At 44.2% G+C, this 284,227-nt stretch overlaps 1 long non-coding RNA gene across 1 annotated transcript; it reads left to right on the top strand.

Annotated features, from left to right (window-relative positions):
- Nucleotides 1-40,717: 40,717 nt before the first annotated feature.
- On the top strand, nt 40,718-186,151 carry LOC146062787 (uncharacterized). The gene is made up of 3 exons (XR_014471525.1): nt 40,718-41,024; nt 51,460-51,523; nt 185,952-186,151. It is a non-coding gene; the product is annotated as an uncharacterized LOC146062787 (long non-coding RNA).
- The last annotated feature ends 98,076 nt before the right edge of the window (nt 186,152-284,227 follow it).

The following is a 284,227-nucleotide window of genomic DNA, read 5'->3' as shown; positions in this document are numbered from 1 at the left end:
TATATAGGAGATTAATTGCGCATCTCCCCCACAGTAACCACCTGGAGCTGATTGGCTGGTATTTTATCCCTTATACACCTGATCATCTGTCACTATGGGCCAAATGTATTAAGCTTCAACAAGTGATAAAGTGAAGGGTGATAAAGGACTAGCAGGTCAGCTCCAAACTGTCATTTTTTAAATCTAGCCTGAAACCCGGTAGGAGCTGATTGACTGGTCCATTTTTACTCTTGGTCACCCTCCACTTTATCATTTGTTAAAGCTTAATACATTGGCCCTATATGTCTTGTACTGTAATGGATGTTCTCAGATCACCGATCTCGCTAATAGTTTCCCCAGTGATGCAGAAAATGTGTTTTTCATTAGATGTTGCTTACATTGAAAATATAGTGAAGGGCTACAAAGGAAATTAAATATAATAAATCTACAGTATACATTTTCCTAACCTACGTCATGTTACTGGAACATACATTCCAACGGGCATCTAGTGGTCAGGGGCTAAATTAAGACAACAGTTAACAATTATAAAAGTTCTTGTATGTATACAATGGTACAATAATAATGTACCTTATGAGAATTCTGCTGGAAATCCTTTAAAGAAAAATAGTTTGGAGTCCACCTTATTTTTTTAATACAAGTCTGATAGAAGAGAGGGTTGTGGGGAGCAGGGGGAGGGTAAGTATAGTTTTACATAGATCTTCAATGCCTCTGCACTTAAGAAACTTTTATACAGAAGCTAAGAATGTCAAGTGTTCTCCCCAAAAGTTTTTTCCAGCCGGATGGCATCAAGAAGTAGCCAAGTGGGCGTCTTCACAATAAAAAAAGTGGGGCACTGTACTGTCAGAAGGGCGTGTTTAGCACCACCTATTGGCACTTATTGCAGTTTAAAAAAAAGTCTCTCAGCCCACACTACCGAACACACACTAAAAATAAAGACAGTGCCTAATGCCTACTAAACATCACACACCCATTACATGCCGTAATGCCCATTACACATTATGCCACATCGTAATACCTTTTACATATTATACCACATATTTTACCACACACCATAATGCCCATTACATATACTACATGCTGTAATGCCTATTACATGTTATCCCACATAAGTGCCACTTACCTACATGCTCGTTGCTATGGGGTGCATGCTTGATGCCAGGGGTTGCGTGTTTGATGCTAGAGGTTACAGGCTCTTTGCCAGGGGGATTACCCCTCCCCCAGATAAGATGAGAGATGCACCGGAGAGAGGAAGTACCGACACGGTGAGCGTAGTGCAGGGGAAATGCTGGAGGTTCTTTCCATCTGCCGCAGCTGGTGCTCATGCCGCCACACGTTCAGCCCGGCTCCACGGACACAGTGAGAGAATGACTTCCGAGCTGCCGCTCTTGTGAGAGTTTGGCTACCAGAAGTACCTCCCAATGATCAGAGCCGCATTTCTCATTAGGCACGTGAGGCACGTGCCTAGGGGCGGCACATGTTTGGGGGCGGCACTTGGATGCCTGTGATAGTACTGTCAGCCCAAAAATGTACCAATAACTGCAAAATATCCACTGTACTGTGCTATATTCCATCTTAGAGTGTAAATGGATAGAACATGCAGATACTGCCCCTGTAAACTGTCCTACTTAGTAAATATGTATTCATAATAACAGAACATGTCACAGTTAGTGGCTTTTTTATAAATCCATTACATTGGCTATTATCAAAGGAGGGATTATAAGTAATCAATAAAAATAATACAATTATGCAGGGGGGGGGGGTGAACATTATTGTTGTGCTTAGGGGTGCCCTCATCCCTAAATCCGCCCCTGCCACTGATAATGTGCAGCTCAGCCAAATATGTTCCATGTGTGATAACTGTACTGTCTCTGCTTGTATTGTTACCTACCTGGCTGTTTTGGCGACCAGTGGCGCCGCTGATGGCTGCCTAGGCGCTGTTCAGCTTGGTGGGTATGTGTTCCCTGTGTGATAACTGTACTGTCTCTGCTTAATGTTACCTTCCTGGCTGTTGCAGCGACCAGTGGCGCCGCTGATGGCTGCCTAGGCGCTGTGCAACTCGGTGGGCATGTGTTCCCCACATGTAATGTCTTAAAGTAATGTATGTAATGCCTTCACCCCCCCCCCCCCCCCATTCATCCCTGCTTGATGCTGCACTGTAAATCCACAAAAAATTCCTAGTGTGCGCAAGCATACATGGCCAATAACGTTGATTCTATTCTATTCTATTCTATTCTAATATGATACCACTGCACCACCCAGCCAAGAGCACCACTCTGCCCGAACAGGCCACCAGGGAAATGCTGGGCGGCAGGGTGCACCTTGCCGGGAGGAGCTCCCGAAGATACAGAGCTGGGGAGAACACTGAGGGGAGAACACTGAGAACACTGAGGTACCTGCATTTAAACATCTTACATTTATATCCAGAGCTGCATGAGGCAATACCCTCTAGATTTAACACAGTTAAATCTACAAAGTGTGTATGTACAGTATGTAATACTGTTATTGAGCTATGGGACATGCCACACCCTAAGAAGCATATTGCAGTGGAGCATACTGACAGTTAATTGCATGTATAATCAGTATGCTTTTAAACCAAAAAAACAACATGAGTTCCAGTTCATGGTCAAACCCTTGCTGGCCAAATAGAAGACCCTTATCTTCATGTCTTTTGTGGATGATCTCCCATTGGTCATGGAATATACTTGCTGCTCTAAACCTAAGCCAATGATTCCAGTGGCTCTATCCACCTCTTTGAAATTTGCATTGTCTCCTGGATCAATGGTGACCTTCCACAGCTTCTCGCACCTTAACTGCATTTCCTTTGTAGAGTAGAGTAGTTCTCTGAACCTTTCAAATTTGTGAAGCTCATACTTGTGATTTGAGCATACATTTTTACCTTCAATACAAAGTTGTACGCCTGTTAAACATGTCCTTCACAGTTACAGTGTTGAGCTTATAACCTATTGGCAGATGCCTATACAGTATTTTGGTAGCAGCGGATTGGAGAAAGGAGATTAGTCCTCGGTGTTTCCTCCAAACCAGAGTAGGTTTTATTGAAGATACAGGTGATAAAAGATAAACAGCAGTCAGTATGATAAGGAAGCAATCTCTCCAGGATTAAATAATGTACAGCTGATCAGCACTGAGATGCTCCAATAACACAGCCACAGGCTTGGGCATATGCAGACCCTTTCATAGAGCCAAGTAAACCTCATGCATCTGCAGTCTAATCAGCCATAGACTTGCACAATAACCCCTCAAGTAAGAGAAAGCTTATAACATTTCATGTCAGCATGGCGACCACCGTATTATTATTTTGGATCTGAATTTATCACTTTACAAGTTATACAAATCATTACCGGAAACATCGCAGAGCCAAAGACAAGAACCAAGTAAAAATCAGTGGCGTAGTTGGTTTATTAGGACTTATCATGATGCACTTTTAAATTTGGATATCTCCCAAAACTCGTTCCTGGTTTTGTAAATAAGAAAAAAAAAAAAAGCATCGGACAAAGAACTATGATATGTTCTGAACTACTTACCAAATAAAGAGCAAATATCGTGATCCTCAAATCAACTTGAAAATACAGAGATTTAAAAAAAAAAAAGTGAAACCCTAAATTTTCTAAATGAATATGTTGCTACCTGCTATATGCCGACGGCTTATTTCTCTTTCATTCACTTCTTTCTTAGCTATCGCTGGACCCACTATTCCAGCAGGACAGGGATTTAGCAATCTCCCTGCTGCTTTATCACAAAATTCTTCCCTTGCCAAGCCACTTATCGTTTTTCCCTTCATGAAGTGTTTTTGAAGCTCACCTGTCCCCAAGTGTAGCAACATACACTGAGCGCGTGTGTTTAGGCTGTGAAAGCCTTTTCAAAATTCAAAAGAAACAATTTAAGTGAGGGGAAAAATGTACTGTAAGTCTGCGGCTCTCCTCTACATCCACCAATTCTTTTTTGTGTCCTAAGAAGTCAGAGAATGGTAACTCAAAAGATAGATGACATTGGGGAGATGAAGGTATAGACAGCCCCTGTGTAAAATGAAAACAAAAAAATCACTGTGCTCAAATTCTCTTTGAGTCAGGAATTATACAGGAGCCCAGAACAAGGATTTTTACTTCAGCACTGCAAACTTCTGATCTACGTTCTTGATCGAAAAACCGAGGCCCTTTTCGCTATGAATTGAAAACGATTTTATACTGGTTACAAAAAATATGCTTAACTAAATAAAAAACAATTTTTTGGTTATTACTGAACTCCCAAAGGCGGGCCAGATTAAACCTTGGGGGAGCTGGAGAACTTAAGATAGCATACCTTCCGTTCGTAAATTCGTATTCCTAAAATTCGTATTCTTGCGAATTGCATCGCCAGTGGCCGCCTAGCGGTGCCTAGCGGCCAATAAGGTGTCTCTAGGCAGCTAGGTGGCCAATAGCAGTATTTGGGAGGAGGGGCCGCATGATGTAAACAACTGCAGTCTGAGTGCCACGGAGTGGCATCAACAAAATGTGTCTGTGAGATTGGGAGGGCACGGTTTGGACAACTGAGGTGTATCCGAACCGTTTGCAGGGGATGGGGGGTAGATTTCAGTTTGAACACCCTGCACCCAAACTTAACTCTCTCAGCACATGTTACATCGCCCCCACCTGCAGTGCAACAGGATTTTGCCTATTTCCGTGCTTTTTTGCTCTGCTAAAAAAGGCCAAAAATTTGCTGTGCGAAAAAGCTGTGAAAACGACTTATGGGACCCACCTCACTCCTAAATATATTTAGAATAAAGAAGGCATGATAAGCACAGAACAAGCTTTAGTGAGCCTCATACAAAGTTCACTAGGGGCAGCTTACTGAATGGGTTTTATTTTCCAGATGTGGGCACATGCTACAAATAAAATCCCATCCACTACAGAGCAATGCAAAAAGCCTGATAATCTTAGGGAACGGCCAAAGAACCTAGCATGGCCCTGGACATACTGTATACAGTATTAACACTAGAATGCTCAGTTCTATGTAGAGCGACACTGTTCTGTCCATTATACTACATGTGGTTTTGGATACATATGGAAGACCGTCAATTAGGATGCTGGAGATAATAATACCGATGCCGGCATCCCAAAGAAGGGAATCCCAACAGAGGTCAGGTAAGTATATGTTCCCTCCCCCTGGCCCCCCCTCCCTCTCTACCTCACCACCTTACCCCATACCAGCCTGACCCAAACCCTCCCCACTAGAGCCTAACCTTAAACCCGCCCTGCAGCCTAACCCTAACCCTACCCCCCCTAACTCTTCTTGCCCATAGCATAACTTTAACCCCCCCTCCTAGTTCCTAAACCAACACCTTCCCCATCCCCAGCATAATGTTTACCCACTCTGGTCACACACAATTCTGCATCCTGACGACGGCATTCCAAATGATGTTGGGATTCCGGTGACGGTGTCCCAGCAGTAGTCGGGATACTGGCATCAATATAGTGAACACCGCTATCCCGACCACCGGAATGCTGAATGCATCTCATTGTGGCTGCGGCTCTAGTAAAATCATATTATATGCTACAACTGTTGTGGTCATGATGTGAGCCACTGGCCTGGAGGTGCGGGTGAGGGGTTCTGGGAAATCGAAGCACCCCATGCATTTTCCTATGCAATGCTGAGATTTTAGGCCATGAATCAGCTGAAGGTGAACAAAGAACAATTTGACCTCATATGTGCTGAACAGATAAACTGAAATCTACTGAGCACAAGAAAATAAAGTGCTTAATGACACTGCTGTTGATAATATCTACCTAGGAATAAACCCCAAGGGCCATAAATCCTCTTAATACAAATCCAGCTAATGGAGTTCTCAATTTCTGAACAAGAGAAAAAAATCACAATATTTAAAGTTCCTTTATAAAATTAGGTTATAACGAAAAAATATATCAAAAGTGCAGACAAGTTAGTAGAGCTATCAAATCATGCAGCCAAAGTTTAACACTGAATTTAGATAAAATAATACAAATGTAATCATTATACTGTATATATATAACAATCTGGAAACTCCCGATCCCAATACCGGCATGAAGATGTTAGCTGGTGGTGGTAGATGGGCCCATATTTTGGGCAAAATTATGCAAGTGTTCTCAATACATAATGGACCACATTCAGGTCCCTTTGCAAAGGGCATTGTTTGCATGGAGACTGATGTTTTTTTACTGCGCATGCGCATTTCTGATCATGTGCATAGGCAGGGTGCGTGCACCCATTGCGAATAGCCAGATCGCTGGGTACAGGCACCCAGGACAGCAGGCAGGGTGGCAGGGAGGGGTGGGGGTGCAGTGGACAGCCTCCATTAGCATATGTGAACACCCCACATTTTAGGGGTATTCATTTCCATTAGAACGCCCAGTGTTCTCATGCTAATGAGGCTGTGATGTGGGCGGGCAGCTGACATCACCAGAGGGTACCTCAGAGCACCCCTACATATACGTGCACGTTCCACATCATTTGATGGTCGCCGTACACATGTGTTAAAATATACATTGACGACTGTCTCCCTCATTGAGGAGGTTATTCTGATCGTAGCGGCCAAACGTGCGTACGTTCGCTATTAACGTACGCTATCCGTACGCGGACGTTGGGGTTAAGTCCACCCACAAATCAGCCGCATACGTACGGCCAGAAACAACGTAGAAGGGGAGTGGCGTACAAATGAGCGTACGCCAACGTACACGGACGGGCCAGCCCTTACACTCCGACAACTGGCGTACAATTGAGCGTACACTACCGTTTACGGACGTCTCTCGGCCGTCTTCCCACCGACTTCTTGCGGCTATCTGAGCGTACGCCAGCTTGCACGGACGGGTCCCTATTGTTTTCAATAGAAAACTCAGCTTATGTCACCGCTCGTGAGAGTGAGCGTACGTCCGTGTACGCTGGCATACCCTTCACATATATGGACCTGCAAATCTTGCCTTTCAACTATAATTATGAAAATTAATTAATTGATTGAATTAATTAATGTGCAAAATAGTGGGCATGGGCTTAAAACATTGCTGAAACATCCTTTGTAGGTGTTAGATGTGGTTTATGTTATTGTATCATAAATACAAAACCTATGTTTGTATTAGAGTGAACACGTTGACACATGTCGACTTGTGTAGATTGAGTGTGCTACTGTGTAAAGTCTATGAAAGCACGTAGTGAATGTGTATAACTGTTTAACAAATACCTACCTTAGCATATATAAGGAGGTCTTAAAAAGATTCTTACCTTAAATTAAACAAACCTTTAAATGTAGAGAAGTATAGAAAGATAAGCTTCCAATGTGTTTGAGTGCTGTGTGTGGCTTGCAGGTAGTGAAATCATGGTTTAGACTTAATAGACTGCAGCATTGGTTATTACATTCAGGTGTATGTGTTTGAGTAGTAATCAGCGTAAATTAGCAAACCCAGGCGCACGCTGGCATGCGGTATCTGTAGGGGTGGTCTGAGGTGGCGGTTGGCGGCCGCCTGTTTTGTGTCCGAAATGAACGGTGCTTTAGTCGATCGTGCGGTAGTAGCACCGTTCATTTTTGGTGCACACCCCCGTGTACGCCCATGTTTACGCCCATTTTCCCTCATTATTTCGGCCGCTCCCCTCAACACGCCCCTATGCCGCCCCCAATGCCCGTACTCTCGCGTACAGGTTTTTTCGCACGGAGAGACCCGTCCGTAAGCATTGTGGAGTGTTCGCGCCTGCGCATTAGCGAATGTACGCATGCGCAGATCATGAAAAACCCCGGAACGTACGCGTACGGCCCGGCCGCACCAACCAGAATAAGGCCCTGAGTCCCGGTTGTTGGTAGGCATCCTGGACACTGCATCTTCTGGCCATAGTGTCCTATTGTCCCGCTAGTTGCCTGTTGTATATGCCCGTACTGCTTGAGAATTAAGACCTGGCAGTATCCTAAGTACTAATGTGAGCATTGCATAATAATGAAACAATTAGGTGGCTGCTGTAGGCAAAACATCCTCCTGGTAGCTTTTTGAGTCTCATACAATTGTGCTGGAGTTCCATAACATGGAGACTCCAGAAAATTCACAAACATTTTAATAACTGCAGGACAATGCAGAGGTCAGAGTGTTTACACGAAGGCAGCAATTCAGAGTTCAAAACGCAGCAAGGCAGAATTAAATAAACTCCTGAATATACAAATAATAATGAGAGGAAAATAACCTGATGAGTACTAACAACAAAACAATCGGGCGCAATAGCTGTTAGCTCCACAATATAGATATATAGACCACAACTACCCCAGGTTGCCCTGGGAATAATGAGCGGCACTCTCCGGACTTGTAGACAAAAGTTTTTAGTAGTGCAAAAAATTAAATCGTTGTCACATTACATCAACGTTTCAAGGCTTTGTCAGCCTTTTCATCAGGACGGACATCTAAAGTGCATAAGTGATTGTGCAAAAAGTCCCGAGAGTGCCGCGCATTATTCCCAGGGCAACCTGGGGTAGTTGTGGTCTACATATCAAAATTCGGTGGAGGCACCCCGGCAATTGATCATTTATCTAAGAGTGCCAAACAACAAACCTGGATATATATATATATATATATATATATATATATATATATATATATATATATACAGTATAGTGTTCATTCTAGCACCTGCTATCTTTGAAAATCCATTCCATGCAGTTCCTCTTCCCTGCCTAGGGTGTAGCTCTCTGCTGTAGTGCTTCTAGCACAGTGTGGTCTGTATTTCAGCACTGATCTGCAAACCAGACCTGTGCTAGAAATACCACAGCAGACAGCGACACCCCAGGCAGGGAAGAGCAACTGCATGGGTATATATATATATATATATATATATATATATATATATATATACAAGAGACGATGGTGCGGCACTCGGAAATAATGCGAAATGCGATCAATCTGCTGTGCAACGTTTCAGTTTTAATAACTGTTTTCAAGCTAACAAGTGTAAGACAAAACAAACATTTAAATAACTGTAGTCTCGCCGCTCTCACCGGGGGGACGCCAGCGTCAGAACAGGAACGCCTCTCAGACACGCGACGTGCTGCCGATGACGTCATGCCGTCAGCGGGTCCGCTTCCACGGGAGACGCGTCTCTGTTGCTTAGCAACAATGACGCCGTCTGCTGAGAGATAAAAAGACGCAACATTAAAAAATGACACAGTGCATGTAAAGACTGTTTACAAATCACAAGCCCTGCAGGGGGGGAAAAACACAAGGAGGACCACATTAATAACAATCTAGGGGATAATATACATTTATGGGCGAAATACATTACTGGAAACAATTGTATGAAATGTATTCATTGAGCCCCCTAGGTTGAATAACATCAAGGCGGGCTATCCAGCGATTCTCACACTGGATGAGTTTAAGCCCTCTGTTGCCCCCTCTTATAGAGGGTGGTATAGTATCAATCATGCGATAACGCAAACTGTTTAATGGATGATGTGCCTCCACAAAATGGCGAGCAACCGGTTGCTCGCTTTGACCGGATGCAATTGCATTTCGTATGGCTGATCTGTGTGCAGTCATACGAATTTTAAATTTATTTTCCGTTTTACCTATGTATACCAGGCCACACGGACAAATGACCTGGTATACAATAAAGGTGGACTCACAATTGAGTCGGTGTCGGATTTTATAAGTGTGTCCTGTGTGTGGGTGTTGGAATGAGTCTCCTGCCAATAAAAATTGGCAGGTGACGCATCCACATCTACTGCACCCTAATTTTGCTGTTGGCAAAAAGGTTCTGGAAATAGATTCTGGTCTCAAGTTGGAAATATCCGTTTTAACCAACCACGATCGTAGATTTTTCCCTCGTGAATAACAGGGCATGAGTCGAGAGTTGGCCAAGCCTGTGGTGGAATCGGAGGCAATTAGGGGCCAATGTTTTTTAGCTATTTTTTGAACATCTGGAGATGCCGTGTTATAGCGGTTGACCCAAGGGAGTATGATATCATCTTTTTGTTTTCTGGGGGAGGTTACTAGCAAAGCATTACGTTCTAGTTTAAGCGCTTTAGTTTTAGCTGCATTCAACACTGCCAGTGGGTAGCCCCTTGTTAATAATTTTTCAATCAATGCATCAATCTGTAGAATAGCTACTTCTCTGTCACTATTGATTCGCATGATGCGGACCATTTGAGAGAAGGGTAAGCCCCTAATAAGGGACTTCGGATGGCAGCTGGATGCCTGTAATAAGAGATTTCTGTCGGTGGGCTTAGTGTATACAGTGGTGGTAATTAAACCTTCCTTGATGCCCACTTTGACATCCAGAAAGTTCATGGAGTTCTGATCCATGACATGTGTAAACTCGATAGGCCCTCCCATGGCATGGTAATCCTGAAGAATTTCATCAAACATGGTTTTGGAATTTTTCCATACGATGAATAAATCATCGATATATCGACTAAACGAAATAGTATTGTCTACCATGCTAGGGTTACTATAAAATAGCTGCTCTTCAACCACATACATCACAATATTTGCGTAGCACGGAGCTGCGCTAGATCCCATAGCACAGCCCCGTGCTTGCAAATAGAATTTTCCATCATAGATAAAGAAATTGTTATAAAGAATCAATTTTAACAATTTGATGATGACTGCAATCTGCTCTTCGGGAAACGCTTTCCTTGACCTAAGAAATTTTTTGACGGCTTCTAGGCCGAACTCATGTGGGATCGAAGTATATAAACTAACTACGTCGATCCCAATTAGCCAGCAGTCGTTTGGAATGAAAGAAATGTCCTTGAGTTTTGAAAGAAATTGTCCAGTGTCTCTTAAGAAGCTGGGTTCTTTCACAATCCACGGCTGTAATAGAGTGTCCAACAAGGTAGCGACAGGCTGAAAGAGAGAGCCTTTGGCCGCTATAATGGGGCGACCAGGGGGCCTCTCTGCGTTTTTATGAATTTTAGGTATGGTGTAATACAAGGGCACCACTGGGAATTCAGGAACCAGAGCTGTCATCCAAGAGGCCTCAATGAGATTAGAGGTAATGGCTTCCTTTAACACCTCAATGAGTGCTTTTTTGCACTGGGGTGTAGGATCTCTTGGGAGACGATGGTATACTTCAGTGTCGCCTAATTGGCGTTCAGCTTCAATTTTATAGTCCTGAAGGTCCTGAAGGACTATGCCCCCACCTTTGTCCGCCGATCGTATGATAAGGCTTTTATTTTCAGACAATGATTTCAGCGCTTGTCGCTCCAGTGGGGATAAATTGTGGTGATACTGCTTTGGTTGGCTATTTAACTCCTTGACCTCTCCATCCAGCATCCTTGTGAATGTTTTTATGCTGGGGTTGTTTGACAATGGGTCAAATGTAGAAGGAGGAGAATATTTCTTAAGTTTATCCGGTAGTTTCCTTTCCGAATTCTGCATGTTGCTGGGCTGATTAATTTCAGGTGGGTGGGTATGAAAGAATTCTTTCAGACGGAGTTTACGATTAAGGGCTTGTTTTTCCACATTCCACTGGAAGTGATCGAAGCTGTTGGATGGTATAAAAGACAGTCCTTTGCTCAATAGCTGAACTTCACTCGATGATAGTTCATACGAAGATAAATTGTAAATGGTGTCTATCTTGCTTTCGGCGGCCTGCCTGGCCTGCCTCTGCCTCTGGTTTTGTTTTCCTCGCCTCGTGCACCTCCTCTTGGGCCTCCAGTTTTTGCCCGCGTAGTAACCCCTAAAGGGCCCTTGGCTCCTGAGGGTCCATCAGCTTCCGAATTTGAACTCCCGGCTTCCTGGGAAGATTCAGTGTCGAATCTGGAATATGGCTTTCTATTACGCCTGAAAAAAGGGACTCTTCGTTGATCAGAGGCATTAGGGTCTGACAGCCATTTATAGACTGTATGCCTCTCATAGTCCATGGTGACTTTTTGTAGTTTTTCTTTTTTAAATTTAATGAGGTCTCTTTTATATTGGGTAATTTGCAATTGCAGTTGTGCCGGCCAATCAGTTTCTTTGTCTGCTATCAGAGTGGGTACATGGGTCGATTCAAAAGTAGCAATCTTGACTTTGGTTTTTTCCAATTCTTTCGATGATTGATCGATGACCAATAATATCAAATCGAAAGCGCATTTATTAACAATGGCGATCCAGCGCTTACAAAAGGCTGGGTCGTGACGACCAATAGTTGGGCAGTTCTTTACCCTAAAGCCTCTGGGGATATATTTAAGTTTGTAATAGTCACTTAAGGATAGGCAGTGTAGGTGGAAATCCACTTCTTTCTTTTTTAACCTTATCCAATCCTTGAATATAGTGTCGCTGGAACTTGCTTCTATCTCATCGTCAATTCCTTTTGAAAAGACTATCGCCTCCGCCTCTGTTTCTGAGTAGGAGTACATGTCACCCACTTGCTGCAGCAGATGGCTAATTTGCGCTGTTGCATCTTCTGCCGCCATGTTGATATAGCTGCTGCAATATGGCACAGATATGACGAAGCAGTGGTTCTATGCAGTGAGAGTCCTGCCTGCATGGGCTCTTGGAAAAAACGCCCTATTGGGCTGCAGTGCACTGTGTCAATAAGTTAAAACAATAGTAGATGCTTGCCACGGCCAAAACAGGTCCTGGTACAGTTCGTGTGCTGCTGGGTGCCTGATGGCGGGGAACACTCACTCAGTCGGTGTCAGTTCCTTGCTAATATTTTCTTCTGGTCCGGCACTCCCAATGACGTTGTGTACTGGCTCCGGTGCCCTCACAGAGAATAGAGATACAAGAGACGATGGTGCGGCACTCGGAAATAATGCGAAATGCGATCAATCTGCTGTGCAACGTTTCAGTTTTAATAACTGTTTTCAAGCTAACAAGTGTAAGACAAAACAAACATTTAAATACCTGTAGTCTCGCCGCTCTCACCGGGGGGACGCCAGCGTCAGAACAGGAACGCCTCTCAGACACGCGACGTGCTGCCGATGACGTCATGCCGTCAGCGGGTCCGCTTCCACGGGAGACGCGTCTCTGTTGCTTAGCAACAATGACGCCGTCTGCTGGACAATTTCTTTCAAAACTCAAGGACATTTCTTTCATTCCAAACGACTGCTGGCTAATTGGGATCGACGTAGTTAGTTTATATACTTCGATCCCACATGAGTTCGGCCTAGAAGCCGTCAAAAAATTTCTTAGGTCAAGGAAAGCGTTTCCCGAAGAGCAGATTGCAGTCATCATCAAATTGTTAAAATTGATTCTTTATAACAATTTCTTTATCTATGATGGAAAATTCTATTTGCAAGCACGGGGCTGTGCTATGGGATCTAGCGCAGCTCCGTGCTACGCAAATATTGTGATGTATGTGGTTGAAGAGCAGCTATTTTATAGTAACCCTAGCATGGTAGACAATACTATTTCGTTTAGTCGATATATCGATGATTTATTCATCGTATGGAAAAATTCCAAAACCATGTTTGATGAAATTCTTCAGGATTACCATGCCATGGGAGGGCCTATCGAGTTTACACATGTCATGGATCAGAACTCCATGAACTTTCTGGATGTCAAAGTGGGCATCAAGGAAGGTTTAATTACCACCACTGTATACACTAAGCCCACCGACAGAAATCTCTTATTACAGGCATCCAGCTGCCATCCGAAGTCCCTTATTAGGGGCTTACCCTTCTCTCAAATGGTCCGCATCATGCGAATCAATAGTGACAGAGAAGTAGCTATTCTACAGATTGATGCATTGATTGAAAAATTATTAACAAGGGGCTACCCACTGGCAGTGTTGAATGCAGCTAAAACTAAAGCGCTTAAACTAGAACGTAATGCTTTGCTAGTAACCTCCCCCAGAAAACAAAAAGATGATATCATACTCCCTTGGGTCAACCGCTATAACACGGCATCTCCAGATGTTCAAAAAATAGCTAAAAAACATTGGCCCCTAATTGCCTCCGATTCCACCACAGGCTTGGCCAACTCTCGACTCATGCCCTGTTATTCACGAGGGAAAAATCTACGATCGTGGTTGGTTAAAACGGATATTTCCAACTTGAGACCAGAATCTATTTCCAGAACCTTTTTGCCAACAGCAAAATTAGGGTGCAGTAGATGTGGATGCGTCACCTGCCAATTTTTATTGGCAGGAGACTCATTCCAACACCCACACACAGGACACACTTATAAAATCCGACACCGACTCAATTGTGAGTCCACCTTTATTGTATACCAGGTCATTTGTCCGTGTGGCCTGGTATACATAGGTAAAACGGAAAATAAATTTAAAATTCGTATGACTGCACACAGATCAGCCATACGAAATGCAATTGCATCCGGTCAAAGCGAGCAACCGGTTGCTCGCCATTTTGTGGAGGCACATCATCCATTAAACAGTTTGCGTTATCGCATGATTGATACTATACCACCCTCTATAAGAGGGGGCAACAGAGGGCTTAAACTCATCCAGTGTGAGAATCGCTGGATAGCCCGCCTTGATGTTATTCAACCTAGGGGGCTCAATGAATACATTTCATACAATTGTTTCCAGTAATGTATTTCGCCCATAAATGTATATTATCCCCTAGATTGTTATTAATGTGGTCCTCCTTGTGTTTTTCCCCCCCTGCAGGGCTTGTGATTTGTAAACAGTCTTTACATGCACTGTGTCATTTTTTAATGTTGCGTCTTTTTATCTCTCAGCAGACGGCGTCATTGTTGCTAAGCAACAGAGACGCGTCTCCCGTGGAAGCGGACCCGCTGACGGCATGACGTCATCGGCAGCACGTCGCGTGTCTGAGAGGCGTTCCTGTTCTGACGCTGGCGTCCCCCCGGTGAGAGCGGCGAGACTACAGGTATTTAAATGTTTGTTTTGTCTTACACTTGTTAGCTTGAAAACAGTTATTAAAACTGAAACGTTGCACAGCAGATTGATCGCATTTCGCATTATTTCCGAGTGCCGCACCATCGTCTCTTGTATCTCTATTCTCTGTGAGGGCACCGGAGCCAGTACACAACGTCATTGGGAGTGCCGGACCAGAAGAAAATATATATATATATATTTATATAGGTAATAAGATATAGAGAGCGCTGAGTTATATTCCACCACCTGGTTCTATGTGATTATTCACAGCATAAAGTGTACAGCTTTAGATTAAACAGCAATTTTTTATAAAAAATTCATTTTCCTAAAATTTTATATAGAAGTATTCATTCCTTCAAGACGCCAAACACAACCCAACGCGTTTCGCCTTTTACAGAGGCTTCATCAGGGTTTTTTTTTATAAAAGAGGTGTACACGGAACGAACAGTACCAGTATACAATTAATCACTGCTGGGAGTGACGACTTTGAGTAAAACTCAGAGCTGCAAGTATGGGGTGCACGGGGTGGTACGGCGCACCGTTAAAAGAAATACTGCAGGTACCCCGTACCGCCATAACAAATCTGCCCCCAAAGTGTTTAATGCGCATGCGTGCATATGTAAGTGGCGGGGGGCATGGTTTTCGCCGCCCCGCCACAGCTGATTGCTTTCGGAGCGGAGGGGAGCGCATTGCGCTTCTTTCCCTCCCCTCCCTGCAGGGGCGGATTGGGCATTATAACTACCGGGAAATTTCCTGGGAGGCTGATGACGTTGAGGCCGCAATGCAGTTTCCCCGGCCGTCCACTCTGTCTATCATTTGCAGCAGGGCACCCGGTCCAGTATGATTTCAGTGCCCAGGGGCCGGCTGTAATTTTTTAACCAACCACAGCCTCTGTTATATGAAAAATAAGCGCAGCCAATCAGCCGCTTAGCCTCTGTTACAAGGCACCTTGTAACTGAGGCTAAGCGGCTGATTGGCTGCGCTGACTTTTCTCATGCATTGCATGCTGCCGCCGCTGTTTAAAATCTGTAAACAGCACAGCGGCGGCGTGGGTCAGGTGTGCAGGCCGCGGACGGGAGCTACGCGGACCACCTGACCTGACAAGCTGACAGCTGCGATGGCAGATAGCACCTCCTCCCCATAACCCTGCACCCGGACCGCCGCTCCTTCCACGGCCCCAGCAGTCTTGTCGGATGTAGGTGATACCATGACAGCCGTCCCCAGGACTCCGCCGCCGCCGCCCCCAGTGTTCCTTGCTACCTGGAGAGATAACACCAGACCTGTCCAAGCTCCCGGGCACCTCTGCTGCTGCTGCTGATGAGGTATCTCTCTCTCTCTCCTTATCTCTATCTCTCCTTATCTCTCTCTCCTTATCTCTCTCCTTATCTCTCTCCTCTCTCTCTCCTCTCTCTCTCTCCTTATCTCTCTCCTTCTCTCTCTCCTTCTCTCTCTCTCCTTATCTCTCTCTCCTTATCTCTCTCTCCTTATCTCTCTCTCTCTCTCCTTATCTCTCTCTCTCCTTGTCTCTCTCTCTCCTTATCTCTCTCTCTCTCTCCTTATCTCTCTCTCCTTATCTCTCTCTCCTTATCTCTCTCTCTCTCTCCTTATCTCTCTCTCTCTCCGCCTCTCTCTCTCTCTCCTTATCTCTCTCTCTCTCTCCACCTCTCTCTCTCTCCTTATCTCTCTCTCTCTCTCCACCTCTCTCTCTCTCTCCACTTCTCTCTCTCTCTCTCCACTTATCTCTCTCTCTCTCCACTTATCTCTCTCTCTCTCCACTTATCTCTCTCTCTCCACTTATCTCTCTATCTCTCTCTCCACTTATCTCTCTCTCTCTCTCCACTTATCTCTCACTCTCTCTCTCTGTCTCTCCACTTATCTCTCTCTCCTGTGTCTCTCTTGCCTTTGTCTTTTTGTTTACAGTATGTTTATTTTGTGTATATATGTGTATGTATTTTGTGTATGGATCAACAGCTGGATCCACCCCTTCTGATGATCACTAATAATGTTCTATACTAGGTTGTAAGGGGCTGCGCCCCTTTAACCTGTGAAAGGATGTATTGTGTGGGGTGCTATGGGTGGGGGTGGGGTGGTGCGGCTGTGAATGCTGTTGTGCGATTGTCAGGGGTGGTGGCGGGGATGTTGTCGGTGGGAGGTGGGTGCGTGTGGGCATTATGGCATGGGTCATATGTATTGGGTGTGTGATGCGTAACAGGCATTACTGTGTAAACTTTGGCCGTGTGCCTTCGGCGTGCAATATTCCAGCCACTCCCCCTAGTGTCATATGACCACGCCCTGGTCACACCCCCTGGCCACGCCCATTTTTCGGCACGCCCGCGGCACAGTACCACTAAGACCTTTTTCCTACTTGCACCACTGGTAAAACTTCCCCACTAATGGTTAAGGAGGTCCGGTGGCGTAAGCCCAGGGAATATATCTTTAAATCCTCTGCAATAAGTATATCACAAATGGCAGGAGGCCATATGTAGAAAAGAATGACGATGACGTTGAGGCCGCAATGCAGTTTCCCCGGCCGTCCACTCTGTCTATCATTTGCAGCAGGGCACCCGGTCCAGTATGATTTCAGTGCCCGGGGGCCGGCTGTAATTTTTTAACCAACCACAGCCTCTGTTATATGAAAAATAAGCGCAGCCAATCAGCCGCTTAGCCTCTGTTACAAGGCACCTTGTAACTGAGGCTAAGCGGCTGATTGGCTGCGCTGACTTTTCTCATGCATTGCATGCTGCCGCCGCTGTTTAAAATCTGTAAACAGCACAGCGGCGGCGTGGGTCAGGTGTGCAGGCCGCGGACGGGAGCTACGCGGACCACCTGACCTGACAAGCTGACAGCTGCGATGGCAGATAGCACCTCCTCCCCATAACCCTGCACCCGGACCGCCGCTCCTTCCACGGCCCCAGCAGTCTTGTCGGATGTAGGTGATACCATGACAGCCGTCCCCAGGACTCCGCCGCCGCCGCCCCCAGTGTTCCTTGCTACCTGGAGAGATAACACCAGACCTGTCCAAGCTCCCGGGCACCTCTGCTGCTGCTGATGATGATGTATCTCTCTCTCTCTCTCTCCTTATCTCTATCTCTCCTTATCTCTCTCTCCTTATCTCTCTCCTTATCTCTCTCCTCTCTCTCTCCTCTCTCTCTCTCTCTCTCTCCTTATCTCTCTCCTTATCTCTCTCCTTCTCTCTCTCCTTCTCTCTCTCTCCTTATCTCTCTCTCCTTATCTCTCTCTCCTTATCTCTCTCTCTCTCCTTATCTCTCTCTCTCCTTGTCTCTCTCTCTCCTTATCTCTCTCTCTCTCTCCTTATCTCTCTCTCCTTATCTCTCTCTCCTTATCTCTCTCTCTCTCCTTATCTCTCTCTCTCTCTCCGCCTCTCTCTCTCTCCTTATCTCTCTCTCTCTCTCTCTCCACCTCTCTCTCTCTCTCCTTATCTCTCTCTCTCTCCACCTCTCTCTCTCTCTCTACTTATCTCTCTCTCTCTCCACTTATATCTCTCTCTCCACTTATCTCTCTCTCTCCACTTATCTCTCTATCTCTCTCTCCACTTATCTCTCTCTCTCTCTCTCCACTTATCTCTCACTCTCTCTCTCTGTCTCTCCACTTCTCTCTCTCTCTTCCTGTCTCTCCACTTATCTCTCTCTCTCTCCTGTGTCTCCCTTGCCTTTGTCTTTTTGTTTACAGTATGTTTATTTTGTGTATATATGTGTATGTATTTTGTGTATGGATCAACAACTGGATCCACCCCTTCTGATATTCACTAATAATGTTCTATACTAGGTTGTAAGGGGCTGCGCCCCTTTAACCTGTGAAAGGATGTATTGTGTGGGGTGCTATGGGTGGGGGTGGGGTGGTGCGGCTGTGAATGCTGTTGTGCGATTGTCGGGGGTGGTGGCGGGGATGTTGTCGGTGGGAGGTGGGTGCGTGTGGGCATTATGGCATGAGTCATATGTATTGGGTGTGTGATGCGTAACAGGCATTACTGTGTAAACTTTGGCCGTGTGCCTTCGGCGTGCAATATTCCAGCCACTCCCCCTAGTGTCATATGACCACGCCCTGGTCACACCCCCTGGCCACGCCCATTTTTCGGCACGCCCACGGCACAGTACCACTAAGACCTTTTTCCTACTTGCACCACTGGTAAAACTTCCCCACTAATGGTTAAGGAGGTCCGGTGGCGTAAGCCCAGGGAATATATCTTTAAATCCTCTGCAATAAGTATATCACAAATGGCAGGAGGCCATATGTAGAAAAGAACCTATCACACAATTCGGTGGAAGGGTCTTAATGTTTGTAGAGATTCGATGTCGGGATAACAGGTGCAAACACCTTGAGGAGACTTCTAACCAGCAAGACTTCCACCAGACTGCGTATATATATGGGTGGATAGAAGGAAATAACCATCACTCAGGGCTTAGCTCTGCTGCTGTTAACAATACCTTGCTTGGTTGCCACTTATGGAATGGCTGTGCAAGCACACAGCCAACAAAATATACTTGGAAGATTGACACAGGCACTCAGAGACTTGAGATGAAGGTGAAAACAACCGGACCAGGTTTATTCCATTAAAGAGCCTGTCAACGTTTCTGGGGTCAGACCCCCATAGTCAGGACAAATAGGTGTATAACGTTATACACGGCAGCAAATATAAAAAGCGGCAGCAAATATAAAGAGCGTCTGGAGTGGCTCCAGCTACACCCGCTCGGTGGTCAACTTACGTTGGCAGACCACTGATGTTGATTCGGCAGGGAGCGAGCCACACTGTCCAGTGCTTGGATGCAGATACACTGTTCAGGGCTGTGGGAGTGAGCAGGTAGATCGCTGTCCTAGCAATGGAGAGCTGGTGACAAAAGGTGAAGACTGTTTTCCGCAAATTTGAAGGTGGCAGACGATCCGGGTGGTAGATATAGCAGGGGATATATGGATTTGCTGACTGACACAAAAACAGAAGAACTCACAGAAACACAAGTATCCAGAAACAAATGAAGGTCATGAGTGCTGGATCATTCAGATGTAAATAACCAGGTGTCAGGTCACGAGTAGTCAAGTACCTGGCTCTTGCCTACGGAACTGGTGAGGGAGCCCACTCGTAAGGACGCAATATTAGACTTAATACTTACAAATGGTGACAGAATATCTGACATAAATGTGGGTGAAAATATGGGATCCAGTGACCATCAAGCAGTATGGTTCAAAATAAAGACAGAGACTGACTCATCGCACACAAAAACAAAGGTGTTAGATTTTAGGAAGGCTGATTTTGTAGAGATGGGAAACTCTGTAAGGGATTCTTTGGCAGAGTGGAAGAACTTGGAAGGAGTGCAGGATAAGTGGGAAAAATTAAAAAGTGCAATTCTAAAAGCAACAGAACTTTGTGTCAAAAGAGTTAGGAAAAACACAAGATAAAGAAAGCCATTGTGGTTTGCAAAAGAAGTAGCAAGTATTGTGAAAGCAAAAAAGTTGGCCTTTAAGAAATTTAAGCAGACGCAGAAGAATGAGGACAAAGAGGTGTATCTTGTTAGACAGAAGGAGGCAAAGAAGGTAATCAGATGTGCAAAAGCACAGGCTGAAGAGAAAATGGCCCTGTCAGTGGGTAAAGGGGGGAAAACTTTTTTTAGGTATATAAGTGAAAGGAAAAAAACTAAAAGTGGAATAATTAGACTGAAGACAGAGAGTGGAAGTTTTCTTGAGGGGGACAATGTAATAGCAGATAATATTAATAATTATTTCTGCTCAGTATTCACTGCTGAAAGAGAGGGGAAGGGGCCACAGTTAAGTTGCAAGTATAGTCAGAAAACTGAGGGAGAGACAAGTACATTTACAGAGGAGAAAGTCCTCACAGAACTCTCAAAACTGAAAGTGGATAAATCAATGGGGCCAGATGGGATACATCCAAGGATACTAAAAGAGCTTAAAGGGGAGCTGGTAAAACCAATAACAGAATTATTCAACCAGTCACTAGCTACTGGAGTAATCCCAGAGGACTGGAAAACAGCTAATGTAGTCCCACTGCACAAAAGTGGAAGCAAGGAAGAGGTAAGCAACTATCGACCAGTGAGCCTCACATCAGTAGTAGGGAAATTGATGGAAACACTCTTAAAAGAGTTGTAGAATATCTCAAAACCAGCAATTTACAGGATCCAAAACAGCATGGGTTTACTGGGGGAAGATCATGTCAAACAAATCTTATTGACTTTTTTGACTGGGTGACTAAAGTAATAGATCAAGGTGGGGCTGTAGATGTAGCTTATCTAGACTTTAGTAAAGCTTTTGACACTGTCCCACATCGCAGACTGTTAAATAAACTTGAAAGCTTGGGATTGGATTCTAAGATAGTTGAATGGATAAGAGCGTGGTTGCAGGACAGAAAACAGAGAGTTGTAGTAAACGGAGTACAGTCAAAGGAGGGAAAGGTTACAAGTGGAGTACCCCAGGGATCTGTACTTGGACCGGTGCTTTTTAATAACTTTATTGGTGATATTGCAAATGGAATTGAGGGTAAAATGTGCCTTTTTGCAGATGACACAAAGGTATGCAACAGGGTAGACACACCAGGAGGGGTAAAACAAATGATTGAGGATCTAGGCAGATTAGAGAAATGGTCAAGAGAATGGCAACTACAGTTTAATGCCAAAAAATGCAAAATCATGCACTTGGGTCTCAGAAATCCAAAGACTCAATATAGTATAAATGGCACTATAATGGAAACTACTGAGGAAGAGAGGGATCTAGGTGTCACTATTTCAGGGGACTTAAAAGCAGGTAGGCAATGTAACAAAGCAATGAAAAAGGCAAGTCAGATGCTTGGTTGCATAGGGAGAGGTATCAGCAGTAGAAAGAAAGAAGTAATAATGCCACTGTATAGGTCATTGGTACGACCTCACCTAGAGTATTGCGTTCAGTTCTGGAGGCCATATCTCCAGAAGGATATAAATACATTAGAGACTGTACAAAGAAGGGCAACTAAAATGGTGCATGGCCTACATCACAAAACGTACCAGGAAAGACTAAAAGATCTTAATATGTATACTTTAGAGCAGAGAAGGGAAAGGGGGGACATGATAGAAACTTTCAAATATATCAAACAAGGTACAGGTGGGAGACATGCTTCACAGGAAGAGGAGCAGCAGAACACGAGGACATGCACTGAAACTAGAGGGAGGAAGATTCAGGGGAAATGTGAGGAAGAATTTTTCACAGAAAGAGTAGTAGATAAGTGGAATAGCCTCCCAACAGAGGTGGTAGACACAAATACAGTAGTACAATTTAAACATGCTTGGGATAAGCATATTGATATCCTTACAAAAAAATAAGGATCAAATATGGTTTGAGGTAACATGTTTAAAAAAAGGGGCAGACTAGATGGGCCAAGTGGTTCTTATCTGCCGTCAAATTCTATGTTTCTATGAACTGACTCTTGTCTGGAGAACAATATCATGACAAGGGCAGGGGATCAGCAAGAGGTGTCAACTTTTTTAATTCAGTATACTGTAATAGTTAATGCGCAAAGGGAAATATTCCTCCAAAGTTGGATTCAAACAGCATCTCTCCCTACTGCCATTCAGGAGAAAATATTGCAAATATGTTACACATAGATCATGTAATACCACTATGGGACAAAGGGACCATTTTTTGTGGTATTGTATATACATAGATTGATTTATTCTTCCTCTCCATACTAAGACCCAAAACCAAAGTTGGCTACAACTTGCTTCTTTATATGAGCGGTGGTTGAGAGCGGATGCCTGCTCATTGAATTTGATTTATGCTTATTGATTGGTAGAGGCTCAAGGTGGGTACACACGGAACGATGTCGGAAGCGTTCCGACATCGTTAACGAGTGTATCAAATCGTTCATCGTGCGTACACACGGAACGATTGGATACACTTGACAAAAGATTTGTCTATGATCTTCCTGCATGCAGGAAAGATCATAGACCATCGTTAACGATTCACGGGTACGCGCATCGTTAACGATGCACGGAACGATTTGAACGATTGGTCGTTCCCATCGATCGGGAACGACCACATCGGGCTTCAAATCTATCCGTGTATACCCAGCTAAAGTCTCCCATATATGATAACAAATATATTACAAAATCGAACATTTTTTCTCTGCGTGTCTGATATACAGTAGTGGCACCTTTGCTTTCTGGTGGCTCATTGTAAAGAAAGTTTACTTCATACTCAAAATAGTTATTACAAATAATGTATAAAATTTTTTTCAGGCTACTGTATGTGTATACGAAGTATATGAAATATAAATGGATTTCCTGTATAGACTTGGGGCCCATCCTCGAGATATCTCATTTCCGAGATATGAAAAAATATGAAATACTTCTAGTTCTAAGCATCCGGGATATTGATGACTCATCCTGCATGGTAGCTTATTACTGTTTACAGTACAGTATCCCTCTGGACATGCATTTTGCTGTTATAGACTTGGATGGATTTTACCAAGATTTATTCTACATATTTTGCATTGAGCAGGTGATATGATTGTGATGTTGGGTATTTGGTACTTGATCATGTAATTTCAATGTTTGTATAATGCACAGCAAAAATAGTGTCACATTTATGAATATATATAAATCAGTGCTCCTATAAAAATAAAAAGTGCCCCATATTAAAATAAATATTATAATGTTGGCCATATATTATGATTATGTCACTAAAAGTGATGACATGTTGAATGCATTTTAAAGTATTCTCCCTTTAATTAAAACAGTCACAGGTTGAGTATCAGGAGCTCAGAAGGCCTCTCATTATATCTTAGCACCCATCTCTCATAACTTTGGACAATTTGTTCTGTGTACTGTATAACACAGTAATACAAATAGGAAAAAACATAAAAACAGTATTTAGGCTGGATAAATGAGAGAAAATCCCCATATTTTACTTAAAATGCCCATCAAAGTGAATCTAAATAACTCCTGTTTCAATTTTGCCACATTTGTTATGCCTCCTAGAGAGTTGGCAAACTGTCTCGGCTTAATATTGGTATCAGAAGTTGGTTTCTCAGGTGCCCTCAACAGATCAATGGGTACTTATATGTAAGCCGGGCGCAGGGGGGAGATGGTGGCCTTCCTGCTGTTACTTACCGGGCGGTCGTCGACGGCCGTATGTGCTGATGTCCTGCACGGCGGGAGCTGGTGTCGTAATGGCGGCGGAGGGGGGAGATCCCGGCAGCTGCTGGGGGAGCATCACATGGTTTCCCTGCTCCCCCAGCGGCACTACGCTAATAGTGTAGTAAACTGCAACTGTCATGGCGGCCGTGATGCGGGGATCCGAGTCCCGGAGGCGGCGGGGCCAGCTGGTAAGTATAATCACACACACACACACTACACACATACACTATCCACGTCATACTCCCAGTGTCCACGTGAGCGTGGAGTTAATTTTAGAAAGTGGGGCGAGTGCAGCGAGCCACCGAGCCCGAAGCGTAGCGAGCGTAGCGCGCTTCAGGCTCGCCAAACTTTCTAAAATTAACTCCTCGCCCACGTGGACACTGGGGTTAGGACGTGGATAGTGGGCACAGTGGGTGTTGTGTGTGTAGTGTGTATGTGTATGTGTGTAGTGTGTGTGTGTGTGATTATACTTACCAGCCAGCTGGCCCCGCCGCCTCCGGGACTCGGATCCCCGCATCGCGGCCTCCATGACAGTTGCAGTTTACTACACTATTAGTATAGTGCCGCTGGGGGAGCAGGGAAACCATGTGATGCTCCCCCAGTGGCTGCCGGGATCTCCCCCCTCCGCCGCCATTACGACACCAGCCCCCGACGTGCAGGACATCAGCACACACGGCCATCGACAACCGCCCTGTAAATAACAAACTACAGTAGGAGCAAGTTTCATCTTTGCTCCTTTGGCCATGGCTAGCCATGGCTAGCCATGGCTATTCTATTGTTCTCAGCTGCAATACGTATTGTATTGCAGTTGAGAACAATAGATTAGCCATGGCTAGCCATGGCTAGCCCTGCCCAAAGGAGCAAAGATGAAACTTGCTCCTACTGTACGTAACGGGCGCCCAACTAACATATAAGCACCAATCATTGTTCATCAAAATATCTTCCAACCCAACCTCTACGCTCCTCCCAAGATCTGTGTCTCTCAACCACACTCATTACTTGCTCCCATTCCCGACTGCAGGACTTTCTTCATGCTGCACCCATTCTGTGAAATGCCCTCCCAAGCACAATAAGACTCTCCTCCAGTCAGGGGCTGGCTGGCAACTTTTAGCCTGGGGGGCAAGTCCAGAGCACCGGCCCATAAGTAACAGCGTATCGTTAAATGGAGGTTTTTCGTATATGTATTAATAAAAAAAAAACAATAATAGGACACCACAGGCTGCTCACCCTGGCTAGTTATGCCAGAACCAGTGGCATTGCTAGCCACTTTGGTACCCTGTGCCAGAAAGGAAATTGGTGCTTGCCCCACAACCACACCTGAAATAGGAGAGTGCGCGCCGAAGGCGCGCGTCAAAATGTAGGAGCGATACTTCATGGGGAAGAGGCGTGGCCCTATAAAAGTACTAATAACATCGTAATGCCCATAACACATTATACCACACACAGTAATGCCCATTATGTATTATACCACACAGCGTAATGCCCCTTACACAATATGCCGCACACCATAATGCCCATATGATATTACGACACACATTATGCTCCACGCAATGCCCCGAGTACACCTGCATATGACTACATAATGGCCCAGGGTTACCGACAGTAGCAGCGCTGTGTGTGTGTGTGTGTGTGTGTGTGTGTGTGTGTGTGTGATATATATATATATATATATATATATATATATATATATATATATATCGCACACAGTTACCGACAGCAGCAGCGCAACTTATACTGTACATAATGTCCACACCAGTTGCTGACAGTAGTAGCACTGCTTATACGTAACACCCACACCAGTTGCCGACAATAGTAGCGTTGCCTATACATAACAACCGCACCAGTTTCTGACAGTAGTAGTGCTACTTATACGTAACACCCACACCAGACACATCAACAGTAGTGCTGCCTATACATATGCCCCCACCAGTTGCCGACACTAGTAACGCTGCCTGTACATATGTCCACACCAGTTGCCGACACTAGTAGCACTGATTATACATATGCCCACACCAGTTGCCGACACTAGTAAAGCTGCCTGTACATATGCCCACACCAGTTGACGACACTAGTAGCGCTGATTATACATATGCCCACACCAGTTGCCGACGCTAGTAGCGCTGCTTGTACATATGTCCACACCAGTTGCCGACACTAGTAGCGCTGATTATACATATGTCCACACCAATTGCCGACACTACTAGCGCTGCCTGTACATATGCCCACACCAGTTGCCGACACTAGTAGCGCTGATTATACATATGCCCACAGCAGTTGCCGACACTAGTAGCGCTGCTTGTACATATGCCCGCACCAGTTGCTGACACTAGTAGCGCTGCTTGTACATATGTCGGCACCAGTTGCCGACACTAGTAACGCTGCCTGTACATATGTCCACACCAGTTGCCGACACTAGTAAAGCTGCTTGTACATATGTCCACACCAGTTGCCGACACTAGTAGCGCTGCTTGTACAAATGCCCACACCAGTTGCCGACACTAGTAGCGCTGCTTGTACACATGCCCACACCAGTTGCCGACACTAGTAGCGCTGCTTGTACACATGCCCACACCAGTTGCCGACACTAGTAACGCTGCCTGTACATATGTCCACACCAGTTGCCGACACTAGTAGCGCTGCTTGTACACATGCCCACACCAGTTGCCGACACTAGTAACGCTGCCTGTACATATGTCCACACCAATTGCCGACACTAGTAGCGCTGCTTGTACACATGCCCACACCACTTGCCGACACTAGTAGCACTGCTTTTACACATGCCCACACCAGTTAAAGTACACTCACATTTTACATACCTGGTTCAGGGCACTTCAGGCTGGCAGCTCATCATCTCCTTCACAGTCGTGTAGCTCCGCCCCCTCCGGACGTTAGCCCCGCCCCCTTTTCGATCCCTACAGGGACGCTGACCAGGAGCAGGGAGGGATCCTCTGTGCTGTCCACGCTGCTGCCTGTAATGCAGTGTGATACAGGCGCAGCAGCTGCTGGCAGCCACAGAGGTCTGAGCTCCTCAGAGAGTCCACAGCCACTCTCTGTAGCGGCCTCCTGCACTAGACGTCCTCAGTGCAGGAGGCCGGCGGCCATGTTTCCGAAGACCATTCGGAAACTGGTTAGCCGTGGCTGCAGCAGCAGCCTCAGAAACAAACGGGCGGCCCACACACATTAGATTGAGCGGCCCGGGGGGCACATGGCACCCTGCCCCCCGGCCCAGCCCGCCCCTGCCTCCAGTCTCCAAACCTACAAGCGTTCCCTGAAAATTCATCTCTTCAGACAAGCTTATCAAATTCCAGAAAAAGCCACTTAACCTTCATATACCGTTCCTTTCTGATCACATGCCCACAGTACAGTCCACACATATCCACTCTCTTTCCTTTTCACATTTTCCATCCTCCCGACCCATGGCCAATCTGCTGGGTGACCGTATCATACAGCACACCAGGAACCTTTGCATTCTGGTGGAATTAATGCAATAAAGAATATCTATCATTGTATATCAGTGCCTATTTCCCTATAGATTGTAAGCTTGCGAGCAGGGCCCTCCTACCTTTGACTGTCTGTAAATACCCAGTTTGTTGTATCACTGTCTCCTATTGTAAAGTGCAACAGAATTTGCTGCGCTATATAAGAAACTGTTAATTAATAAATAAAATAATCATAGGTGTGGACACACTAATGTACTGTGAACACCAACCTTCCCCCCCTCAAACTGACTAAGCTATACCCCATTTCATCCGTGTTCCGATTTGTATATTTATATATTTCCAGTGTTGCGTAAAATGTACTTGTCACACACAGCAGAAGCAGTACTATTGTAAGCTTATGTAATATTACTGGAATCGTACGGAAAAACTAAAAAAAAAACAGGATGATGTCACACATATACAGTTCATTGATACCCTACATTCTCACTAAGTAAATTCATCCCACCAAACGGCTGCATCCACAAGGGAGGACTACACAAAAATGCACTAACTGCATTACCTTGAGCTGTTTAGTTCTTGGGAAAAAAATGCATTTATCTCCTTTAGAATTAAGCAAGGATGTTATATCACTAAAAGACCAATCGTATCACTGTTGGCCTTTTCTTTTCCCTAGACATCTGTTGAACTGCAGTTCAACTCAGTTATGCAAAACAGTGAGTAGCGAGGTTGAAATGCTTTCTCGAGTGGGTTACAAAAGGTTGCCAAGTGAGAGAAAATGGGCATATGTGTACGGTTTCTCCGGTGCTGCATGACTAGCCGCTGATAATGCAGCAATCTGACAGGTTATGGCTCGGGAGAACAGTACAGTCATCTTAGATTATCTATTTTAAATAAGATGCTTACGCAAAGAGACGCCTTATTTTTTTTTCTTGCACTCAAGGTATGTTTTTGACTTCTTCTTTATAACACTTACAACAGAAAAAAAAGTGAAACGTTTAATAACAATTTGCGGAAATATTTCCTTTTTTAATCACTGTTGTTTAATTAGTTTTCTTTATATTTTATATTATATCTAACTCGTTTTTCCCTTATTCTGCACTGACTTTGATTGATTACTATAAATAAACTTTTTTGTGAAATTCAATACAACAGCAGCTCCTCCCACTCTCCCAGTAGTTTTTCATATTTTTGCCACTGCATATGTGTATAAATATGGGTACACACTATTTGATTTTAGTCAGCGATATTAATGATATCGTTAACGATATTACCGCGACTATTGAAGGATTTGGATGGGAGGGACATTTTTTTATGATTTTTAAATATTTTGTCACAGTTTAACTATTTTTTTCCTTTTAGTTTTAAATAAAGTATGATGCAGTTTCAATTACCAGCACACTATTAAAAACACTGAATAGCAACAAAAATAAATTAATAACAAACAAAAGAATTTAAAACAAGTCAAGAACATGAACTACAGTATGGGAGAAAGGGGTAGCAGAGATGGTGCAACTAATGGAATAGTGGTAACATAAAAGAAAGTGAAGGAATACCTACAAAATGGCATGAGAACTGTACTGTTCAAGGGCAGATCCAGTTAAAAATGGGGTGGGGGGCAGGTACAGAAAGGGAAGAGCTGTAGAAAAACAGGTGGGGCCTTTCCGAAAGGATGATGGGGACTAGGACAGTCATCAGGGGGGTCTGTGGGGACTCCAGTAACAGGCCCAGACAGAATGGGGCCCAGGACTGGAGTCTGATAAGTATAATTTGTCATAAACAAATTTCCCATTTCCCTTGAAGCAATGTAGAGGTTGAGACTGGCCATCTGGCACTTCTGGCAAATGCCAGAAGGGCTGATGGCCGTGTGGGCCGATTTTGTGCATGTTTTTTCAGTGCTTACAGCACCGGCGCCGCGTCCTGTGAATAACGCTGGTCGGCCACATCATTTACATATTGACATCATGACGCAGCAGCGTCATGACGTGACCGCCGCACATCTAATCCACCCCCATCCTCTGAGCAGCGCATGTAAGGTGAGGCGGAGCTGTGTTTCCGGCCGATGTGACCCAGCTTTAAATTTGAACGAATCCGGGGATACGGGCAGCAGGGGGGCTCTCTCTCCCGGCCGGGCTGAGGCAGCAGCTGGCTTCCCTCACTCTCCTGTCTGTCTGTCTGCTGCTTCTACTCCCCGCTTGCCTCGCTGCTGGGTGACGGTCTGAGCGCTGTCTGGAGGGCGGCACAACTCGGGCGCCTCATCCCTGGCATGCTTTGGACCGGGCTCGGCATGGCCATGCCTGGGGAGCAATAAGAGGGAGCGAAAAACGCGCCACGGCTGTGCTTGCCAGAACCTCTTCCGCAAAGTGCTGTCTCAGGTGAGAGGTTAGTGGATATGTAAGTGCAGTGTGCAGACACTTTCTTGTCTGTGTGCCCGGCACCCCCTGCACATCACACCGTCTTACTGGGTCACTCGCAACTTTAGGGAACACGAGCAAAAGCTTATGCTGTTGTTGGATGTACTGTACATCATTCAGTGTTGTCCCCTACAGCCTAACTATGCCATGCATTCATAGCCAGAACTAGCCTGCAGAAGTGTACATTTGTGAATAGGGTTAGTTACAGATTTGGGCATCTATGTGTGTTCATAAATTATTCTAGATTGCAGAATTTGCTTTGCTAAATATGTTTATATTGTAAATGTGTACATTCATAAAGGAGTCTAGATTGCAGATTTGTGCATTTATAAATGAGTACCTTAGGGCATTGGGCATTATGGTGTGTTCCATCATGTGTAATGCCTCCTTTTTCTAATGCCATGCCTCCTTTCCATGAGACCACGCCCCATTTTCACCGTGCGGCTCCGCAGCGAAAAGGTCCCGCCTACTACCTGTGGGCCTGTGTGCTCAAAATGCCAGGGCCGATTTCTGGTCCCAGTCCGGCCCTGGTGCTGCGGACACTGGAGTTCTCACCAGACACACTGAGGGTTCAAACAGGGGAAAGGGGGCCCCTATTTTGTCAGTCCTGGGCCCCACAATTTCTGATGACACCACTGATGGGGAGAGGCAGTGGGTGACAGGCAGAGGCTGATATGAGAGAGGTGATAAGGCATACTTTCCTACCTGACCCTCTCCATGTGGGAGAAAATGCTCTGTTCCTGGGCTTCTCTGGTAATGTATGATTGACATCACCTGTGGGTAACTAGGTAAAGGTGTTTCACCACAGGTGATGGCAATCATACATTACCGGGGAAGTCCGGGAAGAGAGTATTTTCTCCCGCATGGAGAGGGTCAGGTAGGTAAGTATGTGATAAGGAGAGATAATGAAGCAGTGGGTAACACTGTAAGAATATCCCAATCTGGACACTGGAGGGAGTCAGTCTGCAGCAAGGTGGAAAAAACACAGGTGCAGTAAATAACAGTAGTACTCAAGAGTTAGGAATGCTGCTTCTCTAAGGACAACATTGCAGTGACTGACTTCTGAGCCTACTGTAGCTTCTGCCCTTATATAGGCAGAGCATGCCAGTGATAGGTTACCGTGGAATGACATCAGGGATGGATGACTTGGGATTGGTTTGGTAGGAGCATGTGGGCGGATCCAAGATGGCAGCGCCCATGCCGGCGACTGGCGTCCACGTGGAGAGACCTGAGGCCTGTACTGAAGTGGAGAACCAGCGCCTGTCATACCACTAACTGGGCTGCGGATGTGCCCCAGCAGCATCTGCTGGAATGTATTGTGGGGAACTCTGGCCACACGTCTCTGGCGCCGATCAGGAGGGTAAGTGCTGCAAACAGATGGGAACAGTCTGCTTGATGAAGCATCTCAATGGCAGATAAGTATTTCTCAAACCTTGAATTGTGACATGCAAGAGCTAGGGGGTAACTAGATGTGTAAGAGCTAGGGGGTAACTGGATGTGCAAGAGCTAGTAACTGGATGTGCAAGAGCTAGGGGGTAACTGGATGTGCAAGAAATAGGGAGAAACTGGATGTGCAAGATATTGGGGGTAACTATGTGCAAGAGAAAGGGGGTAAGTAGATGTGCAAGAGCTAGGGGAGAACTACATGTACAGCAATTAGGGGAGAACTACATGTACAGGAGCTAGGGGGTAACTGAATATGCAAGACCTAGGGGGAAATGTATGTGCAAGAGTTAGGGGGTAACTGGATGTGCAAGAGCTAGGGGGGGGGGACTGGATGTGCAAGAACTTGGGGAGAACTGGATATGCAAGAAATAGGGAGAAACTGGATTTGCAAGAGGGTAACTACATTTACACAAGCTAGGGGGGAACTGAATGTGCAAGAACTTGGGGAGAACTGGATGTGCAAGATCTTGGGGATAACAGGATGTGCAATAGTTAGGGTGGAACTGGATGTGCAAGCAGTTGAGTGTCCTTGCACTTGGTGGGAATTCCCAATACAGTAGTTAACAGAACTTCTTTACTAGCTAACGTTTTAAAATTTACCCAACTGAGGCCTTGAGGATCCTCTTTACTACAATCCTACCCAACTGGAAAGCTATTGATATTTGAAGTTGCCATCTGAACAGGCTTACTATTATAGATCAGAGGATTGGAAGATGGTTCTCCTTACAAAGTTATAGTTTCTATTGAGATTGAGAAAGAGGCCCAAAAAACTTATTTTATTTGACATCCATGTTAATACGTAAATAGCTTTTATAGTCCAGGGTGTGTCTCATATATTGGTGTGCTAATGTCAGAGGATTTTAAAATTTACCATTTTAATGAATTTGGGACAAAATAATGCACTGATCTTCATGTGTCGGCCACCACCTTACAGTAGGCATGCATCAAGGTCACACTCCTTTTTTGCGCACGCACAATTAATTTATTTTAAAAAAATCGGAAATTTTGAATTTTTTCGCCTATGCTTGCACCAGAATGCTGACTTCGATGAGGATGCCGATACTGGAATCCCAACCAGATTGTTAGTACAGTATGTAGCGTCAGATAGGGGCAGGAAGGGGGACTATTAGGTTTAGGCACTAGCAGAAGACTTAGGGTTAGGCTGTGGGGAGAGAAGGTTAGGCACTTAGAAGCGGGTAAGGGTCAGGCTGCTGGACAGGGGGGGGGGATTTAGGTGGTGGAGTAGGAGGGTTAGGCACTAGCACTAGGGTTGAGCTGGGGGGTATTGTAGGGATTCCCTTCTTCAGGATGCTGGTTCCGGTATTCTGACCGCCGACATTCCCACAGCCGGTCATCCCTCAGCTTTATGCTTAGTAATTCTAACCCTTTAATGCCTTAATATAGAGCCTGGTGTGACAGTTACAAATTAAAATTTGAATCAGTTAAGTTACTTATCCCTGCTCTATCACTTACGCTAATGCATCCTCAGCTGGCGCTAAAGACAAGAGTGACTAGTAGCCTAAGCCAAACAACTGCCGGATGTGATGGCACCCGCTTACACATGCAACAGCTTCTATTTTTATCCATTTCTGTAAAAGAAAGACTTTTCATAAAATAGCAAGACAGACTTTAGTAATACAAAGAAGACTTGTGCATCTTTAATGTTACAGGTTTTGACAAATCATCAATCAAAACCCAACTCACAGGTCTCACCACGTTACAGTATGTAGACTAATTTTATTATAGAAACAATTTGCATAGCCTGATGACTGACCTAAATTGCCTATTGTGCTAATTTAAGACCTCATTATCTTGTTTTTAAGGCTGCTGACAAGTTTGAGATGTATTTCAGAAATATCTGCAGCACAAGCATTCATTTTCCTTTCTGTCATTATAATGTGTCACTCTTACTAAACTGCAGTAAACTGGACTAATATTATTTTCGAAGGAAAGGCAGAAAAAATAACATTAGGAATTCACAATTAGCTGTAAAGTGAAAGAAATATGTTATACTTTATTTTGCTCACGACCCCAATGCATACTTACCTACCCACCTGGAACAGCCAGGAGGTTCCCGAAATCACGAACATTTCGTTGCAACCCCAGGCACACCGGAAGGTGTTCAAGTACCCCTTATTTCCTTGGACTGCACAGACCCCACCTGGGCTGCACACTTACAGAGCACACTGACTTAAGTCATTCTAGCCCCGCCCCCCGCTTTACAACGCCTCTTTTATGGCTCTGTATAGCATGAGCAGAAGTCACGATGATGCAGACAGCAGGTGTACAACCACGCCCCTAGCCGACCCATCTTCCCACCGGCCACGCCCCCTATACAACGACCAGGCTGCCCCCTCCCAGAGGAGCGGCCAGAAAAGATGGAATGTATGCCCCAATGACAAACATGTAATATATTTAAAAATAGATTTGATGTACAGGATAAGCAGGAATCATTGGAGCAAGGACAAAACAATAATCCAAAAATGTATATAACATGAAGTGGCAACTTAAATTTGACAGCAACCAGTACATATTCCAGCAATAGGTCTATAGCACCAGGGCGGATTGGGATCAAAATCTGGCCCGGGAACGGGGGGGGGGGGGCTGCTGATGCTACAGCCCGGGGTGGGGCTGTTGACACTATAGCCCAGGGGAAGGGGGGCGCTGCTAACGCTATGGCCAGGGGAAGGGGGGTCTGCTACCCGGGGGGGGGGGGGAGCGCTGCTAACGCTATGATCTGGGGAGGGGGGGTGCGGACACTACTCACCAGGCACCGATGCGCTTCCATCGTCATCCGACAGTGACCAGCGGTCGCAGTTGGTCACATATATATGCATATATGCGGCGGCCATATTTGTTTTGGGCTATGCTGCCTTTTGTGACCAGAGGGAAATCTTGTCCGGCCTACCGGGAAATGTCCCAGTTTCCTGGTGGGCCAATCCGCCTCTGTATAGCACTGACTATCTTGGTTAAAAGGCAATTACTGTACATGTGGTTGTGTTGGCACAATTTTCAAAGTCAAATCCTAACAGTAAAATGAGTCCCGCTCAACTAGGAGTCTAATACAATTATAAAGAACTTATAACTACTGTTGTAGTAAATAACATTCAGCTTTCTGGCCTTAAAGACATCATCTATGGTATAATAATGAAAACATATTTACCGTATTGGGGGGTCAGAAGTAAATCAAGCTAAAATGTGCACAGACAAAACTTGTTTCTAAGTAAATTCTAGGGGCTGAAACTAAGCTGGGTGTATATCTGCTGTAGAATTTACAGTAATACCCACATTTGTATTACACATTTTCTGGAACTTGACTAGCACTCTTTCTGGGCATACAAAAAAAAGCCTGACCATTGGGGGTCAATGAGCTAGTCATTGACCCCAATGGTCAGGCTTTTTCTTTCTACAATCTACTAGACTGTTATCTACAATATGACTAATGATCTTCTTTTGGCTAAATTGAAACACCACTTCTCATTGGTCATACTCCTGCCACATCCACATTTAGATCTTCTCCTGCTTCACAGCCTTAATAACCCTGGACTAGTAATATTCTCCATTCTGGTTTATGTCCTTAACTTTGTGAACTGGATTCCTGGAACCAGACCGGAACCAGTTTTCTTAGGAACAGGATACAGTGTGGGAACTGATCTGTACCAGATTACAGGAACCATAATGGAACCGATGGGATGGACTTAATCTGGAAACTGACGAGGAAGTTATGTGTTGGCACAATTATCACACTGGGGACCTTATTCTGGTTGGTGCGGTAATGTCCGCGTACGGTCGGTCTGCCGATGTTTTGTGTCTGCGCATGTGCAGAGGCGTCTCTGCGCATGTGCGAACGGGACGCACGTCCAAATTCCGCATGAAATGTGTACACTACGAACAGGGGGTGGAGAGGGGCATGAAGGGCTGTTTGGGCTCATTACCATATGTTTACACCCCGCGTTTCATGGGCGTTCCCATGAAAACGCTGGGCGTACGTATGGTAATGCGGTTGTGACGCACGTGTAGGGAGCGGACATATGACATTGCCGGATGTCAGCTGCCCGCCCAGATCCCTGCTTTTGCACGGAGAAATGCCCGTGTGGTCTGAGGTTGCGGGAGCTGCCTGACCACTCGGTCCTGCATTGGATGGTCTGCGACCATCGAATGATGGGGGAGGTTCCCTGAGATGGAGGAGGTGTATTCATGAGAAATACACTTGCGGTCCGTTCGGACAGCTTCTTACCGCATTCGGACGGAGTGAGCGATCCGTACGAAAGGCAGGGTTTAGGACGCACGGTCCTGGCCGCATATTCGGCTCCGTCCGCACAGACCAGAATAAGGCCCTGGATGAAGATAGCCGGCTCTTGGAACAACAGTAATATAAAACACAGAAGTCTGTAGCCTAAAAGCAGCTGAGATAGCGAGATTGTTCTAGGTAGCTTGCTGGTGTTCCCAGCAGTCCTTAATCCCCCTTTTCAGAGTCATATTTAGACCTCTTGGGGCCCTAGGCATGATACCTATTGAGATGCATCACACAATATATATCATTGTAATTTCATTATTGATTCATGACCCTTGTAGTAATACATATGGATCACTGGCGGAGGGGATATGGCAGTAAGAATATCGACACCAGAGAGAAATCTACCAAGTATACTTACCTTCCCCTCCTAACCCTACCCGCTAGTACCTAACCTGCCTTCTAAATCAAACCCCTTTCTTGATGTCTAACCCTATTCCCTCCCTATAGCCTAACACTAAGTGCCCTCCTAGTGCCTTATCCGTACCCTCCCCGCACACCCCATCTAACTTTAACCCACCCCACATACTCGCAGTCAGGTTTCCAGCATTCTTATCGATGTTGTGATTCCTGGACTGGTCTTCTGGCTGGGATGCCAGCACTGGTATTCTGACTACTGGCATCCCATCTGCCAGGATCGTCACAGCTTCTCCCTTACATTATTTGTCCTCCTTATATTTAACACTTTAAATATCATAGAAATTACAAACATGGTGCAATGATTCCTATTACTTCCTCACCGCACTAATATTGTGGGTTTGATTTCCACCGTGGCCCTAACTGTTCTTCCGGTACTTGTGTGGGTTTCATCTAGGTCTAGGTGTGGGTTTCTATCCACATTCCAAAAATATACTGGTAGGATATTTGGATACCAACAAAAGTAACCTCAGTAAGAAGGTGTGTGTATGTACATGTGGTATGCATACAGAGCCTGATTTGGCAACCATCGATGGCAATGGCGCCGATGGCCATCCCTAGTAGCAGCATGTCCTAGGAAGCAAGTAATCCTCTCAGCTCCCCCTGCTGGTCCCTAGAAGTAAGTGGCAGTGCATTTCAATGAGCAGACGCAGATACCATTTTTCTATATTAGGATCTGTGAATGTGACTACTCTCCAGTGCCGGATTATAAGAAGTTGGCCATGGGCCCCTTGGGAACTGATGGGCCTTAGGGGGGCACCTACAGTACGTTGCCTAGTGGTAAACATGGCTTTGCCCCATGCCATTCAGTGGTTGATGAATGGAGTCAGCTGACCAGATGGTTGGTGGAGCAGCAGTCAGTTGACCAGTGACAATATTGGACTGCCTAGTACCCAAAGAAAGTGAGAAAGATTGAAGAACGTTTGAACAATGTCTTGGGATGCCAGAGCAACCATAGTGGAAAGCAGAATGGCAGCTGAAATGCCGGCCCTGTGGGATACTTGGAGCCGGACTAGGCTGTGCACTGGTAAGAAGCAGGGTTCTGATAACCAGTGCCTGACAATTAGCTCTTAAATAGTTCTTATACCTTTTGGGAATATTTACATTGATGTTATCATGTCTACTTATATAGGGATGGTATCAAGATCTCGGAGCTTGGGATGCCGTTGATCAGAAGACTGACACCTTTTAGATATGTATGCTAACCTCTTCCCCTACCCCCTAAACCTAACTATCTCTAACAGTAGCCTAACTCTCCCCCCAACGCCTAATCCTCCCCCTTAGTATCTCTCCCTAACCACCCCCCCTGCAGCCTAATATCCCCTTAGTGCCTTACCCTCCCTCTAGTGCCTGTGCCTAAGACAATGTCCCCCCCACAGCCTAACCCTAACTTGCCCATCATACCAATGATTAGAATGCCAACATTTGGGATTACCGCATCGGTATTCCAACTGCCAGCATTGCGACTGCCGGTAAACTAACCGGATCCCCTTATACACTGCAGAAGAATTTCCTATTGTGTCATCTTGTATTGATATTTTGGTAATGCTATTTTTTCATGCTGCCCATTTGTATTTTGTTGTTTACGTTCTGTATTATGTTGATACGGCGCTACGGAATCTCTAGGGCCTGATAAATAAATTACTGTGATTATGGATGCATCCTCACATGACACGCACTCACGCTTTTAAGTGTAAATAGTCTATTCCGATGCCTGTGCACCCAACTCCGCAACAGCTTCTTAATGAGAATCTGACTTTTAAACTTTCAAAACTTTAAGAGCAACAAGCTGGGTTTTTCCAATCGCGAAGGTTAAAAATAATAACACATGCAGATTTATACTTCCTCCCCCAGGGCTGCGCTGTGTAACTTGGTCCCCCAGGTCTAGTCTGTGCTACATCTAAATTGTTCATAATAAGAAACCCCCACAGTCTGACAGTGACTTATGTCACAAAAATTTGGTAATACTGGTTCTCATTTACTGTTACTGACTCCAGAAATATATATCTACTAGAACAGACACTCCAGGCAGTGCTTGTAATGTAAATGCATCTGATTTGCATGTACGCAAGACCCTTTACTATATAATGAAGACGCCAAGAGAATGAAAATACCCATTAGGAAGCTATACTTGTGTTTGACATTGCAGAAAACCCTCATTAATAGTTAAAGGATGTTATTATTAGTGGCCCCATCCATTTACTTGTGTCCAGTTCTCATCCTCTGCGCCGTTTTTTGATTACACAGTTGGACAACTTCACCTTTTCCGTCCTTGTTCCGTCTGTAATCTTCACTCTTTAATTGTGTTCCTGTCTTTGTCGCTGCTCGATATATTTTGTAATTATGATCATTACTATTTTTTTTTTTCTTCAAGTTTTCTTTAAATGCCAGAAGGACACACATTGCGCTGCTGTCCATAATGGCAAGATGCAGTTTGTTCTCTAAAGAAGGTTACACAACTAGTGTTGTGATTTAAGTATATATATATGTACGGACGGTGTAATGGTTAGCATTACTGCCTCACGGCACTGAGGTCATGGGTTCCATTCCCACCATGGCCCTAATTGTGCTGAGTTTGTATATTCTCCCCGTACTTGTGTGGGTTTCCTCCGGGTACTCCGGTTTCCTCCCACAATCCAAAAATATACTGGTAGGTTAGTTGGCTTCCAAAAAAATTAACCCTAGAATATCTGTGTGTGTGTGTACATGTGGTAGGGAATATAGATTGTAAGATCCACTGGGGCAGGGACTGATGTGAATGGTCAAATATTCTCTGTAAAGCGCTGCGGAATATGTGTGCGCTATCTAAGAAACTGCTAATAAATAAATAAAATATATCAAGCTTCTTGTATTTTACATGGTAAGAGGATGTAGGGATATTTAACCTATACTACTGGGAAAGTACTTCTGTGATTTTCTTTATTCATGTACAGGGGGTTAATCTATTTCACTGGGTCATTTATATTATCCCACTTGTTTACACAGACAGAATACTGGAAAACAAGACCTTTAATTATCCTGCAATGTTTATTTTAATGTGTCTTTTATTTCTATATTCGCTTTTTTGGGTTTTGGTTATTTGACTAAGCAATAGTCTTTACCACCAAGAACATTTGGTATAAGGGACTGTATTTTTTTAAAGCATTTTTGTACCTTTTCTAGACATTTTGTTTAATGTATTATTAATGTGTATGTTAATAATTAATTTTGCATCTTAGCTAACATGAACATATAAAGTTGATGTACAGTAAAGGCCCCCATACACTATGAGATTTATCTGACCTGTAAAATTGCATCTGATTTCCCTTGAACTGCCCCGGCAGCTTCCCAGGATGACTACATACAATTTGACACTTGATGTGCCATTTTTTACATCCAATTTGTGTCAGATAAATCATATGTGATTTATCACATGTGATTAATCACGTGATTTATCTGACGCAAATTGGATGTGCCATGAGATTTATCTGATGGGATGGCCCTAGGGAGTGGCCTGAGCAGTGCTATACCTTGCAGGTATTATGCTGCCCATACATATGTGAGATATTGCATGCAATCATTCGATTTCGGCCACATCTGGCCGATAAATCGAATGATTGCATGCATTTTGAAGGGGACATTCGACGGGATGCGCAGGCACGTCGTTTAATGTCGCATCGATAAATATTATGTGCAGCACATAATATCTATCGAATTGCATAAGCAATCGCATGTGGTTTGTAACCACATGCGATTGCTCAAATGCAATCAGCGTGGGGACTGGAGCGGGGACCGGAGCTGGTGGTGGCGGCGGACAGGAGCGCTGGTGGGGTCCGGAGCTGGCGGTGGAGGACAAGAGTGCTAGTGGGGAGCTCTTCACACTGTCGTAAGGGGCTTCGCCCACTTAACCTGATACAGCCTTTATTGCTTGAAATATGGTTTGGCCGGGTGGGGAAATGGTGCGCGTGCTGGAGTGGTGGGTGTGATGTTTGAACAGGTGGTTGTGGGGGTGCTGCGTGATAAGGGGTATAGGTGCAGGTGTATAGGTATAAGTGAAGGTATAGCTGATACAATACTACATGGTATATGGGCAGGAATATGGGCATAAGCGGGGTATATATATGGTAGGTATAAGGGGTATATAGGCAGCTATTTGGGATATAAGCGGGTTATATATGTAGCAACACACTAACCCTGACACACTAATGTTGACACATGGACAGATGTGGACACACAGTGATGCCTACACACAGACAGATGCTGAAACATGGACACTAACACAGTAACCCTGAAATGTGGACACACTGATGCCGACATACAGATGCTAACACATGGACACAATTATGCTGACACATGGACAGAAGCCGACACGCTGATGCCAACACACAGGCGCTCACACAGCCACAGGACACTGACACAGTAACCCCAAACATGCTGACACACTGATTCTGACACAGACAGATACTAACAATACTAACATACCGAGACACCAATGATGACACAGACAGATGCAGACATACTGATGCCGACACACAGACATATGCATATGACATAGACATGTAGACAATCTATTTCCTACCACACACTATAATCTTGTATTAAACCATGATAGCAGCAGGGATCTGCATGTGAGAGATTTAATGTAAACTGTCACCTCACTCCTGGGTTTCCATACCTGGTTTCAGCAGCTGGGGAGAGGGTGGGGTGGGTGGGGGGTCCGGGCTCTGTAGCCGTGCGGACATTCATTAGCTGGGGAGGGGGCTCTACAGCCCGTGCACTAATCATTCAGCAGCTGGGGAGAGGGGGGGTCCGGGCTCTGCACAGCCGTGCAGACATTCATTAGCTGGGGAGGGGGCTCTACAGCCCGTGCCCGTGTACTGTTGTCATTCAGCAGCTGGGGAGGAGGGGGGTCCGGGCTCTAAAGCCCGTGCAGACATTCAGCAGCAGGGGAGAGGGAGGGTTGCTGTACCGTGCTGTCAGATCAGATTGAAGCAGGGAGGGAAGAGTCTTGTCACTGCCGCCCTCTGCCCTCCCATCGCGTCTGACTCTTCCTGTGACGCCGGCTGCTGTTACAACACTGGGGGTTGGACTGGAGGAGGTCCACAGCGCCGGAGAGGAGGTACCCGGAGTTCTATAGATATATCGGATCTGAAACATCGTGGGTGCTAAAAAGCGCCCACGATGGCTCAGATTCCGATATATCTTATGTTCAGCAGGTCCGACCACCTGATCCAATCTGATGAGCACGGGAACGCGCATCAGATTGGATCAGATGTCACAAACATGCGATTTTGGGCCGATTTCACCCGATTTATCGGCCCAAAGTGCCGAAATCGGATGAAATCGGCCCAAAATCGCATAGTGTATGGGGGCCTTTACTGTGCTTATTACTATTAATCTGTTGGTTGCTGCCACATTCTACCAAATAACCTACATTACACAAAATATCTAAAGGTGCCCACACACTAGAAAGATCTGTGATCTTAAGATGTGCGCATAAATTAGCCTTGAAATCTTTTGTCCGTCCTGGACAAAAGATTTCAGGCAATCGCACATCTTTACCAAAGATTTCTCTTAAGATCCCATGCAGTTCCTATGGATCTTTTGTTAAATCTTCTGATCTTTTGTGCAGCACGTAAAGGTCCCCATACATTATGCGATTTGGGCCCGATTTCACCCGATTCGGATGAATCGGGCTGTGAAATCGTCCCAAATCGCATGTTTTGACACCCTATCCGACCCCGATGCGCGGTCCTGTGCGCATCGGATCGGAGTTGGGCAGTCACACCGGCTGCACATAAGATTTCCTAAATCTTATGTGCAGTCTCCGGGCAGGGTCAGCGGGCGGGGGACGCCGGGGAACTGCAGGGAACAGCCGGCGGGGGACGCCGGGCATGGGGAGAGGCTGGAAGGGGCAGCTGACACACAGACAGCGGCCGGGGGGACGGTGAAGATGAACCGGCGAGGGGAACAGCTCACGTGCTGGGTAGGAGGACCAGGCAGCCGCAGGTTCAATACAAATGAATGGGGAGGCAGTGATTGGCTGAGCGCTCTCTCAGCAATTGGCTGAGAGAGCTCTCAGCCAATCACTGGCTCCCCATTCTTTGTATTGTTTTTTTCTTCCTTAGAGTTGCGGCTGCCGCCCTGGTTCTCTTGCCCAGCACGTGAGGCGCTGTTCCCCCCGCCCGCTGCCTATGTGTAAGCTGCCCCTGCTAGCCTCTCCCCATGCCCGGATCACAGTGTCCCCCGCCTGCTGACTATTTGTCAGCTTACCCTGCAGCTCCCCAGCGTCCCCCACCCGGCTCTCCTCCTGCAGCTCCCCGGGGACTGCATATGATAAATCCATGAGATTTATCATATGCAAAATTTGGCACATCAAGTGCCTAATCGTGTGTCCCCTCCCAGGGAGCTGCAGGGGAAATCATGTCCGACTTGTCCCTAGGACAAGTCGGACTAATGTATGGGGGCCTTAAGATCAGAAGATTCAGCTAAAGATCCACGGGAACGCGCATCCGACAGATATGATTTCTGACCGATTATCGTTAACAATCGATCGATAAATCGGCCAATCGGCTCAAAAATCATTCTAGTGTGTGGGCACCTTAAGATCTTCCTAGGGGCACTTGCAGAAGCTTCCTTAGACCAAAACCCAGGCTCAGCAATGAACAACACATTTCTCTCTTTCCTCATCATTCTGTACCAGATAAATGACCTGCTCTCTCATTGGGCCATTGGGTGTGAGAATCAGAAAGTAAGTTTTCCCATTAAAACTTTATTACATACACATCCACACACTTTAATTTTATACCACTTTACATACCGATCCAGGATCCAGCGCTGGTCTCCCTTCTGCAGCAGAGCTGGCTCCCCCCGCACTGACAGCGGGGACAACCGGCTTTCTCCGATGCAGCTAACAGCTTCTGTCGCGTTGTCCCAGCGCAACAGAGGCTGAGAGCGTGATTGGGCGATGCGTTTCCATGGAGACGCATAGCTCAGCCCTGATTGGCTGAGCTATGCGTCTCCATGGAGACACATAAGCCGAAGACGCTCTCAGCCTCTGTTGCGCTGGGACAACGCGACAGAAGCTGTTAGCTGCATCGGAGAAAGCCGGTTGTCCCCGCTGTCAGTGCGGGGGGAGCCAGCTCTGCTGCAGAAGGGAGACCAGCGCAGGATCCTGGATCGGTATGTATAGTGGTATAAAATTAAAGTGTGTGGATGTGTATGTAATAAAGTTTTACTTCTCTGTGTGTGTGTTTTATTTTAACATTCTTTTTACAGGTGGACTACAAGTCCCAGCGGGCCCATTAATGCCCGCATGCTGGGACTTGTGGTTCTCCAAGTCCCAGCATGCGGGGGAGGTCTGCTGACACTTGTAGTTCTCCTGTATTAAGCAATGTTAAGAATGTGAATTTAACCCTATCAGGCCGGCGTCCAATGGCCAGGGACGCCGGTGACAGCCCCGGGCTTCAGCCCTGGACGGGTGAAGCCTGGGGGGGGGGGACCCCTTTATTGGAGGGGTCCCCACTCCTCCAGGTACCCCGTCCAAGGCTGACCAGCCACGGTGGTCATGGTACGGCCGGGGGACCTTATGTAAAAAGTGTCCACCGGCTGTGGCATGACACTGCGGGCTGTTGGAGCCCGGTGCTGGTTTCAAAATACGGGGGGGACCCCCAGATTTTTTGTCCCCCGTATTTTTGGAACCAGGACCGGTCCAAGAGTCCGGGGCTGGTTTCAGAAATACGGGGGACCCCTACGCTTTTTGTCCCCCGTATTTTTGGAACCAGGTCCGGCTCAATGAGCCCGGGGCTGGTTATGTACAGGAGGGGGGACCCCACGCTGTTTTTTTTTTAAAAACTTTTACACATATTTTACTAAAGAACCATACACAGATCACAATGATCTGTGCATGGTTCTGACAAAATCGCCATGTTTCTGACAAAATCGCCAGTCAGGATCGGGTCTATTTTTTTTTTGCTGTTTTGACCATTTTTTTTGGCGATTTCCAAATTCGCATCTGGATGCGAATTCCGGAGTTAAAAAAAATCGCACTTTCAGAAAGTGCGATTTCGCGGCAAATCCCGAATTTTTTGCCGATTTTCGCATCTCATTAATTATGCAAATTCGGGAAAAAGTGCGAAAACGGCCATTTTTGCGATAAAAATCGCCAAAAACCCAACCTCGACCTCTAATAAATGTCACACTCAGTTTGCAGTAGGTTCCATTACTGGAATTTGCCCCTTTTGCTCCTTTGACACCACCAAAACACTTGTCCACTCACTCATTCGCACTCACCTCAACTACTGCAACCTTATTATCTCTGGTCTTCCCCTCAACCATCTCTCTCCTCTCAAAACTCTCCTTAGCGCTGCAGCTAGATTTTCCTATCTCCGTCTCTTTTCTCAACACTTTCTTTCTTACTGGGTCCCTATCCACTTTAATATCCTAGTTGTCCTCTCTTCTTAAATCTCTAACCTTATTTTATTCCACACCCCCACCCACTCAATCTGCTCATTGGCTGTTTGCCACCTTTCCCCCCCACTTATTATCACTTCCTCCCACACCCAACTCCAAGACTTCTCTCATGCTGCCCTGAACCTCCGGAATGCTCTCTAGCATTCTATTAGCCTCTCCCTTTAACACCCATTGCTTCAAATATTACACTAAAACACAATTATTCCTCCTTATTTAGTATATTTTAACCCATTCTAGTCCTCTATCTCACAGGTTCTCAAACTCAGTCCCCGGGACCCCACACAGTGCATGTTTTGCAGGTCTCCTCACAGAAACACAAGTGAAATAATTAGCTCCACCTGTGGATCTTTAAAATGTGCCAATGAGTAATGAATGCACCTGAGCACCTGCTGGGTGACCTGGAAACCGTGAACTGTGTGGGGTCCTGAGGACTGATTTTGAGAACCCCTGCTCTATCTCATATATTTTACTCTGGTATTTAATACCCTGTATCCTTCCCCTAGCATGTATGAAGAAAATAAGTAGTGTTCTCCCTCCCTGTGTTTCTTTCCAACCCTAGATCTACTACCTCGGTGTACTGTATACAGTATGTTAATTACAGGCCCATATCTGTAATGTAGAGATGTGCAGGCTCTGATTTACTCTGATTTCAAAGCAGGATCTTATTGGCTATCAACAACTGTCATGTGATTTGGGATAGCCAATAAGATCCTGCTTTGAAATCAGAGTAAATCAGCGCCTGCACGTCTCTACTGTAATTATGTGTTATTCTGTTTACTATGTTTTATCTGGTTATGTGTCCTACTCTCTGTGGGGTTTCAGAAAATGGTCTGCCTTATAGCTAAAGGATAATAATAATAATAATAATAATAATAATAATAATAATAATAATAATAATTGTTTGGGTAATTATATTTAAATACAGAATGCCAACACAAAATGAAAGCACTAGTTAAGTACAATTAAATACAAACAGCCATTTTCTCCTACGTAAAAAAGAAAAAAATCTAATGACAAGCTACTTTAATGCCATGCACTAATGGTACTGTAGATACCAAATAAATAATGTGGATAGACTTCAGCCACAGTAATAACAATAGTTGTAGTGGGAGATCAAATTTGATTTTGGATCTGGATCTCCCGTCGTGTTTTGGATCTGGATTAGTTTTGGAAAAACCCACTCTTTGGGGTTTTGGCTGTGGTTTTGGATCCGTATATTATTATTAACCTCAATAACATTCATTTCCACTCATTTCCAGTCTATTTTAAACACCTCACACCTCACAATATTGAGGTAGCTGGATGACTAAACTAATGACACAAGTGGGCGGCATGCTGGACTGATACAGCACACTTAGCAGCACCCCATGACTTATACAGCACACTTAGCATCACCCCTGGACTGATACGGCACACGTAGCATCACCCCTGGACTGATACAGCACACTTAGCATCACCTGTGGACTAATACAGCACACTTAGCATCACACCTGGACTGATACAGCACACTTAGCATCACCTGTGGACTAATACAGCACACTTAGCATCACACCTGGACTGATACAGCACACTAAGCAGCACCCCTGGACTGATACAGCACACTTAGCATCACCTGTGGACTAATACAGCACATTAAGCATCACACCTGGACTGATACGGCACACTTAGCATCACACCTGGACTGATACGGCACACTTAGCATCACACCTGGACTGATATGGCACACTTAGCATCAACCTTGGACTGATTTGGCACACTTGGCATCACCCCATGAATTATACATCAGACTTTGCTCACCCCATGAATTACATGGCAGATTTCTGCACCCCAGAAATTCGGATTATCTCTGAACTGATACAGCACACATGGAGACACATATGGAATTATACAGCACAGATGGCGGCACCGCTGGACTGATACGGCACACATGGTGACAGACATGGAATTATACAGCACAGATGGTGGTACCCGTGAAGTAAATTTTTTTTTACTTTTTTATTCTTTAATTTAAAAAAAGAGCAGCACCCCTGGAATTATACTGCACACATTGGACACCCCTGGAATTATACATGACATGTGGCAGCACCCCTGGAATTATATGGCATACCTGTGGTACTCCTGGAATTATATACAACACATAGCGGGCACCCCTGGAATTATACGGCACACATGGGGCACCCCTGGAATTATACAGGACACATGGCAGCACCCCTGGAATTATATGGCACACATGGCGGCTGTGCGGCACCCCTGAACTGCAACGGCACACTGTGTAGCACAGTAGTAAAAATAAAAAAAACTATTAGAGCCATACAGCAGTCCCCATATAGTAGTGCCACCATTCCTTTTAGTAATGCCCCCTTAGTAGTTGTCCCCCATAGTAGTTGTCCTCATAGTACAGTAGCTTTCCCCCTTAGCAGGTGTCCCTCTGTTATTCTCTGTTGGAGATGTCGGACGCAGTGGAGCAATTTGGTATAAGAGTGGTATACTGGTCAATGAAATGAGTAATTCTGCTCTCTTTTTTTATACTGTATATTTTAATTTAAAAACGCCAATTGGAAATGCCAGTTTCCTTATTTTTTTATTTCCTTGACATTTTTTTTTTTTATGGTTATACGTATTAGTTTTTTATTGTTATTGTCACTTACTGCTAAGATTTTATTTGGTATACTTCCGATAAACTTTGTATTCATTCAGTGACACAAAAATAAACACGCGCGGAACATAGGTTAAAAGCTTTACTCAATAAATAAGACATGAAAGTATTATCAAACTAAAATCACTTTCTGTAAAATGTTACAAGACAGATGATTTCAGGGCTATATTTGTACACCTAATGCTGACTGATGTACTGCGCTCTGTTATAAGTAAAACATTTCTCGTCATTACTCAACAATATTCACATCGCTCGTGGGAATATTAAAAAAAATAGCTTTTGCTTGAAATGTTTATTGTAGCTTTCTGTTTAATGCACAATGAACCAAAAAACCTAAACAATTTGAAGTGAGCTCCGCTGTAAGGTTCATTGGTGCCCAGTCAATGTAAATGTTGCTGAGTTGACGAAAACAATTGACAGACTGATTTTGTAGATTTTCGGGCAATATAGCAAATTAAACCTAAAAATGTCAGGAACGTTAGTAAACCACTTACTTCATCCAGTCAACCATTACTTGTTATTTGGACAAACATTTGCAAAAGTTTTGTAGTGAGTTTTATTCCTGCTTTACAGTAGATCATGTGATAAAAAAAAATAATTGGCATAAAAAATGCTATGCATTTGAAATCTTTGGCATGGGACGGTACCACGTGTGGGGTTTAAGTACTAAGATGGAAGTTCTTGCTATGGGCAACCAATCAGAGGGGGTTAATCTGGTTGATGAGCTTGGATGCGAATTCGCACCCTTGTGAGTCAACCAGAACCCGCCCTGCAAATAGTTGTACGCCCGCCCCCTTTGTAGCGTGTGTTCTCACGCAGGGCCTGCAAATGGATGTAAACTCGCACATCATTCGATAGTCTTAGGCCACTTAGATTTGCGTGCACCTTTGGGAGGAAGTGGGCGGGCAGTTGACATCCGGTGATGTTGGCTGCCCGCCCCCGGCACTCACCTCGCGGCCCGATTACCATGGAAATGCCCAGCGTTTACATGGGATCACCCATGAAACGCTGGGCATTCTCATGGGCCCGGCTATCCGCCGCCGCCCCACTTCCCCCAGCCGCAGCATTGGGTGCGCACACCCAGCGAACAGTCTGTTCACCGTGGCTGCACGCACCCGGCATATGCACATGAACAGAAATGCGGCTGCACATGCGCATATGCCAAACATCGGTCCCGGTGTGAACAAATGCCGTCTGCAAACGGACCAGAATAAGGTCCAGAATCCACTTATTTATTTACCATGTTCTAGATGATAGACAGAATCTGATTGTTCAATAGAACTCCCTGTGCGAACGCCTTCTGCGAGTATCACACTCACCGAGGTGTTCACATTGGTGGGGGAGGGAAAGGGGCGGGCAGGGGGCGGCAGTAGGGGAACGCCCAGTGTTTTATGGACACCCCCTTGAAAACGCTGGGTGTTCCCCTGGGAACGCAAGCGGTTTAATGCCTGCTTGGGGTGGGCACATGACGTTAGCGCCCGCCCACCTTTTGATCCATCTCCGTCGTATTTAAAAGTCAATCTAGGCTGACTTTTAATTGCGAACAGGAGAAAAATCATTCCATGTTTGGCGACCATTGAATGATTTTTCACTTATGCGAAGAGCATTGGGTGGGCGACATTTACCTGTTCGCTAGGCTGCCTAGCGAACAGGTCTGAATCAGGCCCTTAGTTTTCAGAGCGCACCCAATAAATGCTTTTTGCATTGTGTTTTCTAGTGCTGAAGGGAGGGATAGCCACCATTGGGTTAGTCATCAATGGAGCCATCGGTGGTTTGCACTAATTGGTGCTGAGGGAAGAGACATGCAGTGGGCCAATTAGGGAAGGGGTGGGGCTTAGTGGTATACTAATGGCACGACTAAGCTCTAATCCCCAGCACCTGCGCCGAGACAAACACACAATCACTGCCTTGTTGACCGTTGATGGCCATCAAAGTTCCCCCAGCTGAAAATGTACGGTATACAGTATATGTTTAAACCATGTATGTATGAACCAGTATGTATAAAACAGTGATTGCTTTACAGTACTGTATATACTGTACTGTACTTTTCACAACTTCGATAAAGTTTTCCAGTTTGTTGTTGAAGCGGCTGCGGCACTTGTGCCAAAGCCGATCTGCAACTTTTTCCATCGATTTAGCATAATTACTTTGATATTAAAAACAATGACAGACAAGCAAGGTTTTGGCTTATATTTAATACTCCGAGGCTTATTACACCGAACAGAGGAAGCCGAAATGATTTAAGTGCTTACACCTGCACTCTTACATCTACAATAATACACACCTAACGTGTCTCTTTACTAGAAGAGAGCTCTAATTAACCACTTTTAGAAAGAATGAGACGTTAGCCCAGGCAGGGGAAATTAGTTTAGCAAATTAGCTCATTAAATGAGTCAATAAGTGCTCTCCTGTACCACCTGGCACCTTCCTCTCGTATCATATAGAAAACTGCAAATATCAGCCCTCCACGGACATTAACTCCGTCATGACTGGGGGTAATTTGCCCCTTAATGAACGGAAACGTTGCCTTGTTTTTGTACTGTGTTGTCTTGCCTTCGAAAAACGTTGTATTATTATTATTTTAGTCTATGTAGGCAGATTTTATATACTTTCAACCAGAAAAGAGAGCACTTTTATTTGGAAGCATAATGGATTAGATTTCTTTATTTTATGGGGCGCGGAAGGGAAAATTGGAAAAACAAAAATGTGCTTCTACCTGTCAATAGTCGCTTTAAACTATTTAGGGCTTGATTCAGGTTAGGTCGCTAGGCAGTGTATATATTTTCTGCTTAGCGAGCACCTTAACACTGCCCCACGATCAGTCACCCCCCCCCCATCGCCAGAATCCCTTCGCTAGAATGGGAGGGGATGTGTTCGTTAACAGGAGAAATCCTTCGATGGTCATGTTAGACTGACTTTTATTATAGCCGCTATCTGCCAAAAAGGGGCGGGAACTGACACCATTTGACATCAGCCGCCCGCTCCGCACAGGCATCGGACCGCCTGCGCTCACAGGTGAACACCCAGCATTTTTATGGGGATGCCCGTAAAACGCTGGACGTTCGAATGCAGCCGCCCCCTGCCTCCACGGTGAGTGTGATACTCATCGAAGGCATTCGCCCATGTGGTCTATTTATGTGTGTATATAAAATGTGTAGACCCCCCCACCATGAGTCGGCCCCTTAGTGCAAACCCCAAGAAAATAACTGAATATTGTATGTCATGACCTAAATCCAGGGTCATTGAGACAGCCATGGGGCCTGGGTATTGAAGGGGCGTGGCCAAACATAGGAAGCATAGTTACAACAACCACTTCCCTTAAAGAAACAAAAAACAATGTAAAATACTATGCACAGTGGCTTCCACCCCCCATCTAATTTATTAAAGGGATCCCAGTTCTCTGAAATTCCTTAAACTAGCAAACACAAACAATATAGAAATACTTTCGCTATCAGCAGGGCCAGCTCTACCATTAGGCATCTTTAGGCAACTGCCTAGGGTGCTGGGATTTGTGGGGGGGCGCCACCAAGTCTGCCTATCAAAAATTCTAGGATGTCTGAGGATCTTTGTTGTACTTAGTGCAGGTGGCTGCTGTGGAACCTTCTAAGACCTCACCATACTTTTCCTTGAGGCATTCTTCCCTAATTTGCTGCCCCCTCCTCCTTGTACTCTGTTGTGGGTGGCAAAAGGAGGCCTTCAAGGAAAGCAGGGGACTTGCTATCCTTCCTGGGAGGCTGGGAGGACCACCCAATTTTTAAGAGCCTCCCTGCCATTCTGGAATCTTAGGCAAGTATGCCTCAAGGGGAAGAACTATAGGAAGGGCGGGGGGCAGTAGGTTGCAGTTTTGCCTAGGGTGCTGAGAAGCCTTAGGACTATTTCACACGCTCCGGCTCCTGCCGGGTGGCAAAACCCCACACGGCCAGGAAGCCGTGCCTCACACAAAAGGTAATAAAGGACACAAATGTGTCCATTCACACGGGACGGCCACGGCCCGGCCGCCCGGTTGCAGCCGGATCCCACCACTGGAAGGGACGGCTGCCGGGCTTTGGCCATCCCGACTATTCTAAACTCCTGAGTGCGGCCCGGCTTCTTGGCCGTGCGGGGTTTCGCCACCCGGCAGGAGCCGGAGCGTGTGAAATAGCCCTTACACCAGCCCTGGCTATCGGAACTAAGTATATTATACGGAAAATCTGCATGAATGTATCAATTAAATCAAGGTTGCAAAATGCTTTTTGTTTTGTAAAAAAAATAGATCACTCTCCTATCTGTCATCTTGGATCGTAGGTTCAAGGGTAGAGATAGGAAACATCTTCAAACCTTTTCCAAAGAACAGTCACCTCACTCTGCATTTAGCTGCCGATTTCTGCCTGTTTCTTCAGCAAAATTTGCCATTAAGTCTTTTCCTCTATCATTTTGTCTCCCCCAGGGCTGCAAATGGTTCCAGGAATTCCCCAAGCAGACGTCATGATGCAAGAATAATAATACAAGAGGTAAAGTGAAGCTGTTGTGAAGAACTTGCAGTACAGTGTAATGAACTTGGGGTGACATTCATGTGGCTTATTGTCAAATACTTGCAGCAGGAGTCTCGGCTATGTCAGTAAACCTGAGCTAGGCGTTCCAATGAAAATTTAAAAAAATTTCAAAAGCGCAAAAAATTTGCTTTTAGAAAAAGTGTTCAGTGTGTCATTGAGCATCTCTGAGGGCCGATGTTTCTCCTTAACCCTTTGAGTGCCAAAATCTCTGTGAGAGATGTTCAATATATCGGCTAAAATTGCTCACATTTGTTATATAAATTCAAATTTTAAAAAACGTGGTTTAAAAAAAAAAGATAATATTTCCTATATAAGGTAAACATTACATGTCATTATGATGAATAAAAATGTCTTTTTGGCAATATCCACCCCTATTTTGACAAATTAATTTGGCACGTAAAGGGTTAACCAATATAGGTTCGTGTCCAATTACTACAAGAGGTAAAGTTTTAGATTTGGTGCTAAAACATACATTTTTTCCAATGCAATGTAGATACTGGCTGCTTTTGCATGAAGCCCCACAAATGCTGCACAGCTTTACGTTTACACTGCTATTTAGGTAACAGTTTGGACACAGCCCTCCAACATCTCAATCTTCCACCACATTTTTAATCTGCCTTCCTGCAGTGCATTTACTAAGAGGCACAGTTATGGGGCCCACACATGGGGAGGTGCGGCTGAGTGTTCTGAGCCATGCTAGGTCACTCAGAACGCTCAGCAAGATAGCACAGCACTCTGGCCCTGATTGGAGATTGAGATTAATATCCAGCATGCTGGATATCAATCATCGGGCTATAGTGACGTGCCGGGCACTGCATCGCTACTGCTATGGCCTATACTTGCCCACTTTTGAAAACTAGTTTCAGGGAGATAATAGTTGGTGGTAGAATTTTGCACAGTGCCCCATTGAGGGGGCGTGTCATGCTCTCTAATCTCTCTAAATCTCTCTCTCTAAGGGCCTTATTCTGGTTGGTGCGGCCGGGCCGTACGCGTACGTTCCGGGGTTTTTCATGATCTGCGCATGCGTACCATCTCCAATGCGCAGGCGTGAACACTCCACAACGCTTACGGACGGGTCTCTCCGTGCGAAAAAACCTGTACGCGAGAGTACGGGCATTGGGGGCGGCATAGGGGCGTGATGAGGGGAGCGGCCGAAATAATGAGGGAAAATGGGCGTAAATATGGGCGTACACGGGGGTGTGCACCAAAAATGAACGGTGCTACTACCGCACGATCGGCTAAAGCACCGTTCATTTCGGACACAAAACAGGCGGCCGCCAACCGCCACCTCAGACCACCCCTACAGATACCGCATGCCAGCGTGCGCCTGGGTTTGCTAATTTACACTGATTACTACTTAAACACATACACCTGAATGTAATAAGCAATGCTGCAGTCTATTAAGTCCAAACCATGATTTCACTACCTGCAAGCCACACACAGCACTCAAACACATTGGAAGCATATCTTTCTATACTTCTCTACATTTAAAGGTTTGTTTAATTTAAGGTAAGAATCTTTTTAAGACCTGCTTATATATGCTAAGGAAGGTATTTGTTAAACAGTTATACACATTCACTACGTGCTTTCATAGACTTTACACAGTAGCACACTCAATCTACACAAGTCGACATGTGTCAACGTGTTCACTCTAATAATACAAACATAGGTTTTGTATTTATGATACAATAACATAAACCACATCTAACACCTACAAAGGATGTTTCAGCAATGTTTTAAGCCCATGCCCACTATTTTGCACACAATCTTTGTATAGTACCCAAAATACAGACCTGTACCACTATCTGATCTGCTATGAATTGGATTTTACTTCACTCTGGATGTAAGATGCCACCAATCACATTATTGCACTCACATCTCTCTAACAAAGGATTCCTACATCTGCTTATGACACTGTAAAATCATATATATGTACAAAGTTAAACATGTTTGTCCACAAGCAATTTTATCATGTTTGGCCGATTCACACATCTTTTTTTAGGGAGGACACATATGCATTCCTACACAAATGTCCCTTTTGACCCTTGTTTGTCTACCTCACCCACTCCATGAGGAAAGCATTGTTCTGGACCTGCTTTTACCTATTACCTCACCTGCACACAAACTGCTTTCTCACCTATTAAGTTGCTCTGCACATGTGCTGACACAAACTAATTAGCAGGGAAAAGTTGGATAGGAACATGGGAATGGCCATGGAGAGGGCTACACATGGGAAACTTCTACCACACTTCAACAAATGCTCAAAATGCTCAAAAATACCCTGGTCAGTAAGTACACATAAATGTAGTATTTTTTTCACACAAGAAATTACACATACAACAATTGTGTTTTAATTGGTAAAATAAATTTATTTGCTGTTCAGCATCACAGCTTATTTGACACTTTAATGTCATAAATCAAATAAACAAATAAAATATACACAAAAATAAAAAAACAGCCAGAACAAGAGGTTGCATATCTCCAAACATGTGTTACCCTGCAAATGCAATGGTGAAAGAAATGGGGACACCAGAATACGTACTGCAACAACCAGGGTGAATACTAAGCAAGATACACACCACCAAAAATTTATCCTGCATTTGTAGAGGTCAAAATAAGAACTTTAATGCCCATGGCACGAAAATGGATCGATGGCCAACTCAGGAAGTGGATGTCCAGTGCAATTTAAACATTTGAGGTCCAACCACAGAGGAAGTGAACCAGGTCTCATTATTTGGGCCCTTTTTTCCCCTTTTTAGATGGGGCCTTGGGGACAGGGGCCTTTGGCTCAGATGGCTTGCGGCGTCTTCCCCTAGTGGACACAGGAGGGTCAGCAGAGGTGGAAGGTTGGGGAGCAGCTTGGGGGGGCCAGCAGATGGGGGATTGTCCCTTAGGGACCTGGCGGTGGTCAGCAGCTCCGCAAGAATTTCATTCTGGTGGCTGAGGTGTTGGCCAATGCTTTGCATGCCAGCCGCCAGAGTGTCATTCATGCGGTTGAAGGCCTCACACTGCTGCCTGTTTGTGGCCTTCCAATCCGCCCGAATTTCCACAACCTGCTGCTGACGGACCGCAGCATCCACCCCTTGCTTCTCGATCCTCTCCAGCGTCACCATCAAGCTGGCATCCCATGTGTCCTGTGTCTGGGGGTGTCGTCTTGGTGGAGGCTGGACCACTTGCTCCACCTGTGGCTCTGCAGAGGAAGATGCTGCCGGTTCATCCTGGGTTTCTGCTTCTTCTAGGATAATAATTGAAAACAATGTCACCATCACATACGCACTAAAAAATATCTTTCCAAATACAATGCATTACTGTGACTTACCATCAAAAGCAGCAGCAAAGACCTCCACCGGGAGCTCACTATCCATATTGGATATCCCCCTGACCTCGGCCACATCAATGACATCCAAGGCATCCTGCTCCAGGGGGGTATATTCCAAGGTGTCTGGCATAGGCCCCCTCCCGGTGGACATGCTGTGTTTGTACCGGTCAGTCATCTTCCTCTTCAGTGTCGTTTTGAAGTCTGTCCACCTACAAGTTTAAAAATACAAATATCACCATGAGATATGTGCACCACTGTGCTGGTGAACATCATGACTACGTTACATTTCCTAGTGTGGGTGATCTTATGTTTTTTAGCCATATGTGTCCCACACACACATTAATGTCTCCATTAGGAGGCATTTCAGTGTCTCATCTCATTCATTAGGCCACTAAATGCACATACATAGATCACTATGCAGAAATGACATCATCCATGGCCAAATTATGCACCTCCACCTGTTGTGAAACTACACATTCCACCATAGCTTGACAGTGTGGTTATTATGGAGTAATTTAACTATGGGATGGCATACTGGGATGTGTAGTTTCTCACCAGCTACATGTGCACAGTTTGGTCATTCTTGTTTCAGTAGCATCATATGGAACATGTTACAACAACTCTTTCAAAAACACACTTTCTCTTGTCCCATCACATACTTCACATACTTCACATGAGCAGAACTGTGCCCATAACCTCACATCACACCAATGGTGCATGTTTCATATATAAATGTGGGTTATTAGACATGGTTGTGTTCACATGTGACATTGAAGTGTAGCACTATCTACAAACACACCTTTCTATTATTCTCAAAACATACATGTAACATATGTACACACATATGACATTATCAGGGGGACAAACACACTTGCCTTTTCTTCACCGCTAGCCAATCTCTGACCACTGGTGACACCTGGTTCACTTCCTCTGTGATCTTGTCCCAAAGGTTTCTCCTTGCACTGGCACCCGGCTTCCTGGTTGGCAATTCTATCCATTCGCGTGCCCTGGGCAGTAAAATTCGCAATTCTGCCTCTACAAATGCAGGGTTTCTCTTTTTGGTGGTGGTATCCTGCTCAGTCCTCACCCTAGATGTTGCAGCTCGTTTTCTGGTGGCCCCAGTTCTCTCACCATGCACCTGCTGGGTCACACCTGTTTGGAGAGATGCAACCTCTTGTTCTGGCTGGTTGCTTGGCCCTTGTGGAGCTGGTGCAGTTTGAACAGGGCCTGTTAGTGAGGGGCCCGCTTGGTCTTGCAGGCTACTTCTCTCTTGGGCCCTCCTTCTCCGCTCCTGTTCCCTCTTCTGCAAAGCTTCAAGCAGGGATTCTGCTGTAGCTCTCTGTAGAGCTTTCTCAGCTGCGGAATCATCTGAGCTAGACATGTTTGCAGCAATTCTGGCCTGCATCTGACTGAATATTTATATGGTAATCTCCCGCCATGAACAAGGGGGCGTATATTTTTCCCCGCAATGTAGTTGCTAATTTACGCCGATATTTCCCGCCGATAATTCCCGCTTAAATTACGCAGGTCTCAACGCACCTGATCAATCACCTGTATATGCACATACACAGGTTGTGGAGCATTGTGTGCTACATGGTGAAATGTGTGCACCTGTCATTCCAATGATGAGTGTTGTCAGCTGGTATCTGTTGGAGTTCGTGTATGCTTTCTGAGTCACATTTCAAAACATCACGTTATAATGCTTTCCTTACATATGTAATGAGTATGAAATTGTCATACACCAACATGTTGCATTGTGCCTTTTTTAGCAGCGTATTTATTAGTAGACGGTTGCGTGTATTATTTTCAGCACACTGTATATACAGTACGTCTCTCCATGGAAATCGGTGTATTGTGCCCTTTTAGCAGCGTATTTATTAGTAGACGGTTGCGTGTATTATTTTCAGCACACTGTATATACAGTACGTCTCTCCATGGAAATCGGTGTATTGTGCCCTTTTAGCAGCGTATTTATTAGTAGACGGTTGCGTGTATTATTTTCAGCACACTGTATATACAGTACGTCTCTCCATGGAAATCGGTGTATTGTGCCCTTTTAGCAGCGTATTAATTAGTAGACGGTTGCGTGTATTATTTTCAGCACAATGTATATACAGTTCGTCTCTCTATACATTGAAAGCATGCTGTTGGTTATGGTGTGTGTATATCGTAACTGTCCGCGTAAATTTCTATTCGCATCCAGTTTGTTAATGTAAGAAGGATTAATAAAGTTAATACTAAACAAACAATTTTTTAGACCAATCAGCAAGCACCAAAAGTGATATATGTACCTGCAATTAATAACTGCGCCATTGCCAATATGACTTCAACCAGGGCTAGCGTGTTTTCTACCCAGGAGCTGGTGGCCTTGGTTGAGGTCATGGACCGGCGCCTGGGGCCCAGGGGCCCATATGTGTCCAACATGGATGCTGCCCGCCGCCTAATCTACGCCCGGACTGGCGTCCGCAGAAGCCTGGCACAGGTTGAGCGCCGGTGGTCTGACCTGCGCCGGCGGCAGCCAGTGATGCTTTCAACAATTCGCCGCCATATTGCCCGATGTAAGTTTTTATTTACTAGTATGTCTGCGTTTTTTTGCAATGTTTTCTGTTCTTTTTATAAATATGTTCATGAGTATGTGGGTGTATATGGGGTGTATATGGGGTGTATAAGGGGGTATATGGGGTGTATATGGGGTGTATAGGGGGTGTATATGGGTGTATATGGGGTGTATATGGGGTGTATATGGGTGTATATGGGGTGTATATGGGGTGTATAGGGGGTGTATATGGGTGTATAGGGGGTGTATATGGGGTGTATATGGGTGTATAGGGGGTGTATATGGGGTGTATATGGGTGTATATGGGGTGTATAAGGGGGTATATGGGGTGTATATGGGGTGTATAGGGGGTGTATATGGGTGTATATGGGGTGTATATGGGGTGTATATGGGTGTATATGGGGTGTATAGGGGGTGTATATTGGTGTATATGGGGTGTATAAGGGGGTATATGGGGTGTATATGGGGTGTATAGGGGGTGTATATGGGTGTATATGGGGTGTATATGGGGTGTATATGGGTGTATATGGGGTGTATATGGGGTGTATATGGGTGTATATGGGGTGTATATGGGGTGTATATGGGTGTATATGGGGTGTATAGGGGGTGTATATGGGTGTATAGGGGGTGTATATGGGGTGTATAGGGGGTGTATATGGGTGTATAGGGGGTGTATATGGGGTGTATAGGGGGTGTATATGGGTGTATAGGGTGTGTTTATGGGGTGTATAGGGGGTGTATAGGGGGTGTATAGGGGGGGGTTTAAGTAGTCGCTCTGTTTTTGGGTGTAGCATATCAATTAGTTCGCATGATAAATGTCTGAAATATAACAGCAATGATAATTTGTAAGGTTATGAGCATGACTAATGTGAATTTTTCTTTCCCCCATTTTTATGAAACCCAACCTTCGATTTCTATGCCATCAACATGAACATTTCAGCACGGGCAAGGGCACGCATGGAAGCCCGGGAGGAGGCAGCCCGGGAGCAGGCAGCCCGGGAGCAGGCAGCCCAGGAGCAGGCAGCCCAGGAGGAGGAAGAGGAGGAGGAAGAGGAGGAGGAAGAGGAGGAGGAAGAGGAGGAGACATTGGGTCCTGCTGGTGACCACCCCATTTCCACATCCCCTTCCACCAGCCACTCCCCTACCCCCACCCCCTCCCCTACCCACACCCCCACCCCTACCCCCACCCCTACCCCCACCCCCTCCCCTACCCCCTCCCCTACCCCACCCCCTCCCCACCCCATTTCCAACCCCCCTACACCTCTCCACCACCCACCCCCAAACCTCTCCAATCCCCACTCCAACCCACTACCAGTATCCCAAGTCCTATCCCATCCCCCTTGCTCCTGACCCCCCCAACCACCGGACACCCAACCAGCAGCGAGCAGGATGGCTCAACTAGCCATAAGTAAATAATGTGTCTAATGTTTACCTACACATTTCTACACATAAACAATCACAACAACCACATATGTGTATCCAACATCAACATTAGTTGCAACATATCACTGCAGGGCGACCATGAGGTGTGGCCTGTCCTTCTCCAGGAACAAGGGTCCCCTTGGTGGTTTTTTTGAGTGTGGCCATGCCTCACCCCTTGAATAATTGACATAACAGTACATCCAATGACATATCCGACATTAGTGGTGTTGTAGTTATGTGGGTCCAGGTGTTGGGTAACTCCACTTCCCAGCATGATGTGCAACATTAATTGATAGATTGTTTTGTTCATAGTGTGTGAGGCCATGCGGATGCATGCTTTACAAACATAGCTTTAGGCCTATAATTTGTACAGCAATGTCCTAAATTTAAAATAGTAAGGAGTGCTTAAGCCGCAACAATGTCATAACCCTTAAATAGCACAGCCTAATTGTGAGGTTAGATGTGAGTCCCCCAAAACAAAACTACCAATTGGGATACAGAAAACATTCATCCAAGAAGGAGTAATTTAATTAATGTTATTTACTATGTACAGTATGTGTGTGTTAACATATTAGTTTTTAGTACTGTGTTTACATCAGACCCATCTTCAATGTAGTTAAAAAAATGTATGTGGCCTTCACACATAACTCACAACTTCTTATTATGTACAAATACAACAAACATTTGTGTATATTATATATATATATATATATATATATATATATATATATATATATATATATATATATATATATATATATATTTTTTTTTTTTATCCCTTCACTACAGACACTGAACAGCACCAGGAGGAGGTGGCAGCGATTATTCGGGAGATCTTCCTGACCCTCCTGTATTTGCACATCCTTTTTGCCCAACTGGAGGCCCGCATTTAAGTTTGATCAAAATTTTTTGATGTTTGTAGTTTAAAAATAAAAATTTCTGTACAGAGAGAAGTTGCCTGTGTTGTTAATCAAAAATATGTTTGCAGGTTTGTAAGGGCAGGTACATACAGATGTGTAATGTAAGTTATATTTGTATTTTGATGTGAGGGGTAACGATTGCTGTGTGAATGTGTGTGTTTTTGAGCTAAATAACACATAGTGAAAATGCATGAATGTTTAATGTTGTTCGATTAAAACATCACACATAACATCAGGGTAGGTATACATGTTACACATTTTGGACAAACTAATTATGGACATAATTTAGTACATACACACAAACACCAACATAAATTTATTTAAAAGTAAAAGCAATGTGGGGACACATAGATAGTGATTAAAATGCCACATTAGAACATAACAAATATACATGTAATGAGGGTTAAAATGTTGTTTTATTAGGGTCTTTATTAAGGTAGACAATTGAGTTAATAGAAAACAATAATTGAATAACAATTAGAATAATTAATTAATTGTCTGAATTCTAGTTGAAAGGCAAGATTTGCAGGTCCATATATGTGAAGGGTATGCCAGCGTGCACGGACGTACGCTCACTCTCACGAGCGGTGACATAAGCTGAGTTTTCTATTGAAAACAATAGGGACCCGTCCGTGCAAGCTGGCGTACGCTCAGATAGCCGCAAGAAGTCGGCGGGAAGACGGACGAGAGACGTCCGTAAACGGTGGCGTACGCTCTGTTGTACGCCAGTTGTCGGAGTCTAAGGGCTGATCCGTCCGTGTACGTTGGCGTACGCTCAATTGTACGCCACTCCCCTTAGGCGTTGTTTCTGGCCGTACGTATGCGGCTGATTTGTGGGTGGACTTAACCCCAATGGCCACGTACGGAGAGCGTACGTTAATAGGGAACGTACGCACGTTTGGCCGCACCGATCAGAATAACCTCCTAAATCTCTAATAGGCGATAATCTGCGCACCAGACCATGCCCTGACACAGTTATAGCATTCCCTAATAGCAATACAGGGGCAGTGCATGCTGGGATGTGTAGTTTCACAATGACTGAAGAGACACAGGTTGCATAGTTTGCTTTTTATTGCCTGTAGGATACACTATTTGCTATAATAAGGAAAGTTATCATTGTAGTGGAAACTGTACACTAACATTTCATTATCTGAAGCGCCATTTAATGTATGTGTGCAGACTGACACCACTGACTTTTATTTAAAATGAATATAATATAAATATATACATATAATAGAAATATATGAATTTAATATAACTAAACATATGAGCTGGCTCTGCTTTCTGCTGCAGGATTTAATATTAAAGACTCAGAACAACATTTAGGCCCTTATTCTAATCGGATCGGTACGGCCCGCGTGCGGCCGTACCGCCGATGTTTTTACTCTGCACATGCGCAGAGGTCAATCTGCGCATGTGCAGCCCCCTTCGCCGCAGACGGATTTCGTCCGCCGCAAAGGGGGCGTATAGGGGCGTGAGGGGCTTCATCCCCTCATTTCCCTATGTGTACGCCCCGCGTTTCATGGGCGTTCCCATGCAAACGCGGGGCGTATGCATGGTAATGAGGGCATGACGCAACTCATGGGGGCGGAAAGCTGACGTCGCCGGATGTCAGCTTTCAGCCCCCATACAAGCTACCACACGGACGATTGTCCGTGTGGTCTCAGCTTGCGGGAGCTGCCGCGGCGTGCGGACCTGCCTTCGATGGTCGACGACCATCGAATGCAGGGGGCAGCTCCCACCATGGTGGAGGCGTACGCCTCCACCATTTTTATGCGGATCGCCAGCCGTCCGTGTACGGACGGCCGTGGCGATCCGTAGGGTGGGCGGGGATTGGTTTGTGCGGCCGGAGCCCCGTGTGCGGCTCTGGCCGCACCAACCAGAATAAGGGCCTTAGTGCAGAATAACTCACTTTATGCCAATATGGATTTTTATGATTTTTGCACATAATTTTATTGTTGGCATTAAAGTACCTTCAGCAGTGTATTCAAACAGTGTTTGCAACGTCAAAATCAGCAGAAATGAAAAATAGAACACATAATGTAGGTACAAAAACAAGGACAAAAAACGTTAATGCAGTGCAAAGGTGCCCGTACACCCAAAAAGTGCCCATTATGCATGTGCCTAACTTCTGACTTTTGGCAGATGAATAGCAGCCAGTGACGTGCGGTGAGGTCATTGCCTGGGGAGGCACGACCTCACCCCCCCCCCACCAGCGGCCAGGCCCGGACACCATGGTGCTACATATGCAGCGGCCGTCGGTACATGCGCCCCCCTCCCACCACCCGGCGGACTCACCTGTCCTCTCCTCGGCGGTGGCGTCGGCCAGTCCTCTCCACGGCGGTGAGTGACATCGGCTTTCTCCCAGCGGCGCCGAACTCCCCGCTGGCCGCGCTGCTGCATCCTCTCCAGGGCCCTGCATGTGTGTGATTGGACAGCGGATCCAGCACTGGATCTGCTGGCCCAATCACATCTGGGGGCGTGCGTTTATACTGGTGCCCCTGTCATTGCGGCATCAGTATAAGTGCCGCTTCCCCATTCATTTTCAATGGGCTTTTACAGCCCATTGCTGCACCCTTCCCCCTGCCCACCCCTACCCGCCCCACGCTGCCCGGAGTTTTAATGTGAACAGCGGGAGGCACCTCTCCCGCTGCCTCCCACCCTCACATGCAGCAGTGTAAGAGGGTGGGAGGCAGCCGGAGAGGTAGAAATTATGAAAATAATAAAAGAAGATATATAAATATCTTCTTTCTATTATTTTCATCATTATGACAGGGGAGGCTCTGCCTCCCCTGCCTTCCCTGACTGCACTTCCCTGATAGCAGCCATGCACTGTAGAGAATACACTATAGTCCTGTGCAGTATCAGGTAACATAAGTATAATGTATAAGGTTTATAGCAGGATGAAGGCTGTGTACGGAGAGCTGCGTCTCTCACGGTGTGCCATATTCCAGTGGTGTCAGTGTTATGACAAACAAGTGCAGAGGCAAGCTCTCAAAGGTCTCAAACTTATGTCAACCTTTTCCACATCGATCTTTTCCATGTCGATCTATTGATTTTGTCGACATTTTGACCATGTCGACCTAAGGTATGTTGACTTTGTTTGTGTCGTCCAATGGCCTGTCGACTAATAGTAGTTGACCTATTGACTGCCAATATTATTAGTGTCCACCCTATGACCCATACCCTTCATCCGGGCCCCGTCCTCTCTGCCGGGAGAAGCTAAGCGTTGTAGGGTTTGAGCACTAGAACATTCATTTCGTACTGCGCATATGCAAAGTTCTGGGGAAATGGTGCAGCGGACATTGTTCCGGTGATTTCTGCACCAGCAGCATTGTGGAATACGAGTACTATAGAGCGATCAGACTCCACTACGCACGCGAATATCTCTGGAAAAATGTCATGGTGGCAATTTTTCCAGCAAGTGCTGCTGCCGTCATTGCTGGACTCCTGAGGGTAAGTATTTAAAAAATGGGTGCAGTGTGTGCGGTGTGGGCCATCCTTGGACCTATATGCCGGTTCAAGTCGAGACTGAGGGAGCTTCTGAGCGATGTTGTGTAGTGTGTATGCTCAGTATTGTGAACAACCCCCGACCCCAGCTCCAACCCCAGTCATCTGTGCATGCAGCTCAATCTGACTATGTCATCAGGGACTGTATGCACCAATATCGTTCAGTGTGTATGCACTATCGGACGGAGTTTGGTGGCAGTTTTGTTGGACCAGACTGAAAGGACATAAGGAGCAACCATCTGCAGTGATTGGTTCCCATACCTGTTACCAGGGACTGGACTGGTGACTATTGACTGAGCGCTTGAACTGATTAACACCCAGTTCTGATACATCCTTTGGTAAATTGTACCTTTACTTCCTGATGTCTGGAGTGTTTTCAAAATTCACATTGTTCGTTGTATGTTTTTTTATGTATGTATATTAAAAACTGGCTTCTCTATTATATGCCTTTTTTTCTTTCATGCATTGGAATATTCTATCCTTCTGAGGAGGCTTCGATAATTGAATAAGACGAAGTATAATCATTGTTTTATCTATTACCTCTATCACCACCTCTATACTCTTTTATACATCTACTATTATTGGTTTCATTTGGCGACGTTTGGAGTTTTAAGCCTTTATATTTATGTATGCACTATCTTGTTTTCCCAGCGGCAGAGGCAGCTCTTTGGGAGACAATGGAGTCATCTGCCACCGGGCTCCTTCTCCAAAGGTGGCACCTCTCCTCCCCTGCAAATGTAAATCAGTTAAATGAATGCTATCAATATTGGTTCTGTGGCTGAGTTCTGAAATATATATGTGTTCTCTCTCCCTTAGCTGGTCATCATAGTACATAGTAAATCAGGGATGCAGTTTAAATCCCGGCGTTCAAAATCCCGAACGCCGAAATCCCAACACTTTCTCCCCCCGTGGGTGTCCACGACACCCACGGAGGGAGAATAAATTAGTTGGTTGCTACGGCTACGGAGGACAGGCGGCAGCAGCAGGAGACACATCACTAGCACGCTGTTAGTGACGGGTTGCCGTGACAGCGAGGCGCAGGTGACGGCATCATGATGCTGCGTAGCCCCAGACCACGTGCAGCCGGCATCCACTTCACTGGGGGTCTGGTATGTATAAATGTTTGTGTCTTATGCATTATTGTTATGTCCTGATGACGAAGTGATATTAAAGACTTCGACAGTTGATACTTACTCCAGTCATTTGACGTGAATTCTTGAGTGAGTGCCGCCCCACAGAGTGGGCAACTGTGACACACTTATGCCCAGTATCACTTCTGCTAGTTTACAACTATGCCAATTGCGCTATGAATTTATTTTTATTTTTTCCGCCAGCCACGTTTTCAGGTTAGGAAACAGAAAGAAGTTGCAGGGAGCCAAGTCGGGCGAGTATGGTGGATGTGGCAACAATTCATAGCGCAGTTCATGCAACTTGGCCTCAACAATCCCGGATGAGGGAGCTGGTGCATTGTCGTGGTGTCACTGGTGTGAATGAGACATGGTATGAGTATACGTATACAGTCTGGGTCTCGGGCTGATAGAGCAACAGAGATTTAAAGAAACATGTTAAAGGACAGCTGCTCATTAAGGACCGTGGGGTTCACAGTGTCCAATCTAAAGATCCATTGGGCCTCCAGGCTTAGCAATTTGTTATTACGGTCACCCCCACGTAAATCTGGGGGGACGTGGTCAATGATGACATATTTCAAGTTGGCAAGGCTATGTTTAGCCAGTGCAAAGTGTTTTGCAACAGGTTGGTCATTGGCTCTGTTGTTAAGGGCCGATTTGATAGCAGTGCGGTGGTTGGCAATTCCTTAAAAGTCCTAATCGTCTTGCCGACATAGCCTAAGCCACAAGGGCAGGTGATAAGATAGACCACAAAGGTGCTGGTACATGAGAGGGCATGCTTGATGGAGAACTGCTTGCCGGAATGAGGATGAGATAAGAACTTGGTGGTGGTCATGGCATTGCATGTTGTACAGCCTGTACAACGGTAGCAACCACCAGGCGTCACTTGGGTGCCAGAGACAGTGCAGGTAGAGATGTCAGTTCTTACTACCCAATCTCTAATGTTCCTGCCACGGGTATAACAGGACATGAGGTGTGTATTCCTCAGTGTCCGAAGGTCCTTATCTTTTTGAACCACAGGCCACAAAGATTTTGAGAGTGAAGTGATCTGAGTGTCTGTTGCATTATATGACCTGACCCATCCCATGACATCTTTCTTGTTATCACGGGTGCGTCTGTTGAGAGCTTCCATCCGTGAAGTCTTATCGACTTTGTCTCTTGCTGCAGATAGGATGTCGTGGGGATAACCTCTGGCTTTAAACTTGAGTTGCATTTTATCAAGGTCCTGTTTCAAGACCACCTCAGAGTTAGTGATCCTCTTGACTCTTAACAACTGAAAAAAGGGGAGTCCTTTGATCAATGCAGGAGGATGGTGGCTTTGAGCAAGCAGAAGTGTGTTCCGGTCGGTCTTTTTGGAATAAATGGCTGTGTTCAGAGCGTTGTTATCTACAGATAAGCAGACATCGAGGTAGTTCACTGTCTCTGTGCTCATAGAAAAGGTGAATTTAATCGGGCAGTCTTTGGAATTAATACTGTCAATGGCTGAAATGAAGACTTCTCGCGTCCCTGTCCAGAACAGGAGTACATCGTCGATATATCTTGTATAGAACGTAATCCTGCTGCTCAGATCAGAGTTGAAGAATAAATCTTGTTCAAGTGCTGCCATGTAGGCGTTTGCGAATGACGGCGCAACCAGAGAGCCCATGGAGCATCCTGAGCGTTGTAAAAATAATTGTTTATTAAACAAGAAAAAATTGCGTTGTAAAGTCAGCGTCAGTAAATTTATGTACAGTTCAATGGGTGGGCCCTGGTATTCAGCATCAGCCAGCAATAGATCTTTGGTGGCCTGAATCTCTTCCACGTGAGGGATACTGGTGTAAAGACTACATATATCAAGGGTGACCAACCAGGTGCCAACAGGTATTGGGCCAAAAGCTTGCAATTTGTGGAGGAGTGAGGTCGTGTCCTGCTGGTATGATGCATTTTTCTGGACTGCTGGTTGGAGGAAGAAGTCAAGGAAGCTCGAGACGTTGCTATAAAGGGAGTTCCTGGCCGAGATAATCGGCCTCCCAGGAGGAAACTGCAGACGCTTATGAATCTTCGGCAAACAGTATAGTAGAGGAACTCTCGGCATATTGATGGTCAGGTAGTCTTTAACTGAAGGGGTGAGGAAATTAGAGGACACCGCCTCTATCAGAATAGTGTCTAGTTCTGTTTTGTAACACAACGTGGGATCATTGGGTAGCAAAGTATAGATGTCATTATTGTTTAGTTGAGAATAGACCTCGGTCTTGTAGTCATTGATGTCCCATATCACGACTCCTCCCCCATTGTCAGCGGGGAGGATCATGATATCATCATATGATCTAAGATTTTTAACTGCCTTCCAATCCTCTTTGGAGAAATTAGAGAACTTCCTCGACTGTTGTGTATCTTGTGTTGACAGGACTTTAGATTCCAGAACTTTAACAAAGCTCTGGATGGCGGTATTACTGGAGGGTGGATCAAATTTCGATTTCCTCCTGAATTGATCATAGACAGAGGGAGGATAAGGGAAGAGGAGTCAGTCTGCTTGCTGAAGAAATCCTTCAGGCGAAGATTTCTGTGCAAGCGTGTCATCTCTATTTTCCAATTCAGGGGATTGAAAGCATTGGTGGGTACGAAAGCCAAGCCTTTGTTCAGGACGCTAATTTCAGAGGGGGATAATGTATGGTTCGAGATGTTGAAGGTTAGGTCCTCGGCTTGCGTCCTCGATTTTGAGATTCTACAACCTTGTCCACCTCTTCTGGGGGGTCGTTGTCTCTTTCTCGGATTGCCCTTGTCCTGACCCCAGCAGGAGGGCGCTGAGCGTTTTTGAGACCGCAGACCTTTTGCCTGTGTCACTTGCAGTAGAGTTCGAGTCGGTGGAGGACTCTGCATCAGTGGTATTGCGAGGACCCTTACGGCGGAATTTTCTGTCATTCCTTTGGGGACAGTATGGGCCTGCTAGCCATCTATAGACGCTCTGTTCGATGTAGTCGCGATTAACGCGATTAAACTTGTTTTTCTTAAACGCAATGAGGTCCTTCTTGAAGGTATCCAATTGAGTGAATAATTTGTTAACCCAGTCCTGTCCTTGGTCATCCTTGAGTTTTTGTAGGTGTGTATGCTCATATTCACTGATCTGTTTTTGGGTGACATTCATTTCTCGTGCTGATTCATTAATCACGAGCGTCATTAGGTCAAATTAGCTATTGTTGAGAATTGCACACCACTTGAGACAAAACTCATTGGTATAGCGTCCGATTGTGGGCGTGTTTCGTACTCGAAAACCACAGGGGATTTTCTTCTCCCTAAAATATTCTGAAAGGGTAACACCATGTAAAAGATATTCAATCTCTTTCTTTTTCAATTTGAGAAGATTGTTGTAAATGTCCTCAGGAGTCAGATCCCCCTCCATCTCCAATAACCGTTCAGTAAAGAGAGCTGACACGGCTTCATCTTCAGAGAAATGGAGTCTTTCCCCCAGCGGAAGCGTGGGTCTCAGAAAAATATCCCCAGTCTCCGATGCAAGATTGGATTGGGACATGGTAGTGCAAGCACTAGTCCTCTATGCTTGTGCAGAGAATGTACCCAGGGAGAAAAAGGGTTAAAATAAACAACCGTGGTGACGTCTTTGTCTGTACTCCACGGTGGTGCTGTACTTGGATGTGTTCAAAACTTGCGGCAGGGAAGGTATTTCTGCAAAAGCAGGGTTAGGGTGCACACTCCGGGAGACCAGCGAAAGCTGACAACCATAGACAGAGAGCAAGGGGATGGCACTCCAATAAATATGAGGGAGATGGCCGGGGTGCTTCGCTCAAGAGGTATAGGCAGAGAGGGTAACAGGCGGCACACACTCGGACTTGCTGAGAAGGATAACAGACACTGGGTACTGTTAGCAACGTTTCAGGGTTTATTCCGTTGTCAAGCTAAGAACAAGAAACACAAGAGTCATACTCACATAAATACCTGCACGCCAGAGCTGGACTCCATTAGACTCCTCCTGCAGCTCGATCGTCACCGCTCTGCACACACTGGAGAGCGTCACATCCGGTCAGCTGTCACAGATCTGGACGCATTCCGGGAGGCACCAAGCATCGCGCGTTGCTAGGCAACTTCAGCTGTGGGGGTCACTGTAGTCAGCTTGCGGTCTGCAATCACAAAAGCACACAGTTTGAATAAAGCACCAAAAAGTGAAAAAAATTAAAAGAATTCAAATGCAAATTACATAAAAATGACATACAAAGCACAGGGAAGTCACATCGATATGCTGAGAATTCCTCTACTATACTGTTTGCCAAAGATTCATAGGCGTCTGCAGTTGCCTCCTGGGAGGCCGATTATCTCGGCCAGGAACTCCCTTTATAGCAACGTCTCGAGCTTCCTTGACTTCTTCCTCCAACCAGCAGTCCAGAAAACTGCATCATACCTGCAGGACACGACCTCACTCCTCCACAAATTGCAAGCTTTTGGCCCAATACCTGTTGGCACCTGGTTGGTCACCCTTGATATATGTAGTCTCTACACCAGAATCCCTCACGTGGAAGGGATTCAGGCCACCAAAGATCTATTGCTGGCTGATGCTGAATACCAGGGCCCACCCATTGAACTGTACATAAATTTACTGACGCTGACTTTACAACGCAATTTTTTTAACAGTACCCAGTGTCTGTTATCCTTCTCAGCAAGTCAGAGTGTGTGCTGCCCGTTCCCCTCTCTCTCTCTCTCTCTCTCTCTCTATATATATATATATATATATATATATATATATATATATATATATGATTGTAAGGTTGTGTGGGGGGGGGGGGACCAATATACATCTTGCCACTAGGCAACTGGCACCGCTGCTAGTTGACAAGTGGTGTGCGCTGCTTTAGGCTTATAATTAGTAATGTTTGATTAGTGCACCTGCATTCTGTCTCTTTGTGTGTGCGACCTTATAAAATGTGTCTGTAGTATAAACTGTGCATATTTAGAGCGGCAACACTATGGGGCTGATTCAGCTTTGTTTGCAGGGCTGCAAACTCGCAGCCCTGCAATAATCAGAATACCGTGCAAGCACGCAGTTCGCAGTACACACATGAGCCCTCTGTGTAGCCACATGCATGCCATATGCAGACTGATTGTCAGCCGGCTACCATTTGTGGAGTTCCGGCGAAGAATGTAAACGGGCCCAACTTCTGGGAGTGAGAGATGCTGATGCAATCATAAGCGGGCCCAGCCTCTGGGAGGGATGCTGACATCATCAGTGGGACCAGCCTCTGGGAGGGAGTGATGCTGACGTCCTCGGCAGGCCCAACTTCTGTGAGGGAGGGTTGCTGACATCATCAGCGGGTCCAGCCTCTGTTAGGGAGGGATGCTGACATCATCAGTAGGACCAGCCTCTGGGAGGGAGGGCTGCTGATGTCAGCAGATGGGCCCAGCCTCTGGGAGGGAAGGATGCTGACGTCATCAGACGGGCTCAGCCTTTGGGAGGGAGGGATGCTGATGTCATCAGTGGCCCGGATTTCCCTGTGGCCATTGCACACGGGGTGTGGGGTGGGAGTGGAAACCCATTAGATTTTGAATGGATCCCCCCTCTTCCATTGCTGTGAAGACCTTTGCAGCCGGGCACAGGGGTAATATCCTACTGCCGGGCAGGTGGCTAACTGATCGTAGGGCAGCAAAAAGTTGCAGCCCTGCAAACAGAGCGCCATCAGCCCCTATGTTATAGCTGTTTGTGTATTGGTTCATTTTTATAATATTAAATAGGAAATGCTATTATTTCTTGTACTTATCCTGTTACTTGTCACCAAAGCTTCATGGCGCCGATACTTGATGAATACAGGGCATTTATCTGCCTGTCAGGCTATGGCCACACTTCATGTAGAAAGGACAGAACACCTGTTTTGCAGAAGCTGAATATGTCAGTGTGTTCCCTCTAGGGGATATTGAGGAATGCGCTGCGCACTGTTAACACAATACCGCACCGCTACCGTTGCTCTGTGCGTCACGCCACCGTGCACAGGTTTGGGCATCCAGATACAGATGATGGATGTGTTCGATTGGGGAAGAGCAGAGCAATCCTGGGGATTGCCGTCTAGTTGCAGTTTAGCAACCATCTGCTCATCTGAGGGTCTCATTTGTCAAAGTTTGAAGTGAGTGTTATTGTTGTTATTCACTGATTTAGGCAATTCCATCTATTAATTATACACCAGGGATCGCTACTTGTCTTCTTTTTCTTGCACATCCAATTTTGACATATTGGAGAATCAAAGTCAATATAAAATGTATGTCAGGGAGCATACTTGTCTTACTTGACCGAGCTGGATATGGGCCCTCATCAATAGGACGGGTCCTGCATTAGTAACAAGACCCTTCTGTTAACCCTGTCAGCAGCAGAGGATACAGTTTATAGATTTACTAAGGAATCCGGGACAATTTGCACTATTTACAGTCATTGGGAAAACAGATCATTTTTTAAAATGAATGCAATTTAACGAGGGGACTAAGTAAAAAAACTGGACCCAGACAAGACCCCCGAAAGCAGGAGCAGTCATCAAACTCTGCATTCCGGAGCTTGTGGTCTCCGGTCCTGGAGTATCCCATCTAGGGGGTGTCTTGTCCGGGGGGATGCCTGTGATAGCTTTCCCCAGGGACATGGAGAAGGGGAGATTACAGCCTCCCCTTGTGGTCTGGATCGTTACGGTTTTGCTACATGTCCAGACTATACAGGGAGGCTGTAATCTCCCCTTCCCCATGTTCCTGACGACAGCTCTCCCAGGCAGCTCCCCCCGGACAGGACAACACCGGACAGGCATCCTCTGGACCGGACACTACATGCTCCGGAATGCAGTCTGATGTCCGGTCCGGCATTCTGGGGTCTTGTCCGGGTCCGGTTTTTACCCATACCCTTTAACGAGCTCACAGAACCCACCATTCTATCCTACAATGATTACACAAGCAAACCAAATCTATCTATCACTGGATGTCAGATACAGATGACAGATTATAAACGGTAGGTCCACTAATCAGGCATGTCCAAACTGTGGCCCTCCAGCTGTTGTGAAACTACACATCCCAGCATGCCTTGCCATAGTTTTAGAATTACTTAATAGCAAATCTGTGGCAATGCATGACGGGACTTGTAGTTTCGCAACAGCTGGAGGGCCGCAGGTTGGACATGCCTGCACTAAATCTTCTAAATCAGACAAGTGGTGATGTTTCTCATTGCAGCCAATCAGATTCTGCCTATCATTTTCTAGAATACAAAGAAAAATGAGAACTAGAATCCTATTGGTTGCTTTTCATTTTTTAGAAAACTTTCATTTTTAGAAACCCAATTCAGACCTCGATGGTTACTCACCATCAAATGATTTTTCCTCTGTTTGTAAAGAAAAGTAAGCCGGGACTTACAGATGGGGCAGGTCCCATCCTGGCTGGCGGATCGCCAGAACGTCTGCGCTGGCGACCCGCCAGCAGCCGCGCCAGCGAATACACTGAGACGCGCGTGCGTCTCACGCGCACGCGCGTCTCAGTCAACGTCGCCAGCGCGACGGAAACCCTGTCCGTCTCTGCCTCAGGGAGATGGACAGGGTTAGGGGGGGTTAGGGGGGGATGCGGGCAGGCGGCAGGGACCCCGGGTTACCGCCGGCAAGCCGGCGGGGACCCGGGGGAACGGATGGAAGCGCCGTCGGAAGGTGACGCGCGCGCCTCTCGTGCGCGCGCGTCCCCTTCTCACCATTGCCATGGCGCTGGCGGGGGATGGCGGCTGGCGACCCCAGCGCCATCCCCTGCCAAGATGGGACCTGCCCCATCTGTACTTTTCATCTGAACGCTTTCCGACGAATCGGGGGTGGGTGCTGACATCATGTGACGGCAGATGCCTGCCCCCGGGGTACGCCTGCATTCCAATGGGCCCGTCTAGCGTTTCTATGGGGCGTGCACACCGTTGTATAGACTATAAAGCAAGCTCATAATTAGAACACACTACACAGGCGCCAAGTGTTATTTGTGGTTCATCGAAGCGTCAGTTAACCATTTTGAGTGCCAACGTTGCTGTGAGAGATCCTTAAAATATCTGCTAAAAATGCCAGCTCCGCTCACATTGGCTGTGCTTTTTTTGGGTGCAATATTTAACTACATTTCAACGAATTGACTTGGCCGTATTTGTATTTATTTACACCAAAAGAACAGTCGCTGTGACTTTGGCACTTAAGGTCTATACACACTGGGCGACTATGACCAACGTGTATGGACAGCGATGATGTCAATCACCGCTGCCGGGAAAGCCGCTCAGTGCATACACACTGATCGGCTTTCCCCCTTCCCGGCACCGACATAGGGAGAGGACGGCGATGCATAGCGCAGAGCTATGCAAAGCTGTCCTGAAAGCCGCTCATCTGCTGGTATAACCAGCAGATGAGTATAACCTGCTGGTAAAACCAGCAGATGAACGGCTTTCCCGGCGATGTTGCGGGAGCGCACAGCAGCGGTCACCGCTCATCGCCGGGGCATACACACTGGGCGGCTTTGAGCTTAAAGCCACTCAAACAGGCTGTTTTGAGCGGCTTTCAGCTCAAAGTCAGTGTGTATGGGCCTTTAAAGGGTGAAAGATAGACCGTCAATAGGTCAAACCCACATAGTCAAAATGTAGACAGGGTCAAAAGGTTGATATAAACATAGTCAAAACAAAAATGGTTAACAATTTTCATATCTGAACCAAATTAGAGGAAATGTTTACCATCGTCTCCTGGGTTTGTGTACAACGCTCAGGATAAAGTACTATTCCCAGTCATAGTCCACATGAATGGCATAATGTAAGATTATTTTCTTTAGACATTAATACCTAAAATTATCATAGGTCTGAGCGAAACATCAATGCTGTCATTATGTCCAATGTAACTTTTATAACGTCATAACTAAAGTACATTGCAATTTGTGTAGGATACAGTATAAAACAGAATAATAACGAACACAGGGGTTGATTCAGGTTGGTTTACCAAGCACATTTGGTTTGGACAAAACCATGTGCACTGCAGCTGGGGCAAATTATATTTGGGTGAGTTACAGTATTTACAGAGTTAGATTTGGGTAAGTTATTTTGTTTCTGTGTAGGGTAAATACTGGCTGCTTTATTTTTAAATGCAATATAGATATCACTTTGCAGTAAAAACCCCACCCAAATCTAACACTCTCTGCAGATGTTACATCTGCCCCACCTGCATACCTAACAACTTTCATTGGTGGCTCAGCGGGGCCTCAGGATGAGGGGGCGTGGCCTTCAAATTGCGTCACTCGTGCAAGGCTATGCCCCCTTTTTGCAGCTGCTGCGCCTTTACCTGTGGGGAATAGACGCTGACAAGCGGGTGGCAGTGGGTACACCCCACTGCCACCACACCCCCTGCCTCTGGACACTGCTGGCCCTGGGGAGGAGGCCAGGAACTTCCCCAAAAACTGGAACATTCCCCCGGAAAATGGGACAGTTGGGAGGTATGCACCTGCAGTGCACATGGTTTTGTGCATTAGCAAGCTACAAACCGACCCTATACCACGACCATGTTCCTTATTATTCTGTATTGTATTTATCCTATACAAATTGCCATGTACTGTACACCTGATGACATTATCAGTAACTTCATTTTCTGGGGCTGTCGATAATTATTGATTTCATTATTTTTCACTATAACATTTAAAGCTTCCAAAAAAACAAAAAACTTTTCTGTGCAGGGTAAATACTGGCTGCTTTATTTTTACACTGCAATTTCGATATCCGTTTCATCACACCCCACCCAAATCTAACTCTCTCTGCACCATCATAATATATCTGTGAATGATGTCGTTCCTAAATATATTGCTGGTACACACCCCACCCAAATCTAAAACTCTCTGTGCATATTTACACCTGCAGTGTAAATAGTTTTGACCATTTAGAGCGCAAATTTGTCCTGCGATCAAGTCTGTATGCTGGGTGCATTCCACACTAAGGGGGAAATTTACTAAGGTGGAAGTTTGATTTCACATGGGATGGGCAACCAATCAGAACCTACTTCTTATTTATTTAGAACCTTCTAGAAGATAATAGATAGTATCTGATTGGTTTCCCATAGCAACATCCCATCTGAAATAGATCTCCCATGTTTGTAAATTTCCCCCTAACTGTTGACCCAGAAGTCGTGAAATTCTAATTAATTCAATAATAATCTAAAATGAAAGCATAAGTGTAACTTATAAACAGGTCACTGGGTATAATTATACAATAAATATAAAAATACAAATAATGAAACATTAATATAAGACAATATCAAAACAAGAAAAGTGAGATATAGATTGAGAATGTCCAAGAGCAGACATAGGGCGGGATGTACTAAGCAAAAAAGGCGGTAAAACACCAGTTTTCGGGCGTTTTACAGCATTTTCAAAAGCACTAACACCCGGCCACCCCATTTTCGCCAGACAGGGTATCGCCACCTTTGTGTGGCGATACCCTATGGAAGCCTACGGGCTTCTATAGCTGCCCGTTGCAACCCGCTGCCTGCACAGAACCCCGCCACAGATACTGACCCCCCTCCCCCTGGCTTACCTTCCTCCAGGTCCTCTTGGACCCATAAGGTAAACTCCTCCTCCCCCTAGTAACACAGCCGGATGTCCTTCCAGCTGCAGGGGGGAGGAGGAGGCGCCGGGGACAGCTTCCCGGCGTGAGGGGAGGAGGAGGCCCATTAGGGAGGTTATGGTCCCCTGCACACCACATCACAGATATCGTGGGAGGCCTCCATAACTGCACTGCGTTGCTAGCCGCATATATTAATACATATGCGCTAGCATCGTTGCGGTCTGGCGGCGAGGGGCGGCGATGTATATTAATACATCCCACCCATAGAATACTGAACTCATATTCTATCATTATTTTTAAAGTAATGGCTATGTTCTATAATAAATTTCAAAAAGAAAATGTTTAAACTCAATTTCTTAGTTGAGTCCTTTGGGTACAATGGCGCCCAAACAATGATTCCAGTGCATTTCTGATGCTTATCTGAATCTCCAGTCTCCACTTCCTTTTGAATTTGTTCGATTTTCCAAAAATTCATCAGAACGCACTCCTTAGAGTAGACTGATGGTTTAAAGTGCGCAGATATAGTATGTGTGAGTAATGCTTTGCGGACGTTATAGATACTTTATGTTCACAAGCTTCTCTTTAAGTTGTCTTGAGGTCTTGCCTACATAGAATAGACCACATGGACATTCCAAGACATAAAAAATGTTCTTGAAAATGGCATGTGATAAATACCTTGATTGAATGACGTATTCTTCGCAGTGCATTCATTTTCTAGCCTTTGATTTGACTTTCTTACACATAAGGCTAGTGCCACAATGATAGAAGCTCTTGGTTCTATCACTTTGTTGTGTCTTATCTCCATACTGCTTCTTACCAGATAGTCTTTAACCCTTTGAGTGCCATTATCTTCGTTAGAGATGTGCAAAATATCAGCTACAAATCCCAGTGTTGCTCACATTTGTTATATAAATTCAAATGAAAAAGAGCCTGTCCCCCACCGCCCCGCAAATCCCCTCGGTAGCATGCAGGCCAACTAGGAGCATATTGAATTGAATTACAGTACCACTGCCTAATGCAGTTCTCCCATGACATCAAGAGAACTATCGTGTACTCTAGTACATGGGAATATTCCATCTGATTCTCTGTGTGGGCTGGATGTACCACAGTAAAATTTTCGGGGGGTTTTAACACATTTTCAAACGTATTAAGACCCAGTGTTTTCAACGGCCAAGGCATCTTGGCCGGTGAAGCCTATTGGCTTCTTAACGCCACCCTGTACCCGGAAGGTAAACTCCTCCTCACCCTTGCAATGCAGCCAGAGGTCCTTCCGGCTGCAATGGGCAGGAAGAGGTGCCGGAGACAGCCTGCTAAGGCTTCCAGCTATGGAGGGAGTGAGTAGAGCCTAGGGAGGTGACGGAGACCCCGTACAAACCACATCACAGGTATCGCAGGTGGCCTCCATCACCGCAGTGCGATGTTGATCCCATATGTTAGTACATATGCGATCAACATTATCGTGATGGGCGGCGGGGGGGGGGGGGGGGCGCAATGTATTTTAATGCTGCAATGTATTTTAATACATCCTGCCCTGTGTCACAAGGGTTTATTTTACATCATTACATGTTTCACTCCAGAGCACCCTGTAACTGCACATTCCATTTACTACATTGTTTCTGAGTATTCAGGATGTTACTCTTATTTGCACGGTTTTATGCCGCACCCAGATTTTTATTTTGCACGTATCTAAGTTTCTATTACTCATGATCAATACTGAGCGAGTACAGAGGCCATCTTGTTTTTACTGTGTAGAGTGGCAACATCCTCCTGCATAGCTCCTATAAGAGATCTGGTTATTACCTACTATTTTAAAGCTGTTCCAGCATCCTTGCCCTGCTAACCCTTTGCAGCATAAGATAACCAGCTTATGAGCTGTATGAAGCACCACTCTACTCAAGCTCCAATACATTACCAGTAACAATGAGTTTGGCTGTACCTGCTATCTATCAATTAACCAACACCCCTGGTTTAGTAAGTAGGCTGCATAGTGTACGACCACTACTGATCAGCGATGATCGGACAGTTGGGTTAGATAAATCTTTCAACATACCAGACTGATTTAGTCATTGGTCTAATGCACCTGGCAGTGTATGCACTATGGTACATCTGACCAATAATTTAGTCATTGGTCAGATGCACCATAGTGTAGACATTTAGCAGTTTTGATAACTTGCCAATGAACTATATATGTGTCTACTGTCTTTCTAAATTGGTCTCTTAAGCCCCATACACAATAGGTGACCCCACCGACACCAATTCTGGAGGCGGTGGGGACAAAACGGGGGGTGCTCAATGCTGGTTCCAAAAAGAGAGATGGAGGTGGTGGTGGTGGGAGGTTGGCGAGGGGAGTCATGGATGTACTGCCGCTCTAGCATGGCCATCGATAATGGTTAAAGTTAAACTGAAAAAAAAAAAATCTTTCAGAAAGGGCTTTCTGAAAGATATCTTTCACTTTATTTTCTATTGTGTATGGGGCTTTAGCCCTTTGAGTGGCAACATTGCTACGAAAGATCCTCCAACAACTGTATCTGCTAACAATGCCACTGTTATTTTTGGGTGCAATATTTAACTGAACTTTAAATAATTGACTTGGCTGCATTTGTATTTATTTATTTAAAAAAAACACAGTTGCTGTGAGCAATGCTGGCATTTTAAGCGGATATTTTGAGCATCTCTAACAGCAGTGTTAAACCCCATACACACTATCGCTCAGATTGGGTTTTCTGAGCGACATGGTTTACAATTTCACCTAGTGTGTGCACTCCATGTCATTAACGATGCTTGCTCCCATGCCTCGTTGTCACAGGCCACCGTGGAGGTGCGCAGCGGGGACTGTGCTCACCCATCTAATCCTGCCGTGGGCTAGCGTGTGTCTCCTTCCAGGGCTGGCGGGTGACAGCAGGGCTCAGTGGGGATGTGCGGCTGCAGGGGGAGACAGGGAGGCGCGGCGCTGGCTCTGTGTGATTGGCAGCGCTGGGAGACTAGCGCCGCCATCTTGGTTAAGGGCAGTAGGATGATTGGGCCAGGTTAGGGTTTTCTCCTCCCACACTGCCCTGTTAGCCAATGGCAGCTGCCCCCTAGGTATATAGGGGATCTACCTAGTGCAAAAAGTCTCTTGAGCTCAGTTCTTGGGAAAACTCCTGGCTATTCCTATTGCCCGTTGCTATCCTGTCCTGCCATCAGTTTCAGCTTGCGGCCTCTGACGCCGACCGCTGTAGTCTCTGTCTTGTCCAGTTGCCGGTCCCGCTCCACCGGGTTCATCGGTACCTATACCCTCCAGGTCCAGTTGTTGCTCGGCTCGGCTCCATTATCCACAGTCTTTCAGTTCTTCTATTCCCTGGATCCAGTTGCTTCATCCATCAAATTCACCTCTTTTGCTGGATACAAATAACCTTCATCATCACCTCCAAACATACCGCCTCCAGTCTCCATTAACTTGCTCGCCAGTTACCCACGTTAATCCCAAAAATTCTACTCAAAATCTTGCCCTTCACGTTTCTCAGTGACTGTTCTCAAAGAAGTATTTGAGTCTTTTTTTGTTTCCCCTATATGAAATCCTTTATTAAACCTGCTCGCTTTAACCCATCATCCTTTGGTCCATCTGCAATCCCTGAGCACCACACGACATCATCATACTCCAAAACTGACAGTCATTAACAACCCCCTCCCTTGTCCCAACATGTTCAGATGCGGGAGTCCTCGTTAAGTACGATCATGCTACAGCCGCAGCATGACCTTTGCTAACCCCGCCTTTGTCCCCCTCCTGCCGGACATCGGCAAGTGTGTATATGTATACCCCAGCCGGTTCACATTACCTGATCCGGCGGGGTATGGGGTTTTAATCTGGTCTGTGATCATCTTGTCTGCCTGTACCATAGCAATTTATGTTATCTGTTATATTCATTTCTTTTACAACATTTTTTTAGTCCAATTCTGTTAGGCTACATGTAACAAAAATAAGACTTTAAGAGCTTGTTTTGTAAAGTGTTCATTACCACTCCTGGGAGTTCTTCAGTTAAAAAAAGTGAAGAATGAATAGATTACAAATAAATTACATGCTCTTAATATTCATTAAACCTCTTATCCTGCTACAGCAAGTGGCAGTCTTTCTAATACACACAATACCAAGGGATAAAATGTGCATGCCATAAAGGTTGCCAAGTCAGGGGAGACAAATTTTAACATTGGTTAATTGTATGCTTTCCAACAGAGAAATGGCATATCCTCTCATCCTGCATTTTATGTCGCTTAAGTAGCCAAGAGCCGAGCAATCAATGAGATAATGGAACAAAAAAAGTGTCCTATAGAAACATTTAAGTTTAAAAAATAATAATTCTTCAACTCTGCTGGTTAATGAGATATTAATATGGTGCCGAAAGACACACCACATGGGAAAAAAACCATAGTTTTTCATAGTAGGCAATTATGTTACATTTATGCAAAATAGGCAACACTACAAGACTAAAAATGTAGTGTGATTTAGAAAACATGTCCTTTCATAGAAGTGGATTGTATAACAATGACCAAAAATTGGAAAAACTGTAGAGAATTTCACACATAAAACGCATAGAGCTATTGTCTACTAACAAAGTATTAATTTCAATGTTGGAATAATTCCCATTTTAGATAGTTAGAAGACCAGGTGGTTTTGGGAGGACAGACGTTTGGGTGAGATGTTGAGCATGAGTTTGTCCAGGAAGATTCGTCTTCTGGTCAAGGGGAAGCCAGAGTCACAATGAAAAAATCCAGGTACTTAAGAGGGGCATGATCAGTTGGGTATGGTATAAGTCCCCGACAGTTGGGATTCTGATGCTTGTTTCTCCGATTTTGGAATCCAAACTGTCAGGAGCCTGACAGAGGGGAGAGCACATTCAAGCCCCTTGCAAGCTCGCTGACCTCGCCACCTATTCTATATTCCCTCTATGTCAAGGGAGAATAGTCTGTGTAAATTGGGATTCTGACTGTAGGGCTCCTGACAGTTGAGCAGGGCCGGCGCTACCCTCTCAGAAGAGGATGCAGAGCAGGGAGGCGCCGGGCAGTAGAGGCGCTCTCCCTGCTCTACAGCCCCTGCTGTCCCCTGTGGCTGCCGGCTGCTGCTGCGACTGTCACACTGCATTACAGGTGGCCATGCCGCCAGTAAAAGGCTCCCTCCTGGCTCCTAATCCCCTGGTCAGCAGCACAGTCCACGGGACAAAAGGAGTGGGACCACATGGGTGAAGGGGGTGGAGTTACACAGGGCAAAGGGGGCAAAGCTACATGGGAACATGACTGATGAAAAAGCACCCAGAAGAGAATGAGCTGCCACCAGCTTGAACTAGGTGAGTAAAGTGCGAGCATTCTACTGTAAGCAACTGGTGTGGGTATATGTATAGGCAGTGTTACTACTGTTGGCAACTTTTGTGGGCATATGTATTGGCAGAGCTACTACTGTTGGCAACTAGTGTGGGCATTATGTATAGGCAGCGCTACTACTGTCAGTAACTGGTGTGGGCATTATGTATAGGCAGCGCTACTACTGTTGGCAACTGGTGTGGGCTTTATGGATAGGCATTGCTACTATTGTCAGTAACTGATGTGGGCTTTATGTATAGGCAGCACTACTACTGTCCGCAACTGGTGATGGGCATTACGTATAGGCAGTGATACTACTGTTAGCAACTGGTGTGAGCATTATGTATTGACAACTGGTGTGAGCGTTATGTATAGGCAGCGCTACTACTGTCGGCAACTGGTGTGAGCGTTACGTATAGGCAGCGCTGCTACTGTCAGCAACTGGTTAGAGCGTTATGTATAGGCAGCTCTACTACTGTTGGCAACTAGACACTTGCACACAGTTTATGAAGGAACATGGTAAGGAGGTTGTGCCAAACATCTTGGAGAAGTAACCACAAATCATCTGTGGAAGTAGGCTTGCTCAGATCTTCTGTCTTTTCAAGTAATCCCAGACAGACTCGATGGTATGGGATCCATATCATTACTTCCTGGACTCCTTGTTATTCTTCACGCTGAAGATACTTCTTAATGACGTTGGCTGTATGTTTGGGGCTGTTACTGCAGAAAAATATGGAGCTAGCTAAATGACTTTCTGCATGATGGATAAGTACCTGACTTTATTTCTCAGCATTAAGGACTCCATTAACCTGACCAAACTCCATTTGCTGAAATGCAGACCCAAACTTTAATGGAGCTTCCACAATGCTTCACTGTTACATTATACATTATTATTGTACTGCTTTTGAAATGCTGACCTTGTTGCCACATTGAAGTTTTGGCTCTTTAGCAACAATTCTTCCATGAAAACTTCCTCTGGACACTCATTCCAAACAAAAGATGTGTGTACCTCAGTCTCACTGGTTTCTGACACTTCTAAGCTGATGGCACTGCTAGACAAGTGTCTTTGGCTGACCACTGCATCTAAGGTCCTCAGTGTTTCCTGTTCTTAGTGTCTCTTCAAAAGAACTTGAAGAGTCTTCCTTTGAAGTCTTTGCCTGGGAGAGACCTTACTGATGCAGTATAACTGCCATGTGTCTTGTTGCTGTGTTTTGCACATGCGTAGTAGTAAAATCACTGTAAAAAAGGATGCAGTGCAATATTCCCGGAGATTTGCACATGTGTATTAGAGTGTGAACTCTTTAGAGCTCATATTTTACAACACTGCTGGCAGAAAAGAGGGGGATCGGACGAATGGGGCTGAAATGGGCCTTATCCACTTTTAAAATGCTCATTTGAACAGTACTGTATATATGTAGGCCAGCTTAAAAAGTGGATGACATATCCTGTCTTGATTATTTTATGCACTTATTAGAACTACATATAATTTTTTAACCAGAAGAGAAATGTCAAGAACTACAGCACATACCAAATGTCCACTTTATGACTATAATTGTCCTTGGAAAATTTCTGTACTATCAACTGACACATTACAAGAAAAGGTAACTGTCTACAAAAACTACTGTAAATTTAGTTTATAAGTTACCATGGAGACAGTGCAGATCTGTCATGAAAGATCTTGCAGAGAAATGCAATAAAGATAAGAAAACTCTGCCAATGATAGACTGAAAAACTAAAAGGAATATGGGATTTTAAAGATTTTTTGGTTTATATGTGAGATTCAATTCAGTAACACAGAGTGGATTAACCACCGGGCTCATTTAAAGATTAAGGAAGTCTGTGATCGATTTGATGCTTAGAATAAGACCGGTGGGAGGATTTGTGCAGAGATTAAACAGATTATTTGTGTATATATTAATATATATTGATAGAGGTTCTTTGTAGTATTTGTTTGAAACAAAGACTTTGATATAACAATATAGTTTTTGCAGAACCAGGTGCATTTTCCAATCCTGAGCTTAGCTGCAGAAATTTAAATTTCAGTTTACGGCCCTTTTATCCTTTTATTTATGTTACTGTTGTCATCTAGCGTGTACTATTATTCAAGTGACTGCATTCTTTTAGATCAATTTTTTTTTCTCAAAAGCTGCTCAGAAATTGTTTTGCTTTTTAAATCTAAGTTTAGAATTATTTTCCAAAATATTTTTGGAGTTCGGTTTAAAACCAATAAAATATTGATAAGCATTGGTAAAAATAAAATATATAAAAACAGCTAAAATCGTGTAGTTTTAATAATGCAAAAACAAATTTCAAATCTGAATTCCAAATTTTTGGGAGATCCAAATCAGGATTTTGTTTTGGTTTAGATCCCAAAAAATTCAGGTGGATTTGTTTTATTGAAAAAAAAACGAACCACACATCTCTGAATAAAAATGTGAAATGTTTGTCTATGTCCATTCTCTGTTAACCTTTTGCTTTTTTTTGACCTTTTTGTCCTCGACCAAAACTATGTCAACCTTTTTCAATTGTCAACCTATTGCCTGTTGACCAATAGTGGTCATCTTATTGACTTTGGACTTTGGACCTAATGACCGCATACTATACAATCCCATAAAAAAACATTTTCTTTTTTTTTTTAAATATTAAAACATAAATGAATAACTATTTATCACTGCCAGTATCATTTGTGTTTTATTAACATATGATGAAGGAATAGTTTTTGCCTTGTCAAGTTAGTATTTATTTGTTTGCTTAAAGTGGTTGTCTGATTACGTCCAGAAGTAATTAAAAAGCATTGCTTCACTGAAGACATCTAATAATGAATGTTAAATTAATGTAAACCAGCTCTGTTTTGTTGGCATTTTTATTCATTTACAGACATACTGTACTGTATATCAGTCGCATGTCATCACATCATTTGAACAATCCTCACTCTGTTTTTATACCATTTAATTAAGGGTAAACTTGGCTGTGCAACAAATATGATGTCAGAAATGTTTATTAATCCATAGAAAAGTTATGCAAAGAATTCAATGAAATACATGTGAGTACTGTAGATTTAAACAACATTTAAAATTGATTAGCTAAAATAACCGCAGTGTGCTTACTGGAGAAATGGCCCGATTCAGACCTGCACACTCGACGGTGAATACGCAAACTGTCCGTATTTTGGGGATGGTCCCTGTGACTATTTGGGGAGGGAAACCTGAATTTTCTACACTACACCATGCACTAGTTGTAACTATACCACCCCATATAGAACCCATACAGACATACTGTATATACAGTGGCAGATGCTCAATTAGTTTGGTAATACCACTCAGGTGCATGAAAGGAAGGGTAATACTGGGTAAGAGAAAAACACACTGTTCCCTTCAGCTCATTGAATGGTATTAGTAACCAGTCTCGAATACTACATGAGAATAGAGTTAAGAGAAATTGGTTACATATACTGTATTTGTGTAAATGTATGACTTCAAGCCTCCTAGCCGTTGTCAAGGTTTCTCTGTATATTGGGGGTCCCTATTGCTATATCTAGGTGCCGGGTGCAGCACCCTAACAATCAGCATATGCCAGAAAGCCCATAGCAGCACACCCTGGGGAAAAAAAATGAAGAAAAGTGTTAATAAATATAAGTGATAGGATGCCAGAGCTATATACAAAAGTGATTTTAAAAATAAAGAATGTAATTATACAAAACAACAGGAGTCATCTGTTTTCTTTGTGATGTGGCCATAGGGGCCACCTGTTAGCCACCTTCTTTGTTGCCCTGCCCATAGTAGCGGTCTCATTCCCCTTCTGTATCCCGCACAAGCAACCTTTGCTAGTTCACAGTAGAGTAGCCAATGTTGCAAATACTCATCTAAGGTGGGCGCCTATCTATCTATTTATGACATATGTTAAAGGGACAGGATTGGGTGCTATATGGGTGTGTATAAATTTCTGGGGTGTGGGTAGATTTGTAATATCTGGGGGATTATGGTAATAAGTTTTTTTTTGTTTTTTTGGCTTGATGGAGTTTTTAGGATTTTTGTGACATAAGCTAAAAGACTGCACCATTATTTTGGTGTTCCACCATGGGGTGTTTATAATAGAACTGTAGGAACTTCCATCTTTCATTAGATAGGAGACCTTCACTAAGATCCTGCACTTGCGTACCGCCCTACGTCTTTCCCTCTTAGTACAATAAAAGGCAGCGGCCCTCTCCTGTAGATTTGGTATAAGCAGGGTGTGGCAGATTACCCACCAGACCCAGAAGGACATGATGGTGCAGTTGTACTCCACACACCACTTCATGAGGGATAAATTATTTCACCCACATATGCATTATAGGGGACCCCCAGAGGTCATCCCCATCCAGTTGCACATGAGGATCTCCTTTCATGGACCATCTTTGAGTTGACTAGTTTCCTAATATCAGAGAACCTTTTTAAACAGTGCAATATAGCATTTACAGTAATATTGCCAAGGCAATTATCTGCATCTACAGCCTCCAGCCACATTATACTTTTGGATCTAGAAGAAGTCTGCTGGACCCTCCAAATAATTCCTTGTAATGTGTCAATAAATAATTTACAGGGCTCAATTTTCTTTAGAACTGAAGAACACCTTATAACCAGATTTAGCTTTTCCAGGCTGTTGCTCCTCACAGGATTGTTCGGACTCCGTCTACTGGATCTCTCACTCCACAAAAGCAGCTCTACTTGCTATAAAGCCACTCCCCGACACTAACTCACTACTCTTCTCAGCTGCCATCTCCAAAAATACAGAAAAATACGGACAATTTCTCAATCTCTGTGCTAAGCAGAGAACTCCCCACTTTCAGTTTTCTAGAGTGTCTTCAGTATAATTTCTTGATGATTATTGTGCGTGTGAAAAAATTTAACCAATAGGAAGGAATGAGGTAGTTGTGTTCAAATTTGGATTCGATTTTACAGATGATGTGATGTTCAATTTTGGAAAGAACTTATAACAAACCAAACACAAAACCATTAGTAAAAAAAAACGTCCAAGATCGAATTTGATCTAAAAATCAAATGAAAAATCAAATAATAGTAAATGAGGGATTTGACAATTTATTATGAATTTCGATTTGATTATTTCAATTGTTTTAAATCGACCATAAAATCAGATTCTAAATCAAACTTTACTACATTTAGCCCTAAATCACTAGGAATATATATATAGACACAATGAATTGTCATATGTTCACATTATTATGTGGTCCAGTACTGTAATACTGTATTTATATTCCCTTATATTTCCTTTTTTGTAAAGTGCAACGATATGCTGGCACTCTATAAATAAATGTAATTAAATAAATACAGTAAAACATATTTTTTGGGCTGGCCAAGCCAGGTGCTACTAAAATTCATTGTGATATTTGAATGAGCAAATGGATTATCACAGTTCATTGAAATTAATTAATATCACATGCATATTTAGTTTGCTATTAAATGCTAATCTGCATAAATTATATTTTCTCATTAAATGTAATATGCGTGAAAGTTATGCTCCAAACCCACACAATTATTGTGTTATTTTATGCTATGAAATGTGATCATTTTGAGAAAAAAAATGTTGTTCGATATTAAAGTTTAACGATCTTTTCAAAATGTTTTAGACATTATTATCATTTCCCCTCATCCTTCAGTAGAGAGGCTTGAGCCAAAGCAACAGGCATAACCCACAGAGGGGGGAATTTACTAAGATGTGTATTCTACTTCACATGTGACGTTGCTATGGGTAACCAGAATCCGACACTACTTCTTATTTATTTAGCACCCTCTAGAAGATAGAAGACAGGATCTGATGATGTGAGAGATCCTCAAAAATGCCAACGTTGCTCAGAGCGACTGTACTTTTAGTGTAAATTAACACAAATACAGCCAAGTCCATTTATTGAAGTTTCGTTAAATATTGCACCAAAAAACAACAGTCGCTGTGAGCAGCGCTGGCATTATTAACTGATATTTTGAGGATCTCTCACAGCACCGATGACACTCAATGGGTTAAGCCTGTTGCTAAAAGGCTCAAGCCTTTCATATATTCTTCCATTCTTGCTGCCATATTTCTGCCTGTCTGCTGTTTCTGTCACAATCTCTTGGTATATTTCCTTTTCTCATTTCCTGCCCCCATGCTAGTTATCTTTTGTTTCCCTTTTTCATTTGCCCCTTTCCTCTCTTTTTTAAACCAATCCATGTGTCCTCTTGCCCGGTTGTGGCATAGGTTGGCCCAGTCAGCAGCCTCTGGCAGGGGAAAAAATTCCCCCAAAACAGACCCATTTTTTAGCGAAAATGGGGATATTTCTGACGAAAACACACGTTTCACTGACCCTGTGTGTTTCTGTGAGAACATGTATATTTTTCCTGCCATCCTAATACAATAACCTGTAAACTATTGCATTTATGCTACAAATGTTTCAAGGGACCTTGTAAATATTTCAATTATTTTATTACTGATCCCCAGTATTTTATTACTGATCCCCCACTCTGTTTTTTCTTGACACCACTATTTTAGCACAAGTGAATTAAAAGTTATGTTTTAAAGGTACTTGTTTCCTAGCACGGCGCCCATCGCATTGTATACCATAAGACAAAATATGGTATGGTATGCGATGCGATGTTGTACAATAAAAAATTGTATGGCATTGCATACAATGCGATGGTATACGATTTCTTATTGTACGACCACCCAGATGGGTCCTTACAATGTTAAATGCCCCCCCCCCCACTATCAACGCGAACCCGAAGCGTGGCGAGCGCAGCGAGCCGCGAGGGGCGGCGTTATGCGTCCTGCTGACCTATTCATACCCCCACTATCCACGTCGCTGTGGAGTCGACTTTATATAGTGTGGCGAGCCACCGAGCCCGAACGTGGCAAGCGCAGCGAGCCCCGCGAGGGGATGCGGAATACATGTAAAGTAATATATGTCCGCTCGCCACGCTTCGGGGTCGGTGGCTCGCTGCACTTGCCACACTATCTAAAATAAACTCCACGCCGACGTGGAAAGTGGGGGTATGAAAAGGTCGGAGGACGCGTACCGCTGCCGCTCGCCACGCTTTGGGTTCGCGTTGATAGTGGGGGTGGCGTGGGGGTGCATTTAACATTTTAAGCACCCATTAGGGTGCTTATACAATAAAAAAATCGTATTGCATTGCATCGCATGCATCGTATGTGGCTATATGGCATGCGATGCGATGGCATAAGATGCCATAATATGAAAGAATTGGGCGCCGCGCTAGGAAACAAGTACCTTTTTTTAAAACTATTCTCATCATATCAATCTGTTAAGTGTGCCGCCACCAAGAAATGTTTGTTTGGCTGCTGCTGCAGTCTAACCTTTCTATCAGTAAAATTTTAACCTTTCTATCAGTAAAATAACTTAATTTTAATAACACACACTTAAAAAACTCCACTTATTTTGTAAAAAAATTCACTCATTAAAAAAAGTTGCCACAGGGCCCTTGCAGGATTATGGACCCTGAAACTTTAGCTTCATTAGTATCATAAAGTAGAGGATCCACCCCTATAATAGTGTGGAGTATCAGCATCAGTAGTTAATAATTGAAGCATGTGAGGGAAGATTTCAGTCAACACTATTAATAACTATTGAGCCTTTTAAATAATACTATTTCCATGTCCAAAATTCAAAAAATATGGGAGCCACACTAACTGCCAGTGAGTCAGTTTGAAAAGCAGTTGGTGGCAGTGGGTGTGACTCATCTACTTAAATTCGGAGCTGTGCCACCACTGCACATTTGCATACAAAATTTAAATTATTTATTCTTTTTTTTATTTTTCTAACCTAATACAAAGTGGATCGGAGCCTCGCCAGCCTTACATGCTTCTAGCTTTCTCCTTTTTGCCAATCTTTACATCCACATTTTTTTCCAACTTCTATTTATTTTTCTGACTTGCAGTTCTATCTAATTTCCATCTTAAGAACATTTCTTCTCTGAATCTAATATATGCTTTTACTCAGCCTCTACATTCAGAAATAACCGTTCTCATTTCCGTTAAACATCTTTCCTGAACTATTGTCAAATTAAAGTTCTGAAATCTTTTATTTTAGAAATGTTTGCCTTTCTGAATCCTCGGCTGGGAACATTGATTACATTGTGCCTACCTGGAAATACAAATTTTCTGTTATTCTACTTTATTCCTTGTAATATTTCTTTACACATACAGTATTTCTGCAGTCAAGCTAACTATATAGAAAACATAGACACATATACGGTCTTCTTCTGCTGTTTGCAGCATTCACGCTGCAAGACCAAAACAACAAAAAAATCTGTCATAGAGTGTCATTTAAAATGTGTTTAATTGAAAAATGCAGGAGCATGGCCACACCTCCTCCTATAGACCACACCATTGGCACTGCCGGAACCCCTGTCCATAGATCTACAGTACCCTAATGCCTAATGTTAGTTGTTCTTGCCTATAGACTGTAAATTTGTATGTAGTTACGGAAGAGTTGTCATCAGTCCTGTGGGCTTCTCTATTCATTTTTGGGTGGCAGTTTCAATTGCTGATATCTGCGGTTGCATTGCAGAGAATTACTGCATTAGCGCACTTCTGTGAATTAGGGCACTTTTTTACTTCTTTGTAGACCTACTCGCTAAGCTGTATATAATCACTGCTTAGTGAGCAGTTAAACGCCACCCCTACGCCGAATGCACGCCCCATGCTGCCTGAAACCCCACACTATGCTCGTAGCATCGAATGATTTTTCCTCTGTTTGTTGTGAAAAGTTAGCTGGGACTTACTTTTCACCTGAATCTCCAATGAATTGGAGACTCCTTGCAATGTACTGTGGGTGGTAAAGTTCTTAAGGTGACTGCCAGATGGGCAGTATGACTGGCGAGTCCCTGAGCGCCCATACACGTGTGTTTAGCAGCATGACAAGGAGATACATGTGTATTAGCCTAGAGCACCTGGAACCTTTAATCTAGCACTGGCTATCAGATTTACTAAGCCATGGCAGCTAATGCCATTGTAAGATGGCCTTAGGTACTGTAGCCTATAGTCTGCACTTTGTAGAAATGACTGCCAAAGTTTTCTGCATGAGCAATTCCTGGCGATCAATTTAATTCTAACAAATTGCGCAAAACCTATATCATTTATGATTGCCACAAATAGCGGCAAAAAGCAATTATCAGATCAGACACCCCATAATTAATAAATATGCCCCCATAGTCATTATTAAAAAATCGCCCCTATAGTATGTCCCTACTGAAAACATAATGACATTTCAACATCAGTGGTGTTGTTGCCTAGGATATTCCCAATCACTTTCTGTTAATTAGTTTTCGAAAGTCTTAATAGGAGACAATTTACTCATTACCCACTATACGACCCCCAGGGCAGGTTAACATTATTAGAGTACATTTGATCCACTGGTAGAGGAAGTCTCCACCTGTGGGTGGAGGTGGTGGTTATACAAAACTCTACATGTACTCAAGTGATTAGGATTGTATCACCTACTCCAAAATGTTGAGTTCTTTACTCCAGACTAGTGTATGGGTGTACATCTCCTGGGTACCGCAAGATTATGAGGTTCGGTAGCTGATGTGGAGGGCACCTACTCTACACTATGTAAGGCTGTGGGCCCTGAGTGCTGGTGAAGCCACTTTCCACTTATCGCTGAAATTAGTGTTCATTCTAGCACCCGCTATGTTTGAAAACCCATGCAGTTCCTCTTCCCTGCCTGGGGTGTCGCTGTCTGCTGTAGATGTTCTAGCACATTGTGGTCTGTATATCAGTACTAATATGCAAACCAGACCTGTGCTAGAAACACCACAGCAGACAGCGACACCCCAGGAAGGGAAGAGGAACTGCATGGGTTTTCAAATATGGCGGGTGCTAGAATGAACACTATGAAATGTAGGGAAGTTGCAGGATGAAATTATATTTAAAAAAATGACATTGAGCACAGGGTTGTGAAGTTCTGTGGATGAATGACACTTTGGCCTCCACCCAGTGAATACCCTGAATAGTGAATGGCTCCACAATGTGTCTCCACCATCATGGTTGGCCCTGCTGACATTGATTTTGCCCGGGACTGTGTGATGCACCTAACCAATCTAGAGAGCATGGGGACGAGATAAGTTTAAATCCAACTGGGGTTGGGGTGTGTATGTAGAAGGCTGTGGGTATTGGAGGTACAACAACTCTGACTCTATAAAACCGTTAAAGCATCATAAAGCTGGGTCCGACTCGGGATTTTGATTCCAGGTTCGTACCTTTTACACTAGACCCAAGTCACCCAATATACACAAGGTGACCCAGGTTTAATCCTTTTCGTAACCAAGGTCGACCCAGGTAATTAGACACGATACAGTCATTATGTCAACCCAGACTTAGGTCGACACCTGAAATAGGTCCACATGGCTAAGGCTGACAGGGTTGGAAGGTCAACACAAGCATTAGGTCGACAATGGCAAGGTTGATAGTGAAAAGGTCGACATGACTTTTCACTTTTGTTTTGAGCTGACATGTGCCGACATGCAGTGGGAGAATAAAATAGTGTGCCAAGCTCAGCAAGGCATGCGAGGGGACATGGTACACTTTGACGGCGTCCATGTTGACTATGTTGATATTTGGGATAAAAAAAACATAAAACACATGTCGACATTTTGACTTTGTTGACCTTCCAACCCTGTCGAGCTTGGCCATGTCGACCTTTTTGTGGTTTTATCCTAAGGCGTGTCGACCTTCAGTGGTGGACCCAATGCATGAAGACCTAAGTTGAGTCAACCCAATGACCCATACTCTTTACCACTGCTAAAGCTGGAGCCGTCACCCTCAGAATGATTATCCCTTTGCAGTCCAAATTTTTGGTTTAAATGTTTAAATTAATTGTAATTTTTATTATTATTTTTTTTATTAAAAATGGTCTAAATGTTGAATGATGTTAATGTTCTTATTTTAAAGACCATTGGCCCTGCTATTAGCGCTAGGGCTGTTATGCCTGACTAGACGTTGGACCTATAAGGGTTAAATATCTGATGCAAATTATTTATTATGTTTTTTTATTATTCTTTTCTGCTTAGAATGCTACATTTGTTATATGAAGTCTTCTGCCATTTCTTGCCAAGTTCCTTTACTATATACAGTTTAGAAGGTAAGAAGATACTTGAAAGAGAAACATGTTATTAATCAATGTAAATGCTTCCATACATTTCCTTCGAGAAGGACGTCCCCCCCTGAATTCCTATACGGAGAACACTTGAACACTGTATTACTGCAGGTAAAGTTGATCTAAGTTGAGCTAATGAATGGGGATTTAGGGAACAATTATTTCTCCTCTTTTTTATTTTGTTTTGCTATTAAAATATATATTGCACCCACAATCTAGATACATGAAGCAGCACCATATAAATAACAATTGTACGGTTGTTCTATATACCGAAACCATTGGTAAAGACCATTCTACACGTTCTTTATTACTTTTCAATACAGTTTCAGTAAACACTATTTATATATGAGAAGCATAGCTAGATCCCATAAGCACTGGGGTAGTTTATTACATTGCTCTCTCCTCATTCGCTGATTTTTCGATACTTTTATTTCCTAACAAACTTTTGCAAGAGCAGCCAATATTTTTCTGCTGTTGCTGGTTACACTTACTATATGCAATGTAAAAAGCATCTAAATGTAATTTGATGAGTCAGGTATTATCAGACTACTTTTTCATCAACTGTATTGATATTAATAATCCATCCACTGGGTTCAGCTGCAAGAGGTGCAATTATTTTGCTGGGAGACTAAGGGAATGATTCAGTAAGGTTTGCTAAGCATCAGTCGTTCACTGCTTAGCAAGCCCATAGACATCGCCTGACCAAACACCCCCCCCCCCCCAATGCCAAAACCCCCACGGGGTGCCAGGAGATGTACACAAACACATCCTCTCGAATGCAGTCGAAAGGGAGAGAAATCATTAGATGGTCCCCGCCGACAATTATTTCTCTCCCTGTTTGAACTGACTTTTATTTCCTTAGTTGTCCGCCGAAGAGGCATCGGGCCACCCGCATTCCCCGGGAAACCCCCAGTGTTTTCATGGCGACACCTAACAAAGGCTGTGCATTCCCATGGTCCAGTCCCTGCCCGCCACCCCCCCTCATTTTCCTGTGCAAACACCTCAGTGACTGTTATAGTCACTGAAGACGTTCGTACAGTAGACCTGCACATTGGTCACCGAAGCGAATATGCTGGGGAACGATTGATCCTGAATCAGACCCCAAGTTTGATAGTATTGCAGTAGTCTAGGTGTGATGAATGTACTGTATGTACAGTATGACTTCAGATAGATCTAAATTAATTAAGTGCTTGATTCTGACTGTGTTCCTCAGATAAAACAAAGAGAATTTGATTGTGGCTGATACCTGATGTTTAAGAGTCAAGCCACTATCCAGGACAATACCACGATTCTGCAAATGATCAGCGTTTTCTCATTTTGAACCCCCCAAGCATAAGTCCTGTTGATTGGCTATGCGGCGGTCTTGTCCTTTTGACCTATGAAAGGAACCTCTATTTTAGTAAAATTCCGTTACAGTGAACCGGTACTCATCCACTCCTGGAGCTCAGATAAACAGCAATTTTGGGTTATTGGGTTCTTGCTACCTGGAAATTTTTTTATAATTTACACAGTAGTGGTAGACCAGTCCATGATATCTGAGGATTTCACCTTGTAGCATTTATACTGCACTTGTAGCCATGAGTACAAATGAATCTCTTTCTGACCCTGCTGGTAAGAAATCGTTTGACCCAGCTAAGGACCATGCTATGTAGTCCACAAAACCTTTTCAGGTGAAAATTTAGAAACCCAGGGTCCATGGTATCAAATGATGCCGAGGGGTAAAGACTGAACATCTGTCACTTGCCATAAAAAGGTTCTCCTGATCACTGACTGGACTCGTGGGTTGACAGACGTGATTTTAGTTGCATTTCAACCACATTCTCAATAACCTTTCCTAAGAAAGGAAGATTTGAAACAGGTATGTAGCTGGTCATACAGTCGGGGTCTAAATTAGTCTTCTTTTAAAAGTGGTCTAACAATTTTCTTTAGTAGTTCAGGAAACATTGCCTGTCTGCAAAGGGCATTGAATTATTTTTGCAAACACTGAGCCAATTATGTCCATATTCCCTCTTAGAACCATGGTAGAGGTAAGAGTTGACTAAGTCAAGTTTCTTATATTTATTTTTTCTATCAGTCTCGATAAAAATAGTAAGTAGAACTCTCTGTCAGTATGGATCTCAAGAGGTGCCTTTAATGTTTAGTCTCTCCAGAGTAATGTGCAAGACCTTCGATTCTGACGTTTTGGGTCATTAACAGCTCTTTAATCTTTTGCTCCAGCAAGTAAATCTATTAGTACCTGTCTATCTTCATTAACTATTTACCATTTTGCGAAGCTTGGTCACTACATCATTAGTTTACTAGCCTACTTCATCGATCTGTTTAGTGTATGCTTTAATAGGATGTGATTGTTTTTTTGCCTTTTGTCTTAAACTGAGTCTACTCATTATATGTAGTTGGTACAGTGGATATAGCCTTCGTTGTCATTATCAAAATATTTCTCTATATTGTGAACTTAATTCTGATAAATGTTAACATATTTAATTGACTTTCATTTGTCCTATCAAGTAGGAAAAAAATCATAGCTAATAGTAATTGACTATCCAGTATTGAACGGAACTGATGCATCCGTAATAAATGCAACCTTTTAATAAAACTGACTGCAAATCAGTGAAATGTCGCTTGGTTACCGTACTTGAGCCCCGTAAAAACATCATTTGATAAACAAATATTTCTGCCCTACTTATTGGCCATACAAATAAGTGATGTGAGAAATTCCAGAGATTTTACTTACTATTAAAGACTTTTGAGCTAGATTTACAAAATATCTTTTTGAGAAACCCTCTAGTGTTCGGAGTTTAGTTTTGTTTTGGCAGCTTTCAAACCGCATTATCGACTTAAGGTCAAAACCTCTAAAAACTGTCACAATACACATGATGATTCCAATTTTTACCAGCATAGAAAACTCACTGGAAAATCTGTTGGATAAAAGAGTTGATTTTGACTGTTTCTGTAGCTGAACTGAAGAAGTTTTGAGCATTACAAAATATACTCTATTACACAGGCTCTCAAACTCGGTCCGCAGGACCCCACCCTTACATGTTTTGCAGGTCTCCTCACAGAGGCCCTTATTCTGATCGGTGCGGTAATATCCGCGTGCGTTCGTGCCGCCGATGTTTTGTGTCTGCGCATGTGCAGAGGCGTCTCTGCGCATGTGCGAGCGGGGCGTACGGCCAAATCCCGCATGAAATGTGAACACTCCGAACAGGGGGTGGAGAGGGGCGTGAAGGGCTATTTGGGCTCATTACCATATGAGCAAACGCTGGGCGTACGTATGGTAATGCGGCCGTGACGCACGTGTAGGGGGCGGACATATGACATCGCCGGATGTCAGCTGCCTGCCCAGATCCCTGCTTTTGCACGGAAAAATGTCTGTGTGGTCTGAGGTTGCGGGTGCTGGTTCAGCACTCGGTCCTGCATTCGATGGTCTGCGACCATCGAATGATGGGGGAGGTTCCCTGAGATGGAGGAGGCGTATTCCGTGAAAAATACACGTGAGGTCCGTTCGGCCAGCTTCTTACCGCGTACGGACGGAGTTGGCGATCCATATGGAAGGCGGGGTTTTGCACACACGGTCATGGCCGCATATTCGGATCCGGCCGCAACGATCAGAATAAGGCCCAGAATCACAAGTGAAATAATTAGCTCCACCTGTGGATCTTTGAAAATGTGTGAATGGGTAATGAATGCACCTGTGCACCTGCTGGGTGACCGGGAAAATGTAAACTGTGTGGGGTCCTGAGGACCGAGTTTGAGGACCCTGTACTGTATCTCTCATCTTATATTAAGACATATATACTGCTATTTACTAATGTAACACTTTTTTTATCACTTAAGCTGTGAACACACTGTGTGATTATGGCTATCGGTTTTGACTATATAGTAAAAATCAAATAGCCAGTTAGTCTGAAGGTGCGTACACATGTACAGATGTTTCTGTCCAATCTATCTGGTGGGAACAAAAATCTGGAAATGTATGGGAGCTTATGACAATCAAAAATTTCCACCCAAATGCCGGAAAACAGAAAAAAAATATATGCTTTGATAAATTTGTTATATCAGAATGATTTAAACAATTTGTCTTGTCTGGCTGTCTGTTTTCAAGCGTTTGAGAACAATTTTTTCATTGTCATTTGCTCCAATACATTTCCAGGTTTTTGTTCCCACCCAGGGCCGAAGCCACCACTAGGCAAATCTAGGCATTTGCCTAGGGCGCCGGCCACTGGAGGGCGGCATTTTGCCCCCCGTGCCGCGGGGGTACGTGTCCTGCGGCGCTGTGTATTTAAAGCTGGTGGCGGAGGCAGCGAGGGGTCCCTGCAGTCAATAAATAACGAGCGCTATCCGCCGGGCTATGCGGAAGCGCTTCTGTTGTGAAAACACTGTCCGCACGCTGATTGGCTGAGATTCAGCCAATCAGTGTGCGCCGTGCGGCCAGTGTTTTCACAACAGAAGCGCTTCCGCATACCCCGGCGGATAGCGCTCATTGACTGCAGGGACCCCTCTCTGCCACCGCCGCCAGCTTTAAATACACAGCGCCGCAGGACAGGTACCCCCCCCCTCCCTCGGCACCGGGGCGCCCCCACCCCGACTCGACTGGGGCGCTCCGGTGCCTTGCACCGGCCCTGTTCCCACCAGATAGATCGGACAGATAAATCTGTACTTGTATACGCACCTTAAAACGCACAGTATTCCGCCGTATTGGATGTGTGAAAGTAACTATATATTACATTTGTGGGCTACATGCAAAAGCAGCCAGTATTTACCCTGCATGCAAAGATAATAAAAATATTTTCTTACCTTCCATTGCACCATGGTTTGCCCAGCTGCTTTTTTGCTTTACTTCCACATCCGAATCAGCCCAAGAGAGTATAAACATCAATTGTCTACTGTACATAAAACAGTATTGTAGTACAGTAAATAAACTGTACTGTATAATAAACAAGTATTACACATCTGCTTATATCGCAGTCCAAAGCTTATAACATTGATATATAATGCTCACAAACATAGGGTAGTATGCTTTTCATTTTTAGTTATCTGAATTTTATTAGCAGCAGGTGTATAATCATTACAATAAAATGAAAACTTTCAGTTCAATTATCCACGAGGGGTGTAAATTGCAATGTCATTAAAACATACTTGCCTACCTGACCCTCTCCATGCGGGAGATAATGCTCTGTTCCTGGACTTCCCTGGTAATGTATGATTGCCATCACCTGTGGGGAGCTAGGTAAAGGTGTTTCACCACAGGTGATGGCAATCATACATTACCAGGGAAGCACAGGAACAGAGCATTTTCTCCCGCATGGAGAGGGTCAGATAGGCAAGTATGCATTAAAATGAGACCAAAGGCTCTGCAACACACCAATCTCATCCCAGACTCATGGTTTGTGTACACAGCCCCCATGCAAACCAAAATCTGCATGTCCGGAGGTGCAGGTGTGGCTATAATAACACCACATGGGGACAGGTAACTGAATTGAACCCTCATACCCCTTTCATACTGCAGCACTTAAGTGGTAAATTGCCATTTTTTTAGCCTTTTAAAATGGGTAGAGCTGCAGTGTGAATTCTCCAGGGTGCTTTAACCGTTTAACAAATACCGGTATTTGTTAAACGGTTAAAAAGCAGTTTTACACGTTTCAGAGCCGTTTTATTGAGTAGTGAGAAAGGGTCTATTTCTATGGCTTAAAACGTGTTCCTTGGGGGTTAAATGGGTTGAATGTGTGAATGGTATTACATGCTACTGTATTTAAAACGGTTTTCACCTGCAATGTGAAAGGGGTTTACTGGCTCAGACCCGTTTTAAATACCATTTTGAAATACAGGGTCTTAAATTTGTAGGCAATGTGAAAGCAGCATCAGTTTGAATCAATGTATACAGTATGAGACTTTTAAGAGGAAATTCAATGTTATTTCTTCTTTATGGTGTTATGAATCTCTGTCAAACATTCCGATAGAGCAACTAAACTTTTTAGTATTCCACTGATAACATGAAAGCTACAGTAGATGTTTTTACTTTAGGCAGAAGAAGAGAAAGATTGTCAACTACTGTATGCGGTGCACCTATATGGTCTCTGACAAATACAATAAAATATAACCTTTATTTGTACGGGTAAAAACTGATGAAATATATAAAACACACATAAAACAACTTGACAGTGTAGTGAATACAAAGAAAGAATAAAGTGTGTTAAAATTTGGCGAATAACTGACTATGCACTCAATCTTATGATTAGTGATGTGCGGCGGCCACTTTTTCGGGTTTTGGTTTTGGATCTGGATATCCCTTTGTGTTTTGGATCTGGATTGGTTTTGGCAAAACCACCCTTGCGGGTTTTGGATCTGGATTTTTATGAAAAAAAATGCTAAAAATGGCTAAAATAACAGAATTTGGGCCTGTTTTTGCCCCTAAAGTATTATTAACCTCAATAACATTAGTTTCCACTCATTTCTAGTCAATTTTGATCACTTCACAGCTCACAAAATTGTTTTCATTTACTGTAGTTGGGCCAAAAGGTTATACCGAGGTAGCTGGATGACTGAGTTAAGCGACAGCAGTGGGCATCACATACATGTGGACCTTACACTTCCAACCTGGCACATCTTGGAAGCAGAGTGGCACTGCAGGGGCAGACAGGGTGGCAGTTTAATAAATGACCCCAAAAAAAGATGCTCCAAAGAGCAAAAAGTACAAAGAGGTATCGGCCTTGTCATGACTAGTGGTAGCAGCTTCAGCACATCTATCAGGTTGCTGATCTCCCACTATTTCCTCCTCTATCATCCTCCAAAAATGTGTTTTTATAATATTTATTACTTTTATTTATTTTTCTTACTTTACACTGGACACAGCCTGTCACATTGGACACAGCCCCTGGACACTGGACACAGCCCGTCAGCCTGGACACAGCCCCTGGACAATGGACACCACCTCTGGACACCGCCCCTGGACACAGCTCCTGTACACTGGACACAGCCGTTCACACTGGACACAGCCCCTGGACACTGCCCCTGGACACTGGACACAGCCCGTCACCCTGGACACAGCCCCCGGATACAGCCCCTGGACAATGGACACAGCCTCTGGACACCGCCCCTGGACACAGCTCCTGTACACTGGACACAGCCGTCACACTGGACACTGCCCTTGGACACTGGACACAGCCCGTAACCCTGGACACAGCCCCTGGACAATGGACACAGCCTCTGGACACGGCTCCTGTACACTGGACACAGCCGTCACACTGGACACTGCCCCTGGACAATGGACACAGCCCGTCACCCTGGACACAGCCTCTGGACACCGCCCCTGGACACAGCTCCTGTACACAGCTCCTGTACACTGGACACAGCCGTCACACTGGACACTAGATATAGCCCATCACACTGGACACTGGATATAGGCCATCACACTGGACACTGGATATAGTCCATCACACTGGACACTGGATATAGTCCGTCACACTGGACACTAGATATATACCGTCACACTGGACACAGCCCGTTACACTGGACACTGGATACAGCCCGTCACCCTGGACACAGTCCCTGGACAATGGACAAAGCCCCTGGACAATGGACACAGCCCCTGGACACTGGACACAGCCCCTGGACACAGCCCCTGGACAGTGGACACAGCCCCTGGACAGTGGACACAGCCCCTGTACACTGGACGCAGCCCCTGTAAACAGCCACTGTACACTGGACACAGCCCCTGACACACTGGACACAGCCCCTTGTATTATGGACACTGCAGTCCCTGTACACTGAGTGTACAGTCAGCAGCACTGCAGCCCCTGCGTGTGAGCACTGCAGCACCTAGTTTACAACAAAATAAAAAATCACACAAAATAAATCACAGCACAGGGCACATGGCACGGAGCACAGATCCCAACCACCCTCTTCCCTCTCCTATAATGGAGTGAAGATGGCGGGGCGCGCGTGTATCTTATATAACATTCCAATCCCGCGAGAATCCGACAGCGCGACGATGACGTTTTGCCTCGTTTTCGGTCCAGAATTCAGGCGGGAACTCCCGAGCCGGCTCGGATCCTGACTCGGATCGCGATGATCCGGACCCGCTCATCTCTACTTATGATTAGTCTATATCTGTGTGATGGATGGGTTTCTCACATAGACACTTACAGTACAGGTATGTATTAAACGTTATGTCTTCATTGTGTATTGCCTGTTTTATTGGGGTAAAATGTGCTGCTCAAATTTTGAAGTAGTCAAGAACATGTAATAACATGATTAACATCACACTTATAAATTAATAGAACCAGTGGGTGACATTTAATAGGATGAGAGATTCAGAAAGTGAGAGATTTGGTAAGAAATCTCCAGGTTTTTTAAAGCGGCAATCATTTGCACTGCAAAATCAAACTGGCATTAGGCTGAATGAAGGGGTCCTGATACATAACTTCCAGGGTGGTAGAGGATGTTTAATATGTAGAGGAGGGGTGTATAGTGGAGTGGCTTATTATTCATAATTTTATGGTGGGAGGACAGCTTGCTTGACTGCAGATATCTCCAGTTCCCGGAAATAGATTTCTTAGATTTTAATGGAATTAAAAACTAGAGAATCCCACCTACCAAATGGTAGATTGGGGAGTGGGGGATGGTAGATTGGGAATCAGAGTTCAGGAGGCAGAGCAATCTGCCAAAGAGTATAGAAAATGACATACCTGGAAGGCTGACATCTCTGGTTCTGGGCAGAGCCGGCCCTAGCCTAACTGATGCCCTAGGCAAGATTTTGGCTGGTGCCCCCTAGCACCGCCACTAGTTCCACCTCTGACCCTGCTCCCCTTTCCCAGCACCATCAATCCTCATCATAGCAGTCATCATTTTGGTGCTCCTACCCACAATATTTTAAATAGAAACAGTGCACACATTCGGTGCGCAGCCCAAACAGGGGTGTGTTCTTGCTGGGAAGGGGCATGGCCACACAATAGTACCCCCAATTCAAATTATGCCACACAGTAGTGCAACTTTATTCACATTATATCATGCGATGGTGTCCCTTATTCACGTTACATCACACAGTAGTACCACTTTACCTTATATACATTACTCGTCACATTATTCACATTATACCCTTAGGGGAGGAGGCCTGAGGCCCCCACTGGGCCCTTCCATCAGACTTTGGCCTGGGTAATTTGTACCCCCTACCCCTTTCTCTCGGCACCCCTGATAATACCACACAGTAATGCCCCTTACACATGACACACATTATTAATGTCCATATAAAAATAATGCCCTTACACATTATGCCAAACTTTATTAATGCCCTTCATACACATAATGACACACATAATGCCCCTTACACATATGCTGCACATTATTAATGCCCTTATACACATGACACACATAATGCCTGTTACAAATGTCGCACATTATTAACGCATTTATACATGACACACATAATGCCCCTTACACATATGCCGAACACTATTGCATAACCAACCCACCCGCAGACAGCACTCGCACAGCCGCTAACACTGTGACCTCTGCTTGGATACAGATGTTTCCTCATACATCTTGCCTCAATAGGCCATGCAGCTCCTGGCCAGTTATGCTAACGTTGGGTGCCTTTTTTGCTAAAAATTTGTCTTATTTGCATTATTATGACCAGCACACACAAGGAGCTTCCAATGATTAAAATAATATGTGGCATGCCTATATTCTGTGAGCGACTGTGGCTGTACCTGCATACAGAATGCTATGTTACAGTGATTTCCATGAATACACTATTTCATATGCAGATACAGCCTCACTCACACACAGAATATAGGCATGCTGCATATCATTTTAATCAGCAGAAGCTGCTGCTGCCCCCAGGCATTCCAAATGCCCTAGGCAATTGCCTAGTTGGCCTATGCCTAAGGCCGGCTCTGGTTCTGGGAATAGTGGAGACAAGCTACTAGTGTCCCTCAAAGAGGGAAAGTCCCAGCTTTAGGAATATACCTTCAGAAAAACTCTAAGTCAGACAGAACCTGAAATATCTGACTGGGAACAGCAATTAACAGGCTTGGATGGGGACCACTGCTTTGAAGTCAGATATCTCTGGTTACCCAGGGCCGATTTTTAAAATTCTTGTACCCATGGAAAGAGGGGACTCTCAGCTTTCAGAGTAGGGTCCTTAGATTCCCGGGGGAGGGGGGTTCTGGGTATTCAGAACCCCCCCCCTGTGTGCGCTACTGTCATCCTATTAAATTCCCCCAAATATGTGTTCACCAGCTTGTAATATATTTACCCCATGACTTTCTTTGTCCCAAGGGATAGATTCTCAATTTATTGGCTTTTTATTTTAAATAGATCACTGATATAGACTAATCATAAGACGCGTAGTCAGTAAGCTAGTGAATTTTACCACACAGTGGGGCAGATGTATTAAGCCTTAACAAGAGATAAATGCAAGGGCGACAAGGAGAGATAAATGTCCAGCCAATCAGCTCCTTACTGAATTTTTCAAACAGCCTGTAACATGGCAGTTAGGAGCTGATTGGCTGGACTTTTATCTCTCCTTATCACACTTAGATTTATCTCTTGTTAAAGCTTAATACATCTGCCCCTTTATTCTTTCTTTGTATTCACTACACTGTCATGTTGTTTTATGTGTGTTTTATATATTTCGCCAGTTTTTAACCATACAAATAAAGGTTATAATTTATTGTATTTGTCGGAGACGTATAGGTGCACCACATAGTTGACAAACTTTCTCTTTTTCTGCCTAAAGTAATTCAATTTCTTGTAATTCCCATTCCCATTGCTTTTACTAATTTTTTTTTTTTTTGGGGGGGGGGGGTTCCTTTTTTTTCAAGTATGATGAGGATTCTGTGCGAGTAACAATCTCCTTGCCTCTAGATGTTTTTACCAGTAAAGACAAGCTCACCAGCCATCCCAAAGACATGGTCAACGTCATGTTTCCAGCCAGTGGAATGTTGAAAAACACCTCCATTGCTTTATTTAATGGAACATCCTATTTTGCATTGGTCCTGTTAATCTATTAGGGAGAAAATCCTCCTCTTAGGATTGCCTTTACAAATGTAAAGTATTTTGGGGCATCTCCTGTTACCCCTGACTGGTGAAATAATGTATAGTAAAACCCTTGTGCTTGGATAATATACTGTAGCTAAAAACATGCTAGAACAGCATGTGATGTGTCAATGAATAATACAATTATAAAGGGAATCAGCTATTTATTTATTATTTATTAGCAGTTATTTATATAGCGCACACATATTCTGCAGCGCTTTACAGAGAATATTTGAACACTCACATCAGTCCCTGCCCCAGTGGAGCTTACAATCTAGATTCCCTACCACATGTACACGCACACAGAGACATTATAGGGTTAATTTTGTTGGGAGCCAATTAGCCTACCAGTATATTTGTGGATTGTGGGAGGAAACCGGAGTACCCGGAGGAAACCCACGCAAGTACGAGGAAAATATACAAACTCAACCAAGTGACTTCTGTAGCTTTCAATGAGCCAGATGCACCAAGTTTCAAAAAGTGGAGAGTGATCAACAATCAGTCAATCAGCTCATAAATGTGATTTTTCAAACCCAGTTTGTAACATGACAGTTAGAAGCTAATTGGCTGGGGCGTTACCACTCTCCACTTTTTTACTTTTTGAAGCTTGGTGCATCTGGCTCAATGAGATTTATGCACCTATCACCAGGCAGTTTGGGCCACACTTCCTTAGCAAACTCCTCCCGCTGTCTTTTTGATGGGTGAGTTTTCATCAGTGCATGTTTCAGCTCTTTCCATAAGTGCTCCATAGGATTCTGAGCAGGGCACCTAGAGACTACTCCAGAACAGTCCAATGTTCTCTTCTTATTATATTGGATGCTTTTAGTTGTGTGTGTAGGGATCCATGTCATGTTGGAGGACCCAAGGTGGAGTTGAGCAGGGGGGGGCGGCGGACATCGAGGTAGCGGGCGGGGGACGCTGCAATGAGGCTGGCGGGGGAAGCTTCGAGTATGGCAGAGGAAGCAGGCAGGGTACGCTGTGAGGGGGGCAGGGACGGCGGACTCTGCAAGGTGGCTGGTGGGGGACACTGCGAGGAGGGCAGGAGCAGGGACACAGAGGCGGCTGACGCTGGTGAGGGTAATGGAGAGCCGGGCACGGGGAGCCGGAGCAAGGAGCTGTCAGTGCTGCAAGGGGGAAAAAAAGCCCAATACAAATGAATGGGAAGTCAGTGATTGGCTGAGCTCTCTCTTAGCCAGTCAGCAATTGGCTGAGAAAGCGCTCAGCCAATCACAGGCTGCCCATTCATTGGTATGGGCTTTTTTCTTTCTTGCAGCACTATGACAGCTCCCTGCTCCGGCTTCCCCTGACAGGCTCCCCGTTACACTCGCCGGCGTCCACCGCCTCTGTGTCCCCGCTCCTGCCCTCCTCGCAGTGTCCCCCGTCAGCCACCGTACCTGGCTGCCTTGCAGCGTCCCTTGCCCAGCTTCACATAAGATTTAGCAAATCTTATGTGCAGCAGGTCCGACCTCCCGACTCCGATCCGACCTCCCGACTCCGATCCGATGTACACGGGACCGAGCATCGGCTCGGACTGGGTATCTAGGCATGCAATGTGGCCCGATTTCACTGCCCGCTCCATCTGAATCGGGTGAAATCGGAACCAAATCGCATAGTGTATGGGGGCCTTTAGACTACTTGTTACTTTAAAATCTAATGCCTACAGTATCTCAACGGAATCAGACCATCTCCTGCAAATTACAGGTTAATACGTTTGTCCCCAAGTGTCATATAATTTAACAGGAACAGGAGTACATATTTTTTCTTTCTCTTTACTTTAAAAGGAAACACTATTTCATTATTCCATTATACGTTTTTCAGAGCTACATTAACATAATATAGTGTTGACCCATTTTTTTTTATACGTGAACAAATATCGCTTTTGTATAACAGAAACTAGATTTGGCACCTTGCTGCTTTCATAATTACCTCTACTTTCTATGTTGTAGCCTATTTTTCATAACTACTGTAATTATATGACCTCATAAATCCTTTTCCTCAGTCACAATTACCTTACTTACCAATATATTTAAAAAGTCAAATTTTTCCCTTTCTTTTTCTCTTTACCATATGTCAATGTTATGAATAAGAATTGATATGGGTAGATTTAGGGTTTTTTTAGGGCTAGATGTACTAAGAGATAAAATGGAGAGTGATAAACCACCAGCCAATCAGATCATAACTGATATGTCACAGGCTCTGTTTGAAAAATGACAGGTAGGAGCTGATTGGCTAGTGGGTTTTAACTCTCCATTATATCACTTCAAGGCTTACTTCGTACATCTCGCTGTTAGTGTGATAAAGGTTTTTCTACTCAGGACAGAAAAGATGAATGTATTTATTTTATGTTCTACCAAACGTGATGTGTTACCATAAGGGATGCCGGCAGTCAGAATATCAACACTGGCATCCCAACTAGCAGATAAAGGGATGGTGACAGAATCCTGAAATTGATGAGGATACCAATGCCAGAATTGCTGGCACCATGATCATCAGCATGTGGTGCGGGTAAGTGGTAGGTTGAAGTGGGGGGGGGGTTGGGTTTAGGCACTAGGGGGGACTTAGTGTTGGGCTGCATCGGAATTCCGGCAAAGTATTCTGTCAGCCAACTTCCCCTCTGCCATCGCTATCTCCTCCATCCCTATGTATTCCCCACTGTAAAGTGCCTCATATACTATTTATCTTTAAAAAAAACTTAAATATCCCATCTCTATGGATAGATATTTTTTTATATATTATTTGACATAGTGGTCATAATGAAATTTTCCTTATTCGGTAGCCTGATCTAACACTCAGAATTTAACCAAATTTAGTAGGGAGACAAATTCTGACATAGGGCCTTATTCAGATCTGATCGTAGTACACATTTGTTTGGAAAATGGGCCAAACCATGTGCACTGCAGGTGGAGCAGATGTAACCTGCATTTGGGTGGGGTGTGCTGAAACTAAAATCTAAATTGCAGTTTAAAAATAATGCAGCCAGTATTTACCCTGCACAGAAACAAAATAACTCACACAAATCTAACTCTCTCTATACATGTTACATCTGCCCCTCCTGCAGTGCACATGGTTTTGCCCATTTTCCGAACAAATTTGTACTGAGCTCAGATCTGAATAAGGCCCTAACCGTAGGAAGCAGAATTCTGCAAAAAAATATAGACAGAGCAAAATGTCACCAATATGGTTAATTTGGCACTGTAAAATACAGAAACGGATTGAAAATCCTCATTTGGCGTTCTAGTGCAATCTTGCTTCATGTGCACACAGAGCCGTTGATTGAACTGAAATACTTTGTGCAGTTAGCATTATAATAATCTGGTTTGCTACAGATTGTACCGGCCTCACTCCACTTCTTGCTCATCCCTGTGTTATTTTACAGGATGGACAAACAGAATTACTGTAACTTATGAATCCATCAATGACACTTCTATAGTAATCAAAAACACGGCCAGTATTGTTGTCTCTCTAAAGGTGCATACACACTGTATGATTTTTTGACTTGAGCTCTTCTGAACAATATTGGCCATAATATTGTTCAGTGTGTATGCTACGAATGATGAACGATGATGCCGGTACCTGCAGGTCGTTCATCGAGGTTGTTCATTGTCTGTGCAGGCAGGTCAATTTCGGATATCTCTCAGAAAATGCTATAGAGTCTAGCTCGATCGTTCATCATTCCTTACATCGTTCAGCCTTACCCTTGTGCACCCTTGTGCACTTCTTGCACCTAGTCCATAGCACAAAGCGAAGTCCAACTCTTCCATACACTTCCAAAAAGGATAAAATTTCTACCTTTGATCACAAAGAACTACCGGTATTCCTGTACATATAGGATATCTTCATAGAGCTGGGTTTGTGATGTCATAATATACCATTATGCAACTGCCTAGGGCAATTGGATGGGGGGGGGGCACCACTGAGTCTGCTTAGCTTGACAACTAGGAATGTCTGTAAGGAAGACATCCTTGTTGTACTTAATACTAATGGCGGCTGTGGAATGTCTAAGATGCCACCTACACACTTTCACTTGAGGGGCTGGAAAGTAGGTGTTGGTGGCAGTGTGGGGTAAATGGAGGCAGTAGATTGACATTTTCCTTAGGGGTGCAGAGGTGTATTTAAACCTCATGGGGCCCTAGGCAAAATTCTGATTTGGGCCTCCTCCCTCACACAATCCATATCCCTCTATTTTTTCTGTTGATTGCAGGAAGCATTGATAGAGCACCTTGGCGCGGGCACAGTTTACCGATAAATGATCAGCTGCCTGAACATCGGCATTGTGTACAAATTTTAATCAGGCTCTAGCTATTTTGGAATAATGCTATATAATATCTGAGTCACCTTTTAAAGTAAACTGACTGCCCACATACAGAGGAAGAACCAAAGAAAGAGACTTTGGGAGTGTGGGCGGATCCATGTGATGTCATGACATCATGTGGTAGTCGCACAGTGCTCCTCTGGGAACCCTTTTCGATGGCCAGGATATTGCTATGGCATCTAGGTTGCCTTATGGAATATTCGCCTCTGCTAGGCTGCAAAGTAGCCTTATGGGCCCCATACATCAGCAATCACAATTTATGGTTTTCCAGATCCAGGGATTTTTTGGCCAGATAAATGGTTTCTACAATCTATCTGACTTGCCCACACATTACAGATTTTGTTTCAGTGATCGGCAGATTTTTCCCATCTAAAGATTGCATCTTCATATCTGGAATGTGCCCATACTGTACATCACCTCAATCGATTGTCATTTCAGATGTTCCTTCTTTTCATAATGTAAATAGAAGAAGAAGACGAAACGGGAATGCCCACACATATAAAAAAGAACCACAGAAAATACCAGATTATTAAAAATGTTTAAAAATCTGATTCAGCAATCGATTGGCCACGCCGATCAATTTTTGATTGGGATCGACAAAAGGGGGAGCCCACACATTAAAGATTCATTGTGACAATCATCTCCAGATCTGAGGATTGTCACAATTAATTGCTGATATATGGGGCCCATAACACTGACCCTGGTCATAATATATCTTGTACTATTCTTGTTCTGCAGGTTTGCTTAACAATATCCCCATATTCTCACATTAGATACAGAGTTACTGTACGTCCTTTGTTTCAAATCGAGTTACGGATATAAGAGGCCATGCATTTGCGCCAAAGTCTAGATGAGCCAATGTTTAGATTAGTAGCGATTCCAGCTCAACCCAACATCAGTTATAATCCATGAGAACGGTTTAACGACACTGTTTTTGTTAACCGAAGTCGCATTAAAATATTATAGAACCATAATGAAGTGGGGTTTTAAGCAGATTATTAAATGTATTTAATGAGCTCTTTCACTCTCTTAGTAGGTTAAATGTGCTTCTGCTTATTATGCATAGAAAGTTAAAATCTTGGTTAAATGGATATGATTGCATTTGCCACATCAGTATTTCAATCTAAAGTTCAATTGCAGCCTAATTTACATTTCTGAACAATCTAAAACTATTTTCTAACAAATGAGGGTCAGTAACATTTTACTCACAGTTGGAAAAACTGTTCTGAAACATACAGACTGATTGCTTTCATTAAGTTTAATTAGATTCTATCTCACTTGTGTAGAGAAATGCAGTGGCGTTTAATCTGTAGCAGTCTTGGGCCCTGAACTGACAAGCATTTGTAAACAGGAAAACAATATTGATGTAGATATTACATTGTCTATCAATTTGTCGGAGAGTCTTATCTCTAAAAATAACCATCAGGATAAAAGGCGTAAAATGTTCTACAATATTAGATTAAATTATCCAAACATTCATTTTGGCTGTGTATTTTGATTGGAACTTTCATATAGGTCAGTAGGGGGTGATGTTCCGTCTTGGAATAGAACGGGCGTATTATCAAATTGTTGCGTGAATCATGTATTCAAGTTTATTTACAATGCATTATCAAATGTAATTAAATTGGAAACTCAATTACTCCTCTTGCTTATACACAAAAAAAGGCTTTTGTATAGCTAATCTTCATGGGAATACAGCCTTTTAAATATATAGATACTAGTCACATACAATTTAATATTTTAATGCTTTGCGGTTAAGCGATTATTGTTGAAGTAATTTTTTTAGTAAGTAGTGCCAGTAAGTATATCTGTATCTCAATTTTTTTATATTGTATTAATAAACTGCATTCATAGTCTTTAAAAATTGTTCAATTATCGATTTACATCAATCAACCAATCCCCAAAGAGTTCAGTTAGGGTCACAGTTAATTGAAAATCATTTATTGCATGGTTTTAATTAACACCAGATTGTTATTATTATTATTATTATTATTATTGGGGGGGGGGGTTCCTTTCTTATTCTTGATTATTTTTTTTTACTTTATGGTTATTAAAATTGTCTTACAAAAATTTGGGTAAAATTGTAAACCTTTCTTTCAATATTTAAAGTCTTTAAAATGTTTTCATTAAAATGACAGTTAATATTGGACTTCAATTGTGATCGATTCTTCTTATTCCTTTTATTTAAAGGATTATTTTAGCTGTTTTTTCGAGTATCTGTATTTTTAAATAGTGTTTTCAATGCCAAAGTTTTAAAGTGGTTTAATCTTTTTATTAGAAATTGTTATTTCAGTACTGAATCTTATCTTATGAAATGGTCAGAAAGGTATTATGTGTTATTATTTCTAAAGGACATACAGTAACATTGTTTCTCTTAATTTTTTCTTAGGTGAATGTCATGCTATTAATTGTATCTTTGTCTTTGAGTGAGCTTTATGAATGCTCTATATTTAGTTTAGATTTATTACCCCTAAACAGAGATAGTGTCAGGAACAGCACTAGATTTGTCTGTCCTTTATACCCTCTGTGAAGGCTTCCAAGGATGAGGTCTAAGACAAGACGATCTCCAGAAACAATTTCTGTGTCACTCGTTAGCTCGATTTATACAACAATTTCAGAGCATTTAATATTGTTTTAACATTACAAATTATTTGGCCAATTTTAACTTCAAAGATAGATTAATATTTAAAACTGAAATATCCAATTATTTGCATCGGCCGGTATAATGGTTATATTGACTGCCTCACAGCAATGAGGTCTTGGGTTCAATTCCCACCATGGCCCTGGCTGTGCAGAGTTTGTATATTCTCCCTGTGCTTGTGTGGGTTTTCACTGGGTACTCTAGATTCCTCCCACAATCCAAAAATATACTGGTAAATTAATTGGCTCCCAACAAATTAACCCTAGAATATCTGTGTGTGTGTACATATGGTAGGGACAAATATTCTCTGCAAAGCGCTGCAGAATATGTGTGCTATATACAGTAAATAACTGGTAATAAATAATAAATAAATAAAATATTTTATTAAATGATTAATTTTCCTTATTCAGGTTAGCATGTAAAGGGTTTAATACTATATACCAAAAGCCTGTAGTGATTACAAATTAAAAGCCACTCCTAGAATACAGTATGGATGCCTTTTATTAACACAATAAAAAACATTTTTTTTTGATAAAGATATTCTTACAAATAACTATAGTATAAGTACAAAAACAAAGTAACTATTTTCTGGATCTGTAGAGCTTTCTAAATTGTATTACAAAATGATTGTCTTATTAGTAAATGTAAAGGCCCATGCACACTATCCAATCTGGCTGGTTGGATGAAAATCTGGACATTTTTGGGAACCATTTGCTCCCAAAAGAAGGAAAATGGACAAAAGTAGTCATCTGCATAAATTAATTTAACCAATTTGTGAGCATTTTTGTCTATTTTCCAGGTTTAGGAGCAAATGGTTAATTGTCATTTTCTCCTAAAAATTTACAGATTTTCATTCCAACCAGCCAGATTGCAAAAATAATCTTATAGTGTGCATGGGGCTTTATAATTAATTTATGTATTATTTATTTATTTATTTATTAACAGTTTCTTATATAGCGCGCACAGATTCTGCAGCGCTTTACAGAGAATATTTGACCATTCACATCAGTCCCTGCCCCAGTGGAGTTTACAATCTATATTCCCTACCACATGTACACGCACACACAGACATTCTAGGGTTAATTTGTTGGGAGCCAATTAGCCTACCACTATATTTTTGGATTGTGGGAGGAAACCGGAGTACCCGGAGGAAACCCACGCAAGTACGGGGAGAATATACAAACTCTGCACAAGTACAGTATTATTTTGTTATTTAGTTATATCATATAATCTGTTTGCTCTATGAGCTCTTGTTAATTTGACTGTAATATGTCTATTCCATAATATGTGTAATATGTCTATTCTATATTATAAAAAAAACAAAACTTTTTCAACTGGGATATTGGCCTTAATTCAGACTGAATCAATAAATTATTTTTTTCTTTAATGGATACATCCGTATTGCAATGCATGTGGGGAAAATGTAACTGGGGTGCCAAACCTGGGCCATTTTTTAATCCTGGGATTCAGGATTAAAAAATGCTCAATCCCGGGAATACCTTGGATCCCGACATTGGCCTCCCTATTAATAAAAAAAAAATATCCAAATGTAATAAGTGAAGAGAGAACTAGATTTGCATGAGGTGTGTTCAAACAAATCTAAATCGCAGTGTAATAATAAAGCAGCCAGTATTTACTCTGTACACAAACTCACTCAAATCTGCACATTCAGTGCAACATGGTTTTGTTGATTAAAGAAAAAAAATGTGCTGAATTAGGCCCATAATTACCAAGTACAATAATCTACATTTGTGTTTGATCTGTGAAGGGAAGCACTGATTGGTTAATGTTTGAGAACTGCCACACAATGACCAATCAGCTTGGACCCATTCATTCCTTGGTAGAGTGTCCCTTTCATTCACAGTCTCACTCCCATATGAGCAGTTACTGTGATCTCCTGGTTTACTACAGTATATGGGCCAAAAAGGATGTGATCTCCTACATTTGTGTAAGTAATGAACAGGTAACTGATGATTGTGTTGGGGTATATTTATTTCATAAAATATTACAATCTCAGGTGTATGTACTGACCTTTTTTTATGGTGGAGTACACGTTTCAGCAGACTCTTGGGGTGAGATTTAATAGGATGAGAGTTTCAGAAAGTGAGAGATTTGGGAAGAAATCTCCAGTTTTGTTAAAGCGGCAATCATTTACACTTCAAAATCAAACAGGTTTTGCAGTGTAAATGATTGCCGCTTTAAAAAAACTGGAGATTTCTTACCAAATCTCTGACTTTCTGAATCTCTTATCCTATTAAATACCCCCCTTGATGTCTGGTGATTCTGGCACTTGTGGTACAAAAAATGCCATCATGCCCGGATATATTTGCTAAGACCTGCAGTCCACCTGTAAATAACAATTGGGCAGATGTGGTAAGCCTGGCAAAGTGATAAAGGCAGGTATTCAATGCTTTCTATGGGGAGCTGCAGCGAATCCTGTGTAGGATTCGCTGCACTTTCTCCCCAATTCTCCCTGTAGGGAGATTCGCCGGGCAGCCGCCCGTTCTCCCTATTCAACGCCTCAGGGCTCTCTGCCCCTGGCGGCGAATTTTAACCCCCGCCGGGGAGCTGGGGGACGGCTGCAGGCAGGGAGATGGAAGCCTCCCTGCCTGCGCCGGACACTGCGGGGGTGAAGGAGGGCTGTGGGGGACAGAGGGAGAGCCCCCAGAGCTGGCAGGGGGCTGTGTTAGGGAGCCGCTACACACTGGTCCCGATCGTGCATGTGTAATGATCGGGACGAGTGTTCAGTGAATATATGAAAAAAAAAAAAAGAAAATATATTCATGTGCTGCAAGCACATGAATAAAAATAGCATGCCCCTTCACAGAAAAAAAAATCTGATTTTTTGACACCAAAATAAAAATAAAAAACGCTTTATTTTCAAAGATCACATTCCAGTTCTCCAGCAAAAGATGAGGAATGTAAAATGGAGAATCCGGGGAAAATCACTGGAGAAAGCAGTTCTCCACTTCAGCATTGAATACACTCTCGGCGAATTCCACTAAAAACCCCATTGAAAACCACTGGCAAATCGCGGAGAATTACAAACAGAGAATCGCCAGACATTCGCTCTTCATTTGCAGAGAATTGTGTTCATTGAATAGGGCGAATTGTTTTTCCAGTGAGAAAATTCCCTGTAAACCCGGGGAATTGACTGATTTCCCAGAAAATATGGAGAATCAGAGGCATTGAATACTGGCCAAAGTGGTGATAAAGTGGAAGTCGATAACGCAGCAGCCAGTCAGCACCTAACTGTCAAGTTATAGGCTGGGTTTGAAAAATGGCAGTTACGGGTTGATTGGCTGCACTTGTATCACCTTCCACTTTATCACCAATTTGTCACTTTACCACACATGATACATCTGCCCTATTGTCCTTTACAGGTCTTAATACAGATCTTAACATAGCTTCCAAGGCATGATGGCAATTGCTGAACCACAGCTCTTGGCTTTTTAATAGAGGACTGGTTACTGTTATAGTAGGGGGGTGGGGGAAGGGGCGCACGCTGTGTTTTCACCTGGTATACAACGTCTGCACAGATCATAGTTATTTGGTACAGTAGGGGGTTGAAATCCAATAGATATTGATGGGAAATGAAAAAAAAAACAGTCATCAATGATGCATACAATAGTACACACTGTGTTTTCGACTACAATTCATAATCAATACCTGTCAGTTACAATTGGACAGCAAATCTGACATTTTGTATATGTAACCGTTTGGTCTTTATTTATCTTTCACTCACTATAACATTCATTTAGGACCTTGCGCTCACATTGACTGCCATCATTTTTCTTGTACTACCTAAATTCTGCTCTTTCAGTCTGCCTGAAATGCTGCAATTCTAGTATTATGTATATATATATATATATAGATCTATATCTATATATATATATATATATATATATATATATATATATATATATACAGTCCAAGAGAACTGGCACTCCCGGGCTTAGGTGGAGCCTGGCGTAGCTTGCCCCGGTGCCTGCAGTTAGGAACCTTGCAGTCCCAATATACAAATACAGGAAAGAGGGCACTCGGGGACTCCAATTTGGTGAAAGCAGTGGACTGATTTATTAAACAGTCATAAGTGTCGTCAACGTTTCGGGGTCGCCCCCGTCGTCAGGACAGTAACAGTGAATGACCATACAGCATGTGAGCAAACAATTTATAAGCTAAAGACATACTTACCCCCTCCTGCAGCAAACCCTCACAGTGCGACCGCCAGGCTTGGTTTCCGGGTGCGATCGCTTGCTGGTGACGTCACCGCTGCACACGGAGTAGTCAAACCTGGGCATCACAGCGGCTCCGTCCTGGGGTCACGTGGGGCAGGCTGCTGGAAGAGGCAGACAAGTGATAAGTGCCATGGTAACGGAAGTACACAAACATAATATCAATACTACAAGCGAGTCACTGTGCATGAAAACAGCATCCATAGAAACAACATACTAAATCAGAGGACGCTAAACACATTGTGAAGCAAAACAATATAAACAGTGAGAGGGATGTGAGCGTGACATCAGGTGAATAATAAAATACATACAAATAGAATGTAAAAAATATAAAAACATGGATAACGGGAAAAGAGGGTAGTGTGGATACAAATACCCTATGCATCTGAGCAAAGTAAGAGAACCAGCTCAAACTTGGTGTGCTAACTATAGCAATCGTGGCACTGATCAAAGGTGTGCCATTACATATATGCTGTGCACCGCCTGGCCGGTAGCCAGAGCGGAAAAGCAACTACAGCCGTCATGTCAACATTAAGCAGATGTCGACCAAAAAAAGGCAAACAGATACAGAGGTCAATGGTAACTATATGCGCTGGGCAATGACCATGCTGGAACGGGGACAGGGGTTATAAGAAAGCATGTAAACCTAAGCTCTCATTTAACCCCTTAGGCGCCAATGTGCCCAATCTAAAAATCCATTGGGCTTCGAGCTGTAACAATTTTTTGGACCTATCCCCTCCGCGAATAGAGGGGGGGACATGGTCAACGATTTTGTATCGAAGTCTGGCCAGGCTGTGTTTAGCCGTGGCGAAGTGTCGGGCTACCGGTTGCTGGCTTTTGCCTGACACCAAGGCTGCTCGGATGGCGCTGCGATGCTGCGCCATACGTACTTTAAAGGCGCAGTCGGTCTTGCCGACATAGTAGAGCCCGCAGGGGCATACAATGACATAAACAACGTATTCCGTGGAACAAGATAAGGGCCATTTGATTTGAAATTTTTTGCCGGTGTAGGGATGTGAGATGTCTTTACATGCAACTAAATAGCTGCATGTGGTACATCCTAGGCATTTGTAGCAACCAACTCGGCTACTGCGGCTGGACCGTACTTGATTGTCAAAGTGGGTGATCTCAGTTTTGACCAATAAATCTTTAAGATTGGGCCCACGGGTGTAGCTCGGCATTAGTTTGGTATTCTTAAATACCGGTAGATCGGGATCTGTTTTGACAATGTCCCACCATTGTTTGGCTTTACGGGTGGTATTTTGACTAGTGGTACAAAATTCGTTGACCCAAGGGATACTGGGTTGTTTGGGGCTACTGATTTTGTTACTAATGAGGTCATTGCGGCTCTGAGCCATGGCTTTGGATTTAGCCTGTAAAAGATCTTTCAAAGGATAACCTCTTTGGACAAATTTGTCTATCATAATGTTGATCTGGCAATCTGCCTCTGTATCAAGATCAGCTATTCTGCGGGCTCGGAGAAATTGGGAGTATGGGAGGCTATTAACGGTATTTCGTGGATGGTGACTATCATGCCTCAGCACAGTATTGCGGTCAGTGGGTTTGACGTATAGTGAAGTGTGTAACCTGTCATCACTGATGCGATGCTGCGCCATACGTACTTTAAAGGCGCAGTCGGTCTTGCCGACATAGTAGAGCCCGCAGGGGCATACAATGACATAAACAACGTATTCCGTGGAACAAGATAAGGGCCATTTGATTTTAAATTTTTTGCCGGTGTAGGGATGTGAGATGTCTTTACATGCAACTAAATAGCTGCATGTGGTACATCCTAGGCATTTGTAGCAACCAACTCGGCTACTGCGGCTGGACCGTACTTGATTGTCAAAGTGGGTGATCTCAGTTTTGACCAATAAATCTTTAAGATTGGGCCCACGGGTGTAGCTCGGCATTAGTTTGGTATTCTTAAATACCGGTAGATCGGGATCTGTTTTGACAATGTCCCACCATTGTTTGGCTTTACGGGTGGTATTTTGACTAGTGGTACAAAATTCGTTGACCCAAGGGATACTGGGTTGTTTGGGGCTACTGATTTTGTTACTAATGAGGTCATTGCGGCTCTGAGCCATGGCTTTGGATTTAGCCTGTAAAAGATCTTTCAAAGGATAACCTCTTTGGACAAATTTGTCTATCATAATGTTGATCTGGCAATCTGCCTCTGTATCAAGATCAGCTATTCTGCGGGCTCGGAGAAATTGGGAGTATGGGAGGCTATTAACGGTATTTCGTGGATGGTGACTATCATGCCTCAGCACAGTATTGCGGTCAGTGGGTTTGACGTATAGTGAAGTGTGTAACCTGTCATCACTGATGGAAATTGCCAGATCAAGAAACGGAATTAGAGTGGTGCTAGTGGACAACGTAAGTTTAACAGGATGGTCTGAGCTGTTCTGGTTGGCTACAAACTCCTCCAAGGGCTATCCTGGTTTGCAGTGGAATAAGCATCCATATTCGCCTACTGCGGATTCTATTATATTTGATTTTATTTGCTGAGTGTAAGAAAGGAAGCCCTTTCCCTCTAGTCTGTGGGTTAAACCCACACCTTGGATCCCACCCCCTTGGTTATATACACCTTCTTGTCCTCTGAAAGAGTTATATTTGGATTTTTATCCTTGGCGTAAAGCTTCCATACCCACCCACACCGATTTTAACTGTACGTGTAAAGGAACACTGTCCATTTTTGCCTTTGTCTGGATTTCTGGCTATATTTGGCCTTGCCTTTGCCCCTGATGAAGTCGTGTAGACGAAACGCGTTGGGCTTCCAATAAAGAACTGCTTTTCATATTCGAAGTCTTCGGTATTATTTTGAAGTCTACGAACACTCCGTCTGAATATAAGTGACTGCAGGATCACACCAATTTGGGACTATTTACCCTTTCTGGCTAGGTGGTACCATTAGAGCGCACTCTGGACAACCCCCCTTTTTTTTGCATATATATATATATATATATATATATATATATATATATATATATATATATAGATATATAGATATATATGCGGGTTTCGGTCGGCACTCTTGCCTGCTGTGACAAAGTTTCGTGGTGCCTTCCAAGTTTTGTAGATAGACACAGAATAAGGCGGCGGCACTCACTGGCTTAAAGTGAAAAACGTTGTATTAAAACACAAACAAACAATGGTCACATCAGTTGCCCGACGTTTTGAGGCCAGAAACCCCTTCACACCTTGAAGAAGGGGCTTCTGGCCTCGAAACGTCGGGCAACTGATGTGACCATTGTTTGTGTTTTAATACAACGTTTTTCACTTTAACCCCGTGAGTGCCGCCGCCTTATTCTGCGTCTATATATATACAGTATATATATATATTATATTCTTAATATATGTGTATGCATGCTCTTCTGATAGCTCTGTTTACAATACCTTTCTAATAATCCCAACATAAGCTATAAACACTACATATTGTTATAGTTTATCCACTGATGAAACCGTCATGTGGAACGCAGATGGAATGCATGCTGGAAGCTGGAAGTCTGAAACAAGCTTGTAACCCAGAAGCCGAGGCAAAGTGGCAAATTAAAGATCCTTTCACTGGAAGCGCAGCCAAACAAGAGTAGAGTAGGGGTGGCCATTGGCCATCTATGATTCGAAATCATTGATGGTTTATGGACGATAAAGAATAGATTTGCCATCGATGGGGGACAACCATATGAATAGTTTTGTTTTTCTTTCTTCCCCAAGGGGCCGTTACATGGAGCATAGCTCTGCCCCTGACACCCATGAAGCCCTGGCCCCGTGTTTTGATTGGCCCATGGCTAATTAGTGATAGAAAATGGATGAACATTGATAGGTAAAAACATCAATGGTCATCCTTAGCATAGTATGACAATGGCCAGTTATTGCCATTGCCATGGATGGAAACTATCGATGGAAACAATTGATTGCAATGGCAATGATGGCCATCCCCTGTACTGTACCTTGCAGTGCAGTCAGCCATATCTGTGCAGCTCTCGTAGCCTATCCTAACAGCGCAAATAAGCCTTATGGGACCTGTGCAGGTATATATAACAGTGCTCCGTTCACCCAATATGAATGCCGATGATCTACACTGGTTATCTACGTTAACGTGGCGCTAAGCAGGTGCCAGTCTTACATTATATTGCTGCTATTCACTAACAGAATTGAAGGGGGACCTATTACTGGTAATTCAGGGCCTCCCTATACAATACAGTTTGTGACTGTGCTGCATTTAACCTAACAATATACAGATCAATTGCTTTGCTACTAATCAATTTACAATCTGCTTTTCGCAGACTTGTTCCAGTGACTTTATCAAGGTTCCTCCTGATATATAATTATACAGTTGGATTTAAGATATAGGATTTAAAGCTATAGAGAATTGCTTTAATATATATATATATATATATATATTAGTGTGTGGCAGGGACAGCATACTCCCACATGAAGATAATGTGTAGGATCCTGTCCAGGTTTTAGAGCTGCAGCAGGAAATCTGATGTGATCAGGGTTGGGCTGATTAACAGCACCTGTGCTTTCCTGATATACGTGTTTCCAGGGCAGAGGCTCTGGGCTCCTGATGGTGGAACAGCTACCAGGTGATAGGCCGGGGGTTTGGGCTACCGTAGGTACCACTGGAACATACTGAGAAGTGTGCACTATGCTGTGACATCTGTATGTTGCAATGCTGTAACCATCATTTCCTACAGATGGAGTCGCTCTCATTGTAGGCGCGACTATCACCATGTGCCAGGCCCCATTCTTGGCAATGGGATGTGCGAGCATGTGAGACATTCGCATGTCCCCATCTCAGCCAACCCCCAGCTTTTCCGATATGGCAAGCTGGCAGACTGACAGAGTCTGGCCCCATCTGTATGGGGCCAAACTTAATTGTATCGAGTGAATGTGATTCCTTGTCACAATCTATATACTGTATGTGTGTATATATATATATATATATATATATATATATATATATATATATATATAACCTGGAAGATGGCCGGCACTCCAAGGCTCAGGATAGTGTTAGTGGCACCAGGTGCCTTCCCTTGGAAGACAGGATAAGTTTCCGATATGTATCATGGTCATTTGTCTCTGTTATGAAATATATATATATATATAATTTTAATAAATTAGTTTTATGAAATAAAACATAATTTCTTTTTAGTTTGTAAGTAATGGAGTCTGATGGGGCGCGACCAGCCATTTGCGCTGATATTATTGTTATGTTGTTCCCGTTCCTGTTGACGAGTGGATATTTTTACAGTGTGCCCATTTTGTTATCAACAAACCCTCTCTGCTCTGATTAATTGAATTACATAGGTCTCACACACGAGTTTTTTATGCTGCAGAAATCCAGCTATGGAAGATAACCTTCAGAGATTTTCCTGCTGGAACTGAAAATGTTACATAAAAATCTCTGCAGTGCTGGTTATTGTTTCCTGTTTCTCAGAAGCTCAGCAGTTCCTCAGCAATATTTCTATTGTTCGTGTGCTAGATATAAATGTATACTTACAGTACAGTATATGCATTACATGAGCTGTAAAGGCTCAACATCTGATTTGTTGGCGCACTTTAGGCAAACCCTCTTCATAACAGCACACCGAAGCATCTTTTAAGAAAAAATGATGGAGAAAGAAAATACAATACCGTACTAGACGCCCTCCAAGTAGTCAACATGCAAAAGGTCGACAGGTTCAAAAGGTCAATAATGTCAAAAGGTCATCATGGAAAAGGTTGACAGTGTCAAAAGGTCGACATGCTTTATGGGGGTGTGGGGAAGGTGCCTCACTCTACTGCTGCAGCACAGGTTACTATTCCCAATTGTTGTCCACATGGATGATGAATGATGATGAAGTTGAAAACTTTTTTAAATCAACAATATGTGTGTTGACCATTGTCTTGTTGACCATTGGAACCTGTCAAAGTTTTTGAACCTGTGAGCCTTACGCGCTACAGTATCTTGTACTTGGTGAAACTGAGATCACCTCCACTGACCAAACGCGCTGCCTCGGTGTCATCATTGACTCCTCCCTCTCTTTCACCCCCCACATTCATGCTCTCTCACAGTCTTGCCGCTTTCACCTACGCAACATCTCACACATCAGACCATTCCTCTCCACTGACGCGACCAAAATTCTCATTCATTCTCTTGTCATCTCCCGCCTTGACTACTGCAACATCCTTCTCTCTGGGCTACCTCTCACCTGCCTCGCACCTCTCCAATCCATTCTTAACGCTGCTGCTAGGCTCATCTTCCTCTCCCGCCGCTCTACCTCCGCTCTTCACTGGCTCCCCATTCCTTTCCGAGTTCTCTTTAAACTCCTCACCACCACCTCCAAGGCTCTCTCCTCCTCCACCGCTCCTTACCTCTCTTCACTGATCTTTATCCACACTCCCTCCCGTCCTCTTCGCTCCATCGCTGACCGCCAACTGACCTCTCACCTAATCACCTCCTCCCACTCCCATGTCCAAGACTTCTCTCGCGCTGCCCCCTGCACTGGAACAACCTCCCGCCACCCATCAGGCTTTCTGATTCCCTTACCTCCTTCAAGCGCTCCCTCAAAACCCACTTTTTTCGACTAGCCTATCCCTCTTCCTAACCTCTTTTGATCCTCCTATCCTGCCTCCATTCCCCTCCGTTCCTACTTATCCTATTGTTTTTCGTTCGTCCACCCACCTATTTTTAGTATGTTAACTCTTATGAGTAGGGTCCTCCTTCCTCACGTACTCACCCTACCTCTTTACCTCACCTGTGCTCCTGTCCTGTTCTTCCCTTCCTCTACTTTATCTTCAGTCTCCTCGACAATTTTGACACCTACTTCTGAACTGATGCTGATTTTAGTTCTACCAGCTATACCCCTATTCATACCGTATTTTTCAACACACCCTGTACGTTACCTTGTAATTTGTTTTTTGTTTGCTATGTACGGCGCTGCAGACACTTTGCGGCGCCTTATAAATAAACGTACTACTACTTGTTGGCCAATAACCCTGTTTGTCCCTACCTTTTACCTGTTGGCTTTTGACCCTATAGACCACTTGTCCCTACCGTTTACCTGTTGGCCAATGACCCGGTAGACCATTTGTCTCTACCTTTAACCTGTTGGCCTTTGACCCTGTAGAATGTTTGTCCCTGTTGACAGAGGTTGACCTATTGACTATCTTTTTACAGTAGATCTATCAACCGGATACCATGACACCCATCTTAGGACTATAATGTATATTTGTTTTTCATTTATTTTTCTTTGATTTAATTTTCTTTTTTGTAACTGAGGTCCCTGTTACCCAATACTTTACCTTTGATGCTTTGCTGCTTGTTGGATACCTTCTGCCTTGAGAATGGTCCTGTAGGACCAAAACGTCGGCAGGCTCCCCATATGGTTTATTAAAACTGGGACATCTTGTTCCTGAGATCTACTGGTGATTGAAGTCTGGTGAGTGCTGTTTGAGTTACTGTATTTACATAGCACTGCTTGCACTCAGGCATGGCTATTTATACGGCACCCTACCGGCTACCTCGACACAGGGGTGAGAGTGCAGGTCTTGTTTGTGTGTGTATATATATATATATACAGATCTACAAGAGAAAAGGCACACGGACACCAGTCAACAGTTTCAAATAGATGTATAGGGCATAGCACTATCTAGCGCTTTCGGGGACACCACCCCGTCTTCAGGATAACAGCCCTTTACAAACAAGTGACCAAACAGTGTTCCCCATCCCCCCACACAATAAATAGCATAACACTAATTACTCACCTGTCCAGACGCGGGAGCGCGGACCTCGCAGCACAGGGATCCCTAAGACACCGTCCAGTACTTCCTGTGACATACCGGAAGTTGCAGGTTGGAACGCAACTTGCGCTCCACAGCCCACTTCCGCCTTACACCACCTTTCCTGATGCGTGTCTGGGCTTCTCCAATGCGCCGGATCAACCACAAATCCTACACTGGGCAGATAAGGAAAAACATGTAAAAAACACCATAAATAAACAGTGAAAGCATGCAGACATGATAGCAGTACACTTAAATACCAGACATTAGAAAAACTAAAATATCATAATGTTAGTCGACATGACATGTCGACACAAATCATAATATAAGGCATCAGGGAATATAACTATGTCAGGCTATTCCAGTTGACCTTGTCATTGAGGCCACCAGGTCTGGTGGTCCCCAACCGCAAGATCCACTGAGTCTCCTTAATAAGAAGCTTCTTGGCCCTGTCGCCTCCGCGGGGGCTACAAGGAACTTCATCGATGATAAAATATTTTAAAGATTCCAAAGAGTGCCCGGCTTGTTTGAAGTGCCTGGACACAGGCTGATCGATGTCCTTCCCTTTTAAAGTTAAGAAAATCGCCGACCGATGTGCGGCCATTCTTTCTTTAAATTTGCGGGTGGTCTGACCCACATACCTCAATCCGCACGGTCACAAAATAATGTATACCACATAGGATGAAGAACAGCTCAAGACCGACCTGATGTCATAGGTCTTAGGGCAATGGGGGTGTGCAAATTTTTTACAAGTAACCATAAATTTACAAGTAGCACACATGCCACAGCTGTAGCAACCAGGTGGTTTAGTATACACATTAGGTAGAATCTTCGGCTGATAATCAGAAATGTCAGCATGAACCAGCCGGTCGCGAAGATTACGACCCCTGGTATAAGCTAACAAGGGTTTATGATCTTTCAAACCTACCAGTTCAGGATCGGTAGCCACAATTGGCCATAAGGCTCTAGAGGCCCTCTGGACAATCGGGCTAGATACTGAGAATTCATTGATCCAGGGTATACGCTTCCCTTTTTGTTTGGGTTTAGGAACCCACAGGGACTGAGGGTCCATATCCAGGACCTGTTGTTTCTGAGAGAGCAAAAGATCAAAATCGTATCCCCTCTCAACAAATTTTTGGACCATGACGTCCAGCTCGTTGGGAAGCTTCTCCCTATTGCTTGTTAAACGAGCCACCCTAAGCATTTGGGATAACGGTAAACCCCGCTTAAGGGAGGGGGGATGATGACTGGATGCTCTTAACAGCGTATTCCTGTCCGTGCTTTTACAGTATCTACTGGTGGAAATTACCCCGTTTTCAACTTGGATGGCCACATCCAAGAAATTTGCTTGACATTGGCTAAAGCTATATGTGAACCTAATGTGCTGGCTAGTGGCATTAATGTTCTCCATGAGGGCAATAAATCGCTCCTCTCCGCCAGTCCAAATGAGGAACACGTCATCGATGTATCGAAGATACAGCATGACGTGCCCCCAAATGTCCTGGTCGGAGAAGAAGAGATCACCCTCCTGGGCAAACATATATACATTGGCATAAGAGGGGGCCACGGAAGATCCCATGGCACACCCTCTCAGCTGAATGTAATATGACCCATCAAACATGAAATAGTTGCGGCTGAGGGTAAGTTCCAAAAGGGATAGAAACAGCTTATGATCAAAAACAGATGGATCAACATATTTGTCAAGGAAATTTTTCATAGCACTGAGACCCCCCTCATGGGGGATAGATGTGTATAAGCTGCAGACATCTAGACAGCACAACAAAGCACCATCAGGAATGGTACCAATATCTTGCAGTCTCAACAAAAAGGTATTAGTGTCCTTGAGGAATGTCTCTTCTTGAAGCAAAAGAGGCTGGAGTATAGTATCCAGGAGCTGAGCCACTGGTTGCATCAAAGACCCCCGAGCCGATATAATCGGACGTCCGGGGGGCTTTAAAGGGTTCTTGTGGAGCTTAGGAAGCGTGTAGATCACCGGCACCACTGGATGATCCACACTCAAAGTCTTGACAACTTTCTCGGGTAATAACTTTGCAGACAGAGCTGTGTCCAATACTGAATGCAGCTCTTTCTTGAAACCCATGGTTGGGTCCCTAGGTAACAACCTATAAACATCTGGATCTGCAAGTTGACTCATGATCTCCGATTTGTAATCTTCCAAGTCCATGATGACAGTTGCTCCCCCTTTGTCCGCAGGGCGGATAACTATCGATCTATCTCTCTCCAGTGTTTTTAATGCTTCAATCTCCATCTTAGACAAATTGGGGCGGATCTTGTAAGGAGTAGCTAAAAACCGGTTCATAGAGGCATCTAGTAGTCGAGTGAAGGTTTTTAAAGAACCATTCTGCGAAGGTGGATCAAATTGAGAACGGGACGCCATAGCCAGAAAAGGATCAAACACCGATGTCACCGATGTGACTGGTTTATTTTGGAAAAACTCCTTACGGCGCAATTGCCGTGAAAATTTGTGTAAGTTGAGTTTCCAGTTAAAGTCATTGTGTATATTTGTGGGTACAAAGCTTAGTCCACGATCTAAAACTTGTAATTCCACAGGAGACAGGCTTCGGTTTGACAAATTGAAAATCAAACTTTGAGTTTGGTGGCTGCTATTGATGCCGCTTTCCTTATTTCTCTTGTTCTGCTTACCCCTGCGGGTGGCAGCACGTGTGCGGGGTCTCTGGGTGCCCTGCCCCGCGCCCCTAAAGGGACATCTGTTCTTTCTGTAGGCTCCTCCAGGTCAGAAACAAGAAAGTCACTGTCACTACTGGACTTATTGCGGACATCTTTTTGATTTTTACGCTGCCACGGCCTGCGCCTTCTCTGTGGACGTGGTTGTTCAAAGGCTTGTTTGTCACCACCAAAAAGCCAGGGATAAACCCTGTTTTCCTCGTAGTCAAGATCCACAGCAAATTTCTTGCTACGTTTAAATTTTAACAGTTCTGTTCTATATGCTTCACATTGGGACTCCAATTTAGCCAACCAGGTGTTATTGGATTCAGACTCCAGAGTAGATTTAAATTCATCATGAAGTTTTGTAATCCTTTGTCGCGTGCTATTTAACTCACGATTAGCCTCCTCCACCACCATAATCATTAAATCAAATGCACATTTGTTGAGCACTGCAACCCATCTGCGCACGAACTCAGGGTTGTGCCTGCCAATTGTAGGAACATTGCGGACACGGAATCCTCTTGGGATTTTATGTTCCTTATAATAATTTGCCAAAGAGGAACTATGCAATAGAAAATCAATCTCACGCCTCCGCAATTTAAGCAGTCTATGGTATATATCCTCGATGCTTTCAGTGTCTGTCAGAACCTCTGCAGATTCCTGAGCCAAAATAACATCAATCTGGTCTTGTGTGTAACTGAACACATCGCCCAATGGGGTTGCTGCAGAACCAGGCAGACTCAATCCTCCAATCTGGCTTTGTTCCATAACTGCAAATCACTATGTGCATGCAACACCAGTGAACATACACACTGCTTTCCAGGTGAGACGGATAGGTACACTTGTAGGTCAATAAAACATCCAATAAAATAGAATCGGGTGCCTTGCAACGTGATGGCTTTTCAGACATCCAAAGATACACTCCTTATATGCCGGCACTCCCAGACAGCTTGATCCGGTGCACTCTCCAAAATTTCAATACAGATCCACAAGAGAAAAGGCACACGGACACCAGTCAACAGTTTCAAATAGATGTATAGGGCATAGCACTATCTAGCGCTTTCGGGGACACCACCCCGTCTTCAGGATAACAGCCCTTTACAAACAAGTGACCAAACAGTGTTCCCCATCCCCCCACACAATAAATAGCATAACACTAATTACTCACCTGTCCAGACGCGGGAGCGCGGACCTCGCAGCACAGGGATCCCTAAGACACCGTCCAGTACTTCCTGTGACATACCGGAAGTTGCAGGTTGGAACGCAACTTGCGCTCCACAGCCCACTTCCGCCTTACACCACCTTTCCTGATGCGTGTCTGGGCTTCTCCAATGCGCCGGATCAACCACAAATCCTACACTGGGCAGATAAGGAAAAACATGTAAAAAACACCATAAATAAACAGTGAAAGCAGACATTAGAAAAACTAAAATATCATAATGTTCTGACAGACACTGAAAGCATCGAGGATATATACCATAGACTGCTTAAATTGCGGAGGCGTGAGATTGATTTTCTATTGCATAGTTCCTCTTTGGCAAATTATTATAAGGAACATAAAATCCCAAGAGGATTCCGTGTCCGCAATGTTCCTACAATTGGCAGGCACAACCCTGAGTTCGTGCGCAGATGGGTTGCAGTGCTCAACAAATGTGCATTTGATTTAATGATTATGGTGGTGGAGGAGGCTAATCGTGAGTTAAATAGCACGCGACAAAGGATTACAAAACTTCATGATGAATTTAAATCTACTCTGGAGTCTGAATCCAATAACACCTGGTTGGCTAAATTGGAGTCCCAATGTGAAGCATATAGAACAGAACTGTTAAAATTTAAACGTAGCAAGAAATTTGCTGTGGATCTTGACTACGAGGAAAACAGGGTGTATCCCTGGCTTTTTGGTGGTGACAAACAAGCCTTTGAACAACCACGTCCACAGAGAAGGCGCAGGCCGTGGCAGCGTAAAAATCAAAAAGATGTCCGCAATAAGTCCAGTAGTGACAGTGACTTTCTTGTTTCTGACCTGGAGGAGCCTACAGAAAGAACAGATGTCCCTTTAGGGGCGCGGGGCAGGGCACCCAGAGACCCCGCACACGTGCTGCCACCCGCAGGGGTAAGCAGAACAAGAGAAATAAGGAAAGCGGCATCAATAGCAGCCACCAAACTCAAAGTTTGATTTTCAATTTGTCAAACCGAAGCCTGTCTCCTGTGGAATTACAAGTTTTAGATCGTGGACTAAGCTTTGTACCCACAAATGGCCACAATGACTTTAACTGGAAACTCAACTTACACAAATTTTCACGGCAATTGCGCCGTAAGGAGTTTTTCCAAAATAAACCAGTCACATCGGTGACATCGGTGTTTGATCCTTTTCTGGCTATGGCGTCCCGTTCTCAATTTGATCCACCTTCGCAGAATGGTTCTTTAAAAACCTTCACTCGACTACTAGATGCCTCTATGAACCGGTTTTTAGCTACTCCTTACAAGATCCGCCCCAATTTGTCTAAGATGGAGATTGAAGCATTAAAAACACTGGAGAGAGATAGATCGATAGTTATCCGCCCTGCGGACAAAGGGGGAGCAACTGTCATCATGGACTTGGAAGATTACAAATCGGAGATCATGAGTCAACTTGCAGATCCAGATGTTTATAGGTTGTTACCTAGGGACCCAACCATGGGTTTCAAGAAAGAGCTGCATTCAGTATTGGACACAGCTCTGTCTGCAAAGTTATTACCCGAGAAAGTTGTCAAGACTTTGAGTGTGGATCATCCAGTGGTGCCGGTGATCTACACGCTTCCTAAGCTCCACAAGAACCCTTTAAAGCCCCCCGGACGTCCGATTATATCGGCTCGGGGGTCTTTGATGCAACCAGTGGCTCAGCTCCTGGATACTATACTCCAGCCTCTTTTGCTTCAAGAAGAGACATTCCTCAAGGACACTAATACCTTTTTGTTGAGACTGCAAGATATTGGTACCATTCCTGATGGTGCTTTGTTGTGCTGTCTAGATGTCTGCAGCTTATACACATCTATCCCCCATGAGGGGGGTCTCAGTGCTATGAAAAATTTCCTTGACAAATATGTTGATCCATCTGTTTTTGATCATAAGCTGTTTCTATCCCTTTTGGAACTTACCCTCAGCCGCAACTATTTCATGTTTGATGGGTCATATTACATTCAGCTGAGAGGGTGTGCCATGGGATCTTCCGTGGCCCCCTCTTATGCCAATGTATTTATGTTTGCCCAGGAGGGTGATCTCTTCTTCTCCGACCAGGACATTTGGGGGCACGTCATGCTGTATCTTCGATACATCGATGACGTGTTCCTCATTTGGACTGGCGGAGAGGAGCGATTTATTGCCCTCATGGAGAACATTAATGCCACTAGCCAGCACATTAGGTTCACATATAGCTTTAGCCAATGTCAAGCAAATTTCTTGGATGTGGCCATCCAAGTTGAAAACGGGGTAATTTCCACCAGTAGATACTGTAAAAGCACGGACAGGAATACGCTGTTAAGAGCATCCAGTCATCATCCCCCCTCCCTTAAGCGGGGTTTACCGTTATCCCAAATGCTTAGGGTGGCTCGTTTAACAAGCAATAGGGAGAAGCTTCCCAACGAGCTGGACGTCATGGTCCAAAAATTTGTTGAGAGGGGATACGATTTTGATCTTTTGCTCTCTCAGAAACAACAGGTCCTGGATATGGACCCTCAGTCCCTGTGGGTTCCTAAACCCAAACAAAAAGGGAAGCGTATACCCTGGATCAATGAATTCTCAGTATCTAGCCCGATTGTCCAGAGGGCCTCTAGAGCCTTATGGCCAATTGTGGCTACCGATCCTGAACTGGTAGGTTTGAAAGATCATAAACCCTTGTTAGCTTATACCAGGGGTCGTAATCTTCGCGACCGGCTGGTTCATGCTGACATTTCTGATTATCAGCCGAAGATTCTACCTAATGTGTATACTAAACCACCTGGTTGCTACAGCTGTGGCATGTGTGCTACTTGTAAATTTATGGTTACTTGTAAAAAATTTGCACACCCCCATTGCCCTAAGACCTATGACATCAGGTCGGTCTTGAGCTGTTCTTCATCCTATGTGGTATACATTATTTTGTGTCCGTGCGGATTGAGGTATGTGGGTCAGACCACCCGCAAATTTAAAGAAAGAATGGCCGCACATCGGTCGGCGATTTTCTTAACTTTAAAAGGGAAGGACATCGATCAGCCTGTGTCCAGGCACTTCAAACAAGCCGGGCACTCTTTGGAATCTTTAAAATATTTTATCATCGATGAAGTTCCTTGTAGCCCCCGCGGAGGCGACAGGGCCAAGAAGCTTCTTATTAAGGAGACTCAGTGGATCTTGCGGTTGGGGACCACCAGACCTGGTGGCCTCAATGACAAGGTCAACTGGAATAGCCTGACATAGTTATATTCCCTGATGCCTTATATTATGATTTGTGTCGACATGTCATGTCGACTAACATTATGATATTTTAGTTTTTCTAATGTCTGGTATTTAAGTGTACTGCTATCATGTCTGCATGCTTTCACTGTTTATTTATGGTGTTTTTTTACATGTTTTTCCTTATCTGCCCAGTGTAGGATTTGTGGTTGATCCGGCGCATTGGAGAAGCCCAGACACGCATCAGGAAAGGTGGTGTAAGGCGGAAGTGGGCTGTGGAGCGCAAGTTGCGTTCCAACCTGCAACTTCCGGTATGTCACAGGAAGTACTAGACGGTGTCTTAGGGATCCCTGTGCTGCGAGGTCCGCGCTCCCGCGTCTGGACAGGTGAGTAATTAGTGTTATGCTATTTATTGTGTGGGGGGATGGGGAACACTGTTTGGTCACTTGTTTGTAAAGGGCTGTTATCCTGAAGACGGGGTGGTGTCCCCGAAAGCGCTAGATAGTGCTATGCCCTATACATCTATTTGAAACTGTTGACTGGTGTCCGTGTGCCTTTTCTCTTGTGGATCTGTATTGAAATTTTGGAGAGTGCACCGGATCAAGCTGTCTGGGAGTGCCGGCATATAAGGAGTGTATATATATATATATATATATATATATATATATATATAGTAGTCGACTGGAACAGAGGCGGCACTCAGCGGACTTGGTAAAGGAAAAAACTTTTATTCACAGCAAAGTGTGTCCAACGTTTCGGAGCAAACGTGCTCCTTTTTCAAGGTATATATATATATATTCTAGTTGAATGAAAACGTCTTAAGGAAGGAAACAGTACAATTATAAATGTAATGTATTTAAAGTTGTGCTTATAATACCTGTGACTAGCAAGTTGTAATTGCCCCAGGTCCACCAGCACAAAGGCACAATGATTGCAGCCCAATAAAGAATGCTTATAAAACATTATTTGAAAGATTAACCACATTTAATAACAGTAATAACTAGATTAGGTTTTTGGATACAAGCTACAGTTTAACATTATATCCAAATAATCTGTATAAAATATATTGTTCACTAGGGTTGTATGAAATTCTGGGGTCAACCAGATTTTGACAATTAAATTGTTTTTTTTCAGTTCAAATTGTAGTTTGTGTCAATTTTCTCAAATTTGTTAGATTCATGCTCAAAATCAAGGTGTCCACTCCTATCAGAAGACTTCAGCCAGTCCCGGAGCAGCAAGCAGCATGGTATAGAAGGCAAAGCTTATGGCAGGGGTGGCCAAACCAGTCCTCGAGATCTACCAACGGTCTGCATTTTCAAAATCACCTAGCTGGTGCACAGCTGTAGTCATTACTAACTGTCACATTCCCCAGATCCCCTAGCTCAGGGGTGCTCAAACTATTTTGCTCTTGGACCCCGTCAGACAATAAAAAATATTACAGGACCCCAGAAAGCTACTACTGAATGGCCGCCACATGTGTGGTCAGTGAATTGAAGTGACCGCTATTGTGACAGGGAGGCAGTGGGTAATGGGGGGGATGGAAAATAGTGACAGAGGGATGGAAGAGGGAAGCAGTGGGTGTTTACTTAATGAGTTCTACCCTGTCAGCCCTCCACAGGCACATTTGCCTGATGGTCAGCAACATAGAGTCGTTATCCCATGCTGAGTTGGTCGGGACCCACTTTGGGGTCAGGACCCACAGTTTGAGAACCGCTGCCCTTGCTGGTGCAAAGCTGTAGTCATTACTAACTGTCACATTCCCCACACCACCTAGCTGGTGCACAGCTGTAGTCATTACTAACTGTCACATTCCCCAAATCCCCTATCTGGTGCACAGCTGTAGTCATTACTAACTGTCACATTCCCCAGACCACCTAGCTGGTGCACAGCTGTAGTCATAACTAAATGTCACATTTTCAAACCTGCTGCATTCATTCCTACTATAGATCCACAGGTTAATTGAGACACATAAACTGTTGGTAGATCTTGAGGACAGGTTTGGCCACCTGGCTTAGGGGATTCCTAAACTTGTATTTTCTGTGCAAGGTATGTATAGGCTCATGGAGTTCTTCTGGGTGCCTTAGTTACTTCCCATTGTAATGGTCCTTACACATTATGCGCCACACATATACATTAATGCCATTTACACATTATGCCACACACCGTAATGCTCACAACACATTGTGCCACACACCGTAATGCAAATGACATATTAAGCCACATACCAAAATGCCACTTACATATTATGCCACAAACAGTAATGTTCCTTATAACATTAAGTGTCCCTTACACAATATTATACCATACACAATAATGTCCTTTGCACCATATCATGCCTCACATAGTTAAGCTTATTGCACCATATTACACCCCACACAATAATGTCCTTTATACCATATTATACCCAACATTTATTCCTCTGTCACCGTATTATAAGTCACCCAGTAATTAATGTCCCTGACACCATCATATGCCCCAACAGTTATACCCCTGTCACTGTGGCCCTTATTCTGATTGGTGCGGATATATCCGCGTGCGTTCGGCCCGCCGATGTTTTGTGTCTGCGCATGTGCAGAGGAGTCTCTGCGCATGTGCGAGCGGGGCGTACGGCCAAATTCCGCATGATATGTGAACACTCCGAATAGGGGGTGGAGAGGGGCGTGAAAGGCTATTTGGGCTCATTACCATATGCATACGCCCCGCTTTTCATGGGAGTTCCCATGAAAACGCTGGGCGTACGTATGGTAATGCGGCCGTGACGCACGTGTAGGGGGCGGACATATGACATCGCCGGATGTCAGCTGCCCGCCCAGATCCCTGCTTTTGCACAGAAAAATGTCCGTGTGGTCTGAGGTTGCGGGTGCTGGTGGAGCATACGATCCTGCATTCGATGGTCTGTGACCATCGAATGATGGGGGAGGTTCCCTTAGATGGAGGAGGCGTATTCCGTGTAAAATACACGTGCGGTCCGTTCGGCCAGCTTCTTACCGCATACGGACGGAGTTGGCGATCCGTATGGAAGGCGGGGTTGCGCACGCACGGTCCTGGCCGCATAATCGGCTCCGGCCGCACCGATCAGAATAAGGGCCTGTATTCTGTCCCAGACAGTAAAGTCCCAGTAATCATATTATGCCACACACAGTATAGTATTCTTAAAAATTATGCCACATCACCAGCTTGTTCTCTTGCCCCCACCTCCAATAACTCTTCCTTGAATACCCCCCTCCCCCCCCCCCCTCTCTCAGGGTCGGTGGTCCTGGCACTTCTGGTGACTGCTGTTCATTTTTGTCAATTTTATGAGAATCTGGACTGGCCTTTTATTTATTAAAATCTGTAAAAATTGCGCAGTTGACCATTTTTCAAGTCCTTTACACTTTAAAGACAATTACAGTACTTGCCATTTATTATCCCAGAAAATACAGATGGTGGACAATAGTGCGCTGTCAGGGAACAACTTAGTACTCAGTTTCCTCGCCCCTTTTGGTCCAGGCCTCAATCCAATATTTGATACCGAAAACAATAGGGACAAAAACACAGGTATTAAACACTTCAATTGAACAGTTCTGTCTTCAAGGTAGCACGTGGCTGTCCTCTACTGACCTGAATGACAGGCCCTATGTTCATATAAAGGTTTCTTTCCTTTCAATAAGCATCAGACATTCCCATGGAGTACAAGCTCACCTTGGCACTGGGCCCTATTTTCATATAAAGGTTTCTTTTTATCTCCCAGGGGTTTCTGGATAGCCAAAATGGAATTCCACACCAGCAATACAGGTGAAAAAACAGGGTTCTTTTATTCCAAAGTCCAATGAATACAGGTTAAAAAATTTAAAAAATGGAGGTTTCCACGTGCCACTTTTCCCCTACTCCTTCACCAAACCAATCTCTCCCGGGTATGAGGTAGGTACTTGCCCAATGATGGTATGAGGCTCTAGGTTCAGAAGATAGGGTTGGCAGCACTGGAACCATCCACAAACTCCACAGCACCGACGCGTTTCGGACCTACAAGGTCCTTTTTCAAGGTGTGGAGTGACATAATGACTGCACAGGTATTTATACCTCTGCAGACTGACTTAATTGAATTTAACAATTAAAAAACATGGAATCGGATCCCACCGGCAAACACACTGCATTTTAACACAATGATAAAAAACACAATAAAAATGCTGCAAACAAAATATATGTAAATATAATGTTACATGATGGATACTAACAAATGAGAAATCTTCATGTCAATAAGAGGAAAACAATATAAAAGATTCAGTCCGGAGCCACAAATTAGTATTAGCCGGTTCATACGGCGCCAAACATCCTGTAGTGCGATCTTCCGCATTCCTGCCGGAAGTGACGTCCGTATCCGGTCTTTGGAACGCATCGTCTATGACGTTTGCGGTTCAGCGCCGTCTCCAATAGATCTATGTTGGACGGAAAGCGGGCATCCGGTCTTTGACACGCAAATACTGCTTCCTGTGGTTACCATGATGTTTTTTCATCACATGCAGCTTTGTGAATCGCATCTTTGGAACGCAAACCAGGAAGTAGATAGTAACTCTCTGTATTCGCTCGCGTGACATGTAAGAAAAATACCAAATATTAACGGTGGGAATAATTAAAACATACACCGGCTAAAATACATTTTAAAACATATCATAAAAAACATTTAAGCTCGAAATCCAAATTGAGCCCCAAGGGTGATAACGTTTTTAAAGTATAGATAGTCTCCATCTCAGTGCGTGCTAATTTTACATCACCGTCATTTACCCTCCAGTGTGATTTTATCACCTTGATTCCACAAAATGATACAAGATGTTTTATGTCACATTGGTGTGTTTTTTTGAAATGCTCGGCTACATTATTCGAATCTACGCCTTTTTTGATATTGCGGACATGCTCCGCCCATCTAATTTTGAGAGTTCTGGAGGTTCTCCCAACATACTGCTTCTTACAAATACATTCAAGTACATATATGCAGTTTTTCGTATCACACGTTATGAAGTCATTAATTGCAAAAACTTTCCCAGTATGAGCAGATTTGTACTCCTGTACACATTTTACAGAGCCTTTGCAGGAGCGGCACATACTGCACATCCCGCACCTGTAGAACCCTTTAGATTTTATTCGTAACAAAGGTGATGGTACATTTATAGCACTGTTAACAACAGTGTCTTTGATGTTCCGGGCTCTTCTGTACACAAACTTGGGGTCAGAACTGATGTGGCCCGTCAATAACGGGTCATTTGTCAGGACCCCCCAATGCTTTTTAATAATTTGCTCTAATTGTTTGTGCTGACTGGTGTATTTAGTAACAAACATTACCTCAGGCATTATGGATTTCGGCTTAACAATCATATTCAAATCATTAGTACCCCTGTTCAAAATAATTTTTCTACCTTTTTCTTTGGCATCCTCTAGAGTATTTTTTTGATAACCCTTACTAAGAAATTGTTTCTCCAAATTTATTGCCTGTGTTTCGTATGTATCCAGGTCTGAACAATTCCTGCCAACCCGTTGGAATTGGCTGCCTGGTACGCCTCTCAACCAACACCGATGGTGATTACTCTCCGCACCGATGAAGGAATTGCAATCAGTTTTTTTGATATAATTTCTGGTTTTTAACGAACCATTCTCGATATATATAGTTAAGTCGAGGAAATTAACTGATTCAACACTTTTATCAAACGTTAGCTTTATGTTTAAGCTGTTAGAATTCAAATGTTCACAGAAAGAAGTAAGGTCTCTCTCTTCTCCCTTCCAAATACACACAATATCGTCGATATATCGACGCCATAGCACCAGGCTGGCACCAAAGGGATGGCCCCCCCAAACAGCTTGGGCCTCCCACCACGCCATGAACAAATTGGCGTAGCTTGGTGCCAGCCTGGTGCCCATTGCCGTACCAGTCAGTTGTAGGTAGTATTCCCCTTTAAACCAAAAATAATTATTGGTAAGTATGAGGAGAACACCTTCCAAAATGAAGTTCTTTCTATCCTCATCCATTACTTCTTGATCAAGAAAGAATTTTATGGCCTGTAAACCTTTATTATGCTCAATGATTGTGTAGAGGGATGTCACATCTGATGTTATTAGTGTGCATCCCTCCTCCCATGTGATGGTTTCCAGGATGTTTAAAGTGGCAATAGTGTCTTTTAAATAGGACCTACTTTTTTGTACAAGAGGCTGCAGCAAACTATCTAAGAAATGAGATAGATTAGAGAGAATAGAATTTGTCCCCGCCACTATAGGGCGTCCGGGGGGTTTACTTTCATTCTTATGAATTTTAGGCAGTATATATACTACCGGAATGGAGGGTCTCTCTATCATAATATATTCACTTTCTGAGGATGAAATGACGCCTTTTTTGGTATACAGTTTAAGAAAAGTGGACAGTTTGTTACTTATATTTTCAGTTGGATTACTCCTAAGTTTTTTATATGTGGTGGAATCAGACAACTGTCTGATAATCTCACCATTGTAGTCTTCCACATCTAAGATAACAATACTACCGCCTTTGTCCGCGGGTTTTATAACGATCTGATCGTTATCTCGCAGACTCTTTATTGCCTCGCGTTCTTTTTTAGTAATATTAAAATTTTTGTCTGGTTTGAACTTGAACCTATCTAGGTCATTACATACTAAATGTTCGAAACTTTCAATGAAGCAACCCTTCTTATGTTTAGGGTAAAAACTAGATTTTTTCTTAAATACAGAGAAACTTGCGGACTCCGTTTCCACATTGGCACTAGTGTTGCTTTTATTCTCTTCAAAGAAGCGTTTTAACGTGAGCTTCCTAATAAACTTTTGAAAGTCTATATAGGTTTCAAACTCATTTGTTTTATTCGACGGAGCGAATTTGAGGCCTCGTTCTAAAACTTTTATTTCATCCTTATTAGGTAAGTATTTGCTTAAATTAAAAATTTTATTTTTGCCTATCTCTTTCAATTCCTCATTGACCTTCTCAATAGGGGCCACAGTGCTTCTTTTTTTAAGTTTTTTCGATTTTTGGTTTAGTTTTGCCCCTTCAGACTTCCCCAAACCTCTTTTACCTCTTTTCCTTTTAATGGGCTCGTTTAAGGGTACTAATGAATTGTTCTTTGATGTCGTTCCTGTCCCAAAAAATGATGTTGATTATCCTCCCTCTCCCTTAAGGGTTCAAATCTGTTTTGGGGCCTCCAATTTCTATTGGGTACTTCTAGTGTATTTTGTGCCCTTCTCTTAGGAGTGGAGAATTTTTCTTTACGACTAGATTCATTATAAGTGTTTTTAAAATGGGTACTTTTATATGTAGGTTTTTTGTACCTCCCATATTGTCCGACAGTCTCCCTATTTTGAGAGTATGGGACCTGATCGTAACTTTGTTTACTCTCCTGGTTCTCTCTCCATTGGGGTCTCAGGTTAATTTTAGGTTTCCTACTAAACCGGGGTGTTTGTTTAGGTGTTCCTAAAATTTGTTCTTTTAATGGTACTTTAGATTTATCTTTATAATTATATTGGGAGCCTGACTTATAGTCTTCTTTATCTCTGAAGTATTTCTTCTTCTTTTTTAATCTTAATTCTTTCTCATTCTTTTCTATTTTATGAGTGATGATCTCCTCATGTTCTTTAAATTCTTTAGTGGTAGAATGAGGATCTACCAGTGTTTTATATACAGTTACCACTTCACTGTTTTTCTTAAGTTCTTCCTTTTTATGCTCAATAATCAATTCCATTAATTTAAAGGAACACTGGTCAAGGATTTTAAACCAATCATTTTTGAAAACTTCAGATTCACTGTTGAAAGAGGGGGTTTTTTCTATCCTCAGACCCCTAGGGATAATTTTTTCTGAGTTATATTTTTCTAGTGAGAAAATTTCCCACCATAAACGTCCCTCCTTCAACAGTGCTTTTTCCAATTTGAACATTGCTTCATCAAGATTTTCATCTATTACTTCGCAATGTTCATCACTACCAAAAATATCTTTGGCCAATACATCTCTACGGCCCCTATGGGCAAACATTTCGGCTGCACGTAACTTTCACAAATGGTAAGACACAAATGCACAGAAAAAAAGTTATGCGAAAGTAGCTGCGCCAAACCTGGCTGCTGCACCTTGTACCACCCTGGGTTACCACCCCAGATCCAAACAAGCACAGAAAATACAGATGGTGGACAATAGTGCGCTGTCAGGGAACAACTTAGTACTCAGTTTCCTCGCCCCTTTTGGTCCAGGCCTCAATCCAATATTTGATACCGAAAACAATAGGGACAAAAACACAGGTATTAAACACTTCAATTGAACAGTTCTGTCTTCAAGGTAGCACGTGGCTGTCCTCTACTGACCTGAATGACAGGCCCTATGTTCATATAAAGGTTTCTTTCCTTTCAATAAGCATCAGACATTCCCATGGAGTACAAGCTCACCTTGGCACTGGGCCCTATTTTCATATAAAGGTTTCTTTTTATCTCCCAGGGGTTTCTGGATAGCCAAAATGGAATTCCACACCAGCAATACAGGTGAAAAAACAGGGTTCTTTTATTCCAAAGTCCAATGAATACAGGTTAAAAAATTTAAAAAATGGAGGTTTCCACGTGCCACTTTTCCCCTACTCCTTCACCAAACCAATCTCTCCCGGGTATGAGGTAGGTACTTGCCCAATGATGGTATGAGGCTCTAGGTTCAGAAGATAGGGTTGGCAGCACTGGAACCATCCACAAACTCCACAGCACCGACGCGTTTCGGACCTACAAGGTCCTTTTTCAAGGTGTGGAGTGACATAATGACTGCACAGGTATTTATACCTCTGCAGACTGACTTAATTGAATTTAACAATTAAAAAACATGGAACCGGATCCCACCGGCAAACACACTGCATTTTAACACAATGATAAAAAACACAATAAAAATGCTGCAAACAAAATATATATAAATATAATGTTACATGATGGATACTAACAAATGAGAAATCTTCATGTCAATAAGAGGAAAACAATATAAAAGATTCAGTCCGGAGCCACAAATTAGTATTAGCCGGTTCATACGGCGCCAAACATCCTGTAGTGCGATCTTCCGCATTCCTGCCGGAAGTGACGTCCGTATCCGGTCTTTGGAACGCATCGTCTATGACGTTTGCGGTTCAGCGCCGTCTCCAATAGATCTATGTTGGACGGAAAGCGGGCATCCGGTCTTTGACACGCAAATACTGCTTCCTGTGGTTACCATGATGTTTTTTCATCACATGCAGCTTTGTGAATCGCATCTTTGGAACGCAAACCAGGAAGTAGATAGTAACTCTCTGTATTCGCTCGCGTGACATGTAAGAAAAATACCAAATATTAACGGTGGGAATAATTAAAACATACACCGGCTAAAATACATTTTAAAACATATCATAAAAAACATTTAAGCTCGAAATCCAAATTGAGCCCCAAGGGTGATAACGTTTTTAAAGTATAGATAGTCTCCATCTCAGTGCGTGCTAATTTTACATCACCGTCATTTACCCTCCAGTGTGATTTTATCACCTTGATTCCACAAAATGATACAAGATGTTTTATGTCACATTGGTGTGTTTTTTTGAAATGCTCGGCTACATTATTCGAATCTACGCCTTTTTTGATATTGCGGACATGCTCCGCCCATCTAATTTTGAGAGTTCTGGAGGTTCTCCCAACATACTGCTTCTTACAAATACATTCAAGTACATATATGCAGTTTTTCGTATCACACGTTATGAAGTCATCAATTGCAAAAACTTTCCCAGTATGAGCAGATTTGTACTCCTGTACACATTTTACAGAGCCTTTGCAGGAGCGGCACATACTGCACATCCCGCACCTGTAGAACCCTTTAGATTTTATTCGTAACAAAGGTGATGGTACATTTATAGCACTGTTAACAACAGTGTCTTTGATGTTCCGGGCTCTTCTGTACACAAACTTGGGGTCAGAACTGATGTGGCCCGTCAATAACGGGTCATTTGTCAGGACCCCCCAATGCTTTTTAATAATTTGCTCTAATTGTTTGTGCTGACTGGTGTATTTAGTAACAAACATTACCTCAGGCATTATGGATTTCGGCTTAACAATCATATTCAAATCATTAGTACCCCTGTTCAAAATAATTTTTCTACCTTTTTCTTTGGCATCCTCTAGAGTATTTTTTTGATAACCCTTACTAAGAAATTGTTTCTCCAAATTTATTGCCTGTGTTTCGTATGTATCCAGGTCTGAACAATTCCTACCAACCCGTTGGAATTGGCTGCCTGGTACGCCTCTCAACCAACACCGATGGTGATTACTCTCCGCACCGATGAAGGAATTGCAATCAGTTTTTTTGATATAATTTCTGGTTTTTAACGAACCATTCTCGATATATATAGTTAAGTCGAGGAAATTAACTGATTCAACACTTTTATCAAACGTTAGCTTTATGTTTAAGCTGTTAGAATTCAAATGTTCACAGAAAGAAGTAAGGTCTCTCTCTTCTCCCTTCCAAATACACACAATATCGTCGATATATCGACGCCATAGCACCAGGCTGGCACCAAAGGGATGGCCCCCCCAAACAGCTTGGGCCTCCCACCACGCCATGAACAAATTGGCGTAGCTTGGTGCCAGCCTGGTGCCCATTGCCGTACCAGTCAGTTGTAGGTAGTATTCCCCTTTAAACCAAAAATAATTATTGGTAAGTATGAGGAGAACACCTTCCAAAATGAAGTTCTTTCTATCCTCATCCATTACTTCTTGATCATCCTGGAAACCATCACATGGGAGGAGGGATGCACACTAATAACATCAGATGTGACATCCCTCTACACAATCATTGAGCATAATAAAGGTTTACAGGCCATAAAATTCTTTCTTGATCAAGAAGTAATGGATGAGGATAGAAAGAACTTCATTTTGGAAGGTGTTCTCCTCATACTTACCAATAATTATTTTTGGTTTAAAGGGGAATACTACCTACAACTGACTGGTACGGCAATGGGCACCAGGCTGGCACCAAGCTACGCCAATTTGTTCATGGCGTGGTGGGAGGCCCAAGCTGTTTGGGGGGGCCATCCCTTTGGTGCCAGCCTGGTGCTATGGCGTCGATATATCGACGATATTGTGTGTATTTGGAAGGGAGAAGAGAGAGACCTTACTTCTTTCTGTGAACATTTGAATTCTAACAGCTTAAACATAAAGCTAACGTTTGATAAAAGTGTTGAATCAGTTAATTTCCTCGACTTAACTATATATATCGAGAATGGTTCGTTAAAAACCAGAAATTATATCAAAAAAACAGATTGCAATTCCTTCATCGGTGCGGAGAGTAATCACCATCGGTGTTGGTTGAGAGGCGTACCAGGCAGCCAATTCCAACGGGTTGGCAGGAATTGTTCAGACCTGGATACATACGAAACACAGGCAATAAATTTGGAGAAACAATTTCTTAGTAAGGGTTATCAAAAAAATACTCTAGAGGATGCCAAAGAAAAAGGTAGAAAAATTATTTTGAACAGGGGTACTAATGATTTGAATATGATTGTTAAGCCGAAATCCATAATGCCTGAGGTAATGTTTGTTACTAAATACACCAGTCAGCACAAACAATTAGAGCAAATTATTAAAAAGCATTGGGGGGTCCTGACAAATGACCCGTTATTGACGGGCCACATCAGTTCTGACCCCAAGTTTGTGTACAGAAGAGCCCGGAACATCAAAGACACTGTTGTTAACAGTGCTATAAATGTACCATCACCTTTGTTACGAATAAAATCTAAAGGGTTCTACAGGTGCGGGATGTGCAGTATGTGCCGCTCCTGCAAAGGCTCTGTAAAATGTGTACAGGAGTACAAATCTGCTCATACTGGGAAAGTTTTTGCAATTGATGACTTCATAACGTGTGATACGAAAAACTGCATATATGTACTTGAATGTATTTGTAAGAAGCAGTATGTTGGGAGAACCTCCAGAACTCTCAAAATTAGATGGGCGGAGCATGTCCGCAATATCAAAAAAGGCGTAGATTCGAATAATGTAGCCGAGCATTTCAAAAAAACACACCAATGTGACATAAAACATCTTGTATCATTTTGTGGAATCAAGGTGATAAAATCACACTGGATGGTAAATGACGGTGATGTAAAATTAGCACGCACTGAGATGGAGACTATCTATACTTTAAAAACGTTATCACCCTTGGGGCTCAATTTGGATTTCGAGCTTAAATGTTTTTTATGATATGTTTTAAAATGTATTTTAGCCGGTGTATGTTTTAATTATTCCCACCGTTAATATTTGGTATTTTTCTTACATGTCACGCGAGCGAATACAGAGAGTTACTATCTACTTCCTGGTTTGCGTTCCAAAGATGCGATTCACAAAGCTGCATGTGATGAAAAAACATCATGGTAACCACAGGAAGCAGTATTTGCGTGTCAAAGACCGGATGCCCGCTTTCCGTCCAACATAGATCTATTGGAGACGGCGCTGAACCGCAAACGTCATAGACGATGCGTTCCAAAGACCGGATACGGACGTCACTTCCGGCAGGAATGCGGAAGATCGCACTACAGGATGTTTGGCGCCGTATGAACCGGCTAATACTAATTTGTGGTTTCGGACTGAATCTTTTATATTGTTTTCCTCTTATTGACATGAAGATTTCTCATTTGTTAGTATCCATCATGTAACATTATATTTATATATATTTTGTTTGCAGCATTTTTATTGTGTTTTTTATCATTGTGTTAAAATGCAGTGTGTTTGCCGGTGGGATCCGGTTCCATGTTTTTTAATTGTTAAATTCAATTAAGTCAGTCTGCAGAGGTATAAATACCTGTGCAGTCATTATGTCACTCCACACCTTGAAAAAGGACCTTGTAGGTCCGAAACGCGTCGGTGCTGTGGAGTTTGTGGATGGTTCCAGTGCTGCCAACCCTATCTTCTGAACCTAGAGCCTCATACCATCATTGGGCAAGTACCTACCTCATACCCGGGAGAGATTGGTTTGGTGAAGGAGTAGGGGAAAAGTGGCACGTGGAAACCTCCATTTTTTAAATTTTTTAACCTGTATTCATTGGACTTTGGAATAAAAGAACCCTGTTTTTTCACCTGTATTGCTGGTGTGGAATTCCATTTTGGCTATCCAGAAACCCCTGGGAGATAAAAAGAAACCTTTATATGAAAATAGGGCCCAGTGCCAAGGTGAGCTTGTACTCCATGGGAATGTCTGATGCTTATTGAAAGGAAATAAACCTTTATATGAACATAGGGCCTGTCATTCAGGTCAGTAGAGGACAGCCACGTGCTACCTTGAAGACAGAACTGTTCAATTGAAGTGTTTAATACCTGTGTTTTTGTCCCTATTGTTTTCGGTATCAAATATTGGATTGAGGCCTGGACCAAAAGGGGCGAGGAAACTGAGTACTAAGTTGTTCCCTGACAGCGCACTATTGTCCACCATCTGTATTTTCTGTGCTTGTTTGGATCTGGGGTGGTAACCCAGGGTGGTACAAGGTGCAGCAGCCAGGTTTGGCGCAGCTACTTTCGCATAACTTTTTTTCTGTGCATTTATTATCCCAACCTAAGAATTTCTGAACTTATAAATGAAACTAAATAAAGAGCAATACAACATTTATAGGAGTCAGCGGGGATAACGTTATTGCTACAATTTGCGTTAGGAAACGAGACAATGTCCTTTGTATACAAAAGGGTCTGTGATATTAATACTTTATTTCCATTCTTATGTGTGAATATAAAGTATTTAGTACAGAAAACAACATTTTTATGTCTTTAGCAACTAAGTACCAATTTAATCTTTAATGATCTGGATATAAAAAACCTGCGGGATGTTTATAGCAACTTCTAAAATGAAATGTTAACGTTTTATTATTTGATGAGAGATGGGTAATACTTCTATTTTTTTTTATTTTAAAAGCTAATCTTAGACTCAGCACAATATAATACTGAATTCAAAATCGACAAAAAAAGATAATGTAATACAGATATGAGAAATAGAAAACAATCTGAGACAACGTAATTCTCCATGTTTAGGTTATATGGGCAGTAATAGATATGCTGCAAACTGTAGGTAATTTCCCTCCCTGGGATAAATAAATGTGGATCATTTGTGGATCAACAGTCTACAGGTTGAGTACATATGGTCAACATGCACTGGGTCAATAGGTTGACATGTAAAAGGTAGACAAATGAAAAGGTCGACATGGGCAAAAAGGTGAACAGAGGTTTTTTTTGGTGCCTTTTACCATTGTAAACCACACGTGACCCTAATTAGTGTAGCCCTATGCATTCCATGCTCCGGGCAAGGTGTCTTGCTCCACTACCACTGCGCTTGGCTCGGGTTAAAATTCCCAATCGTAGTCCATGTGGATTGAAAACTATGTATTGGCGAATACATATGGTGGCGAAGCAGTGGGGAAAATCTGTTGACCGAGTGCATGTTGACCATATGGGACAATCTATTGATTGTTGACATATCAGCCGGATCCTGTTTTTCAAAATGCAGCCTGTAACATGGCAGAAGGGAGCTGATTGGCTAGTACTTTATCACCATCTACTTTATCTCTTGTCATGCCTAGTACATACTGTAGACCCCACATACTTCCTTAAAATACAGTACATTTGGAAAAACACAGGAAGTTCTTGAGAACGGAATCTTAATTTTTATTCAGAACTCATATATGAGTATCCTCAGTTGATATTTACAAAAAAAAAAAAAAGAAAATAAAAATGTTACATCTTCTTAATTCTAACTGTGTATTATTAAAGAGTAAGGCGTTAACTACCAGAGGAGCTTGGTGGGTTGGGTGCTGTGGAGTATGTGGCAAAAGATCAGAATCAGAATCATCTTTATTGGCCAGGTATACTTGCGTATGCTTGGAATTTTTTGTGGTAACAGTGCAACATCAATCAGGGAACACAAAGGGGGTGGGAAGAGAGGCATAAACATACATCACATACAGTACATTTCACATGTATCTAGAAAAGTTCGAGTTAGTATTTAGTATTTGGTATGTTTAATACGGTTTAGTTGGTGGACAGCTATTGGGAAGAAGCCTTTTTGTAGTTCTTGTCGTCTTTGCTGGGATGGACCTAAAACGTCTGCCTGACGGAAGGGGTTCAAACAGGTTGTGGCCAGGGTGTATCTTGTCCGCCAAGATCTTTCCTGCACGCTTATTGACCCTGGCTAGGTATAGTTCTTGGACAGTGGGGAGCTCCGCCCCAATTATCTTTTCTGCCATCCTCACCACTCTTTGCAACCTTCGTCTGTCATTCTCGTTTGCTCCTCCGAACCAGATTGTGATCGAGGAGCAAAGGACAGACTCTACTATGGCAGTGTAGAAGATGAGCAGCAGCTCCTGCGGGATGTTGAATTTCTTGAGTTGCCTCAGGAAGAACAACCGCTGCTGAGCCTTCTTGACAGTTGTAATGATGTTGGGCATGACAACAGCATAGAAGGGATGGCTATGCCTTTCTGCATTCCTAGCCCCATACATAGACCCCTTCTGCCTCTTGCTTCAGTTCATACTGTCTCCGTTCAATACACCAACAATACACTATTGCATATTGTAGTTGACAATATACTCAATATCTTATTGCATGCAAAGATGGAGCGCCTCCCAGCCAGCTCAGGGATTTGCCAGATTCCCTGAGCTGGCGCAGGCTGGCGGAGTGGTGCTCCATCTGACAGGGCCATGCGAGCTTGTCCCCTTCACACGGTGGCGGGAAGTGGATTTCCTGCCAGTCTCCGCTTCAGGAAGATGGGCAGGGTTAGTGGAGGGTGCGGGCAGCTACGGGGGAGGACGGGGGAGCAGTGGGGAGGCAGCAGGCTCTGTCAGAACAGGGAGCGTGCGTGCCCCTTTCTGGTGGCTGGCGAATGGCGGCGGAGCAGCTCTAATGAACCATCAGATGAGTGATGGGGTGGACAGCTTTTCATAATGTGCTGCTATGGCAAAATTGGTGAGATAGACGAAAATCGCTCAGTGTGAATGAACTGTGCGATTTTTAGCCCAGCAATTTTCCCCCTCATCACTGTCCATACATGCTGAGCAAAAAACGCCCAGTGTGTTTCCACCTAAAGTGTGCCATTCATAAACCTTTGAGTGCCAATTACATTTGTTAAAATAGATATAAAAACATTGCAAAGCAAACATTTGTATTCATCATAATGACCTGTAATGTTACCTTATATAGGAAATATAATCTTTTTGTTACACAACATTTTTTATTTGAATTTATATTACAAATATGAGCGACGCTGGCATTTTTAGCAGATATTTTGTACATCTCTCACAGAAATGTTGGTATTCAAAGGGTTAATATATAACCTGTACTGATAAACAACTATTCCCTTTGCTTTTACCCTGGATTTCCTACAGATGGTTGCTCCCAGTAACAAACATACTGTATAGCAATTTAAATTTATATCATACACTGTAACCAGTGAGGCAGTGACTTTACTGTAGATTTAAAAACACTCCCAATCAAATGAGTTCAGGCTGTCAACGAAATCCAAATGAAAACCAGGTGAATGACTATAAAAATGTACATTTTTAAGATGAAGAATTGGAATTCTATTTCTTTTGAACAGCTATTGTACTAAATGGTCATTAATATTAAGAACAATATTTATTTGATAATGTCTAAATACATTTTTATAGCATAAAAATAAAATGAAACTGGGATTGGCCCACCCCACAAACACTGCTGAATATTAATGTACGGCTCTGACTCTTTGTATATCTTCAGTCACTGTTGCAACTGTGTTAAAACAAGATACCAAACGCAAGAAAAAGGGTCTCCAGGCTATAGTATTTCTTGACTTTTTATAGGTTTTACAGTATAAATAAAATAATTTGATTAAAGACAGCAGTAGGTCTGGTCACCAAAACTTGAGCAGGTCCTGCCATTGTATGGTCACAGCTATACTCTTATACCCTTTTCACACCAGAAGCAAATTACCGGGTTAAAGCTTTTCAACCTGGGAATTTGCTGAAAAACCCGGGTTGTTTTTCTTTTGGTGTGAAAGGATCAACACGGGTCTTAAATCCCGGCACTCCGACCCTGCTCTTGACCAGGGTCGGAGTGCCGGGATGTAAGACATGTGTTGAACCTTTCACACAAAAAAACCCCAAAAAACTGTTTTTTCAGCAAATGAGCTAAAGACAGGGAAAAGTCTGTCACTTATGTGGTGCGCCAGAATGGAAATAAACGGAGACTTAAAATATACCTTTTATTTAGGTTATATATTAAAAGGCTGCGAAATATAACAAACTACATGAAACATAAAACCAAGACAAGGTGATTATAGTGCATGTTAAAAAATACACATGCGGTGTCCCTTAGCACTTATTCCTTAGATTATAGGTTGCGGTGTGTCGATCCCTTTAATATTGGCTATTGTAGCTCGTAAATAGTGCGGGAGACACAGTATGTATTCACATTTAATTGTAATATGTAAACACAAATAAATCTTCAAGACAAATCCCTAGAGTCTGTGTGCAATTGGTGAAGGTCTTAAATCTCATTAATGTCAGTTGGTGGTGGAGCTATTACTGGTTAATGCTTCTGGTCCCAGTCACAGCTTAGATATAATGAGCAGTATCTGTTCAGATTAAAGGTCTTTTTATAGACAGACACTGTTTAGTATTAGGTATTGTATCAGCTTATAAATTTAATATACTAAACGTTATTGCAATATATGGTAAAGACACATGTGTTGCAATGTGCTGCAGTATCCACTATTCGGGGAGATCGAATACACTTTTGCGTAATGACAGTCAGGGCCGGCGCCACCACTAGGCAACCTTAGGGATTTGCTTAGGGCGCCGGCCACTGGAGGGCGGAAGTTGGAGCAGCTGTTCCTCCATCCACCCGTGTCACCGCCGCATCACCCATCGTCGACCACCCGTGGAGTGACTCACCAGGCTGGGGTGAGTCCGCAAGCAGAGCACCCCCCTCCCCCCGCTACTGTGAAGCACAGTAGCCAGGTCCAGTGCACGCCCGACACCCCCTCCCCCTCGTTGTAGCAGCCGCCCGACACCCCCCCTCCCCCGGCTACTGTTTAGCACAGTAGCCGAGCAGCCACATGCCCGCACCCCCCTTTTCCTTTACTGGGTGAGGGCTGAGGCACCCCTCCCCTCGCTTGGGGTGCTCCGGTGCTTTGCACCCGCCCTGATGACATTACAATCAGAATCACTGTTGTATACACTGTTTTTCCACTATTTTTCACTGTTTGTCATGTACGTATATTGGAGATTCATCTCCTATTACCATGTATATTATACCCCTTTTACACCGCCGAAAAATCCGGGTCAGCAGCGGGTCAGACCCGGATCTTCGGCGGTGTAAATCCCTTACGCCGTGTCCCTTTACACGGGACTTCTACCCAGGTCCTGACCTGGGTAGAACACGGCTAGGACCTGGGTAGAGGGCGGTGTAAATGGGAACGCTGGGTCGGATGACCCGGCTCCCATTTACATGAATGGGGAACGTCCAACCTGCGGACCGCAGCGTCCGCAGGTTGGACGGATTGTCAGTCTGACACTGACAGCCAGCGCTGCTGTCTGCTATACTATGCAGACAGCAGCGGCGGCGGGGGAGGGAGGTGAATGGATGCCTGTGTGCGGCATCCATTCACCTCCTGTCCAATGGCTGGGGTGCGCGCAGGGATTGGGGGCAGCCTAGCAGCTTACCTTAGTGTTGGGCTGCTCCCAGCAGCGTTCCGGGTACGGCGGCATCGATCAGCGCTTGAAGATGACATTGCGCTGTCATCTTCAAGCGCCGGGAAGGGGCGGGAGGGGGGTGCGGCGTTTAAGCCCGTCCGGTGTAAATGCCCCTAAACGCCGGGTCGCACCCGGCTTCAACCAGGGTCCAAAAAGCCGGGTGCGACCCGGCGTTTTGGTCTAAAAGGGGTATTATTAGCAAATGTGTCCTTATGTCAAACAGGTACAGTAATTCACAAACATATATTGTAACTGATACGGGCAAGCAAATATCACCCAGTGTGTATGGTGCTGGTTGGGTGAGCTGCTGATATTACAGTTCACCACACATCAGCACACTAAGGCGTGTAATTGGCAGCTCATTTAATATAACATACGGTGCCTTATGGGGGCAAATTCCCATGATGCGGCTGTCATAGATCATAAGTGGACACAATTATTCATGAGAGTCCTTAAAAGGACTGATAGATAAACACAACGCAGCACACAGATATTGCCTGGTCTGTATTGAGCTATCGGGTGAGCTGCCTGTGTAGCAGTTCCCCTCATACTAGCACACTGGGACGGGTGGTATTATATTAACTCAATGCATATTGCGGTGCCCAACAAGGATGTTAAACTTCGGTTTACTGACAGAGATAAGGTATTGCACAATAAAAAACCATTAGAGTCCTTAAAAGGACTAGTATTCAGACATAGGTATAGGACGGCTATAGGGAGCGACCGCACGGCTGGAAAGGCCGGCGCACGCTTCGCAGTTCTTCTTCAGGGCCCCCTGCATACCTATTGTATCATCTGCCACCATATCCAGCAGGGGGCCTTATTTCTTTATAATATCAATTACTATTGTGGTCTTGTGCGACTGACCCCACAAACCTCTCTTGCTTTTTCAGCAAATTCCCAGGTTAAAAAGCTTTAACCCGGTAATTTACGAGTGGTGTGAATTGGGGTTAGGCTGCACCCGGCAAAATGACCCAGCACTCAAAAATGCTGGGTAATTGCCGAGTGACCGGTGGGAAAGGGGTATTATGGTCCACTGGTTACAGCTTGCAGGCTACATTGCTGTTATTTCTGTTATACAACTGTCTACAGAGAGCAGTTTTGTGTAATATCCATGGTCAACAAAACATATAATGCTACTATAAATATACAGTATGAATAAAAAATACACAAACTGTGTTTTCATTGAAAGCTGTAAAGGACATATAGAAATTAAAGTAAGGACATCCACCAAATGTTATTGATCTGACTACTGTACATAAATCACTGATAACCCCTCTAATGAGTCACCTCCTTGTAACCATACCTATTAACGTCAGCGCCCACCCTGAATTCGCCCATCTCTGGCCAGTAAAAATGTCAGTTTAGACTAACTTTTATCTGCGAAGGGGAAAAAAAATCATTCGACGGTGAGCGACCATCTACCACACCAATGTTATTGTTGTACAAAAGATTGCATTCATTTCATTATTGCGAATAATTACTCCAGAGGTTGACATTTAGGGGGAAATTTACTAAAGGAAATTTGTAAAAAATAGGTGTATTTGTATCCAGAAATACACTTATTTTTGACATTTACTATCCCGAAAATACGGCAATTCGTATTCGTATTGATAGCACATCAATACGAATACGAATTGCCGTATTTTCGGGATAGTAAATGTCAAAAATAAGTGTATTTCTGGATACAAATACACCTATTTTTTTTACAAATTTCCTTTAGTAAATTTCCCCCTTTAACACCTAACCCTTTTTCTATTATATAACAGTTTCAAATAAGTCTTATTTTTCAATTGGTAACACTTTGAAAGTATAATTTGCCGGTGTAACCAATTTTCCGTTTTTGAAACTTGTCTGAACGACAATATTTAATGAGAGCTGTATAAAACAGAAAGCGAAATTGATTGTTTATACAGATAAATCTTCAGCAACCACCTATCAGTCAATAGTTGACACTATATGCATAAGATTGAGGATATCGTTACTTACAAAAAGGAGGTCACCGAGACATCTTCAACTTTTCATTGATTAAAAGTTTCTGAAAGATTTTGATTTATGATTTTGTTCCCTGGCTTTTATACTGTATGTCAAAAAGATCATTTTGAAAGAAGTGATGTACTCTTTTATATTTAATATAATTGAAAAAGCACATTTGAAACTAAAATATGCTAAATATTACATAAGAAAATAAGGCGACCGTCTTGAATGCTTAACAAGAACAGTCTTTGTACAATCATTTCACACGCGATAAAAGTAAGATGCAACATTTTTATACAGGTTAAGGGATTGAAAAATTTTCTGTTCACAGTTTGTAAAATCCTACAGATTATTCTACCAGAGCTGGAATCGTATTGTTCTAGCAAAGGGGTGTGAGAAAAACATGTGAAAATCTGATGGTTGTAAATTGGGAAAAAAACAATCATAGGAGTCAGAAAATAACAAGTTATAGATCCCCAAAAATAAAATGGTTCACAACAATAAGCAGAAAATAAAATGTAATACATTGTTTCATATTTTTCAAATAGACATTTATGTTTCATTATCAAACGCACAGTAGTTATAAATAATGGTCAAGATGAAGTTAAAATGTTGACAATAGCACTATCAACAGATATGTCAACGTTGTTAAAATTTAAACAGGCAACATGTTGACGTCAGAATGTCTACACTAGGATTAGAATGCTGGTGAGATTATTAGGGTTAGGCACTGGGGAGAGAGTAGGGTTTGGCTGGGGTGGAGGTTAGGCACTATAGGGGGTGTTAGGGTTAGGGACTAGCGGAGAAATACTTTCCTGAATGTCAGAGATCAGAGGAATGACCCAGAGGTCAGCTAATTGGAGAAGGTAAGTCATCACTGGACCACCAGGACAAAATATTGTTATTTCATCACTGACTACTTGATGAATGTTGACATGCCCAACATTGATATTAGGACTATGCCAACATTCTTAAACTTACATGATAAATGCTGACATTATGGGGTAAATTTATGAAGATGGGAATTCTTTTGACAGCAAACAAAGAAGTGGATTGTTGGATGAATAAAGAACCAATGTATTTATTAACAACAATTACATTAAACAAAAAAAACACATATATAAAATACATATTAGTAAAATTAAAAGCTGCATTTCCCAAGCAGCGAAACGCATCAGTACTTTCAGGATTCTCTTGGACCAGACCCTTATGCCATATTTGCCATTTATAATGACTTGGGGACATCTTCAAAATACTGCTACCGGTCAGGGCTGGTTCAAGCCACCTGAGCGCCCCAGGTGGGAGGTGGGAGGGCGTCCCGGCGCTCATGCTCCATGGGGAGGGGGGTTAGGTGATGCAGCCGCTGCCCAGCACGGGGGGCAGTGGGAGACATGGGGCTCCAGGCGGGTCGGGGCATCAAGGGGGGATTGCCGCTTCTTACTAGCCAGCTGGTGTGGAGTGAATACTTACCGCTTTGATTTGCCTTGGATTACAAACATCAAGATTCTGAGGAGGACTGCTGCAATGCTATCCAAAGGGATTGACAGCCTCTAGTGGCGCTGGGTAAATATAAATCCAGTGGGCAATACAAATGTTATTAACTGTTTCTCCCACCGTACATCTCTAAACAGATTATTAGCCAAAGACGGGACATACTGTATCTCTCCTCTTCCTCGGCAAAACCATGGTCCAGGTCCTATATACACAGTGTTTTACTCATTGTACACATTTATTCATTTCCTTTTTTAATTTTACTAATATGTGTTTTATATATGTGTTTTTTGTTTAATGTAATTATTGTTAATAAATACATCGGTTCTTTATTCATCCAACAAGCGCCACTTCTTTGTTTGCTTTTGGTTCTTCTGTGGGACTGACAATCCTACTATTAAGTGGCTGCTATTGACAAAGCACCTCTGGTAGCGCCCACTCACGCTACCTCGGAAGCACCTTTTTTTCGGGAATTCTATTGAAGCTAGGATGTTCCCCATACAACCAATCAGATTCTATCAATTATTTTTTAGAAGGTGCTAAATGAATTAGAAGTAGAATCTGATTGGTTGGCACGGGCAACATCCCTTCTTTAACCCCTTCCCGACATTTGACGTACATTTACGTCATGGTCGGGATGTACTTCCCGACACATGGCATAAATGTACGTCATGAGTTCAAACTGTCACCGCGTCTATAGACGCGGTGACAGAGGGACGATGTCTGCTGTCCCTGACAGCAGACATCTTCCCTCATTGCCCAGGGGGGGCAGCGATGCCCCCCGCCATTGGCGATCGCTGTGATTGGCTGTTCAATGTGAACAGCCAATTACAGCGTTTTCTGTGTACCGGCGAATAACGTTCGCCGGTGACACAGGGATCGTTGGTGATTGGTGCTGTTAAGTACAGCACCAATCACCACCGGGTGTAAGGGTGACACTGGTGTCACCCCACCTCACCCCACCTGCCCCCAAAAGGATGTGATTGGTCCGTCGGAACGACGGACCAATCACAGCCATTACACCACATAGAAAATACCAGAGACAGCTCTGCAGCCGCCATTCCGGTCAGGAACAGCGTGCAGAGCGGTCTCCGTGCCCATCTGTGCCCTATACTTACCTGATCAGCGTTGGTGGCATCCGTGCCAGCTCCTGTGACTTCCTGGTGCTTGTGTAGCTGCTGCTGCTGCTGCAGCAGCGTCATTGTGTCAGAAATTGTGTGATATCATTTTGTATCTGCTGCCCCCTGCTGCCCCCCTTTTGTGCTGATCAGTATAAACTAACTGATCAGCACCTTTTTTGGGGTGCAGGGTTTTTTTTTTTTTTTATATATACCCTGTCAGGTTGCACCCACAGTTGTGTGCCTGCTGCCCCTCACTGCTAATCAGTTGCATCACTGATCAGCAGTTTTTTTTTTTTGGGGGGGGGGTGTTGTGGGGTTTTTTTTAAAAAATTTTTTACACCCACTGTGATTTTTGGCACAGGGTTGATCTATTTTTTTTTTTTTTATCAAATTACTGTTGCCTTTGACTCATCAGCATTTTTTTTTTATTTTTTTTTTTTTGGACGGTGCTGTGGAGTCTTTTTTTTTAAATTTTTTTACACCCACGGTGCTTTTGTGGGTGTCCTGTGCCCGCTGAGCGCTGATCAGTGACGTACATCACTGATCAGCATTTTTGATCTAATTTTTTTTTTTGGGGGTCAAATTCCTGTTGTCTTTGACTCATCAGAAGTTTTTTTTAATGTTTTTTTTTTGGAGGGTGCTGTGGAGTCTTTTTTTTTAATTTTTTTTTACACCCACAGTGCTTTTGTGGGTGTCCTGTGCCCGCTGAGTGCTGATCAGTGACGGACGTTACTGACCAACATCTGTGCTCAATTTTTGGCGCAGGAGTTTTTTTTTTCTTTTAACTTACACGTGTTAAAGCACTACATACACACTACATACCCCCCGTGTTGAAATAAAGTTTTTACCCCCCCCTACACTATACACGTGTTGAAACACTACACTTAAAAATAATAAAAATGTCCCAATCATCGCAAAGACTGTTTTCAGCGGAGGAGGCATATGCCCTTCTTGCCTCTGACACTGACACAGCCAGTGAAGTAAGCGATGAATTGGCATTTGTCTTAAGCTCCTCTTCCTCCTCTAGTGATGAGGGACCCCCTCAAAGACGCCCCCGTAGAGCAGCTGAGACCCCCCCCAATGATTGATCTCGTATGGACCCCACCACCAGACAATTTTGAGCCCCAGGTTCCTGAGTTTTTGGCCAACCCAGGAATCCAATTTGATAGTACAGGCCTCAAAGAAATTGACTTTTTCAAAGTCTTTTTCTCTGATGATTTTATAAATTTAATGGTGGACCAAAGTAATTTATATGCCCAGCAGTTTATTGCCCAAAACCCCACGTCATCATTTGCTAGGTGGACCCCTGTAGATGCAGTAGAGATGATGACGTTTTGGGGTCTGGTGTTACATATGGGCATAGTTAAAAAGCCAGAAATTAGGCAATATTGGAGTACAGATGTTCTGTACAGCACCCCACTTCCTCGTATGGCCATGACCCGGACTCGTTTTGAGACGATCCTTAAATTTTTGCATTACAACGATAATGCACAGTGCCCACCCAGAGATGATCCCACCTTTGACCGGCTATTTAAAGTCAGGCCGGTCATTGATCATTTCAGCGCCAAATTTGCTGAGATGTACATCCCCCAAAAATTCATTTGTGTAGACGAGTCACTTATACATTTTAAAGGAAGGGTTAAATTCCGCCAGTACCTTCCCAATAAGAGGGCAAGGTATGGCATAAAAATGTATAAGCTGTACCTCAGGGTACACCCACAGGTTTAGGGTATATGAAGGGAAGGACACAAGAATTGAACCGCCACAATGCCCCCCCTCCCTCGTAGGTGTTAGTGGAAAGATTGTCTGGGATTTAGTGCACCCCTTCCTGGATAAGGGTTATCACCTCTATGTGGATAACTTTTACACCAGCATCCCCCTGTTTAAGGCCCTTGGTTCAAGAGGTACAGCAGCTTGCGGTACTGTGCGCAAGAACCAAAGAGGCCTCCCAAAAACGCACGTTGCCCAATTACTGAGAAAGGGTGAAAGCAGGGGAATATGCACCGAAAATATGTTGTTGGTCAAATATAAGGACAAGAGGGATGTCCTTATACTGACAACAATTCACGGAGACAGTACCACCTCCGTCCCTGTACGAGGTACCAGTACCCACACCTCAAAACCTATTTGTATCCTTGATTACAATAAGTACATGGGCGGAGTGGATCTTTCAGATCAGGTACTGAAGCCGTACAGTGCCCTGCGGAAAACAAAAATCTGGTATAAGAAGCTGGCCGTGTATATCATCCAGATGGCACTGTATAACGCTTACGTACTATTCCGTTCTACCAGCCAGACGGGGACATTTATGCACTTTCAAGAGGAAGTCATAAAGGGCCTAATATTTGGGAACCAGCAGGCAGAGGGCCCCAGTACTTCTAGTACTGGCCCCAGTACTTCTAGTACTGGCCCCCGTATTGTATCAGGGCAGCATTTTCCTAACGAAATCCCCTCCACTGGAAAAAAGGGCAGGACACAAAAAAGGTGCAAAGTTTGCTTTAAAAAGGGAATACGAAAGCAAACTATTTTCCACTGTGAAACTTGCCCCGACAAACCCGGCCTATGTATGAAGGAGTGCTTTAAAATATACCACACATCTATGGATTATTAGGTTCATCATTTCACCGTGCTTCGGGGGTCTTGCTAATGCGACATAGCACCCACCATTCATTCCACCAGAATCTGTGCGGCAAAATCCAAATATCACTCCTTCCCTTCTGAGTCCTGCCATGCACCCAAATGGTATTTTTTGGTCACATATGAGGCATTGCCGTACTCGGGAGAAATTGGGGCACAGATTTTGGGGTGCTTTGTCTCCTTCATTCCTTGTGAAAATGAAAAATTTTGAGCCAGAACTGCATTTTTGTGTAAAAAATGTAATTTTTCATTTTCACAGCCCAGTTGTACCACAATTGGTGAAACCCCTGGGGGTTTGAAATGTACACTATACCCCTAGATGAATTCCCTGAGGGGTATAGTTTGCAAAATGGGGTCACTTGTGGGGGGGTTCCACTGTATTGGTGCTTCGGGGGTCTTGCTAATGGGACATAGCACCCACCATTCATTCCACCAGAATCTGTGCCGCAAAATCCAAATATCACTCCTTCCCTTATGAGTCCTGCCATTTTTTGGTCACATATGAGGCATTGCCGTACTCGGGAGAAATTGGGGCACAGATTTTGGGGTGCTTTGTCTCCTTCATTCCTTGTGAAAATGAAAAATTTTGAGCCAGAACTGCATTTTTGTGTAAAAAATGTAATTTTTCATTTTCACAGCCCAGTTGTACCACAATTGGTGAAACCCCTGGGGGTTTGAAATGTACACTATACCCCTAGATGAATTCCCTGAGGGGTTTAGTTTGCAAAATGGGGTCACTTGTGGGGGGGTTCCACTGTATTGGTGCTTCGGGGGTCTTGCTAATGCGACATAGCACCCACCATTCATTCCACCAGAATCTGTGCTGCAAAATCCAAATATCACTCCTTCCCTTCTGAGTCCTGCCATGCACCCAAATGGTATTTTTTGGTCACATATGAGGCATTGCCATACTCGGGAGAAATTGGGGCACAGATTTTGGGGTGCTTTGTCTCCTTCATTCCTTGTGAAAATGAAAAATTTTGAGCCAGAACTGCATTTTTGTGTAAAAAATTAAATTTTTCATTTTCACAGCCCAGTTGTACCACAATTGGTGAAACCCCTGGGGGTTTGAAATGTACACTATACCCCTAGATGAATTCCCTGAGGGGTGTAGTTTGCAAAATGGGGTCACTTGTGGGGGGGTTCCACTGTATTGGTGATTCGGGGGTCTTGCTAATGCGACATAGCACCCACCATTCATTCCACCAGAATCTGTGCTGCAAAATCCAAATATCACTCCTTCCCTTCTGAGTCCTGCCATGCACCCAAATGGTATTTTTTGGTCACATATGAGGCATTGCCGTACTCGGGAGAAATTGGGGCACAGATTTTGGGGTGCTTTGTCTCCTTCATTCCTTGTGAAAATGAAAAATTTTGAGCCAGAACTGCATTTTTGTGTACAAAATGTAATTTTTCATTTTCACATCCCAGTTGTACCACAATTGGTGAAACCCCTGGGGGTTTGAAATGTACACTATACCCCTAGATGAATTCCCTGAGGGGTGTAGTTTGCAAAATGGGGTCACTTGTGGGGGGGTTCCACTGTATTGGTGCTTCGGGGGTCTTGCTAATGCGACATAGCACCCACCATTCATTCCACCAGAATCTGTGCGGCAAAATCCAAATATCACTCCTTCCCTTCTGAGTCCTGCCATGCACCCAAATGGTATTTTTTGGTCACATATGAGGCATTGCCGTACTCGGGAGAAATTGGGGCACAGATTTTGGGGTGCTTTGTCTCCTTTATTCCTTGTGAAAATGAAAAACTTTGAGCCAGAACTGCATTTTTGTGTAAAAAAATGTAATTTTTCATTTTCACAGCCCAGTTGTACCACAATTGGTGAAACCCCTGGGGGTTTGAAATGTACACTATACCCCTAGATGAATTCCCTGAGGGGTTTAGTTTGCAAAATGGGGTCACTTGTGGGGGGGTTCCTAACTTTTAGCATCTTATGGTGCCTAGAAACCTACATGGTGCCTAAAAAATAATCTCATAAAAAGGAGGCTCCAAAATCAAGTAGGTGCTCCTTCTATTATGAAGCCTGTGGTTTGGTCAACGTGCACACTAGGGCCACATATAGGATATTTATGAAAACAAAAGAATTGGGGGAATCAATTTTTAGTCACATTTCTCTAGTAAAATCTACTGTGTTCCTTAGAAAAATGTATTAAAATGAAAATCTGCAAAAAAAATGAAATTTTCAAATTTCACCTACACTTTGTTTTAATTCCTGTGAAACACCTAAAGGGTTAACAAACTTCCAAAATGCTGTTTTGAATACTGTGAGGGGTGCAGTTTTTGAAATGGCATCATTTATGGGGGTGTCTCACATACAAGTCCCTCAAAGTCACATCAGAACTGAACTGGTCCCTAAAAAAATCAGTGTTTGAAATTTTCTTGAAAATTTGAGAATTTGCTATTCATATTTTGAGCCTCCTAGTGTCCAAAAAAATTAAAAGGAGGTTGAAATAATGATGGAAACATAAAGTAGACATATGGTCTATGTTAGTTATTAACTATTTTGAGTGGTATGATTATTTGTCTCACAAGCAGAAAATTTAACATTTTGCAAATTGCAAAATTTTCAATTTTTTTACGACATTTTGGTATTTTTCACAAAAAAACACAGACTGTATCGACCAAAATTTACCACTAACTTGAAGTACAATGTGTCACGAGAAAACAATCTCAAAATCACTGGGATAAGTAAAAGCAAAAAAAAGTTATCCCCACTTAAGTGATACATGTCAGATTTGAAAAAAAGGGCTCTGTCAGGAAGGCAAAAACAGGCTGTGTCGGTAAGGGGTTAATAGAACTCCCATCTTAGTAAATTTACTGCTCTGACTGTCAACATTTCATATCCAACCCTAAAAGGGCAGTTTTACAAACCGCATGCAAACTACTGTAAATACACAATGGTAGACTTTGATGGTGTCCGTACCGACCTTACAGTAAATCTGACTTCCTCAGGGGTAATATAGGAACATACATGCTGGTTGGATGTCTCCAGGTCAGATAAGCATGCCTCTTGTATGAGCATTATTCAATATTTTTATTGGTTTATCTTTATAAATGGGATTACGCTATATAGTACATTATTGTTTGTCTTTCATGTTTTAATATATTATCGAGACAAAATAGAAGTCAGATATTCTTGTTGTTGGGACTACTTGTGAAAGCTTTGTGGACATCACATAAGCCTATTTTATCTTATTTTATTACTGTTTACCTTATATTTTTATGGGTAACCAATCAGAATCTACTTCCTATTTATTTAGCACCTTGTATTTATTTAGCACCTATTTATTTAGCACCTAGTCAGCTATTCTTGTTGTTGGGACTACCTGTGAAAGCTTTGTGGACATCACATAAGCCTAATTTTATCTTATTTTATTACTGTTCGCCTTATATTTTTATGGGTAACCAATCAGAATCTACTTCCTATTTATTTAGCACCTTGTATTTATTTAGCACCTATTTATTTAGCACCTAGTCAGCTATTCTTGTTGTTGGGACTACCTGTGAAAGCTTTGTGGACATCACATAAGCCTAATTTTATCTTATTTTATAACTGTTCACCTTATATTTTTATGGGTAACCAATCAGAATCTACTTCCTATTTATTTAGCACCTTGTATTTATTTAGCACCTATTTATTTAGCACCTATTTATTTAGCACATAGTCAGATATTCTTGTTGTTGGGACTACTTGTGAAAGCTTTGTGGACATCACATAAACCTAATTTTATCTTATTTTATTACTGTTCTCCTTATATTTTTATGGGTAACCAATCAGAATCTACTTATTTATTTAGTACCTTGTAGAAGATAATACTGTAAATAGTATCTGATTGGTTGCCCATAGCAACATCCCATGTGAAATAGAACCCCCATCTTAGTAAATCCACCCCCCATAGACTTTACATGGTTGTATGGGAATATGTCTAAATTCTTTGTTTTTTATTCCTAACTTGTTTGATTCTTTTTAACCCCTTCCTGACAGAGCCAGTTTTTGCGTTCCTGACAGAGCCCTTTTTTTCAAATCTGACATGTCTCACTTAAGTGGGGATAACTTTTTTTTGCTTTTACTTATCCCAGTGATTTTGAGATTGTTTTTTCGTGACACATTGTACTTCAAATTAGTGGTAAATTTGGGTCGATACAGTCTGTGTTTTTTTGTGAAAAATACCAAAATATCGTGAAAAAATGGAAAATTTATCGATTTGCAAAATGTTAAATTTTCTGCTTGTGAGACAAATAATCTTACCACTCAAAATAGTGAATAACTAACATAGACCATATGTCTACTTTATGTTGACATCATTATTTCAACTTCCTTTTAATTTTTTGGGACACTAGGAGGCTTACAATATGAATAGCAAATTCTCAAATTTTCAAGAAAATTTCAAACACTGATTTTTTTAGGGACCAGTTCAGTTCTGATGTAACTTTGAGGGACTTGTATGTGAGACACCCCCATAAATGATGCCATTTCAAAAACTGCACCCCTCACAGTATTCAAAACAGCATTTTGGAAGTTTGTTAACCCTTTAGGTGTTTCACAGGAATTAAAACAAAGTGTAGGTGAAATTTCAAAATTTCTTTTTTTTTGCAGATTTGCAATTTTAATACATTTTTATAAGGAACACAGTACATTTTACTAGAGAAATGTGACTAAAAATTGATTCCCCCAATTCTTTTGTTTTCATAAATATCCTATATGTGGCACTAGTGTGCACGGTGACCAAACTACAGGCTTCATAATAGAAGGAGCACCTACTTGATTTTGGAGCCTCCTTTTTATGAGATTATTTTTTAGGCACCATGTAGGTTTCAAGGCACCATAAGATGCTAAAAGTTAGGAACCCCCCCACAAGTGACCCCATTTTGCAAACTACACCCCTCAGGGAATTCATCTAGGGGTATAGTGTACATTTCAAACCCCCAGGGGTTTCACCAATTGTGGTACAACTGGGCAGTGAAAATGAAAAATTATTTTTTTTACACAAAAATGCAGTTCTGGCTCCAAATTTGTCATTTTCAGAAGGTATGAAGGAGACAAAGCACCCCAAAATCTGTGCCCCAATTTCTCCCGAGTACGGCAATGCCTCACATGTGACCAAAAAATACCAGTTGGGTGCATGGCAGGACTCAGAAGGGAAGGAGTGATTTTTGGATTTTGCAGCTCAGATTCTGGTGGAATTTTGGTGGGTGCTATGTCGCATTAGCAAGACCCCCCAAGCACCAATACAGTGGAACCCCCCCACAAGTCACCCCATTTTGCAAACTACACCCCTCAGGGAATTCATCTAGGGGTATAGTGTACATTTCAAACCCCCAGGGGTTTCACCAATTTTGATACAAGTGGGCAGTGAAAATGAAAAATTACATTTTTTTACACAAAAATGCAGTTCTGGCTCAAAATTTTTCATTTTCAGAAGGTATGAAGGAGAAAAAGCACCCCAAAATATGTGCCCCAATTTCTCCCGAGTACGGAAATGCCTCACATGTGACCAAAAAATACCAGTTGGGTGCATGGCAGGACTCAGAACGGAAGGAGTGATTTTTGGATTTTGCGGCTCAGATTCTGGTGGAATGAATGGTGGGTGCTATGTTGCACCAATACAGTGGAACCCCCCCACAAGTCACCCCATTTTGCAAAGTACACCCCTCAGGGAATTCATCTAGGGGTATAGTGTACATTTCAAACCCCCAGGGGTTTCACCAATTTTGATACAAGTGGGCAGTGAAAATGAAAAATTACATTTTTTTACACAAAAATGCAGTTCTGGCTCAAAATTTTTCATTTTCAGAAGGTATGAAGGAGAAAAAGCACCCCAAAATATGTGCCCCAATTTCTCCCGAGTACGGAAATGCCTCACATGTGACCAAAAAATACCAGTTGGGTGCATGGCAGGACTCAGAACGGAAGGAGTGATTTTTGGATTTTGCGGCTCAGATTCTGGTGGAATTTTGGTGGGTGCTATGTCGCATTAGCAAGACCCCCCAAGCACCAATACAGTGGAACCCCCCCACAAGTCACCCCATTTTGAAAACTACACCCCTCAGGGAATTCATCTAGGGGTATAGTGTACATTTCAAACCCCCAGGGGTTTCACCAATTTTGATACAAGTGGGCAGTGAAATTGAAAAATTACATTTTTTACACAAAAATGCAGTTCTGGCTCGAAATTTTTCATTTTCAGAAGGTATGAAGGAGAAAAAGCACCCCAAAATCTGTGCCCCAATTTCTCCCGAGTACGGCAATGCCTCACATGTGACCAAAAAATACCAGTTGGGTGCATGGCAGGACTCAGAACGGAAGGAGTGATTTTTGGATTTTGCAGCTCAGATTCTGGTGGAATTTTGGTGGGTGCTATGTCGCATTAGCAAGACCCCCCAAGCACCAATACAGTGGAACCCCCCCACAAGTCACCCCATTTTGAAAACTACACCCCTCAGGGAATTCATCTAGGGGTATAGTGTACATTTCAAACCCCCAGGGGTTTCACCAATTTTGATACAAGTGGGCAGTGAAAATGAAAAATTACATTTTTTTACACAAAAATGCAGTTCTGGCTCAAAATTTTTCATTTTCAGAAGGTATGAAGGAGAAAAAGCACCCCAAAATCTGTGCCCCAATTTCTCCCGAGTACGGCAATGCCTCAAATGTGACCAAAAAATACCAGTTGGGTGCATGGCAGGACTCAGAAGGGAAGGAGTGATTTTTGGATTTTGCAGCACAGATTCTGGTGGAATGAATGGTGGGTGCTATGTTGCACCAATACAGTGGAACCCCCCCACAAGTCACCCCATTTTGCAAAGTACACCCCTCAGGGAATTCATCTAGGGGTATAGTGTACATTTCAAACCCCCAGGGGTTTCACCAATTTTGATACAAGTGGGCAGTGAATATGAAAAATTACATTTTTTTACACAAAAATGCAGTTCTGGCTCAAAATTTTTCATTTTCAGAAGGTATGAAGGAGAAAAAGCACCCCAAAATATGTGCCCCAATTTCTCCCGAGTACGGAAATGCCTCACATGTGACCAAAAAATACCAGTTGGGTGCATGGCAGGACTCAGAACGGAAGGAGTGATTTTTGGATTTTGCGGCTCAGATTCTGGTGGAATTTTGGTGGGTGCTATGTCGCATTAGCAAGACCCCCCAAGCACCAATACAGTGGAACCCCCCCACAAGTCACCCCATTTTGAAAACTACACCCCTCAGGGAATTCATCTAGGGGTATAGTGTACATTTCAAACCCCCAGGGGTTTCACCAATTTTGATACAAGTGGGCAGTGAAATTGAAAAATTACATTTTTTACACAAAAATGCAGTTCTGGCTCGAAATTTTTCATTTTCAGAAGGTATGAAGGAGAAAAAGCACCCCAAAATCTGTGCCCCAATTTCTCCCGAGTACGGCAATGCCTCACATGTGACCAAAAAATACCAGTTGGGTGCATGGCAGGACTCAGAACGGAAGGAGTGATTTTTGGATTTTGCAGCTCAGATTCTGGTGGAATTTTGGTGGGTGCTATGTCGCATTAGCAAGACCCCCCAAGCACCAATACAGTGGAACCCCCCCACAAGTCACCCCATTTTGAAAACTACACCCCTCAGGGAATTCATCTAGGGGTATAGTGTACATTTCAAACCCCCAGGGGTTTCACCAATTTTGATACAAGTGGGCAGTGAAAAAGAAAAATTACATTTTTTACACAAAAATGCAGTTCTGGCTCAAAATTTTTCATTTTCAGAAGGTATGAAGGAGAAAAAGCACCCCAAAATATGTGCCCCAATTTCTCCCGAGTACGGCAATGCCTCACATGTGACCAAAAAATACCAGTTGGGTGCATGGCAGGACTCAGAACGGAAGGAGTGATTTTTGGATTTTGCAGCACAGATTCTGGTGGAATGAATGGTGGGTGCTATGTTGCACCAATACAGTGGAACCCCCCCACAAGTCACCCCATTTTGCAAACTACACCCCTCAGGGAATTAATCTAGGGGTATAGTGTACATTTAAAACCCCCAGGGGTTTCACCAATTTTGATACAAGTGGGCAGTGAAAATGAAAAATTACATTTTTTTACACAAAAATGCAGTTCTGGCTCAAAATTTTTTATTTTCAGAAGGAATGAAGGAGACAAAGCACCCCAAAATCTGTGCCCCAATTTCTCCCGAGTACGGCAATGCCTCATGTGTGACCAAAAAGTGGCAGGACTCAGAAGGGAAGGAGTGATATTTGGATTTTGCAGCACAAATTCTGGTGGAATGATGGTGGGTGCTATGTCGCATTAGCAAGACCCCCAAAGCACCAATACAGTGGAACCCCCCCACAAGTGACCCCATTTTGCAAACTACACCCCTCAGGGAATTCATCTAGGGGTATAGTGTACATTTCAAACCCCCAGGGGTTTCACCAATTTTGATACAATTGGGCAGTGAACATGAAAAATTACATTTTTTTACACAAAAATGCAGTTCTGGCTCAAAATTTTTCATTTTCACAAGGAATGAAGGAGACAAAGCACCCCAAAATATGTGCCCCAATTTCTCCCGAGTACGGCAATGCCTCACATGTGACCAAAAAATACCAGTTGGGTGCATGGCAGGACTCAGAAGGGAAGGAGTGATTTTTGGATTTTGCGGCTCAGATTCTGGTGGAATGAATGGTGGGTGCTATGTGGCATTAGCAAGACCCCCGAAGCACGGTGAAATTATGAACCTAATATTCCATAGATGTGTGGTATATTTTAAAACACTCCTTTATACATAGGCCGGGTTTGTCGGGGCAAGTGTCACACTGGAAAATAGTTTGCTTTCTTATTCCCTTTTTATAGCAAACTTTGCACCTTTTTTGTGTCCTGCCCTTTTTTCCAGTGGAGGGGATTTCATCAGGAAAATGCTGCCCTGGTACAATACGGGGGCCAGTACTAGAAGTACTGGGGCCCTCTGCCTGCTGGTTCCCAAATATTAGGCCCTTTATGACTTCCTCTTGAAAGTGCATAAATGTCCCCCTCTGGCCGGTAGAACGGAATAGCACGTAAGCGTTATACAGTGCCATCTGGATGATATACACGGCCACCTTCTTGTACCAGATTTTTGTTTTCCGCAGGGCACTGTACGGCTTCAGTACCTGATCTGAAAGATCCACTCCGCCCATGTACCTATTGTAATCCAGGATACAATTAGGTTTTGAGGTGTGGGTACTGGTACCTCGTACAGGGACGGAGGTGGTACTGTCTCCGTGAATTGTTGTCAGTATAAGGACATCCCTCTTGTCCTTATATTTGACCAACAACATATTTTCGGTGCATATTCCCCTGCTTTCACCCCTTCTCATTACTTGGGCAATGTGCGTTTTTGGGAGGCCTCTTTGGTTCTTGCGCACAGTACCGCAAGCTGCTGTACCTCTTGAACCAAGGGCCTTAAACAGGGGGATGCTGGTGTAAAAGTTATCCACATAGAGGTGATAACCTTTATCCAGGAAGGGGTGCACTAAATCCCAGACAATTTTCCCACTAACACCTACGAGGGAGGGGGGGCATTCTGGCGGTTCAATTCTTGAATCCTTCCCTTCATAAACCCTAAACCTGTGGGTGTACCCTGAGGTGCTTTCACACAGTTTGTACATTTTTATGCCATACCTTGCCCTCTTACTGGGAAGGTACTGGCGGAATTTAACCCTTCCTTTAAAATGTATAAGGGACTCGTCGATACAAATAAATTTTTCAGGGATGTACACCTCTTCAAATTTGGCACTGAAATGATCAATGACCGGCCTGACTTTGAATAGCCGGTCAAAGGTGGGATCATCTCTGGGTGGGCACTGTGCATTATCGGTGTAATGTATAAATTTAAGGATCGTCTCAAATCGAGCCCGGGGCATGGCCATACGGTAAAATGGAGTACTGTACAGAACATCTGTACTCCAATATTGCCTAATTTCTGGCTTTTTTACTATGCCCATATGAAACACCAGACCCCAAAACGTCATCATCTCTACTGCATCTACAGGGGTCCACCTAGCAAATGATGACGTGGGGTTTTGAGCAATAAACTGCTGGGCATATAAATTAGTTTGGTCCACCATTAAATTTATAAAATCATCAGAGAAAAATAATTTGAAAAAGTCAATTTCTCTGAGACCTGTGGAATTAAATTGGATTCCTGGCATGGCCAAAAACTCAGGAACCTGGGGCTCAAAATTGTCTGGTGGTGGGGTCCATACGAGATCAATTATTGGGGGGGGGGTCTCAGCTGCTCTACGGGGGCGTCTTTGAGGGGGTCCCTCATCACCAGAGGAGGAAGAGGAGCTTAAGGCGAATCCTTCAAATTCCCCGCTTGCATCACTGGCTGTGTCAGAGTCAGAAGCAAGCAGGGCATATGCCTCCTCCGCTGAATACATTCTCCTGGATGACTGGGAGGACATTTGGGAGGACATTTGGGAGGACATTTGGGATGCCATTTTTATTTTTGTGTTACTGGTAGTGAAATGTTTCAACACGTGTATAGTGTAGGGGGGGGTACAAACTTTATTTCAATCCGGGGGGTATGTAGTGTGTAGTGTGTATGTGGTGCAGAAAAAAAAAAATACTTTATACCAATAAAAAAAAAAAAAATGAAGGGGTTAAAAATAAAAAATTTAAGGGGTTAAAAAAAAAAAAAAGGTCCTGCGCCAAAAATTGAGCACAGATGTTGGTCAGTAACGTCTGTCACTGAACAGCGCTCAAAGGCAACAGGAATTTGATAAAAAAAAAAAAATATATAGATCAACCCTGTGCCGAAAAAGATGATCAGTGATGTACGTCACTGATCAGCGCACAGCGGCCACAGGACACCCACAAAATCACAGTGTGTGTAAAAAAAAAATTAAAAAAAGACCCCACAGCACACACACAAAAAAAAAAGGTGATCAGTGATGCGACACTGATTACCAGTGAGGTGCAGCAGGTGCACAACCTTTGGTGCAACCGACAGGTATATATAAAAAAAAAAAAACCTCTGTACCCCCAAAAAAGTTGCTGATCACCTCAGATATAGTGATCAGCACAAAAGGCGGGGGCAGCAGACAAAAAATTTAGCACTCTCTATCACTCTCTGTCACTATCTCTCTCTATCTCTCTATCTCTCACTATCTATCACTCTATGACACTGCAGCAGCAGCAGTGACAGGTATATCTATATATAAAAAAAAACCTGCGCCCCCAAAAAGTTGCTGATCAGTTAATTTATACTGATCAGCACAAAAGGAGGGGGCAGCAGTCAGTTATATCAAAAATATATAGCACAATCTGTCACTATCTCTCTCTATCTCTCTCTCTCTATCTCTCTCTATCTCTCTATAACTATCACACTGCAGCAGCACAAAATATAGCACTCTGTCACTAGGCCTCTCTATCTATCTATCTCTCTCTCTCTATCTCTCTCTATCTATAACTATATCACACTGCAGCAGCACAAAATATAGCACTCTCTGACACTATCTCTCTCTCTATCTCTCTCTATCTCTCTATAACTATCACACTGCAGCAGCACAAAATATAGCACTCTGTCACTAGGCCTCTCTATCTATCTCTCTCTCTCTCTATCTCTCTCTCTCTATCTATAACTATATCACACTGCAGCAGCACAAAATATAGCACTCTCTGACACTATCTCTCTCTCTATCTCTCTCTATCTCTCTCTATCTCTCTCTATCTCTCTCTATCTCTCTCTATCTCTCTATCTATCTCTCTCTCTATCTCTCTCTCTATCTAGCTAGTACACTGCAGCAGCACAATTTCACAGGAAGGCACAAGTAGTAACAGGATCCAGGAAGCAGTGATGAAGCAGCGATCAGGTAAGTATGGAGCAAGCTATGGAGCAAGGTTCTGGTCAGTATGGCGGCAGGGAGGTACGGTGACCGCACTGCACGCTATTCCAGACCGGAATGGCGTCTGCAGTGCAGTCACCGTTAGTTTAAATCCCCCTCCTTGGCTGTGATTGGTCCGTCGGTCCGACGGACCAATCACGGCCTTTGGGGGCGGGCGGGGTGCGGTGGGGTGACACCAGTGTCACCCTTACACCCCGCGGTGATTGGTGCTGTACTTTACAGCACCAATCACCTCTGATCCCGTGTCACCGGCGAACGTTATTCGCCGGTGACACAGGAAAACGCTGTAATTGGCTGTTCACACTGAACAGCCAATCACAGCGATCGCCGACGGGGGGGCGGCATCGCAGCCCCCCCTGGGCATGCACGGACATGTCTGCTGTCAGGGACAGCAGACATGTTGAAACTGTCACCGCGTCTATAGACGCGGTGACAGTTAAATGCCATGACGTACATTTACGCCATGTGTCGGGAAGTACTTCCCGACCATGACGTAAATGTACGTCAATTGTCGGGAAGGGGTTAAGGTAGCAATTTTACCATGTCATGCTCCTTAGTCCCAAAGAACATCTAATTGATATAATTTATACCCAAGTTATATGTTATTGTAAAAATCACCTAATTGATTCACACAATTCCCCAACGGCATCCCGATGTTGAATAGAAAGTCTGCTTAAGTGGTTTTTTTGCAACCATAGCATTTTAATATAATTAATACAATCAAGTGTATCTCTTCCCTGAGAACTTCACGTACCATGTTTCAATCTTGTAAATCAATGGTGTGGATTAAAAAGAACAGACGGCGTGCAGCAAGAGACACAATGAATGTCAATAGGATTTGTAATAAGCACAATTATGACTTTCCTTGTGTGTAAAACTCAATTAGGTAGAGCATAATAAAGTTAGAATGTGATTTGCATTGAAAGGCGGGCTGCAGAAAAGTTCCCCCACTTAATGCTGAAGACCAACAAGTGACATTTCCGTCTCGGAATAGCTCATTTGAATCCAAGCTTTGATATTTGATACTTGTTGGATATAAATAATAATTAAAGGTTATATAATAAAACAATAGAATAAGAACAGTATAAGAAGAAACTTGAATCAGTTTTCATAACAACAAGACGTGTGTTGCGTGTCATCTGTTTTTTAAAATCTATTACAAATGAGTGTTGGTTATAAAGCAGCAGTACAAACTGGTGCCGTAATATTTACTGTTTTCGTGACTATTATACCGCTTTCCAGGGCAGCCATCAGGGGGGGTCTGCGGGGACTCCAGTACCAGGCCCAGACTGAATGGGGGCCCAGGACTGGAGTATATTAAGTATAAATTGTCATAAACAAAGTTCACATTTCCCTTGAAGCAATGTAGAGGTTGAGTAGTGTCACCAGTGCTGCGGACACCGGAGGTCACATCAGACACACGAGGGTTCAAACAGGGGTAAGAGGGCCCTGTCTATTTTGTCAGTCCCGGGCCCTACAATTTCTGAGGACAGCCCTGCCACTTTCACATCACTATGCCAGCTAAATCCCGAGTCCCACCCATTTATGACATAGCTATAACTGGGTTACTGGTTATACACAGGGCGATATGCTGGGTTTAAGCTTTCTTATAACCCGGGTGGAATTGCCAGGTTGGTCGACCCGGGTTATTCAGTCTGGTGCTTTCACACCCTACCTCCAATGCATGTCGACCAAATTAGGTCAACCTGCATTTGATCGACCACTGAAAGTCGACAGGCCTTAGGTCAACACCTGAAGTAGGTTGATACGGCTAAGGTCGACAAGGACGGAATGTCGGCACATGCATTTGATCAACAATGAGAAGATCAACAGTCAAAAGGTCAACATGAGTTTAAAAAAAATTTTGTCCTGAATGTCGACACCGTCTAAGTGTACCATGTCAACCTATTGACTGTCGACCTTCCCTTTGTCAACCTAATGTTTGTGTCGACCTTCCAACCCTGTCAACCTTAGCCAAGTTGACCTATTTTCGGTGTCGACCATCAATGGTCTACCCAATGCATGTTGACCTAGTGACCGTATCCCCCACGACGGAAACAACTCAGCAGGTGTCATATGAAAGGGTGATTAGAAATCCATTGATATGTTGAATGTTGGAATGCCGTTGCTGGCATCCGAGTTATCGAGATCCAATGTCCCAGCATTGAAACCAAACCAAATACAACTTTGGCTTCTCTGCCTATGGGGGATGAAGAGTCTGTTTATACAACAGGAAGTAAAAAATGATGTCCCCAGAAACGGAGATAGCATGAAGTTAAATGGGTGATAGGATTTCTGTAGACTGTTTAATGTGAAATTTCCATCATTTTACTTTCAGGGACTTTATGTAATCCTAACTTTCAGCATACTAGATTTAGGGTCCAATTCTGGATCACATGCAGTGAATCCAATCTGGCCCCTGCCCGATGTTCTGGGTTTGCGCATGTGCATCATAGTTGCCGACTTTTATGCTGCCCTCATCCTGGGAGAGGGCAGCCAGCACACTGAAGTAGGGGCCGGGGCTATCACCGGGAGGGGAAAGGGAGGTTCGGGGGCGGAGCCACAGGGGGCTGCTCTATCGGGGCGTGGCTATAACAAACGCGTCATTTTAGCCCCCGCAGTGCAATGTCAGTATTTCAGTCATTGCTCTGCGGGGGGCGGGGCTAAAATGACGCAATCGCGTCATTTGACCCGTGGACCCCCCGTCGGGTGGGGGTTCGCGGATGATGGGTGGATAAGCAGGATGGCTGACCCCTTTCCGGGGGGCCGGAAGGCGGACCCGATTTCCGGGACCCTCCAGGCCATTCCGGGAGGGTTGGGAACCCTCATTTCTGTGCACGTGCAAACCTTGACAGCGAACGGCCTTGGCGAATTACACAGTCGCCAGGCCATTTGCAGTGGGGAGGGAGGGATGGGGGAGGGAAGAGGGCATCCCCATAAAAACGCTGGGCATTCCCATGGGTACGCAGGCGGGCCGATGCCTGCAGGGGGCAGACGACTGACGAGTCAATCGGAATGACCCCCTAAAGGTGGGGATCAAGTTTATCCATCACTGAGGTCAATATTCATACAGTGATGTAGCACCTCCACTTTCTTCTTCCTTTGCTTCATCCACTGCGTTTTGTATCTAACACATCTTGTTGTAGCCGAATGGGGCCGCGCAAATGTCATAGAGTGTAATTATACATTTGGAATGTAAGCTCTTGTGAGCAAGGCCCTCTATTATTTTCAGTATGTAATTATTATCTATAAATTGCAGCTCTAATTATGTTAAATAATGCACCCTTCTGTATCTGTCTAAATTGATTTCTAAGAACCTGTGTAGTTCTTTATGTTCCATTTTCAGCACTAGGGAGCTCTTGTGGCAGCAGCGTGTAAATATAATAATAATAATAATAATAACAATAATGTCCCAAACGTTGTACACATCCCCTCGATTGCTACCGAGGGGATTAGGGGGGGGGGGGGGGGGGGGCATTTGTGCGCTTACACATTTGCTAAGCAGCAAACATAGGCTGCCTAGTGAGAAAGTTTGAATCCGGCCCAATGTGCTTTAGCTGAGTTCATGTATCATCCAGTGTAAAAATAAAAACTTGCCTCGATCCTTTGCCATATCAATACATTAGAACAGGTCCATACTGTTTTGTAAACTAAGGTATAATAAATGTATATTTTTGGAGTTTCTATCTTGGAATAATCCCATGCAGGCACCATCTGTTTCCTCACAGATTATAGTGTTTCAGGTGCGCATTTAGTGTAAATGAACCATGCCTTGCAAATTTACATATTGTTTTTCATTTAGGCCGATTATTTGCCTGCACAACAGAACATACCACATTAGTTGCTTCACTAACCACAGATGTCAGACCCTCTGTAACTTTAGTTTGCTCAACTATTTTTAATGTATGATTTTCTTACCAACTGTACACTTTTAATGCCTGATATGGGACACATAAACACGGAAATGCCAGAATAAATGTATTATATAAAGTGCTGGATTGTGGTGGGAGAAGGGTATAACATCAGTAAATTTCATTATACAGTATCTTATGGGGGATATTCAATCTGTGCCGTTAACGATAGCATTGAAGGGTGTCAGATCTGACTAAAAATATCGGAATTGTTTTTGCGCGATCCACGGACTTTCCATTACTGGAGAGCTGAAACATTGAATTCCGACTGTTGATGTGCTGTCAGACCAGACGAAAACAGCCCAGCGATCTGACTGTCAGGATTTTCCGACAGTCAGAATCTCAGATTGAATACCTTCCTATGAATACAATATACCAGAATCAGCTCCTTATAGTCTGAGTCTCGGGGAGGAGGCACAAGTGTCAACACACTTGCGGCTCTTCAGGTCCGTTTGGTGTTGCATTTTTTTTTGTTTGTTGTTATTTTTTAACCCCCTAGATGCCTACTTGGAACGAAGAGAACCAATCTATGCTGGATGTATGTGGGGTGTATGTATACGAATTTTACTTTAATCATTGTTTTTTGTGGAGTATTGGTTCTGTAGTGAGACTACAAGACCTAGTGGGTCCATTAATGACCAGCATGCTGGACTGTGGCTTGTGGTTCTCCAAGTCCCAGCATGTGGGGGAGGCTTGCTAGGTCTTGTAGTTCTACTACAAATCCCAATACTTATGCTTAATCTATTTTTTAACCATTTAATTTTACATAATCAGCCAAGCGTCCACTGCACAGGGATGCCGGGGACAGCTCCGGGCTTCTGCCCCGGTCGGGGGCACCATGGAGTGGGGGACTTCTTTATTTGGGGGGTCCTAGGGACCTAGCCTGGGCTGACCAGCCAGGATGCCATGTTTTGGTTGGTGGAAGTAATATAAAAGTTTACCCCGGCTGTGGCATGGACCCCTACTCATTTTGTTACCCGTATTTTGGGAATAAGGACCAAGGCTAAAAGCCTGGTGCTAGTTATAGAAATAGAGGGCGACGCCATTTTAATTTTTACCACTGTATTTTTGCAACCGGCTCAATGTGCCCAGGGCTCGTTGTACTTGGGAGGGGGACTCCACGCTGTTTTTTGTTTATTATTTATTTTTCTACTTTTTACAATGAGAAGCCTGCATGGATCTCACTGATCCATGCAGGCTTCATGCTTCACCATCACTTCATGTGCCGACAATACGTCATCTTAGTAAATTAGACAAACAGCATTCTCAGTAACTATTTTCGGCCCCATCATGGCCAATTCCGGTAGAATCCATGGTACCTGTGTAGTTTCACGGCGCAAGCATGGCAATGTGCGTCTGAGTCCCCTTGCGGGGCGCGCTTCGCTCGCCCATGCTGCGGGCTCGGTGGCTCGCTACGCTCGCCACGCTATCTAACATCAACTCCATGCCAACATGGATAGTGGGGGTATGAACTATCCATGTTGGCATGGAGTTAAGTTAGTTTATTTTAGATAGTTTACCGAGCGTACAAACCGGAAGTAGCACAGCGCCATGCTGGTGCCGTGAAACTACACAAGTACCGAATCCATTTGTATACAGGTTCATCCCTAATCAGAGAGCTTAGTTACTTTCCCAATCAGAGTGGCTGGTGACTTACCATAGATTTTTTCTTTTTATCTATGACAGTAAATTAGATAATTTTAGATCTAACTCGAGATAAATCACAATAACCATAAAGCCATAGGAATAATTATTTTCTGATCACTGTGTATGGGCATCTTACTTGCTGGTGCCGAAGTACTTACCACTAGGACTCATTAAGAGGCTCATTGACAAAGAGGCACATGACACAAGTGGCAATGGCTGATTTTTACCTATTTCCACTGGTGAGGAATAGGCAGATTCCACTATGTTTGAGGTTAGTGAATTAGACGCTAGGAACGAGATTTAGTGAAGTGCGATTTTTTTTAAATGTAAGATTTAGGTGAAAATCGCACTATATCACATTTTTTCTAAATCGCATTTTTGTGGTTAATTCGCATATTTAATGTGATGCGAATTGATGGACAATAAATGCGATATGGGGCGATATGAGGTGATTTAAAACGCTAAAAAAGTGTGATTTCCGGCTCTGGTCATGTGCGATTTTGTGACCAACAGGAATGTGATTTACTACACTACCTTGCCACTCCTTACAACCTCCTAAGTTATTGGGCCATCAAAGTCCACTAAATTATGCATCACAGACCCAATATAAAGGGGCACAGGGGCCATAAGGAGCAGACAAAGGAGAGAGCAGTGATGAGAGGTGCAGAGGTAAGAGGCAGATGCAGCAGGGGGGAGGCACCAGTGTCCCTCTCACATCTAGCTGTCAGTGCTGGGTGAGCTGGCTGTGGAGGAGGAAGGCAACGCTGGACTCTGGTTCTGTAAGTATATTGATGTAAAAGTGAGGTAGGTGTGTGTGTGTGTGTGTGTAGTAAAGTTGTTCTTTTCTCTGTTTGTATTTATTTTAACATTCTATTTACAGGTGGACTACAAGTCCCAGCGGGCCCATTAATGCCCCGCATGCTGGGACTTGTGGTTCACCAAGTCCCAGCATGCTGGAAGGGCTTCTGGCACTTGTAGTTCACCTGTATAAAGCAATGTTATGTATGAATGAGTTAACCCTATCAGGCCGGCGTCCAAAGCCCACGGACGCCGGTGACAGCCCCGGGCTTCAGCCCTGGATGGGTGAAGCCTTAGAGGGGGGGACCCACTCCCCCAGGTACCCCATCTAAGCCATGGTGCTCATGGTACGGCCAGGGGACCTTATGTGAAAAGTGTCCCCCCCGGCTGTGGCATGACACCGCGGGCTGTTTGAACCCGATGCTGGTTTCAAAATACAGGAGACCCCTATGCTTTTTGCCCATTGTATTTTTGGAACCAGGTCCGGCTCCATAAGCCCGGGGCTGGTTATGCTCAGTAGGGGGGACCCCATGCCATTTTATTTTTACTTTTACACATATTTTAACACAGAACCATACACAGATCTCAATGATCTATGCAGAACCTGGTCTATTTTTTTTGGCGATTTTTAGACCTTTTTTTGGCAATTTCACACATAAAACTGGCAATTTCTATATTTTTCAATGGGAAAACATCTGGATGCGAATTGAGAAATCGCCACTTCTGAATGTGCGAATTCGCGGCAAAAAGTGTGATTTTTGCCACAATTCACATCACAATTCAGCCGTTTTTGCGAATACTTAGGAGCATACTTATCTACTCTCCCGGCAGTTGTGGGAGTCTTCTGGAACAGCAAGTGGACCTCCTGCACCATACCCCCTTTCTAGAAGTGTGGGAAGGAAAGGAAGATAGCACCGGTATGCCGGTAAATGCATAATTTAGGCAGACGCCTATCTCACTGATGTCAGAAGGGGCTAATACCCCACCCCATGCTTCCTAGCAGTCAGTAAATATCTAACTACAGGCACAGTAGGTGCGATATGGGCCGGATGCCAGCATTTAGCATACAACCCAACTACCTTAAACACACCGGCACCAGAACATTGAAAGAATCAGGATGTTGACACACAAATACCTACAACTGACATCCTGAATGACAGAATGCTGTGGTTGGTTAACCTGTGGCTGAGGAAGGGGGTTGGATTTAGGCACTATTGGGTGGAATTAGGGTTAGGCTGCAGAGAGAGTGTATTAGGGTTAGGCTCTTAGAAGGGGGTTTAGAGTTTGGCTGCGGGTGGGGAGGTTAGGTTTGGATGGCGGGTTCAGTTTAGGCACTAGTGGGGAGAGTTAGGGTCAGGCTGTGGCACTCGTGGGGAGGGTTAGGCTGCTGTAAATGAGGGTTAGGGGGAAGTGGAACATGGTAAGTTCCCCTACTGAGCCCCTGTCTGGATTCTCCATATTGGGATACTGGGGTCATCGTTTTACCTCTGTGATCCCGTATGTATCCCTTATAGGCAGCTCTACAAAATTATCCAGTAAAACACTCCTTTGAAAAAGATTAGACTTTAAATGTCTTAACATCTTTAAATGTCAAAGTAAATGAGGTCTGGTAACAAAGGAAGCTCAAATATAGTATTGAGGCACAATATGCCAAAGAAATGCTCAAAATTATGCAATTAAATCCTTTTGTATTGACAATTATAATTGTTGTTTAGTAGATAGAGACACAGAACTATTTTTCTTAGCCAAATCCAAGGACAATTGTGCAATTATATATTTTTTAAAAGTGAATTTCTACATTATTATAAAGAAGTGTAACATTAATTATAAAACTAGATAATATCTTAGTATACTAGTAAAAATATATAGGTATCTGGATGACAGAGCGACGGTGTATTGGTGGACAGTCAACAGGACGATACCATATAGTCTGGTTAATTACCAACTGGTCAAAGTGGTAATGACAATGGTCAACATTTGTTTTTTTCACATGTTTACCTAACATTTGTTTGATCTACTTTCCATGTAGATATCTATTGGGAAAAGTCACCTGCCCATAGAGAGCCTGTGAGGGTCTACGTTTTTACTTATGGTGGACATAGAACATAAAATATGCAAGATTTGTACCTCCCCCCTCCACCCTTGACCTTTAATTTGTCAATCTTTTGAACCTGTCATCCTAATGCAAAATGACACTAAAGCCTGATTCAGCAAGGGTCGCTAAGCAGCGGACAATCGCTGCTTAGCTAGCCATGAAATGTCACCTGGATGAATATCCCTCGCCCGCCACTGAAATCCCCTTGGTACCATGCTAGGGGTTGTATGTGAGCACATCCCCTCGCATGCGGACAAAGGGGAGAGAAATCATTCATTGGTCGTCGATGAACACACAACTTTGCCCCCCACACCACCCACCCTCCGTGACCCCCTGGAATGATACAGACCTCCCACCTGTTGTCGCTCCCTCATTTCACCTGCCCAGATGCCCCATCCTGCATGGTATGTAGAATTTTAGAAAAATCTAAAAATAATGACCATTGAAATAAGTGGTTTGTATTTTGCAAAACAATAAACAAAATTTCAGTAAACTGATTTGACCTGTAAGATAAAGGCAAATAAAGAAATAATCAATAATGTACTATAACCCATTTATAAAAATATCCCTTATGTAGGGTACACACCAGGACGACCCGCTCACGATGCACATCGTGAGCGGGTCGTCAGTGTCTCGTCCGACCCGCTCACGGTGATGCGGGGGGGGCACGACCCGCTCACGATGTGCACCGTGAGCGGGTCAGATCCGATGGCGACCCGCACCCGGCTGTATGGTCGTCATTGAGATCCTACCTGCAGCAGGTAGGATCTCAATAACGACCGACCGACCCGCGGGACCGCGCATCGGATCGGTATCGGTCCACACCAGGTCAGAAAAGGGCCCAATCACCACACAATCTACATCCAATTGGTCGGAATTGGATCTAGATTGAGGGGATCGGGCCCTAGTCGTCCTGGTGTGTACCCAGCATTAAAGTTGAATAATAATGCATAAATTGACAATGGACAATTTAGTAAATTTGAGAGCGAATGCATTTGGAAAGAGTTTAATTCTAGCACATACAGTATGGGATATATACCAGCCATATCTTCCAGTGTCAATTGAACTGTTTCTTTAAATGCAGACACATTAGCAACCAACCAGAACTGCCCAGAAACTCCTAACAGAATTACAAGGATCACCATGCATCTTAGATCTGGGCCCCCTCCCCCCCCTCCCCCAGTGGCAACCAACAGAATGCAGGGCAGTGCGCCTCGGAAGCCCACGCATAGGGAAAGCATCACCTGCTTGCTCGCAGAGCTTTCCCTGCTTCAAACTCCAAACAAGTGTCTGCCCCTCCCCTTCATTTTTGGAAGATATATTTTCAAAAAAGTATTAATGTTGAAAAAGCGTCTTCACAGTAATTATTTCCCACGCCATATTTGGTATAAAAAGCCAAGGTCGTTCTTTTGATTAGCATGAAATGTGAAGCGTTGTGTTTTATATCTGAAAATTGTTCTCTGTTATTTACACAAAATGCGATTAAAAGAGATGCTTGCCTCCTCTAACCAGCACTTTAACAAGATTGCATCCTTTCATTTTACAAGATCAGTGTAATTATAAAGCACTTGAGCAAATCTACTGACATTGTGTTCATTTGGTTAAAAGCTGCAGAGAGACGTTACTTAGTGCTAACCTATTATTAGCGGAACATTCGGGGACTTCATGTCTTCATTAGTGCCGCGGGCCCAAAGTTCAAATAAAGTTGGTAGGAAAGAACAAAAGAATGGAGGTCATCCATCACGCAGAGAGAAGGAATCAATATCTAATCAATACTCGCTCAATACCAAACTATGCTTTGACCAAGTTTACTTTTTAGTTTGTATTTTCTTTTGTTTCCAGCTTTCACATTCTATCAAGATGTAATCAGTAAACAAATTCACACTATACATATAGCGTGAATTTTTTTAAATTATTGTAACAGACAATTGGGCCAACATTAGGATTAATAAAATCTGATTTTTTTTAACATTTTGTATGTTTTGAGGCTTAAATTTTAATTTTGTTGATTTAGTATCAATATATCTCTACAATATATCTGTTATAACTCAGAAATTCAGGATACTGACCTCCTCCGGGCTGGTTTCTGCCTGAGGTGGATCTTCAGACCAATGATCCTTGTGCACCCAGTAGATCTTCTTGCCTCTAACAGCCACCGTTTCCCTTAAGGCTGTTGGTAGAACAAGCTCAACCCCAAGTGACTGAATCAATGCCGGCAGGAAGGAAGTTGCTACTAAGAGACTGGAGAACAACTACAAATGCAAGGTGGAAACTAGGAGCTGTATTGGGCGATTTGCAACAGAGATGGAGGCAGTGGCTGAGAGGCTGTAGAGTGAAATAATGAATAGTGACAGACAATACAACTAGACACAGGCTGATGGAGATGGGTAGAGCAGAGAACACTGGAGGCTAAATAATGGCAAAACGGAGACTAGTAACAGACTCCAGTTCCTGTTTTCGAGGTTCCTGCTTCTGTCGGCCCCTGAGTCCTCTCCTGTTCGGTCCTGGTCTGCTTGGTGCCTCATCTCCCTGGGTCCTTTGCTGGTGCGTGCTGGTCTGGTTCTGGCACCGTAAGTGCTCCACATTGGAGCTTGGGTTTCCTTTTCTTATCCATTTTTGGCTTTCTTCCATTTTAAAGACACCAGAGGGTTGGCACGGGTAGCACCGTCTCACATGCCTATTCGTCCTGGGAGTTTTCCCTTATTTGGTACTATAAGTGCCATTTTGTGTGGTTTGCAGTGTTTTTGTGTGTTGCATTTTATTGTATGCGTGGTGTTATTATCGTTGTACTTGCTACTAGGTTGCTGATTGTATGCGATGAGGTCGCTTTACTTTCGTAGTCTCTCGACCCTCAGTTTGTGGGGTGCTGACAGTCAGCTGCGTTTAGGCAGTTTCTGGTGACACGAGACCTGGTGGCACTGGAGTTGAGGCTGACCTAATTGGCCTTTTCAAACATGGCTATTATAGGTGAAGTCCAAGTTTTCACAGGTGTCTGTCATCCTCTCTGAGGGACCAACAAAGGCAGAGTAGGGTGTGCGTGGCCATTCTAAACAGTGGTCCTGTCTGTGGGTTCATCCCAATTCATAATAGTACTATGTTTCTGTGTGGCTTTCTTAGAACTTGTTCCTTGTCCTTTATCAAGCATAACAATTTGCTCATCGTATAGAGAAGGAGCAGCATTAAGTACATAACTCAAAGGTTAAGGTTAATAATGTCAGGATAACAACATCAAGGCTGGCTCTAGTCTATCCCATCGCAAACAATTTACTAATATTATAGAAGAGAAATAGATAATCAAGTTGTTAATAGGATCAAGTGTACTGTTCTGACCTTCTGGCTTTTTGCCAAGCATTACAAGGTATATACAGAGGAAAGGTCACATAGGTCTAGCAACATAATATCCACATAAATACATCTTTCTGTATAATAATAATCCTAGTAAAAGGACAATAAGAGTAACTACAAGATAATAAATCACTCAGATGCTTATATTGTTTAACAGTAACGTCATGAAACCATAACACCAAAAAAAAATTGTTTTAATTGCCAGTATCAAGATATAACATTTACAGGGCTGGCCATAACAGTCCTCGAGAGCTACCAACAGTTCACCTTTTCCAGACCACCCAACTGGTGCACAGGTGCAGTCATTACAGTCACATTTTCAAAAATGCTGCATTCATTCCTAACCGACACATTCTACAGATCCACAGTTGGTCTGGAAACCATGAAGTACAGTATTAATAAATTTCAAAGAATGGTTTGGCCACCTCCAGTCTACAGTATGCTTTTGAACTGTACAACATTTACATAGTTGTCTTAGTTTTAAGTAAGTGTTATATGGATATTATTACATATTCTCTCAGCATTCTGTCCTGGCTATAGTCAGGCAACAATTATAGCCACCTCTGGCAGGTCTGTGTAATTGTACCTCTGCTCCTGTGTGTTTGCAAAAAACCTATCGTAGCCCATTACCATGGGTTTTGGCTACTCTCCTGAAGTTAATCTGTGTTTAGGAGGCTTGTGTTTTTCCAGCCATCCTGATTGGTCCATGCTCTATATATCTTCCTTGTCTGCCTCTGTTCCAATGCTGGTCATTGCTCACAGTTGCACCCTTGATATTCAGCTCTATGCTATTGTCGTGGTAAGTTACCTGTCTGTTTTCCTGTATTGTAGTCAGTATACTCCCATTATTACCAGTCTGTTTACTTATTGTTTTCCTCTCTCAGGAGGCAGGTGACTGACCAAAAAGACGTTATCATCGGCAAGGCTTGTCTGGCCTGGATCCATTAAAAGGGCTCAGGTGTCCAATCACCTAAGCCAGATCCAGCCCTGCCCCCCCAGTTGACTGTCCAACCTGCCTGCTCCTGCTGGATCTAATTATTTCACTTGAATCTGTGAGGAGACCTGCAAAACATGCACTGTATGTGTGGTCCTGAGGACAGACTTTGAGAGCCTGTGCATTAGTAGCATACAGTATAGATACAGTATGTCTTCCTACACCTATCCATTTTGCAATATATGCTATAGCCAGTGGCGTAACTATGGGGGGGTGCAGGGGATGCAATTGCTACTGGGCCCGGCGGTTTGGGGGGCCCAAAGGCAATCCCCTGCACCCTTTTGATTATTTTTCCCCCAGTTGTGCATTTAACATGTCTGCACTGCAGCCCTGGTGAGCAACGGAGATATAACGGGTCGCAACGGGGAGAGAAAGTCCCAGTGTGGTGAGCCGCTGTGGCATCAGTTGACTGCGCCATGGAGAGGGAGGTGCTGTGAGCTGGACGGAGAAGGAGACAACGCGCCAGGCACGGGAGAACAAACTCTGGCACATGAGCAGCACCAGGAGACGGACACTGCACTTGGGAGGAGGCATGGCGTGTGGGAGCAGGAAAAGCCGCACCGGGGAGCTGAAGCAGGACACACTGCATCCGGGAGATGAATAGCCGGTGCATCAGCACGACACTCCACTGTTTACACTGTCCTACTGCAATGAGGTGAAGGAGGCGTGGTGAGTGGGAGCAGGAAAGTCTGTGCCAGGGAGATGAAGACCCGGCACGGTACGCAGGAAACCACGACATTGAAAGGAAGTCCTGCACTCTAAGCACCAGTGAGAAGGATCCATGATTCCCTGCTCTGCCTGCTTGGAATGAGAGGTACACACAGATACACTGCCCCTCCCTGTACTTGGGGGAGGTGGGGGGATTAGGAGGGACAAAGTTATGGCTGTCGCAAGCTTTCAATCCCCCCCTCTCCCCCTCTCCTATAACCTCCCTGGCATCCTCTGCTCCACCCACCCTCTTGTCCTCTACTCCCTCCCCCTCTTTTTCTGTACTTCCATCCCCCTCTCTTCATTTACTTCCTCCCTTCTTGCTCTCTACACACCCCTCTCATCCTATACTCCCCCCTCTCGTCCTTTACCCACCCCTCTCCTCCTTCAGCCCTTCTGTTTCTGTCTCTTCCCCCTGCCTACTCTCTCTTTCTCACCCTCTCTCACTCCACCTCCGTCCCACCTTTCTCTTTATATCTCTTTTCTATCTCTCTCCTCCCCATCTCTTTTCCCACACTTCCCCCTCTCTTTCCTCCCTCTCCCCCACTCTCTGAGAAAGTTTCCAACTGGCGCTGTCTATCTCACACTCCTCGTCTCTTCTCCTTTCTCTCCCTGGCACACTTGCTCACTCCATGTCTCTCTCCGATACCCTCTCTTACTCCATCTCTCCCCCTTTCCATGGCACCCTTTGTCTGTGTGACACCATCTCACTCCCTGACTCTCCTTATTTCTCTCCATGGCACCGCTCTCTCTATCCCCCTATCTCCCCAACACACTCTCTCACTACATCTCTCCGACACCCTCTCACTACATCTTTCCCCTTCTCACTCTGACACACTCTCTTTCTTTCTCCCTCCTTCCGACGTTCTCTCTCACTCCAGCTCGCATCTCTATATCTTGCTACTCCTCCTTTCTCTTCTCTTACACCCTCTTTCTATCCCTTTTTTTCCCATGAAGCCCCCCCCCCCTATTTTCTTGGCCAGCCCTCTCTCTCTTACTTGCTCCTCTCCCTGACACTCTTTGGGGTCGATTCAATTTATCACACTATGAGTAGCACCATGAGAGAGCTCCCTGGGACAATTCAAATAAGCACATTGCTAAGTCCATTGCCAGGAGGGGTGCAAACAAAAATCCCACAAAACTATTGTATCTCGTACTGGAATTCTCCGACTTAACAATGCACTGATTTGAAAAGCCCCAGGAGCTCATTCCCATCGTTATTCGCAGCGCGCTGAATTACATGGAGCCATTTGTTGCTCATTCCCCTCGCTCTCCTGCCCCTCTAAGGGGTATTGTAGTGACAATGGGGGAGGGGGCCCCTTTCAAAATTTTGCTATGGGGCCCACAAGGTACTAGTTACTCCCCTGGCTTTAGCTTAGACTACCTTGCTCAAGGAGGGGGACTTCTGCTGTCTGCACCACCAGATCCGGCTCCCCACTGCTCCTTGCTGCAGTCCACATCCTAGCTCTTGTACAATGCAGCTTTTAGGTGCCAGACTCAATGCATGTGCAGTGTCGTCAAGAATACTACACATGCGCACACTCCCTGCTTCTATGGGCTGTATCAGCCTCAGCCGTAGAAGCTGGCTAGGGCTGCACGGCAAAACAGGAAGCCAGCTCTCTGCCTAGAGCAGCCCGGACTGGCAGTCCTGGAGGGAGTGAACACCTCCCAATAAGACTACCTTACTGCGGGTGACTGGCAGGACAGACTTCCAATAGGAAATCACTGCCAGACACAGTGTAGCCAGAGCAAGTCCTTCAGCCCATAGGTAAAATCTGTCACTTGTACCAAACAATCAGCTCATAACTGTCAATTTTAAACACAGCCTGTAACATGACAGTTAGGATATTATTGGTATAGCTAGTACTTTAACTGCATCCACTTTATCACTCTCCAAGGCTTAGTGCATAGACCCCATTGTCAAGGGCATTTAAAGAAAGTGAGAGGCATGTGCGCTGTCTCCGTCGGGGCCTGCTCCTCTATAGCTGGCAGGACAGTGGGACTCTGAGCACTAGGATCACTAGGAGACCCTGATGCTGTACCAGAGTCCAGTGCATATGTTGCAGGGCCCACATTGAAAACGCCAAGTCATACCATTTTTTGCAATTAAATAAGTATAAAGTCACATGAAGCAGAACTTGGCTCACTCGCTTTTGTCTACTTTTACAGGGTTGTGTTTGAGTGTCCAGTTTATTGCACTGTGATTTTGTAACATTAGCCATATTTGATAAAGCCACCAGGAGTGGCGAAACGCGTCAGTGAGCTATTGGGGACCCCCCTTTCATTGAATACAAACATCTGGATTGCAGCCCGAACCATCCCCTGGATTTACAATACTCCACCCAAGGACATTACCTCCCCTGTGCCTCCATTCCAAGGACAACATCCGGTAATATACCATCCATTACCCATCCTTTGGGGAGCACTCGAGCACCTTGTAACCACTAAACTGTCGGTGATTTGTGCCAACTTTGGGCCGACCTGTGGACACTTGGAGGAGGATATCCATACCCCACCAAGGGTGGTAACTATTCCATTTTACCTATTCGCCCAGGGGTAACATAGGAACGGACTCTCCAGCTTTATTCCCATCTGCAGGGGGGCCCCCACATATCAATCTACACGCCATCAATTGTGTATATTCATTTTTAACCCCCATTTTTAATATCCATGCATTTATATGGAATTGTCTTTTATACTCAATTGTGTATTGTGAAATAAATTGTTGTTCTATCGATTCTCATCACTAGTGCGCTGTTCACTTTTGTTTTTTCCTTTGGAACATTAGCCATATGACTGAGACACATATTTTGTGTCTCAGTCAAGACACATGGCATGTTTAATAACAGTCTATGGCATGCCAAACGGTGCTATTTTGAGCTATTGGTAGATATGTATATGTAGCCACTTCTGTTTAGGGTTAGTATTACAAAGCATATATACACAGACACAGGCAGGTAGGTCTGTCCTTCATCCTGATGTGTTACTGCACATGGTGCAACCATCTTGTAGATCCTTCATTAATTCTCGTTAGACTATGGGAGAACGATTACCGCCATACATCTGTTCCGGCATCCTGCACCACTACCTGCAAGCTGCATACACTCAACGGCTGGTGCAGATGCAGGGGGTCGGTGTGCAGAGTCCAAATTGGCTCCCTACTGGCTAGATGCAAGAGCCTACTGCACGGGTTTCCAGAAACATGGCTTTAGCAACATTCATACTGCGCATGTGTGTGGCCATTTTGCCTGTGATTTTTTTTTGCCACCACTGCAGCTCTAGCACAAGACTTCAGAAAAATAAGTTGCAAAACAAGGGTGCAGTGTGTGTGGTGTGGGCCCCCCTGGACCCCATTGCACCTAATGTAATAGTGCCTATGGGCTGGTAAACTGTACAGACGCTTCCATTTATCATCATTGTGTATGGCTGTACCTGTTATAATTCAATAAAACAAGACCACTGATTAAGACAATGGGCTGTTCATAGTTTGAGTCATTCACTGGTGACTGCCTACATAACTCTACAACACCTGTACACACATCATTCACAGCAGTTAAGTTCAGAAGCCTCTGTGTGCCCTGTGACACCCAATGCACATGCCCAATGGCAATGGGGCTTGGTCTCTTAGCCATACCCTCGTTTCCATCACTCATGGGTCCCAGAGACTGGCTGACTGCACTGCTGGGTCCTTCACATAAAGTTACAGTGCAGCACCCAGCTCCTGTCACTGGGGAGTCTTCATTTTGTTATTACTCCTCCTAGGATGACACCAAGGGGTGCACCCTCTGTACCTGCCGATGGTTAGGTTATTGTGAACAATATCGCTCAGAAAGTGGCTTCTAAACGGAATTATTCACAATATCATCTAGTGTTTACACTCAGTATCGTTAACGATGCACTCACCCACACATTGTTCTCGACCATTGATGTCTTCTGAGCATGTTTGGTCAATTTGGCTATCTAGCCCAGTGGTTCCCAACCCTGGTCCTCAAGTACCCCCAACAGTGCACGTTTTCCAGGTCACCCAGCAGGTGCACTCATTATTCAGACACATTTTAAAAGATCCACAGGTGAAGCTAATTATCACTTGTGATTCTGTGTGGAGACCTGCAAAACATCCACTGATCTAGCCAAACGACCTGCATGTTTAGCGGACCCCCATGTCGTTCGGTGTGTATGCACAATATTGGCCATTCGCGGCTCAGTTAAGATTAACAATACTCACCACTGCTAAGGACATCTGCATGATCAAGATGTTGCATTCAGATTTATGGCAATGTTGACATTTTGTTTATGCCATGTCAAAATTCGGAATAAAAATAAATTGTACCACATTCCACAAAATATCTAAAATTCTTTTTAATTGTAACTAGATGCTCCGTGCGGAAATTTTGCATACAAATAAAACATTTCATCTAGGGAAAGAACTCTTGGGCGAAATGTGACTTTCTAACTTTGATTTTTAAACAAACAATACAATGTGCAATTCTAAATTAAGTTTTTTTTTCGCCATGAAGCGGAGAACTTACTCTTTTAAATGATATCTCATTTTTCGATTTTGTTTAAGTATGAAGGGAGAAAAAGGGATCGTTACGAAAAATCACCTTCTAGAAAAAATACATACAGTATAATTTTAATCACTATTTATTCTAATTACACTAGGCAAGAGCCAAAAAGTATCCTGATTGGCCGCTAGGCGGCCAATAGAATCATTCGGAGGAAAGGCGCGGAAGATGAACATCTCTGCGCCTCTCCAGTCCGTGAGCGGGTACCAGCCGGGAGCAGCGCGTCTGCCGGAGAGGATGCCGAGGTCGTCGCCGGGGACCAGGTGAGTAGGATTTCCTTCCTTAGGAACCCCTTTTGGATTACTTCGTATCCTGGACCCCGGAGACATCAGCCCTGGAGCCCAGGACCAGCCCCGGAACCAGGACCAAGGCCCCGGAACCGGACTCTTCTGTCCAGGCGCCCCGGACCCAGGATCCAGGAACCGACATACGGGCTCAAGGTAGGTAAGTATCAGTGTGTGTGTTATGTATGTATTAAACTTTTATTTTTCAGGGTGTCAGTGTGTTTTATTTTACTATTTTTTGTACTGTAGAACTACAAGTGCCAGCGGGCCCTTTAATGCCCCGCATGCTGGGACTTGTGGTTCTCCAAGTCCCAGCATGCAGGGTAGGCTTGCTGGGACTCATAGTTCTACAGTAGAAAACAATAGTTTTTAATCTTTTTTTACACTTTTCATCAGCCCGATGCCCTCCGCCCAGGGGCATCTGGGACAGCCCCGGACTTTCAGCATGGGCTGGTAAGTCCTGGAGGGGGGGACCCCTTCATTGGGGGGGTCCCCACTTCCCCAGGACCCCTGCCCATGCTGACCAGCCAGGGGGATAATGCTTTGGCCGCGGGACCTTATATAATAAGTGTCCCCCGGCTGTGGCATTACCCTGCTGGTTGGTTGGCTCTGGTGCTGGTTCTTAAAATACGGGGGACCCCTAGTCATTTTGTCCCCCGTATTTTGGGAACCAGCGCCGGACCTTGAGCCTGGTGCTGGTTTCATTAAATCAAGGGGACCCCTATTTGTCGGGGACCCTGATTTTATGTCACCAGCACCGGCTCAATGAGCCCGGGGCTGGTTATGCTCTGGCGGGGGACCCCGCGCTGGTTTTTTAATTTAAAAATGCGATTTCCTGCAAACGTGCGATTTTCAGACATGAAAATCGCACATTTTCAGGACTAAAGAAATCGCACCAACTCGCACCTTTTCGCACTATTTGGCCTGTTTTTCGCATCTCATTAAATATGCGGAAAAACGGGCCAATCTTGCGATTTTCAAAAGTGCGATGTGGTGCGATATAAAAACATGCGCATTTATCTCAATCCATAGAATGTCACCCACTATGTTTTAAATTGTTTATTAGTTCAAGTTTTGAAGATCCTTAGCGTTGAACTAAATCTTACTGTAGATCAATGCTGTGGTCACGCATTGCAGACATTTTCCCATTTTAAAATATTTGAAAATATGATTTCCTCATATCAGACACTTGGTGCAATATGTCTTTGAAGATGCATTTTCTTCATTCTCACTTAAATTTTTTCCCAGCTAACTGCGGGGCCTTTAGTGATGAACACGTTGAAAGTTTTTACCAAGATATTTCTGAGATGGAGAAGAGATACCAGGGGAAACGGAATGCTTCAATGCTAGCAGACTACTGATGGACAATTGTCAGAGATGCCCCGGAAATAGTGTACAAGCGACTTGCAAAACTAAAGCTGCATTAAAAGCAATGATTTGTATTATTGTTGATGGTGTGTATGTATATTAATATATTTGCTTTGGAAAACAAAAAATGTGAATAACTATAAAACGGCAACAATTCTTTCAATTTCATTGTCATTTTTATTTTCAGCACCCCAAATTCTATTAATAAACATATGTAATTTTTAGGATCCAAAAAAATGTTAACATTTGTTGTTCAGGGTTATTATAGTTAATATTGTTTCAAAGTTTTATATTAAATGTAGAAATGTTTAATTCTCACCAAAATGGTGGCAAAAATGTATTCTTTCTAGACCAAAAGAAAAAAGTAAATACTCTTTTTCTCGCAAAAATAGTATTTCATTTACGTTGGCCTGCATTCAACTTACTGTATAACATATCATGAAGACTGCACAGAGCAATATCAAAGAGATAGCCTTTTACTTCATTGTGCGAAAGTAAATGCTGTCCAAGAGTTGTCTCTTGAGCCTAAATTAAAATGACAACCTACAACATCTCACTCCATCTTCTAAAACACAACTAAGGGGGGTACACACAGAGCGCAGCAGAGGCATTACTAAGAAATAAAGTGTGAGCTATGGGTTAGAAATACCATTTCAAGCCCTGGAGAAACAGTTTGAAGATTCATTTATGTCACAGCTAGACCAAATGTTTGCAAAAATCAATCAAAGCACCAGGCAATTCAAAAGAATTGACATGTCGGAGAAATGTGTTTATAGCATTGAAGACTCTTAATTGCCAACTTAAAGATCTGCACCTTGTCACAGAAAATACTGCATTTGCCAAATATATCTTGTCAGCGTGTTATTTCCTGAAAAATAAAGGACTTTTATCTACTATGCTGAAGTTCCTAAACTTTTTTTTAAACCTAACACTGAAGTTTAAATACATTTTTTTATATTATTTTTTAAAAGAACTTTTTATGCCTATAGTACAAGTATGGTACTAAAAAGATACAAATATGGACTTAGATTGGTAGTTACTGTATGGGAAAATGTATCAAACCGTCAAAAGAGAACAAGTTGCCTAAAACCAACTTTGGAAATTCACATTCTCGGAAAGGAAGCATGGCCAAAACTGGAGAAGAGGTTACAACCCAAGTATTTCTCATATTTAAGGCCTCCACAAGCCCATTTATATGCTATGTGTTCCTCATGGACCTTTTGGACCATTATATCCTTACATGCCCTTCTAAATGCCATTAGAACCCTCCACCAGTCCCTTATATATTTCACATGCTCTTTATATGCCATCAGAGCTTCCTCATACATCTTTAACTAGAAGTTGACAACCGATAAAAAATATTTGACCCATCTAGAATTACCCTTTTTTATCATCTTAAACCCTATTTAATTCTTATTTCATTGTAAAAATATCTTTATGTCTATCCAATTCCTGTTAAAGTTGAATTACTATCTTTGCCTCTGCCACCTCTCATGCACAATGATAGGTAGAAGATGATTGGTTGAAATGGCAAAATCACATGACCTCTTTAGAAGGCTTGATACAATTCCCTCTTAGCGTTATCTAAGGGTGCTCCAGTAGAAAACAACAATACTGTAGCTGAGCCCCTACAATTTTGGGAAGCTGAAGTAGAAGAAGAGAAGAATAGGAAAGTTGAAGGTCACAACTTACAGTAGATGAAGAGCAGCTTTAGGTAAGTAGCATATTCACTTTTATTATTATTATTATTATTATTATTATTATTATTATTATTTATTACTTTAAGACCCATAGGGCTCAGTGCATTTCATCTGTTTCCATTATACCTCTGAGTTCAGGACATTTTGTATTATAAGGAGCTAGCACTCATTGAGCTGTTCACCTGAATCATCAGCCTCAGAACATGAGGAACTAAGCCTCACTAAAAAAAAGATGGTCTTTAAAATGCGATTGGTGATCAGGTGGGAGATGTTGAAAAGATTAGTAAGTAAGACGTAGATCAGGACTTTAAATACATTTCAGATGTATATAGGGTTTCAGTGTAGGGACCAGGGACCCTCTGGAGGGGCCTGGGCAGCTGCCCCCAGCGGCACTGCTCACCCCCCCCCCCCCCGCCCTGCCTCTGGGCCTCCCCCACCTGGAAGACCCCAGCCAGGCACGCACAATACACAGTGCAGCCTGCAGAGCACTGAGCCTAGGACACAGAGGGGCTTGGCGCTCTGCAGGCTGCATTGTGCAGTGTGCGCTACGGACTGTGAAGGAGGGAGACAGAGATGCCGCAGCTGCTGGATGCTGGTAAGTAATGAGGCGGGGTGCACATGGGTGCGGGTGGGGGGTGGCGCTGTGCTGCTGGGGGCCCGGACTGAAGGTCAGTCCTGGGCCCCAACATTTCTAGCGGTGGGCCTGGTAGGGACTGACACTGTAACTAGTGTAACTGGTTTAAAAAAGGCTTTATACAGCAGTGAGAGTAGGCCGGAGAGGGACTCTGGAGTCAAAGCTGGTCAACAATTGATACATAGCAAGCAACACAGACTGCGTTAGAGTAAAGATATTTTACTTTTTTCTATTAAAAGATCTACATATAGTTTAAAAGGAAGAGAATAGATAATATATATTTATCTAAAACTTAATTATCAATAATAATAATAATAATAATAATAATAATAATAATAATAATAGTCACAACAACATTTATGTATGGCTTATGCGTTTCAACTCCGTCTGAGAAGTAGGAAGACTGGTATCGATCTAATGACCCTATCAACCTAACCCGTGTTGACCTTCAGTCTTGTCGACCTTCCTGCATGCCAACATTTGTTCATGTCGACCTTCATGTATGTCGAACTAGTGGTGTTGACCTAATGCTCATCAACCTAATGCTTGTAGACCTAGGAACCGTATACCCTGACAGGTAGTTTGTTAAGAATCAGAATTTAGGACCAGCAGGAAATTAGCTCAAAATAATTATTATAATAATAATAATAATAATAATAATAATAATAATAATAATAATAATAAGTAGCTGATGTGTATTGTTTCAACTGAGCAAAGGTTTTTCCCTTTTCAACCCCTTAGTAGTCGATATTCTGCAGTATCTCTGCTTAGTTAGTGGCTGCTCATAACTGTCTCAACTTCCGGAAGACCCAACAGATCGCACATTCCAGGTCACCAGGCACAGGCAGCGTTGACCAACTGTCACATTTTCAAAGCGCAAAATGGTGGTGCATTTTGATTGGCTGGTGGACATTTTGCCACATAACCCCAGAAACAAAGCCATCAATTACAATGCCAGTTTAATTCTGCAAATCTGCAGACCAAACGCATTAGTTTGGTTCATGAAATTCCCTGCCCAGGCGTCATAGAACTACAGTAAGTCACCGAAGCCTATATTATGCTTCCTGCAACTCCAAAAAACATGTAAACAGTTGTGGTGGGTCAGGAGCAGTCACATTTGAGTTCATACATAAGCTCTTGCACAGTGCCCGTTAGAGATGTCAAAGATTTTGAACTATCTTTGTATGATCTACAGGCCTAAAACAAGTTTACGTGTTAATGATGATGACAGATACATATATACCTCTAAACCCTTAATTTAAATAAGCAGACCAAAATAAAATGTGCATCAGATTCTAAATGAGGCCCTATGTAGTTATTATTAGGAATTATATTCCAATTACTGTAGCGTGAAACGGTGATGAAATCTCCAGTTCTGCTGCAACAAGATTAATATACCTTTTAATTCCAGAAAAAAGGAAGTCAAATAGTAGCAATTATTTAAAAATTATCTTAATACAGTATATATTGTTTTAATGTCTCTTTTACAGAATAATTCCATCTTTATATTAAATAAATGTAATGTCATAAAATGTGTTGGAATAATTAAAACCCATTGTAAGATCTACATACAATAGACATTTATGTTTGATACTGACAGCTATTTTAATTGTTCACAAAAATGATTCAGAGAACAAAAACAAAGGTTTCTATGCAAACAGGAGGACTAGGATGCGTGACGCTTGATGTACTGTGACGGAAATTATTCTAATGCGCAAATACAAACAGTAACAGCCAGACTGATCCTCTAGCCCTGCAGCTAGTCCAGTGCCCTACAGCCAGACTGCAGCTATTCCAGTGCTCCTCTAGCCCTACAGCGAGACTAGAGCTATTCCAGTACTCCTCTAGCCCAACAGCCATATTACAGCAATTCCAGTGCTCCTCTAGCCCTACAGCAAGACTAGAGCTATCCCAGTGCTCCTCTAGCCCTACAGCGAGACTAGAGCTATTCCAGTGCTCCTCTAGCCCTACAGCTTGTCCAGTGCCCTACAGCCAGACTGCAGCTATTCCAGTGCTCCTCTAGCCCTACAGCAAGACTAGAGCTATTCCAGTGCTCCTCTAGCCCTACAGCCAGATTGTATCTATTCCAGTGCTCCTCTAGCCCTACGGCCAGATTGCAGCTATTCCAGTGCTCTTCTAGCCCTACAGCGAGACTAGAGCTATTTCAGTGCTCCTCTAGCCCTACAGCTAGATTGTAGGTATTCCAGTGCTCACCTAGCCCTACAGTCAGATTGGAGCTATCCAGTGCTCCTCTAGCCCTACAGCCAGACTGCAGCTATTCCAGTGCTCCTCTAGCCCTACAGTCAGACTGCAGCTATTCCAGTGCTCCTCTAGCCCAACAGCCAGATTACAGGTATTCCAGTGCTCCTCTAGCCCTACAACGAGACTAGAGCTATTCCAGTGCTCCTCTAGCCCAACAGCCATATTGCAGCAATTCCTGTGCTCCTCTAGCCCTACAGCAAGACTAGAGCTATCCCACTGCTCCTCTAGCCCTACAGCGAGACTAGAGCTATTCCAGTGCTCCTCTAGCCCTACTGCTTGTCCAGTGCCCTACAGCCAGACTTCAGCTATTCCAGTGCTCCTCTAGCCCTACAGCAAGACTAGAGCTATTCCAGTGCTCCTATAGCCCTACAGCCAGATTGTAGCTATTCCAGTGCTCCTCTAGCCCTACGGCCAGATTGCAGCTATTCCAGTGCTCTTCTAGCCCTACAGCGAGACTAGAGCTTTTTCAGTGCTCCTCTAGCCCTACAGTTAGATTGCAGGTATTCCAGTGCTCATCTAGCCCTACAATCAGATTGCAGGTATTCCAATGCTCCTCTAGCCCTACAGCCAGACTGCAGCTATTCCAGTGCTCCTCTAGCCCAACAGCCAGATTACAGGTATTCCAGTGCTCCTCTAGCCCTACAGCCAGATTGGAGCTATCCAGTGCTCCTCTAGCCCTATAGCGAGACTAGAACTATTCCAGTGCTCCTCTAGCCCTACAGCCAGAATGCTGCTATTCCAGTAATCCTCTAGCAATCCAGCCAGACTGCAGCTAGTCCAGTGCTCCTCCAGCCCTACAGCGAGACTGCAGCTATTCCAGTGCTCCTCTACCCCAACAGCCAGACTGCAGGTATTCCAGTGCTCCTCTAGCCCTACAGCCGGACTGCAGCTATTCCAGTGCTCCTGTAGCCCTACAGCCAGAATGCTGATATTCCAGTGATCCTCTAGCCCCACAGCCAGAATGCTGCAATTCCAGTGATCCTCTAGCCCTACATCCAGAATGCTGCTATTCCAGTGATCCTCTAGCCCCACAGCCAGAATGCTGCTATTCCAGTGATCCTCTAGCCCCACAGCCAGAATGCTGCTATTCCAGTGATCCTCTAGCCCTACATCCAGAATGCTGCTATTCCAGTGATCCTCTAGCCCCACAGCCAGAATGCTGCTATTCCAGTGATCCTCTAGCCTCACAGCCAGCATGCTGCTATTCCAGTGATCCTCTAGCCCTACAACCGAACTGCAAAAATGTATTATTGCAAGCAAAATTTCTACTTTTAATGAATATTAAAAGAAAAACCTCAACAGACAGAACCTAAGACAGATGTAACTTGCTGACTGAGAAAAGGCCATTTCACACATTTTGTTTCTGCAAATGCAATCCAAATGACACATTGCCAACTGATAAATCAGGCTTCCTCCTTTCTGTCTGGCTTCTGAATCCATTAAATAAATCTTATTATAATTAACAGTTATTTGGTTACTTGTTGTCATGCAACATATAGTTATACACCTACTGCGTTCTGCACTTTTCATGGGTATGAAACAGTGGCGTAAGTACTTCCCAGTTGCTCGGCGGCAAGATAAATATTGGTACACACACACACACACACACACACTGCCACATGTACAGTATGTTGTATGTATGTATGTATGTATGTATGTACCTATATGTATGTATGTATGTATGTTATATTTAAAATAAAGAGAGTGCAACATCTAAGGTCCTCATAGGAGGGATCATAGTTATTGATGGTCCTTATAGGAGGGACCATAGATATTGATGGTTTTCAATTAACTGATTCAAACTTGCAGGGGAGGAGAGGAGCCCAGCTTCAGATGCCTCCCGGAAAACAATGGGTAAATTGCTGGCAATGTGGAAAATTGGGAAAAAGGTTACAATAGCCTATAAACTACAGTTCTACGTCTACAATTTACCACAGTTTAAAATGTTCAACTTAAAAAAAAAAAATCAACTACAGTTTGTGCACAATAGTAACTTGCAAATTAGCAAAATAACTTAGCACAACACTTGCAGTAATACATACAAGAAATATAATATAGAATATATAATCTATATAATAGGTTATGCATTCATAGAGGCCAGGGTGCTCCTCGCCCTTTAATGACTCCTACTCAGCGAAGGCCCCAGTGGTGGGGGCTTCATGCAATTCAAAATAAAAATAGGGGAGGCACAGCAATTGCCACCAACTGCCATTCCAGACTCACTGGCAGTCAAAATACCATCTTAACTGCATAAAATCCTGAAAAGGCTCAAGTAATCTATCCTCTCCCTTCCCGCACCCCCCTCTAATACAGCCTAACTCAGGCGCCTTCCTTTCACAGCCTAGCCATACAATAGAAATTGCCATTCTGAGACGCAGCAAAGGAATATTGGCCCTTAAAACCTTGATTCATATATACATAAAAAATACATCAAAGTATGAATGGATAATAAAACAGTTTAATTTCCATGTAAATATAAAATCTAGGAATATAGAGTATTGGGCAACACATGGCCCTGAGAACCTTGACCTTCATTCCCCAGCCCTAAGTCTGAGTTTTTCTCTGCTTTGTGGCACAACAAGAATTAATCAGTTGGTCTCCAAATCAAATAACTTGACCTGCACAAACATGCAAGGGCATAATTACCATAGGGGCAGGGAGTGCAGCTGCTATGGGGCCTAGAGCTGAGAGGTTCCACCTTCTCTGTCACAGTTACATGTGGTATGCACAAGGGCGTAGCTGCCATAGGTGCAGGTAGTGCAGCTGCTATGGGGCCCAACGCTGAGAGGGGCCACCTTCCCTGTCACAGTTACATGTGGTTTTTTTGTGTGATTTTTGAATAAATTGTCTTCCTTTTATGTGACTTTTTATTTAATAAAGCATTCAGTACTTTTTTTTTACCTTGAAACTACGGAGTGGACTGCTTCTCTTTGGAATTTCCAGTAAATTTATTCATATTGTCCAGCGCTGCAGAACGGGTCCCATTCCATTTGTTAACAGGGTGTAGCTACCATAGGTGCAGGGAGTGCAGCTGCTATGGGCCCCAGAGCTGAGAGGGGCCACCTTCCCTGTCACAGATACATGGGTTATATACAGGGGTGTAGCTACCATAGGTGCTGGCAGTGCAGCTGCTATGGGGCCCAGAGCTGAGAGGGGCCACCTTAGCTGTCACAGTAACATGTGTTATATATAGAATTTGACGGCAGATAAGAACCACTTGGCCCATCTAGTCTGCCCCTTTTTTTAAACATGTTACCTCAAACCATATTTGATCCTTATTTTTTTATAAGGATATCAATATGCTTATCCCAAGCATGTTTAAATTGTACTACTGTATTTGCGTCTACCACCTCTGATGGGAGGCTATTCCACTTATCTACTAATCTTTCTGTGAAAAAAATCTTCCTCACATTTCCCCTGAATCTTCCTCCCTCTAGTTTCCGTGCATGTCCTCGTGTTCTGTTGCTCCTCTTCCTGTGAAGAATGTCTCCCACCTGTACCTTGTTAAAACCCTTGATATATTTGAAAGTTTCTATCATGTCCCCCCTTTCCCTTCTCTGCTCTAAAGTATACATATTAAGATCTTTTAGTCTTTCCTGGTATGTTTTGTGACGTAGGCCATGCACCATTTTAGTTGCTCTTCCCTGTACAGTCTCTAATGTATTTATATCCTTCTGGAGATATGGCCTCCAGAACTGAACACAATACTCTAGGTGAGGTCGTACCAATGACCTATACAGTGGCATTATTACTTCTTTCTTTCTACTGCTGATACCTCTCCCTATGCAACCAAGCATCTGACTTGCCTTCTTCATTGCTTTGTTACATTGCCTACTTGCTTTTAAGTCCTCTGAAATAGTGACACCTAGATCCCTCTCTTCCTCAGTAGTTTCCATTATAGTGCCATTTATACTATATTGAGTCTTTGGATTTCTGAGACCCAAGTGCATGATTTTGCATTTTTTGGCATTAAACTGTAGTTGCCATTCTCTAATCTACCTAGATCCTCAATCATTTGTTTTACCCCTCCTGGTGTGTCTACCCTGTTGCATACCTTTGTGTCATCTGCAAAAAGGCACATTTTACCCTCAATGCCATTTGCAATATCACCAATAAAGATATTAAAAAGCACCGGTCCAAGTACAGATCCCTGGGGTACTCCACTTGTAACCTTTCCCTCCTTTGACTGTACTCCATTTACTACAACTCTGTTTTCTGTCCTGCAACCACGCTCTTATCCATTCAACTATCTTAGAACCCAATCCCAAGCTTTCAAGTTTATTTAACAGTCTGCGATGTGGGACAGTGTCAAAAGCTTTACTAAAGTCTAGATAAGCTACATCTACAGCCCCACCTTGATCTATTACTTTAGTCACCCAGTCAAAAAAGTCAATAAGATTTGTTTGACATGATCTTCCCCCAGTAAACCCATGCTGTTTTGGATCCTGTAAATTGCTGGTTTTGAGATATTCTACAGCTCTTTGTTTTAAGAGTGTTTCCATCAATTTCCCTACTACTGATGTAAGGCTCACTGGTCGATAGTTGCTTACCTCTTCCTTGCTTCCAATTTTGTGCAGTGGGACTACATTCGCTGTTTTCTAGTCCTCTGGGATTACTCCAGTAGCTAGTGACTGGTTGAATAATTCTGTTATTGGTTTTACCAGCTCCCCTTTAAGCTCTTTTAGTATCCTTGGATGTATCCCATCTGGCCCCATTGATTTATCCACTTTCAGTTTTGAGAGTTCTGTGAGGACTTTCTCCTCTGTAAATGTACTTGTCTCTCCCTCAGTTTTCTAACTATACTTGCAACTTAACTGTGGCCCCTTCCCCTCTCTTTCAGCAGTGAATACTGAGCAGAAATAATTATTAATATTATCTGCTATTACATTGTCCCCCTCAAGAAAACTTCCACTCTCTGTCTTCAGTCTAATTATTCCACTTTTTGTTTTTCTCCTTTCACTTATATACCTAAAAAAAGTTTTCCCCCCTTTACCCACCGACTGGGCCATTTTCTCTTCAGCCTGTGCTTTTGCACATCTGATTACCTTCTTAGCCTCCTTCTGTCTAACAAGATACACCTCTTTGTCCTCATTCTTCTGCGTCTGCATAAATTTCTTAAAGGCCAACTTTTTTGCTTTCACAATACTTGCTACTTATTTTGCAAACCACAATGGCTTTCTTGTTCTTGTGTTTTTCCTAACTCTTTTGACACAAAGTTCTGTTGCTTTTAGAATTGCACTTTTTAATTTTCCCACTTATCCACTTTTTCCCACTTATACAGGGTGTATCTACCATAGGTGCAGGGGGTGCAGCTGCTATGGATCCCAGAGCTGAGAGGGGCCACCTTCCCTGTCACAGTTACATGTGTTATATACAGGGGTGTAGCTACCATAGGTGCAGGGAGTGCAGCTACTATGGGGCCCAGAGCTGAGAGGGGCCATCTTCCCTGTCACAGTTACATGTGTTATATACATGTTGTAGCTACCATAGGTGCAGGGCGTGCATCTGCTATGGGGCCTGGAGCTGAGAGTGGTCACCTGTCAAAGAAACATATGCTTTATATATTTTTCACCATTGGTGGTACATAAGGGCCCTACACATATCTAGTTTGTCCTCTGCAAAGAACAGAGATCACATGACACACCCACTCAAGAAGGAGGGTCCACTCTGGACTAATTGGTGTCTATCACAGTTTCTGGCAGGGTAGAATCATTTGCTATTATGGAGTGTTAAAAAATGTTTTAATAGAGATTTTACAAAAACCTAATCATATAAGACTTCTCCCATAAATTCCGCTTATCATCTCTAGCAGATTTCATTGCCTTTAGTAACAAATAAAGTCACGTAGGTGCCCTGTGTGCAACTGTATCTGTAGAGCAGATCTGTTATCACACCGCAAGGCAAAGCAAAGCTGGATGAAAGACAATGTTGTCTGAAGGTGATATTGCCCTTTAAGTGCATTTACACATTAGTTTAACTAATCCAAAAAAGATATTGAGAAAAAAGATGTCTAGCAGAAATGTAGGCTATTTGCACATTTTTTAATTAAAACATGTCAGCGTTTATGAAGATACAAATTCTCGAACTTATTCAATTTGTTTTGCTGTATAATGTTCTTATTTTTTTTTAAACAATGAGAAAAACCTGTGGCAAGTTTTCCGCGGTGTTGTCACTGGTAATAAATCTTGTTATAAGTCCTGTAAATATCATGTTCAGTAGCAGGATAAATAGATTATGATATTTTCAGTGGAAATGTTTATTGACCTTTAAGAGATTTTAATTTAGTTTAAGCTTTGATAAATTAGCAGGCTTGGTATCCAACCCTAAAAAGTGCTATACAGTATATCAAAGTCACATTTGCTATAAATATATGTTTTTGGTAAAAAGAAAAAAGGAGAATGTGCTGAAAATAGGACCCATTTGATTCAAACTTAGAAGTTCCAGAGCTGTGGTGGGTTTTTCTGGGGCAGGACATACCTACCAGGGCAGGTTTTTCCTGCCCCAGAAATACCCACCACAGACGGAGTAGACCACTCCCCCCTTCCCATCCGTCCTGTCGCTCCCCCCCTCTCCTCTCCGCTACGGCGATCATAAACCAGAATTCCCCTGTCACTGCCCCCACTGCCATTCACAGCAGTGACCCGAACTCTTGAGCAGCCCTGAATTTTTCCCGAGCAGGGCCGGCCCAGGCACATGGTCAATGCAGCGAATGGCAGTGGGGCAGCGGCAAATTCATCCTCGTCCCCGATGTTCGGTGTTCACGCATGCGTGATTTTGTGCAAGTGCAAACCCCTGGAGCGAACATCTTTGCTTAGTTTCACACTCATGGAAGTTTTGGCTTTGGGAGGGGAGGGCCGGGGGTGTGAAGGGGGCAGAAGCAGGGCAACACCCATCATTTTATTGGTGTCCCCATAAAAACATTGGGCATTCCCTAACAAACACCGGTCTTAGCGATGCCTGCTCTAGATGGGCGGCTGACATCACATGACCAAAATTCCGTGGATAGCGGTTGGAAGAAAAGTCAGCCTAGACTGACTTCTATTACCGAAGGGGAGAAAAATCAATCGGTGGTGTGCGACCATCTAATGATTTCTCTCCCATTTGGCCGTATGGGAGGGGATGTGTTAGTGAACACATTCTCTCGCATGTTAGAGAGGGGATTAGCACGGCGAACATATGCAGCCTAGAAAAAAAAGGTGTAAATCAGGCCCGTGGGTTGTAGGGGGAGGATCCTATTCTGAGTCATGTTTATGGAAAGTGGGCACCCTTTTACATTGTATCGCTTGCACCTAATTTGGGGTAGGAGTAAGTGCCTTTGAATTTATCATTCTGAGGTCTGTCATGTTACACCTGCGTGTTGTTTTGACATAAATTGGCAAAATATTGAATTTTTTCAACAGAATGGCCAGGCGATATGATTTGCAAGCTTTTTATGACATTGCCCGTCAAGAGACAGCTCCATGCATTATGGTCTGACAAGCATACGTGGGCAAATCCAGCCATTTGGCATGCCCATTTTTTTTTTAAAGGGAAGTCCCCTGACACGCTAGGTGATTTTTAGGGTCTGATGCCAAAATCTCACCTGAATCTGACTCTGGTTGATTTTCTGTGTACTGACTTGCAGATTGGATTCTGATTGGACTGATAACCCAGCTTGCTTACTTGATTACTTGATTCTGACTGGATTGAGAACCTATGTACCGATGCAACTTGCAGATTGGCCAGACAGATCAGTCATTACAGAGAGTGGAGTGTGAGAAAGGAAACATTAACAGGAGAGTATGTGGAGAGCCCTAACTATATAGTTATGATATAAAATGTCACATGCAAAATAATGAGAGGACAGACAGTGCAGGGCACTATACAGTAATAAATAGTGTAAAGGAAGAAAATGATACATTCCTTTTCCTTACTGTGGTCAAAGGTATTCAGGGTTACTGTAAATTCGAAATAAGATCTATCTTCTAGATGTTCTAATTATTTATAGTCATATACAGTATATTAACATACAACAAAAATGAGAAAAAACAGGTAAAATAGACTTCATAACATGAATTCAATCCCCAAGGAAGTTATATTGGGGAAGAACAGTTTATCCAACTTACATTCCACACCGCAATATGAAGCTTATTAAGGTTTGTTTAAGGAATCAGACCCAAACATCGGAAGCAACCCCTTCTTCCCTGAATCATGTGCACCAAAAATGTAAGATAGGCAAACCAAAATTAGGGAAGAGTATGGTCAAGCATACACATAAAGGTTTTTTTTAGGATGAAGGAGTATTCTCAGAGAATGAGAAGCATACATATTCCACTCATATTCTGCTTCCAAAAAGAATGAGAAAACTCTACCAAAATCTCTCACTTTGTGATTCTCACACGCCCTATTACATTTACATAGGGTCAGCCTGAAAAAAAAAGAGGTGCATACTTGAAGGAAAAGAATACTCTAATCAAAACAATCATAATAAACTCTACAATGCAACAAAGAGCAATAATAAGATTTTTTAGTACATACTTTTCAGTATGTGAACTTCCTGTCATATTTGGTATGCATTGGTATTTTTGAGGTGGTCTTTATAAAAATAGACTGTAAGTATAAAAATAAAATAATAGAAGCATTTTCTATCAAATTTCCATTTTCTACATAAACTTCAATGTCAAAACAAAAGCATGGTGATATTTTTGGTGATTGGCTCAACTTAAAATGTAACCATTAAAATATAAAATTAGAATTCTATTTAGGAGATCTCTAGGAAAGCTGGTTATGCTTGCATACCACGTGATATTCAAGCTTTATATACTCACACCCTGCATGATTTTGGCATTGGAGAAACTGAATCATTTTTAACCACAGATGAAAGAATCCACAGGGTCTATGTTTTATCACAATCATTTTAATGTACAATGGTTACCGCCATGGGCACTTGCTTCACTCCACATTTTGCGAAATTGTACATGGTGTTGTAGGAATGACAGCATCATTAGTATGCTCTTTTTTATTATTAGTGGAGTTGGTGAGCACTTAGTACATGGACTTAATTATTTTGTTAAAAAACAATTTTATATCGAAGTTTGTTGACATTTTTAATCACAGTCCAATTGTAATGTATATCTACCAAAATCTAGTACATACATATAAGCTTTTTTTTATTTTACAGTTTTCATCTAAAGTTTGCCTTGTAGTAAACATTTTGCATTATTTGGGTTCACAAAAGTGATCCATAGGGTATTAGGGGAAGGTGTACTAGGCCTTGGAGATTGATAAAGTAGCAACCAATCAGCTCCTAGCTGTCATCTTACTAACATAATCTGTAACATGGCAGTTAGCTGATTGGTCGGTACTCTCTCCACTTCATAACTCTCCAATTCTTAGTACATCTGACCCAAAGTATGGTGGCATATAATAAAAAAGTTATAATAAAAAAGTAGGAAACAAACCTGCGGCAAGCAAGAATTTACCAAACAGGGTTACCAATCCCAGCAAATGATTTATAATGGAAAACAGTAAGTAAACTTAAAAGCGCTGTCTTATTCTACCACAAAACAATACAAGTGTCCTCCGGGTCTGTATCTGGAAGATCCAGATGACTCCAAGAGAGTTACAACAAATGTATTCGATGTAAAAATACACCACGCAATAAGAAGCAAAAAAGGAATAAGTCCTGTGTCTGGGTCCAGAAAACCATATGGTGGGTGTTCAACATATTTTACTGACTTCTACTGAGGAAATACTATACACAGAAAATCTTGTGTGAAAATTAAGCTCTTTTGGATAGTTTGGCTACATACTTTACAACATGATGGGTTTATAGAGACTGTAGATTTTGTTAGTATTTTTTCTGCCATGTCTTCACTATGTGTTGGCTAGTGGACAATAGTTCTGTTGTTTAGTAGCAAAAAAGTGAACATAGTTTTTCTTTTAATTGACTGTTCTTGAAATACTGTATGCAATACACTCAAATAATAGGAAACTTAGCCATGATGTGTGAATATACGACTCTGCAGGAACATTCTGCAAGGTGAGATACTGGGTGAAATTTAATAGGATGAGAGATTCAGAAAGTGAGAGATTTAGTAAGAAATCTACAGTTTTTTTAAAGCGGCAATCATTAACACTTCATCAAAAGTGGTTTGCAATGTAAATGATTGCCGCTTTAAAAAAACTGGAGATATCTTACCAAATCTCTCACTTTCTGAATCTCTCATCCTATTAAATCTCACTTATAGTATGTGAACATTCTAAAATATTTCCCTGTCTGTATTTAAGTGATTGTCCAATCAGCCAGCAGTCAGTTCAAGGTTTGCAATTGTGTTTCTTTTGTCTACATATCTCCAAAGTATTAGCCAATCTAACAAAACCGACGTCCAATTCGGAATCAGTACCACAAAATGACCTCAAAATTTGCTGTAATTATTGACAACACAGTGAGTGACAATCAGTGTGATCTGTACCATGCTATGTTTCTAGATGGTCATCAACCTTGTTTATTATATGCCAGGTGCTATGCTGCCCCCAGAGATTAGCAACTGTTGGCTCCTTCTCTATGACAGAAGCCAAAGGCAGCACCTAATGTCGCACTACAGCACTTAGCTCCTGTCACTGCGGAGGAGCTGGCATTTTGGTTACGGACATCTGGGTGGGGTCCGCAACCCCCTGCATCCCCCTTCTACCACCATCTGTTTGCATTTATTTTTGCAGTTTTCATTTCTTGATTTTTAACAACATTTTTCTGCCATATCAGGTTTGCCAGTCCTAGTTTTTATTAGCGCAGGTCTCTATATGTTTTTTTTTTTTCTAAATTAGAATACTGTTAAATACAAATGCTGATCATTGTCTGCTGCATTTTTTTTACTGTATATCCTTAAATGTATAACGTATTATCAAAAGTTTAACCAGTGCAACAATACACCAGTGCCCACTATAAAGAAAGTGTAGAAGGAAAGATGAAACGTGAACTTTTTATGAACTTTTTTACTATTGTATTTTTTGTTGTTGCTGTTCGCTGCTACTCACCTTAACCCTTTGAGTGCCAACGTTGCTATGGGAGATGTGCTACATATCCGCTGAAAATGTCAGGGCCGTAGTCGTGGAAAACGAATCACTTTTATTTATTGACGGCAAATCATATGAAGCAAATGAATTGAGGTTTAGTTAAAAATTGTGCCCCCAAAAAAGAGTAGCTGTGAGCGAGGCTAGCATTTTTAGTGGATATCTGTCACAGCAATGTTAGCACTCAAGAGTTTAATATGTTATATATGTGGCAGTCCGGTTTTTTGGGACTGTCCCACTGTGGGGACTTGGAGCAAGGTTAGTATCTCACTGAGCGCTGGGCATGCATCCACAGCAATGAAAACGGGAGACGTGGCTTGCGACAGCAGCTTTTCTACGAAGCCACGACTCCTTTACTGAAGCCACACCCATTATTATTTTTGCAAATACCTTAAGCCCCACCCATTTTGGCAAATACTTTATTATTTGTTTTTGCTTAAGAGCATCCCCTGGCCAATACTTGTCTTTTTTTTTTTTTTTTACATCAAGCGTTCTATCTTGCAAGCGTTTTATATGAGGATCCCATTTTTATTCTTCATCAATTAAAGTATTTTATTAATAATTGCACAGCAATCAAATAAGAATAATAGAGGCCTCCGCTAAATAGTTATTTCCATGCAATCTTCTTTTATTTCTCGTTTAATATGAAGACATTAACTGGAAATAAATGTTTGCCTCAATGCTATACGGAAAAAGAAAAGCTTCTTTGTGTCTGACCTAGATAATACATTGAATGGCATGCGGCTATAATATTAAGCATCTGTATTTGTCAAATGAATATGATATAGCAACTAATTTGCCCGCAGTATGATCACTTTTCTGATTATAATTGCGTAATCTTGATTGTGCCATATTGAAACCTTTTGAATTATAATTTTTTTTCCGAAAAATCTCCTTTTCTATCGCCGCAGCTCATTACGGCTTCCCCTGACATAATAAGAAGTCCTTAATGCCTCTCTCCTACAGTCTATTACATCCTGCATATGGAATCCTGTAGGGAAAATCATTTGGGGAAACAGCCGTACATTGTAACAAGCCGCTCTTCTGCAAGGAACGCATAAGGCCCTGGTGTTAAGTAGGTTTGGGGTACATGCCTGCGATAATTATACTGTACTTTTACAGTAGGCTGAAGCTGATAATTACACATTTAACACACGCACAAAGATAAATTGGTTAGTTAAAAGCGGAAAGGACTTTGCTGCAATGTGTCCGCAGTAAAAGTTGTGTAATGTGCAGTGACTAAGACACAGTATGACCATAGAAATCTAGTACTGTACTTCCTAGTTTCACAGATTACCGCTGCTCCTCAAAACTACCAATTATCAAATTGAGATGATTGTATTTAATCAAGGTTCTCTATATATGGAAAATAGTACTGCTAGTGAGGAAACCTTGCTACGTTTTGCCTTCACTAGCCATTCAAAAAGTGATTGACAGGAATTAGGCAGCACGGACGGTGTAATGGTTAGCATTACTGCCTCACGGCGCTGAGGTCATGGGTTCAATACCCACCATGGCCCTTACTGTTTGGAGTTTGTATATTCTCCCCGTGTTTGCGTGGGTTTCCTCCGGGTACTCCGGTTTCCTCCCACAGTCCAAAAATATACTAGTAGGTTATTTGGCTTCCAAAAATGTAACCCTAGAATGTCTGTGTGTGCGTGTACATGTGGTAGGGAATATAGATTGTAAGCTCCACTGGGGCAGGGACTGATGTGAATGTTCAACTACACTCTAAAGCACTGCGGAATATGTGTGCGCTATACAGTATAAGAAACTGTTAATAAATAAATATATAAATAAGTAGGCCACTGGGGGGTAGTAACCGGTCGTTTTGTGGGAATATTAAGGAAAAGGCTGACATGTCTAGGAAAATGCAGGCGTGTCCAAGCGTTTAGGGGAGGATGTGTGACATCAGCACCAGGCTGGATATTCCTGTATTCATCGCAGATGCTGAGTAAGTCTCTGGCTACTTCTAACTTGCGATGACTGGGGCCCAGTGGAAAAATCATGAGGTGGTGAGCCTGTAACAAATGGTTTTGGAAATGTTTGCTGAGTTGCCAATTCTACGCTGGTCGTACACAGCGAGAACATTCGCAAAGGCTGGATTTCACTTTAGCGGGGCAGTGTCTACTCAAACGGTCAGGTCTGAATTACCCATTATGTGACTTGTTCCGAGATGGGAGCAAATAAGCTAGTAACTTGGCATCTGGGTAAAACCGTGTTGTGCTGCAGAGGGGGGAAAGGCATATATTTTTAATGTGCAGATAACTTCAGATTTAACAGGGGATCATGCCCAGACTCAAATGTAAATTGTAATGCAAATATAGAGAAGTGCATTATTTAGTTACTTGCAAAAGCAGCCAGTATTGACCCTGCATGCAAAAACAATACGTGCATTTAAACTTTTTGTGTTACAGGGTATTTTTTTAATTTGAATTTTTTTGGCTTGTTTTCAACAGTCCCAGAACCTTTAGAGCTTGTCATTATACTGCAGCTACAATGATCTATTCTCTGATTTGTCGCTGGTGTGACTGACATAGTGTCGATGTTGCGCCCACAATTCATTGAAAAATACATTAGTCGGCAGACTGGTGCTCCATGACATGGGTGCAACAAATGGGCACAAAAGGATGTGATGTAGCCAAGATGAGCGTGGCTACATCTGTAGTCTTTTGAACGTGTTGAATGTGGACCCCCCATGTGACATATTCTGTGCTCAAATGGAAAAGCTAGGATCCCTTTAGCATAGTGGTTTCCAAACTTGGGACCTTATTCTGGTTGACACACAAAGCTTTGCGAGTCCACCAAACACCGCCCATCTCCCCCCTCGTACACCAAATTACCCCGCACGCACAAACATCCATTCACAGCTTGTGTCCTGGGAGGAAATCATTTGATGTCAGCAATTGGATGATTTCTACAGCACTCGCAGATGTACAGGAAGACACCTCTCTGGTGTCTCACATCTATGAATGCCCTGTGCGGGGAGTGGACAGGCAGGTGACCTCTGCTGATGTCAGCTTCCCATCCCGCGTCAATGTCCCATCTCCATAGGAACGGCCAGCGTATTCATGTGTTTTGATTGCGCATGTATGTGCATGCGCTGTTTGCGTGCGGCCATGGCAAACTTATTCTTTGTTGGGCGCACACAAGCAACATTGCGGGTGGGGTGGGTTGAGAGTGGCGGAGGGTGGCGGGCTGCACCATTACCACATGGGAATGCCCAGCATTTCATAGGCGTTCCCATGACGGACAGGCGGGGGAGGGCAGCTTACATCACCGGATGTCAGCTGCCCGCTTTTTCCCCTCGAGCAGACACACATCTGTAAGGTTGCTCTGAGGCAACCTTACATATGCGTGAGCCTTTGCCATCATTCGATGGTCGGCGACCATCGAATGATGGGGGCGGATCCCAGCAGGCTGCAAATGGATGTTACTGTGTAACATCCATACACATGCCCTGCGTGCGAATTTGTCTTGTGAATGGGTGGTGGCCAGCCACAATTCGCATGGTTTGGTGGACTCGCAAGGCTGCTTGAGGACAGAGAGCCTGATTCAGTAAGGATCATATACAGTATATGATCCTTAGAAGCTGAAAACACCCATGAAACGCTGGGGGTTCCCATGTGCGCAGCCCGTCGCCGCTGCCTCATGCCCCCTACCCGTGCTGCTAATTGCAAACAGGATGGCGAACTAGCAGATCGCGCGTGCCTACTCGCACCCAGCATATGTACATGTGCAGGCAGAAAATATTGCTCCCCCATGCGAACGCGCAGGGAAACAAATCAATCAGAATAAGGCCTTTAAAACACTAAGAAATTATTGAAATCCGGATGTCCTTTTCTGCTAAGGACTTATCATGGCCCGATCCAAGGAGGGGCATTCATCCCGGGGCCCCCTCACACATTAGGGGGCCCTACACTGTCTTCCTGAATCACGCACGCCACTGGTGCTGCAATCGGAGCAGAGCACGATTCAGCTGTGTCTCTGATTTCCCCCATTAAACAGCCAGCCTTGTTGCTCACCAGGGTGCAGCTGAAGTCACTGTCAGCTTGTTGCGGGATATCACTGTCTCCTAGCTTGATTGTTGCCCTAGGTAAGAATTTGGTTGGAGCCCGCTAGCACCATTGTTAGTTCCACCCCGGCCCATTGCTCCTTATTCACATTACACTGCACCATATTGCTTCTTATTCACACTGCCCCTTTTATACACGTTATGCCACACCGTAGTGCACTTATACACATAATGCCACACATAAATGCCCCTGAAACAGTATACCACACATTATTAATACCCTTATACACATTATGCCAAACAGTAATCCCCATTACACATTCCGCACATTAGTAATGTCCCCATATACAACATATCACACAGTAATGCTGCATACACATAAGCAACACATTATTACAAATCTTTCCCCCACAGCACTCGCCCAGCCTGAACTCTGCAGATGTAGTATTGAAGCTTTGGGTGGCTGCAAGGGAAACGGTCTTTAGGTCGACACAATTAATGTTGACATACATACAACTGACCTAATGACCCATACCCGGCTGCAATGAGTCAGTCAGTTCAAGCTCATTCTGCTGGACTTTGCAAAGGCTCATGGGAGGAGGAGTTGCTGCGACTGGTCATGCACAGCAGCCCTCGTCCAGAGAGAAGGTGGCTATGATTGATACTGCCCACCATTGCCTCCACTGTCTCTGCTGCCTAGTTTGCCTATGCCTAGGGCCAACTCAAACACACAGGAATGAAAGTTATTGGACAAGAGGGCCTGGTTAAGTGATCCTGGGCCCCCAGGTATGGGAGACACCTTATATAAAATGTATCTTTACCATGCTATGCCCTCATATGGCTACACTTTCCCCGTGTATGCTATGCAGTGCTGCAAGCCCCTGTGCCTTGTGAGTTCTCACCTTCCATAAAATGCTTCCAGCTCTGTGTTCCACATATACAGATTGCATACAGTGCAGTGATGTGTCATGTGACACTGAAGGGACTCCAAAGCTGCTCTGCATTGTATGCTGTCTGCAGAACACAGATCCACAGCAATCCATAGCTGCCTACCCTCCTGCATTCTGCAGGAGACTCCCTGAAATAGCAGAAATCTCCCTCTCTCCCTCATTAGTCTAGCAATCTCCCTCATGTCACCTAGCTCACATTACACTGTTACATCATAGTTACCGCCCCTCCTGCATTCTGCAGGAGACTCCCTGAAATAGCAGTAATCTCCCTCTCTCCCTCATTAGTCTAGCAATCTCCCTCATGTCACCTAGCCCACATTACACTGTTACATCATAGTTACCTCCTTTCCTGCATTCTGCAGGAGACTCCCTGAAATAGCAGCAATCTCCCTCTCTCCCTCATTAGTCTAGTAATCTCCCTCATTTCACCTAGCCCACATTACACTGTTACATCATAGTTACCTACCCTCCAGCATTCTGCAGGAGACTCCCTGACATAGCAGCAAGCTCCCTCTCTCCCTCATTAGTCTAGTAATCTCCCTCATGTCACCTAGCCCACATTACACTGTTACATCATAGTCACATCCCCTCCTACATTCTGCAGGAGACTCCCTGAAATAGCAGCAATCTCCCTCTCTCCCTCATTAGTCTAGCAATCTCCCTCATGTCTCCTAGCCCACATTACACTGTTACATCATAGTTAACTCCCCTCCTGCATTCTGCAGGAGAATCCTTGACATAGCAGCAAGCTCCCTCTCTCACTCATTAGTCTAGTAATCTCCCTCATGTCACCTAGCCCACATTACACTGTTACATCATAGTTACCTCCCCTCCTGCATTCTGCAGGAGAATCCCTGACATAGCAGCAAGCTCCCTCTCTCACACATTAGTCTAGTAATCTCCCTCATGTCACCTAGCCCACATTACACTGTTACATCATAGTTACCTCCCCTCCTGCATTCTGCAGGAGACTCCCTGAAATAGCAGCAATCTCCCTCTCTCCCTCATTAGTCTAGCAATCTCCCTCATGTCTCCTAGCCCACATTACATGGTTAAATTTTTTGGGAAAAAGGAATGAGAGACAGATAAATTTGAATCATCAGCACCATTTCCCAGCACTATACAAAGTATAGTAGCTCTTACTAACTGCTTTGTGGCTCCTCTACATTTGGATAGAAGTCATTTTAAAAGATTCCTCTCAGATTAGGGATCCCGGAATTGGCTTTCCTATTTAAAAGAAATGCCCCGGCCGCCCGCATATTTTCATACCTGGGCGGGTGTGGCCAGGATCCGGGAGGTGTGGCAGTGGGGAACAAGCTGAGTGGTGCGACTGAAATAAATCTGTCCATGTCCGGGAGCGGCAGTGCATCTTTCTGGCCTGCGAAGTGTGACTACTGACATCACGCTACGCAGAGCCGGTGTCGGAAGAAGCAGGGCAGCGTCTGAGTAGGAGCTCAGACGCTGCCCGGCATTAGACAGCGCATGCACCGTCTAATCACCGAAATGCCGGGATTGGAACCTCCAATCCCGGGATTGAAATCCCGGCGATTTTGGGGCCAAATCCCGGGATCCTGCAGATCCCGATCCCGGGATTGGCCACCCTATCTCAGATGTAGCAGTACACACCCACGCTTTTAGGTGCCCCGTTCACAATCTCTTTTCACAATGTCTCCATATATGGAACTAGACACACCCTTTGGGAGGAGCATGACACGCCCCCTAAATGGGGCGCTGTGCAAAATTCTACTACCAACTATAATCTCCCTGAAACTAGTTTTCAAAAGTAGGCAAGTAAGCAGCAATCCTCCATCTGGAAACAGGTGCTGTCGTGCACCTGTTCTCAGCAATTGAAACAGCAATCTGGCCCCGATGCACAGCCACATGCAGCCATTACTTCCTCTTTATGCCAATGCTAAGGCCGTTGGGCATCCCATTGAGACGTCCCTGGCTGTCGAGCAATTTTGTGTCTCCATAGCATTGGACAATAGAACGCGCTTTGGATTATAGCCACTAGCATCAATATGCTCCCGATGCATCCCTTTGCTGTTAGCCACCAGACCAGCTGCCAACCAGGAACACCTATAGAAATTGCATGGATCTCAGATTATTCTAATATGCACAAGTGAGACTTCTTACTTCTAATCTTTTATTCAGTCCACTTTAGAATCAAGCCCTATTACATGAATATATAAGAGTAGGTCCACCTGGGCAGTCCCATAGAAGGGTGATATTCCACTCTGTGCTCGCCCCATCCCATCACAATGGGACCAGGACGAGGAGCATTGCCTTAAGTGGCCGTACAGGACAGTCATGTTTTGTGGGTGCTGCAGGGCTGTACCTCAATATTATAAACCTCTTTTATGGCCCAGCCCGACAGCCCCACTGTGACCAACGCTAGCTGGGGCACTGAGGTGCGCTCAGCTCCTTCTCACAAGGCTACATACAGATAGCCAGACTGTAATATAGCTTATCTGCATGCTCCGCCCCCTACCAGCTCCTGGCCTCTGCTGCTGCTTAGTGCTCAAATGATCCAGGAGCCGGCTTTCTTAAACCAAGGAGGAAGAGCGGTGTGGGGAGCAGAGAGGAAAAGTTACAGGATAGAGATCAGTGTGGGGTGCAGGGCTGGAAACCGGCTGAGTGTCCATTGTAACTACCCATAATTCCTGCTGCTTTCAGTGCTCCCATTGCTTCCCAGCCCCGGGGACAGGATGTGCAACTACAAAGAGTATACCCATGATATGAGGGCCGCCAAGGTTTTGCTGTGGCACCTAGTCAAGCATATAAAAAGATTGCAGCAGCGATCTGCCAGGTTCAAAACATTGGCACAGGCACACAGACAAAATGAAGCACACCCCCTCCTGTAAACTCCCCATGGTTACCTGGTGCCTCTCATTTCTTTCCTATGCACGCTCTGTCCTTGCTTCTACTATTGGAGGGAGGGGGCAGGGGGGTAATCTGCCCCCTCCCTCTACTATTGGAGGGAGGGGGCAGATTACATTTTTAACTTTAAATGCAAAGGCCAGGTTTCACCTGAGGTTCTAGAAAGTCAGTATTAAGGTGCCCACACACCAGAACAATTTTGTTTGCAGATTGGCCGATATCTGTCCAATCGACCGAAAAATCGACAATTTGTTTACAATAATCGGCTGACATTGATCAGATGTGCGCTCCTGCGGATCTTTTGCTAAATCTTCTGATCTTACTTGCTGCTTGAAATATCAGAATATTTAGCAAAAGATCCATAGGAACTCACGTGGGATCTTAAGAGAAGTCTTTAGGCCCCCATACACTAGCCGATTTTGGTCAGATTTCAGCCAGATCAGTCGGATCTGGCCGAAATCGGACCAAAATCGGCTAGTTTTGATGTCCCCTCAGATCCGATGCGCGGTCCCGTGCGCATCGGATCTGCGTCGGGTGGTCGGACCTGCTGCACGTCCGACCACCCGACTTGGGACCTAGTGGGGCAGTGGAGGGAGCAGGGGGGGCTGGGGACGCTGCGGGGGACACGTCTGTGTCCCCCGCTGCTGGGGACAGCGTCTGTGCGGCGAGAAGGTAGAGGGAGCAGGGGGGGCTGGAGACGCTGCGGGGGACACAGGCTGCATAGAGCCGGGCAGGGGGAGCCGGCCGGGAGCTGTCAGTAATGAATAAAAAAAAAAGCCCATACAATGAATGGGCGGCCTGTGATTGGCTGAGCGCTCTCTCAGCCAGTCAGCAATTGGCTGAGAGAGCGCTCAGCAGCCAATCACAGGCTGCCCATTCATTGTATGGGCTTTTTTTTTTATTCATTACTGACAGCTCCCGGCCGGCTCCCCCTGCCCGGCTCTATGCAGCCTGTGTCCCCCGCAGCGTCTCCAGCCCCCCCTGCTCCCTCTACCTTCTCGCCGCACAGACGTGTCCCCCGCAGCGTCTCCAGCCCCCCCTGCTCCCTCTACCTTCTCGCCGCAAAGACGCTGTCCCCCGCAGCGTCCCCAGCCCCCCTGCTCCCACCAGCTCTCACCTCTTAGCCCCCCCCCCCCTGCTCACCGGGTTTTTTACATGTGATAAATCGAGACGATTTATCACATGTAAAAAATGGCACATCAAGTGCCAATCTAATCAAGCTCCCCCGGGGAGCAGCCGGGGAAGCTCAGGGGGAAGTCGGGGGCGACTTGTCCTAAGGACAAGTCGCCCTAGTGTATGGGGGCCTTTAGGTGAAGATGTGCGCTTGCCTGAAATCTTTTGTCCAGGACGGATAAAAGACTTCACTGCTAATTTATGCGCACATCTTAAGATTGCAGATCTTTCTAGTGTGTGGGCACCTTTATGTATTTGTAGTAGGAGCAGTGAGCTGAAGTTTTGCCTGGTAAACCTTCCCTCAGCCCTGTTAGTACTAATGAAGGCAGCTACCTCTCTTCCATGTGTCATCCACAGATTTACCCTAGAAACAAAAAAAATCCAACGATAATTAAGATTATAGTAAATAGTGCAGCCCAGGCCAGGGAACATTCGGTACTCATTTACTATTAACTTGTTAATGGAGGCAATATGCCCGCCCTTCGCTTAATGCCATGCAAGGGATTCTCTATGCACAGAACCTCGGAAATAATGTAAATATATGCCACAAAACATCTGTTTCTCAAGACATCTGCTGATAAATAAATAGGAGCTGAATTACATTTTTTCATCTGCAGTATTTTGCCACCAGAGAAAATTTTGTTTCCTGCCATCAATGTAGTCTAACAAAGATAAAGTTTGTTATTCATCCTTGACTACCATTTCCAGATGGCTTTAGAACATACAGGCCATGTTTAATTTGCAATATTTTTGTGCTAATTTGTTTAAAAAAAAAACCAGGGCTTTGAATTGCTGTATCACTGCGTCCAATGAGGTGGGTGTTTTGAAACCTAAACTGGCACTGTCTGTTCTAAGTGACCAGGAGCCATCTGCTAATCTTACTCCCAAACTGAAATTAAAAGATTCCATGCTGTGTCTTACCCCTTTGTAATCAGCTCTTTGGCACTGCTTGCTTATCACACTGGTAAATGTAGACGGCTACAGAACGCTTTTAATTCGACAAATTCAGAGTACTTCACCATGAAAAAAAGACATAATTATTAATTTACAAGATTAATTTCATCTTTAATGGTCCTGATTTAGTGGATACTACCCAACCGGTGTGCCAGGTGGACCATCTTGTTTGTTAGGTGAGATGTGGGAGGATTTCTTAGTGCTCTTCAACGTGTAAGGAAAGCAATACATAACTTTTTTTCCGAGATTCAAACGTCTTTTAATACTAAATCGTTCACACTAAATAATGAAAGTGTTTACACTAAAGTTGAACTATTTATTTTAAAGTTATGGGTAAAGTGAGGTATGCTGGTCTTTTAAATAACTGATTCGGTTTCAGATAGAGTTGGTCCATTCCAGTGTTTTCAGTGTAGCCCTTACACAAAACAGAAAAACAAAAAAAGTGAAGTGCGATTTTTGGTCCTGGCAAAACATGCGATTTTTATAGCAAATTGCACACTGCTGCATGTATTGGTAAACGTGCGGCTTTGGGCGTTTTTGACAAAAAAAAATCGCACATTACAGAAATAATTATTTTTGGCCCCAGTATTTTTGGACCCAGGTCTAAGAGCTAAAGAAATATGCTTCTAAATATGGGGGAACCCCACCAATCAATTGTTTCCATTTGGTAAACCAGGACTGGCTCAAAGAGCATGGAGTTGGTTATACTTGGAGGGGGGAACCCATGCCGTTACTAACAAAAATCGCTACTGCACAAAAACAAAAATGGAACATTCCCGCAAGTGATTTCTGTCTTATTCTAAAAAATCACACCCTATTACATGTGACAAAAAACAATTTTTTAGCTGTCTAAAAAAAATCGCTCCATTTTACATCTCGCCCTTTATCATGGGATTCATCAGGGTACATTTTCTAAGATGGTGGTTCTGTTGAAGATGGGATGTTGTTATTGGCAACCAATCAGTTCTGGAAGATAACTAGTAGCCTAGGCTAGTAGTAAACAGGCGCCTAATAGGGTGGTTTGTCAAGCAGCTCCTCTAGGGGGCGTCAGACCCCTATATAACGTATAGAGAGAAAAAGCAAAAGTGTGGAGCGCTAAAAATGGTTGGATCAATATGGTATAGTATAAATAACAATCTATTTATTACATAATATGAAGTGGAATATCCACTAAACAGGTATAAAAACGTGTACACAATTACAGGTTAAAATTATATCAGAATACATATAATAACATTTAAGGGTTAAATGAAAAGATGGGTATGATACTTATGGGCTGGATTCTTGATGAATTGTCCTTATTGGAGGTACTTGTATGTTGGTATTATTGTACGGTCTGTGGTTGTTTGAGGATGGGGTCCATATACCTTGTCGGATAAGTGACGCTGGAGGAAGAGTATTAGCCCACTGAGATTGTGGGTATCCTCGACGAGATGCGTCCCTACGATCCTTATTGAGCAGGTGGTGGTGTCCCAAAATAGGTGGTACCAGATGGTGATAATGTCCAACAGACAGTCCAGTATTAGTGTACCAGGTATACACTCCAAGGAACAAGAGATCCGATTTGCCAGTAACCCAAATAAAATCAATTCAGCAGGTGCTGCCTCAATTCTCAAATCCTTCTTACTCTACCAAAGGTCTCCTTCTGCTTCCTCTTTTTTATGCGTACATTGACTGCTGTAATTTCTCTAAGAGAAATTAAACATAATCAATGAATGAGGTTCAGTAGCATAACAGCTTCTGTAAAGGTATGCTTTCCGCATCCTGGCAGTCAGGATGCCAGTGGGGGGTTAGGTTTACGCAGTGGGGTGCGGGGGATAGGATTAAGCACTAGCGGGGAGGGTTAGGTATAAGCTGCTGAAAGTGAGGGTTAGGGGGACAGGGGTGAGTTAAGAATACTTACCTGACCCCTGTTGGAAATCCCTCCTTTGGGATGCCAGCCTTAGTATATTGACTGCCAGAATCTTGACTGCCGGTCATCCATATGTATACCCCTGTGTGTGCCCCAGTTGGTCTCAAAAAATATTATCTGCAGAGACAGTTTGGAAAGGACAAGGGCCCAAAACCAATATGTTGCATAGAACCCCATTGTGTCTTAGGTGTACTAAGACCAGTCCGCTCCTAACTGTCATTTTACAAACAACCTGTAACATGCCAGTTTGAAGCTGAATGAGAACATACATCTCTCCTCTTTATCTCCATACAAGGCTTAGGGCCTTATTCAGATCTGAGCGCAGTACAAATTTGTTCGGAAAATGGGCAAAACCATGTGCACTGCAGGTGGGGCAGATGTAACATGTATAGAGAGAGTTAGATTTGTGTGAGTTATTTTGTTTCTGTGCAGGGTAAATACTGGCCGCATTATTTTTACACTGCAATTTAGATTTCAGTTTCAGCACACCCCACCCAAATTTAACTCTCTTTGCACAGGTTACATCTGCCCCACCTGCATTGCACATGGTTTTGCCCAATTTCCAAACAAATTTGTACTGAGCTCAGATCTGAAAAAGGGCCCTAGTCCAGATCTGATCACACTATGCTGGCTCATCATAACTTACAGCACCCCCATTGTGAACACTGTGCATGCTAATACCTGTACTCCATATACGATGCAGAATACATTATGCAGGCTCTGTTCAGCATTTTTTTCAATCAAATCATCAATCAACCCGAGGCGAGAATAAAAATCAGTTAACATTCTGTTTATACCGTATGCCTCATATAATAAAATAAAAATACAGAATATCCTAAATACATATAAACAAGGCAACAATACGCACAATGTAACAATATTAAAACGATATACATTACAGTTAACATACAGTATTCTTATTGTTAGTACATATACCCATATACAGAAACTGACATTTATTTATAGCACTGGAAAGAAAATACAAAGTGCAGGCATGGTGTTATTATGAAGAGGAGTTATGGAAATTAGAAAAATAGGTAATAAACCAAAGTGGCTAAATGTAAAATAGTTACAAATAAATATTCAAATAATGAAAGTACTGTTTATTTAATAAGAGTCATTTTCAAGGCAAATGACAAATATAATAATAATAATAATAATAATAATAATAATAATAAAAATAATAGTACATTTAAAATGTTCCTGCATTCATGTCCTATCAGAGTACGGTTATGTCACATTGTCATCAATTATTATTATTAACTATTATTTATTAATATTATAATTAATGTTATTATTATTATTAATATTATTAGTAGTATTATTAATACTGTCTAATGTAAAAATATGAAATAAATATTTGTCTTATGTTGATAGGAAGTATACAGTATCTTTAGTAATAATATACAGGTTGAGTATCCCGCATCTGTATATCCAAAAACCAAACTATTCCAAAAACTGGTTTTTCAGAATATTTAATTTTTTTTGTCGTCGTCCCCCCCCCCCCCTCCTGCCCATTTTTTCATACTTACCACATCCCCTGGCATCCATGACGGGCTTCATGATCCTCTACAGCGGCATCTCCGGTCCCAGGGGTGCATTGCGTGTGCGCGGGCATGCCGGTGACGTCACCTGTGCATCTGCAAACTCACACATTGCACCCCTGGGACCGCTGAAGAGAATCCTGAAGGCCGCCGTGGACGCCGGGGGACCATCGGGGGACCAGGTAGGTATGTTAAAAAAAAATTCCAAAAACCGAAAAAATGTCCAAAATGCTCGTGGTCCCGTACTTAACCTGTATTTGTATAATCTTCATTGGATTTTATGTGTATGCGATTTAATAAGTTTATTTTATGCAATCATATTTTAAACTATAGAGTTCTGTTACTTCTAGGATATAATCATTATAATACATGGTTAATAATTATTATTCATAATGATTGTTCTCTCTGGGCAGAGCTGTTACCATCTGTCTCCAATAATCATTGTGCTATTATCCATGTAGCAGAATTTGCTTCAATAAGAGGAAATGGCTTTAGAACAAGAGAAAGTAAAAGTAGACAAAGGGAGCCTGCCGTAGCCAAATAAAACTGCGCTGGTGTTTATAAAACAGTTCAAGTTTGTTTTTGTTTTTTTTTTTTTTTTTTGTGCAGAATTTACATAACTGTTTTGTCATTGTCTAATTAAAATAGCAGTTCCTGATGCTACTTTGACTGATGTAACATTTCCGGTATACTGTTGGAAAAGCAAATTGCCGTTGCTTTAGATAAGAGAAAAATAGGGGATAATGAAATAAAAAATGTGTATAATGAGTGGCTCTGATAAAAGGATGCAACAAAAAACAAAAACTTTCTTTGCAATAACATATATAATCATTTTTATACAAATAATTTATATTAAAATACAAAAAAGAAATAAATGACCTCAATAGTACTTTAGAAAAAAAAAAAACGTAAGTAGTTTGGGAAAACAGTTATATAACTATTTTATTTTAAATTGAGTAATTTTTATTGGTTTTGTAATGCATAATAATAATTATCGTACAATAATCGACTTATACATACTTGAATACATTTGTGTAAACATTGTCTGTTATATATAACATGTATCCATGCACGGTAGGCAAGAAAAAATTAGAAAAAGGATTTATAAAAAAGGAAATTAAAGGACGTCAAAACAAATAAATATAGTTGAGAGCATTGTACATTCTGACATGAGTGCACTGTGGTCATTTTATATATTGTAATGCATTTAAATGAAATCCCTGACGGTCTCCGCTTCAGGGAGTCGCTGCCCAGTTCGGGGGGGGGGGGACAGGCCGGCGAGGTGGACTGGTGGCAATGGCGGGGGAGGCAGCGGGAACCACCGCCAAGCTCTGTTGCCACAGGGCATGCAAGCGTCCTGGTGGTAACCGGCCACCACCGGGGGGTGGCGATACAATCGCCATCCTCTGCAAAGATGTGGCCGGCTACATCTGTATATCTTATCTTTATTTTGAAGGCTACAATTTCGGTAGCTAAGTTTAAAGTTAAAAGAAGAGATAAGCATTATTAGTTAGAGGATGTCTCTGTGGCTATAGATAATCAAGAATTGCTCCATGTGTCCCATTTGTTGTGATAATGAGAGAGGGTCCCTCTAGATTTATAAGTGAATCTCTCATGACCAGACAGTTCATTTACTAAAGCACGCCAATTGTATATATTAGGTATGGATTTATAAAACCATTTCCTTGCTATGATCACTTTTACTAAGTCTGTCAGGCATAAGACATATCTGTAGATAGCTGGGGAAAAAAGTTCCTCCAAGTCCACAGCAAAAATGCACAACTGAGGGTTAAGAGGGGGCCACATTGGTGCCGTGAGCAGTATATCAGCCCTTACAGCTTCCCAAAAGTCATGCAGATGCCAGAAATCAGCTTCGGGTGCACCACATCTCTGGCAATTATTATCTGATCTTAGACCCGCTCTGTGCATTGATAGCGGGGATTTGTATACTCTACGTAAAATATAGGAGATTTGTTGGAATCTCATGCATGGGGTCGTGTGTTTAACAGATCTTAACCCCTTCCCGACATTTGACGTATATATACGTCATGGCCGGGATGTACTTCCCGACACATGACGTATATATACGTCATGACTTTAAACTGTCACCGCGTCTAGGGACGCGGTGACAGAGGGACGATGTCTGCTGTCCCTGACAGCAGACATGTCCCAGCATGCCCAGGGGGGGCGGCGGTGCCTCCCCCCCGTCGGCGATCGCTGCGATTGGCTGTTCAATGTGAACAACCAATCGCAGCGTTTTCCTGTGTTACCGGCGAATCAGACGCGAATCAGACGCGAATCAGACGCTCGGTAACACAGGGCTCAATCACCGCCGGGTGTGAGGGGGTCACCGGTGATGACCACACCTCACCCCACCTGCCCCCAAGGCTGTGATTGGTCCGTCGGACCGACGGACCAATCACAGCCATGGCGCGTGATTTAAACTAACGGTGACTGCGCTGCAGACGCCATTCCGGTCTGGAATTGCGTGCAGAGCGGTCACCGGCCACTCTGTCGTGCTATACATACCTGAACCTTGCCTAATACTTACCTGATCACCGCTGATCACCGCTGGTAGCGTGCTGCCAGCAGCTGGATGCTTCCTGGATCTTGTGACTTCCTGTGTCCTGCTGCTGCAGTGTCATAAAGTCACAGATCGTGACAGAGAGTGACAGATAGTGACAGAGAGTGACAGAGAGTGATAGAGAGTGCTATATTTTGTGTCTGCTGCACCTCTTTTGTGCTGATCAGTATATCTGTGCTGATCAGCAACTTTTTGGTTTTTTTTTTTTTTATATATATATACCTGTCAGTTGCACCAAAGGTTGTGCTGCCTGTGCAACTGACTGCTGCCCCCTCTGCTGCCCCCCCCCCCCCCTATTGTGCTGATCAGTATAAATTAACTGATCAGCAACTTTTTGGGGGTGCAGGTTTTTTTTTTTTTATATATACCCTGGGGTCTTGCTAATGCCACATAGCACCCACCATTCATTCCACCAGAATCTGAGCTGCAAAATCCAAAAATCACTCCTTCCCTTCTGAGTCCTGCCATGCACCCAACTGGTATTTTTTGGTCACATATGAGGCATTGCCATACTCGGGAGAAATTGGGGCACAGATTTTGGGGTGCTTTGTCTCCTTCATTCCTTGTGAAATGAAAAATTTTGAGCCAGAACTGCATTTTTGTGTAAAAAAATTAATTTTTCATTTGCACAGCCCAGTTGTATCAAAATTGGTGAAACCCCTGGGGGTTTGAAATGTACACTATACCCCTAGTTGAATTCCCTGAGGGGTGTAGTTTGCAAAATGGGGTCACTTGTGGGGGGGTTCCACTGTATTGGTGCTTCGGGGGTCTTGCTAATGCGACATAGCACCCACCAACATTCCACCAGAATCTGTGCTGCAAAATCCAAATATCACTCCTTCCCTTCTGAGTCCTGCCATTTTTTGGTCACACATGAGGCATTGCTGTACTCGGGAGAAATTGGGGCACAGATTTTGGGGTGCTTTGTCTCCTTCATTCCTTGTGAAAATGAAAAATTTTGAGCCAGAACTGCATTTTTGTGTAAAAAATTTAATTTTTCATTTGCACAGCCCAGTTGTATCAAAATTGGTGAAACCCCTGGGGGTTTGAAATGTACACTATACCCCTAGTTGAATTCCCTGAGGGGTGTAGTTTGCAAAATGGGGTCACTTGTGGGGGGGTTCCACTGTATTGGTGCTTCGGGGGTCTTGCTAATGCGACATAGCACCCACCAACATTCCACCAGAATCTGTGCTGCAAAATCCAAATATCACTCCTTCCCTTCTGAGTCCTGCCATTTTTTGGTCACACATGAGGCCTTGCCGTACTCGGGAGAAATTGGGGCACAGATTTTGGGGTGCTTTGTCTCCTTCATTCCTTGTAAAAATGAAAAATTTTGAGCCAGAACTGCATTTTTGTGTAAAAAATTAAATTTTTCATTTTCACTGCCCAGTTGTACCACAATTGGTGAAACCCCTGGGGGTTTGAAATGTACACTATACCCCTAGTTGAATTCCCTGAGGGGTGTAGTTTGCAAAATGGGGTCACTTGTGGGGGGGTTCCACTGTATTGGTGCTTCGGGGATCTTGCTAATGCGACATAGCACCCACCAACATTCCACCAGAATCTGTGCTGCAAAATCCAAAAATCACTCCTTCCCTTCTGAGTCCTGCCATGCACCCAAATGGTATTTTTTGGTCACATGTGAGGCATTGCCGTACTTGGGAGAAATTGGGGCACAGATTTTGGGGTGCTTTGTCTCCTTCATTCCTTGTGAAAATGAAAAATTTTGAGCCAGAACTGCATTTTTGTGTAAAAAATGTAATTTTTCATTTGCACAGCCCAGTTGTATCAAAATTGGTGAAACCCCTGGGGGTTTGAAATGTACACTATACCCCTAGATGAATTCCCTGAGGGGTGTAGTTTGCAAAATGGGGTCACTTGTGGGGGGGTTCCTAACTTTTAGCATCTTATGGTGCCTAGAAACCTACATGGTGCCTAAAAAATAATCTCATAAAAAGGAGGCTCCAAAATCAAGTAGGTGCTCCTTCTATTATGAAGCCTGTGGTTTGGTCAACGTGCACACTAGGGCCACATATAGGATATTTATGAAAACAAAAGAATTGGGGGAATCAATTTTTAGTCACATTTCTCTAGTAAAATCTACTGTGTTCCTTAGAAAAATGTATTAAAATTGAAAATCTGCAAAAAAAATGAAATTTTGAAATTTCACCTACACTTTGTTTTAATTCCTGTAAAACACCTAAAGGGTTAACAAACTTCCAAAATGCTGTTTTGAATACTGTGAGGGGTGCAGTTTTTGAAATGGCATCATGTATGGGGGTGTCTCACATACAAGTCCCTCAAAGTCACATCAGAACTGAACTGGTCCCTAAAAAAATCAGTGTTTGAAATTTTCTTGAAAATTTGAGAATTTGCTATTCATATTTTAAGCCTCCTAGTGTCCAAAAAATTTAAAAGGATGTTGAAATAATGATGGAAACATAAAGTAGACATATGGTCTATGTTAGTTATTAACTATTTTGAGTGGTATGATTATTTGTCTCACAAGCAGAAAATTTAACATTTTGAAAATTGCTAAATTTTCCATTTTTTTACGACATTTTGGCATTTTTCACAAAAAAACACAGACTGTATGGACCCAAATTTACCACTAACTTGAAGTACAATGTGTCACGAGAAAACAATCTCAAAATTACTGGGATAAGTAAAAGCAAAAAAAAGTTATCCCCACTTAAGTGATACATGTCAGATTTGAAAAAAAGGGCTCTGTCAGGAAGGCAAAAACATGCTGCGTCAGGAAGGGGTTAATATCTGGGCTCATTGTTCCTCTTCCAAATCTCCAATATTTTGCTGCCATTTGTTTTTAAGTGGGTCGAAAATATGTGAGTTGATAGAACCATTATGACTAGCATATAACAAAGATACCTGTCCCTTTGTTCCTAGATTACTGAGTAGATTTTTAACTGGGGAGCTAGATATAGGGGGAAATGAGTTACCAAAGTGCGCACGCACAGCATGTCGTAATTGAAGGAATCGAAAAAAAGCCTTATTGGATATTTGATACTCTTCAAAGAGTTCTTGAAAAGACTTAAATACACCCCTTGTAAAAATTTGATAAATTGATACCAGGCCTAAACCTATAGAAATATTATCTTGTTCAAGATGCAAAAATTCTGCATATGTTCTATTGTACCAAAGGATCGTTTCGTCATCTGTGTCATGCCAGTCATAGTAGGATTGTGCATGTCTCCAGACCAGTATCGTTTGACGGAGAAGAGGGGGAAGTGAGTTAGCGGGAGTATCAAAAAGAGGAAATTGTATAGGAAAGAGTCGGGACCCCACATACTCGGCAAAGAATCCCTTAAAGACAGTGGCGTAACTAGATACATGTGGGCCCCATGGCAAAAGTTTGTAAGGGCCTCTATTTATCACCTAATGCTGAAAAATATATACAGCACAGGTAACTTTGACAGGCAAAGTGGTCCCCTCTCAGCTCGGGGACCCATAGCTGCTGCACCCCCTGCACCTATGGTAGTTACGACCTTGCTTGAGGATGAGACCGAAACGATCTAGAATCCAATTAGAGAGATGTAAAAACTGAGCAGCAATATAGCAATAAGTTTGAAAGTTAGGAAGGCCCAACCCACCATCCACCCTATCCTTTACCAAGGTTCTAAGGGCCACTCTCAGTTGCGTAGCTACGAAAATTGCGCCCCCTCACCGGGAATTTTTGGCCCCCCCCCCAAGAAAAGTTAAACCCCTCCCCTGCCTTACCCGCTGAGTAAAGTGTGGGTGCTGGGGGTCTGTGGGGCTATCGTTCCGCTCCTGCCTGCCTGTTCCACTGCTGCCCCCACCCAGAGAAAAGGTAACCCCCACCTGCCTTACCCGCGTCCGCTTGCCATCGCATCGCTGCCTATGTAACTGGGTCACACATATCTACTCTGCGGTCCCGGCGCTCCTTCTCGCTTGGCTTGGCTCCTGCTATTATAAAAAAAATCTCCTACACAAAATGTCTGCCACCTTACAGCAGACCATTTTTTTGGGTGCTAGAGGAGGCCACGGCCTCCTCTAGCATCCTAAAAAAACTGTCTGCTATAACGGGGCAGACATTATGGGCCTTATTCTGGTTGGAGCGGCCGGGCCGTACGCGTACGTCCCGGGGTTTTTCATGATCTGCGCATGTGCAGATACGCTAATGCGCCGGCGCGAACACTCCACAACGCTTATGGCCGGTGTCTCAACGTGCGAAAAAACCTGTACGCGAGCGTACGGGTAATGGGGCGGCATAGGGGCGTGTTGATGGGAGCGGCCGAAATAATGAGGGAAAATGGGCGTAAATATGGGCGTACACGGGGGTGTGCACCAAAAATGAGCGGTGCTACTACCGCACGATCGACTAAGGCACCGTTCATTTCGGACACCAAACAGGCGGCCGCCAACCGCCAGCTCAAACCACCCCTACAGATACCGCATGCCAGCGTGCGCCTGAGTTGGCTAATTAACGCTGATTACTACTCAAACACATACACCTGAATGTAATAAGCAATGCTGCAGTCTATTAAGTCCAAAGCATGATTTCACTACCTGCAAGCCACACACACAGCACGCAAACACATTGGAAGCTTATGTTTTTATACTTCTCCACATTTAAAGGTTTGTTTAATTTAAGGTAAGAATCTTTTTATACGCTAAGGTAGGTATTTGCTAAACAGTTAGACACATTCACTACGTGCTTTCATAGACTTTATGCAGTAGCACACTCAATCTACACAAGTTGACATGTGTCAACGTGTTCACTCTAATACTAACATAGGTTTTGTATTTAGGAAACAATAACATAAACCACATCTAACACCTACAAAGGATGTTTCAGCAATGTTTTAAGCCCATGACCACTATTTTCCACACAATCTTTGTATAGTACCCAAAATAATGACCTGTACCACTATCTCATCTGCTATGATTTGGATTTGACTACACTCTGGATGTAAGATGCCACCAATCACATTATTGCACTCTCATCTCTCTAACAAAGGATTCCTACATCTGCTTATGACACTGTCAAATCATATATATTTAAAAAGTTATGCATGTTTGTTCACAAGCTAATTTATCATGTTTGGCCCATTCACACATCTTTTTTTAGGGAGGACACATATGCATTCCTACACAAATGTACCTTTTCACCCTTGTTTGTCTGCCTCACCCACTCCATGAGGAAAGCATTGTTCTGGACCTGCTTTTACCTACTACTGTAGGAGCTACCTCACCTGCACACAAACTGCTTTCTCACCTATTAAGTTGCTCTGCACATGTGCTGACACAAACTAATTAGCAGGGAAAAGTTGGATAGGGACATGGGAATGGCCATGGAGAGGGTTACACATGGGAAACTTCGACCACACTTCAACAAATGTTCAAAAATACCCTGGTCAGTAAGTACACATAAATCTAGTATTTGTTTCACACAAGAAATGACACATACCACAATTTAGATTTAATTTGTAAAATAAATTTATTTGCTGTTCAGCATCACAGCTTGACACTTTAATGTGAGAAATCAAATAAACAAATAAAATAGACACATAAATAATAAAACAGCCAGAACAAGAGGTTGCATATCTCCAAACATGTGTTACCCTGCAAATGCAATGGTGAAAGAAATGGGGACACCAGAATACGTACTGCAACAACCAGGGTGAATACTAAGCAAGATACACACCACCAAAAAAAAATATCCTGCATTTGTAGAGGTCAAAATACGAACTTTCATGCCCATGGCACGCAAATGGATCGATGGCCAACTCAGGAAGCGGATGTCCAGTGCAATTTAAACCTTTGGCCTCCAACCACAGAGGAAGTGAACCAGGTCTCATTTGGGCCCTTTTTTGCCCCTTTTAGATGGGGCCTTGGGGACAGGGGCCTTTGGCTCAGCTGGCTTTCGGCGTCTTCCCCTAGTCGACACAGGAGGGTCAGCCGAGGTGGAAGGTTGGGGAGCAGCTTGGGGTGGGGCAGCAGATGGGGGATTGTCCCTTAGGGACCTGGCGGTGGACAGCTGCTCCGCAAGAAGTTCATTCTGGCGGCTGAGGTGTTGGCCAATGCTTAGCATGCCAGCCGCCAGAGTTTCATTAATGCGGTTCAAGGCCTCAACCTGCAGCTGGTTTGTGGCCTTCCACTCCGCCAGAAAATCCGCCACCTGCTGCTGACGGATCGCAGCATCCACCCCTTGCTGCTCGATCCTGTCCAGCGTCACCAACAGGCTCTCATTCCATGTTTCCTGTGGCTGGGGCTGGGGGCGACGTTTTGGTGGAGGCTGGACCACTTGCTCCACCTGTGGCTCTGCAGAGGAAGATGCTGCCGGTACATACTGTGTTTCTGCTTCTTCTAGGATAAGAATTGAAAACAATGTCACCATCACATACGCAATAAAAAATATCTTTCTAAATACAATGCATTACTGTGACTTACCATCAAAAGCAGCAGCAAAGACCTCCGCCGGGAGCTCACTGTCCATATTGGAGATCCCCCTGATCTCCCCCACATCAATCACGTCACAGGAGTCCAGCTCCAGGGGGGTATACTCCAAATGGTCAGGCATAGGACCTCTCCCGGTGGACATGCTGTGGTTGTACCGGTCAGTCATCTTCTTCTTCAGTGCACTTTTGAAGTCAGTCCACCTACAAGTTTAAAAATACAAATATCACCATGAGATATGTGCACCACTGTGCTACGTGTAGGGTTACCACCTAGTCCCTTTAATTCCGGACACATGTTACTTACACAGGTTCTGTGGCAGTTTAAAATTAGGTGAAGTGGAGTCTTGAAGTCAGCCAGCCACAGAACCTGTGTAATTAATATGTGTCCGGAATTAAAGGGACTATGTGGTACCCCTAGCTACGTGACATTTGCTAGTGTGGGTGATCTTATGTTTTTTTGCCATATGTGTCCCACACACACATTCATGTCTCAATTAGGAGGCATTTCAGTGTCTCATCTCATTCATTAGGCCACTAAATGCACATACATACATCACTATGCAGAAATGACATCATCCATGGCCAAATTAGGCACCTCCACCTGGTGTGAAACTACACATTTCACCATAGCTTGACAATGTGGTTATTATGGAGTAATTTAACTATGGAATGGCATACTGGGATGTGTAGTTTTTCACCAGCTACATGTGCACAGTTTGCTCATTCTTGTTTCAGTAGCATCATATGGAACATGTTACAACAACTCTTTCAAAAACACACTTTCTCTTGTCCCATCACATACTTCACATGAGCAGAACTGTGCCCATAACCTCACATCACACCAATGGTGCATGTTTCATATATCAATGTGGGTTATTAGACATGGTTGTGTTCACATGTGACATTGAAGTGTAGCACTATCTACAAACACACCTTTCTATTAGTCTCAAAACATACATGTAACATATGTACACACATATGACATTATCAGGGGGACAAAGACCAGGGCAATTTTTCAGCAGTCTCCAGCAGGAACTGAGGCCCTTATTCTAGTTCACTCTTTCTGCCCAAATATTTCTTAGATGGACAAAACCATGTGCACTGCAGGTGAGGCAGGTGTAAAACCCCACCCAAATCTGATTATCTCTGCACAAGTAACACCTGCCTCACCTGCAGTGCACATGGTTTGGTCCATCTAAGAAATATTTGGCCAGAAAGAGTGAACTAGAATAAGGGCCTCAGTTCCTGCTGGAGACTGCTGAAAAATTGCCCTGACAAACACACTAACCTTTTCTTCACCGCGTCCCAAGTTCTGACCACTGGTGCCACCTGGTTCACTTCCTCTGTGATCTTCTCCCAAAGGTTTCTCCTTGCACTGGCACCCGGCTTCCTGGTTGCCAATTCAATCCATTCGCGTGCCCTGGGCACTAGAATTCGCATTTCGGCCTCTACAAATGCAGGGTTTCTCTTTCTGGTGGTGGTATCCTGCTCAGTCCTCACCCTCGATGTTGCAGCACGTTTTCTGGTGGCCCCAGTTCTCTCACCATGCACCTGCTGGGTCACACCTGTTTGGAGAGATGCAACCTCTTGTTCTGGCTGGTTGCTTGGCCCTTGTGGAGCTGGTGGAGGTTCACCAGGGCCTGTTACTGAGGGGCCCGCTTGATCTTGCAGGCTACTCCTCTCTTGGGCCCTCCTTCTCCGCTCCTGTTCCCTCTTGTTCAGTGCATCAAGCATGGATTGTGCTGTAGCTCTCTGCAGAGCGTCCTCTGCTGCTGAATCGTCAGAGTCAGACATGTTTGCAGCAATTGTGGCCTGCATCTGACTGAATATTTATATGTTAATTTCCCGCCATGAACAAGGGGGCGTATATTTTTCCACGCAATATAGATGCAAATTTACGCCGATATTTCCCGCGATAATTCCCGCTTAAATTACGCAGGTCTCAACGCACCTGACCAAACACCTGTATATGCACATACACAGGTTGTGGAGCATTGTGCTACATCGTGAAATGTGGGCACCTGTCATTCCAATGACGAGTGTTGTCAGCTGGTATCTGTTGGAGTTCGTGTATGCTTTGTGAGTCACATTTCAAAACATCACGTTATAATGCTTTCCTTACATATGTAATGTGTATGAAATTGTCATACAGCAACATGTTGCATTGTGGCCCTTTAAGCAGCGTAGTTATAAGTAGAGGGTTGCGTGCATTATTTTCCGCCTACTGTCTATACAGTACTCCTCTCCATGCATATCGGTGCATCGTGCCCCCTTTAAGCAGCGTAGTTATAAGTAGAGGGTTGCGTGTATTATTTTCCGCCTACTGTCTATACAGTACTCCTCTCCATGCATATCGGTGCATCGTGCCCCCTTTAAGCAGCGTAGTTATAAGTAGAGGGTTGCGTGTATTATTTTCCGCACACTGTAAATACAGTACTTCTCTCTTCATTGAATTTATGCTGTTGGTTGTGGTGTGTGTATATCGGAACGGTCCGCGTAAGTTTCTATTCGCATCCAGTTTGTTACTGTAAGAGGGATTAATAAAGTTAATACCAAACAAACAATTTTTTACACCAATCAGCAAGCACCAAAAGTGATATATGTACCTGCAATTAATAACTGCGCCATTGCCAATATGACTTCCAACAGAGCTAGGCCATTTTCCACCCCTGAGCTGTTGGCCCTGGTCGACGTTATGGACCGTCACCTGGGGCCCAGGGGCCCATATGTTAGCAATGCCGACAAGCGGCGGGCGTATACTGCTGCCCGCCGCCTGATCTTCTCTACGACCGGCGTCCGCAGAAGCCTGGGGCAGGTTGAGCGGCGCTGGTCAGACCTGCGCCGGCGGCAGCCGCTTCTTCTCAGCAGCCTTCGCCGCCATATTGCCCGATGTAAGTTTTGATTACTAGTATGTCAGCGTTTTTTAGCAATGTTTTGTGTACTTTTTATAAATATGTTCCTGAGTATGGGGGTGTATGGGGGTGTATATGGGGGGTATATGGGGGGTATATGGGGTGTATATGGGGGGTATATGGGGTGTATATGGGGGGTATATGGGGGGTATATGGGGGGTATATGGGGTGTATATGGGGGTGTATATGGGTGTATATGGGTGTATGGGGGTGTATATGGGGGTGTATATGGGGTGTATATGGGGGTGTATATGGGTGTATATGGGGGTGTATATGGGTGTATATGGGTGTATGGGGGTGTATATGGGTGTATATGGGTGTATATGGGGGTATATGGGGGTATATGGGTGTATATGGGTGTATATGGGTGTATGGGGTGTATATGGGGGTATATGGGTGTATATGGGTGTATGGGGGTGTATATGGGGGTGTATATGGGTGTATATGGGTGTATGGGGGTGTATATGGGGGTGTATATGGGGGTGTATATGGGGGGTATATGGGGGGTATATGGGGGTGTATATGGGGGTATATGGATGTATATGGGTGTATGGGGGTGTATATGGGGGGTATATGGGGGGTATATGGGGTGTATATGGGTGTATATGGGTGTATGGGGGTGTATATGGGTGTATATGGGTGTATGGGGGTGTATATGGGTGTATATGGGGGTATATGGGTGTATATGGGTGTATGGGGGTGTATATGGGGGGTATATGGGGTGTATATGGGGGTGTATATGGGTGTATATGGGTGTATATGGGTGTATGGTGGTGTATATGGGTGTATATGGGTGTATGGGGGTGTATATGGGTGTATATGGGTGTATATGGGGGTATATGGGTGTATAGGGGGTGTATAGGGGGGGTTTAAGTAGTTGATCAGTTTTTGGGTGTAGGATATCAAATAGTTTGCATGATAAATGTCTGAAATATCACAGCAATGATAATTTTGAAGGTTATGAGCATGACTAATGTGAATTTTTCTTTCCCCCTTTTTTATGAAACCCAATCTTCGATTTCTATGCCATCAACATGAACATTTCAGCACGGGCAAGGGCACGTATGGAAGCCCGGGAGCAGGCAGCCCGGGACCAGGCAGCCCGGGACCAGGCAGCCCTGGAGGAGGAAGAGGAGGAGGAGGAAGAAGAGGAGGAGGAAGAGGAGGAGGAGGAGGAGAAGAAAGAGGAGGAGGAAGAGGAGGAGGAGGAAGAAGAGGAGGAGGAAGAAGAGGAGGAGGAAGAAGAGGAGACACTGGGTGCAGTTTGGACCCACACCATTTCCCCATCCCCTTCCCCCTCCACAACCCCCACCCCCTCCACAACCCCCACCCCCTCCACAACCCCCACCCCCTCCACAACCCCCTCCCCAACCCACACCCCCTCCCCAACACTGGAGACAATGGGTGCAGTTTGGACCCACACCATTTCCCCATCCCCTTCCCCCTCCACAACCCCCACCCCCTCCACAACCCCCACCCCCTCCACAACCCCCTCCCCAACCCACACCCCCTCCCCAACACTGGAGACAATGGGTGCAGTTTGGACCCACACCATTTCCCCATCCCCTTCCCCCTCCACAACCCCCACCCCCTCCACAACCCCCACCCCCTCCACAACCCCCACCCCCCCCTCCCCACCCCATTTCCTACCCCCCTACACCTCTCCACCACCCACCCCCAAACCTCTCCACTCCCCACTCACACCCACTACCTCGGGCCAAACTCCAGGACCATCCACCTTGCTCCTGACCCCCCCAACCACTGCACAGCCAACCAGCGGCAACCAGGATGGCTCAAGTAGCCGTAAGTAAATAATGTGTCTAATGTTGACCTACACATTTCTACACATAAACAATCACAACAACCACATATGTGTATCCAACATCAACATTAGTTGCAACATATCACTGCAGGCCGACCATAAGGTGTGTCCTGTCCTTCTCCAGGAACAAGGCTCCCCTTGGTGGTTTTTTTGAGTGTGGCCATGCCTCACCCCTTGAATAATTGACATAACAGTACATCCAATGAGATATCCGACATTAGTGGTGTGGTAGTTATGTGGCTCCAGGTGTTGGGTAACTCCAGTTCCCAGCATGATGTGCAACACAGGGCCGGATTATAATGGAGGCGCAAGGGGTCAGTGCCCCTGGGCCCCCCTCTAGCTAGGGGCCCCCTGTGGTTGTCATGTATTTTTTAAAAATAAAATGTTTAAGTTATGTTTTTTTTATTTTAGCTAAATGTTTTGTGCATGGGTGGGGTAGTGCTGCAGCTTCACCTATCTGCCAATGTGACCATGATTTCTGGTGCTGAGCATCGGGAGCCAAGGCACACTGATTGCACAAGTGTGCAGTGCATTTCTGGGAGTTGACTAAGTCCCATGACACTTTGCACCAGAGGACAGAGGCTGAGAAGTTTGTGCTGAGCTCTGATTGGTGGAGCTCATTACATGCTTCTCAGGTCCATGGAGAACAGCAGCAGCAGCTTAGTCATAGGAGGGTTTTTAATCAGAGGCAGCACTAGGACTGTGAGGTCTCCTCCAGAGTAAGGGGCAGAGGGACAAACACAGGCTTTTCATGTGGTGTGTGTATATATATATATATATATGGGGTCTATTATTATTCCGAGTGCCGCCAACCCCCTGTCTATATATATATATATATATATATATATATATATATATATATATATATATATATATATATATATATATATATATATATATATATCCCCTGCAGGTAACCATTGACCAAGTTTATTCTGCCTTTACTCTATGTTTTGACAGTATAATATTCGCCCATGCAGTGTGCGGCCAGTAATGACAAGTGCAAGGGGGCCCCCCGCTTTAAAGTACCCCGGGCCCCCCAAAGGCTTAATCTGCCACTGGTGCAACTTAAATGTAGAGATTGTTTTGGTAATAGTGTGTGAGGCCATGCGGATGCATGCTTTACAAACATAGCTGTAGGCCTATAATTTGTACAGCAATGTCCTAAATTTAAAATACTAAGGAGTGCTTAAGCCACAACAATGTCATAACCCTTAAATAGCACAGGCTAATTGTGAGGTTAGAGGACAGTCCCCCAAAACCAAAGTAACAATTGGGATACAGCATACATTCATTGATGAAGGAGTAATTGAATTAATGTTATTTACTATGTACAGTATGTGTGTGTTAACATATTATTTTTTAGTACTGTGTTTACAGCAGACCCATCTTCAATGTAGTTTCTAAATGTATGTGCCCTTCACACATAACTCAGAACTTTTTATTATGTACAAATACAACAAACATTTGTGTATGTTATATATTAATTTTTTGTTTTATCCCTTCATTACAGACACTGAACAGCAGCAGGAGGAGGTGGCAGCCCTAATACGGGAGATCATGCTGACCCTCGTGTACCTCCAGCTCCTTTTTGGCCTTCTGGAGGCCCGCCTTTAATTTTTTATTTATCCCCCCCCCTTTTTATTTTTGTATAAAATAAAAGTTTGATTACAGTTCGAAATTGCCTGTGTTTTTAATAATAAATATGTTAGAGGGCGTGTAAGGGTAGGTACATACAGATGTGTACTGTAAGTTATACTTGTCATTTGAGGTGAGGGGTAATGATTGATGTGTGAATGTGTGTGTTTTTGAGTAAAATAACACATAGTGAAAATGCATGAATGTTTAATGTTGTTCGATTAAAACATCACACATAACATCAGGGTAGGTATACATGTTACACATTTTGGACAAAGTAATTACGGACATAATTTAGTACATATACAGAAACACCAACATAACTTGATTTAAAAGTAACAGCAATATGGGGACACATAGATAGTGATTAAAATGCCACATTAGAACATAACAAATATACATGTAATGTGGGTTCAAATGTAGTTTTATTAGGTCTTTATTAAGGTAGACAATTGAGTTAATAGAAAACAATAATTGAATAACAAATAGATTAATTAATCAATTGTCAGATTAGTAGTTGAGAGGCAAGATTTGCAGGTCCATATATGTGAAGGGTATGCCAGCGTGCACGGACGTACGCTCACTCTCACGAGCGGTGACATAAGCTGAGTTTTCCATTGAAAGCAATAGGGACCCGTCCGTGCAAGCTGGCGTACGCTCAGATATCCGCAAGACGTCGTTGGGAAGACGGACGAAAGACGTCCGTAAACGGCGCCGTACGCTCAGTTGTACGCCTGTTGTCGGAGTGTAAGGGCTGGCCCGTCCGCGTACGTTCCCGTACGCTCATTTGTACGCCACTCCCCTTCTACGGTATTTCTGCCCGTACGTAAGCGGCTGATTTGTGGGTGGACTTAACCCTAACGGCCGCGTACGGCTAGCGTGCGGTAATGGCGAACGTACGCACGTTTGGCCGCTCCGATCAGAATAACCTCCTTTGTGTAGGAGATGTTTTATAATAGCAGGAGCCAAGCCGAGCGAAGAGGAGCGCCGGGACCACAGAGTAGATATGCATGTTCCGGTTACATAGGCAGCGATGCGACGGCAAGCGGCAGCTGGAAAGGCAGGCGGGGGTTACCTTTTCTCTGGGTAGGGGCAGCAATGGAACAGGCAGGCAGGAGCGGAACGATAGCCCCGCAGACCCCCGGCGCCCACACTTTACTCAGCACCTCCCTGCCGCTGCGGGGGCTGCGGGGCTATTGTTACGCCACTGGCCACTCTAGGTGATCTATTCCCCCATATAAATAAGGAAATCATCCTATCAATATTGGAAAATACTGATTTAGGGATGTATATTGGGGAGTGTTGAAGCAAATAAAGATATTTCCTCTGCATAGAGGGTGATACAGTCCTCATGGTCGTCTATTGTGATACCTTTAATAATAGGGGACTTTCGGAGCATAATAGCTAGGGGGACTATGGCCAAAGCAAAAAGGGTAGGGGAGAGCAGACAGCCCTGTCTAGTGCCTCGTTCCAAACAAAATGACAATGTAACAAAACTATTGGCAGATATACGCACCATTGGGGAGGAGTACAGCAAACGAATCCATCTTATAAAATTGGGGCCAAAAGCAAACTCTCGCATGACCTCCCATAAATAGACCCACTCCATGGAGTTGAAGGCCTTGGCAGCATCCGGAAAAATCACCACTGCCCCCGACCCCTCATGCGTACCCCCCTGCAGATGACAAAACAGTTGTCTGAGGTTCCATAGCGTGGTTCTGCCAGGCATGAATCCGGACTGATCCTCATGAACAATGGTAGTAATCACAACGTTAAGTCGAGTCACCAGAATTTTTGCCAATATCTTTACGTCAGTGGTTAGGAGAGAAATCGAGTGATAGGAGTCCGGTAGTGTAGGGTCTTTACCTGGTTTAAGTATCACTACAATAATCGCTTCCAACATAGAGGGGGGTAAAGCAGCATTATCAAATAGTGCATTATACATTTTAAGAAAATAACGGACATAAAAATGTCGGAATTGTTTATAGACCTCTACCGGTATAACATCACATCCTGGAGCTTTTTATTAGGGAAGGAGGCAATAGCCGCCTCAACTTCTTCAGATGTAATCTTGGCTTCTAGAGAATCAACAGAACGCTGCGACAACTGAGGGAGATCAACCTGAGACATGTATTGCTGTCTGTTATACGTTACCCTAGAGGTGTAGAGTTTGGAGTAAAAGGACATAAAAACTTGAGCAATTTCAGGGGATGAATCACGTAAAATGACGGGTCTGCAAAACCATGTCATTGAGCAAGATGGCTGCAAGATGGCTGCGGAGTCAAGGTATTGGTTTCCCCGATTGGCAGATCTTCCTCAGGGCAACCTTCCTCAGTTGCCCTGATGAAGATCTGCAAAGCGTACGCCAACCGACTAGCCGTGCGGACATCTTCTGAGCACTGCCTTACCATTGTTGTTTATGTGATTGCAAATATCAGTCATTTTTAGGACTCTAATGTACCCACAAGTTGAACCATCCATAGCCTCACCCGCCGCAGCACGATACTAACCAGAACGGCGAGTGACGGCTAGTGCATACCGAGTTGCCTCCCAGTCTGCATCCCCTACACAGGGAGATCTGGCTGACGGCAACGGCGGGACACAAGCCTTGCTGTACGGTACTGAGCGGCACTGACATAGACGGCTACTGTACACTGGGTTGCCTCACAGCTTGTATCCCCTACATAGGGAGATCCTGATGACAGCAACCGCGCGACACACTTTCAGCTAGGCTTATGTGATTACTAATAGTTTATTTGTATGTAGCAAGTCAGCAGTAACCTGGTAACATTACATTATAGGTATTTACCACATTGTAACTGATATTAACCAGCAAAACGTTACACTCAAAGTGACAGACTCTGAAAACCACTCATTAAGAACGATCAGTTCTTTGTATGACGGCGGTACTTCCAAACTCTCTTACTAGTGCCTCTGCACTGTAATTAATTATATTGGAATTGCCATCATACATATTATATTAAACACTAAGTGATATTCGTACAGAAGCCTGTTACCAACATCTTGCTTGTCACACAACGCCATAGGAAACTATTAAACCCTATGAATGCTGATAATAGTGTGGGATCGACAAATCATCACATAAACTCCAATTATAACTATTAAAACACCTTTCTCCAATATAATACATCTAATGATAAATAATAAAAGGAGTAATTGATAGGTGTCCCTTATTATAAGAGACTTGCAGTTGCTCTTAGACTTCGTATGTGCATTTTTATTCACACTGTATTCACTTGTGTTAATGTTTTTTGTTGTTTGTCATATTTTGCAGCTTTTAAATGTATAACTAATAAAAGGTATATTTTATGACTCGTTTCCTATTAATGGTGCACCACCAATAGACAAACCTTTATCTTCCACTATATCTAGCCTAAACCTCTTTGTCTGTGGTAGCACACCCCTAACCAGGGCCGGTGCAAGCCCCCCGCCCGCCCCAGGCAAAAAAAAAACGCGCCGCCCGGGGGGGGGGGGGGGGGGGTGCGGGGAATCGCCCGGGGGGGGGGGGGGGGGTGCGGGGAATTGCCCAGGGGGGGGGGGGGGAATTGGTTGTCGACACTAATACGGCAGCACGGGGGGGGTGCGGGCGATACTGCGGCAGACGCCCGCACCCCCCGGAGCGCTGTACGCTGTACCTGCTGCAGCTCCCGGGTGCTACAAGAGTGCAAATCGTCCTCTCCTGAATCCCCCCAGCAGGGAGCCAGCGGCTCGCGCGGGGGGGCAGCGTCTCCATCCTCGATGAAATCCCCCCAGCAGGGAGCGCAGGGGGCAGCGTTGATTCACGCCGGGCGATATGAGCTGCTTTCTGGTACCTCTATGGTACCTTGGCAGCTCAGTACCGCCCTCCAGTGGCCGGCGCCCTAGGCAAATGCCTAGTCCTGCCTAGTGGTGGCGCCGGCCCTGCCCCTAACATCCATGAAATACATCAGATAATCAATACAATAAGGGGCCATCTTATCCTACAATTAATCTAAACCTCCCAGTCTTGTGCAACAGATCCCCCACCCCGAGCCTAACTGTAACCCCTGATGAAGTCTGTAAAGACGAAACACGTAGGGTTGGGTGCTGTGTTGTGATTTCTACCACCACTTTGAGCCAAACAAACATACATGAATACATACATACAATATTTTACTACATTTTTTATAAAATGCAAAAAGATTTTATGTTATGGTGTTCGTGCATATTATATTTTTTACTCTAATAGAGGTGTAACTCAACAAGGTGGTGGTACTATTAGCTTTCTCTACTTTGTTTTATATATATATATATACATATACATACTACTTCTTAATCCCAAATTGACCTTTTAAGGAGGAGACTTCTTTTAACATTTTTTTCTTTTTCCCCTCAGGTAGTGACAAATTCTGTCTACAAAAAAAATATATAAAATCTCAACTGCTGTGTATAATTGAGACAGAATAGCCTTTCAGAATATTATTTAGGAGCCCTTCTAGAACCTTATGTCATAAAACTTAGCGATTTCATAACATACTCTTTACATCCTACAATTCTGAGTTTAGCTTGATGAAAATGTGAGAATTGATGGCCATACTTTTTGTGTAATAATTTACAAAATGATGCCTTTAATAACCATTTGTTTTCAACTCATTACTTAGCCGACAGAAAGACAGGCTCAAAAAGTAAATGAGGGTTGTAACAATGAACGCTTGTACAAGTAACTTATAGCTCTTTTATGAAAATAAATGTCTCCATCTGTCTTCTTGATTCTCAGACTTGGGCAGATGCCCGACAATTCGGTATGAGATGTAATTTGTAAAGAAGCAAGGAACAGATTTTTCAATTTCACACACTTTTTAGAGTTTCTTTTAATGACTGTTGAATTATTCCAATCAATAAGCTCCCACTAAATCATTATGGTTTATCCGCCTGCAGAATAAACCCATTAGTGAGCATCTTTCTGCTCACAATTAAAAAAAAAGACAATTGTGTGTTATCTAACGAAAATGAAAAATCGTTTATTCGTTTTGCTAAATCTTAGTGGCAACTATAAGAAAATGCTGGTTTATGTTATTTCCAATATACAGTATCTTTAAGTTTCACCCATTGCTGAAAAAAATATACATTGATAGGACAGATAGATAGATAGATAGATAGATAATCGATAGAACCAAATTAAATTAATAATGGACAAAACTAGACCAGCCATGTTGAACCTGAACATCACTTAAGAAAACCTTTCCAGAAATGTCAAGTTGGTTCAAACTTCTCAACAAGCATAACAGTATGCTGCCATCAAAAGAAATTCTAAAAGGTATGAGAAAGAAAGCTATTAAAATATATCAGTCTGGGTACAAAGTCATTTTTTAGGGCTCTGGGGCTCCAGCTCACCACAGTGAGAGCCATGTTATTTAAATGTATAAATTGAAAAATTTGAAAAAAATTTGGAACCAATATGAATCTGAAGTTGTTGGCCTACAAAATGTCCTCAAACAGCACAACGACTCATCCAGGAAGTCATAAAAGAACCAAAACACCAAAGGAACTGTAGGCCTCTCTCACCTGAGTTGAGGTCATTGTTCAGGATTTTACTATAAAAAAGAGACCTGGGAAGAATGGAATCCTTGAAAGAGTTGCTGGGTAAAAACGGATGCTTACTTAGAGCAAAATAAAGTCTTCTCTCACATATACAGCAGTAAATAATATCTCTGTGCTTCTAAATAAAACAGGGCTGACATGGAAAACAAGAACTAAATATTTTATAGTCATATAAAATGTTATTACACAGAGTATCAATCACAATTCTTATGTCTATGTATTATATGTATGCACATACATATAAAAAAATATTTTAAGAAGAGGTAGATCAAATTCTTAATACTGTATCGGTACTTGTTTCCTATCTGGGCGCCCGCTAAGTTAATTGCGCACCATGCTATTCTCCGTAGAGAAATCTGATCGCATCACATCGTACACATACACGATATTGAACGATGCGATGCGATCCGATTCGATTTCCCATAGGAAACAATGTTAAATGGATCAATTTACCCAAATCAGCATAGGGAAGAATGGTAAATGGGCCAGAAACCCCCAAAAAACCCACAGAGCAGTGGAATGTCCCCCCAAAAGTAGTTGACGCCACCCCGCCATCAACGTGAACCCGAAGCGTGGCGAGCGCAGCGAGCCCGCGAGGGGCGGCGGTACGCGTCCTCCGACCTTTTCATGCCCTACTGTCCACTAGGGCGTGGAGTGAGAATAGAATAGTGTGGCGAGCGCAGCGAGCCACCGAGCCCGAAGCGTGGCGAGCGCAGCGCGCCCCGCGAGGGGACGCGGATACCTTCACAGGTAAACGCGTCCCTTCGCGGGCTTCCCAGGTGTCCGCGTCGCCATGGACACCTGGGAAGCCCGCGAGGGGACGCGTATAACTGTGAAGGTATCCGCGTCCCCTCGCGGGGCTCGCTGCGCTCGCCACGCTTCGGGCTCGGTGGCTCGCTGCGCTCGCCACACTATTCTAATCTCACTCCACGCCCTAGTGGATAATAGGGCATGAAAAGGTCGGAGGACGCGTACCGCCGCCCCTCGCGGGCTCGCTGCGCTCGCCACGCTTCGGGTTCACGTTGATGGCGGGGTGGCGTCAACTACTTTTGGGGGGACATTTCAATGTTCAGGGGTGTTTTTGGCCCATTTACTATTGTTCCTATGATAATTTGGCTAAATTGAGCCATTTCACATTGTTTCCTATGGGAAATCGCATCGCATCGTTCAATATCGTGTATGTCTACGATGCGATGCGATCCGATTTCATTACGGTGCCGTACGTAGAAAACCTGGGCGCCCAGATAGGAAACAAGTACCACTGTATCTCTTTTAAGTCCAGAATTCATGCATTATTTATACTTTCTGAAATTTATTCTACTAGAAAATTTTGTAAGTCCCCATATATGGATGTATCAGGTAACTAACGGACTGTAGGAGTTCAAATAGCAATGTTGTGTTATACCTGCTCTCCACTGTGGTTAATATATTGAGAAGTTCGGACATATGTAAACACCGTAGATAAAGCCAAGGGTACTGGATATCAAAATATCACTTTATTCAAAATATACATAAAAACATTAAAAAGGCATAACGGAGGGGGTACTCATCTCAGGATAATAGGAGTACCAAGTTTTTAGGCAAAAACAGGGCCCCATTTCTGATGTATAAAGTCCTCCTTGCTCTACAGCTGGGTCCACTCCTATAGGTCAATGTAGTGGCAGAACCAATGCATTTTCTATTTGATTTATACACGGTAGTTTCCGTTTATATTTCCATCACTAGCCAATGCAGACCAATCTTTAAAACAGTATTATACGGAGATATGTTTCTCTTTCTCTTTATATAACAACATGGTTTGAAGCTGAAGAAAAGTTAAATCAATCTTTACACCTACTAGAGAAGTAACATCCTATGGTCATTAGCAGCTTTTATTTTGGTTGGAATTTTTGTTTCTTCTGACTGTAATTTGAGATGTGGTGTATCATTTAATTTCCATACCGAGATTTTGGGCTGCTTCAACTGAGCAGATCAGTGGCGTAACTACCGAGGGTGCGGGTGTGGTATAACACCACAGACAGTCGGGAATCCGACAGTCATTAGCCCAACATCGGAATCCTGACTGCACAGCGGGGGGGGGGGGGCGCAACGAAGACCCTTGCGGGCTCGCTGCGCTCGCCACACTGCGCTCGCCACGCTGCGGGCACAGTGGTTCACTGCGCTCGCCACCTATTTTATTCTCCCTCTATGGGGGTCGTGGTAATGACTATCGTAATACCGAATGTTGGTGAGTCGTCCGGCAGGGGGTACAGCTGGTATGGGGCCCTTGCTGAACTTGGGACCCGCAGCTCTCCCTGCACCCATTCACTGGCTGCTTCCATGTTCCCGGCGAGCTTCCAGGTTTTGCGTTCCACCTCCGCAGGCCAGAAGTTGCGCTCTCGCTTGTGCACTGTGCAGCATGTGTGGAGGGAAGAAGGTCTGAGGCTGTGGTGCCTGCTGACCCACATGTCGCTGTGACCCCAAGCGCACTTCCGGGATTAGTTTCTGCAGGCTGGAGGCTTTAGTCTCATGGCAGCTGCTGTTTGCCTGATGCGTCCATGGCCGTGGTGGGGATGCTACGGCCGACACTGACTGCTCTGCCTTTATTGTGCAGACCTACAGTAAGTGGCTGTACAGGTATTGTTAATCTGCCTTACAATGACTCCTGTTTGCGCAATGCCTAATGGTCATTCAGCTGAACACTTATCATAGGCTGCTTATCATAGACAGGTTGCTGTAGCAGCTCACACAGGTTACACGACAAGCAGCTAAAATACTCTGTTGCCATAACTTTACCTTTCTACGAGTCTCAAATGCATTTTTCCCTTCACCCATCCTTCTGTGCCCCGTTCCCCTTAATCCATCTGTCTGTGCCCCTTACCTTGTATGTCTGTGCCTCCTTCCCCTCCACCCATCTGTCTGTGCCTCCTTCCCCTCCACCCATCTGTCTGTGCCCCCTTCCATACCACTTTTGCCCCTTCCTCTCCACCTGTCCACCTGTGCCCCCCTTCCTCTCTCCACCTGTGCACCAGTGCCTCCTTCCCCTTCACCCATCTGCCTATGCCTCTTTTCCCTCCATCCATCTGCATATGCCACCTTCCCCTCCACCTGTCCGCCTGTGCCTCCTTCCCCTGAACCCATCTGCCTTTGTCCCATTCCCCTCCATCCATCCACATATGCCTCCTTCCCCTCGACCCATCTACCTATGCCACCTTCCCGTCCACCTGTGCCCCCTTCCCCTCCACCCATCTGACTGTGCCCCCTTACCATCTATGCCCCCACATGACACTTTGTCTGTCTTAGACCCAGCACAGTGCTCTGTTAGTCTGCTCAGCCAAGCCCTTGTCAGTTTTTCTGTCCTGCTTTGCCCCACACCCAGATAATGTAATCAGGTTGTTTTTCTCCTGCTCACCCCCCCCCCCCCTCTCTGTCTTGCACCTGGGTCTCCCTCCCTATCTCTGTGCCCCTGAAACCTTCTCTTCCTCCCTTGATACTTTTACCCTTTCTCTCTCTCCATGCTTCTCATCCTTCTCTAATCACTGACGCCCTCTCTTCCTCTTTCTCTTCCAGCAACTCTCTTGCTCCCCTCATTATCTGTCCCATCCTCCCTGACACTCTCTCACCCCCATTTACAGCCGGTACTTATGTATTATCTGGGCTGCCTATTTTTTTATTTTATGCCTTAACTTAAGGCATACAATCAGATGCGATGCAATATCACATCGCATCGCATACGACCATATCGCATGCGATGCGATGACCCGATTTTTCCATAGGATTCAATGTTAAAATGGACTGAGTCCATTTTAACATGGAATTCAATGGGAAAAAGGGGTCCTTTTTATACCCCTACTATCCAAGTGGGCATGGAGCTGGATATAAACCTGTGGCGAGCGTAGCGAGCCACCGAGCCCGAAGCGTGGCGAGGGGACGGTATTCTGTGTCCCCTCGCGGGGCTCGCCACGCTTCGGGCTCGGTGGCTTGCTACGCTCGCCACAGGTTTATATCCAACTCCATGCCCACTTGGATAGTAGGGGTATGAAAAGGACCCCTTTTCCCATTGAATTCCATGTTAAAATGGACTCAGTCCATTTTAACATTGAATCCTATGGAAAAATCGGGTCCATTGCATCGCATCGCATGCGATATGGTCGGATGCGATGCGATGGACCCGATTTCAAAATTGGCAGCCCAGTTAGTACATAAGTACCTTGCAGCCTTCTCTTTTGAACCTCTCTACCTCCTGAAACCCTCCTTCTCTCTCCCTCTCATCCCTTTCTCTTTCTCCCTGATATCCTCTTTCTCTTTCTTTTCATTCTTTCTTTTTTCCCATGAAACGATCTTTCTCACTAATTGCTTTTTGTCTCCTATTCTCCTAAGGGGCATTACAGTGACAAAGGATAGAGTAGGGGCAGAGGGGGGCCCTTTCAAGATTGTGCTATGGGTCCCACAGAGTTCTAGTTATGCCCTTGGAGCAGATAGAACCACTCCACTATAGTACATGAGCAGTCTATCTATAATTGCCCAGCCTCAGAATTCACAGTTGTTCAATCTTGTCTGAATTAGGCCCAATGTTCCATTAACTATGATAGAAAGGATTACAGCTAAATCTCAGTGGCCAGCCCCAAAAATTTTTGCGAAAGAAAAATGACTGCGGATAATTGAATTTGCCCCAATGAGTCCATGACAAGAGGTCTATTTCTACAGACTTTCTATAGTACATTGATTTTGGCATCATCTTGGACGCGTTGGGACGAGAAATCAGATAAATCGTGCCAAATCGCACATGTTCAACCTCCAATTCTGATCTGATGCACGGTCCCTTGGGCATTGGAGCCTGAGATCGCAAAGGCTACCTCAAAGATTTATTGGATCCTGCAGGCATGGCTTGGATCGCCTACGATACATCGGTCTATTGTATGCAGTCCTCCCGACCGGGAAACGGCCGGGGAGTTTAACCCCTTCCTGACGCAGCCAGTTTTTGCCTTCCTGACAGAGCCATTTTTTTCAAATCTGACATGTATCACTTAAGTGGGTATAACTTATCCCAGTGATTTTGAGATTGTTTTCTCGTGACACATTGTACTTCAAGTTAGTGGTAAATTTTGGTCGATACAGTCTGTGTTTTTTTGTGAAAAATACCAAAATGTCGTAAAAAAATGGAAAATTTAGCGATTTTCAAAATGTTAAATTTTCTGCTTGTGAGACAAATAATCATACCACTCAAAATAGTTAATAACTAACATAGACCATATGTCTACTTTATGTTTCCATCATTATTTCAACCTCCTTTTAATTTTTTTGGACACTAGGAGGCTTAAAATATGAATAGCAAATTCTCAAGAAAATTTCAAACACTGATTTTTTTAGGGACCAGTTCAGTTCTGATGTGACTTTGAGGGACTTGTATGTGAGACACCCCCATAAATGATGCCATTTCAAAAACTGCACCCCTCACAGTATTCAAAACAGCATTTTGGAAGTTTGTTAACCCTTTAGGTGTTTCACAGGAATTAAAACAAAGTGTAGGTGACATTTAAAAATTTCATTTTTTTTGCAGATTTGCAATTTTAATACATTTTTCTAAGGAACACAGTAGATTTTACTAGAGAAATGTGACTAAAAATTGATTCCCCCAATTCTTTTGTTTTCATAAATATCCTATATGTGGCCCTAGTGTGCACGTTGACCAAACCACAGGCTTCATAATAGAAGGAGCACCTACTTGATTTTGGAGCCTCCTTTTTATGAGATTATTTTTTAGGCACCATGTAGGTTTCTAGGCACCATAAGATGCTAAAAGTTAGGAACCCCCCCACAAGTGACCCCATTTTGCAAACTACACCCCTCAGGGAATTCATCTAGGGGTATAGTGTACATTTCAAACCCCCAGGGGTTTCACCAATTTTGATACAACTGGGCAGTGAAAATGAAAAATTAAATATTTTACACAAAAATGCAGTTCTGGCTCAAAATTTTTCATTTTCACAAGGAATGAAGGAGACAAAGCACCCCAAAATCTGTGCCCCAATTTCTCCCGAGTACGGCAATGCCTCATATGTGACCAAAAAATACCATTTGGGTACATGGCAGGACTCAGAAGGGAAGGAGTGATATTTGGATTTTGCAGCTCAGATTCTGGTGGAATGTTGGTGGGTGCTATGTCGCATTAGCAAGACCCCCCAAGCACCAATACAGTGGAACCCCCCCACAAGTGACCCCATTTTGCAAACTACACCCCTCAGGGAATTCATCTAGGGGTATAGTGTACATTTCAAACCCCCAGGGGTTTCACCAATTTTGATACAACTGGGCAGTGAAAATGAAAAATAAATTTTTTTACACAAAAATGCAGTTCTGGCTCAAAATTTTTCATTTTCAGAAGGTATGAAGGAGAAAAAGCACCCCAAAATCTGTGCCCCAATTTCTCCCGAGTATGGCAATGCCTCATATGTGACCAAAAAATACCAGTTGGGTGCATGGCAGGACTCAGAAGGGAAGGAGTGATTTTTGGATTTTGCAGCTCAGATTCTGGTGGAATGAATGGTGGGTGCTATGTGGCATTAGCAAGACCCCCGAAGCACGGTGAAATGATGAACCTAATAATCCATAGATGTGTGGTATATTTTAAAACACTCCTTTATACATAGGCCGGGTTTGTCGGGGCAAGTTTCACAGTGGAAAATAGTTTCCTTTCTTATTCCCTTTTTATAGCAAACTTTGCACCTTTTTTGTGTCCTGCCCTTTCTTGCAGTGGAGGGGATTTCGTTCGGAAAATGCTGCCCTGGTACAATACGGGGGCCAGTACTAGAAGTACTGGGGCCCTCTGCCTGCTGGTTCCCAAATATTAGGCCCTTTATGACTTCCTCTTGAAAGTGCATAAATGTCCCCCTCTGGCTGGTAGAACGGAATAGCACGTAAGCGTTATACAGTGCCATCTGGATGATATACACGGCCAGCTTTCCGCAGGGCACTGTACGGCTTCAGTACCTGATCTGAAAGATCCACTCCGCCCATGTACTTATTGTAATCTAGGATACAATTAGGTTTTGAGGTGTGGGTACTGGTACCTCGTACAGGGATGGAGGTGGTACTGTCTCCATGAATTGTTGTCAGTATAAGGACATCCCTCTTGTCCTTATATTTGACCAACAACATATTTTCGGTGCATATTCCCCTGCTTTCACCCCTTCTCAGTACTTGGGCAATGTGCGTTTTTGGGAGGCCTCTTTGGTTCTTGCGCACAGTACCGCAAGCTGCTGTACCTCTTGAACCAAGGGCCTTAAACAGGGGGATGCTAGTGTAAAAGTTATCCACATAGAGGTGATAACCTTTATCCAGGAAGGGGTGCACTAAATCCCAGACAATTTTTCCACTAACACCTACGAGGGAGGGGGGGGCATTCTGGCGGTTCAATTCTTGAATCCTTCCCTTCATAAACCCTAAACCTGTGGGTGTACCCTGAGGTGCTTTCACACAGTTTATACATTTTTATGCCATACCTTGCCCTCTTACTGGGAAGGTACTGACGGAATTTAACCCTTCCTTTAAAATGTATAAGGGACTCGTCGATACAAATGAATCTGTCAGGGATGTACATCTCTGCAAATTTGGCACTGAAATGATCAATGACCGGCCTGACTTTGAATAGCCGGTCAAAGGTGGGATCATCTCTGGGTGGGCACTGTGCATTATCGGTGTAATGTATACATTTAAGGATTGCTTCAAAACGAGTCCGAGTCATGGCCATACGGTAAAATGGGGTGCTGTACAGAACATCTGTACTCCAATATTGCCTAATTTCTGGCTTTTTTACTATGCCCATATGTAACACCAGACCCCAAAACATCATCATCTCTACTGCATCTACAGGGGTCCACCTAGCAAATGATGACGTGGGGTTTTGAGCAATAAACTGCTGGGCATATAAATTACTTTGGTCCACCATTAAATTTATAAAATCATCAGAGAAAAAAAATTTGAAAAAGTCAATTTCTCTGAGACCTGTACTATCAAATTGGATTCCTAGGATGGCCAAAAACTCAGCAACCTGGGGCTCAAAATTGTCTGGTGGTGGGGTCCATACGGGATCAATCATTTGGGGGGGGGTCTCAGCTGCTCTACGGGGGCGTCTTTGAGGGGGTCCCTCATCACCAGAGGAGGAAGAGGAGCTTAAGACGAATCCTTTAAATTCCCCGCTTGCCTCACTGGCTGTGTCAGAGTCAGAGGCAAGCATGGCATATGCCTCCTCTGCTGAATACATTCTTCTGGAGGACTGGGATGACATTTGGGATGCCATTTTTATTTTTGTGTTTCTGTAAGTGTAATGTTTCAACACGTGTATAGTGTAGGGGGGGTACAAACTTTATTTCAACACGGGTGGAATGTAGTGTGTAGTGTGTATGTAGTGCAGAAAAAAAAATACTTTATACAGGAATTTGATCCCAATAAAAAAAAAAAAAATTGAAGGGGTTAAAAAAAATAAAAATTGAAGGGGTTAAAAAAAAAAAAAAAAAAAGGTCCTGCGCCAAAAATTGAGCACAGATGTTGGTCAGTAACGACCGTCACTGAACAGCGCTCAAAGGCAACAGGACACCCACAAAAGCAACGTGGGTGTAAAAACAAAAAAAAAAACAATTTAAAAAAACTGCAGAAAAAAAATTATATCAACCCTGTGCCAAAAATGTTGTTCAGTGATGTACGTCACTGATCAGCGGCCACAGGACACCCACAAAAGCAACGTGGGTGTAAAAACAATTTAAAAAAATATACCACAGCACTCTCCAAAAAAAAAAAACAATTTAAAAAAACTGCTGAAAAAAAATTATATCCCTGTGCCAAAAATGCTGTTCAGTGATTGTACGTCACTGATCAGCGCTCAGCGGCCACAGGACACCCACGTGGGTGTAAAAACAAAACCCCACTGCACTCTCCAAAAAAAAAAAATACTGCAGATCAGTGATGCAGTGATGCAACACTGATTAGCAGTGAGGGGCAGCAGGCACACAACTGTGTGCAACCTGACAGGGTATATATATATAAAAAAAAAACCTGGACCCCCAAAAAGTTGCTGATTAATTAATTTAAACTAATCAGCACAAAAGGGGGGGCAGCAGTCAGTTGCACACGCAGCACAACCTTTGGTGCAACTGACAGGTATATATATATAAAAAAAAAACCTGGACCCCCAAAAAGTTGCTGATTAATTAATTTAAACTAATCAGCACAAAAGGGGGGGGGGCAGCAGGGGGGGGCAGCAGTCAGTTGCACAGGCAGCACAACCTTTGGTGCAACTGACAGGTGTATATATATTAAAAAAAACTCTGCACCCCCAAAAAGTTGCTGATCAGCTCAGATATAGTGATCAGCACAAAAGGGGGTGCAGCAGACACAAAATATAGCACTCTCTATCACTCTCTATCACTCTCTGTCACTATCTGTCACTATCTCTGACTATCTCTGACTATCTCTGACTATCTATCACTATCTGTGACTCTATGACACTGCAGCAGCAGCACACAGGAAGTCACAAGATCCAGGAATCATCCAGCTGCTGGCAGCACGCTACCAGCGGTGATCAGCGGTGATCAGGTAAGTATAAGGCAAGGTTCAGGTATGTATAGCAGGACAGAGTGGCCGGTGACCGCTCTGCACGCAATTCCAGACCGGAATGGCGTCTGCAGCGCAGTCACCGTTAGTTTAAATGGCGCGCCTTGGCTGTGATTGGCTCGTCGGTCCGACGAGCCAATCACAGCCTTGGGGGTAGGTGGGGTGAGGTGTCGTCGTCACCGATGACCCCCTCATGCCCCCTGACGCCCGGCGGTGATTGACACCTGTGTTACCGAGCGTCTGATTCGCCGGTAACACAGGAAAACGCTGTGAATGGCTGTTCACACTGAACAGCCAATCACAGCGATCGCCGACGGGGGGGCGGCATCGCAGCCCCCCCTGGGCATGCAGGGACATGTCTGCTGTCAGGGACAGCAGACATGTTTAAACTGTCACCGCGTCTATAGACGCGGGGACAGTTTAAAGTCATGACCTATATATACGTCATGTGTCGGGAAGTACATCCCGGCCATGACGTATATATACGTCAAATGTCGGGAAGGGGTTAAGGAAAATCGTGTGCAACTTTTAGCCTCCGATACTTTGTATTAGTGTATGGGGCCTTAAGAGCTGTAATTATGGCAGTGACTATAATAACACCTTACCATTTGTTAAGTGATAACAGTTTTCATGCAGGCACATGATAAACCTGCTGATGCATACATAACTATCAAGCATTTACCTACTAAATGCTTATTCTGTACTTTGTTGGCACACAGCTATAAAACCGTTTAATCTTGTATAAAGTACACTGTATAACCTAGAGCCCAAAATATTTGACCCATTCTGTTGCATTCTATTCAGTATATTAAGACAGAGATCTAATTTACCAGACATACTGTACTATGATTTTGCACACTTCATTTGCATGTAATGGCCTATTGCAAACTGTAGTTTTGCTTCCATTTTTAGGATATTATTGTCAAATATATCATTAACAGTCTGCCATTTTCTCGCTCATATGGTTGATGAAATTTTGATTCTAAGCTGTTTATAATTTATAGACGTATGAAGATGACATTAAACAAACAACAACTGTTTACATGGCAGCTACAATTTACAGAATGATTGTGAAAATGTAGTTTATTCTTTTTTATTATTATTAGGTTCTGTCATGTGTATCAGATGAAATGTTTGTTTCCATAACTTGTTACTGCAATGTGTAATGTTTTTGTTTTAGCATCCAGCCTTTGAGAAAGTGCTTTAACATTAGATGAGGTCTGAAAGCAGTGGGTCCCTCCTCTGAGCAGTGGGTCCCTCCTCTGAGCAGTGGGCCCCTCCTCTGAGCAACCCTTGGAGTGATGAGTTATATTATCATATTTCGGTGTGAAATATAATTTAAATACGTTATCCCTGGCCATATTTTGCTTACATAATTTATTAAAATAGTGTGCAACTATCAAGATGATGCCCACTGGGGTCACTGTTATAGGTATTATCTATCCTAGTAATACACAGACTAGACAAAAGTGTGATTCCACAAAGACCTGAGCCTAAGAATTGTGGATTAATATGAGTAATATAACTAAAGATAGACCTGGTTATAATTCCCTGTAGAGTTATTTACTGCTGGTGCCGGAAAGAGGAAAGAAAGAAAGAATGAGAAAGGAAGATATCTTAGTCGCTATTTCCGTCAGAGGAAATAGCGGACGTTTCCTAGTCAATGCTGCCGTTACTTATAGCATTGAAGGTGGATTTTGACAAAACAGATCCGACTTTAAAATAACTTGGATCTGTTTAATCGAATACGTCTGCGGATTGTCAAATTCACGGACAATTTTCGACAATCCACGCCCATTTTTTCCGACACGCCCACTTTTCAACACTCGACAGACGGAACATTGAACTCCGCCTGTTGAGTATCTGCCGAGCTGGGCAAAAAACGGCCGGGATTCCGACTGTTGCGACGTTCTGACAGTAGGAATCCCAGATTGAATACTGACCTACTGTATCTGTTAATTAAAACATTACATGTTTATTGATATGCTTTAAAATTCATATACAGTAGGTCTCCTCCTGGGAGTGGTACAGGAAGTTGATAATTGTACATAGAACAATAGTTCATACAGTAGTACAGCAACATTTAGGAATGAACATGGGGTAATTATGCACAATGAATACCATTCTAGTGCATAACTGATAACAATCAAATAAAGTGCAACATACAGGCTCATCCAGGCAGGGGCTGGCAAAATTGTCACCAGCCCCCGCCAGCTGCCAGTTCCCGCCAGGGGGCGCGCGCGGACGAGACGCTCACGCACCCCTTGGCAACTGAGCTCCCCCTGTGTCCCCGCCACCTCCTCCGCCGCCAGTCGCCCTCGCCGCCACTGCCCCCCCCCCCCCAACCCTGCCCATCTCCCTGAAGCGGAGACGGGCAGGATGCCGCTGCCCCGCCGCCGAAGGATTGGGGCGCACGTGTGTGTGAGACGTACGCGAGTCCCAGTTCAATATAGTCCCTGTCCGCCGGCGCTCTCAAGAGGGGAGGCTCTGGCAGGCGCCGAGCAGAAATGACAGGGGCTACATCTGTACTGTAATAAAGTGCAGCCGGTTTGTACTACAGTGCAACAATTCAGATAAAAGCGCAACAACTTGTAATTCATTAGAGATATTCCTGTTATCGCTAAGTATCCTCAGCCAATAAGCCCCTAACTCCCATTTTTTTCCAAACACATGCCAGTTAGGAGCTTGAGCACCATTTATTATTCATAATGAGGAACATCATCCATTAATAAATTGGCCCCATGATTCAGTGTATGACAGAAAAACACGACTGATTATTTCTGCCTCCAAATCATGTTTATTGAGAAGATGATGACAGCTGGTACACCTGGCATCCAAGTACATGAATGTAAGGAATGAGTGTTTGGGGTACATGGAGGGAGAGGGAGTTTCAAAATAAATGATTCATGGATAAAGTGGGAGTGTAAATAATGGGAGACATAGGTGGCAGAGCACAGCATATGGTAGCGGCATACAAGAGAAAATACATATATTACTGTTTATTAAGGACAAAGTCATGAACATGAAAACTACCGAGCAGGTGACCTATCTTCACCTTTACAGACTCGCATATTGAAAGCTGAAGGAGTTAGTCCTTTTTATTACATTTCATCACTAACTTTTAATAGCTATATTATTAATTTTAAGAGTGTAATAAAATCATAAACTCCCTATACGATAGAGATTTAACACTTCTATAAAATCGTGTGTGTAATATCATGTTGCTAGGAAAGGATGGTACAGTAGCTGTGTGAAATGTAATAATACTTCGGCTAAGTGTTTAGTTCAGCCGACCCCATCAGAGGAGTGCCGGATTACTATACGTACAGTACTATATATTTATACTTAGAACACTATATATTATATATACTGTATAATAGAATTTGAATTTGACGGCAGATAAGAACCACTTGGCCCATCTAGTCTGCCCCTTTTTTTAAACATGTTACCTCAAACCATATTTGATTCTTATTTTTTCGTAAGGATATCAATATGCTTATCCCAAGCATGTTTAAATTGTACTACTGTATTTGCGTCTACCACCTCTGTTGGGAGGCTATTCCACTTATCTACTACTCTTTCTGTGAAAAAATTCTTCCTCACATTTCCCCTGAATCTTCCTCCCTCTAGTTTCAGTGCATGTCCTTGTGTTCTGTTGCTCCTCTTCCTGTGAAGAATGTCTCCCACCTGTACCTTGTTAAAACCCTTGATATATTTGAAAGTTTCTATCATGTCCCCCCTTTCCCTTCTCTGCTCTAAAGTATACATATTAAGATCTTTTAGTCTTTCCTGGTACGTTTTGTGATGTAGGCCATGCACCATTTTAGTTGCTCTTCTTTGTACAGTCTCTAATGTATTTATATCCTTCTGGAGATATGGCCTCCAGAACTGAACACAATACTCTAGGTGAGGTCGTACCAATGACCTATACAGTGGCATTATTACTTCTTTCTTTCTACTGCTGATACCTCTCCCTATGCAACCAAGCATCTGACTTGCCTTCTTCATTGCTTTGTTACATTGCCTACCTGCTTTTAAGTCCCCTGAAATAGTGACACCTAGATCCCTCTCTTCCTCAGTAGTTTCCATTATAGTGCCATTTATACTATATTGAGTCTTTGGATTTCTGAGACCCAAGTGCATGATTTTGCATTTTTTGGCATTAAACTGTAGTTGCCATTCTCTTGACCATTTCTCTAATCTGCCTAGATCCTCAATCATTTGTTTTACCCCTCCTGGTGTGTCTACCCTGTTGCATACCTTTGTGTCATCTACAAAAAGGCACATTTTACCCTTAATTCCATTTGCAATATCACCAATAAAGATATTAAAAAGCACCGGTCCAAGTACAGATCCCTGGGGTACTCCACTTGTAACCTTTCCCTCCTTTGACTGTACTCCGTTTACTACAACTCTCTGTTTTCTGTCCTGCAACCACGCTCTTATCCATTCAACTATCTTAGAATCCAATCCCAAGATTTCAAGTTTATTTAACAGTCTGCGATGTGGGACAGTGTCAAAAGCTTTACTAAAGTCTAGATAAGCTACATCTACAGCCCCACCTTGATCTATTACTTTAGTCACCCAGTCAAAAAAAGTCAATAAGATTTGTTTGACATGATCTTCCCCCAGTAAACCCATGCTGTTTTGGATCCTGTAAATTGCTGGTTTTAAGATATTCTACAACTCTTTGTTTTAAGAGTGTTTCCATCAATTTCCCTACTACTGATGTAAGGCTCACTGGTCGATAGTTGCTTACCTCTTCCTTGCTTCCACTTTTGTGCAGTGGGACAACATTCGCTGTTTTCCAGTCCTCTGGGATTACTCCAGTAGCTAGTGATTGGTTAAATAATTCTGTTATTACCAGCTCCCCTTTAAGCTCTTTTAGTATCCTTGGATGTATCCCATCTGGCCCCATTGATTTATCCACTTTCAGTTTTGAGAGTTCTGTGAGGACTTTCTCCTCTGGAAATGTACTTGTCTCTCCCTCAGTTTTCTGACTATACTTGCAACTTAACTGTGGCCCCTTCCCCTCTCTTTTAGCAGTGAATACTGAGCAGAAATAATTATTAATATTATCTGCTATTACATTGTCCCCCTCAAGAAAACTTCCACTCTCTGTCTTCAGTCTAATTATTCCACTTTTTGTTTTTCTCCTTTCACTTATATACCTAAAAAAAGTTGTCCCCCCTTTACCCACTGACTGGGCCATTTTCTCTTCAGCCTATGCTTTTGGACATCTGATTACCTTCTTAGCCTCCTTCTGTCTAACAAGATACACCTCTTTGTCCTCATTCTTCTGCGTCTGCTTAAATTTCTTAAAGGCCAACTTTTTTGCTTTCACAATACTTGCTACTTCTTTTGCAAACCACAATGGCTTTCTTTTTCTTGTGTTTTTCCTAACTCTTTTGACACAAAGTTCTGTTGCTTTTAGAATTGCACTTTTTAATTTTTCCCACTTATCCTGCACTCCTTCCAAGTTCTTCCACTCTGCCAAAGAATCCCTTACAGAGTTTCCCATCTCTACAAAATCAGCCTTCCTAAAATCTAACACCTTTGTTTTTGTGTGCGATGAGTCAGTCTCTGTCTTTATTTTGAACCATACTGCTTGATGGTCACTGGATCCCAGATTTTCACCCACATTTATGTCAGATATTCTGTCACCATTTGTAAGTATTAAGTCTAATATTGCGTCCTTACGAGTGGGCTCCCTCACCAATTGCTGGAGGGATGCTCCTTGCAAGGAATTTAGCATGTCCCTACTTCTGGTGGAACTTGCAACAGGCAGCTCCCAGTTTACATCAGGTAGATTAAAGTCTCCCATGATTATCACCTCTCCTTTTAATGCCATTTTATTGATGTCCTGCAATAGGCTCTTGTCTAGTTCCTCTTCCTGACCTGGTGGTCTGTAGATCACCCCTATACGAAGAATCGCCTTCTCCCCTGTTTCTATGGTCACCCAAAGGGCCTCCGTTTTTTCTTCAATACTTTGTATTAAGGTAGTCTTTATATATTTTTTCACATATATTGCAACCCCTCCTCCAATTTTTCCCATTCTGTCCTTCCTAAATAAAGTATATCCTGGTATAGCTATGTCCCAGTCATGATTTTCATTGCACCATGTCTCTGTAATAGCCACAATATCCAGTTCATCCCTTGTCATTATTGCAATTAGTTCTGGGATTTTATTTCCTAAGCTCCTAGCATTTGCACACATAGCTCTTAAAGTTGTGTTTGTGCTTCTCCTGCTGCTAGCTATGTTCATCTTTCTGCCTATATCTATTCGGTTTTGATCGGCATTATCTTCTGTTGCAGTAGATAGGCTTTCTGTTCCATTTGCCTGCAGAGACAATACCTCTAGGTTGGGGGAGCAGATTTCTTCATTCTTATTTGGTTCACTGCCCCCCTCTGCTAGTTTAAATAGTTGCTTATGAAGCTTCCAAACTTCTCACTTAATATTCTCGTTCCCCTTGAAGATGGGTGCAGTCCATCACTTTTATATAAGGCTCTGTCTTGCCAGGTAGCTTGACTTTGACCTAAATATCCAAATCTCTCCTCGTTGCACCAATTCCTTAGCCAAACATTGAAGTTTCTAATTCTCAGAGTTCTATCTTCCCCTTGGTGTACTGGCAATACTTCTGAAAAAGTTACAGTGGTTGCCACCTGTTTTAGAGCAGTTCCTAACTTTCTAAATTCATCTTTTACGGCCATGACTTCAGCATTAACCAGGTCTTTTGTGCCTAGGAGGACGATGACATCCACCTCCCCATCTTTTCTTGCTGCCTTTACAATTCTTAGCATGCGTTCTTTATCTCTTGGAGCTGTGGCTCCAGGTAAGCACCTTACTTGTTTCTCTACTTTAGTAGCATTTCCCAGATTAACTCCTCTAATTATGGAATCTCCCAAAAGAAGTGCAGTCCTTTTTGGAGGTGAAATTTTCCTGGTCCTACAGTTAGAAGAGGTAGAAGTCCTCATATCTTCCTGTTCTTTATTGCCTATGTTGGTCATACATTCCAACCCTGCAAGAGCAGCATATGAGTTTTGCAGTGTGACCACTTGGGGAATGTGTCTGATGCCCTCTGTCAGTCTCTGCCTTTCAGAGCCCACAGCAGTCCAGGCAGAATGTCTTCTGGGGGCTCTCTGAGGCAGTGGTGGTTGCAAGGACACAGACATCCTACGTAGCTCAGCATGCAGTTTAGCTATCTCCTCCTGCAGCAAAGAAAATTGTTTGCAGATTGGTCAGCAGCCGAGTCTCCAGAATGTCTCCCTCAAAACAAATGCATTACATCCACTGCACTGCACCAGGCCAAACATTGTATCAGATGTATGGTAATAACAATAATAATATGTGTTTTGGCTTTTGTGTTCAAACTCACCTTTTTCTGTATTCTAACTCACCTGCTTCTGTTTCCAACTCACAAGTCACTTATATATTCAAGCTTCACTTTAGTCTGCAAGCTTCTCTCTTAATATAATATATATATATATATATATAGCTGTAGGAGGGGTCTGAAGACGGGGTTTGTCCCCCAAAACGTTATCCTGTACCCTGTATCTTTTTGAATACATTCTTTTAATGCACATTGACCTATCTGAGTGCCGTTTCTTGTCCTATGGAAGTGGGATTTGGCTGGTGTATATATATATATATATATATATATATATATATATATATATAATGTGCAGATGTGTCCGCTGTGACATTAACTTCAATGGAATCTGTCTGCGCATGTGCCTGTCTCACATTGGCATATATTCAATGCCGTGGGCGAGCGGTGACTGCGAGCAGGACTTTTTGCTCGCAGTCACCGCTCACCCTGTCAGTATTCAACTGACCCCCCTCATACGCAAATTCCCCCTCGCTCCGTTTTTTGAGCGAGGGAGAATTGGCGTATGTGCCTCTAAAAGCTGCGAGAATCGAGGCTAATTACAGCGAGTTTGCTGCACTTGCCGCGGCTCTCGCAGTTTAGGGGAATCCTCGCAGTTCTGTGACGGGAGGATTCCCCCGGTACGTTGCATAGTGCGAGCGGCCGGCGCGGGGGTTAAACTGCGAGGATCACTGGTTTTCTGCGATCCTCGCAGTTTAACCCCCTCGCCGGCCGCTCACACCGGCATTGAATACATGCCATTGAGTCTAATGGGAGCGGGTTGAGATTTAGACACATGCAGCCTGCTGCAATGCATTTGCATCTCAATCCTGCTACAGCAAGCTGCAAAATGCTGCAATGGTGTAGTGAGACACAACTGTATATACAGAGCTTTAAGTAGAGGTGACTGAGAGGCGTGTTGCACATGGTCCTACGGGCTGCACCGTTACCACCCCATGGCACATGAATGGGGCCTGCCTGTAATCGAAACCCGGTGCAGTGGCCGGCTCAGCACACCTGCATTCCAAGTGCATCCATCTCTCTGGGTTTAGCTAAGCATAAGTCAAACGTTTGGTGGGTTATCCTGGAGCATGTCATGACCTTTTATCCTTATTCAGCCAGCCCTTTCTCCAAAATTTGAGGCTGGACAAATGCCATGGGACCCTTTACTATAAACACACATTCCTGTATGCTCATACATTATGTATGTTGATACTCAATGTTACTTGCCTACCGACCCTCTCCTTCAGGGAGAAAATGCTCTGTTCCTGGACTTCCCTGGTAATTACCTAGCTCCCCACAGGTGATGGCAATCCTACATTACCAGGGAAGTCCAGGAGCAAAGCATTTTCTCCCGCATGGAGAGGGTCAGGTAGGCATATATGATGTTTGTCTTACAGATGAGTTTGGCTATGACTATGTTTCTCCAGGTTTTTGACTCCGCTGCCACTTCTATTGCTCAGCACAAGTATAATGATGAACATACGGCCACTAGAACAGCGCTAGACTTTTGTTTTGGGCTACTAAAATATAATTTTCACTGTCTTGAAAATTCTGGATGCAGAAATACCAGAGATGGTGCTCAGATGCTGTCTTATATATTATCTGTATTTACAGTAAGCTATGACACTTGATTGTGTAGTGCAGTGGTTCACAACCCTGGTCCTCAAGTACCCCCAAACAGTGCACGTTTTCCAGGTCACCCGGCAGGTGCACTCATTATTCAGGCACATTTGAAAAGATCCACAGGTGGAGCTAATTATGTCACTTGTGATTCTGTGTGGAGACCTGCAAAACATGCACTGCTGGGGGTACTTGAGGACCAGGGTTGGGAACCACTAGTGTGGTGACTAGGTGGTGGAAGATGTATCAGGTGGCAGTCTGAGCGAAATAAGTGGGAGGCAGGTAAGGCAGCAACTAATTGATGAGCACTATTAGCCTTCAATTAACTAACAAGCAACATACATGTGTCAAGTAAAGGTGCCCATACACGCACCGATTTCACTGTGCTGTGCATTTTGTACTTCAAGCTGCCATGCGATTTTGGCACTTGAAGTGGATGCGATGCGATGTACTGTACTTTGCGGGTGCAATGCAATGCGATGAGATGCGATTTTAGCCACTTTTTTGTTTTTAAGTTAATAGGTACTAATGGACATCGCATCACATCACATCACATCGCATCGCATGTACTCCTGTACTGATGCGATGCGATGAAATGAAGCAAAAAAAGGACTGCCCGCAGATACTTTTTGTGCTTTACAATATTGTACCTGCGGGGAAGCGCATAGCATCGCAGCCCCGCAGGTACACGGTGCGATTATCGCACATGCAATGCGTTTTGTACTTTAAAAGTACAAAACGCATGTGATAATCGCAGCGTGTATGGGCACCTTAACAGTTATGCAACTTTGAGTGCCTTTCACATATTTTGATAGTTTGCATGAAAACAAATATAACCAGAATGGGTTAAGTACACTACTTGATACATTTATGAAGCTTAGGTGCAATAACTATAGTACCGTATATGCTTTATTTCTATTATATATTACTTATAATTATCTTTAATATGATTTATTTAATCTCGTTACTGAGAGAAATATGTCGCTCCAAGTGTTTAGACAGCAACTCAACCAACTCACGAAAGGTTCATATGCAAACGACTTGGGACAGAGAAGAGTCAGCATTTTCTATAGTCACTCTTTGTTTCCAATGACTCACACGGATTACTTATGACAAGTAGTTAGAGTCCATCCTAGTCGGTAAAAGAAATATCGCCCAAGGAGATATCTGAGCAGAATTGTGCGTCTCGGGGCTTTGTGGTCTTTGCTACATGCACATTTTAGGAACAGACAAGTGTTGAGATACTGAGGCATTTTGACAGCGTACTATACCAGTCATCGCTGCGTTTGCTACAGCATTTGGTTCTAAGCTAATAAACAAAAGTCTAAGCATTTATTTAGCTGAATGTGCTGGACTACGCTATTGCATTTCATCTCATCAGCAAGACGTCTGACAGCATAATAAGGATTGTCAGTAGATGAGCAAAAGTTTTGTGTATACGAACACAAAAATCCCGTACTAAGGGCCTGATTCAGCACTGTTCATTTTCACTGCCCAGCGAGCAGGTTAATGCTGCCCCTCCGAATGCACGCCTCAGCCCCGGTCGGATCCCTTTGTGTAAGCTTACACATCCAATCGCATGCGCCCACACTGAGGAAAAATCATTTGATGATTTTTCCTCTGATCGAACTGAAAGTAAGCCAGGACTTACTTTTAAGCTGTCCGGTCTTCTGCGAATTGGGTGTGGGCGCTGATGTCATGTGATGTCACATGACACCACATGCAGTCAAGCAAGGGTGCGCCTGCAGGTGACCGTCCAGCGTTTCCATTGGTGCACCCACACCGGTTTTGTGGGCATGCCCAAGAAACGCTGGGTATCCAACCCAGAATGCCCCCTGCCTGTCAGTCGGGCAGAAAGCACCCAGCCGAATTAAAAATTAGCCGTAGGTGCTTGCTCTGGGGGTTTACACATGCGCCTTAGTGCCTATGCTCCATGCAAGAGAAGTCAGAAATTACCCTGCAATAAAAAATATAAATGTATTTGCAACATGGTTCATTTCAGACACAAAGTTTTTTAAATAGTGGAGGCAATTTACTAAGCTCTACCACATGCTATTACTACTATATCCCATAGGCCAGTGATACAGGTAAGCCCCCAAAATACAGTATAAAGCAGCGGTGACCGGCAAGTCTCAGCGGAACACGACTTCTTAAATTCACAACGCTGTACTTGTCAGCGAACTTCCTGTTGGGGCTGGGCCACCTTGTGCTCATGCTAACAAGATAGGGATTGCAGTCCTTGTTCTGGTTTAACAGGATTTGTTCTGTTTAAGTCTATAAAAAATAAGGTACTTGTTTCCTAGCACAGCCACAACGATCATGATCGTGGGCATCGTTAGTAAAAATCGGGGGCATCGCGGCCATCGCATGCACTAAAAAATCGGGTGCCCGCGATTTCCCAAAGGGAACAATGTTAAATGCCTCAATTTAAACACCATGCCCCCGATTTCCCATAGGAAACAATGTTAAATGGCTCAATTTACCCAAATCATCATAGGGAACAATGGTAAATGGGCCAGAAACCCCCAAAAACACCCCTGAACAGTGAAATGTCCCCCCAAAAGTAGTTTACGCCACCCCAACGCGAACCTGAAGCGTGGCGAGCGCAGCGAGCCCGCGAGGGGCGGCGGTACGCGTCCTCCGACCTTTTCATACCCCCACTATCCACGTCGGCATGGAGTTGAGAATAGAATAGTGTGGCGAGCGCAGCGAGCCACCGAGCCCGAAGCGTGGCGAGCACAGCGAGCCCCGCGAGAGGACGCGGATACCTGTGAAGCCCGCGAAGGGACGCGTTTACCTGTGAAGGTATCCGCGTCCCCTCGCCACGCTTCGGGCTCGGTGGCTCGCTGCGCGCGCCACACTATTCTATTCTCAACTCCACGCCGATCATAGGCATCGCGGGTAAATTGAGTCATTTAACATTGTTTCCTATGGGAAATCGGGGGCATCGCGTCTGGACCATTTAAGCCTTTTTTAGCCTTGTACGACGCGACCGACACGATTTTGACTTTTTTCAATGCATTTCAATGGGAAAATCGGGGGCATGAAAAGAACTCTGAGCCCCCAAGCTAAACATCTGTAGTTCTCTGGCCAACCAATACCAAGCCTGGGAATTTTGTATTACTATGCTTCTGATTGGTCTGCCAGTTCATCCACTGATGCAGGGTGGGGGCGGATTGTAAATTAATAATAGCTTTTAAATTTTTTTTTAGAAGTGACCTCACATGGGCAGCACAAGATTAAATGTAGGCGGAACCAACACCAAAGCAGCCAGGATTAATACATCACTACACCTGTGTGGAAGCCGGGTTTTTTTCAATATGCAGTCGAGTGGCCCCCAGACCTTTAAGCTGTTGTGAAAAAACACAAACCTCCACATGTCACATTTCAAATAGTACCCCGCCTAGACTGAACACAGACCCCAAAACAACCAAGAAGCAAAAAACTCGTTATCATATTTCCCTGAATTTCACAAATATCCCTCCCCAGTGGAGCCAGGAAACACCCCCTATGTTGTTAAAACCCAAGATAGCACCCACTCCTGTCCTTTTAACAAATGTTGCAATAGAGATGGGTGCCCGCCTTAGATGAGTATTTGCAGGGTCAGGTTCTCTGCACTGTTAATTGACAGGTGGGGCGAATACTCTGGGCGGAGACACAGCTTAAAAGAAAAAAAGTAAAGTGGCTGCATGCCTGTAATAATGTCATAGGAAAAGTGCATTAGGGGATGCGAAAACTATAGCAAAGCATGATGGGACTTGTAGTTTCACAACAGCTGGAGGGTCATAGTTTGGACATGCCTGGTTTAAGATCTATGAATAAAAAGTTGGGAGTTCTGCTTGGTATACGGTCTTTAGGTCGACACATGTTAGGTCAACATGCATATCTTAGGTCAACACATTGACCTAATGCTTGTGTCGACTTCAACCCTGTCAACCTTAGCCATGTCAAACTATGTCATGTGTCAACCTAACCAGTGATGGCTAACTTTGACACTCCAGCTTCTGTTGAACTATACATCCCAGCATGCCCTGCTACAGTTTTACTATTTGGCCATGCTAAAACTGTAGCAGGGCATGCTGGGATCTGTAGTTCAATAACAGCTGGAGTGTCAAGGCTAGCCGTCACTGACCTAAGCCATATCCACCCAATGCATGTCAAAATAATATGGGTTGTCCTAATCACCCATACCTTTATGCTTTTATATCAGGGTTGCTGACTTTTACAGTCTCCTCTCCGGGAGAACTCTGCAGAGGAGACTGTCAGCAGCACTTCTGGGGGCGGGGCTGATTGAGACATCATTAGTCCCTGCCCCCAGTAATGTAAATCCTGCAATTCGTGAGTCTCCATGGATAGGGCGGGGCTAAAGAGACGCAATTTGCATATTTAGCCCTGCCCCTCCATCGAAAAGCCACGACTCGCAGCAATATAAACTCTGCCAACGGCGGAGGTCCGCCAGTATCCGGGAGAGTTGACAACCCTGTTTTATATCATTTATATACCAATCAGTTCAAAAATCATAACTAAATATCCGAAGTCACAAAACAAATGTAGAATATCATTAATATCAATGTTACAGTATATTTGCTTGGTACAGAAGCAGATAGCCTGTCAATCAACAACCCTAAGTACACAAAGCCACCTCCGCCGCCATCGTACAAAGCCACATGGGCCAATGTTAGTATCTTTTAATTCACCACAACTAAAGTCATCTCCAGTGTGCTGCATTTGCAAACTCGTTATTCATTTATGCAAATCAGATGATAAGCAGGGGGGGGGGGGGAGAGAAACTCTTCTATTTTTTTTTTTGTGTCAATGTTCTATATGCAACAGAAAAGTTATTCCAGGATATATAAAAATGTATGCATGCAAATGTGAGTGGAATTAGTATTTCTCTGCATGTTTATTATCATACCGAGAACACCTCATAATCCTCTCAGCGCACAGTTACCATTCCGTGTCAGTTTACCTTGTGTTTTGTTTCCTCTCACCTGCGGAGTCAGAATCTTCCACAGAGACACCGCAGGGTCCTTGGACACTTCACAATCATCATTATACCAAACAGGCTACGCTTTATTATTGCATGAACTGGGCACCATACAGACAAAGATGTTTATCATTGAGCCTCGAGAGATAATTAACTCGTATACCGGGAGCCGTAATTGCATTCGTGGCATGAGTTTGTTTTCAAGTACCGGCTTATTTATGTAATCAGCTCTTTTAAAGATACCAAACAACACATTTCTCCGTAGTTTAAAGACTGACTGAACAAATCCATTATATTGTGTACAGGGATAATGTGACATTAAAGGAAAAAGAAATCATCATACAGGTTTAACATGTCATCATAACATGCACCCCAGGGTGCTTCTGCATGGTAACTTTGTTTATTGGCCCTTATTCTGGTTCACTCGCAAAGGCACATGCCTTCTCAAATGGACAAAACCATGTGCACTGCAGGTGGGGCAGATGTGACATGTGCAGAGAGAGTTAGATTTGGGTGAGTTATTTTGTTTCTGTGCTGCTTTATTTTTACACTGCAATATAGATCTCACTTTGAAGTAAAACCCCGCCTAAATCTAACTCTATCTGCACATTTTACATCTGCTCCAGCTGCAGTGCACATGGTTTTGTCCATTTAAAAAGGAATTTGCTTTTGCGAGTGAACCAGCATAAGGGCCTTAGAGCATCCTCTCCTCCACTACCTATGCATCGAATATTCCCAGATTTTTGGGACACTTGATTTGGAGCTACAGGGCACAGTCAAATGTTTTAAAAAAAATATTTAAAAAAATCTAGAGGAGTTAGATTGGAGCAGTCTAATTGCATTGGTTCCTTAAAAAGTTACCATTGAATTATTGGGGGTTATTTTGGTTCACTCTTTCGGACAAATTCCTTCTTAGATGGACAAAACCATGTGCACTGCAGGGGGGCAGATGTAAAATGTGCAAAGAGAATTCGATTTGGGTGAGTTATTTTGTTTCTGTGCATTAAATGCACATGACAATCAGTGTTGATGCACAAAAATCAGTGCACAGTGTTCATGTGCCTTTAATGTTTATGTGTGTTTTTGAATAGGAGAATACTCCTTATATTTTATCAATTATTGAATGATCACTATTATTTTTTAATTCTTAATAAATTTGAATTATATTGTGATACCCAATTGATCACCAGTGTATTTTTATTGAAGCGCTCCACCAGATGTGCAGATGTCCATGTTGATGATACATTTCCATATTTTGCAAGAAAGCAGGAAGGGACCCCCAGGAAGGGCCGGCGCTACCAGCTCAGCACAACCTGCAAAGCAGGTAGGCGCCGGCCATTGAAGGAGCTTCCTCCTCTTCTCTGAGCTGATACTGTAGGTGCGCGCTGTAGGCTACCGCAGCCTGTGCCTGTCAAAGTGTATGACAGGTAGCGGTGCCGGCAGCAGCGCAGACCCGGGCGCTGGACATGGGGCACATTCAAATGCATTTTGGCACTGGCCACAGCACACTTGGCTGCCCGCTGGCTGCCGATCACCTAACGCTGTCCCGCGCTGCTGAATAACCAGGGCCGTCGCCACCACTAGGCAAGTTTAGGCATTTGCCTAGGGCGCCGGCCACTGGAGGGCGGTAGTGAGCTGCAGCCGTCCAGCAGCAGGAAGAAAGCTACAGCAGAGGAGAGCCGGAGGAAGGAACTGGAAGCTGCCTGCAGCGACCAACAAGCGGTGAGTGTTTCCCAAATCCCCCTCCCCCTCTCCGCCGGAGCCCGCCTGTAAACTTGCTGTCTCTGTGTGACAGTCACATCACAGTCCCCATCCCAGCAGCCAGCGGCAATCTACTGCGGTGGGCGGCAGCCGCCCCAGCCCCCGCCAGCCAAGTCAGCTGCAATCCGCACCGCGCCCCCCCTCCCCCCGGTGCGCTGAGCCGACAACAGCCAGACACATACAGCAATCTCCGGCGGGTGGAGGAGCCGCTGCCCGGCCGCCCGCCCCCCTCCAAACCACCCGCACGCCCAGCAATTTGATGCCCTGCTCCAGACTCCAGTCAGTGCTGCCTGGCTGTACTGTACACGCAATTTAAGATAGCATAATAGCCCAGTCACTGTGTCACATCGTTACACTGGGATATATTGCCTATACTAACCTTATATTTATAGACTGTTATTTTTAATTCTACAAAAGTGTGTAAGAATCAGGACAATCCCTATATATCATATGTCCTGATTCTTACACACTTTTGTGTAATAAAAAATAACAGTCTATAAATATAAGGTTAGTCACACAGAGCATCCCAGTTTGCTCAGTGGCAGGGGAAGTGTTGTGGTGTAAAGTTTTTTTTTTTTTTTGGGGGGGGGGGGGGGCGGTATCCTGTAGGTTTGCCTAGGGCGCCTAGATGCCTTGCACCGGCACTGTGAATAACACTTGTCCTGCCGGACGCCATTACGTGCGTGGTGAAGGGAACTAGATCCGAGCCGGCTGGTGGTCAGGTGTTTTTTTTTGCTGGAGCAGGTTGACGGTGCAGTGCGGGATACACGGCGGGGGTCAGGAAACAGTCACAAGGCTACGCTGGCAGGAAACAACGGTGAGTGCTACAGGGGCAATTATCGATGGGGCAGAATAGTGGGCCACTATAATAGATACTGCATTAACACAGAAGTGGCATTGGCACTCACAGAATTAATTAGAATGAGTTGAGATCAGAAGGGTCTCTAAGCGTTTATTCATATGGTTCATTCTGTGAGTGCCACTGCCACCTCTGTGTTAATACAGTACATTAAATTTTAAGGGCCAATAACAAGCTGTACTAATAGAGGAAAGTGTCAGGGACTTGCTTTCTGAGTGTATGTGTATCTCTTATATATTTAGTTAGATCTGTCACTCATCCCCTGTGTATATAACGTTCCCTCCCAGCGGGATACACAAACCCGCCCCCCTAGGGAAAAGACCAGTGTTCTATGTGTATAACGTTCCCGCCCAGCGTTATACACAAACCCGCCCCCCCTAAGGAAAAGACCAGTGTTCTACTCGCCCCAACCCCTTGACATCACCTCCCCTCGCCAGGGCCGGTGCAAGGCATCAGAGCACCCCAGGCAAGTCGGGGTGGGGGCGCCCCGGTGTCTGCCGCCCGGGTACCTGTCCTGCGGCACTGTAAAGCTGGCGACAGCGGGGGGTCCCTGCAGTCAATAAGAAATAACGAGCGCTATCCGCCGGGCTATGCGGAAGCGCTTCTGTTTTGGAAACACTGGCCGCACGGCGCACACTGATTGGCTGAATCTCAGCCAATCAGCGTGCGGACAGTGCTTCCAAAACAGAAGCGCATCCGCATAGCCCGGCGGATAGCGCTCGTTATTTCTTATTGACTGCAGGGACCCCCCACTGCCGCCGCCAGCTTTTTTGCACATATACGCCGCAGGACAGGTACCCGGGCGGCAAGGGGGGGCGAAATACCGCCCTCAAGTGACCGGCGCCCTAGGCAAATGCCTAGATTAGCCTAGTGGTGGTGCCAGCCCTGCCCCTCGCCCAGCTAGGGCTACAGTACACACCCACCATCCACCATTTCTCCACAGCCACCATCCACCATTACTCCCGCACCCCCCCCTCTTCCAGCACCCCCCCCCCAGACACCCACGACCCCCCTTCCGCGATTCGCGGGCCCCCCGCAACCCCCCTCCCGTGATTCGCGGGACCCCCGTGACCCCCCCTCCCACGATTTGCGGCAGCCCCCGTGACACCCCCTCCCGCAATTCACTGCACCCCCGCGACCCCCCTCCCACGATTTGAAGCAATCCCTGTGAGTTGCTTTACTATGAGCATTATGAGTAAGTGCCACTGCTTTGGACATTATGTGAAAGCTGCTCTACTGTGAGCATTATACATAAGCATCGCTATTGTTGGTATTAACATATATGCAGCGCTACTGTGGTCATTAGGTGTAATCGCATTATTGCTGGCATTATGTGTAAGCAGTGCTACTCTTGACATTATGTGAAAGGGCACTATTTTGGGCATTATGTGTAAGCAGCATTACTGTTTGCTTTATGTGTATGGGGCATAATGTGTAAGCAGCATTACTGTTTGCTTTATGTGTATGGGACATAATGTGTAAGCAGAATTACTGTTTGCTTTATGTGTATGGGGCATTATGTGTAAGCAGCATTACTGTTTGCTTTATGTGTATGGGGCATAATGTGTAAGCAGCATTACTGTTTGCTTTATGTGTATGGGGCATAATGTGTAAGCAGCATTACTGTTTGCTTTATGTGTATGGGGCATAATGTGTAAGCAGCATTACTGTTTGCTTTATGTGTATGGGGCATAATGTGTAAGCAGCATTACTGTTTGCTTTATGTGTATGGGGCATAATGTGTAAGCAGCATTACTGTTTGCTTTATGTGTATGGGGCATAATGTGTAAGCAGCATTACTGTTTGCTTTATGTGTATGGGGCATAATGTGTAAGCAGCATTACTGTTTGCTTTATGTGTATGGGGCATAATGTGTAAGCAGCATTACTGTTTGCTTTATGTGTATGGGGCATAATGTGTAAGCAGCATTACTGTTTGCTTTATGTGTATGGGGCATAATGTGTAAGCAGCATTACTGTTTGCTTTATGTGTATGGGGCATAATGTGTAAGCAGCATTATTTGTAGCCTGCATTATGTGTAAGCGGTTTTATTGTGGGCATTATGGGTCACTACATGTGAATAACATTGGGGGTTATTCTAGTTCATTATTTCTGACAAAATCCTTCTTAGATGGACAAAACCATGTGCACTGCGGGTGGGGCAGATGTAACTCGTGCAGAGAGAATTAGATTTGGGTGGGGTTTTACTTCAAAGTGAGATCTATATTGCAGTGTAAAATCATGCAGTCAGTATTTTCCCTGCACAGAAACAAAATAACTCACCCAAATCTAATTTTCTCTGCACATGTTACATCTGCCCCCCTGCAGTGCACATGGTTTTGTCCATCTAAGAAGGATTTTGTCAGAAAGAATGAACTAGAATAAACCCCCTTGTGCGAACACAACTCCTTTATTTGTGGCATGTGCCTCTAGTGTGCGCTCTTTTATAAGGTATGGGAGGGAGGGCGCAAATTTAGAGTTTGCAGGGAGGCGCTGAACACTCTAGCACGGGCCCTGCCCCCAGGGGTCCAGAGGCAAGGCAGTTGACCCAGGAGGAAGGAATACCAAGGTAGGGCATCACAGGGAGGACTCAGACACAGCATGACCCTGGAAGAGGGGGTTATTCTAAATGGTTCGGCCCCCGTGTGTCTGCACATGTTCACTTTCCCGCTTTTTTTAGTGCTGGCTGTTTGCACAGGTAGCCGTCGTTCGGGGGTGGGAACACGGTTCTTAGGTCGACCGGTGGAAGGTCGACACATATTTTGTGATTTTTTTTAGGTGTCTAGATCTAGATGTCTAGTTCTGGACACTGTCTAAGTGTACGGCAGCCCCTCACATCGCACGCTGCGATCTCTATGCTTCGGGCATGGTGCCCAGCTACGCTCGGCAAACTATTATATTCTCCCTCCATACCCTAGTGGATGGTAGGCCAAGAACTACTGGAACCACAGTGGGGAAAAAAACGTGTCAACCTTCTGCATTGTCGACCTTCCGCGGGTCGACCTAAGGACCCTGTCGGCCTTCTGCCTGTCGACCTTCCGGTGTCGACCTAAGGAGTGCTGACCTATTTATGCCGACCTAACGACCGCATCCCGGCCCTTACAGTGGTGCACAAAATATAAAATGGGTCTGATTTTTTTTTTTATGGAAAGTATAAATGTTTAAAGAGAGAATACATAATAAGTCTTTCATGACCCACTGCATTCATGCACCACTCAAATCATCTTATCTAAAATAACGACTCGGACAACTGAAATGTGGTGAATGGGGTCGTCTTTTTATTTTTCTGAAAGAGGGCGGCCTATTTGATCTAACTATGATATTTAAATTTAACTATCTATGGTGGCGAGGTCAGAACAGCTTTAAATAAAGATTTCTTGGGCCGACTGCCAAAAGGAACAAGAACTGGCCTCCTGCCACATCCCTGTCCTTAAAATACAATTTAAAATTATTCAAAAATAAAATTCAGGCCACCTGCCTGAACGATCTAAATATTCCCCATCAGGTCACAACTCAACTAAAGTGACATCAGGGGCCCACCTGGATCGGTGATGCCCCTGAAGGAAAAACTGTTGCCATGCCAAAGTCACTTTCTCCAAAGGAGTTGCCCCTCAAGGGAAATAAATCCCAAAAGGTGTTAATGAACAAAATAACCTAGCCACCGTTCTGAGACCGGCCTCTCAATAAAAGACGACAAATACAACTAAAACTGACTTACTACCTTCCACTTAGGGCGGGAGGGCGGGCAACGTTTGAAATCAAAGAGGCAGAATATTCTAGAATCTCCCATAATCCTAACCTTAATCCCCACCCATAACAAATCCTAACCAATAACAGCCTGATATTGTTAGGAGTTGGGTAACCTCGCCGACCTGACTCCGTTGCTATCGACTGTAGTTGACGTGAGTGTGCGAGGCTAAGCTTCACCATTAATAGCCGCGTTCGTGGGAGCCCGTTAGTCAGGCTCCCACCTCGATGCCACCTGGTTTTACGGGTTGACAACTCGCACGTCAAGGTCAGAGATAGACAAGGGGAAATGCTAACTTAAGAACCCCCCTGGCGAGGACCCTAACACAGCTCCTGAATAGGTGAGGCACCGTGGAAGGTGCGAGACGACACCTATCTGGCGCGGGGCCAGGGGCGTAACAATACACACAAGATGACCCACTATGTAACAAGTGTAACAATACACACAAGATGACCCACTATGTAACAAGTGTAACAATACACACAAGATGACCCACTATGTAACAAGTGTAACAATACACACAAGATGACCCGCACAAAACAATCCAGCAGAACCATATAAAGGAATACAACTTAGCTGGAAGTCGGACAGCAGCGGGCAAGGCTGGAAATAGGCAGACTGGAACCCACAGGAACAAGCAGGATACCAACGGCCGATGACCGGCAAGCAGCTCCAGGGACCGGGAACACTCAGGACACGGATGTCAGACTTATAACCGGCACTGAGTGAACCGGCGCCAGGGTTTAAGAAGAGGAAGCAGCCTGCTGATTGGTTCCAACCTCCCGCCCGGCCACCTGGCGTCCCCGTCGCCTAGGCAACCGGGGCGGGCGTTGCGGAAGCGGCCGGGAGCCTGATCCCAGGCCGTCCGTGACGTCAGACGCGGGATGCGCGCTGCTGACGCACCCGCGTCTGGTGATGCGGCGCTGACCAGTGACACGGCGGCGTCTCGTGACGCGGCGGCGTCTCGGCCGCTTAGCAACAGCCGGGACGTCCTGCCGCGACTTCCCTGCGCCAGCGTCGGAGCTGAGCGCAGGGGATCTGACAGTACCCCCCCCCCCCTTGAGGAGGGGTCACCGAACCCTTATTCCCAGGTTTAAATGGAAATTTCTTGAAGAACTCTGCCCTCAATCTGGGTGCATGTAAGAACCTGTCAGGTACCCACGATCTCTCTTCGTCCCCAAATCCTTTCCAATGAACCAGAAATTTGAGCTGACCCCGGATGAGTTTGGAGTCGAGAATCCGTTCTACCACGAATTCTTTGTGACCCTTGACAAGCACAGGTCTACCGGAATGTTTAGGACGGAAGAAAGAAGAAACTGGTTTGAAAAGAGAACAATGGAAGACATTATTGATCCTCAAAGATTTGGGTAATAGTAATTGGAAGGCTACCGGGTTGATTTGTTTGGTGATGAGAAAAGGTCCAATGAATTTGGGACCCAGTTTAGGACATCTCTGGCGCAACTTGATATGACGGGTTGAAAGAAAAACTTTCTGACCAACCTTAAATAAACAAGGTCTTCTATGTCTATCATAAAATGTCTTGGATCGGGCTGAAGACAATTTTAAAGCATGATGCACCTTTTTCCAGGAGTTCCTAAGAGTAGCAACTGCCGCGGAGTTAGATTGAGGAGTCTGCACGGGACTATCAAAAGAACTACATTTGGGGTGAAACCCGAAATTGCAGAAAAAGGGTGAAGCCTTGGTAGACACATGATAGGTGTTATTGTACGAAAATTCAGCCAACGGGACCAATTCTGCCCAATCGGTCTGACACTTGGCCACGAAGCAGCGTAAATATTGTTCCAAGATCTGGTTGACTCTTTCAGTTTGTCCGTTGGACTGAGGATGATATCCAGAGGACAAGCTAAGCTGAATACCCAAGTCAGAACAAAAAGTCCTCCAAAAACTGGCAATAAATTGGGATCCTCTGTCTGAGACTATATCAGTCGGAAGGCCATGTAGTCTGAAGATATGAACGATGAAAAGTTGAGCCAATTCCTGAGCCGAGGGAAGCTTGCGTAGGGGTACAAAATGAGCCATCTTATTGAATCGATCGACCGTGACCCAAATGGTGGAAAAATGGGAAGACAAAGGAAGGTCGACGATAAAATCCATAGAAATATGGGACCATGGCCTTACTGGAATGGATAACGGAAGAAGTTGGCCCATAGGAGAAACTCTGAGTGTCTTCTGTCGGCCCAAACTGGACATGCAGAGACAAAACGGGTGACATCTTGTTTCATGGTGGGCCACCAGACCACTCTAGACAAATTTTCAAAAGTCTTGACGATGCCAGGATGTCCCGCTATCCTACTGGAATGGAAATCTTTGAGGACTAAATCTTGTAAAGTCCGGGGGACAAAGAGCCGATCTTGAGGGGTCAACTGAGGCGCAGAGAACTGTGAGGCGAGTACCCGGGAAGCCAGATCTTGGGTTACCCCAGCCAAAATGATGTCAGGTGAAATAATGGGTTCATCCCTTGCTTCCGAGTCTTGAGAGGATTGGAAACTTCGAGAAAGAGCATCGGCCTTGGTGTTCTTAGGACCGGGCCTAAAGGTGATGATAAATTGAAATCTGGTGAAGAATAGAGCCCACCTGGCTTGACGTGGGTTGAGTCGTTTGGCCGATTGAATATATGCCAGATTTTTGTGATCCGTGATAACGGTTATTCGATGCTCCGCTCCCTCAAGCCATTGACGCCACTCCTCGAAGGCCCATTTTATAGCTAGCAGCTCTCTATTTCCGACATCGTAATTTCTTTCAGCTGAGGAGAATTTACGTGAGAAATAGGCACAAGGATGTAGCTTATTATCTAGGTTGTGAGTCTGGGAGAGTACAGCTCCAGCTCCGACATCGGAGGCATCCATGATGTCAGAGAAGGACCGGATAAATTTGCGATAATAATTCGCAAATCCAAGGAACCTCTGGACTGCCTTGAGGTTAGTGGGACGGGCCCATGACAAGATGGCTTGAACTTTACTGGGGTCCATGGAGAATCCTTTAGGGGTAATGATGTAACCAAGGAACGAGACTTGAGGTACCTCGAACTCGCATTTCTCTAATTTAGCATACAGGTGGTTTTCACAAAGTTTTTGGAGGACCATGCAGACATGTTGTCTATGCTCAGATAGCGTCTGGGAAAAAATCAAAATATCGTCTAGATAGACCACAACGAAAACCCCAAGAAAAGGCCGGAGTACCTCATTAATGAAATCCTGGAAGACTGCAGGAGCGTTGGCAAGGCCAAAAGGCATCACTAGATATTCATAGTGGCCGGAATGGGTGTTGAAGGCGGTCTTCCACTCATCTCCCTGTCTGATCCTAATGAGATTATATGCTCCTCTTAAATCAATCTTAGAGAAGATGACGGCCTCTCGGATCTGATCGAATAAGACCGAGATAGGAGGCAACGGGTAGGAGTTTTTAATGGTAATCTGGTTTAAAGCACGGTAGTCAATACAGGGCCGCAAGGACCCATCCTTTTTCTCAACAAAGAAAAAACCCGCCCCCACCGGAGACTTGGAAGGCCGAATGAAGCCTCTTTCTAGGCTTTCCTTAATATAATTGTCCATGGCACGAGATTCAGGGGCAGACAAAGCATACAGACGCCCTTTAGGTAACCTAGCGTCGGGAACCAGATCAATGGTACAATCAAATGACCGATGAGGTGGCAGTGTCTCTGCCTCTTTTTTGGAAAAAACATCAGCGTAGCTGTGATAGGGTAAGGGCAATGAAGAAGGAACAGAAGACACTGCCCGAAGGGGTAAGGACAAACAGTTATCAAGACAAAATGAGCCCCACCGGATGATCTCCCCTGTAACCCAGTTGATATCGGGATTATGTTTCTTTAACCAAGGAAGACCCAAGACAAGAGGTGAAAAAGGACAATGAAAAATCAAAAAGGATATCTCTTCCGAATGTAAAGCTCCTATAGTCAACCCTAGGGAAGGAGTACAGAAAGAGATACTGCCGTTGGAAAGTGGTAAGCCATCTAAGCCACAGACTGACAATGAGCCCTCGAGGGGCACCGGCTTGAACCCGAGTGAGTCTGCCAGCGTGGCGTCAATAAAATTGCCAGCTGCACCACAGTCCAAAAAGGCAGAGACCTCCCGGAACTGCCTTCCAAAGGAGACAGTGGTCTTAATATATACTGAGTCAATGGGGGAAAAATGAGTAAGGCCCAAGTGAACTCCCCCGAAGTTACTTAGGCCCTGTCTTTTCCCGCCTTGAGAGGGCAAACCAAGGCGCGATGTCCAGAACCACCGCAATACAGACACAAGCCCTTCAGTCTTCTCCGGTTCTTTTCAGAAGCGGAAAGACGAGTGGCCCCAACCTGCATGGGTTCCTCCCCTGAATAATCTGGAGACTCTCCCGGAGAAGATGAGGGAAAGACCCCAGATTCCCTCTCTCTCTGGCGTTCCCGATAACTGCATAATGTCATCGAGAGATGTGGGAGACGGGTAGTGGACCAGAGCGTCCTTGAGACTGTCTGACAGACCAATTCTAAACTGGCTGCGCAATGCGGGGTCATTCCACCCAGAGTCATTGGCCCACCTCCTAAATTGAGTGCAATATCCCTCTGCGGTACCCTGACCCTGCCTAAGGGCCCGGAGATTAGCCTCTGCCGAGGCAGACCTATCGGGATCATCATACAATAATCCCATGGCCGTGAAGAAGGAATTTACGGAGGTGAGGGCTTCGTCTCCCGTGGGAAGACCGAAAGCCCAGGTCTGAGGATCTCCCTGTAACAGGGAAATAATTATTCCTACCCGCTGAGAGTCTGAACCAGAGGAGATGGGGCGTAACTTAAAATAAAGTTTACAGGATTCCCTGAAGTTGTAAAATTGGGAACGATCGCCAGAAAAACGATCTGGGAGATTAAGCTTAGGTTCTGGGCGTCTGGAGGATGAGAGGACCCCATGGACCTGTTCCTCCTGTGAATTGACCTTAAGTGTGAGCTCCTGGAGCTTTTGTGTAAGGGTGTGAATCTGACCCACTAGAGCATGTCCTGTGGCCTGCTGAGAGGGATCCATGACTGACCGAGGACCGCGGCTGCGTGAGTATAAGGCCGGTTATAATGTTAGGAGTTGGGTAACCTCGCCGACCTGACTCCGTTGCTATTGACTGTAGTTGACGTGAGTGTGCGAGGCTAAGCTTCACCATTAATAGCCGCGTTCGTGGGAGCCCGTTAGTCAGGCTCCCACCTCGATGCCACCTGGTCTTACGGGTTGACAACTCGCACGTCAAGGTCAGAGATAGACAAGGGGAAATGCTAACTTAAGAACCCCCCTGGCGAGGACCCTAACACAGCTCCTGAATAGGTGAGGCACCGTGGAAGGTGCGAGACGACACCTATCTGGCGCGGGGCCAGGGGCGTAACAATACACACAAGATGACCCACTATGTAACAAGTGTAACAATACACACAAGATGACCCACTATGTAACAAGTGTAACAATACACACAAGATGACCCACTATGTAACAAGTGTAACAATACACAAAAGATGACCCGCACAAAACAATCCAGCAGAACCATATAAAGGAATACAACTTAGCTGGAAGTCGGACAGCAGCGGGCAAGGCTGGAAATAGGCAGACTGGAACCCACAGGAACAAGCAGGATACCAACGGCCGATGACCGGCAAGCAGCTCCAGGGACCGGGAACACTCAGGACACGGATGTCAGAACTATAACCGGCACTGAGTGAACCGGCGCCAGGGTTTAAGAAGAGGAAGCAGCCTGCTGATTGGTTCCAACCTCCCGCCCGGCCACCTGGCGTCCCCGTCGCCTAGGCAACCGGGGCGGGCGTTGCGGAAGCGGCCGGGAGCCTGATCCCAGGCCGTCCGTGACGTCAGACGCGGGATGCGCGCTGCTGACGCACCCGCGTCTGGTGATGCGGCGCTGACCAGTGACGCGGCGGCGTCTCGTGACGCGGCGGCGTCTCGGCCGCTTAGCAACAGCCGGGACGTCCTGCCGCGACTTCCCTGCGCCAGCGTCGGAGCTGAGCGCAGGGGATCTGACAGTACCCCCCCCCCCTTGAGGAGGGGTCACCGAACCCTTATTCCCAGGTTTAAATGGAAATTTCTTGAAGAACTCTGCCCTCAATCTGGGTGCATGTAAGAACCTGTCAGGTACCCACGATCTCTCTTCGTCCCCAAATCCTTTCCAATGAACCAGAAATTTGAGCTGACCCCGGATGAGTTTGGAGTCGAGAATCCGTTCTACCACGAATTCTTTGTGACCCTTGACAAGCACAGGTCTACCGGAATGTTTAGGACGGAAGAAAGAAGAAACTGGTTTGAAAAGAGAACAATGGAAGACATTATTGATCCTCAAAGATTTGGGTAATAGTAATTGGAAGGCTACCGGGTTGATTTGTTTGGTGATGAGAAAAGGTCCAATGAATTTGGGACCCAGTTTAGGACATCTCTGGCGCAACTTGATATGACGGGTTGAAAGAAAAACTTTCTGACCAACCTTAAATAAACAAGGTCTTCTATGTCTATCATAAAATGTCTTGGATCGGGCTGAAGACAATTTTAAAGCATGATGCACCTTTTTCCAGGAGTTCCTAAGAGTAGCAACTGCCGCGGAGTTAGATTGAGGAGTCTGCACGGGACTATCAAAAGAACTACATTTGGGGTGAAACCCGAAATTGCAGAAAAAGGGTGAAGCCTTGGTAGACACATGATAGGTGTTATTGTACGAAAATTCAGCCAACGGGACCAATTCTGCCCAATCGGTCTGACACTTGGCCACGAAGCAGCGTAAATATTGTTCCAAGATCTGGTTGACTCTTTCAGTTTGTCCGTTGGACTGAGGATGATATCCAGAGGACAAGCTAAGCTGAATACCCAAGTCAGAACAAAAAGTCCTCCAAAAACTGGCAATAAATTGGGATCCTCTGTCTGAGACTATATCAGTCGGAAGGCCATGTAGTCTGAAGATATGAACGATGAAAAGTTGAGCCAATTCCTGAGCCGAGGGAAGCTTGCGTAGGGGTACAAAATGAGCCATCTTATTGAATCGATCGACCGTGACCCAAATGGTGGAAAAATGGGAAGACAAAGGAAGGTCGACGATAAAATCCATAGAAATATGGGACCATGGCCTTACTGGAATGGATAACGGAAGAAGTTGGCCCATAGGAGAAACTCTGAGTGTCTTCTGTCGGCCCAAACTGGACATGCAGAGACAAAACGGGTGACATCTTGTTTCATGGTGGGCCACCAGACCACTCTAGACAAATTTTCAAAAGTCTTGACGATGCCAGGATGTCCCGCTATCCTACTGGAATGGAAATCTTTGAGGACTAAATCTTGTAAAGTCCGGGGGACAAAGAGCCGATCTTGAGGGGTCAACTGAGGCGCAGAGAACTGTGAGGCGAGTACCCGGGAAGCCAGATCTTGGGTTACCCCAGCCAAAATGATGTCAGGTGAAATAATGGGTTCATCCCTTGCTTCCGAGTCTTGAGAGGATTGGAAACTTCGAGAAAGAGCATCGGCCTTGGTGTTCTTAGGACCGGGCCTAAAGGTGATGATAAATTGAAATCTGGTGAAGAATAGAGCCCACCTGGCTTGACGTGGGTTGAGTCGTTTGGCCGATTGAATATATGCCAGATTTTTGTGATCCGTGATAACGGTTATTCGATGCTCCGCTCCCTCAAGCCATTGACGCCACTCCTCGAAGGCCCATTTTATAGCTAGCAGCTCTCTATTTCCGACATCGTAATTTCTTTCAGCTGAGGAGAATTTACGTGAGAAATAGGCACAAGGATGTAGCTTATTATCTAGGTTGTGAGTCTGGGAGAGTACAGCTCCAGCTCCGACATCGGAGGCATCCATGATGTCAGAGAAGGACCGGATAAATTTGCGATAATAATTCGCAAATCCAAGGAACCTCTGGACTGCCTTGAGGTTAGTGGGACGGGCCCATGACAAGATGGCTTGAACTTTACTGGGGTCCATGGAGAATCCTTTAGGGGTAATGATGTAACCAAGGAACGAGACTTGAGGTACCTCGAACTCGCATTTCTCTAATTTAGCATACAGGTGGTTTTCACAAAGTTTTTGGAGGACCATGCAGACATGTTGTCTATGCTCAGATAGCGTCTGGGAAAAAATCAAAATATCGTCTAGATAGACCACAACGAAAACCCCAAGAAAAGGCCGGAGTACCTCATTAATGAAATCCTGGAAGACTGCAGGAGCGTTGGCAAGGCCAAAAGGCATCACTAGATATTCATAGTGGCCGGAATGGGTGTTGAAGGCGGTCTTCCACTCATCTCCCTGTCTGATCCTAATGAGATTATATGCTCCTCTTAAATCAATCTTAGAGAAGATGACGGCCTCTCGGATCTGATCGAATAAGACCGAGATAAGAGGCAACGGGTAGGAGTTTTTAATGGTAATCTGGTTTAAAGCACGGTAGTCAATACAGGGCCGCAAGGACCCATCCTTTTTCTCAACAAAGAAAAAACCCGCCCCCACCGGAGACTTGGAAGGCCGAATGAAGCCTCTTTCTAGGCTTTCCTTAATATAATTGTCCATGGCACGAGATTCAGGGGCAGACAAAGCATACAGACGCCCTTTAGGTAACCTAGCGTCGGGAACCAGATCAATGGTACAATCAAATGACCGATGAGGTGGCAGTGTCTCTGCCTCTTTTTTGGAAAAAACATCAGCGTAGCTGTGATAGGGTAAGGGCAATGAAGAAGGAACAGAAGACACTGCCCGAAGGGGTAAGGACAAACAGTTATCAAGACAAAATGAGCCCCACCGGATGATCTCCCCTGTAACCCAGTTGATATCGGGATTATGTTTCTTTAACCAAGGAAGACCCAAGACAAGAGGTGAAAAAGGACAATGAAAAATCAAAAAGGATATCTCTTCCGAATGTAAAGCTCCTATAGTCAACCCTAGGGAAGGAGTACAGAAAGAGATACTGCCGTTGGAAAGTGGTAAGCCATCTAAGCCATAGACTGACAATGAGCCCTCGAGGGGCACCGGCTTGAACCCGAGTGAGTCTGCCAGCGTGGCGTCAATAAAATTGCCAGCTGCACCACAGTCCAAAAAGGCAGAGACCTCCCGGAACTGCCTTCCAAAGGAGACAGTGGCCTTAATATATACGGAGTCAATGGGGGAAAAATGAGTAAGGCCCAAGTGAACTCCCCCGAAGTTACTTAGGCCCTGTCTTTTCCCGCCTTGAGAGGGCAAACCAAGGCGCGATGTCCAGAACCACCGCAATACAGACACAAGCCCTTCAGTCTTCTCCGGTTCTTTTCAGAAGCGGAAAGACGAGTGGCCTCAACCTGCATGGGTTCCTCCCCTGAATAATCTGGAGACTCTCCCGGAGAAGATGAGGGAAAGACCCCAGATTCCCTCTCTCTCTGGCGTTCCCGATAACTGCATAATGTCATCGAGAGATGTGGGAGACGGGTAGTGGACCAGAGCGTCCTTGAGACTGTCTGACAGACCAATTCTAAACTGGCTGCGCAATGCGGGGTCATTCCACCCAGAGTCATTGGCCCACCTCCTAAATTGAGTGCAATATCCCTCTGCGGTACCCTGACCCTGCCTAAGGGCCCGGAGATTAGCCTCTGCCGAGGCAGACCTATCGGGATCATCATACAATAATCCCATGGCCGTGAAGAAGGAATTTACGGAGGTGAGGGCTTCGTCTCCCGTGGGAAGACCGAAAGCCCAGGTCTGAGGATCTCCCTGTAACAGGGAAATAATTATTCCTACCCGCTGAGAGTCTGAACCAGAGGAGATGGGGCGTAACTTAAAATAAAGTTTACAGGATTCCCTGAAGTTGTAAAATTGGGAACGATCGCCAGAAAAACGATCTGGGAGATTAAGCTTAGGTTCTGGGCGTCTGGAGGATGAGAGGACCCCATGGACCTGTTCCTCCTGTGAATTGACCTTAAGTGTGAGCTCCTGGAGCTTTTGTGTAAGGGTGTGAATCTGACCCACTAGAGCATGTCCTGTGGCCTGCTGAGAGGGATCCATGACTGACAGAGGACCGCGGCTGCGTGAGTATAAGGCCGGTTATAATGTTAGGAGTTGGGTAACCTCGCCGACCTGACTCCGTTGCTATCGACTGTAGTTGACGTGAGTGTGCGAGGCTAAGCTTCACCATTAATAGCCGCGTTCGTGGGAGCCCGTTAGTCAGGCTCCCACCTCGATGCCACCTGGTCTTACGGGTTGACAACTCGCACGTCAAGGTCAGAGATAGACAAGGGGAAATGCTAACTTAAGAACCCCCCTGGCGAGGACCCTAACACAGCTCCTGAATAGGTGAGGCACCGTGGAAGGTGCGAGACGACACCTATCTGGCGCGGGGCCAGGGGCGTAACAATACACACAAGATGACCCACTATGTAACAAGTGTAACAATACACACAAGATGACCCACTATGTAACAAGTGTAACAATACAAACAAGATGACCCACTATGTAACAAGTGTAACAATACACACAAGATGACCCGCACAAAACAATCCAGCAGAACCATATAAAGGAATACAACTTAGCTGGAAGTCGGACAGCAGCGGGCAAGGCTGGAAATAGGCAGACTGGAACCCACAGGAACAAGCAGGATACCAACGGCCGATGACCGGCAAGCAGCTCCAGGGACCAGGAACACTCAGGACACGGATGTCAGAACTATAACCGGCACTGAGTGAACCGGCGCCAGGGTTTAAGAAGAGGAAGCAGCCTGCTGATTGGTTCCAACCTCCCGCCCGGCCACCTGGCGTCCCCGTCGCCTAGGCAACCGGGGCGGGCGTTGCGGAAGCGGCCGGGAGCCTGATCCCAGGCCGTCCGTGACGTCAGACGCGGGATGCGCGCTGCTGACGCACCCGCGTCTGGTGATGCGGCGCTGACCAGTGACGCGGCGGCGTCTCGTGACGCGGCGGCGTCTCGGCCGCTTAGCAACAGCCGGGACGTCCTGCCGCGACTTCCCTGCGCCAGCGTCGGAGCTGAGCGCAGGGGATCTGACAGATATACAGCAGCCAATCCGACCTTCAGAAAAACAAAACACCCCATCCCCTGTTGCCGAGAGCTCCTGGAATACATTTCATGCATAGGCCATAAAACTTATGTCACTTCATGCACACAAGGTGCACTCCATGATCTTAAGTCTTTCATAAACCACTGCATTTATGCACCACTCAAATCATCTTATCTAAAATAACGACTCGGACAACTGAAATGTGGTGAATGGGGTCGTCTTTTTATTTTTCTGAAAGAGGGCGGCCTATTTGATCTAACTATGATCAATAAATCCCAAAAAGTGTTAATGTACAAAATAACCTAGCCACCGTTCTGAGACCGGCCACCTGCCGAGATCTCCCGATCCGGCACCGCCACCATAGACTAAAACTACATAGCCCTCAATCTCTCTACAATATCCCTAAGGAACAGGGCCATACCCTCCTCTGAAAGGTGTACTCCGTCACTCCTGTACAACCTCTGATCGCGGAAGGTGATACCCGCATGCGGTATCGAGTATCCACCATGCTGACAGACAGCTCGACCCACTACTGAGTTCACCCTCCGTCTTACCAGGTCAATTGCACCAGGGTTAAGAGCACCCCTCCAATTCTGCCTTGGTATAATGTCCGACCAAAAGACTCTGCAAAAGGGGAAACGCTGCAATATATCTAATTATTCATTTCTGATCTCGAATCTAACCTCCAGACAGGTTCTGGATGTTAAATCATTACCCCCTAAGTGTACTATTAAAAATAGTGGGTAACCAAACCTATCCACTGCCTCTTCGAATGTCCGCCTAAATTGTGAAAACCTTAACCCACGATGCCCTAACCATCTAAACAGATTCAGTTCTGGATACTGTGAGTAATCCAGAGCATTTGGGGAAACTGATAGCCAGTAAACGAAGGAATGACCCAACAACCAGATATATTGCGGATCAATCCTCATGCCTGAAAAAAGAATTTTAGAAAAATTAGTAGGATTTTTTAATTAGATTAATTTTAAGATAGAGTAATTCCTGACATTGGGCTGTGTTTAATTCCTTACAGTGGGGGGGGGGGGGGGGCTGGGGGGGGGGGATTTGGGTCGCCCCAATTTGACTTGAGGCAAAAAACACACCCACCAGCCGGCAGAAGCCGTAATTAAAACTGATGGCAATAAAAAATTCCTCAAGGCCCCCCAAACACTAAAGCGTGTTTGAGCGAGCGGCTAATCCTCAAAGGGGGCGCACTGCCAGATCAAGGTCTGATGTAACGTCTAAACGCACCAGACCTCCATCTACCCAGTGCCCGAATAGATCTATCGGACCAACCCGCCGCAGCGGCAGACGAAGCGGCGCCGATGCGAAAAGAGTGTGTCCCATACATCTCCGGTGAAAGACCCAGGTGCAGAATGCCCCGTTTCAAAACTGAATTAAACTGATAACGAGTCAGGGGAGACCCATCAATATGAATGAGCCATCCCCCAGGCATATTAGGACGCAAGGACGAATAAGCCCCTGCCACAACCAACGGACAAATCCGTTGATCCGGACAAGAACCCAACGAACCCAACGCCCCTTGCCAACTACATCAGTTTTGGACCGTTGTACTCTGCACCATAACCCGTCGGGGGCAACGACGACATGGTTTGCCAGCATAGGTGAAGCCGATGACCGAGATGGTGCCACCAGTTCACCTACCCTGAACGCTCCATGAAAGGCCATCACGAAGGCCATAGCGAACAGTTTGGCCTCATACTGAGACGTGCAAACTGCTTTCAAGGCGCGTACCAACTTCCCCAACAGGCGACCATCAATCGGCCGCCGCCTATCGGGGATTGGTGGTTCTAATCTCGCCCAGCCCTTAAGCATTCTCTGCAGGAAAAAGGACTTTGTAATGTCCTTTTTCCCTTTCAAACGCAGTAAGTAAGAAATGCCCGCTAAGGCCTTACCCACTGCGCCACGAGACTTCCCGGCTACATAGAAACGCCAAGCAAAGGCAAGAATTAATGATTTTAAAGTCTTACCTCTGTTGCCCCTTTCCAATAAGAATTGGCTCCAACTCTGCCACGCCGTCAAATATGCGGCAAACATAGCCGGCGCTAAAGAGCTATGAGCTAGCCCCTCCATTCCGGGTGTATTACCTGCCATACATAAAAAGGGCAAATGTCACCCGTTAAACGTGCAGTTGGTGCCAGACGTCTAAAACGCTGCCATTCAAAGCGCGAAAGGGCATCGGCTATTTCGTTATGTACGCCGGGGACGTGTTTGGCTCTCAACGTTATATTGTTAACCAGACATGTAAGCACAATCTGACCAATTACCCTGAGAACCTCTAAGGAAGTAGATTTTTGTCTGTTGATAGCGTAAACAACCCCTAGGTTGTCACACCAAAAAAACACTTCCTTATTTTTTAAGAAATCATGCCAGAGCTCAATAGCGACCATTATGGGAAACACTTCTAATAGAAGCATGTTCCTCGTGAACCCCTTCTCAACCCAGTCAGCAGGCCAGGATTCTGAACACCATCTACCGGCAAAGAAAGCGCCAAAACCAGTGGCACCCGCTGCGTCGGTATATAGCTCCAGAACAGAATTACAAATGGGTGCCTCTTGCCATATGCAAATTCCATTAAATTGGGACAAAAAGGCATCCCAAATCCCCAGGTCACGCCGTATCTCGCTTGTGAGCCTGAGGAAATGATGAGGGCTCCTTATTCCCACAGTAGCCCTTTCTAATTTTCTCATGAAAATCCTACCCATGGGTTTTACTCGGCAGGCGAAGTTAAACACACCCAACAACGATTGGGCCTGTTTAAGCGTCAATTTCCCTGCTGCGAGGCCAAACAAGATTTCATCATGTAAGCGATTAATCTTGTCTCTTGGGAGCCTACATTGTCCCTGCACTGTGTCCACTTCAATCCCTAGAAAAGTTAATACTGTATTTGGGCCCTCGGTTTTATCATCCGCTATCGGTACACCAAACGACTTAAAAAGTGTCTGGGTACTAACTAATAGGGCCAAACATCTATCCGAGTTGGGTGGACCAACTAGCAGAAAATCATCTAGATAATGCGCTATTCCGGACTCTCCAGAAACCTCATGCAAACACCATTGCAAAAAGGTGCTGAATCGCTCGAAATAAGCGCAGGAAATGGAACAACCCATGGGAAGGCATCTATCAAAGTAAAACCCATCATCTAATTTAAAACCCATGTATTTAAAAGCTGATGGGTGCAGGGGCAATAACCTGAAAGCTGACTCAACATCTATCTTGCACAGCAAAGCCCCTTTTCCAAATGACCTCACTAATGCAATGGCCTTATCAAAAGATTGATAAACCACGCTACATAATTCATCAGGGATGGCATCATTAACTGATGCACCCTTTGGGCTGGATAGATGCTGAATCAGCCTAAATTTTCCCTCTGCTTTTTTGGGGACTACTCCTACCGGAGAAAGGATCATGCCCTGAATAGGAGGCTCTTCAAAAGGACCCACCATCCGCCCTAAATTCACCTCGGCATTAACCTTCTCCTTAACAATTAAAGGAAACTGATATGCCGAACGCAAATTCCTCACAGACCCCTGATTAATGTTACCCGAGATTGGTAAGGCAAACCCCCCAGAGAATCCGTTTTTAATGAATTCTGCCTCCTCTTTAAAGGGGTACCTATCCAACCACGGCAACATAGCCTGCAGCTGGACAGGGGATGGCGCTCTAAGCATGATTTGGTTCCGCTGGACCGCGGATTTGCTTGTTGCCAGAAGCTCCACCCTGTCCCTGAGCTGGTTTGCTGCAGTCTTTAATGGGATGACTGCCTCCACACCTGATACAGGAGTGCCGAAAACGACACTTCTGTCCCAGGGTACACGTGTTGCTGTTGTAGGCAAAGCGGTACTTATGTAGTATCTGGGCTGCCGATTTCTAAATCGGGTCGGATCGGGAGATCGCATCGCATCGCATGCGACCATGCGATTCGATGCGATGCGATGCGATGCGATGCGATGACCCGATTTTTCCATAGGAATCAATGTTAAAATGGACTGAGTCCATTTTAACATGGAATTCAATGGGAAAAATGGGTCCTTTTCATACCCCTACTATCCAAGTGGGCATGGAGTTGGATATAAACCTGTGGCGAGCGTAGCGAGCCACCGAGCCCGAAGCGTGGCGAGCGAAGCGAGCCCCGCGAGGGGACGAATACCGTCCCCTCGCGGGGCTCGCTTCGCTCGCCACGCTTCGGGCTCGGTGGCTCGCTACGCTCGCCACAGGTTTATATCCAACTCCATGCCCACTTGGATAGTAGGGGTATGAAAAGGACCCATTTTTCCATAGGAATCATTTTAACATTGATTCCTATGGAAAAATCGTGTCATCGCATCCGATATCGGATGCGATGCGATATCGCATCGCATCTGATTGTATGCCTTAACTTAAGGCATACAATCAAAAAATCGGCAGCCCAGATACTACATAAGTACCGGCAAAGCATTTCCCATGGCCTACTCTGTTAGCACGGCCCCCTGAAACCTGTCCCCCCTGTTTCTTATTCCAAGGTTTCGAAGAAGCCTCACCCATTGGCACGGCAGAATTCGTGACCTCGACATAAAGCTCAATGTCTTTTCTGCCGAAGTCATAAATCTCCTTCCCGTGCTGCTTGCGCCTGAATTCCTCATCATACGTGCGCCATCCGTAGCCGCGGTATGATGTGTATAAGTTGTGAATTAGATACTGATATCGTATCAAACTCATGTACTCATCAGGCCTAGACTCCATATAACAGGCCGCGAAGACCAGCATTCCTCGCACCCAGTTATTGTAGGTCATTAACGCTTCCTCGCTGTCTGTACCTTTCTTTCGCGCAGCAATCAGCGCTTTCTGGCTGTGTTTGCACATTGGACAGACTCGGATTCAACTGTGAGTATTGAATCCTCACTGGGAGATCGTCTAGTTCGTCTCCTCTTCTTCCTGGATCTCCGCACCCCGTCATCCGACGAGGAGGGTGATTCCGAAGAAGTGGAGGCCAATGAACTGTCAGAGTGCCTGTGCCTACGCTTCTTCCCAGATCGCTTACCGCGCTTAGCCTTTGTATGCCTCCCCCCTCCTGATGAGCTAGTTCCATCAGTGTCAGAGTTACCCGTACCTGACCCGTATGAATTAACCCAATCAGGGTCAGAAGGCAGCTCACCCCCGGAATGCGAAGATCCTCCGGACCTGCTGCCACCACCTCGCCGGCGTCCCGCTGTTGTTCTGTCCATGATTCCTGAAGTGCCTGCTACTGCGGGCACAAAAGGGGCATTTGTCTCAGCCAACGAATCATTTGTCACAGCTGACCCTGCCGACATATTGCTGGTGGCACCCAGGGCAGAGGACAGGGCCGGCACCATGATCTGAGTCAGTGCTGCAGCGTCTAATGGACGCTGACCGCCAGCACCCTGCCCACCTGGACCGGTGGTTAACAGGGGCACGATGGCGGATACCACTGCAGCACAGATCGTGGATAGCGAGGCCATGTTCCCTGTGGGGGCACCCCCACGACCCACCTCCGCATAGGTACGGTGGGACCCCCGCACGATTACCCCTACCTCCAGTTGGAACCAAAGCCAGAACATTTTGCTCACCCACGGACCCAGAGGATGAGCCCCCATCCTCTGTTCCATCAGCAGGCACATCAAACTGCTGTGCCCTCCTATTTCTCCTCCTTGTTCTGGCATTGCCCCCAACTGGAGCATACCTATCCACATCCCCTTCATAAAGCTGGGGAGTTATATCATCCTCCCCAGCATCTACTAAAACATTGCCAGAGGGCAGCTCTGCGCGGCTTCTGCCACGCGCAGGCCTGCCCCCCCTAGCAGAAGCAGGGCGTCTGGGCTGTCGCTGACGACCTGCGCTGCCAGAAGGAACCACCGCTGTAACATTTATAGTACTGTGTGCGCCTTGCTGCCGTAGCGCAGCACCCGTTACCCCCGCTGACCCCTGACCCCCGCCAGCCCGACGCGAACTCTCCTACTACCCGGAGCGTCACTCACAGCAGGCCGCCCGCGAGCTGTACTAGCCGCGGGTTGCCGTGCTCCTGCGCGACGCCCGCGAGCTGACTGAGTGCCAGCCGTGGGCGTCCCCCTGCTACCACGGCGCCCGCGAGTAGGTTGAATCTCAACCGCGGGCGCCATTACAAGTCGCCCGTCAGCAGACCATCTGTCTGCTTCAGGGCCCATCTCACTCCGCCGCCCGCGCGCTGACTGGGCATCAGCCGCGGGTGACAGGAGACCACCGGATGGAGCGGGAGAGCCGGACAGGCCTCTCACCGCGTCCCTACCTGGCGGTCAGGTGCATACGCGGGCGGGGGCAGTGGCAGGACCGGAACCTGCTGGCTCCCTAGCCCTCGCCCTCCCTCTCGCCCCTGAGGTTGTAGGCATCCCTGCTCCCTGAAGGAAGCGAGCAGGGACACCAGCCTCCCTCCTTGGCCTGACACCAGACATATTCAGTGACAGAAAATAAAAGCAAGAAAAAGATAGACTAGGTATTTAAGAGATGACAGGAAGGATTGAAAATAGGTGAAGTATATTAGCAGAATGGAAAGAATAAGAAAAGAAAGAGTAGAAAGTGAAAAAACAGGGTATAAATCTCTGAATTCAACCACAGTACTTATCAGTCCAACGTTTGAAATCAAAGAGGCAGAATATTCTAGAATCTCCCATGATCCTAACCTTAATCCCCACCCATAACAAATCCTAACCAATAACAACCTGATATACAGCAGCCAATCCGACCTTCAGAAAAACAAAACACCCCATCCCCTGTTGCCGAGAGCTCCTGGAATACATTTCATGCATAGGCCATAAAACTTATGTCACTTCATGCACACAAGGTGCACTCCATGATCTTTCCTTCACTACTAAATGTATTCTTTTGTATTGCGACGATGATATAAATATGGATGACACTAAAAGGGATGATTTTCTGCTTTATATCTTTATATATAATTTATGAATAGGTATCATCACTCTGACTCTTGATGTCATGCAAATGAACTAGATGGTAAGTGCCTGGAGCGTACTGTATTTTTAAATGAAGCCATCTGTAGCCAAGTCTCCTTCTGCTTCTTGCCTGATACACCAGAAACATTCAATGGTTATTGCATAATTTACACCTGCATCCAGATGCTGAATATATCAACTATATCTATTA

Source organism: Crinia signifera, chromosome 3 (assembly GCF_055691185.1).
Source record: "Crinia signifera chromosome 3, ASM5569118v1, whole genome shotgun sequence".
Classification (NCBI taxonomy): Eukaryota; Metazoa; Chordata; class Amphibia; order Anura; family Myobatrachidae; genus Crinia; species Crinia signifera.
The sequence above is the reverse complement of the archived record's forward strand: the minus strand, read 5'-3'. Positions and strand labels throughout refer to the sequence as shown.